The 288,358-nt window shown below is 39.6% G+C and overlaps 6 protein-coding genes and 1 non-coding gene across 7 annotated transcripts; 3 read left to right on the top strand and 4 right to left on the bottom strand.

Moving 5' to 3' along the window:
* Positions 1–22,729: 22,729 nt before the first annotated feature.
* On the bottom strand, positions 22,730–22,833 carry LOC132317370 (U6atac minor spliceosomal RNA). Its single transcript, XR_009484068.1, has one exon. It is a non-coding gene; the product is annotated as a U6atac minor spliceosomal RNA (small nuclear RNA).
* Positions 22,834–42,911: 20,078 nt separating this feature from the next.
* On the top strand, positions 42,912–46,695 carry SRP14 (signal recognition particle 14). The gene is made up of 5 exons (XM_059819172.1): positions 42,912–42,940; positions 43,500–43,572; positions 44,192–44,304; positions 45,449–45,481; positions 45,825–46,695. The coding sequence occupies exons 1-5, from the start codon at positions 42,917–42,919 to the stop codon at positions 45,912–45,914; spliced, it is 333 nt and encodes a 110-aa protein (XP_059675155.1). The 5' UTR covers positions 42,912–42,916; the 3' UTR covers positions 45,915–46,695.
* A 778-nt stretch (positions 46,696–47,473) lies between these two features.
* On the bottom strand, positions 47,474–86,998 carry EIF2AK4 (eukaryotic translation initiation factor 2 alpha kinase 4). The gene is made up of 39 exons (XM_059819171.1): positions 86,846–86,998; positions 84,838–84,953; positions 83,608–83,710; positions 80,867–81,040; positions 79,924–80,004; positions 79,274–79,422; positions 78,197–78,312; positions 77,029–77,186; positions 76,071–76,606; positions 75,580–75,689; positions 74,871–75,028; positions 74,112–74,524; positions 73,328–73,394; positions 72,136–72,219; positions 70,792–70,914; positions 70,224–70,328; positions 69,928–69,985; positions 69,136–69,215; positions 68,237–68,338; positions 67,570–67,620; positions 66,333–66,569; positions 65,637–65,712; positions 63,853–63,974; positions 62,659–62,708; positions 62,397–62,565; positions 61,789–61,905; positions 61,021–61,086; positions 60,321–60,491; positions 59,580–59,714; positions 59,343–59,450; positions 58,459–58,587; positions 56,753–56,839; positions 55,311–55,423; positions 53,729–53,787; positions 52,472–52,569; positions 51,103–51,171; positions 50,437–50,481; positions 49,193–49,317; positions 47,474–48,003 (listed from the first exon to the last, which is right to left on the bottom strand). The coding sequence occupies exons 1-39, from the start codon at positions 86,996–86,998 to the stop codon at positions 47,949–47,951; spliced, it is 4,968 nt and encodes a 1,655-aa protein (XP_059675154.1). The 3' UTR covers positions 47,474–47,948.
* A 5,238-nt stretch (positions 86,999–92,236) lies between these two features.
* GPR176 (G protein-coupled receptor 176) lies at positions 92,237–134,355 on the top strand. Its single transcript, XM_009814725.2, has 3 exons — positions 92,237–92,465; positions 131,323–131,575; positions 133,248–134,355. The coding sequence occupies exons 1-3, from the start codon at positions 92,237–92,239 to the stop codon at positions 134,353–134,355; spliced, it is 1,590 nt and encodes a 529-aa protein (XP_009813027.2).
* Positions 134,356–144,650: 10,295 nt separating this feature from the next.
* On the top strand, positions 144,651–221,948 carry FSIP1 (fibrous sheath interacting protein 1). Its single transcript, XM_059819906.1, has 11 exons — positions 144,651–144,701; positions 146,060–146,249; positions 147,155–147,238; positions 148,620–148,792; positions 149,731–149,815; positions 153,829–153,927; positions 156,943–157,043; positions 157,782–157,889; positions 160,885–161,049; positions 168,408–168,545; positions 221,388–221,948. The coding sequence occupies exons 1-11, from the start codon at positions 144,666–144,668 to the stop codon at positions 221,946–221,948; spliced, it is 1,740 nt and encodes a 579-aa protein (XP_059675889.1). The 5' UTR covers positions 144,651–144,665.
* Positions 221,949–232,901: 10,953 nt separating this feature from the next.
* THBS1 (thrombospondin 1) lies at positions 232,902–246,399 on the bottom strand. The gene is made up of 21 exons (XM_009814235.2): positions 246,333–246,399; positions 245,028–245,605; positions 244,413–244,488; positions 243,969–244,165; positions 243,663–243,788; positions 242,037–242,130; positions 241,543–241,716; positions 240,980–241,156; positions 240,502–240,675; positions 240,192–240,319; positions 239,923–240,075; positions 239,155–239,373; positions 238,467–238,574; positions 237,921–238,080; positions 237,348–237,466; positions 235,435–235,669; positions 234,840–235,067; positions 234,415–234,686; positions 233,882–233,979; positions 233,632–233,771; positions 232,902–232,943 (listed from the first exon to the last, which is right to left on the bottom strand). Exons 1-21 carry the CDS (start codon positions 246,397–246,399, stop codon positions 232,936–232,938), a joined length of 3,531 nt encoding a protein of 1,176 aa, XP_009812537.2. The 3' UTR covers positions 232,902–232,935.
* Positions 246,400–246,831: 432 nt separating this feature from the next.
* Positions 246,832–247,485, bottom strand: LOC132317312 (protein FAM246C-like). Its single transcript, XM_059819555.1, has one exon. The coding sequence runs from the start codon at positions 247,483–247,485 to the stop codon at positions 246,832–246,834; it is 654 nt and encodes a 217-aa protein (XP_059675538.1).
* Positions 247,486–288,358: the final 40,873 nt, after the last annotated feature.

Below are 288,358 nucleotides of genomic sequence, written 5' to 3'. Positions count from 1 at the left end.
GCAAACAACATGCGGGCCATAAATGCAGCACCCATGGAAGGATCAGATGCATCATGTTGGAGGCAGAGACGTCAAATTACCCAGAAGGCGAAGGATGGAGAGGGCAGCCTGTCTGTGGTTGCCTTTCACAAAACTTCGCCCAAGGTTCTTACGGAGCATACTCAGGAAAAAAACTAGTAACGGGAGGAGCTTGGTGGCATGTAGATTGGGACTTACGGATTTCTTTGTACTTGTTGTCATGGCACACCAGCTTCCAATCATCGATCTACAAGCAAAAGGCTGAGTACACATTTCTGTTTCAGGAAGATGGTGGAGTACAGCTTGTTTAAGCAGGGTCTGCCAGAACCAGCAGTCTGCCCATAGACTGTGGGACTCAGCCTAGGATGGAAAACTGGCCCGAGAAAACTAAATATTTGAGCAGCTAATCTGTGCTACATTGTCAGTAGCCCAGCTAAGTAATTAAAGCTAGCTCTTGCTCAGCTACAAAATCTTTGGTCATGCCTTTAGGTTGCAGTGTTGGCATACCTCGGGTGTCTGCAAACATCTGCTTCTGCACTCATGCCTCCCTTTGTAATTATTTAACGTGCTAAATGCATTGTGTGGTGGGGTTCAGCGGTATTTAGTTGGACATAAATATCCCTGAGGAAATGGTGGAGAGCGCTCCTTGATGCAAATCACGGCTATTCATGCTTTGGGATAGTATGCTCTGAGATGCTGCACTGTGCTGGAACAGGCAGACCATTGCTTCCCAGAAGGAAGCAACCACGAATGCACTGTACACACAGTTTGTCCCTTTCTTTTGCCCTTCAGCCTGCTAAGTGCTTTGGTAACCTCACAACTGCAAATATCACGTGAGCAAATCTTTGGATGTTTGCTGCTATCAGTCCTGTTAGGTAAACATTTGGGAGAGCCAGCTATACCAATGCATCTCACTACAATGCAGGAGGGATCCCAAAGTGTTTTATAATTCGTATGTAACTCATGGTTGATCCCATCTAATTTAAGGTGGAATGCTTCAATTGAAGCTTTGGCACTTGAGTTTAGTTCTTGTCATCTGGGAGTTGTCTAGCTCCTAGGGATCCCTTACCCCCTACTGGGGTGCTGCTTTCCCAACCTGAAACACCGTCTCTACCCTGTGCGAAGATGCTGGGGACCTGGAGGTGTCCATCTTTGTTCCACTGGGAATTCCCTTGCTTACAGCGGGGTGGGCAGAGGGGGGAGAGTTGTCTCATGGAGTGCCCGGGATATGGGGAAACCCCTCTGCTGGCCTTGACTGCATCACGTCCCTGTCAAGTGTGGTCTGATGCACAATAATGCATGTTCCCTGAAATTGCTGTTCTTACAGCTGAAACACCCCGGGACGTCGGTTTGCTCAGCTGAGAGGTGCCGCTGTGGGAAGGGACGGGGATGAGCCTGGGCCAGGTAAACCCACTGGCCCACGCAGGAAGGTCACGAAAATGAGTCAGGAAGAGAGGAACATGCTTCAGAGCATGTGTAGCTGTGGGACCAGTGTACAGAAAGGCTCTGTGATTCATAGAACAAGCTGTGAACTGCTGGAAAAGGGACCTGGACCCCCTCCTCCTTCCTAAGCTCAGGTTGGAGCTTGTCCTGCAGCGCAGAGGAGCTGAGGTGGGCTCATGCTGGTGATACTCATCACTCTCACCAAGGTCTACATATTGTGCTATCAAAGGGAAGGATTACTTCTTTTAGGATCCTGGGCAAAGTCTTAATGTTATGTGCTGTACCCAGTGCGTGCCCCGTGAAGATTTAAACTGTTCCCTGACGCAAGCCTGGAGCTTTGGGACAGGGTGTGCTGGAGCTGCCGTGGGTCGCTGAAGAGTTGGACTTGTCCTTGGGGCTTAGCGCAGCTGGATGTGTCAGCCTTTCTGCCCGTGAGAGGGGAAGGGATGGACAACTGAGGGAAGACACAGTGCTGTAGCCCACTTAACATGACGGGATTCATAACTTTAGTGTATTAAGGACCAGTGCAACCACCAGGCCCCTTCTGGTCTCAGCAGAGCAAGTTTTACTGCACAACTGCAGTGGCAGCATACTCCAAGCACGCCTTGCTCAAGAGGAGAAGCAAGTCCTCTGTGCTCTTTTACAAGGAGCTGGATGGATGCCTTGAAAATGCCAGTGCTGGTGGGGACACGAGAGATGCCCTGTGCTTTCTGACCCAACTGGTCTAGTGAAATGTCTAGAGTTTGGCATTGTGTTTGCAGATCTGCGGTGAGCGTACATGGCTCAGGAGGGACTGTGGTGACTTCTCTCCCTTCATTGCTGCCAGTGGCAGTCCATTTTCACCACTCTGCTACTGGTGCAGTGATATGCTGGGCCATCTAAGTACTGCCTCTATTTTTCAGATGCAGTATGTAATTAATCTGTGGGACTCACTGCCACATTACTGCATCTAAGAGTGAGTAAACAAAGCTAGATGGTTCTGTGCAAGAACATTGACTTTCAACATTAAATTAGAGATGTGATATGAAGAACATAAATCAAACTCTTGCTATTGGCAACAGAGAAGCAGTTTTTCCCAGGACAGATTATTGCAGAAGATTTCTTGCATCTTCTGGAAAAAGAAATGTGGGCTGCTGCCAGAGAGACGATACCAGAATAAACACACTGCATGTAGGTGTGACATTTCAGGTCCATGAGTGAATGGGCCACAGTGGCAAGGAATTGCTAAGCATGTTTCCTCAAGTGAGAACAAAATACCCTTGCCTATGTCACCAAACTCAGCGGTCAAAAAGATCAGCTGGCTATGTGAAAAGCCACCCTTGCTTCTTCCCTCCCCTGTCTGCAGCAAACAGCCTGGGCTACTTGCATGGAAGGGCGGCGTGCCCCCTGCTCCCCTCTGCGGCCGGCCGGCTCCCCTTGCTCCCCCAGGTCGCCTTCCACTGCGGGGCTGCCTTCACCACTCCAGCGGGGAGGGTTAAGCTCAGCTGCGTATAATCTTTAATGTGATATGCGTACAGGCTCTTCTTGTTACACTCGGGCTCAGTTAGCAGGTACAAGCAGCGGAGGTGAATATTAAGAGCTGCTTAGAGGATTGATTTTTCATTAAGATGAATCTCTTGTAATTAAGCCTAACAGAGATGTACGTGCTAATGCTGTGTTATTTATTGCCTGAATGCAATCCTTCTTTTTTTTTTTAAAAAGCATGTGAAGTTTCTTTACCTTCCTTTCTTTTTCTTTCAGTCTTGTACTATTTCTGCCTCTCCCTCTAGAATATATGTTGGTGTGCCTTTTTTTCTTTCAGTGTCTGTTTTCTCTCAAGACCAATTTTTTTCTGTTGTGTTTAATTGTTTTTCTCCTGATTTATTGTTCCAAGCCCATGCTAGGCAGTCTGTTTATTTATAATTTGGATTATTTTAAAATGGATCCAGAGCTCTCGGTCAGTGTTTAAAAATTAACTAATAAAATACACAAATGAGGCCCAATGGTCAACATAGGATTACACATCCTCTAGGATTCGCATGCTACTCCAAATAAACCACTGGGGAATACCAGTCCCAGGCGTGGAAAATTCACTATTCTGGACTGAAATGGGCTGGTATAGAAAATATATATGGAGACCCTTCACTGACAGCACTGGGCTACTCTTCTTCTGATAGAGCCAGCAGGTGTTAGTATGAGCCCTCAGGAGGAGTGACGGCGATGGTGGGATACGGCAGGGAAATGCTGGCCTCTGCCCAGCCCAAGGTGTCCACCTCCCAAGAACTGATCCTCTCACTGCTAGGAGGACGCAGCTCAAAGGATAATAATTATAACTTGCTCCACACAACACAGGTCAGGAGACCAGAGCATCCCGAACTTCTGCTGCACGTTCCCCCTTCCACCATAGAGGCTGCTGGTTCCCACTGAAAAGAAAAACCCGTGGGAGGCAGCACGTGCTGTTCTGCACAGAGACACAAACCCACCCATCAGCTCCCCGCCAGTGTTTTGGCACTACCCCACGCATGGTACCCCGACAGTTATATCCCTCTCTTCACACTCCATTGCAAAACTTCTCCAGTAAACAAACAAATGGTATCAGCCACTGTGCATATTTGGAGAGACAGCTCTGGCTTGTGGAGGAGGACGGGCAGGAGCAGCAGACCTCGGGAGGGAGCGTGGTGTATAAACAGCCCCGCTGGCAGCAGGCTGAAGGGGTGGCCGTGCCGCAGCCCAGCTCAGCTGCTTGTGGTATGGCAGGGCAATCGGACCAAGCCAGTGCATCCAGCACCCGAAGCGAAGCCATCACGGTGGTCAGCTGGCAGCCACAGATACCACCCCCATGCACCTCCCAGCACACGCGGTGTCCCATGGCTGGTGCCGTCAATGCTATGAGGTCAACTGCCCCTGCGTAAAGCATGCGCACAGGCTCGGGGTGGCTTGAGGCAGCAGGGAGGAGGCGGCAGTACCCTTGATCGTGCTCAGAGATGCCTCGCCGGCCAGGCCAAAGAGAAAAGCACACAGACCACAGGCTTTGGTGCGCTGGCTTGACAACTGGGCACATTTAGTTGGTTTGCATGAATGCGTGAAGCAGTGGCATGGGGTGGCCAGTGCGGTGTGTCCTGCTTGCCTCCCTGCAGAGGTGGGGGCACGTCCAGCAAAGGTAAGAAAATATCTGGAGCTGCAGGAACTAAATCCACCTCCTCCGTCAGTCACAGCCCGGGCTTGCGGCTGCCCTGAAGACATATGTGTCTTTCATATTGGTGCACAGTGGGAGTAAAATTTGCCCCCCGGGGGTTGGCTGTACGGTGTCCCCAGACAGAGGTATGGCCGGTGTGCGGAGATGCTGATGCTGGACGCGGGAACCAGCACCACTCCCACTGTGAGCAGAAGGGTGTTTTAGCAGTTGCCCCAATGAAAACAAGATTAGGCTTTTTAGTGCTGTGTTAACAGCTATGTTAAGATCCTCACACTTTCCAACAAAAGAAAGGCCCTCAGAGAAACCCAAACAAACACTCACACAAGCAACACTGGAAGTTGGCTTGAGTTACAAACACAGGAAATTAAATACAAAACCATGTTACAATAGCATTGAGGATCTGACTTAAAACAAGCCAGACAAGAGCATGCACTGTTCAGATTGCTGTATTTTTCCCTACCCCCTCTCCCAGGGGGACTGTCTCTATAAATACACACATGCATGTAAGTAGTGTATGTTTGCATACACATGTACAAGCATGCAAAATTTCTACCACATTAAATAAACCAGTACAATTAAAATAATACAGTAGCCTTTCTCTGGGCTGAGCTTACTCAAGTATACATGTACATGAAGGTGCTTTAGCCTTAGGACTGCAAATTTCATATGTTATAGGGAAAAAGTTTGATGCTGTTTGAAAAAGTTTTCTTCTTTCGTAAACTGAGATCCTTGCAAAGGTTCAGTCTACAGCACAATTTCACAACAAACGAAGGTGCAACTGAGAACAGTGCAAAGGTGAGCGCAAGGACAAGAAGGCAGGAGTTCCTGAAATAGGTTTTATTGCTGAAGAAAACATAATATTTAATCTTCAGCTTCAATTGCATTAGCAGAAGGCACCTTCACTCCAACAGAAATGCACACCGAGGGTTATGCCAGTACAGCAGCGCTGCCTGGAAAAAAATACTCTCCTGACGGGCAAAGCTTGACTGGGCTTTACAACTGGTCTCCTTGTGTGCCCTTTCATAGCACAGCCAGCATGCTGCCATCGAGTGATAGTATGTGCCCTCTGCAGAAGCTTCTTCCCACCTCCAATCCCAGCCGCACACTGCCGGAGGTCAGCGGAAAGGGGAGGGTGGCCTCAGGTGAACATGTCTTGACTTGTCCCTCTCTTTAAACAAAGTCCTTTCCCTTCGCTGCAAATCCCTGTCTCGTGGCCTCAGTTCTAGGGTAAACGCTTGTTTTTCTCCTTTTATCTTCAAAACACTCACAAATGTATTTCAAATGAGAACTCTATTATGTTTTCCTTTCCTTTATTACACTTTGCTACAGTTTGTCAATACTGGCTACCGGTGTTATTTGAGGCCACACTTTAAAAAAAAAAAGGTCCTTCCCGAGCTCTGAACATTTATCTGAAGTTCTGCATAAGGTCACATGTCTCCTCCAGCAGAAGGTCTTGCAAAGTTAAACAAAGTCCCCTCGCTTGCTCTGTCTGAGTAAATACAGACCATATTGGAGTAAATAAACAGCCAGGCAGTGTCCCAGACAATGGGCCTTGGCGATGAATTAATAAACTCTGCCTCTCGCATTAGCAGAGTGTGACTGGAACTGGCAGGAGGCCCTGGCGGGACTCCAGAAACGATTATTACTAGACAGAGCCAAAGGAGACTTGGCACGGCGCGGAGCCCACAGCTGGAGATTAGGTAACAGAGTCAAAGCGCTCGCGGAGCTGCCAGGGCGTTGGTTACCCTGCCTGAGGAGAGGGTCAGGACTCTGTTTTTGTAGCTCGTATTCACGTAGGGTGCCTATCTCCGAAACCCACGCTGCTCTGGTTTGTAATCCCTAGATTTATTCTGCAGGATCAAATTGCCTTCCCAAACCGAGGTAGCTGACCAAAACGCCTGTCTGGGTGAAACAACGTAGGACGAGCATGCACCATCCCTGTCCTCTCCACCACCCAGAGACCCTGGTGTCCTTGGGTGGACAGGAGGTGGTGGTGCTGCAAAGGGGACCGCCAGGCCACCCAGATGGGCAGTGCTGTTTTGGGTGAGGAAGCAAAATTTGCGCCTGTAAAGAAAAGCTTCATCTGGGCTTGTCTTCAGAGCTGGGTGTTGAATCCAGAGGCAGGAGGTCTGCCGAGGAAGGAAAGTCCTCCTAATGGCTTGCACTGGCGGGGGGGGGGAGCTGACACCTGTGGGGAGCCACTGCTAAGCCAGCCTCTTCCTGGGCTGCATGAAAGTTGTCACTCAGATGCATTAATGAAGGAGGTGTAAACAGGAAGGGATGTGGACAGCTGGTAACAGTCATCCCCCCAGCTCCCCCACTGAAAGAAATGGTGGCTGCGTGGCTGGGTGGACTGCGGTGCAGCAGCCCCTGAGCTCTCTCCCAAACCAGAAGAACCATCACCTTGGAGCTTGGAAGCCCAGCAGCCACGCTGGACAAGCGCAGCAGCAACTTCAGGTAGCAGGTTTATCAGCTGGGCTACCTCCAGCGTGGATACCCTGCTGACACAGCTGTCCTGCTTCCAAGAGCTGAGGCTACTTTCTTCACCCTGTGTGGTACTGGTTTATTTAGACCTGCTTCTTGCACCTCTGACATGGGTCTGCTCATTGCCATGCACAGACATGCCTGTGTTTGCAACTCACATCCCCACAATAAGCTATAAACCTGTTCGCAACATCAGGTGGGCCTGGCACTTGTGTGCTAGAGTATAGGTGGAAGGGGAAATGATACCTACTCCCGCTGTGAAGCATTTTGAGAAGTATGAATGAAAAACTCAAGCTTTTTCAGTGTCTTCTGAAGAAGGGAGGCTGTATGCTAAACCACTCTCTTCTCATTCATACACTGTGAGAAGACTGTGGTCTGAACTCTGTCCCTGAGGGCCCCCACACCATTTTGATGGCCCGAGCTGCAGGAACATCTCTGTTTGGAGCCCATGTCTTTTACGTCTCAGTGACTGCAACCCTGGAAATGAAAAGGAGGAAGAAATCAGGCTTTCTTAGTGCCATTACCACAAATAGAAATACCTGGATTGCTTTGAAAACACACTACCAAATATACGGTGGTCAGTAAAGTTACCAAAATGAAGGGAATGAAGTCTTTAATTTCACATATATGCTATAGTAAATGGCAATACAAGCATTTCTTATCCTCATTTACTGCTGAATCCCCAACCTGTCCAGGACTGAATGCCCCCAAAGAAAAACAATAATAGTTTCCAGCTCTCAATACTGCCTTTTGTCATGAGGTTTGAAAGCCCTTCACAAAGAAGAGGAATCTCATTTTCTGTGGTTTCCACAGGGAGAAAGGGGGTCAGGCAGGCATAGCCCGAGTCCCACCCTGCTCGGTGCTAGCCTGCTGCCACGCCACCTCCTCAGGACACCACGGTGCCCTCGCCAGCCAGCCCTGCTCCGCAGAGGCCGAAATGCCGAATGCAACTTGTGTGGACTTGTCCTATAAACATTCGTTATCTATGCATGAGACTGCAGACGCTCCTGGTGTGAGTAGCTGATGGTTGGGTCAAATGGAGGAGTCTTCCAGTTGACCAGGTTTAAGATAAAACTGACTCCACAGCCCTTTGCTCACTCCCCAAGCTCGTTCTTCCTCAGCAAGCAAGTGGGTTTTTTCTTTCATAACAAAATTTGAAGCAAAGAATTGCTTTCTATTAGCCAAGGCTCAGATTTTGTTCTTCTCCTTAAATCACCTTCAGCTTGATGAGCGTGGGCACTCCTTGCTGGTGCCTCTAAACACTGCCTGGAGAGAAAACCTCTGTGGAAAGTGAAATTCAGAAGAGCTAATAAAACATTTTCTGAAGGGTTTGAATCTCTCATTCCAAAGAAAACAAAGAGGTCGGCTGACCTTTCAACCTGACCCTTTTCTTTTTTTTCTGAGGCATTAAGAAAAACATTCTGCAAACAATGAGTGCTCGTGGTAATTGTCCCTCCCCTGTGCCCCAGTTCTTGCCAAAAGCAACATTTCAATGGCTATGGGGGGTGGAGGTTGAAAGCAAATGAGTGAGCAAGCAAATGCTGGCTTTCACACATCAGTGGCTGGCTACGCCCTGACCACATCCAAGGAGGTTCAAGGTGAGGGAGTCAAGCTCTCAGGCTGCTCCTCACCGCGTTTTACAGTTGCAGGTACCTAAAATATTGCAGTCCAAGTACGGAAATCTGTGTCAGAAGCATTCAGAAAGCCCAGTCAAAGGGTAAGAAAAAGGGTCACACAGTGGTAAAGTGAAATATAATTTAGATCAACACCTCTTCGATCGACTGCTGAATTCCACCTTCATGTCACGTGCCACATCTATTCGTCCCTCAGCCTGTCACGGTCCTTCTCCTCGTGTCAGGGAGAGGCCTGGTGTGAAAACAACGTTTTCATGTTAGAAAAAAAAAAAAGCGCTGTTTTTATATGAGAAAGACCTTCTTGTACCGTTTATCTCCATTGTTTTCCAGCACTAGGACCTGCAGTGGATCCTGCTGTGACATGTTTCCAGCTGCAAAAGGAATCAAAAGATTTAGCGTTGAGTTCCCTCCTGATTCTGGAACATGTTCCACTGTGCAATCTTTTGTAATATCTCTCTGCAATAAAAGCACTAATGCTCTCCAAGAGGCCTCCCCCTTTCACTTTCCTCATAAGAGGTGATGACAAGCTCCCAGCCCAATTGTCTACACACATCCTTAACTGCAGGGAGGCAGAGATTTAGCTACCTTTCCTGGTTCTGCCACTAACCTGTACGCTGGTCCTGGGCAAATCGCTTAAGCTTTACCCCACCCGGACAAAATGCTCATAGAAATCCCTTCTTGCTAATACCGGAGCAGCAGCGTTAGTGCTTGCGAGGAGATGGTTGTGTACAGGGGGGCTTTCAGCTGTCTTCGGGAATCTGCTGCCAGAAAAGGAGACCTGCCTATGCCAGGGCTCACCTTGCTAACTCTGGGGCAGCTGAATCAGTTTTGTAAAAGCCCACTGGTACTGTCAAGGACCTGCCTTTGAATGTGTTTCTCCAGCTGTAAAATGTGGATAGAAACACCGAGCCAGCTCTGTAAAGGTCTGCTGAGACTTAAGCTATGTTGGCATCCTCCTCCTCGGTGTCAGTAGAGCTGGCAAACACGAGGGGAGCACAGGACGGTTTCTACTTTTCTTTGAAGCATACTGTAAAACCCTGCAACCCTGAGAACAGACCTCGTAATTCCCAACAAGCACACAAGTGGGTTTAGGTGCTTGTGTGGGAGGGAAAGAAGAGGTTTGGGGGGGTTAAGTAAACAGTGCATCCAGAATCTTTTTGTTACCCTCCAGATTTACTTCTCCTCTTCAGTAGGAGTTTGTACAGCAAAGTACAATTTTGTGGCTCTTCTTCAAGACCATTAACTCAATATAAAAATATCAGCACTGTTTTTATTATCTGAAAAAAAGAGCTCAGAGCTGAGTTTTTGCGAGCAATGCTCGGTTCATTAAACAATGACTCAGACTAGGTTTTGTGGTGGAGGATTCAGCTTTTCCTTAGTGGTAGGATCAAGATGTTCTGTTTTCATGATAATCTACCTTTCATCTCTCTCACATTGCAAAATTCGTTTTTACCTTGATCCCACACAAACCTCTTAGTCTCTTGCTTTTGTTATTGTAAATTATTTACTTTAGAAATGCTGAATCATGACACTGAGGTTTGAGAAAATTGCACTTGTATTTAAAGTAAGAATTGTTCCCACATCTTCTGAAGATTCCTGGACTATTATTTTTGTGTGTCCTTACGTTTTATGGTTTAAAAAAGTTCCAGTGGCACTTGGTTTGGCCCTCCTCAGAAAGGTCCAAACCTGGACCTTTTACCCTGGAGATGTTTAATTCTAGCGAAGGATGCCTGCTAACGCTACGTGGGAGGAACTGTGCCTAGACATCGGAGAGCTGCGTGGGCAGTCACAGTGCTGGCTTCCCTCAACCGCCCCAGCGCGTGTCCGCCTGCACCACTGCTGGCTGGCCTCCTCAAAGCCTGGGCGGCGGAGCACCGGTGCGTCCTGGGCTGCAGCTGGATGGGCTGACGTTGTCCAGGAACAGCGTGGCATGCACCTGAACAGAAGCAGGCTGCATTTCCGAGAAGCGCTCCAGAGTTTGTGTGAACACCTGAAGCTTATGTTAACACCCTGGGCTTGCAAAAATTGGGCTAGAAGTCTCCTCAAAAAAGCTATTTGTAGTTCCCAGTTCTTGTGTGACCAGAAACATGAGGATAAGGAGCCAGAGCTCCAGCCCCAGGCGTGCACCACAGCCCACCAAGCAGCCTGGAAGTACAAGTACATCATGGTCTGGGGCCACGGCTTGGTTATCACCCAGCTACAACCCTAGCCCACCAGTGCAAGGGCTGCCTCTCGCCCACACTCCTCACCATAAGCTATGTCCCGCCGGCTGAATCACCTCTGCTGTAAGCGAAGACATGCACTGGTTACCCATTGTCTAGTGACAGGCAGCTACCAAGGCCCCCTCCATACGCAGTCACGAATTAAACCGGTAACTCGTTTGTGTGTCAGACAGCTAAAGTGCATGAGAAAGCTGAGATAGGGTGACCTGCAAGGTGGTGTGTGCAGTACAGCAGTGAGTGGCTACCAGCAGATAAAAACCAGTCTGAGCCCAGTATCCCTTTTTTCCATTTTTTATATGTTTTTATGAATGCAAAGATGAGATGCAGCAGAACAGATAGACGACAGTGTGCGTGTGAAAAAGCCGTAATTTACACTTTGCTGTGTTATATCTGCTTACAGGTGTGTTTTACCACCCTGCACACCACCTATGGGATTACTGCAACACCAGCACTGCCTTGGGAGTAAACTGTATCGGGATACAACCGGTGGGTTGGTGCCAGCAGATGAATTGCTGCTCTGAGCAGCGGCTGGCCTTGGGCCATCATCACACATGGCTCCTGCCCTCTCTTCTCTGAGCCAGTCGGTAGCCCACTGTGCCTAACAGAGGTGGCCACTCGCCTGCTGCATCTCTGCTCCACTGAGCACTGCCCGACTTGCAGAGAGGCAGATAGGGGCCACCTCGTTAGTCATTTAATGAGTAAACAAACCATTTCTCCAGCGCTACCCAGGATCACTCAGCCTGAGCCAGGATGCCAGCCTAGCAGAAAAGGGGCTCTTGTTCTGGCCCCCCTCTGCAGCAGCTGGCGAGGGGCTTGTCCCTCAAAGCAGAACAGGGCTGCCACGCAAGCAAACCCACTGTGTACAGAGCACACGGGACAACCCGTGCCAATGACTTTTTCCAGAGGCCAGCTCAATCTGCATCAGTTAATCTGTGTTTTCTGTGCATTAGACACGAAGCTTTTTTATGTTACCACTGATAGTTGAATTTTCCATTTTAGTGGCTCTCATTTTCTGGAGATGTCAGCAGTGCTCTGTAATTGTGGATTATTTAATCCTCAGCACATCTTTAAGGCAGGTTTTATACCCCCCATTTACAGAAGGGCTGGGTGAGGCCAGGCAGCCGTCGGCGGGTACGTGCCAAGCTGCATCACGGCCAGGGATAAAGCCCCATTTTCCTCTCCTTCTTTCTGCAGTGGGATGTTGTCTGTTTAATCCAGGCAACTGTGTCAAGGGATAGGGTTTCCCAGCAGGACGGCGAGATGGTTTGTGTGCACGTGAGAGCCCAAGCAGAAGCCCAGATGAGCACTGAAGTGCTGCTGGCTTCTCCAGTGGCAAAGTAACTATTTTAGCTGTGAGTTGCCCTGTATTTTACAGTCCTTCCCATCCTGCTATGACCTCACTCCTTCATGGATGGGCTCTCAGGTAGTGTTAGCCTGCTTACAGGCACAGCTACAGGGCAGGCACTAACTCAACTCAGGCTGTAAGGAGAGATGTCGGAGTGCCCAGCTGTGAGGAGCTATAGGACAGCGGTAACGCCGCCAGTCGCCTTTTCTCCCAGGCTTTATCAGGACGCCATGCATGCATTTGATGCTTGCTCCTGCTCCATACGAGAGGCTTTGCCACCCTGTCAAGGAGTTGCACGCGCGCTCTGGGAGGCAGCGCTGCAGGCAGGCAGAGCTCCCTCACCCCGCTGCCTGCAATCCGGAGCAGCGGCAAGGGGAGAAGCGTGTGCTGGAGGACTTTGAAGCAATGCAGGACTGGGGGGGACAGCACAGGACCCGTGAAACAGGAACCTTTGGGTCGCGTGTTAGTGCTAGAAACCTGCCAGGAACGGGACAAATGCAGGAGTGCAATTAGCAAACCGTATTCCCGGCTGTTTTCAGGGAGCGTTCGTTCCCCCTTCCCAGCTGTGCTGGGGTGGAGGTGAATTTCCAGTGCAGCGGGAGCACTAACAAGTTAATGTTTAACATTATTATTACCTCATCTTCCAGAGGCTCCTTCTAAACATAACAATTGACGACAGGCTCCTGATAGTTTGGAGGAGACCGACCTCAGCCCTAAGACTATGATGAATATGATTTCCCTTCCCCCTCTGTTTTGATTTTCTGCTCTGTTACTCCAGAGCATTGGCTGGCCATGACCCCTGGCTGCTTTTTCTGTAATTACCAGCTCCTGCCAGATTTACTGTGGAAGTTAATGTCTGTTCCAGCCAAGTCAGCCCCACTGTTATATTGTAGGAGACAGTAACCCCTTCAGTACAGGCAGAGCTTTAGCGAAACAAAACAAAGAGTCAGGAAAGGGCCTTGTCAAGGCCCTGGGGAAAGCCTCACGTGCTTGACAAGGGTGCCACGTTAACACTAGCACTTTCATTATGCAGAGGCAGGCTACAAAATCTTCCTCGGGGTCTTTCAAATCCTGCAGAGCGCACGGGGTGCTCGGCGAGGGAAGAGCAGGAAAGCCGCTCTTACCAGAGCTCTGACAGACTCTCAGGCTTTCCTCTCAGTCCGCTATGCTCCTCTGGGTCTTTTCTTCAGAGCCTGTGCGTGGTCTGGTGGGACTTTCTTTAAGGGACGGTTACCCTTAAAATTGGAACTATTTTTTTCAGATGTTTTTGCAAGCAATTTTTTACATGCTCAAATGAAGTTTGCGAAAAAGGGCAAGATTCAGACTTAGGTGGCTATCCAGTAGAGACACATGTCTTAGCTTCAATCCAGCCATCAGAAACACCTCGTCTTGCAGCCACACATTCTGCCTGGCTGATCAGAGCAGCTCCTGGGCTGCACTCATTACAACAGTGCACAAATACAAGAGCATTTTAAAGGTCTGTAGAAGGTGAAGCATACTTGAAACATAGTCAAGGGCTAAATGCAGTTAAAATAAAGGCCAGATTCTGAAAAAAATTATATTCAGCTGTGTCTGGAATAATTCCATCTAAGCCATTGGAGCTGTGGGGTGCAAGTCCTCTGCCATGGGGTCATGGGGAAATTAGATGAGTAGCCTTAGTATGGTGTGCACCACATGAGCAGAAGGGGCCAGAACAGCAGTGAGCAATGTCAGAAACTTCTGCTCGACACACAGCTGGGAGATAATTGTGAGGAATCGAAGAGATCCTGCAAGTATCAACCTGTTAATGTGACCCATTACTACGGATGGGAAGACACTAAGAATAGACCAAGCAGGCTTGAGTAACACATTTGCAGCACATTCTCCTGTAGGGCTCCCATATTTCTGTTCAAGATTTTGCAGACAGATGCACAGTAAGTGCACGGTTGAAGTAAGTCTGGTGCTTCTAGGGTATCAGGTGTGTGCATGTGCCCTGTACAGTTATTCTTTGCATTGTAGATAGATTGATGTTTAGCTATATCGGGCAGTACACACGCAGTAGGTCTGTGCATCGGACTTACCTCATGTGGCTCCTCCAGCACAGTGCACGTGCAGAACAGCCTGGGCTGGGGTGGTGCCTGTCCCAGATACCCCGGGGTGGTCCCTGGGCACCTGTTCGAGACTCTGAGATGTGCTGCAGTGTAGCAAGGGGCTTTTGACCTTATGGGCCAACCCGATACTCGGAAAACCATGAGAAATCTATAAAGCTTAAACAAACAAAAAAAAAATCCAAAAAGATCCAACTGGAGATATTTATGTGTGGAAAAAGAGGACATATCTGAAAATGTAGATGTATGGGCAGCCCTTGCCTTCACCACAATTTGAATCCGTGGCTCATGGCAGATAGCCCACTCCTGAGGAAAAAACAGCACTCTCTTCTTCACCAAGACCATCAGAGCCAACTTTAGGGTTTGTGGGGCTGTGAGCAGGACTGGGCGCCAGAGCCGCTTGGAAGGAGAGGCTCTGTGCTTATTCCCACCGTGGAAGTCGGGACTGGAGACACGCCAGGACAGTGGGGCTGGAAGTAGCAGTTTGACATGTGGGGACTCACACACAACCCGGCTTTTGGGTAAAAGACTTTTGGACCAGTCAGCGATTACTGCCACACCTCAGGCATGAAAGAACTGCTGGCTTTTTGCGTGCAAATTTGACAAGAGCTCACCTGTACGGACATCCCAGCGGGTGGGTCAGTGGGGCTCCCAGGCTCGCCCGGGCTGCATGCCCTTCCTTACTGACAGGGAACGGGAAGGGAACGTCTCTGCCCAGGTAACCTTGATAGCGGATTGCAAAACACAAAGAGTAAAAACAGGGTATCCCTGTCAGAAAGAAGGGGAGGTGAAGAGCGTCGGAAAGCATCTGCAGTACTCTGGGCACCAACTCTGGACCAAAACCGGGAGGAAGCTCTCCTGCCAGCCCCTCTAAACGCCAGGCTGGGTGAGGACAGGGAAGGGGACCCTGCACAGGCCTCTTGGTGATGAGGCAGACCTCTCAAATCTTTTCTAGCGTGTGAGACAACCCAGTGGCCTGTCACGCGACGGGGGGATGTGTCTGGCAGGCTGGCCCTGAGAGATGCAGGGGCTGTGGCAGGAGGCCACGTCGGCCTGGCCACCCGCCAGCCCGCGAGGTTCGCCTCCTCCAGCAACCTGCCAATCTGCCACCCCTGGACGTGCCGTCAGGGAGCGGGAGAGCAGCCTGGCTGTGCGCTGCGCTCCGGCGTGAGGTATTTATTATCCCGGCAGCGGGGAGGTGTGAGGGGGAGTTGGCTCTGCAAGGAACGCAGGGGCTGGCTCTGCCCTCGGGGCCGGGGATGCCTGAGCTGGGGGCAGGAGGGTGCCACGGGAGCTGTGGCACTGTGGATGGAGATCTCCATCTTCTCGAGGTGTACCAGCGTGCCACAGGTGCCTGTTGCTGAAAGTCAGCTAAAATAATCCCTGCCAGTATGGAGTGGGAGCATTGCCCTCTCCCCGTGCTGTTTAGAATGACATCTCAGCCCAGTTCCCAGGAGGTCTCCCCATGGCTCCTCCTCTCTTCCCCCAGGCTGGCGAGGTCCGAAGCGCTGCCTGCAATATGCCACACGGAGCATGCCAGACACACTCAGGCACGCTCGCCTGCCCTCCGGGTGCCACCACAGGCTTTTGGGAGCACCCCAGGCTGCCACTGTGGGAGGCTGTGGCAGGTGTGAAGAGATGCCGATGAGTGTCTCAGGGTGAATTGTGGATAGGGTCGTGCTCCCCCTCGCCTTCCCACGCATGCAGGAGCCCTGCTTAAATGCTATGGCATAGGTTGAGGTGTTTTAAGGCACAGGTGTGAAGCACCCCACAGGGCATCAGGGACTGCCATGGCAGGGCAGACTGCTGGTCTGGTCCGGTCAGCCGGGTACCTGCCTCTGGCCGTGGCTCCTACCCACACTGCGGAAAGGAAGGAAGGATGGTCTTGATCCCACATCCGGGCGGTGACGCAGCACTGGACTTCACGGGTAGGGAGCACCCCAGGGTGCTGTCCACCTCGTAAGGGCGCAGGGCTATTGTATCCATCCTTCACCCCTTCTCCCTTCGGTAGGAGGTACATTGCTGGACATGTGGGAAGCCGCCAGGTATTTTCATGTTAGGAATTACACAGGATAGATAAACGTGTGTTACAGGCCATTTGCAAGATCTTCACTTTACTGAAGCAGAGTTTAAAAGAGTTTCCAACAGCTGCAGCCTGGCATCATCTTGGGTAGTCAAATAATTTCAAACCTTCAGATTCACAATACTGAAAGAGTTGGACTGGTGAAAAACGAGAACTAGACTTTCTTGATTTTTATATCACTGTCTGGTTTTTAAAAGGTATTTTCAACCAGTATTGAAAGGTGTAATGTATTGTCAGCATCTTCTTAAGTGTCTTCAGGTGCAAGTAGACATGATGGGAAGCTCTTGAAGGAGGGCAGGAGTGGGAGGTGGCTCTGTCGGCCCCATTTATGGTGCAGACTGGGATTTGCTGCTGAATTTGTTGAGTTTGACCGCAGTTTTCCTTTGGTTTTGGGGTGAGTACGTGTTGTGTTTGAGCAACTATTCTAATAGTTACAGCCTGGGAGAAGAGCTTTTCGTGTCTGTAAATCCAATGGTAAGGATGTGTAATTAGTCGGTTTGAAAAACTGAAGGATTGCACCTATACTGGTGTGTTGATCAACAATTACCTGTATGCAGACTGTTTATTACTGGTGTATTGGAAAGCCTGTGTAGTGAAACCCTCCCTATGGTAAACATGCTCAGCTATCTGGTCATCAAGCTGTGGGTTTTTTCTTGCGGGGCTGGAGGCTGACACCAAATCCAGCAAGAGAACAAAAGCCTGGTCAGAGGGAAGGGGGTTTGCAGCATATGAAGTGAGTTTTGATTCATTCCCGAGCTCAGATGTTGCTTTGGGAAATGTATTCTCTTCGGGTCTCTCGCTGTGACTCTATAAACAGAGGCAGCAACTTGCATTTGGAGGCACTAAAAGTGATTTAAATGATTCAGCCTGGGATTTTTGCCAAGCAGCACCTCCTTCTGTTTGCTGCGGGGGCTTTTCTGCCCTCCCCCTTGCCGGTGGGTTGGTTGTTGGTTTTTTTTTCCTCCTTCCATGCAAAATTTTTTGAGACTATCCTTTGAGACAGTCTCTTTCTGCTAAAAGAAGAAGGGGGGAAAAAAAGTTTGCTTCTCCAGATGGACAGCTGCTCCCTGCTCCTTTTGATGTTGCTTTTATCTGCCAGGCCAGTGCTCTCTCACCCTCTCCCCTCCCCCGGAGGCAGTTTCCATGGGGGTCTCAGGGGAGCTTTGTCTCTCACATGTGTTTAAAGAGAAATGTGGAGCTGACACAAAGGCTCCACGGCTCGACCTTTCGCCCTCCGGAGTTATGAGGGCCATAAAGCTCGAGTCCCTAGTAACAGCGCCGATGACCAGGGCAGTGCTGGACACAGACAGAGTTTTTCTGGCAGAAAATTGTTCAACTAAAAATAGTTCTAGGGAGGAAAAGAAAAGGTTGTGCAAACTAAGCAATGTCTTTTGTTGCCTTATTTGGTGTTACTGGTAGTAGTATGAATTTCTTCAGTACAGCCAAACGCAGACGGCTTCACTGCATTTAATGTCAAATTTGAAATCCATCGGGCACAGATAAAAAGTGGCATCGCTGAGGTGCAGGGGAGCAGGCCTGTGAGCGCCGGCCTGCAGATGCAAAGGATGAAGGCTGCTCTGCTGCAGCACCTGACCTCCAGGCAGAGCTCAGCGGAGGCCAGGGATGAGGCACAGCCTTCAGGCATTGAGGGTGTCCCTACCAGGCACTGGGAGAGCTGCTTCTCCTTGCTAGAGGGGAGGAACCTCAGACTCCAGCAGAGGCCTGAGGAGCCAGCAAGCCAGCCAACAAGCAACCTTTAGCTTCAAGTCTCACAAAAGTATTCAAGTGCCTTAGCTCCAGAGCAGAGGAAGGGATTGCTGTTCCCTTACCACTCACGTCAGGCTATCCTTGAGCCAGGTGTCCAAGCTGGGTGTCTCCCACTACCATTTGAGTCATTAGTGGGGCCATCTTTCTCTTTCTTTAATACCTGTTCAGCCTGGCTAGTAACAGTTGTTGGATCCAGGTGCTCCACAGTTGAGGCAAAAGGTTCACGAGCATTTGCTTTCCTGCTGAAGCTCTTGCCTTCAGCCTAAAATGGGCCAGACATAGAATGAAAGGGGAGAAAAAATCCCTGATTCTCTTGCCTCCTGCAGAGGGTATTTATTTGCAGGAGAGCTGCAAGACTGTTGAGTCCCTATGCATAAGTTATCACAAGTGGAAAAGCTTCCACAGACAAGTGACTTGCCCCGGACATCTATTAGCCTAATGACGAAGCTGCTCTCCTCAGAGGTGCCAGATACCAGAACAGAAATTCAGAGGTGGATCCTTCATTCCCTTAAGGGAAGTTCTAATGTTTGAATGCTGGGTGTGATAAACGGCAGGTGACCATGAAGCCTTGTCCCCCAGTTTTCTTTCCTTCAAGTTAAACTTGCTGCAACGTGGCCTGGCCATTCAGACAGCATAGGCGGGGGGGCGGGGGGGGCACCTGCTGCTGAGCAGAGGTTTGACTATGTGCACAAGGACTCTGAGCAGGAGTTTCAAAATCTTTATAGCATCTAAATATTGTGAGAAAATGCCTCATTCTCTTTGGGAGCAGGTTGTTTGGGAGCAGGGGCCACCTGTTACATATGTATGTGTGGGTATATCAGCTCGATGGGGTTCTTATCAAGGCTTAAGGCTATGCCTGTAATAAGACATTTCCCAGGAATCTTTCCTTAAACTTTTGTTCTTCTAAACCAGATAAGGCGAGGGTCACTTGCTGTGCAACAGAGGGATAGGTTTTTCCTACTCACAAAAAAATTCAGGAGACTTTTATTTTAGGTTAAGCAAAACAAAGCCAAGAAGCAGAGGGGGAGGGGGGAATCAAGCCTCTGAAAGAAAGAAAAACCTCAGTGATTTATGCTGAGACATTCTGTGTTTTTAACCTAAATACAGCTACTGTTAGAGTAGACAAGGAGAATTTTTACACCAAAAGGTACACACAGAAAACACAGCCAGCATCTATTTCCACTTACATGATCTCTCACCCCGGTAGTCTTTTTCCTTGAAACAAGCAGCTTTGTGTGTGAACATGAAGTAAAACTCCATGTGCAACCATGCACCAACAACCGCATTCTTCGTGCAGCTACGTTTGTCTGCCTGTCTTGCATGATAAGGTGTGCATATGCACTCTCATTTTCTTCCTATAAATCTCCTTTTCTTTTCAGAAAGTTGTAAACCTAAAGATAACAGCACACACTCTCTTAAAAGTGGGGTTGACACTGAAATCCTTGGCTTAAAAATGTTGCCTGGAGGAGAAAAATCTCCATCAGCCCAAAAGCAGCAGATTTGGCTCATGTGCCAATTGTCATTCTCCCACCACACCGTGGGGAACATGCTGGGGGAAGGAGCGGTGCAAAAAAGGAGTGCGAAGGGCAAGCAATCCTTTGGCTCTGGTGATCCTTCAGTGGTATATGAGCCCTAAGGGGATCACATGACGGGAATAGAGTAAAACAACCATCTAGCTCCTCTAAATCACATCACCTTGTAGAATCAGCGAACACAATCTCTTCCCTCCCATATATCACCCTCGCACCAGACAGATCTCGAATGCAGAGGAGAATTGAGCATTTCTGCTCCAGAGCATGCGTCGGCAGTTAATAACAGATGATCCTAATCACCGCTTCTGGAGCCCACGGCTAGCTGATAACTCTCTCTTCTGACTCTTGACCCCCATAATCTTCTCATTCCTGAGAAGGAGCAGATATTGTGAACGATGGGTTTTAGCAATTGGGACAAAAATAGTCCTCCTTTTGCTCAAGGAATTCAGATCGCAAACTAAGGGAGCGGCAGAGTGGCTGAGCAGCCAAACTACAGGGCTGGGAAAGATCTGCATCGTGCATCTGGCTCTGCCACGGGCTTGCTCCCGGTGACCTTAGGAAAATTAGTTAAGGTCTCAGAGCCTCTTTCTCTTCCTCTGGAAAAATCAAGATAGTACTAGACAGCAACTCCAGAATGGCATTGTGAGGATACATCATTAACTGGTATTTATAATACGCGTTGAATTTTCCAGAGTAAGATGGGATATAATATTTACAGCTGAGCAACACGCTTTGCTGAAACTGCTTCTTTACTCAGAGGGTGGTTTCACTGCTTCTGCAGCAGCCCTTGAGGCTGCATTACCACTGAAGGGTAGCCTCACCAACTCTCCATTTACACTTTAAAACCTCTACACAGGCAGCAGCAGTCACAGATGCAGCTGCAAGAAGAAACCACACACCACAGTTGTGCAGGTGCATGTGGGCCCCAGTGGGAAAGAATATTAACTATTTCCTGGTAATAGGGACACAGAGGTCCTTCACGCGGATAAAATAATCTCAGCACAGTTCCAGTACGCAGCCTGTGTGGGAAGCTACTATCCAAATGAATACACAACTGTGCTTAACAGATCCTAGCGTAAATGACTACAGACTAAATATTCTGGGTTCTCTTTCAAATTCAGCTAAGTTTGTGCATTGTGTGCCCCATATTATCGATGTGGCAGGGAAAGCTTTCATCCTATGACTTCTATGAGTGTTAGTTTAAAGCTTTGGGCCCAGAAGGCATAGCTGATATTTACCCCATTATTTCAAGATCGGATCAATTTTTTTAACAAGCTAATCATATTATTTGCATCTCTCATTGATAAAAAGTTGCAGCATGATCATTCTTTGTGCCCATAAGGTACCTGGGAATTAGAAGAATAATTCATAATTTATACTTTTTTAGAAGAGTTTTATCTTTTTGGAAGAAAATAATCTGTTTTGATTCTTCTAATATATTCTTTAATTACAATTGTTGTCTGAAATGGAAACTGCATAATTATTTGCAAAAGTAACAAGGCATGTTTCCCTTCTCTGAAAAGACTGAAGTGAGAATCAGGCCTCCAGTATGAATGTATTCAGAAACTACATTTTAAAATCATTTTCTATGAAATCGCTTCCAGTTATCTGGTTTACTAGAATATTAAGATGCAAATCTAGGCAAAGTAGATTTTTTTTTATACACTTAATAGCTGTGAACCTAGTAGGATTGGCTGAGCTGAAGCTGCTGCAGGAGATAATGATGTTCCGCTAAAACACAGCAACGCTTCAATAAACCCTGATGATGATAATGCATTGAAATAACAACATGTGGCATTGCAATCCACCCACACATCATCACGCATCACACCAAAAATGTCACAATGTGCTGATGGTTAAGTTTCTCTTCTGAAATCACAAAGCTGGCAGCTCTAGCTGCAACGTTCACAACAAACTGTGCTTTTTCATTTCATGTCTTTGGCTGGTTTCAGTTGTACCCAGGATCTTTCTTACTTGAGACGGTGATGGTGGATGCTCCTTAAACATTTAAAAATGGGATTCAGAAAAATACGTAGCCATCCCAGGTTCCGCTCTTACAGAGCCCCACCTGAACAGTAGGAGGCTGTAAAACCAGGCAGAAAATCTGGTAAGAAAGAAGTCTGGCACCAGATTTCCATGCTCCATCTTGCCTTCAAGCAGAGCAGAAAGTAGCTGCTGTCTTTCAATTCTACTTGAAATATAACTTCTGCAGTTTTCCAAATGCCTTTGCACTTACAAATGTTTGAAAGCTTAGATTTGGCACATGTTTCAGCAAAGGTTTAGGGTGGTAGTTAGTTGGAATGATGGCAGAAGTGGAATTTTATCTTCCCTCTATGTCATGATAACAAAATAGTTACAAAGACTTTTTTTTATGTTTGCCTTCTTGTCTGTTTGATAAATAAGACAACGCATTCACAATCACTTACTTTCAAGAGCTTCCACTTTTCCTACCACTGGTGGAGCTAAAGTAAAGATGAAAAATTTTAGGAAAAATTGCTTGAATGGATCAGGCTAAATCCAAAGAAGGCCTACCTATATTTAGGCTGGGGCCTGGATGGAGTTTTGGTGCCTATACCCTAAATTTTATCTTTGATAACCTCAGATACTGCTTAACTCTGCAAATACCTACTTTCAATAGGTGCTTCAACTTTTAAGATCAAAAAATCCTATTTAAGCACTCTTAAAGTTCTATATTTACACATGCTTACTAGCACTTCAGTATGCATAGGTCAGAGAAGTGGGACTTCTACCCCACATCGAAGGTCAATGGAGGTCCAGACACAAAACATTTCTTCTCTCCACCCTTCCCGCCTTTTCCCTGTTGGGCTGGATGATGATGCCTGCTGCTTTTTTTTTTTTTTCCTCCCTCAGAGCAACAGTGTCGATGATGATGATCCTGTGTTTTCACACAAGAGCTTGGCAGTTGCAGCAGTCTTCCCAGAATATACATTAGATGCCACAAAGTAAGCAACAGTCTTAAACATGGTTAAAAGTCCATTAGGACTTCTTCCACCCTAACCAAGGGGAGTGCTGTCCTGCTCTCTGGGGAGCCCTTCTGAAGGGCTTGAAATTCACATCTCCCGCCTCCCTAGAAAGTGTTATCATGAACAGAGGAGAGACTGGGGTGGGACATTTCTCCTCTTGTAGGTCTTCCAGCAGGGAAGGGAAAGAAAATTGGATCCACTAGGTCAGAGAGAAGAAGAGTGGTCATGGCTATGATGCCTACTGGCTAGGGCACTTGCCTAGCCACAGCCTGGGCCTCCTCGCCCTGCCTTGGGATTGCTTCTGCATTTTGCACTAAGCAGCTACTGCATGAAGTACCAACAGCCCTGAGATCAGCATGGGGAGCCCAGGATGTCCCTTACCATGTGAGTGCAAACTAAACAGAGTTAAATACTTTCCTTCCGGTCCGATTAATTTCTAATTCTTTCCTAAAGTTGTCTTTCCAGCAAGAGAGCTTGTTGGACACTAGACAAATCTCTTGTCTAGTGGCCACAGTACTTTAAGCAGCTGTGGCTTTATGGGGGGTGGAGGGGTAGGAAAGGGCAATAGCAGGGCTTCACTGCATTTCACACTTTTGGCCAATTGCACCTGCTAAGATATCACACACTCATGAATTACGTGATGTGACAGTGGCCGTGCAACTGCGCTACGTATTTCCCTTTGCACTTAGACCAGAGCTGTGTCTGTCCCTCCCTCCTAGGAGGTCTGAACCTCCCCAGGGTCCTGGCTTCTGCTCCATGGGGCTGAAAATTCGGTATCACAAAGCCTGGCCCTGCAGTGACAAAGTTCCTCTTTTGGACCCAGCAAGTGTATTGTGGGAGTGAAGCCTAAGTATAGTTTGGTACCATTCAGTCCTCGGTCTTTTAGGTGATACTGCCAGTAATAACTGGCAGTGACGGACATTTGGCAGGGATGTTTTGTTATGGGAACTCCCACCTACGGCCCACTGAACTGAGACTGCAAGTGTCACATTGCAAAGGCAAGTAAGCAGTTCCTCAGGAGTAAGAGCTTTGGATGGCTCTTGTGCCCAGATAGGTTTAAAAACAGGGAAAGGTCTTACAGACCCCGTTACTGGTCTGGTCAACAGAGCCACCCATTCCTGCAGCATGGCCAGCACATAAATATAAAAGTAAATGTGACGCAGTGCACAGTCTTCTTAGGGAAAGGACTTCAGGAACTTCCCGTACAGATGTGGGCTGCATCTCCTCCTTGTACATACCGCAGGGGAAATGGAAGACAAGAAACACCAAGGGTGGGAATTAAGACTGTGTTTTCATTTCCTCTTTCTTGTTTGTTACTTGGTCCTTCTCTAGTAAAAGAAAAAAAAAAAAACACTACAACAGAAAACCCAGCTGCACCTGGGTTTTTACATAAATGTTCTCTTGCACTTAAACTCGTTCACCTCCTGGCCACACTGAACTTCAGAAAATACAGCACTCTCTCTTTAAGAAAGACTGCTCCCTGCCCAGCTGTTGACTTGCCTGAAGGTGAGACCTCTGCTTAAATTCATGGCTCCAGCTGTCAAAAGCAAAGAAAAGCAGCTTTTCCTTGGCGGCTCTCTGCTTTGGGTAGAATTTGACATCTTCCTCAGTCAGCAGAATTTAATCAGCATCAAGTGCCCACAGCCGCTCAGCTCCACCACCGCTGGGCTGGGGCTGGGGCTGGGGTGGAGGAGAAGAGGGGGGAGAGTCCACAATGCAGCAGGCACAAACAGACACAGGCACAATCACCCATTTCTATAGGAAATCCAAAGCTTGTCATCATGTAGGGAGAGCCTCATTGTACCCTTTGACTTAAGAATTGCTGTTATCATGCAGTAACCTTACCCGGCTTAGGCTCTGCTGTGTCCTCCTGAGCAGCTGAGAGCAGTAAATGGAGTGAGTTATTGACAGCTGACAATGATACTGATTTCCAAAAGAAAGCCAGTGAAATGGGCTCAGGGATATGGTTTCCCAGACTTGAGCGAACAAGTGAAGCCAAGGGAGTGACTCCTGAGATCGCCATGCCCTGCTCGCCTTCCTCCTAGGGAAAAGAGTGCCTTCAGTTATTGTCACATAGATGACAACAAACTAAATGATGCAGCTCATGTAGCAGAATTGTTAAGCCAAGCGCCTAACCTATACAGCCCAGCATCTGATGCATTCACAAAACTCAAATGGTCAGATCGGACCGGCGCGTGCAGATGTAGGTACATGCAGACTTGCGTATGGCCCCGCCACAGCGGAAGGACATTTGCTTTTCCCCAGCACTGCCACCTCCTTCCTGCAACCAAGGCTGAAAATCCCACAGAGAGAAATGCACGGGGGAGAGATGGGGATAAGGTCGCAGCCAGGGAAGTGGTGGTGTGGCAGTTCCCCTTCCAGGTTTCAGCCCTGCGAAGCTGTGTGCTGGGGGCCGTGCTGGCCGCTTCCCTCCGGCTGTGCTGTGCCACTGCTGGGAGCCAGCCTGGCTCCCCCAGACCCTCGCGTCGGGGGCTTGGTCAGTGCAGACAGCCGCTGTTACAGCAGGAGTCTGCATGGGGTGTTTTCTCAAGGAGACTTTGTATTAGTGCTTACCCATTTAAAAAAAACTCTTCACCGTAAATATTATCAGCCTATGTGTTTTCAACACACAAACTCCAGACGTTCCTATACATGTAGTTCATTTCTAGCACCTGCAGCTGTTACCCATTTCCTGACAATATCATCGTGCCCATTGAGGAGAGGAAGGACATGTTGAGCTGTTGCTTTTTTTTAATGTTTACCTCTTCCACCTGTTTGATATTAGCCTGCATAATGGCCCAGAGTTAAAGCAAAGGAGGCGGCTGCTGGAAGCAAGCAGGAAATGAAGGAATGCCCGAGGTAAGAGAGGTGGTGGGGCTGTGAAGGAACAGCTGGGGGGTGCTGGTATTGACTGGTGAATAGCCACTTGCCTCTAAGCGGAGGGGTGATTTAGTTCTTCCCCGATCGGAGCTAGGTCTCAGGGAGACACTAAAGCACCGAATGCTCCCAGCTAGAAAAGAAGCGGGGTGAGAAAGAAGGAGCTGTGTAAGGGGGAGCTGCTGTGGATGGAGGTGGGAGTGCAGGTAAAGGCTTGCTGCTCGGGGAGTGGGGGAGAGCTCGCAGGTGCATTGCAGCCCAGAAGCTTGACAGTGATCAATGTAGAGCTCAGGCTGTGAACTGTGTGCTCTCGCAGCCTGTAGTCATGAATGTGGTGGGTTTTTTCCCCCCCGTCCCTTTGTATTTGGGGAATGAACTTCATAAAACCTGCATTCATCGTTTCTGCTCAGCCACATGACAAACTCCTACTGAACTGTGTCCTGGAGGGGTGATGCAGCCACAATAACAAGATCCCTCCTGCTCCAGTCATTAAAAACACTGCATTTCTCATTTCACAGCACTGGGGGAGGGGACCGAGGGCAGCAGAGGAATCAAATCCCGCTGAGGATACTGTTACAATATGAAAGAGACCATTAACCCAGAACTTATCAACAAATGTCCTACCAAAAGACATACTTTTAATCTTATCCTAGTATTGCTCATCTTTCTCAACATTTACCTTCAGAAAAGCTGTTACTGAGAAGCAAAATTACAATCTTGCTTCGCTTCTTAAACCTCTCTATTTAAAACTTTGCAGTGCTACAAGGTACGATGCTGATCTTGTATAGTGCCTGGAGTCTCCTCTTCTCAAATGATATCCCCCCTATATGAACAGCTAACTGAAGACATCTGTTGGATGCAATTATCTGAATACTGCACATTTGTTTTATACATATTATTTTCTGTCTTACTTAGGGATAATGTATCTAATTATGTTTTTCTGACAGTGATATTATCTGTGAAGGTGGTTTTCTACTGTCAACCAAGTTCAGCGAGTGGTCAAACATTGTATGTCAAATTTCTAGTAAAATTTTGTTATTGATTAATGATGTAGATGTGCATGTTTACTTTAATAATTCTTCCCAGCCTCCTGTAACTAGAAGAGGTGAAACGCACACTCACGTACAGATCCTTAGCTTTTATTCACTGTAACAGATTTCCATGGCAGGAGGTGAACTCCGTTACAAGCTCTATGTCTGTAGGATTACCTGCTGTACAGCACTCTGCTTGTGGGAAATGGGCCAACTAATAATGTTGGATTAAAGAATGGATGGAAATGACTGAAACACATTTTCTTTTGGAGTCAAAAATATTTTGCTAAAAGTTCTAATATTTTCATTAAATTGTGTGACAGCAACTCACACTGACTGGTTTATAAAGTACTAGGGAAAACACTTTCGGCAAATGTCTGCAGAAAGCTTTTCTCTAACCAACTCCATTTTATCTGTTTTCTAAAAAAAGGCCCTATAGACTCTGACACAGCCAAGTTGCTGTGGCTTGCTAAAATACCAGTGTTAGCTGAACCCTGGTAATTGTACGAACACGTGCTTTCAGCTGGGGCAAACACAAGATAAATGACATTAACTTTTTTCTCTCGGGTATAAACTGACATGTTTCACCTCCCAGGGGGAGACATGATTGCAGGTCAGGCAGTGCAGCTCGGCTGATGGGCAGGAACTCGCTAAGCTGAGGTTAGCCTGAAGATGCGTCCCAGCTTGGTGTGAAGCCCCAGTCCTTCCCAGCAAGGACAACAAGGGTCTTTTCCTCGTGCCTGACCTGGTGAGCACAGAGGGAAAGCGTATTATTAGTGTTATTTAATTTGCATTACTGTGATACTTAAGAGCTCCGGTTTGGATTAGGACTCTGTTGTGCTAGGCACTGTATAAACACACATGAAAGCATGACACTGTCCTCAAGAGCTGCCTGACTTACGCAAACACACACGGGAGTCGGGTATGGTTTCACACTGAGCTTGGGCTTTGTCTTCCATAGTGCCTTGTGCTGTGCCAAGCATGTTGTCAGCTTTTGCAAATCCTCCGTATTTAACAGCCCACACCTCAGCCTGCTCTTTGCTGAACTGGTAATTTGGCGAGTTCCCGTGTTTGTGTAGCATGCAGTAGGTTACCCAGAAGGATACTTGAGGCCAAGCTGGGACAGACCATGTGAGCCTACTTTAAAGGCAGCTACAAAAGTGCCCATGTATTGAAGTTCTGAGTGGAGAGAGCTTGAACTGGCTGAGCGTGGAAAACAAGCACCTAGCACTAGGCAACTTGGGGGTCAGGAGGAGAAAGAGCTGAGCTGGCATGGGCAACCCTATGAGGCTTGTTGGGTCTGCTACATGCTTGATGCATGCAGGACAACTGAGCAGCCTGAAGGGCTGCAGGGCTCGCTGTCCCATGGGAAGCATCTCCCCATCAACTCTGAGACAGGCTGTTAATAAACAATAATAAAATTGTCTTTGTATACCTGGGAGGCGGTGACTAAAGCAGGACCAGCGAGCAGCAGTTAGTTTACTCTGTGAGAAATGTTTATTCATTTTTCCTGTAGGCTGTTAATAGGACTTCTGGCCTTAGCAGAAGAAATCCCACCTTGTTCCCTAAACTTGCTCAATAAATGAGTCATAAGCAATGTCTGTGTTTTGAAGCAGTGATCCTTCCTTCACCATATGTAGGAATGGTGGGGTCAGTCCTGAAAATGAACTGGATAAAAACCTTTTTGGATAATACCCTGTGTTCAGTGGCCTGTAGCGATAGTCTCTTAGTGCTGTGCATCCAAACAGTGTTTGGGATTTCTCATTTTCTGAAAGTAAGTAAAGAGCTCTCTGTGCAGTAATCTTCTGATTTCCCCCCTTCCTCTCAACATTAAAGGTCTGACTACATTACTACTTCAAAATTCATTTAGAAAAGTTATACCACTTTTTATAGATGGACGGTGAGTTCAGTTGTGTTCAAGACCTTCTCTGCAGAGTGCCCTTCCAGACAGAGTTCACCAGTATGACTACAGCATCATTTACACATGTTGTATGGATACGTGGTGTACTGCTTGCAACTGCAGCGTCTTGTGGGTTAAACAAGTGATGTGGGCAGATTGATTCGGGGAAAGCGTTTACATATCAACAGATGTAAGAATTCTCAAAACCTAAACCTAATAAACAAGTCTCATCAGGTGTTGTTCAAGGCGGTTTGGTTTTGTTCGGAAGTAAGAATGCAATGCAGTCAAGGTGTTGCGGTCAGAGTGATAAACCAGTTCTGGTCAGGATGGGGCACAAAGCCTACACCATTTAGCTAACCTCACAGCAGAAGTGAAGTGTCTTGCCTTTGTTTTAATGTATTGCACTCTAGCTCACTCATGTGATCAGTCACTCCCTATTAAAAATACAGATTTTTACTCTTGTAGACAAAATGCATAAACATTTGACCCCTGGAAATATGATATATAGCTAAAGACAGCCTTTGAAAAACCTGGAGTATGTACGTGCATTATAAATTCCCCCTATCTCACAGGACCAGCATAGTATAAAAAAAGGTAATTGGTTGTGTCTCTTGATCTCCCTCTCCACCCTGCTGCCTCATCTCCCCTGTGCTCCCCCTCCCTTTTGCTGTGGGATGTGCCAGCACTTGTCTTGGCAAAAGCCAGTCTTGGATCTTAAAACTGAAGGAAACTCTGGTGTGTTCGTGACTAGCTCAGCCTTTACCAGGTCTCCTCTCCTCCCGCCCCAGCCCGCACCACGAGATGAGTATGTGGTGCTGGTGGGCTCTGGGGAGATGCAAAAGAGGGGCATCTGCATCCAGCGTAGTGTGGCTGCCTGGCAAGCACATAGTTTGTGCTCTCATAAATCAGGGCCCTGCTATTTGAAGTGCGTTTAATGTATGTGCCCCACAGGCAGAACACAGCAGACACCAGTCGTGGGACAACAGGGCACTGCCGTTCAGGCTGGTCTTGGTCTGTGTTTTCAGTGGGGAAGTCAAATGAACAAGTGCTTTGCTGGCAGTCGTAGGGACCTGGGTCCTTCGCTGTACTCAGGGCAGGTAACATCAGTTGACAGCGGTGTGATTTCTACCCACCACCCTCCACTTTGCCACACTCAGCTACTGGCTTGTTCATCCTCCCTGTCCAGGCAATCTTTGGCCTTTGTATAAAAGATTGCCAGCACAACTTACCACCATCACCTGTTTTGGTGGTGGTGATTTCATGACACAGAAACACGCCCATAAGGAGTGCACAGCAGCTCGTTTTCCGAAGAAGCTACCAACCAACAGTCAGGTGATAAAGCACTAATGGTCCTTCAGCCACACACAGCCTGGTCTGGATTTCAACCAGGAACTGAGATATGACAGGTTTTAGCTCTCATCCCCAGTACCTCACAGTGTCTTGTCCCGATCATTAAAAAGTAAATCAGCCTGTGAGTAAACACCCATTCTGTTCTTAATGCATATGCATCTGTAAAGTCCACACCAGAGGACTTCAGATAGAAAGGGACCGACTAGGCCTTCCACATCATAAAACATCGTTAATAATTTGTGAAGCTCCATCCTAAGCTTTTTCTCTATTTTCCCCTTGTTAAATTTAATGGAAAATTTTTATACAAGCTTGTTTCCCCATGTCATTATTTTATACCATCTTGTTCTTGTGTTAAAGTCATGCTTCAGCTTAAATAATTACTTTTCTCTCCCTGTTCTTTTTTCTTCTGACATATTTAAAGGCTCCTGTCCCTGCTCATGCATTCTTGTTGTTTTGTTGTTATATAAATCAGTTTCTTTTACAGTCTTCTAAGACAGACTCTTCATTTCCCTGATGATCGGTTGTTCTGGTCTTGTTTGTAAATATGGGTTACGAGTACTGTATATGTTGTTCTGGTTGATGTTTTGATATTGCCTTACACAACGGCGGTAATGCTTTTCTGATTAGCTGAAGTACCTTCTAATACATCCTGTGACTGCGTTTACCTCTTCCATGGCTGTGTCATGCTGGTGGCTCAGTTAGCCTGTAATGGTTGACAATACCTTGGTCTTTCTTCACCACTGTTTCTTCCAAATGCCGTGTCCCTGTCTTTATAGCAGGAATTCCTGCTGCCTAGGTGTATGACCTTTTGTGCTGTGGATTTCTGAAGTATCAAATCTTTTCCTGATATTCTGCTTGTCCTCTCTGTTGATGAGACAGCTCATCTTCTGTAAATTTCATTAGCACATGATTATTATTTTTATGCCTCCATCAGCCCTGCTTAAGACAAATGATAATAAAAGCGCTTTAACTTTCATCTTATGCTGTTCCTGGTGGGAACCTCATTCCTTAAGTTATAACATGGAACTTCTGTTGCAACTCCTTTTCATCAATGACAGAAGACTATGCATCCACCTTTGCCCATCTATTTCTGCTGGACTTTTTTCTCCAGTGCAAGAAAGGCAAGAGGAAAGCCGACTTCTTAACCATGCAGCAGAGAACAGAAGCACGCCGTAATGTGACCACCCTTGAGGACAGCCGAGGGCGGGATCCCTAGATGTACTTGGCAAAGCAGCTGACATACCTATGGAGGGGGACAGAAAAGGATTTCTGCTACTTGTACACTCTTCCCAAATGTGCTTTATTCCACAGCAATCTGGGAGCTGTTATGGAGGCACGTTTTACTGGGGTTCACCAATATCTAGCTGTGCCCTTTACTCCAAGCACAGAAGCAGCTAGAAAAAACCCCGTCTCAAGTTTGTGCGGCAGTTCATCGTCTTCAGTCTGGTCAGCTCCATGGGGGAAGTCTCAGGGCTTTGAGTACAGCGTTCCCAAACATTGAGAACAAACCCTAAGCATTTGTTAAAACCGCAGAGCGTACAGTTAATACACCCAGATGTGCTGTCAGCCCCACAGCACTGCATCGGAGTGGATGGAGTGTGTAAATCTTGGAAAGGTTAAAGCTGAGAGACCAGCGATATGCATAAAGACTCATGTTCCTTCCAGGAGAAGGAGGGGGGTGAGGTGTTATCATTCTCCATTAATCACTTACATCTCCAACCTGCCTAAATCCTCTGAAAAGAACCAGCAAAGAAAACACCAGCTGCTGTAGCTCCTACTTTTTCCTCTGTACCCTCCAGCCTCCCTCCCTCCTCCCTGCCTTCCCCAGACTGTGTTTATTTTTACTGCTCGTGAATCAGCCAGGAACTTGCTCCCTGCAACAGGATCAGCTGAGAACAAGCTGCAGATTGAACGTTCCCTGAAATCCTGGGTTTGTTTTGTAGCTTACGACCAGCAGCAAAACAGTGGAGAAGAGGAGAGAAAGTGATACGTCTTCTTTCTCACCCGGGGAGATGGGACTTTCATTCTGCAGAGAGTGGGACTTCCCCAACTCGCTCTGTGAATGCATGGCAGCTTTCACTAGAGATTTTGAGCATGTTTAGCTTACGAAAGTCAAATTGTGAGTGCTTTGGGAAGGCAACCATTTTTTTATATAGGAGCGCCTAGCTGCTACAGTAACCCAGACCCACTGCACCAAAACACCACACTGCACCATAAGCAGCACAGCAGCTCTCCCCTCGGCCATGGCTGTTTTTTCTCACATCGCTACGATCTAAGAACTCTCCTGTCTTGAATAGCAAAAGGACAAAAGGATTCACCTTCCAAACTCGATCGCGCCGTGGCTACCCCAGCTCTGGCGTTAGTGCGACGGCTTGCACGGGGGGCAGGGGCGGGCGAGCCCCTGTGTTAGCGAAGTCACTGCAGGGGTAGCGAAGAATGGCAACTGGTGACAGAGAAGTGACTGATGGGGAGGAGAGAGACGAGAGAGAGCGGAACAAGAGGGGAAAAATGGAAGGAAAAAAGGAATTGCAACACAACCCAAAAAAAGTCTATGTGGGAAAAGAGAAAAAGAAAAGGCAAAATCATTCTTGGGAGAACACACATCTTCCTCAGCTGGGGCAGGGCTGTCTCTCTGGTGCCTCTTTGAACCTGCACTGTCCAACCAGAGCACCCACGAGCGCAAGACCTGTCCCAGGATGCATTTTCCTGCCATGCTGCAGTCCTGGTCCCTAGGAAGATCACGCTACTGATCCCCAAGCAGGGAGAATTTGGGGAACCAGGTTTGGAGTCCTATCCTCCACAGAGCAGGGAAATCCTTATTTACAGAGCCACCGAAATACTAGCTTTCTCCAGACTCTTGTGTTCACACAGTCCAAAGGCCACCCCGACATGTGCCATCCGACAAATCATGTCATCCTATTTAAATCCAGCATTTCAACTGGTACGCCTTTGAAAGGCATGAAGTGCTACCCTTGTCACCAAGCCGAATGGAAAAGCACTCGCCTTGTGGAGAGGAGTGCGTCCCCCGTGCAGCGCTCCGCCACGGCACGCACCGGGAGGCTGACTTGTCACTTCGGCACTGGCCTGGTGCAGAACTGCTAATCTCTTTCAGATTGAAGAGGCTGTTTGCTGCCAAGACTTCTCTGCCAAAAGATAACTTTATAATACTGATAATCAGGCACCCTATGATGATAAAATGCCTGTTGCTTGCCTCTGTATGAAGAGTTTCTTGCTGACAAGCTGCTTATTATGGCGAACCATTTGCGTTATGGAAAAAGCAGAGCCTTTTACTGAAAAGTAGCAAAAAATCTTATCTTAGCCTAGAAGTGGAGAAAGTGCAATTAATTAATTTGTTTCTGAGTCTGACCTCTAGACATAATAGATTTTATAGCACAGCTATATATTGTAATTACAGGATAGAGCAAGCCTATACTGTAGCTTGTAGTTGAGTGTGTAATGAGGAGTGGAAGATTGATGTTCAGTGTGGTCAGATGACTAATACACTGGTAACAACTGAACTGGTCGAGCAAGAGTAACAGGTACCTGAGATAGCATTTGATGTCGTGCTGAATAATGATGTTATTTCCTATGTTGATTATCTTCCTCTAACCTGGTAATTAACTTGTCCTAACAGCACTGAGTGCAGCACAACATTCAAGACACTGCTGCTCCATGTGTAGCTGGTGTCATGCCACTGCTCGTCCCTGTGCTCTTTATCCTCCCTCAAGAGCACTGTGGGGTTTTCCCAGACTGCACACAGTAGGCATGGATATATAAACACATATGAAAGATGAGAGATGCCTTCTGAGAAACTTGCATTAATGATACTCTTCAATCTTGTCTGGGAAAATAAAGAAAGAAAAGATGAAGGCGAGAGAACAACATACCTTGATTGCAAAATAATGTTAGGTAAACCTTCAGTGTAGATGAAGCCAGTTTCATCGTAGGATTTGTGGGAGGTTTTTTTTAGTCTTGAACATATCCTTTTTGTGATGTTCTTCATAAAGACCTAGAGCACTCTTCCTCCAATGGAGTTCAACGGAGTTATATCTCTCCTGCTGCGTTCAGGTGATGATAAAACACCACTGGGTCATTATAAGGTTTAAGCGTGATAGATGCCCTACATTACATTATTATGTCTCACTGACAGAGCTCTATGCAAAACTTCACTGTGTCCTTGGCAGTTTAAGTTCGGGAAATTTTCCTGCTTTTTATTGGCACTATAACCCAATCACAACTGGTCTGAAAAAAAACCCAAACCAAAACCAACAGGTGGGATTCTTAGGTGAATTTTCCCTTTAAAAAACCAAACAAACCCTTAACAAAAGAAATCCTTTGACGTGGAGGGTTCTGGCACACTATTCTGTAAACCTAGTGCAATACTTGCATGCCGTATCTTCAAGCAATGCCACTCCTGAACTTTAAAAGCTGCAGGACTCAATTGTCACTGGTTTTTAAGGCTACAGGCAATAACAAAGGAATTGCACTTATAATACCTGCATTGCTTCTGAGAATTTCCTTGGCAGGGTTGCATTTAAGGCTCCGTAAGCTTGATTGGCAATGGCTGGGTTACCTGCTACTGCAAGCAGGGGTGACTCACCTGGGATTTCTATAGCCTGAGCACTAACAAAGAGCCTGTGACTTCCAATCTGCCTGGGGCTCCTGTCTGCTGCTCTGTGTTCGATTGAAGACAACAGGTATTCAGAAACAGAGAGGGGGAGGCAGAAGTAAAGGGACAGGGATAGCAACAATCTCAGATTACAGTGTGGGTACTTGCGTTTCCTTTTTCTGAGTGACTCCAGTCGCAGTTACAATGCTTAGTTTCATCTGCTTTACAGACTTACCCCCTGCAACCCTTAATCTCAGAAGACGCATCTGAAAAAGAAGACCAGTAAGTGAGGTAGGATTTGGATATGGATGGGGATCACGAGAGCCAAACTCCGGCGTGGTGGCAAGGGATGTTGCCTGAGTGTGTAGGCAGTAGGAGGAGAGGGCACTCTGTGAGCTGATATGAGTGGATTAAGGATTTGGCACTAAGCAAACCATTAGAGGACAACGACGTTGTTCATAAAGGCAGGGTGAGGAATCTCTGCCAATGCTGTTCCCACCCTAATGAACTGACCATGGCTGGAAACGGTTACCTTAGGACAGTGCTGAAAACCATCTACTAGGATGGACGAGATGTTTTAGGTGTTTTAAGAAGGCATGAGTGACTCTTGCTGACACTGATGCTCCAGAAGCGCTGCATGTGGGTCTCATTTTCTCTCTCACGGGAGGCAGGAGGAAAGATACAAACTAGTAATATTCAGCAGCCGTTTCAGACCCGCTGCCAAGGGGTCCCGGCCATTTATACGGCAGAGATGCCTTTGAGCCCTCGTTACCTCAGCCTTGAGTGCCTCTGCCTCCTCTCCTCTCCACCGGCCAGCATGGGCCTGTGAGGTGGGGGGTGGCCGGGGCAGAGCGGGAAGGCAGGCGGGCAGCTCATGTAGAAAACAGTTTTGCTGTGCTTAGATCCTGCAGTTTTTTCTTTCCCCCTATTGTTAAGTGGCATTGAGCACCAGCAAAACAGGAAGCGGCTTCCTCCAGCCGCTGACCCAGCGAACCCAGGGCAGCTGCTGGCTGCGCAGAGCGGCTTCCCCACGCCACCCTGTTCCTAGAAAGTGTCTGGACATTTGGAGGAGCCTTAGGGAAGAGCAAGAAATGCCAGTAAAGCTTGAATAAGCAGGTACGCTTGGCAGCTCTTACAAGAAGGTAGTCATACTGGAAATATCTAGTGGTAATGGTCAAAACTGTCTCCGTTTTTCCAAAATTGGGGTTTATGGAAGTGAGAGCAATAATGTCTAAGCCAACCCCTGTCACCTCAGTCATCTGGTAACTAACTTGTCTCTTTGTTGTGCCGTGCAGCTCTTGTATCAGACATCCTCACTCAGGCTGTGAAGAATCTATTGTTTTACAGGCACTGCAGCTTGTGTTGTGATCCTTAAATCTCAGAAGTCCAGCCAGGTCTCGCTTCTCTGGGCGGCCTCAGCAGAGGCAGGAAACGGTGCTGGTGAGGTGGTAGGTGACCCTTTTCTTCCTGAGAAAGCAACAGTCCTTGGTATCAAGAGAATATATGCTGCTTGGGTTTCTGTCCTTCTGAGGAGACTGCAAATGGAGGATAGCAAAGACCTTGTGGCTCCTTTTCTAATTACACATCCCCTGGTGGTCTCTGATATCAAGGACAATGTCGTCCTCCCTGGTGACATTCTGCTGACCTAGAATTTCCATTCACTTGTTTTATTGTTTTTTTTTTTTTAACATGGTGTGATATTCTTCATTCTGTCTCTTAAATACTTACACAGAAGAAAATAATCCTGCAACCTCACTGGGAATGTCTGGCAGAAATTTTTCACAACTGCATTTCTGTGTTTCTGAAAGTAGGACACATCGACGTAAAAGAAATGATGCTCAACCCAATCTCTGTCACCTCATTACTCTTGAGCTCCAACTTAATTACCTCCCTGATGCCTTCCACAGCTCTTAACCAGTCATTCTGTGTCTGCTTAGAAACCTGCCATATGAAATGAAGTGATGACTATATACCCTCTTCCTGCTGGAGAGTTGAGCTGTGAGGTGTGGTAAGTATCACTTCTACAGCACCCAGAAAGTGCATTGTATAGTACAGGCCTGATCCTGCACCACTGGAGTTCACAGATGACTTACAAAGACCCACTGAAACCATGCTGAAAGCTCATATCTCAAAATTGGTTTAAAGACAATAGAAAAGTTTTAAGCCCAATGAATTTGTGGTTTATAGTTTACAGCTCCAAAGACAGAGTTACATTAACAGCTCCCAAATCCTGACCTCCTATATACCGCTATGGCTGTAATGATGCCAGTGGGATTGCAAGGAAGAAGAATTTGATGGTTTATTTTCAGAAAGGCTTTGAGTCCCTTTTGTGAAAGTTCATACCCCAAAGTGGAGGGGACAGGTCTGAACGCCTTGTAAAACTTACTCCTGGTTCAAACACAGACCAAAGAAGTCTGCCATTTGAGTAGCCTTGTAACCCTCAAAAATGCAAGTAAGTGAGGTGTACACTGAAAATTAATTTCACATCCCTAAAAATTTAAAATACATTAGTTTTAAGAGTAACAAATAATATGAGGTATAACTACCAAAGTATTATAATTTTGGCCATGGAGAAGATAAACTGGGAGTTCAACCCCAGTATACATCTCAGCGTTGTAAGGATATGAGCACACTCTGATACATTTTTGTTTGTTTCTATATGAGCGTCCCAGTTATCCGGACTCAAAACCGATGCCATTGTTAAGTCACTTCTAAAGACTCATTCTGCCATGTGGTACAGCACTCTCGGCCACACAGTCTCCAGTTCACGTGTGTGTGTACAGTGCGGTGTTTCTTCCCAGGGGCAGCAGCAGGCAGCCGCCGACTGAGAACCGGAGAGGCTGCCGGAGGAGGGTGGCAGCGGGGACGGGACGGCTCAGCTGTGTCACCTCGCAGGTGCGCTCCTTCAGAACAGGCTGTTCTTACACTTCCCTCCGCTCTGCTCACAACTGAAAGTTATCGGGACAAATGTACCCTCAAAACACAGTGTGGATGCCCGTACTGCATGATCTCTTTTTTTTTTTTTTATCTGCCCGTTTTACTGCAGTGTTTTGCATTGGTTTTGGAGCTCTGTGAGACTGTTTTGTTTGCCTTGTCCTTCAAAAGTAAACACATCTGGCAACATGTTGCTTCTTCTCCCTAGGCCCCTCCTCATACCGAGGGAGTTAACTGAATTGCCTCTTTAATTTCACCGTTCCCAGAGGTGTGTTGTGCACTACAACATTTTTCATGGATTCATAACATACATGTCATTGCAGGGATGCACTCTCTCTTGCTGCATGGTCCCCAGGGTGAGCTGTGCTGCAGGGTTTCCCTAGAGAGCACAGATGACACCATCAGCTGTACACATGACCGATTCTGCATCTGGACTGCCTTTCTTTTGGCCTTTTTTTCCCCATTTTTTTGTGAGACAGGGGCTTGTCACAAAACCATTTTGAGCATGCATGAGGCACTTAATACGGTAAATACACATCCCTTATCTTCCCTGACAGAGAAGCTTTCTAAAATCTGGACAGTACTTCAAAACCATGAAGCCCTTTTCCAACAAACAATCTTTTTGTGTCTCACTCCAGACAGGCTTTGGTTTTCACTACAACTGTAACGTGGTGCATTAGAGTTTTAAGAAACGTATCTCCTTCTATTTCCTGGTGTCCCTCACAAAATATAAATCACTGTTAACATTGCTGTTAGACAACCAAAGTCAGTGCCTGTTGAACTCAAGGTTACACTTAACCTATCTTTGAAACTCATTTTGTGTAAATAGAACATAATATTAAATGAAATAGGAGGAAATCACTAAGATGAACAGAAATATTTAGGTAAGAGCTCAGGGTACATGAATGGGTTCCTAAGACATGAGAGAACACCTCCTGTTTCTTGTGGAGAGCTTCTCTTTGGAAGTTGGCCTTCTCACCAAGGGCTCAGCAACTTTCTGGTGGCATATCCTGGTCTCAGAAAGATCTTTCTAAAATGCCTTGTTTAGTTCTCTGCCTGAATCTATAAGATATTCAGAATCTCTCCCTTTTCCACAGTTGCCGGCTGATCAGGCAAATAACACCACTTTGTGCCTCTGTATCTGTCTTGTTCAATAGCTCTCTGATCATCGTCCCCTTGCATGTCCTTTCTTCCTTTTCACAAGGGCCACTGACAAAGACAGTTAAGACCCGTTCACCTGTACCCGTGTAACCTGCCAATTGCTTTGTTGGAAATCCACCTAGCACTAGAAAAAAGAATAACTCTTCTCTGCTCTTGTTAAAGCGTCTCTTCTTTACTTGCCTGGCACAGAGCTCGGGGATGTTTTGGTAGCTATTCCAGGGTTAATAGTCTTTCTGCCCAACCAGCCGCTGTTAAATGTTGGCTCTTGAAGGCTTTTCCTTTGCCCATTAATCTCAGATCTGGTGAAGCCAGTAAGGCAGTGAGGTGTGCATCTCTATTTTTACAGTGCTAATGACAGACTTGTAAAGGGGGAGGGGGGGACGGGACTGTTACTGGGGTTTTGCTGTAACACTGACTCTTTTTCCTGTGCATAGCTATACTTTGACGTGGTATGCTTGAACTTACAGATCAAAGAGAATTACCAGAATGATCCACTTGTGAATTGTGGGCCATTATCTGTTATTAACTCATCTTGAGCACTGTGGTGAGCAAACTGTAATTTACAGTATGTTATTACATTTCTGCTCACTGTGGTGTGCAGCAGCTGAACGTGTGTGTGTGGTAGTCCATAACGAGAAATAATCTTTTCTAGCTAATTCAAAGAGATCTTTGCCAACCTCTAAGGTTGAGCAAGAATTTAATTTACTTCTAATAATTTTGTTTTCCTGCTTCCTGCCCCTCCTACCACATTTAGGAGAGGAGAAGGTTTCACCTTCTTCGTTTCTCTCCAGTACATGCTTGCTTCCAGGAAAACTTGGAAGCCCAACAACAACCTCCTCCAGTTCTCTGCCAGATTTCCTTCAGGATTTAATGATTCAGGTGGCTTCATTTGCTAAATTTTTGCCAAAAAAAAAGTAGTTCTCTACTGACACCATATAATAAAGTTGAGCAAACAGGAGGGCTGGTAGGAGACTTATTTTTATTGCCTGGCTCTCGTCACGTGACAGATCCGGTTACAAAATAGGCCTACCCCTGCCAACTCTCAGGATCCACCAGCTCCTCTTGCTACTGTTTTAATCCAACCTGTCTTTTTTTTTTCTTTCCCCTTTTTTTCCTGAGGGCAGGGGGTGAGGGGGAAGGCATTAGACTGGGGCAGGAGACAGAGTGAAAAGCAAGTATATCATAATTGGGAGTATCCCTTCAGCTCCTGCAGTGTTTGTTCAGCACTTTTTTGCCAGCTGAATAGCTTATTCCTTCTGAGTGTTGGCAGCCTTTGGCAAAAGTAAAGCAATGTCAGCATTCCCCTGTTCCATCTATTTTTTGGAAAAGAATCGTTAAAAATATTCCATTTTCACCTTGTTTGCAAGTTGTGATGAAGGCTTCTCCCCTAATTAAATTGTGACATTCTGGCTTGAAAAACAACTTCAAGATCAGGAAGATAAGCTAACACACACACACGCACGCGCACACACACACACAAATCCTCCTTCTTTCTTATGGAAAGAAATTCAGCAATTCAGTGGAGCCACTTCTTTTATTAGTAGTGAGACAAATGCATTTTCAGAAAAATTGCTGATAAAATGACAGATTTGAAAAATGTAAACTTTACGCAACTCTCTGGAGTTCTTCACAGTAGTTTCCCCTTTGTCCCTTCTTCTCCCATACAGCAGAACCAGAAGCTTTGGCGTTACAGATTGCAGCAGGCAATCTACCCAGGCAGGCAGATGCTCAGTATCTTTGTGCAGTCTCTGATGCCGTAGCTACACTGCTACTGATACCTCAGCTCCATCAAGGTGGGCACAGCTATGTCCACAGCATACTAAAGGCACACCTCAGCAACAGAAGTAGCTCCTAAGAGTGGGTTGAGATTTTTGTGCAAAATGGGAAGAAAGCTCCATGTTGCTCATCCCACAGGCATTGATGCTTTTTGTTGCATATGTAGAATAACTACACATCTTTCTCCACCTTTATGAAAGAAGAGCTGTGGTACAGGGAATTTAGGAGACCAGTTCAAGGCAACACAAGACTTCTCTGGTGAATTCAAGAGTCAGAATGCGGGTGAGAGTTGTAGTCCCTGTGTTTCAGCTACAAGACCACCCATCTTCTCTTTGGCAAGCATGAGTGGAAATGCACTTCTTCTGCCTTCCAGTGTCTGTGGCCATGGTCGTTTCCAAGGGGGAGTATGTTGCAATTGTTTTAGTTTTTCCATTTCTGCTCTTCTTTCACAAATTGCCTATAAAAATCTGCTATTGCAACCTCCTCGTCCAGAGCTTTCTTGAAAACACAACCCTACTCTGATTTCTGACAAAACAACCTCTTGTAATTAGGAGTTTGTTATGACTGCTCCTGCAACTGAGCAGGATTAGAGGAAGTACGTGTCAGCAATGACTCCTTGCATCCACCTGTCTTCACATGTTGTGGACACTGACTGTAAGCTTATAGGGGCAGGGACCATCACTTTCTACAGTTGTACAAGGCGTTGGCCTGTCAGTGCTTCTGACCACAGCACTGATGATATCCCCTTAGAATGCCCGTTTTCAGGAGACTTAAATAACATATGTTACTCACTTCAGTTTTTATGAGATTTTTAATGCTATGAGAAACAATGAAATTTATTTTTCTGAACTCTTTCCTCCTCAACTGCAAATAATACAAGTGTAGAAACATCAGGAGGATAATATCATCCACAGTTAGGGAAAGGCAGTGTTGGATCTCTACACTTCTTTGACTCCAACATAATGGAGTTAATTTAATAAACTGATAGATTTTGATAAACCATGGCCGTGGTGTGATGACCTGCTTCTTGGGTATTAGTTTCCTTGCTCTTTAAGCAGTTTCATTCCTGTGTGTGCAATCACAGCACCCTCTACTGCCTCTTGCTTAACCTGCAAAAGGACAGCAAACGATTGTAAGCTCTAAGAAGGACTTTTGAAGTGACTAGACCCTCCGATTATGAAGTGTGGCTTTATATACGAAACAACACCCCCACCATGAGAATGACAACGCAAGAAGGTATTTCAGTTCTGTCTAGAATGCAGTCCTGAGCTCCTAAATGAACAGTATGAATTCCTCGGGGGCTCAAGCGCCTATCAGCCTGAGAGCAGTTTTATCTGTAAGGCATTATCTTCCACTTTTGTTCGGTCCATGGAGGAAGAAGAAATCAAATTTCCTAGTGAGAAACAAGAAAAAGACACTAGATCAAATGCTACGTCTGTACGTTCCCGGATCAACTAACCTCGGCCTGACAGAAAACTCCCCATTTTCCAGAATCTGCCCCTCAGGAGCTTAAAGTACTGTGGGTGTGAATGCCCTCTCGCCCCGCCCAGGTGCTGGCTTCCTCTGAGCTGTTTCTTGTACAAACCTAGGGGGTTTGTGCATTCGGTCTCGAATCACACCCTTCAGCCTCCAAGCCTTCAGCCGGGCACACGCGACTTCCAACACCCACTCCGATGAACGGGAAGCAGGGAGTCGGAGCCGGCGTACGGCCTCCCGCCCCTGCGCTCTGCGCGGCGCCCAGGCAGCCGTCCCGCCTCTCGGCAGGCCGAGCGCAGCCGCCCGCGGGCGCACCGAGGCCCACCCGCGGCCCACGGTTCGGGCGCCGAGTGCCGGCCGGCGCGCTACGCGAGGCCGCGGGGAGACGGCCGCCCGGGTGAGGCAGCCACCAGCCTGCCGCGCTGGCGCAGCCATTGAGGAGGAGCCGAGGTCTCGGTGCCGCTCTTCCAGGCTGCCTGCACGCCAGTTGTCTGCCTGGGGGAACCCCGCAGTGCGGCCGTTAACGGACAGCCGCGGGGGGGTATAGCGGGGGAGGGGGAGTGTGTAACGGCGGCGGCTGCAGCGCCGGCCGGAGCGGAGCCCCACAGGGCTGGCCCTTCCCGCCGGCCTGATCCGCCTCTGCAATCAAGCACCGGCTGCTCCTGCCCTGAGGAGCGAGGAGGGGCGGCGCGGGGCTCCGCGGGGCTCCAGCCGGGCCCCAACCGGACCCCGAAGCCGCGTTCGCCGCCCACCTTCGGCCACGGGGCGGGGCCAGGGCGGGGCCGGGGCGGGCCGCAGCAGCGCGGGGCTGACGTGGCGCTCCCCTCCGCGAGGCGGGGCCTCGGCGGGGCTCCGCCGCCGCCCCCCGCCCCCTCAGCGCGAGGCGCTCTCCGCCGCCTCCGTTTCTCGGGCGGCGCGAGCGGCTTGGGGGCGTGGCCGCGTGCGCGGGCCCGCCTCGTGCCGTGGTGCGCGTGCGCCCGTGAGTGCGTGCTTGCGTGCGCGCGGCGTTTCCGGCACGTCGGCGCAGGATGGTGCTGCTGGAGAGCGAGCAGGTGGGGCTGCCCGACGGGCCCCCGGGCGCCGCCGTGGCCGTGGTCGGCCCCCGGGGAGTCGGCTGGTCACCGGCCGCGTGGGGTGTGCCCTGTGCCGGCTGCGGTGGGAGGGAGGCCCCCGCAAAGCCCCGGGGTGCGGCAGGCCCGCGCAGGGCCGTCCCCTCGCCTGCCCCGGCGGCGTGGAAGCGGCGGCGAGGGAGGGGAGGGAGCATCCTTGTACCCGGTGACTTGGGCGAGGGAGGGAGGGCGAGCAGGAGCGCTGGGGCCGCCGCAGGTCTGGGGGGGTTTAGACCTCGTTTTCCGGAGGCAGAACCTCGGGCTGGGCCGTCCCTGGCTGGGACCTCGTGTCCCACAGCTTCAGCCTGGGGAAACCCGGGAGTGCTCCTTTCCTTCGTGCTTATTCCCGCGGAACTGGGAGAGCCCGGCCTGTGGTACCAGCGCCGCCGGAGCGGGGCAGGGGCAGCTCCGCGGGCAGCGAGCCGCAGGGCTGCACGGGGGGGAGAAATACACGCCTGTGCGGTGGCCTCCGACCAAGGATGGGGTCTCTTTTCTCTTGCAGTTCCTGACAGAGCTTACCAGACTCTTTCAAAAGTGCAGAACTTCGGGGAGTGTTTTCATAACGCTGAAGAAATGTAAGTTTTAAGTCTGTTACTGGATTAAAGAGGTGTTTGTCTGCATCAAACTTAGTGTTGTTAGCACATATTTTAAAAGTTGTAATTCATAGTATCTGAAAACGAGTAGCTGTATGGACAAATCAATCATCTGACCTGCAGTACTCGTAACCTTGAAGTAAGACTGTATTTCAAACTGCAGGAAATATTGGGACTTCGTAATTATTAAACAATAATTGGAAATCCTTAGATTTCTATAAAAGGAGAATTATAGTGTTGCTTTTGTGTGCTTATGTTTCTCTGGTTTCTGGCTAGCCGGCACTACTTGAAAAGTCAAGTATCCTAGGCTGCAGTTTGACATGCATTTAAAACATACTGCTGCTGAGGCAGGGAGTTCATACAGCATGTCAGGGCAAGGATTTACATTTTTTTCCTGGCAGATGTAGTTTATGGAACAGATCCTTCTGGGGTTACAGAGGAAGGGGTCTGGGAACGATTATTTGGCAGCAATGTCAGTTCAGATGGCCTTAAATTCCAAGCTGTTTTACAGATCTCGTAAGCAATGTTTAACATCTCATGTCAGGAGGCATCCGGTGATTTTAGTGAAATATGAATAAACATTCTCTGTCTTTCAATACAGATGATGGCCGAACAAAACCAGTCCCACGCAAAGGCCATGTAGAAAGTTTTGAACCCGCAGACAATAAGTGTCTTCTAAGAGCAACTGATGGGAAGAAGAAAATTAGCACAGTGGTAAGTAGCAACTTTGGGTTAGAAAGATCAGTGGCCCTACTTGTCTTTTATTTAATGCCCCGTATTTTAAGTGAAATTTGTCTTTACGTGAGTTTCATGAGAACTACCTTCTTAATTCCAGAGAAACCATATGGTAGCTAAACGCACAGCTGAAGTTGGGATGCTGAAGTGTTACGCTTACCTGAAGTCTTAATGCTTACACTCAGCATTACAGATGGGACAGCAGCTTATAGTTTTGCTCTGTATGCTGGATTTTGCTTCAGAATGGTATTGCAGGACAGCAGAAAAGGACCTTGGCTGTTTGCAGCAACCTTAGCTGCTGTGTTTTGAGTCGGGTGAAATCGTTTGGAGAGAAGGGAGAAACTGATACTAGAGACATGGGCAGAGGACACAGGGCAGATGTGGAACCTGCAGTTGAGGACAAATGGCATGGCTCCAAGGAGAAGAAAGGTCCTGCACACCTACACTCAAGCCTCAGGTGACAAAGAGGTAGTTTCCTGTAGACCTCGATGGAATTAACTGAAGGTTCTTAAAACCCAGGAAAGAACTGAATGTTCCCAGACAGTGAAACAGTAGGAAAGGGATCCTTGTTTCCTGGCAAAAACTTGTGGGCATGGATAGACTCTTCTAAGCCTTAATCTTCCTTAGCAAACCTATTTTTCTTCTCAGTTACAAAGCTATTTGTATTTCAGGAAATGTTAACTAGAAGTTGAAACCCTGAAGTGTGTGTTTACTTTGAATGAGAGACTGGGAAAGGCTTTAGCTGACTTTAGCTCTCCTCTCTGATGTAACCCAAAGAAAAATGTTACTTTGAGAAATAGTTGAGAGAATCTAGGCTGTGACATATTTTTATGGCCCTACAATAAAACCTTCCTTAGAATGTTTCTTCCCATTTGAAAACACACAGATTTGGGACGAATGGTCTCCAGAGGATTTTGTTAGTCAAGTAAGCAGTGTTTTTAGTTTTCTAAATCAGTGAAGTCCTATGACATGTCAGTACAGCCTACCTTGCACTGAATGTGATAAGCTGATCCAGCTGCTGCTAAAAAGACTAGATGGTCACTGGTGGGTAGACACATACTGATACTTGGTTTGTAGTAGAAGCCAGAGTTTTCTCGGTTAACATCCAGTATTACTTTTGTAGGTGAGCTCAAAGGAAGTAAATAAATTCCAGATGGTAAGTTTTGTATGCCTTTTATCTTCCTTTTCTGTAGGTATTGGGGAGTTGTCAGTAGGAAGCACTGGACAGCTGTGAACAGGTTGATTCAGTGCTGAAGTGCCATACTGATTAACCTTGGAGTACCCATCTATCTGCATTTGTTTAACAAAAAAATAATCCTGTTGTATTTTATCTAACTTTGTGCATTGGTTTAAAAATAATAGTTTCCCAGTGTAGTGTGTAAGAGCATGATTCTCTGAGAAAATGCAGATACCTATCCATTAGCAATATGTAAAATGTTACCTCTAGCATATTGTCACTTAAGTATTTGTTCTTTTAATGGTTCCAATTGTTGTTTCAGGCATATTCAAATTTGCTGAGAGCTAACATGGATGGCTTGAAGAAAAAAGACAAGAAAAGCAAAAACAAGAAGAGTAAAGCAACACAGTGACAGAACAGTGTCCTACCGTCACTATAACAGACTTGACCCTTGCCTAAAGCAAAGTCCATTTCTTTTTGAGTTACCACTTGTCTTTGGCTTTCCTTCCAGCAGGATACTGGGATGTGATCAGTACTTTTGTTTAAACTGAGAGTAAAAGGTGCTTTCTGTGGATTGTTGTATGGCAGGAGTATTTACAGGGTTATACTGAAATAGTTTTACACTCAGCTGCCAACTAGTTTTGTACTTATACTGCTGTTTGTATTACACAAGTGGGCAGTGTAAAACCTGTTTGGGGGGTAACACAGGATGAAGAGAAATGCACCATACCAGGAGCAAAGTAAGGCTGGAGCAGGAGTCTCAGTGACAGATGCCTGGCTTTACAGACAGGCCTCAGTAGTGCTAGGGAAAGTGGGTGCCAATGTATCAGGCAGGAACAGCAGCATTCCTGTTTCTGTCTTATTTTGAGGGACATGTCTACATGATGCAGTGCAGATACCCCTAAGGCAGCCAGCACAGTGCTTGAGCTCTTGCAGAGCCAGGCAGCTGTGCCTTTGCTCTGTGCTGACCCTGGCTCAGGGTGGGGGGAGGGCAGGACTCTGCATCATGTTCCCTTCAGACATGGCTTAAAAATGCTCATGTCACCTAAACTTTTTTTTTTAAAGCATCATCCTTCAGTATATTTGGGGATCTGAATTTCCCTATACTACACATCTTAAAAGTAGCTCCTTCATATGAGCAGATGTAAAAGGTGAATACTTAATTGTTCCTATTAAACACACTGAGAAATGGATTTGGTTGTAATGACTGATGTGACTTGTCCTGGGGAATTGCTAGGAATGGTATGGTTATCTGTGCCTTTAGGACTGACGGCCCTGATGCTACTTTGTGTGTTGCTGTTACAACTTTCACAGTTCTCAGAAGTTCTTGGGGTTTATCTTTAAACTTACTTCTTTACATATTTTAACTTTGCCCTCCTCTTTACTACAAGAAAAGGGCAAAAAAAGTAAGTAGGTAGGTATTTCTTAATGCAATGAGCCTGCAGTGCTAAAGGTAATAATTTGAGTTAGAGAAAAAAATAGGAGCAAACTGTTGAAAGAGAAGGTACCAGGTGGGGAGGGAGGGTAAATACCAGTATATTTCCAGAAATCCCTAACTTTTCTGCACTCCCGTATTACATGTAGTTTGATGTGAAATATAACACACAGTTAACTATGGCTGCTGTAACTCATCTTCAGATTTGCTGAGCTTCACTTTTCATGAAAAGTTTAGCTTCAAGAAGGTAATTGTAGGAGTCCCATCATTACTATGACTTCAATTTCAAACTTAATCTGACAACTGTTACTGTTCCTCTTCGAGTCTTAGGTTTAGGTCCTTCAGGTCTGAAGGAAGTTTTTCCTGTATCAGGTCTTATTCCATCTCCCAGGAAGCTGCTGCTTGATTTGAATGCAAAAGTACAGGCAGTACAAGCACAGGCAGCCAAGCTTGCAACAACTCTCTCAGCTTGAAATCTACCATCTCTTTATATAGAAATTATAACAGTAGATTTTAAAAAAAAAAAGCCACAAAGCTTGCAGTACATATTTCAAGAAGGCTCAGTAGCCAAACCTTTTATTACATTAAAAACCCTTCTTCAAAAAAGATTAAAACAGTTCATTAGAGTTGAAGGTATTCATCCTCTCTAATCCTTGAACTGAGTTTCTCATTTCAGTACTACTGTTGCATGTTGACATAAAAGGCATTCTGAAACCATATTTAAAAAAAGTTTTACACCTGCACAGCTGATAATCTCTTGTATGGCATAAGGGGCAAGAATTACATGATAATACGTATCTGTGGCTGTAGTCAGACTTGCTCCTTAATTGCTTATAAAACATTTATTTCCACTTTGACAAATCTATAGTTTTACATGACATGTGAAATTCAATCTGGACACATAAAAAGGCATTAATTGCCTGTCTTGCATTATTACAGCTTTTTGAAATTCCTTTTGACAAAACACTGTTGTCTGTTAATAAAAGCATCCCATAAAAGATGCTTTAAGCACTAAAACAAAACCTTGTATTCATCTCGGTAACTGTACAGGATAAGTGCAGGAACCCTGCAGAAGGAAGGAAAAGAGACAATTTTTAAATTTTGAAACTACAAGTTCAAAAGCTACAATACCTGTGGCAAATCTTAGTAATAAGCTAACAGCAAAGATTCAGTAGAAAAGCAGTAAGTTTTAGTTCCTTTGGCTCTGACTGTAGTTTTCCCCTTCATTCTCTTTCCATTTAGCTAGACTGTTCAGTTTTCATTCAGTGATCTGAAGGCTTACGGCTAAGCAGTGTTCTGTGTGCAGGCACCATAAGGGAAAGGAAGACTTCATCAGGGACTGCATTACATTCACACCCAATGTTGTATGGAATATTATTCATGTGTAGTAATTGGGTTCTGTTGCTCACAGCCTTGCAAGCCACAGGAAGAAAAAAAAAGTTTCACTTGATACTTAGTTGCCTTAGTAAACATTAGCAGACCTGAAGCAATTTTGGTGCATCTCTAAGAAAAAGGCACCAAAGTCAATTTTTAGTCTCATTTAAAGGTTAAGTTTATTATAAATGAAACCCACAATGGGACATAAATACCCAGGTCTCACTTAACTGTACCAGTACTTGCAACACTTGAAAATTGGAGGCTTAAAACTGGATGTGCCCAGGCTGTTTCAGCCTTGCCAGAATCCAACAAGGACTATGAGTTGAACATAAAGGTTTTTATGCTTAGAAAACAGAAATGGGCTTTACTGTACATGTTGGGAGAGCATGTATCGTGTTTGCTTAAAGCTGGGCAGTCTGTCAGCTGTGCCAGATTCCCATCATATTCCTTCAAAGCAGGAGGAATTACATGTGCTCATGAGTTTTAAAAGGCAAGCTGAGTCCCTCCCATGAGAAAAGAGGGTTACTATGTTGTAGAACAACAGTGTACCTGAATGTATATTGTTGTTCACTATTCAGTTTTATGAACAAAGCGGCAAATGAGAAAACAGTGGGAAGACATTTTAGAATTCCTTGAAAAGGTTTATAAAAATGAAAAATCTGCATGGCCAAGAATTTACATTTTGCCACAAGTGAGGATTAGATGACTAGTAAACTCTTCCCCTAGTACTTGAGGAATTATACACATTTCCTGAATATTTATTTTTCCCTCAGGGAGAGGGAAAAGGGAGGACAAATTAAGAGCAGCTTATTTAGTAAAGATTGAGTGCAGAAATAATTGAGATGTTTTATGTATCTGTAAGAGCTTAACAAATTTACCTCTTTTCCATTTTGATGCTGTAAATTTCATCACAAATTGCTTGTAAGTATGAACATCTCTGTTTTGGCCATCGTGACATCAGTTGTCTCACAGTAGCATCAAAGGCTTGTCTGTCTCCATCAAACTAAGAAAAAAAAATTGACAAGGAACCATGATACAGTCTTGCATTCTCTCGTGAAGGAAATACTTCTCTTGATAGGATTCAATCTCCTGAACATTGTGTAATGTCAATGCTCATTAATTAAACAGGTTTCAAACAATATAAACAACGTGCAACTTGATTTTTAAAAATTTTTTTAAGCAAATGTATTAAGAATTTAGTGATCAGTTTCTTAACACAGCTTAGTGATAAAAAAGGTATAAGCAATGAAAAGGGCTCTATCAGGTACGCAATGCTGTATAGAATATGAGAACTGTGGTGTAAGGGTAGTCAAAAGTGAATGATGCAAGCTGACTGTGTGCATATTTTTTCAATTTTTTTTTTTTTTTTTTAAAGTAAAAGGTGATAAATTATCTCCATGATTTGGATAGATTGGATGAACCAAGTATTTTGAAAATATTTTCAAATGGTTCACTGGGGTCTGATTACCAAACAAGCATGGCTTCAGAGCAGCAGATGAGAGGTATGAAAGTACTAAATCCATTTCCAGGCAGGGTGCCATTCTTGAATTAGTTTTTTTGCGGGATGGGGAGGCATTAATCTCTCTAATAAGAACTTCTAACTTTAAAGCTACTGCTGTCATTAGAGGAAAGAAAAGAGCTTGTCTTTGGTGGTTTTTTTTACCCCTCATCGAGCAGTTTCTGAGTTGTTAAAGGTGTCAATGTAATACTTATACATCCCCTTTTCACTAAGAGATGTTTCAGCTACTGTACTCGAACCAATTGCCTCTGTAGTTTGGGTCCTCCTTCATTAACAGCTTCAAGAAACACCTTTGTTGAAACTGCTATTAATGCTTATTGGTTTCTGAAAATTAGCAGTAAGACTTAATTTCGGTTAACTATTCTAGCGGAAAAAACCCCAGAGCCCTAATGGTGTCTTGCGTAACTTGGGCACTTGACAAAAATATTTTTCTAGCCTCAGTCAAGCTCCTTGGGTAAAAAAATACTTTTAGTTTTAAAACCTAATTCAAACTCCCTGAAGGAAAAACCTACAATGGGTGAATTTTACATTCCACTTAATTAGGAACAGAATTTATCATCTATTGTTCAATTAGAGTTTTAACACCAATACTTAATTGCTTACCTCTAATGATAGGAAGTGTATCACAGTTGCTTTTGGCAGATCTACCTGTAAAAATATCATCAAGAAATCAATACTTAACAGTTCTTCTGTTACCAGTTTGCCAACTAGAGATTAGCTATACTGAAGGGAGTCAGACTTCTTGATTTCCCAAGAAGCAGTTGTGCTGATAGAACTGGCAATTTACCAAGGTTTTAAGCATTTTAAACAAAATGTTCATGACTAATTCCATTATGGAAAGTTCCAAATAGGTACAGGCAAACAGGCAGCATGTTTCCTGAAAAGCATATACTGTTTTAAAGTCCATTGTGACATGGTCAGCAAAGTCTAAAAGCTACATATAAACAAAAGCTATGTTGGTTTAAATATAAGAGCAAACCTAGCAGGAACAAGTTATTAAATGTACCACAGTAGTTAGCATAAGTACAGCTTAAGAATTTACAACTAAATACTTGTTAAATTTTGTTCTATGCAGCTGTCCAATACACACAATCTGAGATACTTTTCAAGTATTAAAGAAACATGCCATGGGTCTTACTTATCCAGAAGTTTGGTTCATTTGGTATCTCTAAAGTGAGGCTATTGGTGGTAGTTTGTTCCAGGTAGTAACTGCATCATCCAATTCAACTAAAAATTTGAAATTAATTCAGGCTTCTGCCAAATACTTACTGCTAAAATCTCAATCTCACTTGTTTTCTGTTGCAGGCTAGAAATGAATGTCTGAAGTCTTGTTTGCACCTGGCAACAAAAGATGGGCAAAAGTAAAATACACTGCTTCTGTGCCACAGGTTGGGAACACTTATTTTCTATTTCATAGATGATGAGAACAGAAGAGGCTGCTTCTAATAGAAGACGTAGAACTACATCGTATTTAAACTAGAATTCACATTTAATATAATTTTCAGTAACAATTCCACAATAATCCTTGATGAGTAGACAGGAAGGAGACTGGGGCTGAGGCCCTCTTGCAGCAATGGTAAAGACTTGATAATACTGGTACTGTACTAAAGCAGATAGAACTGCACGTTACAATGTGAATTCTCGCACGTGTAGTAAAAACTGCCTTTCTGTTTCTGGGTGTTAGATAACTTCCCAGAGGAAAGCGAGAACCTGTGACTGGATATAGTGAATCATCTCTAGCTGAAGAAGGACAACTTATTTGAAAGCCGAACCAAAGTACTGGTCATGCCTTGTAACACTTTTTTCCAGAGCAAGCTAGTAATCCTGCAAATGTAGTTGCAGCCTTGCACTACACATTGTCTTTTGTACCTTGGAAAGACGCTTTTATATATTAAAAGCCTGAAAACAGCAAGTCTGTTTAGCTCAAAGCTCAGAGAATAACATTCACTTCTTCATTTGGGTTCCGAAAACTATTTATAGGGGGGATTTTTTTGTTGCACACCCAAATTTGGACTGAAAAAGGGCCTAAGATTACAGTTCTGTTTTACCATGTACTCTAAGTATCTTGAAGGTAATAATCCTAAATGAGCAAACTTTGACATTTCTTTTTAGCATCATTTAATCTTTTCTATGTTGTTATAATATCACATTTTAGGCAGGTGTTTGTTTTTTTGTTGTTTGGGTTGGTTTTTTTTTTTTTTTTTTTTTTTTTTTTTTTACACCTGTGACTTTTTTCTTAGACCGTTAGTTTGAGACAACATAATGAAATATATATGAGTATCTGTTACAAACATATTACAAATTAAAAGTATGCTGAACTTGCACCTTTAACACAATTCAGCATTTATTAAAAAAAAAAAAAAGGAAAAATTCCAGAACCGTGATTCCTACTAAAATGAGATTTCTAATATGTATGTAAAATGATGGCTGAGCAACAGTGTCACAGATAATCCCCAAGATCCAAAATGTTAAAAAAGGTGGTCTTTGCCTTCAGCCTTTTGTGTTTTTCATAGTCTATTTTATGAATAAAGAACAAACAGGATGTATTTGTGTAAGTTAGGCGATAGTGAAAATATGAATTCTACCATTCCTTAACTTTTAAGGATCACTTCTTAATACTTATTTGATGTGTGTGTACCTGAATTTCTTGACGACGCCTGGCACTGGCAGATAATTTTTCAGGAGCTATAACACTAACATTAGGCACTACAAGAGTTCCATGTGATTCAAATACACCTAAAATGCAAACATACAGTTTTAGATTATATTGTTTCTTTACACAAGAAGTAGCAAGAAACAGAAAATTCACAAATATTAGTAAGCTAAGATCTGTATAGTATAGGGTTTGAAAAACTGCTAAAAACCCCCAAAGTTAGTCAAACAGATAGGATAGTGAAACATGTGCAAGTAAATTCTCAAATGCTCACTTATGACTTTGAAGGACTAGTTGGTAAGGCTAAGAAATATCGTATTTTTACATCAGTGTTCCCTGAAACTAATAAAAGGTTCCAAATGGCTTGCAGAATTTTACAGAGGAATGTAGCATACCTAATATCAAAAAAAAAGAAAAGCTATTACAAGAATGAGGCAACTATTTAATGCTCAGTCCCACAGCAGGGTCAATGACAAAACAAACAATAAACCCCAGCCCCCAGCTCCCCCAAATAACACTGATTAAAATTCGAAACGGCTTACTTTGAAATCCAAATTGCCACTTCTGGCAATCACACACAAAACAAAAAAAAAAAACCCAAAAACCAAGTTAAGCAGGGCCACCTCTCTCCCTGTTATGCAAGGGGGAGGGGAAAAAGTGTTTCTTTAAAAACACACTATATCAGTACTTAATAAAATAATTATCAAAAATGCTAAATGTTATCCACACAAGTACTTGGTATTATACTTCATATACAAACTTCTATTATCAGACTAAGGACTGCAAATCTGTAGCTAGAAATGTAAAGGCATTTTCATTTGAAGAAAAAAAAAAAAATCTTAGTAGAGCAGTAGGTCAATGTACATGGGTCTCAACACAATAACAATTACGGGTCATGTCATTTTTCATCAAGATGACATTTAATTTCTCCTCAGCTAGGAAATGTTCATGATTTTTGGCTTTTCTCCCCTCCTTCACTGCATCAATGAATGCTTGTATGGGGAATATTCTGTCTGTTGGTCTGAGCACTTATTTTGTTAGTTTGGAGAAAATTTCAGTTTTACATCTCTTGGGACAACATTTGAGATAAGGAGAAAGTGTCTCTAACCAGAGGCACTGCTAGAAAACATTTTCTTGCTCTGACTTTGGTAATACTTTTAAAATCTATGTCCCAGCAATATTTTCTTACAAAACAGTTTTTAAGCAGAAAGAAAAACAGTTTGAGAAACAGAGATTAAATACCTGAAATATTAGTAAATGATCCCTTTTGATTTGGTACTGAAAGATTATCTGAGGTTTCTCTAAAAATGAACAAAGACAGTTAGGGAAACAATTTTACCATACTGAAGAAATACTGTTAACAAGACACGGTTTCAGATTATCATACAAACATATGCAAATTAAATTCTATTCTGGAACAGACAGGAAATCATACAAAATTACATTACAAAATCAGATCAAGAAGCAATCTTTATGCTTCCTATGGATACATAAAAACATACTCCCCATTATACAAGAGTGATCTAGATCCTAATACTAGAACGTATTATGAGAATATTCTAATTATTAGTCTACAACTTCTTACAGGTTTCTGTGAGATAATACTAAAGTATCAAAGTAATATTTATACTTTAAGATCACACATATTCAAAGCAGCTAATTTCAATAATTAGTTTGGATCCCTTTACTTTCCACATTCAGGATACATTAACAAAGAAATCTGCCAGTGTCATTACAATCATAGTTATTGCATTTCTCTGTTCAGTATTACCAAATAAGGGTTTTTCTATATTCTGTTCTCCCGATCTAGGAATAAGGTAACTTTTAGAAAGAATGATTTTCTCTCACAGCTTCTAATAGAACCTGTGGATCTGTCACAAAACACATGAGAATCAGGTTAGTTACGAAATTAAACGCCATGACTGGCTGAGGCCAGAAAAAGGAGAATGAAGAGGTGGGTAGCAGGAGACATCAACCACCTGTACAAACTACTGCTTGAGTACAGCATTTCCCAGCTTAACAGTTTCCTTTATTGTTAAGTCTCTTCAGAAATACTATGCATGTCAAATCTGTTAGCTTCTGAATTCTAGTTTGTCTGACTAAACCATGTCTGTTCCTGCTGCCAGTACATACATACATATTTATGTACACACACACATATATATAGATGTGTGTATAATTATATATTTACAGAGGGATATGTGTAAGTAACAGCTACACTGCTTATGCACAGGCATGACTGTAGCCTCTCCTGTGATTTCTGTATTAACTTCTATTGGTGCCAATAAATAGTAATTTCAACAAAGACAGGGTGACAGGGTGTTGCTGTGTACCCTGAATCTTTGCCTGCTGTTACTTTCACTTGTGCCAGCCAAAGTGTACAGGTGTGCTACAATTCCACCTTCATTTTTACCATATCAACACCACCTCCGAATGAAAGGAATCTGCTGCTTTAATTCTTTGATTACACAGTACATGAATGTAATGACTTCCAGTCAGTAACAAGGACTCGCAGGCAGTCCTGCCATACAAAAAAATACTGGTGTTCTAGTAGCATTTGAGCTGGATAACCACATGGCCTTTTAATTTATGAAGCACTATGGATGTCTGAATTTAACAGCAGCTAGGGAAATCAGTCTCTTAATCTCAATAAAATTCTATAACCAAGTCTTGAGCTTTTTTTTCCTCTCAAAAGGAATTCAGCAAAGCTCTTTATCAAATAAAATCAAGGTTTAACTGAGCATATCTTAAAATTATTTCATTAAAACAAACATACATTCACCTCTGATTTTGACTATTCATGTTGACAAGTTATGCTACTTACCTACTACATCTTTCGTCACAGATTTTAGTTTTCAGTTTCTGGATCAGATGGTCTACTAAGTCAGATTCTAAAATCCTTTTCTCCGTCTGTCTGTCTTTCTCAAAGGATTTCACCTATGATGTAGTACAGTGGTTCTTAAGATTGTTGATTCTTAAAATGGCATATGATAAACTTATCAAATTTAAATCAAAACCAAACTGGATTATTCACCCACTAAAGGTGAAGCAGTCAAAGGTAGGTAGGAAGCTATCATCATTACCAGTCACTCACTGCCAATTAAATCTTTGATTAATTTTTTTTTTTTCAACCAACTGATTTCTTCTGCATTTCCAAAGCTTAAACTAGCTTGGCTACTTGTATTTAGTATATGATAATTATTTTTTTAACAGAATGGTTTATAGGTGCAAATACCATATTAATAACAGCATATTTGGTTTTGGGCTTTTTTTTTAGTTAAGGAATTATGTTAGAATAAGGCTTGCCTTTCAGTTAGCAAGAGTTGGACTCAAACGTTCAAAGCTTAGAATATCTGCTTTGTCTTTACTGGAAAGAGATTAATCAGTAACACCACCATTCACCTCATTAGCATGCTCTTTGTTGGCTTTGCTTCAATAAAGCCATATTTAAAAGAACGCTCTGTAATAGTGTTGTGGAAAACATTGATATATTGCATTCTCACTGTCAAAATCTACTTGTTCATACAGTTGTTTGCTACCTCTGTTATGATGACAAGGTGAGTGGATAACAAGTGAAAAATATTATACTGGCTAGGTAACAGGGCCATGCCAGATGCTGTCAAATGGTTGCTTTTTTTCAGTCAAAGAATGAATCTTTATTCAAAGAATAATGAAGTTTTTCCTAATGGTACAGAATCAAGAATATTTTAAAACTTTTAACTTCTAAAAAGGTACCAGAACCACAGGCTGCAGAGCACAGAAGGTGGTAATTCATGTTGTGACACAGTTCAGTCTTTCCATCTTAACCTTAGCTTAGAGAGATGAGGAGCGTGGTTCAGACTCTGCCTGTTTGAACTACATGAATTTTTTTAGATTTACGTTTTAGTTATATTTGTTTTGTAACATGGAAAGCTGCCAACTGGAAAAATCACTAAGTCAACTAATTCATTTTGTAAAGTCAAAGAAATCAGAGACAACAGAAACCTTTTTCCACGTAAAGGCACCAATTACTCAAAGTCAAACAATGTTTGCACCGATTTTTGGACTTGTCCTAGAGGAAAGGAGGTCTGTGATTAACAGTGTTATGGAAGCATAAAAAGCAGGCTTCTTCAGAGGAACTTTCTACTACTTAACAACTGAAACTGTATTTACCTGAATTCCCATCTACTGAAATACTTTATTGACAATAACCATCATCTTAAAAAAAGTACAACAAAAGATTATAAATCTGAAACACCATCAAGCATCCTCTGGTCCCACACTTACCTTCACATGACTTCCTTCTTTATCTGACACAAGAGCCACATACGTAATCCCAGAGCATCTGCAATATTCCTGTAGTTCTTCCTGGGACTAAAATGGGAACAGGGGAAGGGGAACGGGACAGAAATTGGACAGATTATAAAATGATCACTTAAGTAATCAAACTGTCCTGTCCTTAATTAAAATAACTTGATATGCAACAGTTACACTGATTATATAAGCTTCTGAGAGAGGAAAGCTTTTTTAACAAATCCAGGAAGTGAAACTTCATTATGCGTATATTTATCCACCTAATGCTCCCTAAAAACTGAAATCTGTTTAAGTCTACACTGCACAGAGAGAATGCCTGGGCCCTGCAGTCCTAGTTCCCACATGGAAGGGCTAGCTGGATCTAGAAGTGCAGGGTCTAAATAACTGTAAAAATGTACAATGTAACGTCAATCAAACAGTTACCACCCCACTGTCTGCAGCTTTGAGTAACAGCTCAGTCCTTCATGACTGGTACTCTGTCGTGAAAGCTGACTCCAGCTGGGTTTCATGTAAACCTGAGGCTGACTTACATCATTCTCAGTGCTGACCTTACTGAAGGGCTTGCTATGCTGACTTAGCAGTGGGTTGCAGGACAGCATTAGACAGAGGCAAGAACTACCCAAATCTTCATTCCTTAAGAATTGCAAAAAGAAGAGAACCCAGGGTGATCATAGGAAAAGCATAGTGATCTGGATTTTTTTCAGTTCTGAGGGATTGAAACTGCTGGAAATGTTATGGCAAAAGATTTCAAAGAAGTCAGGCAATTAAGTGATTGAGCTCAAAACTGTCTGCTCTGCAGCACATGACTCAGAATGGGCAACTGCACAGTGTGTCTTTTGTTAGTCATCCGCTGGCATACTTAAAGGTGAATCAGACTCATAATCCTCAGATAACCGCCACCACTATTAAAAATAGACTTCAGCATCGCCATGTAGTTCGTAAGTCTGGTGAGGTAGCAGTGGCTAAAGGTCTGCTTGGTTTCAACTGGAGGAAAAAGGGCACAACTCAGTTTGCCACTTTCTCTCCCTCCTACCACACATCTCTCCGGGGACTACATGGGGACCCCACAGCATATGTAGTAGCTCAGTTTACTAAACTTTTTCTAACAGTAGAACCATGTCAGTATTCCTTCTGTACCTGATAGTCTTCAGCCATCTGGATATATTTAAAAGTTGATGCTACTGTTCTGCTCCAGACATGCCCTTTATTAAGGATTAACTCATTAATTCAGAGATCCTACTTGCAGCCCTCACTGAAAGGAAGAAGTATTGCCTTCACTGGTATAAAATATGCTTCTGCTTTGAAGCATCCTCATGTCGCTTAATTGGAACTAACTGGCCTCATTTTAAATTCATTATGCGACTTTCCCCCTTGATTTCAATAGGCCTTGGACTCCACACTTGCTGTATAATTGGGGAAGGTCACTTAATTCCTCTGTGCTCTGAGAAGCGCATAAAGATCCTCCATCACACTTTTAAATACTCTGGGAGGTAGAGAGGAAGAATGCTGCAAGGCCAGTGAGACTCTTAACATTATTGTATCTGAATAGCACCCTGCATGCTCAGTTTTATGAGTCTGTAACTCAATAAAAACTAGAAAAAATATTGGAAAAGGACGGTGAAACTGCACTAATCTTAGAAAACAACAATATAGTTAACAGATGGAGATAGAAATTCTACCTGGGACCAGTCATACATTATTTCGGCTGGAATTCCTGCAGTCCAGAGTTTCTGAACAATATTGATAGCTCTACCCATTGACATCTGACCAACACTTACAACCAGCAGGTCACACGAGCTGACAGAAACCTGAAGGGAAAGTAAAAACAAGGGGGACAGTATTAGCCACAAGAATACTTTTCCCCTTCATAAGGCAGTTAAAGTAACAGAGAAAGATAAATATATTAATGTTCTTAAAAATGCATCAAGCTGAAAAAAACCAAAAGGTTAGATCCACCTCCACCAATCTACCTAAGCATGTTTGAAAGTTACTGAAGCTTAATCTTTGATGAAAAGCATCTGCACAGCCTCAGCTTGCAAAGTATCCTAGCCTATTCTGTCCTTTCCTTCCCACTTTGCTTAGCAATGTTAATTTATTCTTATAAAGTTAATAAAATACACATTCCCCAACCGAGTGAAATTGTGCGACACTGTACAAAGTAATCAATTTTCTTAAGCTTCCTTCTATCTACACCTTCTACACTTTTATAAAGGGAGAAGTGGTTGGTGCAAAGTAACACTTACTAGCTAAATATCTACAGTTGTACTCTTTTCATCTGAAACAATCCACAGGCTGAGAAAAAGGTCCCATTTAAATTAAAAATGAAAGGGTATAAGCCTGAAGAACCTCTCTTCTCCTGATTCTTATTTTACTAAATAATTCTGTGTAGAGAAACACAGAAGAAAACAGGTGATCTTGATGTTTGCTGTCTATTTCAGTATGGTAATACTTTGGAACACATCTGAACATCTTATTTTTTGCCCATCTGTGGCTACAATTAGGTTACTGAACTGTCAGTAGAAAACAAACAAAAACCTCCACCTCCCAAAAAACAGAGACTTACAGAATCCTCCACACTGGAAACAGCAGCAGTTATTTTATCTATAGCTATGCTGACTCCAACAGCTGAAGGAACTGGTCCTACCATTTGCGGCCCTCTGAACTGTGGAATCTCAAAACAAGACAAAAAAAAAATGGAAGACCTAATTAATGATCTTTGAAAAATGTCAAAAAGATTTTTAATGTTTTCTTTTTTTTTTTTTTAAATAATCTAAATTCATTAAAGGAGATGAGCACATACCAGATGATCATATCTGCCCCCTGCAGCAAGAATTTCAGGCACAGTTCTTTGTCTTCTTTTGATGTATGCTATAAACTGAAAGATAATACCATTGTGCTGCTGTATTTTGTAAACTAGTCCCAGATTTATAGAAACCTGTAAAATAAAAATGGGTATGTGTACAAGACCTTTACCAATATTACCAGTTAATATAATTAATTTCCTATTAGCAGTATGGATTGAAAAACACTGTTCTCACATAAGGAAGACATACGGAAACACTCTGTATCTCCAAAAGGTTAAAATACACTTAAAAATAAGGAAATGATGCTTTAATCTTAAAGCATCCCAAGAGATCTATAGCACAAAACCCAAACAGCAAGCCTCAAGGAAGGTGGAGGAGGGGAGGCCTTTAGTAGTCATCAGCTTTCTGTATTTTTAAAATATTTATAGTTTGTGTCAAAATTTAAAAAAAATCCTTTAGCTCTAGGTAATGCCTTCCATCTTGGGGGGGGAGGGGGGGGGGGTGTCAAGTCTGTGTGTCATCAGATAGAATTTAAGCCACAGACTTCTGATTGGAAGAGGTCTTATTCTTAAAATGCGTCCTTAGGGAAAAAAAAAAAGCCAGTATTATTACTTGCCATCAAAAGACATTTTGATGTGTTTTTTCTATTCTAAAATATCATTGCTTTGTTTCCTGGCAAATTACAAGGCCCAGCAGCCTGTAAATCCATTAATTTATTAGCAGAGTATTTTACGAACCTGAAGTTTTATTCCAAGTTGCTTTAACAGACCAATGATTTCCTCTAAATCCTTCATGCCATGCTTCAACAGCTGAGTGACACCTGGCTTTTGCTTTATCATTGTGTTTAAAAATGGGAATACGTTACTTGCGTCTCCCTTCTGCTCAATGAATCTGTAGAGTCGAGAAAGCTAAAAACAAAAATCAAATAAAAAAAACATAGGTAGCACCACTGACAGCGCTCATAAAAAATATTTGACTTGGTGTAAGTAAAATATCTGCCTTTTTTGCTTGCTTTGCCCAGCAGCCTGTTTTTACCTAATGAGTTGAAGAAAGGAATGGACAGGCACAAGTTTCATCAGGGTGTCCAGAAGTTACCCTCAACTCTTTATGCACATTCATTAACATTTGCAGACAAGTTTTTTTTAAAGTTTCTCTCAGTTTGTTTTACTAAACACCACTGTACAGTATTCCATTTACCCTTTAATTTTTTCCACAGTCTGAAAGATATGTTTAAAAGAAGAAAGAAACTTGGACAGTTGCAATACTGACTTCCAGAGAGAACAGAATCATACCACTTCCAAAGAGACTGATCTATTTTGAACAGCAGATGTAACAGTTTGTTTTTCTTACTCTGGTTGATTAAATTGCAAAGTAAATAAAATCTTACTGACTTATGGCAAGTTACAGGGAAATTAGCACTGAATTAAAGTTACTTACACTATTTGATGTGAGAGAAAGATTACAGAATTTGGCTTCTACTTCTCTTTTAGTTAGCTTTTCAGTCTACAAGAGAAACAAATTCAAATGTATTCAACAACCGAGTTACCAAAAAAACCCCAAACAACTATTGTTGAGAAGAATTAAAACACAATTTTCCAATACCTTCAATTAAAGGTTGCATTACAAACTGCAATAATACTGTAAAAGAACAAAACCAATAAATAGCACATTTCCCACCCATCTTGTAGTGAGGCCATATTTGGCTTGGTTTCAAAAAGCAGCAAAAAGTATAAAAATACCAACTTTGTTGAAAAGCACTTCTGCATAAGTACTGAAATGCTTATGTAAATTAATAAACAAAAAAAAAAGAACAAAATGAAATAAAACAGGTATTTTGTTGGGATTTAAACACTACCTTAATTATTCAAATGAATTTCATCTATTTTCTCTGCTTATAAGGTAGAAAAGACCAACATGATATTACGATACATTTTGAAGTTTTTATTGAATAGCCTACCAGTTCTTAATTATACAGGTGAATAATTTTCTCATACATACACATTTAAAACTCATCTTAAAACACCCCAATCCAGAAGTAACAGAAAAGTTATTAATCTAAGTTTACAGCCCAAAGATAGCCAGCCTTTTTATATATCAACAGGATATTCCTTGTTATGCTGGCAATGGGCTATTACTCTTTATTAGAGATAGCTCCACAAAATATACTCTACAGTGATGACTACAGAGATTAGACTAATATCTTACCACAGCATCATACAGAATGATGTAGACTTGATTGAGTTTATCCTCTGGTATCCCACAGTGCAGAAGTATAGCTTTCAGTAAGGCAGTGTGGTTCAAGTAAATACTGTAATTTCTTTCCTAACGAAGGGTAAAGGAAGAAAGAAAGGAAGAAAGGGAAAAAACCAAGTTTTACTTGCATTCCATTTTGCTTTAAAAAAAAAAAAAAAAAAAGAGGTTTCCTAAACATTTAATAATAGTTCAAAACTAACTTCTGACCTCTACTTCCACCACCTTACCTTCCATCTGTAACTAAAGAATGGCAAGGCTTGTCCCATTCTACAATAATCACTTGCCTGACAGAAGAAAAATGTTATTTCAATGGCACTGTAAGGATTCAATTAATACTTCCTTTGCACACAAACTTATGCTTCATTTTAAGTTTACCTACGAAACATATTTTTGATGTAAATGACAATGTTATATAACTGACTATCGATAAAATGCGAAAACAGTTCTGTACTTGTTAAGGTTAAAGGAACTATCTTTTTTAAACACATTAGACTAAATATTTACTTAGATTAAAATTTTAGGATGGAAAAGAGAGCAAAGGGGATGATTAGAGAATCTACCTGTAGCACTGAAAACTCTTGAATGATTTCTGAAATGGCATAAATTGTTTCTGCTATAGGCAAAAAGCTATTTCCAGTAGATGTAATGATGTCAAATGCACATTCTAGGAGTTCTTTGGGATGACAGCGGTCTAACTTCCGAGGTCTGAAAACTCGCTCTATACAGTATCTAAAGGAAACATTGAAGAACGAATCAGCATCTTCAGTGGTTACTGTCATAAAGCATGGCACCTGTGCAAAATGTCATCTCTATGTCCCTTACCTTTTCAAGTTTGATATGTTATTTCTAGCTACAAATCTTGCAAAAGGAATCTGAAAAACAAAATACATGAAAATTGTTGAAACAAAACATTGTCTGACTAGGCTCTGAAACCGGAGATGAATTAATACCGTGCAGTAACACTTGTACTCTCACATGTGTAATAATGCCTTAAATATTTGCCATAGCCAAGTAACATTAATCTAATCATCCTTGCTGCAAATTTTAAATAAAACCATCCCCCCCTGCGAAGTTCCTAGAAAAGCTTGGAAAGTGACACAAGGACATTTCTTAATTACCCTAATGCATGCAAAATGCATCATAAATCGACTACGAGTCTATTAAAATGTACAAGCAGGTATTTTGCTGTCTATATAAAGATATAAAGGAGTATTTTTAAAACAGATCTTTGGTCAACACATTTTCCAAAACAAGTAATTCCAACAGAAATACCAATTTTGCAGATCCTGCACAAATCCTTAACTGAATCGTATTTTATAGCTTGATGCTATAAATACAAAGGAAGGGTGAGTCAAACTGACCTTAAAAATTAATGAAACGGAATATAAAAAGTCAGGTTCTTTAACAATCAACAATAAACAAAAAAATATAAACTTAAAGCATTTATGTGTTAAATTAAGTGCAAGGTAATAATTAGGCCAACATCACATATAATTGGGTATTACTGATAGAGGAATCCCAGACAGTAAAATTTAAACTGAGCAAACAGCAATTCCTCTCAAGAGTAGAAAGATGCTTGACAACATCTGTTTGAGGCACACAAAACTGGACAGACTGTTACCCACACTCTCTATAAAGACATATAAATAAGAAAGGGATGGGAATATTACAGTTTTCACTGGTCATTGGAAAAGTCTTGTCTCTTACATGTGCAAGGAAAAAAAACAAAAACCAGCAGTGACAACTACCACATAATATGGCCTTATTTTCACCTATGTTAAAAAGGAAAAGGAAAAAAGAAAAGTCTATTTCTTCCCCATGTGGTCAGGGCTCCAGCTGTCAAGACCAGGAGTACGGCACTAAGGAATACAGGAACAGACACTGAAAGACACACTACTTCAGCAGTCAGAAGAAGTATAAGACTAAACCAAATTTGTGACTAGCGAATCAAAGGTATCTACAAACACCACAGCACTCTTCAAACCCAGCTTTGCCTGCAGAGATGATACTACTTACTCGAAGGTCATAAGGAAGCATTACCAGCATCCCACTGTGATCCATGAAATATGAAGCTTCATTATGTTCGTAGAGTTTTTTATTTCTGGGCATTAGCAGTGGAGTATGCAGCTTTATGGCTCCTGCACAAAACCAGTAAAATACTGTTTATCTCCCATTTCAGAAGTAACATCTGCTTTTTACAAACTCATGAAAAGCCTTGCAGGGCCTAATAATCTCAACCTTTTAAAAATTACATTATTTTAAGTTTCCTTAATAGACTTCCCTTTTCCACTGTTTAAAGAAAGCTGTCAAACAAACTTTGATGTTCTGTCTTGCACGCTTCTTGGGCTCAGCAGGCAGCCCACAGAGAAACAGAGGAGAACTGCCAATTCCACAGCCCCAGCAGAATCCTCACCTTGCCCTCCCTCTTTAAACATCACCTTTCACAGAAGCATGCACATGAAACAGATGAGAAACGCTACAGATACCAGTAGTACTGTTTTGGTCTAGAGGCACTTCCACAGAGAACAAATATTATTCACACATCTTGCATCCTGTGTCTCACAAATGAACTAGAAGTGTTTACGGTTCACTTTAAAACCTCATAAATACTTTTTCTGGCTGTATTTTGCAACCATCTATCTGTATGAATCCAATCTTCATTGAAACCTTACTATTAACAAGAGTATCACTAATCACTGAAAAATACTTTTGTGTTTTAAAATTCTCTACTGATTCTCAAACAGCTATTTTATTATAGAAGCTTTACTTCAGTCTTCAATTAGATGTCAATAAAAACATTTAAATCCGGGGGAAAAAAAAAAGCCCCAAATACAAGCCCCAAAGCTCCTAACCATTACAGATGGTAGATACAATCCAATGTAAAAAATACATAACCAAAACACCCAAAATATTTTTCCAAAAGAATGAAAACATTTCAATCTCTAAAATCCTGACAAACACTTTCCAAAATCTGTAAAGCTTTAAGGGGAAAGCAACTTCTCCTTACTTGACTTTGCATTTCTCAGTTTCTCATTCTTTTGTATTGACAAACACTGATCATGCTTAATCAGATCATGATACATTAGGAAATGTGCCAGCTTCTATTTTAAAATTCTCTATTTTTATATAAAATATTATCATGAACACCTATAAAACAATACAATTTATAACATTTCAAATGTGACAATGTGTGCATAAATTTTCTTCCTCTCAAAAACTAACTTTAAGCACATAGAATTACTAAGGACTGGATAGAGTCCTGGAAACAAAAACCACCAGAGACTACAAAACACCATGACACCAGCTCTGACTCAGGAAGTTCCTAAACAGCAAATCATTGCTAAGAGCAGTTACCACTGAAAGTACCACTATACACTTGCTCTGTTTCCCCTCCCTTTCTTAGGCCATTCCCATTCTGGCTATGTTCAGAGAGAGGTTACTGTGCTACATGGATGCTTGGTCCTTCACTACAGAGCTATTCTTGCATTCAGATCTAGATTTTACGTAACACTCCCTACCTCTGAAAGCTCATACAGACTTATCAGAACAACCAAATACATTCGAAGATTTAGTTAAGATTTTCACTGTTCTTTCTGTAGAAAATTGATATCATTCAGATTTGAAGTTAACAGCTATTACTGGGATACCGAAATAAAAGCAGAAACCAGTGTAAAACTACAAGTGATAAGCAACTACTGAACACATTTTCTGACTCATATGATAGCAGTAAAACCATTCCATTCTCTTAAATCCATTCAATCACGAAAAAGGAGATGAATGACTTTTGTAAACACACCCACCGTGTCTTTTAAATATCCGGCTGACAATTTCACATACATGCTGCTGTATCTTGGCTGCCCAAATAGAAAAACTACCCTGAAACCATCACAAATAAAAAGTACATATATAATTCATATGCCATGAGCACTCCATGTAATACAGGCAATCATTCCATGTAATACAAGCAATAAGCATTCTGCTATCTCATCCCACTGTAATAAACTGTAATGCTTACATAATAAAAAATAACTACAGCTATACAAAGCATTATTGTACTGGATTACCTTGTATTTCTTTAGATTTAGAAAGATTTAAGAATTGAGAATCCAAGAAAGATTACTTTGATTGCCATGATTAGAAAAGGAAGAAAACAGTCAGAGGCAACACATTCTGTTGGCAATCAGATGCAAGTACCATTAGTTTGACAGAAATTCAGAGTAAAGAAAGTAATCATCTGGACATAAGCTTAAAGCTTTAGCTGCTGCAATCAAACACTGCGTATTTCTTCACTGAAGAATGAATGTAAGGTTTAAATAGGAAGTGGTTATTCAAGCCCACATAGTACAGATTGTAGCTTTAAATGGGAACTAATGTGAAGGTTAATCTTAAGAGATCATGTAATTCTCTCAAACATGTTAGAGTTTACCCATATAAATATTTTTTTAAAATCCAACACAGGAAAAGAAACTCCACGCATCCCCTAAACACCTACAAACCTTCAGGATATCACTGTCATAGGTATAGTCTATAGCTGGAGATATACGCTGTGAAAATATCTGACTCATCATAGTCCGGTAGGCCTTTCCATCCATGTTTGCTAAGGTATGGTGGAGTACTTCATGGAGTTCAGACTCTTCCATTTGTGGTGGTGGAAGATGTTCACTTTTTAACAGTTCCACAGCTGTTGGTCGTGCTGCAGGATCATGGTTCAGGAGCCATGTAATAACCAATCTCTACAAATTAAATCAAAATTTTATAGTTTAGAGTATCTACAACAAACTTCTTAGTCACAGCACATTAATAAAAAAAACCTATGAGACTGTACTGGGGACAAAAAAAGCAGAATCTGAATCTTGGGGTAGATATTTTTTGCTTATTAAATTCTAAATATTTTTTATTGTGTTATTATATGAATAGAATTTACTAACACAAAAAATATTAGAAATTATTAAAAAATATTAGAAAATTAGAAATTATTTCTAATTTTATCATGCCTCCTGGGATGATAAAATACGTAGTATCCTTTATTGTTCTATGTTATGCTAGCTCTGGCATCTCTTTATCAACAAAGTTAAGAGAAAGCAGAATCATATGCGTAACAACAAAGATTTGAGAGTTACAGGTATTAAAGAATGGGGAATCTTCCTGGCGAATTTCAGTAAACTGTACAAGATGGAAACATTTTTACAGTACTATGAACAGGCAGACTGCTGTTTCACAGGCATAACAGACAAAAAGCTAATGCTAATGGTCAACAAAAGAGTCCACTAGCACAAGGAAAAGTTATCTACATAGTCCAGGAAAGATTACATTGCTCCTTATCACTTCATTTCTCTGCCACGGAGGCATCCAGAACAGCTCTTGGCAGCTCTTTTCAAACTCAGAGGTGTGCAAGCTAGATTGACTGCTCTTTCTGTTCTGTGACACAGATTTCTTTCAAAAGTTTAAGACTTAGCAAGAGCCTAAAAAGTCAAAATTGTCTCTCAGAGCTTAAAAGGAATGCCAGTGAACTCTGCATTTCTTTATTATTGTGCTCAGGGAATTTTGTGGGTAAGTATATTTCCATGTCAACTTAGTGTATTCTTTTGAGATCTTTTTTTTTTTCCTTACTTTGTTCTAATATCATGTAATAAGAACTTGGCAGAGATTACTAATTTAAAATTAAGTGGGAAAAATGATAATTAATGTTTCTTGACAGGGAATACCTAATAGTTAAAAAGTCTTCAAAATTACCTGCTTTGCATGCTTGACTTCATCAAAGTCTTTAGGAAATACAATAGTGGGCTATTAAAAAAACAAAAACAAAAACCGCATTTGAATTACAACAGGTAGTTCAGCTTGCTCAGGCTAGTCTTGTTTTTAAGTTCTACATATTTAAATAAAGAAACTAAGCATTTTTATTGCCCATGGGAGGAAAAAAAAACCAAACAGAAAAAAAACCCCCCATATGGCAAATATAGTTTGAAGAGATAAAAGGAAAAAGAATGTCACTGAGATGCTTTTACGATGTTTTGTACAATGAAGATACAACCCATAATCACAAGCATTTACCAACTACAAATACCAACTGGTACCTGACAGAGACCCACCAGGTCTAAACCTAGGTGTACTAAAGCCATGATATCTTTATCTGATATTTACACCTCTAATGTTTTGCTCTATAAAAATTAATTTCACAGATAGAACACTCACTGATCGTAATACCATTAGGGAATCCACAGTGCATTAAGGGAATGTCAGTACCAGCTCCAATTTTATTCTTCACTTTTCATTATATATGTTATAAACTTTTTTTTTTAAGCACTCTCTGTGAAAACATTTTTGCTATGTTTTGCATCCTTTTACTTCTCTTAAACTATTTGATGAACAGAATTAGTATCTTTTATATCTGTGTACTTACCAGTCTTAGCTGACCAAGAACAAAGATCCTTTCTGATGCAGTACTCATGGGATGGTAAGACATTTCAAAGAATATTATACCCAAACTGAACAGGTCCACTTTCTAAGGAAGAAAAAAATGGAAACTTAAATGTAGTATCTGTGAATTTTCTGCAGAAGATGATAGCAGAGAAAAAAAATAATGTTTTGGTTAAATTTCACAGTATATTACAGCTGGAGAAAGGGGTGGGTTTTCTGTGGTTTTGGTTGTGGGTTTTTTTGGGCGTGGGGTGTTGGGGGTTTTTTTGTGGGGTTTTTTTTTTTTTGTTTGTTAAAGACACAATCCATTAAGATTTGGTAAACTTCAATGCCTTCTATCACCACCACAGCACTGCCATGATGTAAAGGACTCCCACTGTGAAAACATTCTTGCTTTGAAATTCAGCTCATTTCTGCATATAAACAGGATGAAAAAATGCACCCCCATCTCCCCCCCAATATATTTAAAAAAAGAAAAATAATAATAATAAAAAAAAAAAAATAATTAAAAAAAAAAAAATTAACACTCTAGGAATCCAGGAGAGCAATATATACTTCTTCTGATGACATTTTACCTTAACTAAAGACTATAAGATGTCTATCCTATTCATTTATAAAGGTCCTCCATGATTACCTGCTTTCAAGTTGAAGTTGCTTGCATCTAGGCATGGTCACAGCACAGACAGAAAAACAGACTTGCTCACATCCTTCTACCCTTGGTCTCTTCTCAATGGAGTATTTTTCATTCCCTTGCTTATCACAGCAGTCCCACCACACTCTGCTTCACCTTGAATTGACCTTTGTTGAGCAGCAATGACCCAAATTGTACCTGGTACCTGAGATTCCACACTACCTTTTTTATTAAGTCTACTCTAATCATACCTGATTGTACGTAGACTTAGTGCTTCCTTGGACCTCTGGGCTGACATACAGCGCAGTGCCAACCATCCCTGTCAAATTACCTACGTGGCAAAAGATCAGAGTACTAGTTTCAAGAAAGTGGGAGAGAAATGCAGCATCAAAGTCAAGGAAAAAAAAAAAACCAACCCAAAATCACTCATCTTCTCATTTCTTCTAGGTTGGAATGCAGTCCTTTTTGAGAGTCGAGAAGTTTGCAAAACAGACACTTCTTACCTTCATATGTCAAGTATCTGTGACTATCTATAGCAGCTAAACCTATCTATTGCTTTACAGAATTGTAGTAGGTCAGCACATAAATAATACAACTAAATTTCACTTTCATTACACTCATCTGAAGACACACAATGTACCAAAGTTTTCTCAAAATACAAAATTCAGCCTGTTACGGAAAGTGTCAAAAACACCCCAACCAAACAAAAATCCCTGAAGTCTTGAAATTGTCCTCTACAGGCAACAGAACAGAAATGCAGATGGAACAGATATACAGGACCTCTATATACCTCACCATGAGACAAGCACTGATATATGGCAGAAGGCTAGCAGTGGAAGCAAATTCATTTTTAGGTAACAGTCAAAACCGCCAGATTGTATGTAACATATCTACCCAAAAGTTGGTGGTTGTTTCCCCCCTGCCCCCCAGTAAAATAGGTTTTATTATCAAAGAATGAATGGAAGTTCTAACAGAGTATACAAGAGTGCAGAATATAAATGTTTGCTTAAAATAATTTAGAACAAGCTACTATGTAAACTAACCTGATGGGTCAGACATAGCAGAACTATCCGAGTGATTTTCTTCTTGTTTAGAGACCATCTGAAATCAGGAAAACAGACATATTGTAAATAGCACTTGAAATGCTTTTGTTGGCTTTTTTTGCCACTTTAATTCTAGAATCTTAGAAACAAACAAACAAAAAAAGTTTATGGCATTCATAATATAAAGTCCAATGAGCACTATGTTTTTATGTTTTATTTTCGTCTTTCATTTTATTACACCACCAAATTCAAGGGGGTTTTTTGGTTTTTTTCCATTCACTTTTGGCTGTACTTACTGCATTTGCTGGATGATCTGTAGCTAAACCAAAATCACCAATTTTGACATGATCATCTGAATCTAAAAAAATGTTCACAGGTTTCAAGTCTCTGTGGATCATTCCCTGTTACAGCAGAAGAACAAAAAAAAAAAAAAAAGAAAAAGACCCACAGAATATTAAACAATTCAAAATATTAAACAATTCAAAACTCTCTTTATAATAGACTGGAAAATCGTATTACATACTTTTATTACAGTGGGAGATCACCGACGATTAATTTTGAAATAAGACTATAGTCTGTAGCCCAGAAGCTAGAAACAATTTTCAGTGCTACCAGATACCTAACAAAACATTTGTAAAGGTGGTCAAATTTTTGTGACAAAGGGAAAAAATCTGAAGTAGTTCATTATAAAACTAAAGTTTATGATAAAATATTTTAAATCCGTAGAACAGCTTAATAATGGAAAGGCCAAGGAACAAACCTTGCTAATAAACACCCAAAAATGATCAGTATATGAAGAAACCCAAACAGAAAGAGGCATAACATAGATATTATGGACAGGTCATAACTGTCGTATTTACTAACCTTCTCATGGATATAAGCTAACCCATCTAAAATTTCTCGGAAAAGCCTCCAAAGCCGACTGGTGTCTTCATATAATCCTTGGTCAATAGTATCCCTTAATGTGCTCTTTTCACAATACTCCATCTTCAGTTGTGCATATGTAGGTGACAGAGGGAAGAAAGAACAGTTTTGTCAAGAAAAGAGACCATCGGAAACTTGTATCTGTATGCATATTAATGCCTGGTTCTGTAACACACAGTTTAGCAGCAAATAGTATCACCAAAACATTCAGCTGTTTGGAATTTTCCTGAGAGCTGTCTTTTAGTTATAAAACATGCATTCACTTATGGGTCTTATCCCGTTTTCTCGGACAATGGTACAAGCTTGTAAAATAGTATATTCTCTAACATAAATGTTAAAAACAAAGTGGAACCAGCCAAACCATAACGTATGTTTAAGCCAAACTTCAAAGAATCTCTGCCTTTATTTTAGTTGGTGTCTTAACTGCTTATATTATGAATATATGTAACACATGCAAACAAGCTTATTAAAATCTAATTCCATCTAATTGCATCTTCCTTCCAGACACACTCTAGCATTAAGTGCCTTATAAAAAATTGCACATCAACACAGAACAGTTAGCTATGATAGTTGACTTCTCCCAGAAACAGTCTAACTCTTAACACAAAGGAGATGTCAGTAGTAAAGCCTGAAGCTGCAAACCTGCAGGAATTTTATTTTGTGTGTACTGTTTGGGCCACAAAATGGCTTTGCAGATTACTGTTAAAAGAAAGTGCCTATACAATATAGAGCCTTTGAAGAGAATGAGGAAGTTTTCACATCTGTGAAATACAACTTCCCCTCTGGAAGTTAACACAGTACACCTCAACTCCACATTGGGAATTAATACCATAAGCAAACTCAAGAACACCAGCTACAATGTTAGGGGGTTGTGATGGATATTCTAAACAATTAACAAGCACAAGGCAAAACAATGCTTTGGAAGCCACGGACTCAGAAAGGTTGGTTGGTTGGGTTGTTCTCTAAGGTTAGGTGAGGAGCTGCCAACTTTTACTGGTACACAAGCAACAACAGTGATCCCATTACACACTATGGCACTACACAACTTTGTTCTCTCCAGGCACAACTATAGAGCCTTGGAAGGCATAACAAGCCACGTGCACTGCACAGTGCTTTCCACCAGCCAAGCCTTTCACAAAACCAGTCTATTGCAAAAACAACATTGAACTTAGTCTCATTTGCATTTTTTAAAGGTCATTACTTTTCTCATGAGAACTAGCAATTAATATCTGCAGGTTGGAATAAACAGTATCCTTTTATCTGAAAACACAAGCATGTTCGTACCTGAATGTACAGGTAATGCACTGTCTGAATGACTGGTGTCCTGTCTTCACCTTCATGGCTATTCTTTTCATTGCCTTCTTCATCCTTTATCATAATAAAAGTAACAGAACAGTTAGCTACAAGAAGCTGTCCAGAGTTTTTTTTATGCATACTACTATTTTTTAATGGATAGAACACATTGATGAGAACTCACCTTCTATGGCTAGGTTTGAACAATAACAGCAAAATAATATATTGACATTTCTGTAATGCCACTGCTTCTAAATAAACTAGCAAAACAGGTGTGACCCAACTCTCCTTTTCAAAGTGAGAATGAGTAACATTTTGCCATCATTAGACACTGAAGGAAAACCATTCCAGAAGATCTGGATGAAACGGTGTGTCACGTTTTTAAAAAAAAAAAAAGTTTGAAACTAAAATATCCAAAGCTTACTTAGTAGAATTAATAATGCAACCCCCACCCCCAACCAACCATTTTGATATAGTGTATATACAGATACAGTTACAAAAAATGCACTGCCATATTATTAAATTATATAGTGAAAGCTTTTTCATGCCAACATACATTACAACAGAAAGAGGAAGGAGATGAATAATAAGAGCATTTTACAGATCATCAGGACTGGCAATGACAGATTCTAGATGCTGTAGAAAACTGTGCATTAGCTTTCTAGGGATACAGTGCACTGACTGTTCACAGCAAGGGCTGTGATACAAAATCTTAAAATCAACTAAAAGCTTACATGTTATTCTGACTTTCCGTCTCTTTTTGAGTGCTAGCAGTATGTATTGCCACTTTTAAAAAGTGGCTAGTATGAGCAAATATATCTGTTTATATCATCTAAAAGCAGAACAGAGTTTCAACTTTCAGATGATCTAAGGCAATACATACGGTTAACTGATAAATCATGTACATACTGAAGTGTTAAACTTGCAATAACCAGGCTCATGACTATAAAGTGCAACTCACTTTTAGCTCAGTGAACACTATGGGAAACAGAATGCAGATCAGCTACATCAAGCTGTCTTCTAGGGGATGCAGCTCATGATGGCACAACATTTACTCTGATGGAACATAACCTTATATGGTTCTGTACTTACACCAGTAGTGAAACAAACTGACCTGTTTGCTTGTCAAAGACTACTTATTTTATGATCTTTTAATTTTCACTAGCTTTATCTTTATACTTACAGGATGATCTTTACTGTTTTCATCCTCGTTATCAAAAATTATTTCGCTTTCAGAATCTGTGGTTGGCCTGTTTAAAAAAAGAGAAAGAAAAAAACCCAAAAGTTTTGGGTACCAGGAAATACTTATTAAGAAATCTGGAAACTATTTGCAGGAAAAAAAAAGAAAATCTAAGCTTCTGTTGAAGACTTTCCACATACCTTAAACAAAAAAGCAAAACAAAACCGAAAAAAGAGTACCCTGCTTGCAAAGCAACACTTCTTTGACAGCCCAGTCTCTTAAAAGGGAAGGTATACATTTGCATCAGTAAAATTTAATTTCTATATTCAATAAGCAAAAATGAGATGTTTACTTACTTGCCTAAACAAAAAAAACACACCGAGGCAAGTGTGGAATACGTTAATAAAAATCAAAACAAAAAAGAAAAGACAAATAAAGTATTTTTCAGGATTTGTAATGTTTCTCTGTTATTATTAAAAACTTTACTTTCAAGGTTGGAAAAGACAGTCCAACATAAAGTAAACAGTCATGCATTCTGACACAAATGATAAGAAACTTCTAGAAGTCTAAACCAAAATTCTCCTCATACACTGACAGTCTTTAGCTACAAATTTTCCTCTCCCTGGCTATCTGACTGCTGACAAATACACTGTTTTTTAACAAGGGGACAGAATGAAAATGCAGTGAACTACCTCTGACAAAAGAAGTGAGAATGATAAAAGACACAATCTTGGAAAAAACAACTCTGCTCATGTTCCCTGTATTGCCAATACTCAAGCCTACTTACAAAATTGAATGCGAGAACACCCCATCACCGTCATCGTCATCATCACTGGACTCCTGATCAGCTCCACTGAATTTGTTGCTGGAGGATCTTTCACACGAAGTACTCCACTCAACTGAACTTGTCAAAACCAGAGGAGGAGCATTAGCTTCCACATCATTTGTCTCCTCAGTGGTAAGGATGAAGAGACCAGCTTTGGTGGGCATTCTTTTCTCTCCGGTTGTTTCAGATGATGACACAGTGGGAACAGGGCTTTCGTGTTTTTCTATCCAAGCATTGTAATACCTCACAATATTCTCATGGTTCAAGCGGGAAAGTAATGTTACTTCCCCCTTAATCCTCCGAAATTGCTTGCTGGCAGGGTTTATGCGGATACGTTTCACAGCATAATAGCAACCATCAAGCTTATTTCTCACCTGCAAAATTCAAATAAATCTGAAGTCAAGTGCTTATAAATGCCTTACCAAGTAGAGCCAGAATTAGAATAATTTCATGGAAGAGGAAGTTTTCCTTCCACCTGGGAAATTAGTACAATTCAGATGCAAGCTTCCCCATACTGGCAAGCTTCTCCCCAGACTCCCAGCAACCTCACAAAAAACTTATCAGCCTATTCAATTCCAGATAAAAACCACAACACAGGCACAGCACACTAGAAGATAATAAATAAACCCATGCAAACATTGAGTATATTGTTTTGCTTCAGAGAAAACAAGCACATCCCCAAAAAGGATTCCATAGAGGCAAATAATTTTTATACCATACCTTGATGACTGCTCCAAAAGCCCCTTTGCCAAGTAATTTTAGCTCTTCAAACTCATTGTAGTAGCGCGAAAATTGTCTCTGTGTTTCTGTGAAGAATAAAGCGCTGGACATCTGACTGCTGGGTACAACTGTCTCGATGCAATCTATACCTGCCGAATCTGTAATGAGGATATCAAAGTTACCACTGCTGGCTGTATGGGGGTATGGGCACAAGGGACTGTCAAACAAGCATGAGGAAGAAGATAAAATCTAAATAACTTCAAGTGCAACTAAAACCTAAAATACAGAAGTGCTCTGCTGGGTAGAGTTAAGCTCTGGTGCAAGCATAAACCTTAATACAGTTTTTAACTACTAACATTAATTATGCTGGACAAAGGAACTGATTCTAACAAGAACATAAGAGGGAAGAAGTCTCATTGGAACAGCATCTTCCAAGGACAAAGTTAAGTCTGACATTGACACCATGCAGGAGGTGGATGAATTTACAGGTTTAATTAAAGCATCAGCTTCTTCTACTGAAGCAACAACAGCAGTCAGTCCACCCCAGCTAGTCAGGGATATGGAAGTTAAAGACCATACTAGCTTTTAAGTTAGTTAATGTAAAACACTTGTGCAGTCTTGTGAAGCTCTAGCACAGCTCCATTCTCCTGTTACTGCAGGCATGTAGTCCACTTACTTAGCAGAATACAGAAAGACCGAAGTTTCTTACCATCTAGATTTTCTTCAGCTACAGGTATTTTCATTCGCGGAATGTTTATAAAACTGTGTTGTAACAACTGCTGAGGAGTCCATCTTTCCTTATCTTCCAAGCAAACGCATCTGTTAGCAAACCAAGAAGAGAACTGTCCAAAGACCTATTCCGTATCAGGCCTAAATGTTCAAAGACGTCTTATATTTAAGAAATTATCACCTTTATCATTCAGATGGGAACCAGAAGCAAAGACAGATTAAATGACTTATCCACAGTGACACACAAAGTTGGTGGCAGGGCAGAGAAGAGAGCACCAGACCTGTTCTCCTGAATCCCAGATTAGCAGCCTGAGCCATGAGGGAGCAATCACCTCTTCTCTAAAAAACGTAACTAGTGACACAGGGGGATTTAGCTGTTCTTTCAAAAAACTGTGCAAGTCTTTAAAAAAAAAAAAAAAAACCAACAAAAAAAATCAAAGACAAAAAGATACAGGAACGCAACAAACATACTTTTCCAGAAAGTCTTGGAAGTCAGCAGGTAAACTGGTAGGAACAGCCACTGGATATTCCTTGGTTACTTGGCCCTGGCTGAGTGAAAGCAGAAGCAAGCCCAGACGCCATACATCTCCTTTCTTTCCAGGTTTGCTGGGAAGACCATCCTCGCTAAAATGAACTTTGGTTTGCTCAAAAACATCTGCTTTGCAGACATCAGCTAAGCGCTTGGAAATGCTGTAGTCTGTCACCTTGATGTTTCCTTCAGCATCTACCAGGATACTGGAAGCACAAAGAACTTTGTGCACTACTGAATTATTGTGCAAGTAGTCAAGAGCTGACAAGATCTGGATCACATAATGGCGCAACTGCTCAATTGGAACTGGAGTCTCTTTGTGTAAGTATGTAGAAAGGCTGCAACCACTTATGTGCTCCACTAAAATGTCCACCACAATTGAATCGTCCCGTTCTTTAAGGTTCATACATTTATAATGTACTATGTTTGGGTGACTTAGCTTCGTCAGTGAGTTGAACTCTGTTTCTGCACCCTGAAGCTGTTAGAGAAACACAACATAACATGCATTGTGTCATATCTCATGTACACACCACTACTAAAATATATAACACATACAAAATGCATATAAAATACATGACATTCTCATCCTTTTCTGAAAAGGAAGTATTGTACGCAAGGGGCAAGAACAATTTTGGTTTCTGCCAGGTAAGCTTGATTCTCTCTTTCTTCAGAATTTTATTATTTTATTTATGCATACTTGCAAATACAGTTTCTTGCATTTGTATTATTGTAAATGAGCTCTTGAATACCCCAATACACCCATCTTCTTCTGTGGTACAGATACTCTAAACACTAGCATTTTCACCACCCTCTCAAGTTTAATATAAAACTATCAGCCTCAAGAAAAGCACTGAGCTCCACCTAACCTTTATTAAGCCAAATGCAAAATACGGGTATTACCTGTTTCTTACACTTCTCAATCTTCTCTATTTCATGAGTTGTAAGAAACCTTCCCACCTTTTTTTGCCAGTGCAGAACCCACTCATATATTAAAACAAAGTCTCCACTGCGAATTTCCAAGGCATTGTAGACTGATTTACCAAGCTGTTCGTCCTTGCCTATACATAAAGAGAGAGAAGAGGAACAGGGCTTCTTTTGTTTCTAAGGACTTGACAAAAGCTCCTACAAATGCTAAACAAACACCAGTGAGCCTGCTTTCTACAATTTCAGAAACACAAACCTACTTACAACTAAACAAGATCCATACCTACCATGTAGGTATGGAAAACATCAGGTCTGATGAGACTGAATGCTATGCAGCAGTAGTCAAATGAAAGCAATTTGGCAAAAAATTGCTGACCATTTTAAAGAACTCCAGGTTTTAATAAACAAACAGTCTTCCTGCTGAGCAAATGCTGAGCTCTACACACAGTAACATAATTGTTCATCCTCAAACTGCAAAATAACAAGATACTCTTTGCTCCAGAGACTTTCAGGCTGTTCATCCTGCCACTGAGGAAGTGCTATGTTGAAAACGAACAGTGAAAACATTTGATGGTCCATTCCTATGGGCACTTCATGAAGGCCTTTCAGCTCTGACAGTCTCCTGTCGTTGCCTGTATTTATGTTTTGGCTAAAACCCCTGTTTTTATGCCACTGCTATCAGCAGCAATGGAAAGAGAATAAGTATGCATTTCTAACCCTGTGCTTATCACTGGTTTCACATGTTACTGAAAGCTAAATGACTTCTTGCTTGGTAGCCATGTGTATCTGACAAGCTAGCTATTTAAATTTAAAAGCAAATAGTTTTCAGTATTATTTTAGTTATGTAGAGAATATAAAATGTTGAGAAGGTGGGGGGGGCGGGGTTGGTATGGCTATTCAGTAATTGTATCTGGAGAAGCAAATTTTTACTTAAAATAATCCTAAGAAAATATGAAATATTCACCACAAAGTAACTTTTCCTATTATTCTCTCCCAGTCTTGACTGTGACATTTCACAATCCACAACAATAGTCTCTCCACCCCTGCTGCTTGTGCCTGTTAACATGGTTTAAGTTCTCCCTCTCAAAAAAACCCAGCCAGCCCAAACTCCAGTATTTCAAGCTGCAATTGTAATTTTGCTTACCTAGACATTTTCCTTTATGGACAATAAGTTGTCCAGCACTACTTGTGCTGAAGTTCAAAACTTCGTAATTTCCAGGGCACTCTTCGTTATTACTAACAGAAAGCTGGCGTTCTCGTCTGCAATATGAACAGAATGTTTTTCTCCAACTCAAAAAGATAGTCCCTAAGGATATCAATTCTGCAAGAAGATTAGTTTCAGAGACTTTTGCATCCAATGATAATATCCATTAATTTCAAAGACAATGAGTCAGTGCAAAGATATACGTCTGATGAGAAATCCAGCATTTTAGCAGCAACATCATGCTGCACTGTGAAAACAATTTTGAAGTCTATAGACAAGAAAAAAACAGGAACATACTATTTCCATTAAAACAACAGTCCAAATAACAAGTCATTGGCACAATCTGAATCAAAACTAGCAAAATTAATACCGGAATATCTCCACTGTCCTTTACAGTTATATCAGCTACGAACACAGGAAAGGGGAAAAAAAAGATGATAAACCTCCCCCCAAAATCCCAACCTACCTATATCATCACCAACCCTCACCTAGATGAGTTATGTACCAGCAAAAGACCCCTCCAGTAACTCTAATCTTCCCTCCAATAAGTTGCTCTGCAAACGCAATCACCATTATCCGATTCTCCAACAGGGAACTTTACACCGATGTTATCTTTACAGCAAATGTTTTGAGATGAATGTAATCTTTAATTTATTGTGCTATTCCAAAACATTCTTTAACTGATTTAAAATATTTTTTCTGCAATTGCCAACGTATTGCATATTTTTAAGAAACCAAGTAAGCCCTGAACATACCTTCCAATGATTGCCAAATACTTTCTAAGTTTCTAAGTACTTTCTAAGGGCCAAGCTGACTCTTTGGAGAGTTCCCAAGTTATCTGTAGCACATGAATTAGTTAAACCATGTCAAATGAAGGGGGCGGGAGGGAAGACCAAAATGAACAGCTCAGCAACATGGCACGTTAACTCTCTTACCTTCAAATCTCACTCTGAAAGCTAATGTTTGGGGGGGGGGAGGGGAAAAAAGAAAAATCCACATGCGAACGGACATACTTACTTTGAACGTCCAGCTGAATTTGGTCGGTGTTTATTATTCACTCCGTGTTCCAAACAGCTCCCATTTAAACTGGAAGCAACTCTATATCGTGCAGTATCTCTCCTGTGACAATTTTCTGGACTTGTCAGAGCAGCTATTTCCAAACGTTCCTATAAGTCAGGAAAACCACCAAATAAGTACAGAAACTGCTCCTATTCTCAAAATATGCAAGTACTTGACTACTATTCTATGAAGTCACCCGGATCACAGAAGAAATAGGTTTTCAAAATAACTGTACATATGAGGCTGAGGAAGAAGTGCCGAGATTCAGAAAGTACACTTCAGGACTGTCCACGGGCAACAATGTAAATATTCTTTACAATAAAACTCGAAACATTAACATAGTAGCTTTTTTCTGTGTCTGAAAATACCCGTCTCAGTATGCTTAAGATGCTAATATATTAAACTATTTTCCCTCAGAGTTAATTTTATTCCAGAAATAAACCCCATATAATCAAGAACCTATTTTAATTTAGATCTATTAGAAGCACTGAGAAAATATGTCCAAGACAATTCAGTCTTGTAAATCTCTCAAATTTTTATAAGCATATGCTACAGTACTTCAAAGAAGTTATTGCAATGTTTTTTGCATGCCTGCTTAGAAAGAATACCTGTTTGGCAATCTCCTTCTTTTTTCTTTCTTCTCTTTTCTCTTCCTCCCTTCTCTGAATCTCATTAAGGATTTCACGTTGCTGAAATGAATTTCGGTGTTGTTAGAAATGCAACAGTACATGCAATGCAACTGCTAACTTTACCCTGGTTTAAAAAAAAAACCAACAAAACACTATGATGCTGATTTTTCAAAAGCGTTGAAGAGGACCTGGGGATCTCACGAGAAAAAAAAAACAGAAGTCAAATTAGCTCTCCTGAGGAAATTAACAGCATCAACTGTATGATATAGGAAAACAGAGTTGTACACAAAAGAAAGTTACTTCTACTGACAGACCCAACAATAAAGTTTCATACACAGAAAAAGACAGAGGAATAAACTAAATCATTATTTTTAAAAAAAGAGCTATTCTATCCATATTCCCAATGTGTGAAGACTCCACACTACTAGTCTCTGTGAAGACTTAGATGAATCCCCTTGTTTCTAGTGAAGAACATATGTGGGTCCAAGGTCTCTTTAGATTAAATCTATTGCACTCTAGAGAAGTCTATCATAGTGAACATTCCAGTCACCCTATGGGTGAAGGAAGGTTTGATTACCTGTCTGGCTAATACTTCCCCGTTTAAGATGGAATGCACTTAATGTATACATTTGCTTCACTTTTGTATAAGGTCCTCTTTATAAGTGATTTTCATAGGATCAGGAATCAACATTTAGGTTTGTTTCAGCCATGAACATTTCTCAGGGTTAAAAACCGTATCATTAAAATATTACAATTGCAGCAAAAGGTAGTTCATGTAGTACATATTGATTAACTTGTCAGACCTGTCAGTATGACTTGATAATTCACTAAAACCCACCGCTATGCAGGATGATTTACAAAATCATTATTTTGTATGTTATTTTAATAATACATCGTTATTCATACTTTAAATTTCTCTTACCTCCTCCTCCTCTCTTCTCTTAACTTCTTGTGCCCTACGCAATTCCTCCTGAGCGAGTCTTTCTTTTTCTTTTTGATGATTTTTTAGCATTTCTTCATGAAAAGACTTGGAAGGTGGTTTATTATACTCACTGAGAAATGACTGTACGTGATCGGCAAGTTCAAATATCATCACCTGAAAGAAAATATGAATGACATGCAGAGTTCAGAAAACAAGTAGATCACATAGCAAAATGATACCCAACTTGAGAAAGCAATGCAGCAGCAGTATGACTGCTGATTTTGTTACTTATCAGGGAGAATTTACCATATTTCAGTATTTTTTGTCAGAGCTATTTATTAATAAACTGTAACATGAAAAACCCCTGACCACAGTAGCAAAGATGGCAAAAATTACCGAAAGACAGCCAACTTCAAACATCATCTTTTTCTTAAAAAAAAAATTTCCTTCTCTCATCTTCTTTTAGGCATATTTTTCTATTCACAAAGGTATGTCTATGACATACGAGCTACAACAGAATAAATTCTTTGCAATTGCCTATTACTGTATCTACTGCTATAAAATAGTTACTTATTTCACTGCTAACATGAAATCCAATCCTTCCTCTGCAAAGTAGTCCCCCCAGTTAGAACCATAAAGCCACTTAAGGTATTCCACATCCATATAACCACAATTACTAAAATAAGAACTGCACTGAAAACTCAGCTGAATTCTGCTCCATGGTTTACAAGGTTGGAATAAATTTTCAATTACTGTTTACTTGAACTGGGTATGTACTGATGATCTATTGACCTGTCATGGCTTAAGCTTTCATCAGTCTAGTTCAAGTAATCCATAGTGTTAATAGACCATTGTATCGCCAAAATTAAAGAACAGGGCACCCCAGCAGCCAGCAGCAGCACTGAGCAGGATTTGCATGTATAGGTGGCAAAACAGCCAAACTAAATTGTACCATCTGCCTGTAACAGGCTGACATTTAGAAGATTCTCAAACACTGAATCCCCTGCTTGAAAGTAAGAATGAAGCCAGGAGACAATGCAGAACAGAAAGAATAGCACAATATGCATGTATCTGACGTGCAAACTAAAATATCTTTTCCAGGTTACTATTCAGAAGGCAAGACAATAATGCATACACACACATGTATAAAAAGGAGGAAACTCAATAATTAAAAACACACAAGCAATCTGCTGTTCAGTTTGACAGGTAACTGAGGTATTTTCAAATTTTCCGTACTGCTGAATACACTTTAATAAAGAATACCTGTCAAGGCAGAGAGAACAGTTATCTCCCTTTCCCTGCAGAGAAAGTAAATCAGGACTGCACTGTGTACGTCATTCATCAAAAAAGTGTATCATACATGTAACTCGCAACTGTATCTACACATTGCTGGAGCAAGCACGATTCTTGCTTTGAAAAATTAACATTAGAAAAACCTATGACACATTTGTAGCTCCTTTCAATGAGATCAGAAATCAAACTGGGATTTAAAGCCCTACAGGCCAATAGCTCTCCTGGGGTCAGCTGTGAGTAGACTGCGTATATATCGCAGAGTTTACTAGTTACTTAGAGAATTTGAACCTTGTATTTCCTATCAATTGTCTATAGCACAGTCATTATGAAAAAGAAAAAAAGAAATCCAGAATACACTGTTAAACTGGTAATTTCCAAAGATACTGAAAAAATGGAGGAAATTCTTGGTTATTGAACAGAATGAACAAAATGGTATCTGGCTAAAATAGTTATTTTGAAAGTATCTGCAGAAAAACTGGCAATCAAAATAGAAGTACAGTATGCAAATGGAAAAAGGCTTGTGTGGCAAGACTGAACGACAGGCAACCCCTGCCAAACCTGTAAAGTTGACAGGCTTAGGAAACTGGAAGCAGAATACTATCCCATTTCAGCACATAAGAAATTCCACAGCTGTGTATTTCTCACTTTTAAAAAGGCAAATTGAGTGAATCAAATATGTTCACCTGTAACACTTCCAAGTAGTGATCAGAAACATACCGTAAACCCTGCTTTCACCAAGAATTCAATGTTTGCTAGTAATTCTTTGAATCATTTCAGTCCTCATCAACAATGGAAATGTATTGTTAATACCAAACATACCCAGGGACTTATAAAATCCCTTAAAATAGATAGAAGTTCCAAGATTCACATGTTTCTCCATCTTTCTCTTTTTATCCTATTCAGGGGGAAGTCACGTATCACTATTCCTAAACACAGCAGAAAAAAAGAAAAAGGCACAACGGCATAGAGTGACTGCGCTACAGCCACAGAAGTCAACTGTTGAGCTGGTGTTATAACTAATGTCTCTTGCACTTCAGTTCAGCATTAGATGAACAAGATCACACTAAAAACTCCCCATGTAATTGCTGTTTGCTTGAACAGGTATAGCCACTTACAATATTCAAATTAATCTGAAAAGTGCAGAAAGCTCTCAATTTTAGAGTTTGTATGGCTCTTCGTACTGTGAAATAACTCCAAGAAGAACATGAACCTTTAAATCTGCCTTTAAACAGGGACAAAGCTTGCACTATTTACACATGCGCTGTATTTTAAGAGCGTGCATATTCTTAACTTCCATGAATTAGAAACATTCTTAAGAAAGTTTCTCTTTCCTTAGGAGCAATGCAACTTATACTTCCAATGTGGATGTATTCCATGATATTATACCACACGTTTTTAGAACTATTTAGGTCCATAGTATATTTCTCAAGGAAATGAAAAGCTCTTACCTCTCCACAGCGCTGTTTTGCCAGTTCAGCTAGTCTGGATTTTAATTCATTTATTTTCTCATTTGACAAGCCTTTTGAATTTTTTAATTGTATTTCAGGGACACTGGGAGACAGCAACAAAACATAAAAAAGTCCTCATTAGAAAAACTGTGTGTAAAAAGTAGCAGAATGTTGATAAAAATGGTGGGTGAGGGAAAAGGAATGGAGTTCATAGTCACTTGGCAATTAGTCAATGCTCAAATAAGCAGTACATAAATATTACATATACAATATAGAATAAAGTCAGAAATACTGTTTTTTATTTCCTACCATCACATTTTCTGGCTGCAGATTACAGGTTATCTACTTAACATAAGAATTACCAGGGAAACCCTGCAGACTGTTATAAGTCAGCTCTCAATCAGTAATTTACATAACACTCCTTTAAAAATATTACTAGCATAACATTTAGGTGTTTAAAATTTATTTATCATCACTATACGGATTATATAAACCTAAGGAAACACATGCAAGAAATAACAGACAAATTTTAAAAATGCTTAAAATAAACAATTAAAATGTCTGTAGCTATGCTATCTTAAATTAAAAAAAATTAGAGTGGCTGTTATGTCCGGTCTTACAGGGTATAACTGAGCTATCACTTGGTAAGGAATAGCACTTCCCTTACACACTGGATGGGCTAAAGGGAGTTATGCTTTGGACACAACCAGTGGCATAAGGATTGAACAAAACGGGGCACAGACCAACACTTAACCCAGACATTACTTGCCAACCCAAAATGCTGGGGGAGCTGATCACCTGCAATTCTTTTTACATTCTCTATGGAGAACTCTTCCAAAAGGCTAATCCAGCAGAAAACAGGAACAGCAGATACAACTAAGAAAGCAGATTGCTTTAAAAATGAAGATTCAGTCCCTCTCTCAGCAGGTCATGAGCTGAAAAAGGGCACTAAGATGCTGGCAGGTACACCTGTGTTTACATCTCTCCAAGCTACAAATTGGGGCTGCAGTCTTGCACTGACAAACACATCCCTGTTATTCTCCATTGCACAAAGACCACATCCAATTCAGGTGCCAAATTTTACAGTTGCCTATTATAAAATACCACAGGCTTAACAAATACTGACATGCAGAAAACAAAAATAAGAGTGATGAATTCAACTTACACTTTACTATGGAAAACGGAGAAAAATGTTCAAAGAAAAAAGGTTATATTTTAATGTTCACTCACGTATCAGGGTAAGTATGTGGACACTTGACCCACAGATCAACTTTGGCATATATTTCATTATCACCAGTCAATCCCTGAGGATGCAGAACTAAATTAATTTCAGGAGGCTGTCGTACCTAAAACAGAAAACAAAACTTTTGATTTAAAAGGGTTTTTTGGTTTTGTTTTAATGAAAACACACAACTCTCACAACCTATATTACGACAGAATTCAGGTTAGACCATCCGAAACGTGAAAAAAAGGTATTAATGTATTGACATTGCTCAATGAGAGTGAACTGGTTCACCAACTATCACAGTTTATCCAGTATATTTTTAGAACTTCTTCAGATATGTGTAGTTACAGTTATTAGAAAGATGATTTAGGCTGAGCAAAAAGGAGGTTTTATTACAAAACCCTCGTATTCTGCTTACTGTAGGCTAGTAGTAGGAAAAAGTTAAATAAATGTAACACAGGTTATTTGTGGAATATCACAAATTAAAGCATTCATTATAAGAATGATATTGTTTCTTTTGTGTTTGTTTTAGATCACTAACAAACAGTGGTCAATATTTTATTTTCTAACATGGCAACAGGCTGTAACACCACATCTATATACACCTTGTGTGGCCAAACAAATGGATAGTAATTTTTTTGTATTTATATTTTTGATTTTGTCATAAAACAGAATTTTAACAAATATTGCCCTTCACCCCCATCCTGTTCAAGCTGCCTACTCAAAATCAGAATGAAGTAAAACATGCCCATGTAAACATTCTGAACTTTTTTCAATTAGAAAATTAATTTTTTTTTGGAAAAAAATAACCCAGACCTTAGTAACATAACAAACACATAGGGAAATAAGACCACATAGAATAATAAATACAGAAACAGGTTAAAAGGTGGTCACTGTGCCCTCTATTTTCCCTTTGCATTTCCAGCAGGGAAAAGAACATGCTAAGAGGATGTCAGGTACAAATTTAACAAGGAGCGAGGTTGGCAATGCTTCTGAAAACCCAGCAAATTACTAACTGCGTTCGCATCAAACTCCACGGTGGGGGGGCGGGAGGGCGAAATTATAGGTTGCTGCCAGAATTTTAAGTTCAGGTTTATGGCAGAAAAAAAAGACAGCAGGGGCTATGATATATTTTCTAGAAACTAAAGATGACTGAATGTAAGGAGAAACGACAGCAGCAGTGAACTTGGGGAACTGAGAAGAGTGACCAGTACCTCCAGGTAGAAGAAGACAGTGCCACAGATGTAGATGGAAAGAAATAGTCAGTTAGATATTGTGGACACGAAAGAGCAGTGGGGAAGAGTAGTGCGTAGTAGACCTGAGCATTAATTAGTTGTAATTAAAAAAACCAGCTATAAAAATGAAAGTTAAATCATTATCATGGAAACAGCCACAGTTTGAGTAAACCACAGCATATAATAAATATACAAAGATCAGCAACATGTATACCAATGAGATTAATTAATTAATTAGTCGGTTAAGGGATGAATTAAGAGGCATTTTAAATCTGACAATTAATTGAAATGCACAGCATTAATTACAGGGCGAACGCATCGATCTAGAGGATTAATTGCAAAGGCAGCCAGTCACACGGCTGCCTACCGAAGTGGGAGAGGACAACGGGCAAACAGCAAGAGGCAAGACGCGCCAGGCAAGAAACAGAAGGGCTGGCACCAGCGGGGAAGCACCGGCACCAGCGAGGAACTGCCGCCGCCCGCCCGCAGCCGAGGCGAGCGCCGCCAAAGACAAGGAGCCGCTCTGCCTCCTCCTGCTTCCCGTTCACCTGGCAGGAAGGAGAACGAGCAGCTCTGCTTCTCTAGCGATTAACGGGCGCAGGGAGCGCTAACAGAGAGCTGCGACGATGCCGCCGCGCTCGGAGGGGCCGGGCGAGGGGCAGCCCCCCGCCTGCGGACAGCGCGGCCGGAGGCAGGGCACCCCGGGGCAGGGCACCCCGGGGCAGGGCACCCCGGGGCAGGCGGGCCCCGCGCCGGCAGCGGAAGCCGCGCTCGCTACCTTCCAGGCCTGGCTCTGCCGCAGATCCTGGAAGTCCTGCCCGTAAATGGACTCCAGCACCTGGAGCTCGTTCTCCTGCCGCAGCTGGTAGCTCTCCGGCGCCTCCGCGGCTACCTCCGCCGGCAGCTGCTGCGCGCCGCTCGCCCGGGCCATGTCAGCTCCGCCGGCGGGGGCGGGCGGCAGCCATCGCCGGCGGTCCCGCGGCACTGCCACCGTGGAAGTGGCGCCGGCCCAGCGGCGGCCGCGCTCCGCCGCGTCCCGGCACCGCCTTCGCGGCGGCGGGAGGAGGAGCCGGGGGGCCGGGGCGCGCCGGTCCCGCTTGGGGCCTGGTGGTGCGTCCGGTAATGGCGGCTGCGGGAGAGGCTGGGGCTGGTCCCGCAGCCCTCGCAGGAGCTGTGTGCCGCGGCGTGGTGGGCTGCGGCCGCCTGGGCGCCGCGTTAGCCCCGGGCTGTGTAGGGACGTGGACCCGGTGGCCCTCGGCCGTCTTTCTGGGGCTCTGCCACCCCATGAGGGACCGCGGCATATTGCCCACCGCTGCCGTCATGCCCTGCTCGACCCCTGCGGACACTCGTGGTCCTGCCTGCTCCATGCCAAACTCCCCATCCTCACAGCTGTGTAGGCCCAGAGTAGCTGTGCCTCATAGAATCACAGAATATCTCCTGTGGGAAAGGACCACCGCTTCCCTGGGCAGTTTCACACTGGAATAAGCTGCCCAGGGGAGTGGTGGAGTCACCCTCCCTGGAGGCATTCAAGGAACGTGTGGATGTGGCATTGTGGGACGTGGCTTAATGGGCATGGTGGTGGTTTTTTTTGGTTAATGGTTGGACTTGATGATCTTACAGGTCTTTTTCAACCTTAGTGATTCTGTGACCCATCAGGATCATTGAGTCCAACCCCCGCCTGTCACAGGACCACCCAAAACTAAACCACGTGACCTAAGAGCACCATCCAGACACTCGTTGAACTCTGACAGGCTTGGTGCTGTCACCACTTCCCTGGGGAGCCTGTTCCCGGGTCTGACACCCTCACAGCGAAGAACATTTTCCTAATGTCCAGTCTCAACTTCCCTAAGATATGCCTCCAGGTGTATCGGCAAACACAGAGATACGCACCAAATAGTAGTTCCTGTGCGGGTTTTTTTTATAGACCTTGAGAAGGGTTTGCAAAGGGGAAAAAGAGCCACAAGATTCAGAATGGATTTCATGTAGAGCTGGGGCAGGATACAAGTTCATGGGGAAACTAAAAAATGTTTCCAACGATGATTGCTTTGACAACTACTAGGAGGTGGAGCGTGAGCAGCCTTAGTCTTTGGATGGTTGAACTGCAAACATAAAGTAAGGCCAGACCCTGTGAGCACCCCCTCAGCGCCTGGGTCTCTTTGGTGGGACCTGCCAGAGAGAGGCAGGGAGCAGTGGTAAGCAGAAAAGAAAATGTGCTTTTCTTCAGCCATTTCATGTGGTAACTGCTGAACAGAAGGATTGCCGCAAGATGCTGTAGCCTTTAAAGTTTTGGGATCTTAAAGAAAAACCCCCAAGTAAATTCATACATACAAGCTTACCTATTAGGTGTGTAATCCCCAGGCAAAGAAAAATGCTACAGTAGTCTGTAGCTTGCTACCATGCACCCATATACTATACTTAGGTGATTTAATTTGTTAGGAAATGTAGGAAACGAGTGTGGTCCACTGAAACGGAATGAACTGAATCTTGGAGTTTTCCTTCTGCCTTAGATGTAGTCACGTTCATACCAAGATCCCCATTAGCTATATTATCTTTCCCCTAAAGATCAAATTCCGTCATCTTAATCGAAAACAAGTAAGTTTCAGAGCCATACTTGCATTATTTTAAATCTCTACTGTTGCAGTATAATGGACTCAATTTTTCTTTACTTTTGTAATTGCATGAAAAATCTTCTGAAGCTTCTCTTTATTTTACTTACAAGGTTCACATCAATGGAGTTTTGGTGATCTTCGCTTTACTCCCTGACCTTCAAGTACAGACTTTTTGTTATAAAAAGACCACTTAAGGAGGGACTTACTCTAATCAATAGTTTCTATAGCCCTCAATTTGTCCTTCTGAAATTGAAAGCTTGTTACATGCACACTTTTGTTCATCTTTCCGTTTCACTTAAACTAAATTCTGATGTTCCCAGCTGGGATAATAACTTATTTATAACTGGTAGTTTCATAATGTCATTAGTTTCTAACCAAAACCAAATCCTAAACTGTATCACTGTTCTGGTGCTGTTCTCTGTTCCGTACCATGTCTGGGAATGCCTGGCATGTGCCTTTAGTGGTAGCGTTTTTCTGTTTCATCTGTTTTTTTTTTGGGGGGGGGAAATGCATGACCAAAGCTGTGTAGTATTTATCTAACAGCAACAGAGATCTCCTTTTGCACAGTCAAATGTGACCTGGGGCACTGTAATTGTCCACTAGAGTTTCCTGCACCTTCTTAGAAGTAACTGCTATAGTTGACCCACTGGTGCAGTTGGGTATCCTCATCTATCAATTTGTATAAATAGTCTTTCTGTGTTAAAGACTAGAAATAAAAGTTTCTAGGACACAGATTCATCTTCTCTCCCATGCAAAGACACAGTAAGAACAGCTACTTTGAAGATATGATGCCGTAAGTGATTAAGAAACTTCAGTAAAATTTACTTAACAGAAATTATGGGTTTACACTTTCCCAGCACTTTGTATGGGGCACACAGCCCAGCACATGGGAAACTTCCCCCTTGTTACATTGCATAACAATGGGTGGGTCAGGTAACATTATGCATTGTTAAAGCTGCCTGACTGTTCTGTTCTTCGTGACTTGGCAAAATTTTAACTAGTTGGGATGAAATGTTCTAGACCAGATGTCTACCTCAGGCTATTTTATTTTTTTCTCTTAATTTCTTCTACAATGATTCATTGTTTCCAAGAAGAAAGCCAGAGAAAAGTAACATAATAATAAAAACATTCTGAGAATTTATTTTAAAAAGTCTTGTACCCCAGCAGAAGTGTTAAAATTTGATGGGTGAGGGGGAAGAAACCACCTTTTTCAGTACTGTGGCTTTGCTAGCTAGTCTTGTGAAAACCTGCATAAAGTAAACCAAATTTTATTATTGGTGGTGGTGGGGGAGTATTCACATGCTCCGCACAGATTTACTGGAGTACGATGAACACCGCTGAAGAGTCCACCTGCCCCAAACATGTGCCAGAGTGCATCTGCGCAGAACCTTCCCTTCCAAAATTTAAGACAAAATTAAAAACTTTCTTATCCCACAACATTAAAATGTAATCCTAGCCATTAAAATTTAATGATGTGAGATGCGAGAGCTTTCACTTCCCCCTGTGCATGGTGCAGGGAGGTGACTCTCCCCAGATGAAGTGCAGGAGAGAGGGGAAGGGTCCTGGAAGGAGAGAGCTGAAGGAAGGGGCAGCTCTGTGAAGAAAAGCACCTTGCAGGCGGCTGGGAGATGAAGAGGAGGAGGTCAGAGTCTGGTCACAGAGATTGGCCAAAACGGCCACAGGAATGTTGGGGGACCAAGAGGAGGAAGAAGCCAATTTGGGAGTCCCAGGAAACAAAGATGAGGGGAAAGCACGGTGGAAGCTGCTGACTGTTGCCTGGGGAAGGTGGGAAAAAACTGGGACGGGCTGGACAAGGTGAATGGGTTGGGAATAGGGGTGAGAGGAAAGGGTAGGTGGGTGAGCAAGCCTCATTGTGGTCAGCGAATGTCTTTGAATCCACGGCAGAGCACTCGGTTCTTTCCGTATCGTGACAGTTCACGGCAGACAGAATGTAGATCACAAAAATATGTTTTGTTGGTTTGGGGTCCCTGAAACAGCCTTGCTGTGCAGGGCTTATACTCGTGGGTAACTGTTCTTCCAGGGGGCACTTACAGATTCGCTGGCCAGTGGCTGAAAAACCTTTTTTGGCTTGATTTTTAACTAGCCATTCTCCTAAAACCTTCAAATTAAAGGCAAATGTACACCCACTATATGGATGCACGCTTTTTGCACGATTAAATCCCAAACTTATTATGGCTATAGAGGAGTTTTCCTGGGAAATTATGTATTAAAAACCAATCTATTTTAACATGTATATCTAGAAATTAGGGCTGTCTTTTGAAACTCTGTCCTCAGAATTACAGACCTGTTTTAAAACGGCGTTTTAGAAATTCTGGCTTCCGGACGGCGCCTGCCTGCCGACGACGAGCTGCGGCCGCAGTGTCGCCTCGCCCCGCCCGGCTCTGGCTGCGCGGCTGCCGCGACTGGCGCCTCCCGCCTGCCCCAGCCATGCCCGTCCCGCCGCTCCAGAGCAAAATGGCGGCCCTGCAGGCCCCGCTCACTGCCGCGGCCACGTGATGGCGGCGCCCCGCGGGAGCGCGGCGGAGGCGGGAGCTCGGCGGCCCGCCCCGCTCCGCCCCGCCGGGCCACCGCCTGCCGCGGGCGGCGGGGCTTGGCGGCCGTCTGCAGTGTGGAGTGGCGGGGCCGCGGGCGGCGGCAGCGCGGCGCAGCTGGGCGGCCGGGCCGGGATGGTGGCGCACGTAGGAGCCGGGGTGTCGCCGCCAGCCGCGCTTGGTGCGGGGCGCGCGCGGAGGGGGTCACGCAGGATCATACGGAGGCTTTTTGGTTCATTGGAGGCTCGAGTGCCCCCCGCCTTGGGATTCAAAACCAAATTAATTTTCCCTGAGAAATATGTGGAGTGCAGTGGAAGCCACTGAGCAGTCGTTTGCTTCTCTGGACGCTGTCTGAGGGTCTTCGTGGTGTCCGGTGTCGCGCAGAGCAAGGAGGGACGCGGGACGGAGCCATGTCTCGCCCCAGGAGGAGTGGGCAGAAGGGGAGAAGAGAGCGCTCGGAGATGTGCCACGGGGAAAGAGGTGTCTTTCCTCTCTCAGGGTTGTGAGGAAAAGCTAACGCCAAGGCTGAGAGTGGAGTGGGGGGACAGAGCCTGGGGCCCATCAACTTTTCCAAACCGGTTTTAACGTATAGTAAGCCCGTGTGCGTGCGAGCGTGTACGTGGCGGGTGCGAGGTGACCTGGCGGGGTTGGGAAGATGAGCCACGGTGTGGGCTGTGATTTCCTCATTCACGTTTATCGCAGTAGAACATGCTGAAAAAGGACTGTGGTATTGTGAAGCAAAAAATATGGGACAGCAAATCGCAAGGAATAGCCTGCTCTGCTTTCTGCTTTTCTTCATTGGCTATTACGATTTACAAGGTAGAAGTGCGAAAAGCCAAGCCTGCTTTCCGGGACACAGAAATGTGGTGAAGATGCCTCCAAGTGTCAGAGACGGGGCTTTGTCCTCAGAAGCGCTTTTTTTGCCTGCGGGCTCCGATCAGTCATTAAAGGCAGGGGCTCAATAACCTGTGCTTATTAGGTGGCGGTAAGGAAGGCAGGAACTTCGCCATGGGGTATGACAGAAGCTGGATCTCGAGGAACGAAAGCGATCATGCCCCGTACCAGGCTGTCACCGGAGCTCTGGAGATGAGGAACGCCTCGGCTGGGCAGATGGTGTGGCAGGGTGGGAACAGCAGCGAGGCTGGCGCTGCGGAGAGCGAGGAGCACAGCGAAGAGCAGACATACAGGCATTTCACTACCACTGTTCAAGTTGTCATCTTCGTAGGCTCTTTGCTGGGTAAGTGGGTGTTGGTGGAGTTTTTTGTTTATCCTCGTGGTCAGGGACTGCAGCCCACACAGTAACTAGCATCATTTGCTGCCTTACTGGCTCTTATTTTTGCATTTTAGGTGCTCAGGTGTATAATTTCAAGTTCCTTGTGGGTTTTTGATGTGCAAAAGCTACTACTATAAAATGCTATTCGTCACAGATGAGAACTGGTACGTTGTATCTATGTATTACTTAGTAAACTTTTCTATCAGAATTTAACTGCGCAAAAATTAAATGGGTCGATTACACCCTTATTTTCAACTGTAATGGGATCTATTCTCTTTACCATAGAAAAGGGTGTGGAGTGTTTTAAAGCAGTTTTACTGAATTTCTGTTTCACACTGCAGTAATTGTGTATTTGTGTCCAGATTTTAAATTAATCCCTTGGAAGTACTTCGTGCTGTAAATATGAATAATCATGTGCAATCTTGCCTACTGTTTATCCTTAAAGTAGGAATCATACACTTCAGATATGTAGTAGTAAACTAGTAGTCTGTTGCCATATAACTTTACAAATGTGTGTATATTTGCTTTCTAGGTGCGTGTAGTATGTTATTTTGTTAGGAATACATGTGCTTTTCTTACCAAAAAACAAAATAAGCCTTATGGTGAGTCAGGTTAGCACTGTTTGGGAGATCAGTAAGCTGGATTTCAGTAAAAAGCCACTACTATCTAAATAATTCAAAGCTGGTTACTGGAAATGATGAGGCTTTCCACACAAGGCTTGCCTGAGAAGGTCTCCAGCACTTAGGAGAGTTCAGTAGGACTTTGCTGATGGTCATTGGCTCTTATTATCAAGGGGTTGGTTTTGTTTTTCCTGATCTTGAGTAATGCTAAAATCCGTTTCTGTGGTCATGGTAATTAATTCTAATACCAGTTTCTGCTTGGTAATATTTAATATCACTTAAATACTAAAAGGATGGTAAGCATAGTCTTGGAACAGTGTTGAGCTCTGGGCTCAGTTATTACTGTAAATCACTGAGTCTTTTGGCCTCAATTATCCCTCTGTCCAGTGGGGGTAATCTTCATGGTTCTTGCTTTTTTTCTATTTAGCGCATAGGTAGCATGGGGAAAGGACTCTTTTTTTCCGTATGTTGGATAGTGCCTGGCACAACATGATAGCCAGCGAATAGTGTCCTAAAAATAACAAGATTGTATGAGAAAAGTCAGAATTTTATTTCTTGATCTGTTGGGTTTTGAGCCTTAAAAGCATACATTTGGGTCATATGTCCAGACTTACTTTCATGAGCATGGATCCTCAAATTTTATTTGAAGAAGAAAACAGACACTCTCATGTAATCATGCCTTCAGTAGCTAGCAGTTTTTAAAAACCAACCAACCAACTAAAAATTACCATAGCTATAAATTTTGCAAGACTACTGTAAGTCATGGTTTGGCACTCCTGCAGTTTGGTTTCGAGAGGTGGACTCTGTGAGAGGATTTGGACCTGTTATAAGGGGTTTACATGCAGATTGGATGGCTGGGAGGCTGATGAAACTTCCGGATCAGTAACTTCTCCAGGCCTATCAAAGAGCAAAACAGGAGAGGAAATCATGTTTTTTTAAAATATGAAAATGCAGTAGTCCAATGACAAATGTTTAGCAGCAGGCCTTGTGAATTTACAGTGAGGGAAACCGATTTTAACTTTTTATTTGAAACTGCCGCCTTTTCCAGTCTACCTGCTGCCCTGAAACACTGTTTTAGGAACATTTGTGACACACACTATTGTAACAGCTGAAAACTTGAGAGTCTTTAAAAACATCTTCCCATATCATCTCTATGAAGGTGCTGCTATTCCCTCTTTAATCAATGAGGACAAAGCCACAAAGAAGCTGAAGCTCCCATCTCCAGAAGGTCTCAGGGTTTCGGTGCCTGCGTGCTCAACCCTCATACATGCCAGAAATTTTGCTTGTGCATGTGCTGCGCGCTATCTCTGCATCAGCAGGGGAGAACAACTTGACATTTACCTCACATTTATGCTTGCACAAATACCATTAATTAAGTTTTCCTCTTCATTTGTTCTCTGCCATGGTCCTTAGAGCGTGGGTGGCGTCCAGCTTTCTTCCCCATCAGGTGAGCCCCTCAGTTGAGCTACAGACAGTTCTTTGGTCCAGTCAGTCTCTGGCTCCTCTTGACAGAGGCGAAACCCTTCAAGGGGAGCTAGGACTATCCTTCCCCCCTAAAGCATGAGATGGGGGACACTCTCCTCAGAGGTAGGATGTGTGGGTTTGAATCCTTTCGGGTCTGGGGGGATGTGCAACTTGTACACCGCACAACGTCAGTGTGTGCCCAAGCCACTTTGCTATTGGATAAAATAGCACTACCCTTTTAAAAGGAAGAAATGATCTCTGCTTCCAGCTTGAAAGGGAACAAACATATATGCCTCAGTCTTGATAATGAACACTGGGGTCTGACATAAGCAGCAGTGCACAGCACTGAGAGGTCCAGGTCCTACAAGAGGGAAGCATCACAGTCAGGGTTATGAATTTAATTTGGGTTCCTGTTGTGCAGAAGAATGTGATAGTCAGTTGTGAGAGGGATGTACACTATGTTTTTCTCTCCCGTTTAAGGCCCTTATTTGAGACCTGTGGGGAGACTTGTAACAGCAGGAGAAATTCTTGTGTTAGTTTTCCCTCTGTTGTGAAAGGACAGTGCTGTGGTGAGTGTTTAATGATACCTGCTAAGGACAAGGAAGAGTCAAACTGTTCTTCTTTATGGTTTCTTTACAATACATGGAAAGCACATCCTCTATTTATTTATTTATTTTAGGTAGCAATAACAATGATACTAGAGTCTAGGATTTTTGTTTGTCTTTAAAAGGGATTATGTAGCTGTCACAAGCTTGCCAAAGCTTGAACCTGGATGTGACCTTAACATGTACGTGACAGGATCTAACTAGTAGAACCAAGCAGAAGTGTCAAAAAGAGGCTTGCTAATTGGCAGACTTTTTTCCTATTGTTTTTTGTCCTAATTTGTAGGAAGCTTCCATTGTTTAAAAATTCTGATTTTGTAAAGGATAAGATTATTCTGTGTTTGGAATGGACAAAACATAATTATTAGTCTAAAAATCACTTATAATTTAGGGCAGTTAGAGATGAGAGTTCTTCAGGTAACTTGGTCATGAGTTACTGAAGCTATAATGTGCTTAAATGCTACAGTTTTAAGTAGCTGTTCATGTGACTCTGGGTCTGTTTGCACAAATTTCCTATTGTTGCTCTTCCACTGCTTGTGTGGAAGTTCTTGCTTAGCAGACTACCTATGATTTTAATTTTCAAGGGCTGAGGAATAAAATGGGATAGATCTGCATCTGTATACTTTGAACCCAAATGGTACTACCTGTTAGGCACTCCTTTGGCTGTAGCCTACCACGAGGTTTCAGCACAAGACAGGAGGCATTGGAGGGAGGAATTTGGTCAGTTTAGTTATCCTGATCAGCAGCTTGGTTTGCCTCTATGAAGGAAAGATTTGCAGTGTATTCAAGACTTGCAAGCTATTTCTGTCTGTGATGCTTAGCTGAGCGCAGGAAGTGGGGAGCTTTAAATGCTTTGCACATGTTGATGAATTTACTTACCAAATGCACAAGGAGAGGTACCACGTAAGTATGAGACTAGAAGGTCTTGTTAATGCTGTCTTCCTGTGCAGCTCCGTGGCTAGTAATGGCAGTTCCTATAGTAATGGCATTTCCTAGCCTGTAAGCTACCAACTCAGGGCAAGGCTAGAATAAACCAGTGAAAACGCTTGCCACCGGTGTTTCTCGTTCCACTGTTTGAACTGTACTTGGATCAGGGAATGTGGAACATGTTACAGAAAAAAATACAAGCGTGCTGAGCATCAGCAGAAGAACTAGGAAAAGACCCGTGCCTTTTGTTACCACTTTCCTTTTCTGATCCACACGTGTACTTGGTACTCCCTGAAATCAAGAGAGTGGGTGTCTCAGGAACTCTGGAATGACAAGTGCACGTGTAGAGATGTGTTTCTGGTGTGGGGTCAGGTGAGTTGCACTCAGTAGTCTGCTTAGGCCATAGCTGTGCAGGTGCAGTATGATTAAATCTGTTGCTTCTAAGAAAAGTTACTGCAGGAGAATAGAAGCCAAAATAATTATGCTGCTTCCGTCAACTCTCTCATATGAATGACTGTTTTCTGGACCCCTTAATTGCCCCTAATTGGCTTAGCAAAAGAAAAGCTAATGTGTTAAATTTCTGTGTGTAATGCAGCAACTTTCATTACCTTGAATATGATGGAAAGTGAAAGGCACCAATGGGAAGAACTACCTGATTTTACTGGCCACTGGAATGATGCAGACAGCAGCAGTGTGACATGAGAAGCAACACATGCTGTCAGTACTGATTCCCTTTGGTTCACTTAATCCTGTGTGGTAAAAGGTGTGAAGAGAGCTGAGCTTTGCGTGTCCTAGCTTGCCTTGAAAGGATGTAAAAGTCATCAATGGAAGAACAAGAATGGTAGAGATTTGCTTTGAGATTGATTGCTTCACTTCCACTGATCCTGCACAGATCTATCTGCTCTTTGGTTCCCGGTGTATTCTGCCTAACTCAGGTTAGATAATTTTTTACTGCCTTGTAAGAATGATGATTTGCACTCACAGTAATACTGGCTAGGGTCCTTAGCTGGCAAATTCAGATGGCTGCTATCAAAGTGGTGGTGTTGTTCATATGAAGTTGATAAAAGGAAGGATAAAATAAAATTCAGGTTTAGAACTACTGCCTTGTCAAATTACTGAAGTTTTGAAGATGGAAACCACATTCTCCATCCTCATTTTTTTTGGCATGTTACCCTGTTTGTCTGTCTGTGGGTTCTTGTTTCAGAGTCTTTCTTCTGAGTCTTGTCCACTTCACAATGTTGTTCTGCCACCTATTGCCGTAGTAGCAGAGTGCCATCAGTGATACAGATTCATAACAAAAGCACAGTTTTTCATGCAGTTTCTAAAGTTGCTCCTCTTTGAGCAGCAGTAAAGTTCTGCTTGGGATTTTTTTTTTCTTCTTTAAATCAAAAAAAGAGATTTGATGAGTTTTGCTGATTGTGTAGGGATTTATTTAGTAGAGGATTGACAAATACCATTTGAATGGTAGAGAAGGAAAATTTGTAGTGTTCCCATGTCCATGGGAAGTTGGTTCCTCTTGCTGGAGAACAGTTAGGCTTCAGTTTTTGTATGATTTGTTGTGATCATAATGGTCAGCATGTCGCAGACCAATGCAGGGCACTGGCGGTTGTGCCCATGACTCTCTCATTGTGCTAGCTCACAGGGCACGTTAGGGAAGTTAGGGAGCCTTTCAAGGGGAGACCTGTTTTTGTTGCCTGCTACTGCGGTGAAGATTACTACTGTGATTTGACTGACTGAGATCAGTGGGCCAGGAAAGTGAGACTGCTTCTCCCATAGTGACTAATAGACTGGGAGCTACATCTGGCTGTGCAGATGTATCTACATTGGCTTTACAGGTAAGAGGACCCTAAGGTAAAGAAATTCCTGCCATTTGAGAAGCATGCTGTGCAGCAGTTCTGTTATATTACCCTAGGGAAGTGTTTCTTGGTTTTTGTTTTCCATTCTCCCCCTTCTGAGACATGTGTAAGCTGGGCGCATTATAGATTTTCCCATTTGTTCTCTCATCGTGAAGACCATAGTGTGAGATGGAGCTCATGCAGTGATCTCACTCTTCCATTTTTTGGGGCATAACTCAGGCTGTTTGGGCTTCTAATATACAGAGCATGCTGTGAGGATTAACTGCAGCATGGTAGGACTGCAACTAGCACTGCAATATGTTTCAGTAATGCACAGCAGAGCAGGCAGGCTGCAAAGGGGGATCACCAGTGCTGTTGGTGTTACTCATTGCACACTCGCAGTCAGAAGAAATAGAGGCTTCAGACCTTTCAGTCTGAGGTCAAAGGGGTAGAGCAAAGTTTATAGGTTGTTCTTCACTGGATTTTAGAATTTAAATTTGTAACTTGAAATTTATAGTATTTTTTAATTCAGATAATTTCTTCCCTCCACCCCCTCCTCCAGCATGAAAAGAAAACAGCAAAAAGCTCTAGTATGTTCTTGGCTGCCATTCAAAAATGAATAAACAGTTTATGAAAATAGAGTATTTGAACATGGTAGTTGTGAAAAAATATTAGCTATTTGATTCAGAAGAATATGGAGTTACTGCTTTTACTCTTGTGGCTGTCACTAGTTTGAAAAAGGATACATGTGGACAATAACTTTTAAATAGGTGACCACTTAACTGATGAATGGCAAATCAAAGATGCTTTTTTTTTTTTTTTTAAGGCTTGGATGACATAGGGCTCCTTTTCAAAGTGAGTAAATTTTTAATAGTATCCTTTTTATCAAAGAAGATTCTTGAGATCAGATTTGCAGTGAATATAGGTGTAGAGCAATATTGCTCTACAAAGGATATTTTTCTTTTGCCATTAGACATAATCAATCTGCAGAGACTAATTATTACTTTAGCACAGCAACCAAACTTTTGACAGAAGGAAGAGGCAGTATTACTTCTGAGTTTTGGCAGGGAGACGTTGCTGGAGGTGGCTGCAGCTGCTTTGAGTTGAGCGCAAGCAGTGGGAGGGGATCTTGGAAATGAAGAAGAGGATCTCCAAACAGCACTTGTAGCCTGCATGCACAGTGAGCTTAGCTTGAAAGGGAGATAAAATTGATGGGCGAAATGCAATGAACAATAGCACCTTCCATTATTTTCAGGAGAAAGGAAAGAAAGACCAGGAATAACTGTTTTGAGGGAGATCAGGATATGGGCTCTGTCACTCTTAACATGGATTTTTCCACAGTTCACAGAAAGTACCCCAAATAATCCAAAATCCAGGAAACTTTCCCAGACCTTGTAGATCAGTGCCTTAATTGGGGTTTGGGGAATGAGGCTTTTTGTTACTTGCTCTTTTGTCTTCCCAAATCTGTCTTGTACAGAAAGAAATTTCACTGGAAAGGCTGAGGATGCTCTGATACAGTTTGAACTCTAATCTAGTGGTTATACCACTTTTTTGGAAGCTGTGGGTTAGATTGGTTACCTCCTGGTTTCTAACTGCACTGTGATGATATCAAAAGGAGGTGTCCTTTGAAAGAAAACAGTGCACTTTGAAATGGATACCAGATTTCCAAGTGAAAAGTGAACCCCAACTGCCTTCCCAGTGTCCTGCAGGACAAGCAGAACCAAGGCTTCAGGCTCATCCATTTACCTGAGGATTGCCCGTGAGCTCTTTGGCTTCATCCTTTCCCTGCCCTTGAAACTGATTTTCATCTCCCTGTCTTGACATCTGTGCACAGAGATGTAAAAGGGAATTGTTACAGCACCTAATTTATAAAGGGATATATCCCTTCTGGGATACAATCCTAAGGTAACTGGCAGTCTAGGTACCGTGTTTGTAAAGGCAAATGTATACTAGCATAAGGAATAAATATTTGTATCTTGGAGTAGCTACCAGTTAAGTTTGCCACAGGCATCTTCCATAAAGAATGAAGCAGGGAATCTTGCAGTAAAAAATACTGCAGGTACATGATTAAAGGCTAGATGGAGAGAATTTTTAAAGAATGAGGGGCACGTCTGCAATAGCTCCAGCAAAAGTTTGTAGCCCTGCCCCTAGAAAGGGTAGAACCATCTAAGGGGGGGGGGGGGGGGCGGAGATCTGGGGATGGGAAGGATGATGTTTTGTTTCTACTGGTGTCACTCTTAGAAAAATTGGAATTGTTTTAGCTGAAATCTTCTAAACCAGGCACTTTGCATAGATCAACTTTGTTGCTGATTAGCTGGAATAGTTAAAGTTTGGCATAGCAAAAAGTGACTGAAAATCAAGTCTAATAAGCGTCAGGCAAATGTAGTGATATGAGTGGTAATATTTGCATGGAACAATAACTGCATAGTAATAACGTATTACAGTATCATATCATTAAGGTAATAATTTTCCCCTGCATTTTTGTATGGGTGGTTCTGAGCCCCAGGAATAATGGACCCTGCAGCAGTAAGCCCAGTTCAGGTTGCACCCTTGATAAAGTCTGTCTGGAATAGATATTAAGCTTTTGCTTTTTGTGTGTTTTGAGGTGAACTACTAAGCAGTTCTCTTTGGAAGAAAAATTGAGTTTGGGGAGTGGGTGAAAAAGAGGGGTTGTGAGAGCCTCTGCGGTCCCCGTTGCTATGGTGACCTCTCTTCTTCCTGTGCTTTAGCAGAGGTGCCTGGTCCGGCTCTGGCTGGGGGCTGCTCAAATAGCACCACCGCGTTTTGAAAGAGAGGCATGGGGAAAATAACGATTTACCCTGTCTGGAAACGTGCGAGATGCAGTGATTTTTACCTGTAACGCAAGTGCCTGATGCTCTGGGGATACTGTACGCTAGAGTGTTCCTCAGGCACCTGCTGGGGGGTTAGCTGATGTCTTCAAACATCCTGTGTGTCAAGGATGTTAAGCTGATCCCTATTTAGGGTGAAACTGATTGATACCAGTCATTTTACTGTCTGTAGTCCCCATGCGAACACTTTAATGACAGCTATGAACCAGAGCTGTTTAACTAAGTGACTTGATGTCATGGTTTGCTTTTGATTGTGAGTTACATTTGCTCAAATGCCAGCTGGTGTATATATGGCTGTCTGTTTTGAACTTCGGTGAAAGTTTAGATACATCAAGATTTTGTTTTGGATATTATGGGCAGTAAGTTAGTATTTCAGGCATGAATGAACCCAAACACTTAGGAAGAATTTTAAATTGTGTTAGTTCTGTTACTGATCTCATTTATTGGCTTGCTATAGAGCAGGTGCCATGAGCACTTAAATGAGTTTTTTTTCCTGTTCTGTTCATCTTTAATAATTAATTTGTTGTTTGTGTGGTGTTGGAATAAGTAAGTTTGCCATTTGTTGGGAATATTTTTCAAGATCTAGGAAATTGTATATTTTTCTCCCACTCAGAAAAGATGCTGGTAGGTGTTCAGGCGCTGCTGAATCCCGTAGGCTGATAAAGGTGAGCCTGCTGCAGCTCCTTGTCCTCAGGTCCAGCCACAGCAAGGCTGAGCACACATTCCCAAAAGGCACACATGCACACGATACATGCATGAGCAGCCACACAGACTGACACAGAAAGTAGATTGTACATGTACTCGTGGGCATATCAATGTGAGGTGTTCTGCAGAGAAAAGCAAAAGTGGATTTTGTATACATCCTGTATATATTTAAGGAAAACGTCCCAAGTGATCAAGATAATGTTTTGTTTTCCTGCTGTACTTCTTTTGACAGCTCCCCCCTTCCCCGGGCCCATCACAGTCTTTGTAAATGACTCTGCATTCTTGGGTGTCCAGTATAGGTGGTGACTGGGGCAACAGCTGAACTGGAAGTCCAAAGACTTGGGACTTCTCTGTGTTATGTTTTCTGTACTTGCTGTCTCAATATCTAACAAGGAAGGAGTTCTCAAAATATTCTGAGAGTGGGCTAGGTACTGCTGGAAAGTTTGCAAATGGCAGAAATACCAGTGAAACAATTATGGTATTGTACCTCTCTTCATTTCACTGCTGATTAAATGCTATCCCTCTAGGAAGTACAGCCTCATGCTTTCCAAATGGTAGTGTTACATGTAAGCCTTTTTTATTTTTAGCATCTTTAAATTAGATTTAGTAGCTGGAAGCAGGGACAAGAACTGGTGCCTTGTAGTCAGCCAGCTTTCATAGAAACATTGCAATAAGGAGAATATCCTGGATTGGAAGGCTGGCTGGATAAGACATCATGTAACCCCTCATGGTAAGGCATTAGATCAGCCAGACAATGCAAATGGCAATTATGGTAGTAACAAAAGCAGTGGTGAAGCTGAAAAGGTAGTGGCAGGGAGGGCTCTAATTGTCTTATTCTCTGCTCACGGTATTTTGCTGTCGTTGGGGATTGCTGGGAGATTGCTGTGGACTGCTGCTTTTTTAAATGCTTTATTAGTTATGATATTCAACACTGTAATTTACATTCTTCTCCATCATGAATAGTCTGGCTTACTTCCTGACAAATGTGGCCCTTCCTTCTGTTCTGCCAATTCTCTTAGGGGGAAAAAAAGCCTATAATTTTGGGGGAGACAGAGACTCTGTTTTTAGTCTGCTTTTTTCTACAACCTTTGACTTACTCCCTTGTCTGTCAAAGCAATTCCATGCAGGAACTCAACAGTTTGTTCCAGAAGACTGATAAAATATGAAGTGATCTTGCTTCTCCTGTAACCTCTTGTATCTTTCTCTACATACCTTGTGTTGCTTGGCTTGTGTTCAGACTCCAGCAGGCCTTACTTTTGTTGTGTATCTGTATTTCTTATGGCATAACTGGGTCATTTCTTTGATACTGTAGAATAAACAACAAAGTCAGTCATACAAGGGGCTAAAATGCATTTTCTACTGCTATTGCCTGAATTAACTGGAAAAAGTGGAAAATACTGAGGTAGGGTGGTTTTTGTTGTTTCAGCTTAGTATCTGTAGTTTTAAGGAACATCTAGAACAGAGAGAGTAGTCTGATTTGCCTTTTCTATTTGTTGTATTAGGTTGTTTATTTCCCTTAGCCTTTTCAGAGGAGCATTAGCTACAACCCCTTTGGGACTGTGTCAGTCTGAATCAGGTGCTCCTTTGTGCCTTTTGGCTTTCCCCTGCTTTTAGTTTAAATGTTTACCTGCATTTTTCAGCCTGACTGGTTTGGTTAAGGTACAGCCAGCCTGTCCTTCTTTTACAGGTCTGTCTTGTCCTGAAACCTAAATCTAAACCTATCTAAAAACCCCTTCTCAGCATCACCATTGTATTCATGCATTGAGACTACAGATCTCTGCCTGCCCTTAGCATATAAAGCTTTTAATAAGTCTCTTAATGACAGTGGTTATGAAGGTCCTGGGCTTCAGTATCCTGGTCGATCACCTGAATTGAGGCTCCAGAAGTCCCTCCAACACTTCCCTGTGTTGCCGGTACTGATACAGACTGACCATTGACCCGTTTTTTTCCTTGTGAGCTGTTGGGAGATCCCAGGAGGTGTATTCCCTTTGTACCTGGCAGGCAAGTTACTGTGCAGTCCTTCCTCTCCCATGTCTCAAAGCCTGCTAGCTCTGTGCCTAGTAAAGCAACCTCCTGCCACTGCTGCTTCCTGTCCTTGGAGTCCTTTCTACTGCAGGTGCATACAGTATGCAAGAGGACACTATGGCCCAGATGCATGCTATCCTTCCCTGAGACTCATGTCCCCAGCACAAGAGCTGCTGCAGTGGAGGTGAGACTATGCACCAGTGTTCCTGTAGGCCTCACCTGGGATCTTTTTATTTCTCCTAGCTGTTCCAGTTTAGCCATTCCCACCTGAAGAGGATAAGGGCCAGGATCTCCATGTACTGTACACATACACCCACACGTACAAAACCTGCCCCTGAATAGGTATTCACGCGTGCTGCACTCCGGGCGGTAGCACTATCTGTTCCTGGACTTTGGTGGGCACCTTGAGCTTAACATCCGTGAGTTTTTTAAAAGTTTTATTAGTTCAGCTTGTCTTTTGCTTCAGTGATTAAGATAGCTCTCCTCCTACTATACTGTATCCTTTTTAAGATGCTTAGCAGTGAAGTAAGATCTAGCCTAGATGAGATAAACCGAGGAGTGAATGCGTGCATGTGTGTGGAGAAGCAAGCTGACGCAGGCTCCCAGTGCACTGTTCACTACGCTCCTCTGGTTATTTAGCTTCTGCTTTTTGTCGTGTTGTGCCCTCCACCACAGATACGCTCAGCCCCCTTGTCAGGATCAAGGGCCCACCTTGCAGACCTCTTCAGGTCACCCTCTCTCATCCTCCACAGCAGTCGCTTGGCAAACACTCAGTGCAGCCTCAGCAAACTCCCACTTACCCAGAGCATGTGGCCACCAAAGGAAATCGGGCTGGCCCCAAACTCACCAATCTTACTTGCCTTCCCACGCTTCCTGTCTTTCCTGGGCAAAAGAGCTGTGCCACCTGCCCTGTTTGATTGCCCTTTGTTTGCTACATGTACTCCCACAGCAGAGAGATAAGCTTTCATACTTTTTTTGTTTGGCATGCACAAATACCCTGTGATGGCTGGATATAGCGTCCATATGTTTTTTGCAGGTACATCATGTCTTGGTCTTGTGTAGGCTAAGTCTGGGACGCTACACCTATATGTACAGTAAAAATAGTGTATATGACTACTAATCATCCGGAAATGATAGTGGGGTGTTGCCACATATGCTTCTCTTTAACATGTCCATATTTTTTTGGAGCATGTGTTTTAAAATACACAGTTCTTATTTTGCCCGCTTCACCCAAACATTGATGCATTAATAGAAAAAGGGAACATTGCAAGGAACATCATGTACAGGTCAGCAGAATTACTATAATACTTACAGAAAAAGCTGCAGAACTCAATAGTGTATTACAGAATGTTCTTTTACTTCACTTATAAAAATTTTTATCTATTACCTTATTTTCATCCAGTACAGTTCTCTAGTGTTCATGCTAGATTCTATGTCTGCAGTTTAATTTGAAAAAAGAAATAAATTGCCACCACACTAAAATTTTTCTGACTGTAACAAGCCTCTGTAATGGGACAGCAAAGACATCCTTTTGTTTTATTCAGTTTTAAAAACACGGTCAGCAGAAGAAAAGAATCTGGCTAAAGGGGATACTAAAACAGCCATACAGTTGGCAAAGGCTGATACTGCATGATGTGGTACCAGCCTCTGGAGACTTGTTTTGACTATTTTAAGCATTTAAGAGCTGAAGAAACCTGAACTACTCTTTGTATTCTGTTTCTCCAGGAATTTCTTAGAGTGTAATGGGGACAGATCCGAATAAGGAGCTGTCTCGGAATACCTTGTATTTGCTGAGGCTTATGCAATGGTCAGAGGTGGTTGCTTTGTGACCAAAAATGCAGGTTACAAGGTCAAAGACATTTCTATGTGATAGGGTCTAAACCAAAGAAATTATATGTGGAAATATCTAGGAAGGGCAAATAGAATCCTAGAGCCTCTGGTGTCTATATATGCTGCTAGTAAGTGGTCTTTTCTTCATTTAATATCATGTAGAGAGCTAATAAAGATGGTAGCTATTTGCATAGAGGTCTGTTAATAATCTTACGATTATATATGTGTCTTAGCATCATTGATGAAGTGTTGTAACAGTCTCTGTCCATACATTCTGTTTTCAGAGAGCAGGTAACTTCGCAGTCCCGAGCATCTGAAAGAGAATTTTTTGATTTTTGTTTGGAGGGGTAGAGGGAGATCTGGTTCAGGTCTGTCCCTAGGTGAATTAGGGTGAGTTAGGCTGCTTGCAGGCTGTCTGCAAGGCTTCCCTGTGAACTGGGAGACAGGCAGGCTGTGAGTCTGCTTCAGTATTCTGTCAAGGCCATCTTCATATATTGTGTAGTCATATCTATCCAATAATACTAATCTGGAAGACTGAGATGACTCCTTTTTTAAATTGTTGAAAACTGACTCTGTAGGCTTTCTGTGCTGTGTATCCAGCTCTAGTGCGAAGGTAGATTCTGGTGTGGCAGCTTGGGGTGAGATGGCTGCCTTACGTTGCTGCAGGGTAGAAAGAATGTGTAAACCCAAGCAATAAGAATAGCCTGAACGTGAACTGATGCTACACATACCATACTGCAAGTAAATGGCTCTATGCAGTCTGTGTTGGAGCCTCAGATGGTGAAAATGCTATTGCATTTCCATATATTCTCAGTTGCTAACATGAAGTACAGCATGATCAATATAAGGTAGCAGCAGCTCTATAAATAAGGTATTTTTTGCCTAATTGTTTGCTTTTAAGGAGTTGAATTTCTCAAATATCTTTGTTTTATTTTAGACGTGGACTTGATGTGTTTGGCTTTACCACTGACTTACCCAAGTATGCTAAAGAAGAACCTACTTTTGCTGTGCAACAAATGAAATCTAGTCATCTTTTAAAGATGGATTTATGGGAGAGACAGCAAATTATCCCAAAAAGCCAGCCTTCCTGTTTTTAAAAAAAAAAAGGCAATATCCATCTTTGTACACATTTTTGCTTTGCTAAGTAATAGTTGAGATTATTTACCCAATACATTCTCTCTCATATCTAAGAGCAAAGCTTTTATCTGGTGTCTCTTCTTACTCAGGCAATACACTAGCTAATTTATAAGTTATCATTTGTAAGCCGTGTTTACGCACAAACTTGCTTTCTTTTACATAAACCTGCTTTAAATGACCACTTCTATTCAGCGTCAGCACCTCTATTCAGATTAAAATGAAATAAATGTACAGTCTTTTGCACCCGGTAATGGAGTACCAGCCATGGTGTGCTGAGGTGCCACTTGAACTACCACACCCCGGGGACAAACATAATTGGCATAGGGTGCTGAGGTTTTTTTGGTGCCTAGCCTTATTAAGTTACAGATGCTTTAACCGCTTAGTTTAATCTGATAGCAGAATAATTTCTCTTGAGCTTTGATACTTTTATCATTAAACTTGTTCAACATTAATTTCATACACACAAGTGATTGCCACCAATCTCCCATTCTTCTCCCTGCCTTCTCCAACCTCTTGTTTTGTAACTTTTAGTTTAACACTGGGGGAAGAACAAGACTTAGTGAATATCAAAGCAGGTAATAGCTATTTAAATATCTGATAAGCATCTCCCAATCATATATGTACACAAAGCTTAGCAGTGAGTGATGTGCAAGCTCTTAGACCTGATAAGGTGTGCTCCAGGCAGTGCTGAGTGTCCTAAGTGTGTGTGGGAAACGGGGCATTTGAGTGGGTCCTGATGAAAAGTACTATTCTTACGAGGGAAGAGCATAGTGAAAGTCTTCATCAGCCTCACCATCTTCACCATCACCACTTGCTGCACTGGCAAGGACACCAAGTGGAGGACATTTGTCTTGAGACCCCATTGCTTCCCCTCCCTGTCACCACGGGGCAGAGTTTTTCCTATTCTCCTTCTCTCTTCCTCTCCTTTGTTTTTTTATCTCTAAATTAACTTTGAAGTCCATGCATGCCATCTGCTATGGACCTCATGAATAAATTTTTGTGCATTTAAGCCAGTGTCAGCATCCTTTGGGCAATGAATGGAAAGTGTTCAGACACCACAAAGTTTCTGAACCTATTTCTGGTCTCTCATTCTAGACAGTGGCCAGGCTCAGACTAGTCAAGACTAGGTAACTTTGCTATTTGCCATAACAATTTACTTTATGGCTAAATGCTTCTAATTTCTAAAGTTGTTTCCTTAGCTATGTCTTGAACTAATTTACTGTTCTTTTCTTCTTCCCTGACTTAATAATTTTAGTTAAGTTTTAAACTCGAGATGAGCTTGTATTGTGCATTATGGATCAATATTTGGAATTGTGCTTCCCCAGAATTTGGAAGCCTTCAACATGTCAGTGTAAGTCACTCTTCATTTTGCCTGAAGTTGTCTGAAGAGCTTATAATTTAGATTTCAAAAGTCCAAAGAGCAAAGGACACAGTAAAAGAAGCTAGAGTACGTGAAGGTAACAGCAGAAGGAGCAATGGTTGTGATGTGCATATATGTCCATGCAGCTGAAATTGTCAGAAATTATGAGTGAGTTTTGGCTCTCTGTCCTGAGAAGCCATCTCCTGTTCACCATCTCCTGAATATCAGGATTAGGGTGTCACCCAGCAGAATCATTATCTGCTCTTGCAAAATTGGGCCATACGTGACTTCCAAAGGTCTCGTGGCTACTTAGGGTACCGTATGATCTTATCTCAGTACTCCTATTTCTGGTCTCTCATTCTAGACAATGACCAGGCTGTACCTTTGGAAGCTCTAGAAATCAAATTTTCATATACTTTTGATTTAAAAAAAAACAAAGCACACACAAAAAACCCCCCACTTCTATTTTGCTTCAGCTAAGTTATTTTTAAAATAAATTGTGATTTGCAAAATGATTCACTACATTGGAAGAGTCTTAATTAGAAAATCCCTGCTGGCTGTTGAGTGCTTTCAGTTATTCTGATTAATCGGATGCTACCACTGTGTGGAATAATTCTGCCACGACTTGGGGAGTCTTTTGAACAATTTGCTGCTGCTCAGGGGTTCCCAAAAGATTGATTATAAACTGAGACCATCACGGGAGCATGCAATAAAAAAAATACCATTCTGTGCTTTTTTAACTCTGACAGTTGCAAAACCTGTAAGAACTGGAATAAAGACTGAAATCTGACTGTAGGTATGGAGGTGAGTTACAGAAAATTACTTTTGTCTGTGGAGAAGACAGCAGTCAGACTGAAGAGTTTCCTCATACCGCCTCTTTCCTTTAACCTTTTGAGTCTGTTTTGTTGCTGAACCTCCTGATTGCAATCAGAGATATTTTCTTCGAGAATTGTCTTTTTGGCATGGTAACGACTGCAACAGCACCATGTAATAGCACTCACAGATACTGGTAGTGTGTTAGTAGTCAGCTGGGAGTATTAAATTATAGACCTATACTGCAGCAATACTTACACAAGAAACACACACTAGAAAGTCCCACTGCTTCGCTGAAGTATATGGCAAACCTTGGTTTGATCTTAAGTATAAATGAGAGCATTTGATTTGTTGTATTTAACTTTCTTTCATGTTAGGAAACCAGCCACAGAGATACTATCCCAGCTGGAATAGAGATGGAGCTTCTCTGGTCAAAATAAAAAAAGAAGGCTACGTACAGGTTAAGAGTAGATCCCGTGTGAGATATTTGCCATCTTTTTAACGGTGTCTCTCTTAAGGAGGAGGAAAGTGAACACACAATGCTTAATCTCTTTAACTGGAAAATAAAGTGACATAGGTCTGAGATCCAGCCAAGAGACAGGGCAAGAGACGGGAGGCAGGCACATCTGTAGCGTAGCTGATGCCGGGACTGGGTGCCCAGAGCTGGAATGCAGCTGCTGGAGCCATGGGCGGGGGCTGGGGGTCCCACGTAAGGTGGGTTGGGGCCCCTAAGGCCCTCGTAGTCAATTCTGTGTGGAATTTGCTTTTGCACATAATTGTAAAATGCATGCATGCAAGAGTAATGTTAACACATAACCTTATGTCCATGTGAAGGTATGTCTGTAACTCTGCTTTATTAGTGGCAGTGGTTAGTGCTTCTCTGAACACCTTTCTGGCAGATAGAGGATGGCTTGCTTTCTGCCTTTCTTGCCCGATCTACATCCTCACTTAAAAAGCTAAGAAAAGTGATAGGTACAGTAGCTTGCTGAAAACCCATCGGGCAGCGCAACCAGATCTGTAATACGCTTCCCTCTCCCTGCTCTGGTCACTCAGGCACAATAAGGGAAAAAAGTATACTCTGCAGCATCTCGTACCCTCTGGTAGCTGATAAGAGAAAGTGACTGAAATCTCGGTGCGGCTGTTAGCCCAAGCTGCACCACCAAGCCCGGGGCCGGCACGGCTGGTGAGGTGATGTGGGCGCTGAATCCCCTGTGCACGGGCGAGGAAACCAGCGCCTGCCGCCTGGCTTGCTTTCTCGCTGTTTATCACCGTGAGGGCTGAGAGAGGTTTCAGTGCTCTGTTACCTAAGAAGCAAAGTCTTACACCGGGTAACAGGTGACACGGAAAGGCAGTGTTACAGTGAGGTGCTGAGAGGAAGGGTGTTGGAGTGGAAGCGTCTCCTGCATAGAAGAAGTCTGTGTAAGAGAAAATCAGGTGGCGTTGTTATGCAGAGCCCTGATGTATTGGTGATGTTTCAGCAGGAAAGAGAGAGATTCCTGTATTTTGTTCTGTCTGGAAAAGGAATGTTCTGCCAATTTACTACCAGCTATTACCATGAATCACTGTCGTAGGTAAATAAAGCTGCCGGTCTATCTATTTTATGGGATATTATGCCAGGTTGTATGCTCTTGCATGTGTTGATCTAGTTGATGCTAAAGGCCTGAGTTACTTTTCATAAAGGTTTTCGTAGGAAGATTTATAGGGAAGTCAGTCACCACAGCAAAATGTTCTCAAAATGAATAGAAAAGGTTCTCAAAAGTTATAGATGTGACTTTATAACTGGCTAACGTTTTATTTGTTTACTGCCGCTAACAAGGACAGCAGCCTGTATTTGTTGTAACAACTGAGTTCAGAACTGTTGGCAGATCTGAGTTTTCCTTTATGGGTCCAACTTGGACCTCAGAACTGTAACAAATAAAGCACTGGAGTTTGCTTTGGTTTTCCTTGCACAAATGAGTAGGTGGCAGGAAACTCAGTGTCATGCCTGGAGCAGTGGGACTGCTCTGTCCCATCTGTGTGGACTCAAGGTAGAGTGGAAGTATGTATGCTGAAGTGTTTATCATCCTTTGCATCCAAAGGTATGAAGTCACGGATGTGATTTGTGCTTAAGAAACAAGCATCCAGACTCCTCATGGCTGTTTCTTGCCTGCAGGAGTAGGGAGGTGATCGTCCCCCTGTACTCGGTGCTGGTGAGGCCGTACCTCGAATACTGCGTTCAGTTTTGGGCCCCTCACTACAAGAAGGACATTGAGGTGCTGGAGCGTGTCCAGAGAAGGGCGACGAAGCTGGTGAGGGGTCTGGAGAACAAGTCTTGTGAGGAGCGGCTGAGGGAACTGCAGAAGAGGAGGCTGAGGGGAGACCTTATCGCTCTCTACAATTACCTGAAAGGGGGTTGCGGTGAGGCGGGTGTTGGTCTCTTCTCCCCTATCCCTAGCTAGCGATAGGACAAGAGGAAATGGCCTCAAGTTGCACCAGGGGAGGTTCAGGCTGGATATTAGGAAATATTTCTTTCCTGAGAGAGTGGTGAAGCACTGGAACAGGCTGCCCAGGGAAGTGGTGGAGTCACCATCACTGGAGGTGTTCAAAAAACACGTAGACTTGGCACTTCGGGACATGGTTTAGTGGGCATGGTGGTGTTGGGTTGATGGTTGGACTTGATAATCTTAAAGGTCTTTTCCAACCTTAATGATTCTGAGATTCTGTGAAAATCTTTGTGGGATGTTGCAGTACTGAGAGGGCTCATTTTGTAAGGTTCCTTTGTTCCAGCAGATTAATGATGTTCAGGGTGGCCTAAAGATTCTAAAAAAAGAAATGTTGGCCTGCCTTTCTAGTGTTGTTAAAACATTTTTCTGCATTTATATAGGTTTTCCACGGTAAGGGACATTTTGTTCTTTAGAAAACATTGTTAAAGCTGTAAATTTGCAACTTCTCTAGGGTACAAAAGAGGTTGTCTTTAATCAAGCTAGTTTATTTTCAGTGTCTTAATTCAGTTGAGTTAGCATGATTAGAATTAAGCCTCTCTTGGCCCAGTAAATATGGCAAAATTTTATTTTGAAAGGTGCAGAGTGAAGAATATGAGAGATTTCTCTAATACATTTCATCGTTATGTGCTCCCCTGTGTTTTTTAAATGTTTTTTTTTTGCTAAAGATCACAAAAGTGTAAATCAGTTTTGTCTACAGAAAGCAAAATAGAGGACTCCGGATGATCCTGCCACTGGTACCAAACAAAAAAAATGCAATTACGCTGGAGTTTTACCTCCACCTGCTCTGGTTGCAGGCTGTGTGATACTGTGTGGAGCAAGTGCAATAATAATCCAAACAGATAAAATTAAGTTTAAAGGCACATAAGTAAAGGTTTTTAGGTAAATACACTGTGAAGTGCCTATGAAAATAGCTAAGTGCTATTATTCCATCCAAACGAGCAGGCGAGCTGTGTACAAACCACAGTGTTAATGCAGTATTTGTCTCGGTGACAGCATCATTAGAGTCACAAAACTTAGCTTTGAAGATTACTTAGTATTCACATTTGTCATAAACTCTGCTTTATTTTGCACTTTGTTTACTTGGATTTCAGTAAATGTAAGAAATACCCTACCAAGTTTGTGCTAAACCAGATAAAAAAAAGCTCTTGTAAATAATAATACAAATCAAGGAGTACTGAGCAACTCTCTCGTCCAAGAGAGGTCTGTCTTTAGCTGGAAAGCTTCTCTTTCTCTTTCCCCCAAACTTTTGCAGTTTGTTTAATAAAAGATATTGCCTCCCATACTATCTTTGCCTCTCATTACTTTGCAGAGCTGTGGTTCTTGTGGGTGTTTGTGGTGCTGAAATGGTAACTTGGGATTAGATTTTTTTTCTGCTTCATCCTCTGAAAAGATGCAGACCCCACCTGTGAAGCAGTTCCATGAAGTGTGCATGACTACTCCAATATAGCTTTAGTAATAGGTATTGAAAATGTGTTTAAAAAACCCACACAACCATGAACAGTTCAGAAAGTAAATTGAATTAATAATGTTCCCAAACATAACACTTGGCAGAAAGAGGACACAGCAGAGAAGAATAATTGCCTACTAATATCTATTGTAGGAAACACAGGAGGAAAACAGTCTTTGTAAATCTTCATTTTTTTAAATGTGGTAAAGAATTCTTAGAAACAAAAAATTACCCTAAGAGTATATATGTGGACAAAGAGGAGGAGGGGTGCATTTCAACATTTGTTCTGTTTCCCAGCAACATGAAATTGGTAAAACGATTAATAAGTTAACAAAACAAAATTTAGAACAGAAGAAAGGGAATAATTTTAGTGCCAGTTGCATTGAATTACAGTTTTTATGTATTTTCAGAGCAGTGTGAATCTGGTAATTGTATTACCAGTGTTCATCTAAATGTGATGTTTGAAGGAAATAGGAATTTAACCAAATAATGCCTTCTGGTTCCTCTGGTAGGTTGCGGAGAGGAACACTGGGGCATGTTAACACTGATCACGCCGAGGTGACATTAGGTGATGTGAGGAATGAACTGTTGACACAAGAAGGGTCTGCTGGCAGCTTGGGCTAGGTCCTTTGTTGCAGAGAGAATTAAAAAATGATCAGCAGATCAATACAGATCAGTCTCTGAGTTTGTGCCTCTGGGAAGCTAAAGCTATACTTTTACGCTCCCAGTAGAATTTGTACTTGGCACGTGTGATATGCGTACAGGGGCTAGTCTCTTCCTCTCTTCCTTTTTTTCCCTTTGTATTTCAGAGAAAAAAACCTGCCTCCCTCTTTCATGGGTGGTATTACTCTTACTTATTAACCTGATTAAAGGGTTGAAAGAGTAGAGGAAAACTCTCCATCTTCTCCTCTTCATTCAGCTGTCCATAGCGGGGAGAATGAGAGATGACCTGCAAGTCCTGCTTTCCTGTCACTGCTTGTGTAACAATGTTAGCAGGGTTGAGAAGGCTGTAAGGTAGCTTTATGATCATGTTCATCTCATTAAGTATTGGGACAGCCAAAGTCGTTGACAGTGGCCTGCTTGAAGGATGAAAAGTGGCTTCAGGTCTCAGTTTTGCATTTTGTTTCGGTTTTAGCTTTTCTAAGTAGGTTTATTAATAATGTAAGTCTCCTTGCATGTCCTACAGAGACTCCATCATCTCAGCAAAGGAAAGTTAGTTATGAAATATTTTACAACTAACTCCTAAATCAGGCAGCCTGGGATCAGTGGAATGACTAAAAAAGGGTTATATAAAAATGCTTCCCAATTAAGGCTGCTCATTTCCAAGGAATGAAAATATTCCTGTGGGTCATTCCACAATTCTCTTAGTGTATGGCATTATAAATTTATTTTTAATTTCCATTTCTTTGCAGAGTGTCATTATCAAGTCACATTAAAAACATACAGCCTTGAGAGAGTAGTGCCTTCCACTGATGTTTGTAAGGGAGCTCCCTGTGCACTAGCAGGCACATCTGTGGTATGTGGTTTCAAAACACTGCAGAAGATAAAGCTACATGGCTGCCATTAATATGGTAATGAGCCATGTGGCAGAAATCACTGGCCAAGTATTTGGCCTGGAAGAGAGTTGCTTTTCTTTTTTTAAAAAAAAAAAATCAAACCCAGACATTTTGCAAATTAGATAGAAAATAATTGATGCATTGTTTAGTTTAACCATTTAAACTCAAAAAAGGCTATTGACATAGTGGCATTATCTGCTGCTCTCTACTGCCAGATTAAGACTTATAAGTAGGCTATTAAACAGCAATTCAATAACAGTAATTATAATGTATATACAACTCAAATATTAATAATGCATTAATTTTTTTGCATTTATGTATACACTAGATGCTTTATGGAATATTTATCTAACCCTCATAACTGTCAGTTACGTCTCTCTATTTGCATATTTTACCAATAAAGCTTGAAATAGTAAATTAACTTTTCCATCCTTGAAATACCAGGAGGTTTTTTATTTATTTGCTGTTGAAACACTGAGGCATGAACAAAAAATTAATAATCTCCACTAAAAATAATTTTGTAGGAGGCAGGGAAGTGCTATGTCATGTAAATTCTGCTTTAGGATACAGGTGGGACAGCCTTGCTCTCCTCAGTGTGCAGGTTCTGCTGTGGTCTGTGGAGCTACTCACACAAGCGATGGTAGAATGAGTCAGGGTTGAACAACATGTCTTTGAGTTCCTGTGTCATGATTTTTTTTGCATCATTATAGTGCTGATTTTTGAAGTTAAATTTTTATTGAGTAGGCTCCAGATGCAATTGTAGCCTCAGTAAAATGCTGTGGGCTTTTTGTTTTTTCTTTCTTTACTTTCAATCTAGAACATCTACTGTTTTAATTCCAAGTTTGTTACTTTACTGATGGAGTCTTCCTTTACTATGCTTTTAGACAAGAGACTTCTTCTGAAGGCACTTGTCATAAATTAAAGCTTTTAAAGCAGCATCATAGTTTGTGGCACTCTTACAGTGTTAGCGCAAAGATCCAAATGCATCATGGATATGGAGCATCTACAGGTTTTTCCGTACACAGGAGTGGGTTGGCAGGACAGGGCAGAGGGTTGTCATATAGCTCCCTGTGCTGAATTTTATTTTTTTCTAGCAGACCACTGGAGTGTTGCAGTCTGTCAGTAATAATTATCTTTTTTTTTTTAAAAAAAAAAAAAAAAAAGAGAATGGGATCACCTTGACAGAATCTGAAACAAGTCCATATGCTAGTTTGCTAAAATGAAGACATCTTTATTAAGACATTTTGGAACACAGGTGGCTATTTTTCCTGCTGTATTTATATTATTTTCAAACTATGAAAGAGTGGTTGTTACAATTATGCAGTCTAAAATGACCATTACTGTGAAGCCCTCTCTTTGCTTATATTAAACTTGTCTTGAAAGCTTACAGAGTGATTCTAATGAGGTTTTCCTCGGTACACGTCTGGTAGCAAACTGTTTAAAACGGTTACTGCTGATGAGTTGTCTCCCACTGGAAAATCAGAGTGAGTCTTGGTAACCTCTGACAATAGATTGTGCTGTTATTTGAGTGCCTCCTCATTAAGCATTACTTACGCTTGCATTGGCACTTTAACACCTGAACAGCTTATTACAATGTCTTTTAGAAGAAAAGAATTTCTGAGAATTCTGCCTTTTTCTTAATTTTATTTTAATAAAATGCCCTACTCAGGTTGAATTGACATGAGAAAAACAAGTCATATACATATTCATTAGTTTGTATTTGAGATTCTTCTATAGTTTATTCTTAGTGTAAGCACACTCATGGTTTCTTCTGGAACTTAAATGACAGTTTGGTAACGTACTTGTGAGTAGTTTTTCTGTTATATGACATTGTGCACCATGTACAATACTGTTGTTTGGGGATTTTTTAAACAATCCTGGTTGTTTTTTTCTTCTGATATTCATTTATCCTATATTTTTGATGAGATTTGCTTGTTTCCAACACTAGTTTTATGTCTAGTTACTTATTTTAATAAACCAACCCAAATATGTTTCAAATGCAAACAATACAACTGTGGGGTTTTTAGCTGTGGAATGATTTTGTGTTTGTATTTGTGAATGTATTTATTAAGTTGTTTTTATGGTCATTGCTGATACAAATGAGTATAATCAGTGAAATAAAAGCTATCTAAAAATAATCTTCCTCATAAATGAATCAAAAAGATATGTTTTGAAGCAATTAAAATTTTGTCCATATCAAAAATAATAATGTGTGGTTAAAAAAAGCTCTATCTTCTGATAGCTGCTTAAAGGTTTCTTCTGAAAGTTAGCAAAAACTTTTCAGTAAGGAAGAATTTGGTTTTTCATGTGCAACAGCTCAAATTGACTAAGACCAGGAAAAGATGCAGAACGGGTATACCTTACGGGTATATCGGGTATACCGATATATTGGGTATATCCTTACCCCACAGGGGTAAGGATATAAGGAAGGTAAGGTTTCTGAGGAGGAATAATATATTTTATCCTACTGAGTGGTGTAGCTGGAAAAGAGCAGCTACATAAGGTGAGAAGCAGACAAAATAACTGTAAAATTGGGTATTGTGAGATTAAAAAACCCTGGTAACATAATAGTGTGGTGCCCTTGGAGCAAAGACCAGTTTTTCTTTTAGGATGCTTTACTTGTAGCCTGGATTCTGCTCTCTGGTTAATTCCTGCTGGCTGTGCTGGGTTCTGGGCATGTGTAGCTGCACACAGTTGCTGAGACTGTGTAACTGAGACCTTGTGAGTAGAAGTTCAATATCATTTAAGCCTTTTTTCTTCATTCAAACCTCCGTCAGTGGGAATTACGTCCAAATTGCAAGGCATTGACATATTTTAGGATTGGTGTTGGATAATACCAGTATTACTTAGAAGGAGGTTCCTGTTTAACAAAATAAATAAGCAAAACTAAATTTAAACTGGTATCTTAAATTCTACAAGAATTTAGTGTAACAAAAATCGATGTGAAACCTTATGAAAAGGAAATGCGATTTTATTTTTTAAACAACACTGATTTCAGCCCTTATTCTCTTGCACATGCTCACAAGCACCAACACCTGTGTGTTCAAGCGGTCCGTATTACTTGTGTGCGATGGGGAGGATGACAATGAAATGGTTTTTGAACAGGTCTTTTAAACGTGTTAGGAGTCAGTGGTTACTATGGGAGGATCTTCAGAAGCCTGCTCACTGTGATTCTTAATTACCCTCTGTAATTCCTTGGCAAGGTTGCTGCCCCTTGTCTTTGTTCCGTCGTTTTGGGAATCATTACAGCTGCAGTCTGTCTTCCTGCTGGGACAGGGAGGAGAGCAGTGACTGTGCTGCTGTACTACGGCCTCCTTGCCCTCCTCCGGTATTACAGCCTGAGTCCTCTGCCGATGGCTCATCTCTGCTGTGGCCGTTTCAGAGCACGGGCCTCCTGGTCTTGACGCAAACAGCACATCCCTCCCTGTTTACCAGTTTTATTGCTGTCAGTGGTGTTTTATCAATACATGAGATTCTTTTCGCCCTTGCTCTGTCGTTTCTTCTCATCTTTTCACACACATTCACTACCATCCATGTTTCATTCAGACTGATCTTCATATTTCTGTTGCAGATCTCTACAGGCAAATCTCTAGGTGCCTCAGGAAAGGATCCACACATTTTTCATGTATTTAGGTCACTAGTTGAAGTATGCCAAACACCTGTAGATAAATTGACAAGAGCCTTTTCTTTGGCTCTGCTATCTTGGAAGACCTTTTGGATTTGCAATAGCAGTTTTCCAGGGACTAGTAAAATATGCAAACTTAATGTTGCTCTTTATATTCACCCTGAAGAGTGCAAAATGTGTCTATGTTTCTTCTTAAGTTAACAAGACTAATTATATAGCTGTTACTTAAAAATTAAAATTTTGCATCCAGGCAATGGAGTTGCAAAGCTGAAGGGGTTTCACCTGTACATGGACGCCTTTTAGTTCTTTCAGAGAAGAGCTGATAGATTTTTGGCATACCTTTTTATTGCTACTTTGTTTGCTGAAGTCAAGAGAAATTGCTGGATTGTTTTTATTTTCCGTTTGTTTGTTTCCATGTGGTGTAGAGAGATCTGAAACATTCTCACCTGCTGACAGTGGATGATTCAGTACAAGAAAGGAGCAATTACGCAAATGTATCATGCAAGCATTCCCAACCATTGTGACATGGTAATTTTTGTAGGAAAGCAAAAGGGAAGAAGTAGGCGAGAAATGCAGAAATACAACTGCTGAAATAGAAATAATACATGCCTTGGTTTGTAGTGATAGGTGGGCTGAATGTTTAATAAGCAGAGGTCAATGATACAGCAACCAACATCTTGGTTATTTGTGGATTTACTGCTGCATCACAACAAGAAATGTTGTTTTACAGATGACTGCAGAGAACAGAGGTAGAACCCTGGCAAGCTTTGCTAATGAGCGTGTATTTGTGTATATTTGTGTATGTGTATAGGAAAACACGGCAAGCTGTAAGTGGTTTGATATGCCCACTTGCTGATTTGCTCCAATCAAACAAGTCACTGCCTGTGTGCAGTCCTCTTTGATGGAAGAAGTAGGATATGCATATATGGTTCTTCTCTCTGCTTTCTGAAGGTGGCTGCTGTCTTTTATAGGGTTAGTTGTATGCTACATGTGTCTTAGCTTAAGTTCATTTAATTTTTACATGCATATGGCTAATACATTGTAGACCTTATTAGGCTATATATATATGTAGCAAGACAATGAAATATTTTTTTCATTTCAGAAAATTAAACTAGAAACTAATTTTAGGTTACATTGTTCCAGCTTTGTATCAAATTTTTTCGTATGGAAAAATCATATTGAAATAAGTTTGATTTTAATATGCTAATAGACCTAAAAATTCCATATATCAGCAAAAAGATTCTCTTCAGCTGCATCTGTCAGCAAAACACAACTTTAAAATTTTATACTGCATATGGATGATTGATGAGGGAGTTTGTGTCATCAGCCTGTGCTAGGTCATAAGCCCACACTAGTGTAAGGAAACATATGGCAAAGTTTTGGCAGTATTATGGCAGGTTTCAGCGTAGAGTATCTTCTGCTGTGCCCAGCAACTTATGAAATCCGAATATGGATGGCTAATTGTATTTCTAACACTAGGGAATAAAAGGAGACTTACAGTAAAAATGACTATGTTATCTTCCTTTTCCAGTAGGCCAGTCATCTGGATTCTTGGGAGGTTAAAAGAAAACTTAAAAATTCTTTCCACACATCAGGGGTGTGTTTGGGGGTGAATGCTATGCAGTTTTACAGCTTGTCTTACCCTCAGAACTATTTTGTTGCTAGAGGGTGTCCAGACCTAGAATTTTTAAAACTTTTGTTAAGGTAAAGAAAAATTTCAGTATTTTTTCAGTTTGTGTAACTGAATCTGGTTCCCTTTACTTCAGTCAATCCTGGGCACTTGCATGTCTCTCTGGATTTTGAGTCATCAATCCTGATTAGATGATCTACTACCAATTGGCCTTGCTGAGGAGATATAAAATGTGGATCAAGCTGAATTTCTGGCTTTTTTTAATAAAAGGGAAGCGGTAAGCAATAATACTACTTTTTCATAGTGTTTTTGGTGAAGGCATTTGAAAGACAAATGGTTGTGGCCCATTTCACTAAGCCCAATGCTGTTCTGGGTTTAACAGTGCTGTCTTGCAGAGAATGCACCTGGGAGCAGCAGTGTCTCTTGCTAGGAGGATTTTGAGCAAAAAAAAGGGAATTCGATTATGAAAAGACTAAAAGAAAGCAGACTGGAGAGTGGACACTACAAAAGTCCTATAGTGGAGTTCTGTTCTAGATGGCGGACTGTAGAAGAATGAGAGAGAGGAAATCTGGGGAAAGTCTCAATCAAGAATAGTTTTTTTAAGTGAAATGCTTGATCAACAAAATGTCAAATTTTACTTCAGGGCTTTATATGTTTTAAGGGAAAAAAAAAAAAACAACAAACGAAAACCCCACCTCTTGCATTCAGTCAGGCCAGAAATGTCACTGTGATCTTGACAGTGAAGCACCTTGCTTGCCCCAAGGTATCCCATGGGAACACATCTCTTCCCTTTGGCAAGTTGGAATAAATAAAATGTAAATCCATATTTCTTCAGTGAAATGCCTCATTCTGGTAACTAGACAGAATATTTTTCCATGTGATTTTTTTGTTGTTGTTGTTGTTGTTAGTATTTGATTTAGGGTCATACTGATTTTTTCAGTTTATAACTCATGGTGTTTCAGACGTGTGTTGGAGTCCCCAGCTCTGCTTTCTTCTTCCTAGTGCGTATTGTTTGAGTCCATTCACAGGGCTGGGAGGAGTGGAAAGAACCATTCATTACAGAGTGGAGGGAGGGAAAAAAGCTTGTTTCTAAATATAACATAAATTAATCCCACTATGCAGGATGTATTAAGCATATGTAATTTCTGTCTGAAGACATCTGTGTGTAAAGAATCTAGAGCAACTATGCCCAGCTGGTGACCTGGTGAATGGCTGCATGGCAAAACTATATAAAGAATAAAATTTTGTTTCTGATAACCTGGCACTTTGGAGAAAGGGAAGCACAGTCAAACTGATGAAGAAATGACATCAGATCTTTCTTAGTTGTATAAAGCAAAAAAAAGAGGGGGTGGGGTAGGTGAGAAAATATTTTCTGCTCTATGAAATAGCTGTTACTGTGGTGTCTTTCAGCTACAAGCTCTATAATTTCAGCTGCAATGGAGGATGAAAACTGATTTAATGGGTAGGAATTATTTTTTTTAATCAAGAATGCAAGACAGCCTCAGTTACCAAGGAAAATATAAAGTCTTCCAACTACTAGTAATTACCACAGGCTTTTTAAATTGTGCTCCTCTGTTAAGTATCATTCATTTAAAATTGTGTGTATTTCTGGTTTTTTCCTCAATAAATAAGCCAGGGAAAATCAGCTAACAAGTAATTTAGTCAAATTGTCTAATTGGTTGTATACTATTAGACAGTATAGATCTCACATATGCACTATTCTACAATATGGCACAGCAACTGATTTCTTTTATAAATTTTATCTTAATATCTTGAATGAACAACTGGAAAAGTATTAGATACAGAAAAAATAATTTTGCATAAGCACTATGTTGTCGGACCGTGCCCACGTTGCATTCTGGTCTGGTAGCATTTTGTATGGATATGACGGTGAAGGCAGGAGGGAATAAGAACAGCACAGGAGGTCATCAGGTCCAGAGAGGAAGGTGGAAAGTTGTTCCCATCTGGTGTGGATGCTGGAGTAGCTTATAGCCCAGGTCAGGTGCTGGAGTTGCTCTAAAAGACGTAAGTTTTTCCACAGCCTCACAAGTGCAAAACTGTCAGTCTCTTCCTGGATCTGACCTTGGCATGTCGCGCAGGGAGGAGGGGGGTCCTGCAGGTTTCTCCTGGAAGAACCTAGTAGGGACTGGGGCTGGCCCTGTGAATGAAGCAAAGTTTAGCCGCATCTGCGATGTGGAAAGTTGCATCTTAGTGACCACATCTCCTTAACATATGGATTGCAGGTGCATGTGGGTGAAGCCAGATAAAAAAGGAGCACCTGAAGAGACGTGTCTGGTCGTACATAGCGAGGCTACCAACAGAAGTGGCTACAGGCTCTCTACAAAGAAAGGGGTACTGGCAGATAGCATTGTTACTTAAAAACAAATCTTAAACATACTTGCTCCCTGTGTTAAGACTGCTATTTACAATTAGATTCAGCACAGCGGTCAGGGGAGCTCAAGTAAATTGCTGTGTTGCTTGACGTCACCTTGTGTAAGAAGCGCTACTATTGCATGCCCTCAGTTGTTTCATGACATACAGGTTCAAAATGTCCCTTTTCTGAGTTCTTTATAAAACAGAGGGACAAAAGCTATTCCTCTTGTACCAAGGATGATGAAGAACAGACAGATTGGCTGTTCAGAAAAATTACCTGCTTCACTTGCATCCCAGGCCTTGCAGTGTTTTAGTAACAGCATCAGATTTGCTCTCTGAGGGTGACTGGCCCAAAGCCTGGTGTAAGAAAGGCCAGATGGTTCACTAGATGTGATACTTGGTTGGCAGAGGAAATGTAGGATCCAGTACTTCTGCTAATGATTTAATGTATGTTGATGATGTGGACATCCAATATTTTTACCTCTGCTATATTTATTTCCTTTATTTCTATTTCCTTCCTCTATAGAAGAGGTAAAAACATTGGTCCCATGTTGTGGGGGACTCTTATGGGGGTCATGTAAAGTCCTTGGGTTTAAAATGTTTTGGTTATGTTTTTGCAATAAGTAAAACAAGCTGGTCCCTTAGGCACTGTGATTCAAAAAGTTAGTAACTTTGAAAAGATTTATATTCCTGTTATGGTTAGAACAGTAAATCTGGACATTCTTTTTTTGGGTTTTCAATTTCCTAGCTTAGGTTTCAAAGGTAATGCTATACATTTGTCATATTTTCTGACATGGGAACAATCCAAGGTCCTGAAGTTGCAGATGCAATATTCTTTAAACTTTTTTTCCTTCCAAGGAGCTTGAAGAGTTTCAGGTTCTTTGAGGACATTCATTTTAAAATAGAGGCAAGGAATTCAGACCAGTCAAGTGTATTCAGCAAAGTAAGTGGGTTTGGTTATTTCCTTGATTGGCTGAAATGATTGTGGCAGCTATTGAAGGACTGTAGTTTATTGAAAAGGAGAAAATGATTGTTCCTGCCCAGAAATTCTGTCCGTTTAACAGGACAGCAAGTACAAAAAGTGAGGTGGGAAAAAGTGGAAGTGAGTATGAAGAACTGGAGAATTATCAGTGTGGCACTTTCTTATCTCCCTTCAGATAGGTATATCTGAAAGAAATACAAATGGGTATCCAAGACCTTTAGCATGATGCAGTTACTTTAGAATCTGCCTACAGACAATAAATTTCTAAAATAGTAGGGATAACAGTAAAAAAGTCACAAATGGAATTACATTAATGATCATTTCCCGTAGTGATTTTGACATTGCAAATACCATCATACCACACAAGCTATGCTTGCTGTAAGAACAATTTAAAATTTCTTCATATATGTTTTCTAACTTTACTCCATCTTCACAACAAGTCGCAGTAGCTGCTGCCAGTGGATTGTGTAGGCAGGTGTTGCCCTAGACTAGCCCTAGGCAATACCACAGCAAAAGTCAATGACTTACCTGTTCCTGCAAGGAAATCTTACATTCACTTTCTGGGATTAAGCTGCTATGAACTAGCTCCTTCCCTAACATCTTTTTTTCTACCTTGTAAATATACACTGTCTTGGGAACAGAAACCATGTAGACAAGTATCACACTCTAAATGAAAGGGCTTCCAATATAATTTACATTGATGCTGAAACACTCTGCAGGTAAGTATTCTGTACTGGGCAAATTCATGCTTGGTGTAGTTCAATTGAGCTGAGTTGGGTGACCAGAGGTCCAAGCTGATAAATCTCATACATAATTATACTTCTAAATCAATACTTCTTATGAAAGTAGGAACATGTGAATGAGAATTCTAACAATAAGAGTGAGAAACATTATCTTAAAATTAAGGAGCTCATCTATTTTATGAATGAAGAAGAAGGTTTGGTATACAGCAAATCTTGTTCCAAGGTAGTTCTCTTGCAGCAGACATTTCATCTTGGATATAAAACATTTGGTTGCACATGTGCACAAACTGAAAATGAAAGAAATACGTTAAAACAACAAATTAAGTTATTGCCCACTCTTTTTAACTGGAGTGCAATTGTTATTTTACCACTGAATTTTGAAGTTAATAGCTAGAATGTTAAAAAAGGTTGGATTTGGTTTGAGGAAGTTTACTCTTTGTTTTATGGCTTTTTTTCAACTATAAGGCAATTCTGTCAGTCTGACGACTATACTTTTTTAAACTAAAATATACAGGAATTATAAAGAATTACAAGAATTTGGCCCTGCTTGAGCAGAGGTTTGGTCCAGATGATCTTCCAGCCTCAACAATTCTGTGATAAAGTTACACATTTCTTCAAACTATGTAAGCTTATATGTATCCTGATACATCCCTGTTCCCTCTGGAGGTGAATAAGTAACATCGTTTTAATGTAAGTAGGGTATTTGATAGCTGCCTATTATAGGTTGCCAAAAATGTTTCCAGTGAACCACTTTTTCAGTGAGGTTTGTCTTTTAACAGAGCAAGCTCTACAGAAAACACCTTCCTTGAAATACCTCAGAAAATAATAAAAATAAGAGCGTTTGAGCGTTGGGAATGCAATCATCCTGGTGTTTCAACAAGAGAAGTTTTCCCCGTTCATCATGTTGACAGAACCTGTGACTTTTTCAGTTAATAATTTTTAATGGAAGGTTTTAATGGCTAAAGCCCAGTTTCTAACCTTTTTTGTTGCTTCCTGCTTTGTTTTTTTATAAAGAGGGCTGCCAGCTCCTTCTCTGCAACACTGCACAGAGCACGGGTGGGGTATGCAGCGGCTCTCCACTGGGAAGGCTGGCTGGATCCCAAGAACCCCACTCTGGCTGGCAGGGAAATCAGCAGAGGACGGCAAGCTGTGAGGAGGAGGATTTTGCTAGAGTGTGACTTCATTTTGATTCAATTACACGCTGATTAACAGTAACAAAAATGTAAGATGAATGTCATACCCAGCTAATGGATTGGGTTCCATGAGTTAATTGACAAAGAGCAGTATTTCTTCTTTTTTTTTTTTTGGATGACTGCATGGCAAATGCATTTGTTTTCGATAACAGTCTCTGGTTTCCATGGGGATCGTCCTTCTGCTTGCTAAAGGTATTATTAAGAATCTTTGACATTATTTGAATTATTGCTAAGAGGTAGTATTTCAAAACTATCTCAGCTGTTGATGCCTGCATCAACACTTTGTATCTGGCAGTGAAATCCAAGGAGGGCACAACTTGGAAGAGGAGCAAAAATATTTTTTGCTGCTTTGAAATGCACTAATGCACTCTGATAACATTTCATGCTCAGAGTGTTACTCATTGCAGATACAGTGAACTTGAAGCACTATAAAGGCTTGAAGGGTGTCTGGGCAGCATGCTGTGTTGAACTGTTATATTTGCTTTCTCAGTGTACTTCTGTGCAACTTCAAGTGCTGTGTGGCAACTTATCTGTGATATTTCTCAGTTAAAAAAAAAAAGCAGGGGATGACTGGAAACAACCATCCTTTCAATCTGAATACAGTGGAATTGGTATATAGTACATGGAGTTTTTATTGAATGTTGATAGTTACGATAATGTAAGAGGATAAAACAAACTCTGTTTGACCTTGTTTGGCAGGCTCTATGCATGTGTTTGTTTCTAACGTGAAAAGAGCTGCTTCTCATGCAGTGGTTACCTTTAATACTTCCTATTCCTCTTTTTTACTTGGAGAAATTTTCAAAGGCACGGACAAGCTGGATACTTCCCTCTTGCTCATTCAGCCTGTATACTGACAAAGTTGTCAACTAACATCAGGTGTAGTAAGGGTTTTATGTAGATGTAGCTCATTCTCCGAGAAGACCAAAGATACACTTTTCCTTTTTAAATGAAGAAGACTTCATCTTTTTCTTTTGGTGGTGGAATTCTGTGCAACCAGTATGGGATATGCTTTGTCGCATGTGATCGTTTGTAAGTGACACTCCTATCCCAGGCAGTACAGACTTACAGGAAACAGCAAGATGCTACATTTTCCAGCTGCTTGTTCACTCCAACTTTCCCTGGATGCCTCCCAGCTAACCAGTACAGTTCCATTACGAAGTTTGAATCCAAGGTTATGTAGCCTTAGACCAGTTATCCAGCAGAAACACCTCAGAAACTAACCCATGGTAGAAAATGACAGCTTTGCCCACTGTGAGGATATGCAACAGCCTAGTACAGTTGTAAGCCAAGGAGAATACTGGTGTTAGACTAGTGTCTTTCACGGGTTCAGCAATAAATGACTAATACATACAGAATAGAAAAGTGCCCTTAGACATTGTGAAAAGATTCAGAGTGCAATTGCTGTAATGCTTGTTGAATTACCTTGTTGCCTGGAACATTGTTATCAACTTCCATGGAAAGGAGTTGCTGGGGAAAGGTAAGGAGCAATGAAATGGGAAATGCATGCAGTTTTGTTCTGAAGCTTCGTAATACTTAATGCTGTGCAAGGTTTCTGGTGTAAGTTTTTCTCTGGGTGGCTTTGAGATGGATGCATGAAGGGAAATACTTGCTTTGAAGGCATCAGCAGAAAGATCTACCAGTCTATACTGAAGCTGATCTGGTTCATCAGAGCAGCTTATTAATATACAAGTTACTCATAGTTTGAAGTGGAAGAATGTTTCCCTGAGGGATATTCACTGACTAATTTTCCAGTCTCCCAAGTGGACACTTTTGTCTGCTTATCCTTTTTTCCTCTTTCAGGCTCTGACTTTGTCTGTCTAAAGAGTTCTTCCTCATCTTAGAAGCGATTTATTTTTTTTTTTTACGCTTTATTCTTTCCACTTCCATTTAGGATCAATCAGCACCACAGCTAATTTCATTTCCTTGTGACTCTCTGATGTATAAATGACAATATGACATAATTTGTAGAAGTAATTCAGCAGCTGAGAACCTGGAGTCTTGAATGAAGCTCCTCTGTAGGACCCTGAAGAATAGCTCAGGAGTTCTCTAGCAGCTTCTGAAGTATTAATGAAAAACCCTCTGATTTCTTTTATTTTTCCATTCGTCATTTATAGTCATTCTAATGAAGGTGAAACTTGCTTTGGAAGTAAGGTTATAAAATTAATGCAATTCAAAGTAGATGAAAGATTTAAATTTAAAAAAAAAAACCAAACAGCAAAAAACCCCAGCTTCTCTACTACTCCAGGGTGTTGTAATAATACATTATTACTATGTGAGAAATACTTCTTTAATAACTGAAGAGTTAGAGATATTTTTGAAAGCAAGTGGTCTGATTGACTGAGTATCTCCTAGCAACTTAGGAAGCTTTAAATACAACTGATTGAATACTGCCTGTGGAATATACTGTCAAGCCCAAAGCACCTGCCAAAACCAGATGATGATTCCATTCTTTAAAACACATCAGATAGTAAATATGTAACTCAATATTTTGTCAGCTACCAAAAAGGAATTTGTGTAAGCCACATGACACAATATATAGAAAATGTAATTCCGAATGACATTCAAATACTGCAGACCTAAATAGTATGTCTGTGAGGTAGATTTTAAAGTTAATACTGCATGCTTCTATTGAAACGATGCACTGTTTTATCAAGAAGCTAAACTTGATTTTCTGGTAGTTCTTGGTTCTTTCCGCTTGGTATACACATTGGCCAGTGAACAAGAATATGATCTTGCTGGTATTTTATGTGGGCAACCATTGAAAAACTCTACTTAGCAAATAAAAGCTTGGGGGTTTTTTGTTGGTTAGGGGAAAAATCAAGTCAAAGAATGGTAGTGCCAATAGAGTGAAGGATGGGGGACTGCAGCTGCTTTTTCATATCTCAATCAGCAGCTTACAATACTGTTTTCTCTCATTGTGTATATTTGTAGGTACACTACAAAACACTAACAAATATGACTGCCTCATAAATCAATTACACTTCAGCTCGAAAGAGCTTCTGGTAAGTGTCAGCAATATATAGTATCAGCAACATGCAGTTGTTGATATAGTCTGTAGTAAGAACTTGTCTTAGAGGTAGGAAGCTAAACTCTACTTTGCATGCTGTCTAGCTGCAGCAGAGTAAATGGAGTTGTCTTGTCAGGCAGTATTTTTATGCTGGTAGCTATGCTTTGGTTGATCTGGTGGTACTGCACAGTATGTCTCCAGAAGAAATAAAATAAAGGAGAATCACATTTTATTAAGAAGATACTGGCCTTTACCATGTAGTTACTGCTAGTGCAAAACAACTAGCTCACACACAAGCTATGCACTGAACACAGCTGCATAATTTGGCCAATGCTGGGAATTTTACTAATTCACTAATACCTGTCATTCAGGACAATTTTTGCCTGGTGCACAGTGAACTGGGTAACAAAGAATGATTGCAGTATTTCTTCAGTATGAAAATTTGAACATAGTTTAATCACTGTCATGCACTGAGCCATTACATTTTATTTTTGTCTTGGATTTGCTGTCTGGTAAGATGATTTAATGACTGTTGAAACAACAAAGTTGGTACCAAGCCTGCAATTGGGACGGTTTTCCGAGATGAATAACTCAATAAAAACTAATTCGTTGTTAAGCAGGCATTCTTTAATACAGCGCTGGTCAGCACTGGGGATTGGTCCACCATGAGTGCTCCAATGGGTTAGCAAAGTACACCAGTTCATATACAGAAAAATCATAGATATTCATCAGATTTCCTGGAAAGGGCAGTCTTACGTGGATAAGTTCCTGGAATTCATTTGCATAGTCCAAGCATGCACAGTAAAATTAGGGTTAGGGTCTTTTCACCCTCCAGTGGTCGTCCGTAGTCTTCCTCACACTGTCCGCTAGTTGAACAATGGCCTCCCTTTGTCCATACGTGGTTATGGAATTGGCTCATCCATCCTTTGGCCTCAGAATGTTACAAAAGGGTCAGTTTAAACTAGTTCTTTGGCACCTATCTTGACATGAATGTCCCGAGTCCCTGTTATCAGTGATACACTCAGGAGGCATAACGAGCTATCTCAAGGCCTGTTTGATCTTGCCAGGCAAGAAGTTACATGTCTTGAAATATTCTATTATCAACTCTGCTCACAAATAACTAAAACTATGCAAGTAAAGCTTTTATGTACCACAGTAGGGTCCCAGCCAGGGACTGTCGGTGATTTAACCCTTCATTCACTGTCTATTGCTTAGTGCCTTATGGAAAGAGAGGTATTTAATAAACTACATTGGAATTGATTAGCTGGGGGATAGTACCATCAAGAGATATGTGCTCCACTAGAGATTCTTCTCCATTAAAATCACTGTGAAGTATTACAAGGGGGAGTTGTATAAAGTATGTTTGCTTTCATTTCTTTGTTAGATCATTTCATAAAAGGGTGAATGCTTTCTGAAAATGATACCTTGTAAGTTTACAAGGAATGCTTGTGAGACCCCAAGAAAACTTTGCATGTTTTTGTGCTGTTTTTTTGATGTTTATGTGACAAACACTTAGCTGAAACATTAGTCACCTTTCAGTTTCAGCTGGACAACTTGCTTAGAAATATATGATCTCCATGTATCTTTAAAAATGTGTGCTTCTAACTTGTTCCGGTTGCCTTCCACATTCATCTGCTGCCTTCCAGTTTTAACACACTTTGAAAGTTTGTATTTCCTATTGCTGTCAGTGAGTCTTCAAATGCTCTGTTTGAAGATGGCACAAAACTGTTCAAGCGTTAGGTGCTGGAGCCTGAGCCAAAACAGTGTCTGTGCAGGCATGGGTGGAAAGCCAGCTCCGGGTTACATGATGTAGAATGTGTGTGCCCCGATCAGCAGAGATCCTCCTGCCTCCTTAGCTCTGCACTAGTACATCTCCATCTGCTTGGGTACCACAGAAAGTGTCTGCCACAGTGTTTGATCAGCATTAAGAGTTTGCTGCCTCTTGTATGCCAGCTGCCCTGGGAGGGTGAAGCCAGAGCCAAGAAGACAAGGAGCAGGGAAGCCTGAACAGGCTGTCTGCTTCTCAGCGCTCTCCCCCTCCTTAGGATCACTCCCCTCTGCCCTTATAGACACGGGAAAGGGACTTCTCAGTCTGAGTAGACCAAGGCAGAACAAGAAAGAGCTATCGCTGAGCCAACGTGTGGTGTAGTTCCATGTATGTCAGGTCTGTGGAGCTGAGTGTACTCCAGGCAGTTTGCAGCAAGTGATTAAGTACAGATGTGTAATTTTTACTGCAAGCCATCGTGGGCTGACCTGTCTTTGGGAGTCCTTCTGTGTGCATAAAATGTACTTTGGGTAAGTAAGCATTTCTGTGGTCATATAGTGGGTGTCTGCATTTCCTTCACCTATAGTATTGTCTTCAACTTGTATTAACTGGAAATGGCAAAAGGTTTGAGAATTGTTGGTGTTTTATGACATTCAAGATAAGACTTTAATATTAAATTAATCTTCATTTTTGCACAGTTCTATTAAGCCTTTTTTCCCTGGTAGCACTCTTTTTGTTTTTTATTTTAAAAAAAGCAAACATCTTGCTAAAGACAGGTTTTTAAAGGAGAGATATAATCCTATATTCTGAGTGTGAGTTTTCTGGCATCTGGGTATGCATTAGAAGGGGCCCAGAGCTGCGTGCAGTAAGAACAGATAGCTTTGTTTACTCTTACGCTGTTGCTGTGTGAGTTAGAATCATGGGGAAATTTGCAATGGAAAATTTGTTTCTATGCTAAGATATTTCTTCCTGAGATCTGGATAGAATAAGATACAATAATAAGGGAGAAATACTGTCTTAGCTAATGCTGGTTTCTCTCTGTACTTCTCCTTCACTGCCATCCATTCACCCTATTTGAAACAAATGTGTAGGGCTTGAATGTCCAAAACAGTGGGTTGCATTCTGTGTGTACTTTTGTGAAGTTATGTGCATCAAGTCTTTTTTTAGTTTTTGCCTGTCCCATTTGTTTAATTACATGTTATTCTGTAGATACAGAATTTCTTGAGAAAAAAAAAGAAACAAAATTCTTCTGGATGTGGCTTCACACAGGCCTGTCTGTGCCATTGAAGTGGCCAGTGGAAAGAAAAGGAAACTGTTGTGATCCACTTACACACACAGACAAACAGATTAAACCAATATATTTATGTTCTAATTATAGTTATATTTATTTACAGTGTATGTTTATCTTTAAAAAAGAATTATGCACTAGTTATTAATATATGAGCACTTTAGCAAATTTTTATATTTGAATACTCAGGGTGGCTCATTTAATGCAGGAGTCAACATAAGTGTCTAAAAACATGGGTTGGATATCCTGCTTAGGCATTCGCCTCTGAAATTCCCTAATTCATTCATTACTAGAAGCTGGGAGGAGATAGCTGGGGAGTAACTGTTTTCAGTCATCTGATTTATAAAGCCACTAGCCATTATAGTCTTTTTAGTTTGACCAGTGTGATGGTTCAAATCAGTGACTCCTGGCAAACTCCAAACACGTATTTTTATTTGCAGTACTAGGGAACATTCAAATCTGTTAAAATTATTGTTGTTGGGTTTTGGGGTGGTTGTTTGTTTGTTTGGGGTTTTTTGGTTTTTTTTTTTGCTTTGTTTATCCTTCCTGTCTCTACTCACAGGTAACATCATGGTGCTGTGGTCAACTTGCAGAACATCGGTACTTAAATCGGTAACAAACCGATTCATTAAGAATTTGGCCTGCTCGGGGATCTGTGCCAGCCTAGTCTGTGTGCCTTTTGACATTGCTCTTAGTGCCAGTCCACACTGCTGCTGGTGGATCTATACGATGCTCTTCTGCAGAATTGCCAAGTTTCTGCACAAAGTCTTCTGCTCAGTGACCATCCTTAGTTTTCCAGCCATTGCTCTTGACAGGTAAGAGAGCAAATTTGCCAGGATCCTTGATTTTTCTGTCTTCTTTCTCCCTTTGAAACCCTTTTCTCCCTTGCTCTGGCCTTGCTCTGGTTCCAGTGCTTCGCTCACAGCATGCAGCTTCTTTCTAGAATGTATTGGGATAAATATTCTTCTCTGTGACTCCGAAAACCTTTATTTGTCAGTTTACTCTGATATCTCTGGACATTTATAAAGGACTTTGAGTCTATAAATTTGTCTTCAGAGAAGTTTTTATCCTTTCTTCCTTCCTGTTAATAATTCTTGTTCAGAAATGGAACGTGAAAGCAGACAACTTCAGACTATAGACAAGGTGCACATTTTTAACTGTGGAAGTTGAAAGCCGTTGCCTGTGAGAAGAATTTACCAATGCCTGAGGTAGATTGTCTATCAATTTCAAATTTCAAATGTAGATTTGTTTTAAAAAAAACCCAAACTATATTAATACAACCAGAATTAATTCAGAGAGGTTTTGTGTGTAGAAGATCAGTCTACAACAAAAGTGGCCCTTTGGACTGTCTAAGTTTTTGGATTCTATTCATTTTGCTTATTATTATTAGCAGTCACTGATCCCACCTAAATTCACAGCTCTATCATCTTGACAGTGATAGATATTAAGTTAGATATTTTTAAGGAAGGGTAGATAGTGGTTTAATACAGTTTACATTGCTAAAACAGTGGATTTTTACATGTTAGATACAATTATTGTTAGTCTGTTACCGTGTCTTACCACAGAATATGTTAGCTCTACAAAAACAAACTGTATACCTAATAAAGTGGTATGTCTCTTACTTTAATGTTAATGTCTTGATAAATGCAGTATGACTATCTGTAATGCACACCAGTGTTGCCACTGGAACAGCATATCATTTGCCCTTCACCAGTAAAACTTGTGATCTTCCTCACAAAAAGCACGAACTGCTACCGCTTATAATGATAAGTGTAAAAGGATAACTCTCTCATGAAAATACTGTGAGCTTAAAACTCCACAGTAGTAAGCAAACAATGAATCAGTGCCTGAAATTTGAAGTGCATGTCAGAGATGTTCTTTTTTTTTTTTTAATGCACACAGAATGTTCAGTGTTTGACTACTGTTTTGCTCAGGGCCTTGCTAACCAGAGCTTGTGCAAAACAAAACCCCATTGTACTTCCAGTAGATGGGTACGTGTAATTTGTGACCAACAGCTTTTTCCAAATATCCAGAGAAAAACTCTATCACAACGCAGCTTTTCAAATTAACTATGAGTCTGGCCTTTCAATGTGACAGATCTATGCCTCCATCATGTTTTCTGAAATTTTGTGCTGTGTGCAATATACTGTCCAGTTTACAAGTAAGTAAATGGTGAAATCTTCAAAATAACGTTCATGCACATCAGCCAAAGTGATATAGTCCCAATTATTGAAAGAATTGTTCATCACCAATAATGTGATCCTGAAGTTTGAATATTCAGTGTTTTTCTGCAGACAGACCTGCAAAGGCAGGCCCTTATTTTGTTTTTTTTTCTCTCGTAAGCATGTCGTCAGTTGGGAACCCAGTTAGGGATTTGGGGTCTTATGCTCAGACAGCTCCTGAGAGGCTTCTCATAAGCACTATGCTCATTATAGACTTCACCCTTTGCATTGTATCAGTTGTAATTTTTTAATTTTTTTTTGACAGGTACTACTCTGTTTTATACCCTCTGGAAAGAAAAATATCTGATGCAAAATCCCGAGACCTGGTTATTTATATCTGGGCCCATGCAATAGTGGCCAGCATTCCAGTATTTGCTGTGACCAATGTGTCTGATATTTATGCCATGTCCACCTGTTCTGAATCTTGGAATTACTCCCTTGGCCACCTGATATACGTCATCATCTATAACATCACCACTGTGATTGTGCCAGTGGCTGTGGTATTTCTCTTTATGATTCTTATACGCAGGGCACTGAGTGCCAGCCAGAAGAAAAAAGTCATCATAGCTGCCTTAAGGACACCTCAGAATACAATTTCTATTCCTTATGCCTCCCAGCGAGAAGCTGAGCTTCATGCCATGCTGCTTTCCATGGTTATGATATTTATTTTCTGCAGTGTCCCCTATGTGACTTTGGTGATTTACCGCACCATACTCAATATTTCAGATATTTCAGTCTTCTTGCTCCTCACTGCCATTTGGTTGCCAAAGGTCTCTTTGCTGGCCAATCCTTTGTTATTTTTAACTGTTAACAAATCAGTACGGAAGTGCATAGTGGGGACAATAGTACAGCTGCACCGAAGGTATAGCAGGAGAAACATTGTCAGCTCAGGTGGTGTTGCAGATGCTAATCTGGAGCCCAGTGTCCGTTCGGGGAGCCAGCTTCTAGAGATGTTTCATATCGGGCAACAACAAATCTTCAAGCCAACGGAAGATGAGGAATATGAGACCAAATCCATTGGCTGTGGTGACTTTCAACAGAAAGAAATGCCTACCACCAGTTTACAGGTAGGAGAGACTTTGGTTCACAAATTCATACCACAGATGATTGCAGACTCTGCAGCTCAAGTGGCGCCAGCTGTGCCCACAGAAGCTGATGTGATAAATGACAAGTATTCCATGCAGTTTGGTTTTGGACCCTTTGAGCTGCCTCCACAGTGGCTCTCAGAAAACCAAAACAGTAAGAAGCGACTCCTGCCTCCTTTGGGGAATACCCCTGAAGAGCTAATCCAGACGAAACAGCCTAAGTGTAAAACAGAAAGAAAAATCAGCAGAAACAATAAAGTCAGTATCTTTCCCAAGGTGGATTCTTAGTAAGAGCAGGAGCTTTAAGTGACAGAGGAAGGTCACTTTCTATTATATGCGTGATCCCATGGATCTTTGTTATGCTGAAATTTGTTACAGGCTGATTTTTTTGTGCCAAATATAATTTAAACAAACAAGCAAAAGGGAAATGTACATACAAGTGTTCCTTATTAATATGTTTTAATGAAAATAATATATCAAAAGATGATGATTCTTAGTTTTATCTGTGAAATCCCTGTAATGATACGTGCCTGATTAACTTTCAAAAAGTACTTATGGCTTTGGGAACACTTTGTACGGCTGAAGTATGGAAATACGGCAGTCAGTTTGCTGGGAAACCTCATGTTGTATTAAAATGGACTGGGTATCAAAGTAACTTAATAGGAAAGGCTGTAGGGAGCAGAAGACATGCAAAATGGGTAAGTCCTAACCTCCTGTAGACGGACACAGCACGGTTCTGCACATTTCATTAATGAAGTAAGATGGACTGTTAAGTACATCTGACTTCTGTTAAGCTCATTTCTTAAATCAGTGTTAAAAATAAAACTTGCTGGACTTTTTGCACAAATTAGTTACCAAGTATCTGCCAAACATCTAAACTGTTTTTAAACCTAAACCACTACTTTTTGGCTTAAAACTTCAGCAAACCCAAGGATACCCAAATCGCCATGTGTATCAAACCTGAGAAAGACCTTTTTAAAAAAAACCCATATATTCTTGTAGTTTTAAGTAAAAACTGGATTGGAGACCATGCAGGACAAATCCTGACTCCAGTAAACAAGTATATGTATGTGCCAAGGGCATAAATAGAACACTTTGATCCTGTGATAAAGGGCATATACAAATGTCCCAACAGTGTAATGTATGTATTGTGTAAGTAACCAAGGGGTCAACCTTAAAATAGACTCATCTGCTGGTGCACTCTGCTGTTTTCTTATGGGAAAGCTAGCAAATGAAAGAAATGGGTCAGAAATGGTAGAAGCCTTGTACCAAACTGCAGAGTGAGGAAGCTGATAAGAGACCACAAAAGGCAAGGTTTGTTAATGCCATTGCTCTACTATTGTCAGAGGTAGGGAGGTTTTCCTTCTACCTTCACAGATACAGATACCAACCATCCTACTCAACTCATCTCACAGACTAGACCAACCAGTGTATGAACATGAGACTTTCAATTCTGGTGCCTGAGTGAATCAGAGTCGTGCCATCCCTGGTATCAGCACACCAGCCTTTCTGTGAGAGTTTAGGAATTGTACTGCAGCTTGACCCCCTGCATCATCACAGGCATATTGTCTCGTTTATACAGAGTGTGAATTTTAAACTATATCAGTCTGTTAGATGACCTGAAACTATTGTAACCCTGGCATTTTAATCCTTGTTCAGTTGCAAATAGTCTTTCCTTCTTCCTGATCTGCATTTAGTGTTGTCTCTGTGGGTAGTTTCTTAAAAGCACAGTCTAGTAACATCTGTGTACACCTTGTGGTTCTCCTGTACGTTAGCCTTTTGGTGCATGCTGAACCTTTACCTGTAGTTACTGCCTGTTTATGAAAGTAGTTTTCTTTAAAACATACTTTTAAAAGAACAAGGTGAAGAATCTTGCCAAGTTCACAGTAACTTACTAAATCCAACTGGTTCATGTTGAAAATGAGAAAAAATTCTGCTGAAGCAGAATTTGGAGGTGTGCCTGTTCTTCCTTTGACATGTTAAGAAAGTCAGCAGCTTCTGATGGCTCCAAGGTGGTAGATTTCTACAAGGCATTAAAAGCGAATGTTTTAATAAAAAATGTATTTAAAAAAAGTTTATAAATTACTGTGTAAATTATGTTTTTCTCCATTCCCTCTTTGGTTTCAGTGCTCTTCAGTTCTTGCTAGTTCAAGAATTTCTCAGCTTGGGAGTGAGGAGCAGACTTCAATGGGTCCAGATGGGTGGTGGAAACCCTAGCTGCCCTGCTTCTTAGATACAGAGATGAGAAGGCAGACATAGCTTGCCTGAAGTCAGACAGAAGAAATATTCCAGGAAAAAGTGTTCCTTCTTTAGCAGAGGTAGAGAAGTACCATAGCAGACATTTTTTTTAAAGTGTTGATAAAAAGTAATTTAATGGAGCGTTTGAAGAACATATGCCGTTAAAAAAATCCCCAAAACCTCAAAAGCAACGTACGAGTTATAGTTTCCTTATGAATGTTGGTTAAATTTAATATTTATGGCTCTCTTACATATAGATACTGGTCAACATATCTGTGATTAATGAGTGTGGATAAATGGTTACTCAGGTCAGAACTCCCTTTGAGGAAAGCAAACTTAAGACTAAGTTTTGCCCCTTTCAACTCTCATGTTGAATGAAATGCCAATGATAAATTCAAAGAGCCAAACTGCATAGAATTTAGTTTTATCATATCTGGAAAGCAAGGGGTTTGTGGTAGGTTTTGACTGTTGAGGCAAAAATGTCTTTTTCTTTCAAAGAGGACACATGTAAAAACTTGCTTGCATTTTTTTTTTAGCAGATTGTATCTGAAGACATTGAAACCTTTCACCAAGAAATTAACTAAGGTGGTTTTCCGTACCTGAAGAATTATTTGGGAATGTTTTGTTTTAGTCCCTCTTTCAACAGTTTATCCATGTGAATGTTTAAGGGAGGTGGAAAAAATACACAAAAGCACATCTTTTCATAGAAAAAATAATCTGTAAAATTCATGATACAGCCTCTCTGCTAGAATTGTCATCAGAAAACAGTAATTCAGGAGACTCTTTATGCAAGATTGAATATTTGACTCGTAAGAGTTTGATTTTTAACTTCATCTAAGACAGTGGTAACTTTGAGTCATTACTACTGTCTGTTGCCTTGTTGTTTAAATTATTTCTACTGGACAAAATGTTCTCCAGCATCCAATATGAAAAAAAAAATATATAATCAAGACTTGTTTACTTCTTTATCATCACATAACAACCCCCCCACACACTTTTGGTTACCTTTTATGATGGTTGTTTTTAACCACCACAGGTGTTGGTAAGATAATTTTTTCTCTCCAGATTATTGATGAAAGAAAGTAAAGTACAAGGCAAACTGTGGGAATTGAAGAAGTGAAAGCCTGGGGTAATTTGGCCTCTGCAAACAGATTTAGAGGATAAATCTTACTACTGGAGAATAAACTTGGAGAAAGGAAAGTTAAGACTCATTATTCTGGCACTCAGGGGAGAAAAACAGGAAGAAATCCTTTAAAAAGGAGGAAAAGACTACGGGGACAATGTCAATTTACTATTCCTAGATATCCTCAAGAAATGTCAAATTCAAACAAACATCATGTAAAAATTAGAAAAAAGAAGAAACCCCACACAGTCCTTCAGCACCAAATAATGCTATATTGGTTGGCTACTTGGCAACGATGTATTTTGCACAACGGGATAAACTTCCAGACAAAAGCAGTTGTTTTCTAGAGGCTCCCTAAGTATTCTGCTCTATAACAGTTCTAATTGTTATTAAGCTGCAGTAATTTAATGAATGCATTTGTTCTGGTTTTAAAACTACTTTAAAATACACATATAGATAATGTTTTGCAGAAAAGGCTGGCTGGATTTCTGTAGTGAGTTTTCTTCTATTTTGCTCCCTGTTTCCTGGGAAAATATTCCTGTATCAGTGGGCTACATCTTGAAGAATGGAGAGTAAAGTCAGGCGGTGGTTCCAGATCAATGGAACTGGGACTTAGCAGCTGGTTCCAGCTAAACAGGAGCAGTCCCATAAGCTGCTGTGTAGGTAACCAGCTCTGGAGGTGATACATGTCCCACAGAACTCAGGTAGTTCCTCTCATTCATGTCACCTGACCTGGCACTGCATAATTTGATAAGGAATGTTAATATAAAAAAAAGCAAAATCCCTGCCTTCTAATCTTGTTTGATATGTTACTGTGTAATTGTGCTTTAAACTACGTAGGAGTCAGTATGAGATAATCAGTGGTTTTAGGTTTTGTTTTTTTTTTTTAATGGCCATAAAGGACTTGCCCCTCCCAAAAGATATGGTTGAAGTCATTGCTTTCAAACTTAAAACATTCTTACCTCTTCAAAAGACTGCTTCTTATTTTAGTTGAAGTTACTTTCTTTGTGCCAAAGTAGGGATATTAACAGGATTTCTAAACAAGTTTATAATGATGTCTTTAACTATCAAACATGGACCACAAGGTTAGTCACTGCAATCTGCAGTAATTTGTAATTCAAGGACAGTTTAGGAAAACAAAACAAACCAAAGCACATCTTGTAGAAAATTGCAGAACTCCAGATGCTTGCACTCATGAGCTAGTTGATTCTTCCCCTCCCCTGGAGGACACAGAGCGGGAACAGCAGGAACCAGCCCAAAGTGATCTTTGTTCCAGGTCTGTTTTTAAGCTGCTAAACCAGCCAAAGGTGGTGAAGAGTACGCAGAGGCTGATTGCTTTCTTCAGGGACAACAATGCAAGAGTGGGATGCAGAAGCGTTCTTCATCTCAGCAAAAGCCCCTCTGCATGTGCATAGGAGCAGTTCTCTTGTTTCTTCTCTGTGAGGAGAAAGTGGACTATTTTTTAAAGCAAGCATAAGAAATATCAAATCAGATCCAATTCCTAAATGCACCTTTGGTAATGCAAACCAGGGTTTCTCTACACAGCTGTTCTTTTGTATCCGAGGTTCCCTATGGCTAAACATAATGCACTGAGATCGTGATTTACTCCAAAACCTCCTTTGTCCACAGTACTTACGTAAGCAGTATTCTGCCGCCTTAGCCTCTGTTTTCTGTAAAACTAAACCCTCTACTTTTTGCCTGGATCATATCTTAAGCCACGGAAGAAGGTCCTTAGACACTTGTAGAATCTCATTCCTCTGGTCCCCTTGCGCCTGTCTGGTAGCAAACTCCAACACACTGCACCCCATGGCAGCACAACACAATCTGCTCTGAGCTCCTGCTTCCTGAGCTCTGTTGTTTGCCAGCAGAAGAAGGTGTGGCAGCATGGAAGACAGTCTTGTCACGGCAGGACCTTTCCCAGTGCAAGTCAAAGAATGAAAACCTGGCTTTATTAAACACAGTGGAAGTTTTACCATTGACTCTGGATTAGCATTTTAATTTAGCCTTTCTTCCTTAGCTGACAGGTTACTATGCTGTATCACTATTGCTGATGGAGCACACTGCAGAACTCCGCTTATCCTTGCCGAGGGTTCTGGAGAAGTTGGAATATGGCCCAGAATTCCTGGCTTTTTGCCCTTGACATGGCACATGCCAATCAAAAGATATTAATACATAATCTGTTTGTGCTTTGCAAGAAAAGGGTCTGTTTATTCCCCTAACATTTAGGGGAAATAATATCAGGAAAATTAGCTGTGTTTGTCCTGATCAGTGTACTGGGACTGTTAACAGTCTACCTTAAAAATACTGCCTGTGCTAAAGAAAAGCTACTTCAGGTGAGTACACAAAGGAATATTAAAAATATCAAAGACTAATAACTAATAAGCATTAAACAAAGTCTAGATAATTTGCCCTCCAACCTATATGAGACAATAAAAGTGTTTTGGCTACCTATTTATGTATCAAAACACTGTTCAGCAGAGAAGTATGAATATAAGCAGTAGCAATGGGAACAAGTTCCCTATATTTTCCCCCCTCACTTGTGTTTCTTCTTGATTGGATTAGGGAGAAAAGGATAAATGAATTCTGTTACTACGGTGACTGTGTTCTCAATATCAAGACAGCTTGTCTACATGTGTCTTGATCATGTTGTAACCTATTTTTAGGATGGAAAACACATCTTGGAGTGCTTTTCTTGCTGTGCCCTTTCTAGACACAAGAGTTTTTTCCAACACTTTTTATTTTTCTTTATCCTCATCATACTTCAGATAAGTAGTTTATCATGGAACAAAACTGACCTATTCCCAGAAAGGCAAAAAAGGAAATCACACCCTTTGTTCTGCGTTTCTAGTTCAAACTAGAACTAGAAAAATAGAAATAAAATATAATATAAAATATAAATAACACCTGCCACTTGGAAAAATACTTGACATTCTGTAATATTTTATGATGTTTACAAAGTTCAGTCCTCTTATTGGAGATGAAGATTCTTATGGCCCGATTTGCAGGATTTGAGATGAACTCCGTGAACCTCTTCTTTTCCTCTCTGGGTCTTCTAGGACACATAACACTCATCGATCATAAGATCAACTGTGGTTTGAGATATGATCAACTGTGGTTTGAGATATCCCTACTAAGCCACTATTATTAACTCTATGACAGCCTCATAGAAAACCTTCACTGATTCTATGTGGACAAGCAGCAGTAAGGAGCCTATTCCTGCACCACTTTCAGAGATTTATGTCAGTTTGTTACCAAACACAGAGCTGGACACTCTCATCTGCTCTTCTGAGGTTGTAGGCAGTCTGTAATATGGGAAGCTGATAGCAAGTCAGTGAGCTATTAAGCATATACAGTCTACTGTAGAAAGAAGTAAATATTGGGGTAGTTACACCTAGCTGATTTCCATGCCTCATTATTCATAGTTAATAAAATTCCTAACACAGCAAAAGGCAGATTTTAGTTTAGCTAGCTCTGAACTATATTGTCCATTCTACTACTTTCTCATTGTCATTACTGGCCTTAAATACTCAACTTGTGGATGTAAACATTCAATCTTCTGGTTTTGCTTCAAACCATCATCTGTACCACCTGGAAAGCACTACACATTCCAAACACTGCTATGGCATTGCATTAGCAATTGCAGGATTAATGTTAGAATTTTAATATATCCTCGTATGAGGACAGGCTGAGAGAGTTGGGATTGTTTAGCCTGGAGAAGATCCGGGGAGACCTTACAGCAGCCTTCCAGTACTTAAAGGGGGCCTACAGGAAAGATGGGGAGGGACTCTTTATCAGGGAATGTAGCGATAGGGTGAGAGGTAATGGTTTTAAACTGAAAAAGTAGATTTACATTAGGTATTAGGAAGAAATTCTTTGCTGTGAGGGTGGTGAGGCACTGGAACAAGTTGCCCAGAGAAGTTGTGGATGCCCCCTCCCTGGGTGTGTTCAAGGTTGGACAGGGGTTTGAGCAACCTGGTCTAGTGGAAGGTGTCCCTGCCCATGGCAGGGGGGTTGGAACAAGGTGATCTTTGAAGTCCCTTCCAACCCAAACCATTCCACAGTTCTGTAAAATACAGCTGGTTCACTAGTGTATTTTCTGTACTTGTCTTCAGCTCTTGACTGTAAACCACATTGCATCGTTACTGCACTAAATACCAGGAAAACTTGTTCTCTTACTGGCACTTCCAGGAATATGACAGTAAAATGCTATACACTATAAGCATCAATAAAAACTCTACTGTTGGGGGCATGTATTTGCTGTCTGCAAAGTAAGATTTTGGCAGAAAAATTTGTCAGTCAAAACCTTACTTTGAACAAGATGCAGTTTGTTTCTTCAAACTGTTTCTTGCAAATTTTTGACACCAATGTAAACCCGATTTTAACATATATAGGTATCAAAGGAAGTTGTAGGGGCCAGTAACTGTCTCTAGTTTTTTCAAGTGAATCAAAACACAGGAATCAATCGTCACATCCTGTTTAAATGTAGAAAAATAAAAAAGAGATGGGATTAGGAAGGTAATTATACTCCCTTTATTAATTAAAATTCATTCGTAAGTGTGAATATTCAGGTAAAAAATGGTGACCACAGGATTAGTTTTAACGAGTTTCTTTAGAAGTCATTCAACTATCCTTGTTTACAGGTAAACACAATGCAATTTATGCAGGAAACTAGACAAACACACTACCAAAAGAAACAATGATAATTCACAGCATAGATATATTGTTTAAAGGCTCAATACAGTAACAATTTTCTGTTGGATTAAACACTTCAAAAATTGTTCTTTTACTGAAGCAGGAAAGACAGCAGCTACGAGAATTACGCTGTCATGAAAATGGTTGCAGCTCACGTCTACAACACCCTGGTTAACAACGTTTTAACGCTGACTCTAAAGGCCAAAACCCCTCACCGAGCCCCGCACGGGCCCCCTGACTCGGGGCCACCCGGGAAGAGGCGCAGGGCGAAGCGCCCGCGGGGCCGGGGCGCGGGCCTCGGCGGGGAGGGCGACGACACCGCCCGCCGGGGACACCAGCACCCACCACTCCTCGCCGCGATTTTGGAAAATCCAAGTTTTAAGCCCTGTATCTGCGCGCCACTTACTCCACTGCCAGCACAGGCTAAAAGCGACCCATCTTTCACGACGCCGTTCCGGCTACGCGTGCTCAGCGGCGCCCGCCCCCGGGCGCAGGCAGCTGAGGGCCTCGGAGCCCGCAGGCAGCGGCGCCAGGGGAGGACGAGCCTCCCCAGGACACCGAAACCCGGCGGGAGGACGCCCACCGCCGCCGCCCTGTATCCCGCTGGCAGTCGCAGCCGGGTTCGGAGACCGGCTCTCCCTTTGCCATGGTCCGGCCTCCCACTTCTCGGCACTGCCCGGCCCGACCGCACCACACAGGCAGAGACACCCCTGCAGCGGCGCCACGATCCCGGCGCCCCGCCCCGGCAACGGGCCCGGCACAGCCCAACTATCCGCGGGAGGCAGGGAGGAGAAGGACGCTCGCCATACAGCATTTCTCTCTATGAGGAGGGAGAAGACAGGCTTCAGTGGGGTTATATTGTAGCTTAGGCTTCGTGAGCAAGTGAGAGCTCGATTACATTTGCATCCCTGGGAACTGGCTAAGAACCACTCCTCCACCATCGCCCCCGTCCCGATGATGGTACCGACCCAACGTAAGGCAGAATCGTGCCGTTATCGCGAGAGGTCGGTGAGTTGGTCGTCATGGGAACGGCGGCTGCGGTGCTGCTCGCCTTCGCTGCCCCCGCGCTGCCGCCCTCCCGCGGTAAGGACGGGGCGGCACCGGGGGTGCCGGGCCCTGCCGGGGGTGCCGGTCACAGGCGCTGGCCACAGGCGCTCCCGGGCGGGGAGAGCTCCGGCCGCCCTCTCTCCGGCGGGGCTGTCGGAGCTGCGGCTCTGCCGGGCAGCAGTCCTGTCAGGGCAGCGCCCGAGGCTCCTCTTGCGAGCGCGGGAAAGGGCTTCCTGTCTGTTTGCTGAAACCTCTTGTGAGATTATTTTTTGTTTGCTTGTTTGTATGTTTGGGTTTTTGTTCTGGAATCCTTTGGGTCTCAGCTGTTGCTGTTTGGCTTCTTCGTTTATGTTATATTGGGTCTTTTGCACTTGCTTTTCCACCCGCCCCGGGAAAACGAAAGAAGCTCTTAAAAAGCCCTCGGGCGTTGTGGAACACCCGCCGTTGGCAGAGGCCTAGAGATGGCCAGAACCCCTCGAAGGGTCGCTGGCTGTCCAGGCTGGCCGCGGCGGGCAGTTCTCTGAGGGGCGCGGGGCGGCGGCGGTTCGGAGCCCGTTGCAGCGCAGCTCCCGGGGCCGCCGCCTCCGCGGGCGTCCGTGGGCGCCTCCCGCTGCCGTAACTGCGTCGGTCCTGGTCGCAGGCGGTAAACGGCGTGAAGGGGCCTCTTCAATGAATGAGCCTGAGATTCGTGAGCTGAAATGAATGAATGAGCGTAAATTTATCTGTTTCTTCTCTGCCCACTTCTTTATACTGCGTCATGATGTTACGGACCTGCGTACATGACTCAGTTTGTCCTGTTTCTCGTACTGAAATAAAAAGTTGTACTCACTTGGGCCTTCTGAAAATTACCAGTGCATGTCACATACTCAGGTGTATAATTCCTGTGTATTCATGCAGTTTTTGCAGAGAACCATGCATTTCTATTGTTTAAACTCAAAACTGAATTGGGATGTTTGGATTTGGGAACTCCCTCCGCTTGTAACTACTGAATATAAAAAGCTTTTGGCTGCTTTATTTGATATGTTCAAGATGACTATAAAATAACCTCATTCTTTTGTTGATGCTAACTTTGCCAGTCCCATGGGTTTTTTTTAAAAAAAAAAGATCCATGACATTTCCTTTGTTGTGAGATTACTTTTAAGATTTAATCCATTTGAAGTTTCTTTGACAGTAAGTACATTTTAATACTTTGGTTAGCTTGATGATATGTATTTGTACGTATATTAAAAAGTGTATACTTGAGTGGCAAACTAGTCTATACTGGAAAGACTGCTCAACATTGAATTGCTAGAAAGGATTTCAAACTTGTTTAATCTACATCTGAAATATTGCTGGGATTGTGTTGCTTTATTGAGAAACTGATAGTTTGGAAGGTTGTTTTTTGAGTTTTTCCCTATTTTAGGTCACAGTGGATATTATAAGGGGGAGCTTGGACAAAATTTCAAGGCCTGCATCTAGCTCAAGGGCTTATTCTAATTGTAGATCTTTAAGTACATCTATGGAGTTATTAACACCAGAGCCACGTTTGCCACAGGTAATTCTTTTCACCTTCAACGGGTTAGAAACTCTATGCCTAATTCTTAGTAGAATGCCAAAGAAATAAGATTCTGCTTTTTTAGCTTCGTACAGAGTTCTGGGCTCTGCAGGTGTGCTAAGGGGTTATGTGCAAGCTCATGAATGTGGACTGCTCCTTATGTATGCATGGAATGATGTTTAATTTCATTTTTCTGAAAATACTTTTATATTTGCCACAAAAAGGGCTATTCAGCACTACAGCCTGGAAAAGCTGGTTATCTTGCTCTTTATATTTAATCGTTATTTATTATTAAATAAATTCAATTTTAAGGAAAAACATTTGAAGTCCTGGCAATAACATGTAGATACACAGCTATAGGCTGTTGATGCATGAGCCAGTATGTGCATAATTTCACTTCCATCCCATTTGTGCTTTTCAATTTAAGTTGGAATAAAAATTATTCTGCTTATTAAAAGAAAGCATTTGAGCAATCCTTAGTTGAATTTTTGACTACAAGAATATCTCAGGATATGCTTGAATCAAGTTTTAAAAAAAAATTCGTAGTATTCCAAGAAATATGTCAGCTCCAGGGATTCAACAAAGTCCGTCAGAAGTAGGTGTTCATCCATCTTCTGAGAAAATTAATATAGGGGATTAACTTTATTTTTGGAACAGGATATGTGATATGGTTGTTGGCATGTAGGAACTGGGACTTGGGAATTGGAGATTTATATTGATTTACTTACATTAGTCCAATTGTATTGTACCCCTGTTCACCTGTCCATAGAATGGGATAATACCTAGATGCTTCACAAAAGTATTAAAATATTTTTTATAGGTTCACAGTCAGGTGTTAAGGTTATCATCAGATAACTCTGAATCCAAGTTCTGACCTAAACATCATAGGCTATTGCATGAAAATTGCAGTCTCTTGAGATTGATGAAGTAAGCATAAGCTTTTCAGCCCTTCAAAGACTATAAAAAACTCTATAGTATGAGCAAGAGATTGGGATGCTACCTGGTGCAGAGCACCCACAGTGTCAGGAAATGGATGAGGCTGTTGTATGCACAGACTCTTAACTGGTTGGCTGTGCCCTCTGCTGCAGCAGAAATGGCATAAACCTTTGAAATAATTTCCTAGCCTGCCAATCCCAAATCTGGCAGTCTGTGGAATGAAGAGCTTGATAATCAGTGTGATATCTAAGAAACAGAACACTGTATCAGATCTGAAAATGGTTCTTTTATTGAAGAAGTACTCTGCAGTCTTGTATGGAAGCGTTGTTAGCCTTTGTGATAGTATATGATTATCGTGATTATCTTTTTCTTCCCCCCAAAGATTTCTATTTTTATGGTAGTAATTAATTTGCATTTCATAGGTTGATTCACATGTCAGTGTGGCTGGTAATCATCGAAGAGGCAGTCTAGAAGACTGCTGTCCAGAAGAAAGCAAAGGTGATGATGGAGAGAAATCTGATGTCAAGGAAGTAAGAACAGATCGGCAAACCATAGTGCAGAGTACGACCTTCTTTCTTCAGAAGTGTATACTGAATTCCAACGAGTTGTCAGGTGTGGGAATGACTAACACTTTCCTGTGTTGTGGCTAGACCAAATATCATGTTTGTATTTGTTGGGTAAAATTCTATTGATGGAGGGAAAAGAGGATGCAAATAGGTAAAATTCTAGAAGAGAAGGAGATGTCAAAATTCATACCTTCATTTCTCTTCACTATTTTGAACCCATCTTTGAGGGAAATATAGTGGTAATGGCAGTGATAACACAGGGTATTTCTCCTGGCATCTAAGCTGTGACCTGCACATTGGTGATGGCCTAAAAGATCAGGAGGAACCATCTGCATGTGTTCCGTGGAACCATGTTAGAAAGTGTTTTCAATAAGGTGTTTTTATTAAACTTTTCAGAGAGATCATGACCATTTGCTAGAAAATTTGTATCCTAATAATGGTCCACCAGTCCAAAAAGTTGGAAATTATGGTTGTAAGTTATAGTATTTAACAACTGAACAATGCTAATGCTAATAACATACTTTAAATATAAATATGCAATATCTCAGTTTAATGAAAGCACTTGTAGAAGTGCTTCAGATGGCATTGTTTTGGCATTCTATAAATGGTAATAAATTAACTTTCTAGAGCTCCTGATTATTTAAAAATAGAGAATTGAAGGCCAGTATGTGAAGCAGGAAGTTTGGACACCTTCTTCAAGTTTAGATAGATTTCGTGACAGAATTGAGGTAAAAAGAAATCCCTTGATTCCTGCTCCCGTGTTTAACATGAGTCCCGGTGTACTAGCAGTACATACCATTTTTTAAACAGTAATCCACTGCAGAGGCTCTGTGGGGATCCCTAACTGACAAAAATGTATTTTGGTGTCTCAATTGTTAACATTTCAAACAATAGCTTTAAAAGTTTATTTCAGATCTATTTTATTGTGGAAGACTTTCCTGTGTTTTTCAGGTTGTATCTCTAATTCAGATTCTGGAGATGATAGCACTGAAACACAGACTTCGAAATTCTGTGAACCTTTCCAAGGAAAACTAAGTAATGCAAAAGCAGGTACTACTTTTCAGGTGTATAAAGTGAACAGTGCAATAAAACTTCTTTTTTTTTTTTTTTCCTTGTTAATGCTTCTAGGAGAGTTTGGGATCATAGTGTATTTCTGTGTATATTATACAGTTTTAAAGAAATAATACAAATTGGAAATCTATATGCATTGTGATATTCAAGAGGTGTTGGATGAATTCTTTATTTAAAGATTATTTTATTACAGGATATTCACTTTCTTTAATGTTATGATAGTATTTGAGTTCCACATAGATTTGGTCAACCTAATAGTGGTGATTCTACCTAGTGCAGCAGTGCTGGTCATCTAACATAATATTCAGAAATTGGCTAGAACTCAACTTCAAAGCTTCACTCAGTCATTTTAGGTCCAAATCCATCTGATGGGTTCAGGCCAGTTGAAATAAGTCCTCTTTTTTTGTCTTCTGTCCTTGGGGCTTCCCTGGAGCTCAGTTAGATTTTTATAGCTCTCTGCTTGCTGAATCACTCATGCCTTCTTATGGCACAAAGTAGACTATATGCATCACAGTAAATGCTTGGGATCGGTGGATGTGTAAAGCTTTTGACCTCAAAAGATCAGAAAATGAAGAAGTATTGCAGGACTCCAAAACTTGGAATTCTGTGGGACAGGGACAGTGCTGCAAGTGTTTCCTCTACTCTTGCTGTGGAAACTAAGTTTGGCCAGAAAAGGCGGCAGAGTGTGAGGATGTTATAGGAAGGGGAAAAGCTAAAAGTGATCAGAAATTGTAATCTGCATGTTTACGAAAAAAAGAGACAATACAGAAATCTATTTTAGTTAAATAATGGTAGTTACCATGTTTCACCATTTCTATTTTTCAAAATAACTTTTTTCTAGAACCAGTATCAGAATCTGGTTTGGCTAAGATGTAAGTCAAGACTGAAACTTCTATAACATTTAAAAATAAAGATATTACAGAGTGTCTTTTAACCCCAGAATTATTCATTTTAATGGATGACATTTCAACATGTATGCTTCTAGTCAGCCTGAAGAAATTATTTTTGATTTTTAAGCTTATTTGTCTGTGATTTTTGCTGATACTGTGGTGGTGTTGTCACTCTTCCATTATAAATTTGAATCAAATCACTTGCCCAAAATGGGGGGCTCTTCCTCCCCCATGTCCAACTGCTACAGCTAAGAGTTTGATTCAGTGTTCTGTTACAAAGACTTCTGTATTTTTCACTGCTATAAACAGGTTTAGAAATGAACATGATATATAAGCTTGAGAATAATTGTATGCTTGTCTATGGTTATTATGAAATTACTTGTACTGCTTTTTAGTTGGTTTTTTTTTAAGTTGAAATGCTTCAAGCTAACATTAATTTTAAATCTATTCTACAGCAAACTCTTCCAACTTGGAAGATTCTGAAGAAACAGATGTAGATCCTCAGATTCAAGCAGCTGTAAAGAAAATGAATAAACTTGACACAATACTGGCAAAAAAACATTTTAAGGAAAGAACAATTAAAAAACAAGGCAAAGAAATGAGGGCAAAGCTCTGGGAAGAACTTCAGGTTAGAAATATTCTGCTTATTTTGTAAACAGTATATCTTAGAGTACTGTCTTACAGAATTATCATATTTCAGACGCATTGTTTTATTAAATAACTCTCAGTTGGCTGATTTAAAGTGAAGAAATTGATCTTAAAAAGTAAATTTGAATAGGTTTTAATATACATTGGCTAGGCAGGCTTTGAAAGAAGGCCATGGTCCTTAAAAATTGGTATGACCAATAGCCAAATAGACAGCTGTTTAGGTGTGGTTTACTAGCACAGTTTTACGCTTGAGCTCGCTACTTGCAGGTATGATAAGGCGTGACAAGAGGTAGTGTCTGTGAACCCAGACCCAAAAGCATTTATTCTGCTGTAGTGTGACCATTCTTAGGCCCATCTATTTCAGTACTGTCTATTACTGAAGAAATTAGAGATGCCCCCTGAAGAAGGCATGCAAACGCTACAGCACAAATTCCTTTACGTTGTTCTTGTCCTGGTCTCTAGCAGTTAAATGTCACTTTAAGCCTTGAAACATGAAATTTAGTATTTCCTCTGAGGTTAAGTATTGTGTAATTTACACGAATACAAATCCAAGTTGCTAAAAAGACATGATTGCTGTTGATTTGACTGCATCTCATGATTTCAACGGATTTGGGTTGAAAGCCGTATATACAATACAAAACTTCTTTGTCTTGTGAAATGTGTCTCCATGTAAGAGACAATATATAACAGAGGCTTTAAAGTTCCACCATGTCTTTATCATAACTTTAGGAGATGTTCAGATAGCCTCAAGAAGAAAACAAAGTGGTAAGTAAATGTTGCCACTGAACAAGGAATTTTTAATAGGGTCTGAAGTTCATTAGACCTGATAAGCAGACAACGTATTTTGCTTTAAAGTATTTACTTTAAAGTAAATATATGCATCTATCTGTATATTTATGCTTTATTTCTTTTGAATAGTCTATCAGTACCACTGGAAGCCATGAGGAGATAGAAAACACAAAACTTTTTTTAGCTTTGATCTCATCATGGCAGGATACAGCTGGTAAGTAAGAAAGAGAAGTAAATACCCTGATATAATTATCCTGTATTTTGATGAATTTTTGTTGGATACTATAAAAATAAAGCTTTCAAACCTTTACAACAAAATCATTTTTACATGTACACGTACATAAAGGAAATATTTGAAAAATTAACTGAAATAATTTTTACATTATCGCAAATGTAGAAGCTGTCCTTTAACATTAATTTTGTTTATAGAAACTGTATTTTTTTCAAATAACTGGCTACTCTAGAAGGGTAGAAATTGAGGATAAGTAAAGCTTGCATTTTTCAAGTTGATGGCAAACACAGGTGATTTCAGAAAGGATGCACGACTGATAACACTGGTAAATTAAAGTAATGATAGCAGGTATAGGGAAAATGAAGAGTGAAAACCTGCTGAAAAGCTTGGATGTCTTTACCATTTTGGAACATCTGGGCAATAAGCAAGGAATTCAAAACTGCTTTGGTAAACAAACAAAATGATGACGTTACTGATGTGTGGTTACTGGTGGTTTTAGTGAGAGAGTTTGCCAGGCTGGAGTGCTTGGTGTAGGAAGGACAGGCAGTTAAAAAGTATTAGGCCTAAAAACGTTGCTTAGAAGCTCTAGGGATGTGGGCCCTGTCACAGGTGTATCCTGGAGAAAATTTTCATGTGGGAGAGAGAGTGAGAAGGAGGCAATGGCAATGCCATGGTAAGGATCTCATAATAGACAGGTCCAGAGGGAGGGAAATTCCTGAGCCTTTTTAGGAATTGTTAACAGAAGAACCAAAAGAATGGGACCAAGTTGTGATACTAACTACTGAGTTATACGTTGGAAAAAAAAATACAGGAAGATGCATGCACAGCTCAGGTCTTGGAACATGGTCCAAAAGGGAGTATGGGTAATTTACATTGAATTTGATACTGATTATGTTACATTTAACTAATTTCTAAAAGAATTTAAGATTCTGAACATGAGAGAGAATTTGAGTAAAAGGAATTATGAAATAATATAGAGTGTGATTCTAAGGAAAAGGTATGAATATGAAACATGAACTTAGTTTTTTTAATCGGCTTTTTTTCTGAGAATTCTAGGGAAGAAAATTTAGGATAGATGGCAGTTTTAAAAAGTGAAACTATGTTAAAGACATGCTAGCAGACTATTCTCAGGATGAAAAGACCAGGAAGTCTGATAAGATAATTTCTAAGTTTCATCATGATATGACAATGAAGACAAAAAATATTCAAAGTGGAAATGAACACACTGATAAGAGTAAATGTTTGCATTTTAGTCTTTCAGTAAAAATCACTTCCATCTTCAGTAACATTTAAAACACTAAATTCTATAGCTGCATTAAAAGTAGACAAATGATTAAGGAATGATTGAGTTCTTTACCAGGAAAGGTAAACAAATAGTTAATGATACAGAGAAATGTGGAATGTGATATATAACAAAAAAACCTAACTATGATCAAAATTACAGTGAATACCAATAATGTAAAACTGTAGGTAGAATAGGGAAAGAAAAGCTAAAAAACTATTTAGAAATGTTTTCTGAGTCAGAAGGACACAATTCTGTTGGAGTTCTAAAGCAAGTGGTTGAAGCACGTTCTGAAGTATTGGTAGTTTTCTTCAAGAATGCACAGAGGATGTGCATGCTTGTAGGGACCTGGAAAAAGGAAATACTGTGTATTTTAAAATCATAGAATCATAGAATCGTTTAGGTTGGAAAAGACCTTTAAGATCATCAAGTCGAACTGTAAACCTAACGTTGCTAAGTCCACCACTAAACCATGTCCCTAAGCGCCTCATCCACACGTCTTTTAAATACCTCCAGGATGGTGATTCAACCACCTCCCTGGGCAGCATATTCCAATGCCTGACAACCCTTTCAGTGAAGAATTTTTTTCTAATATCCCATCTAAACCCCGCCTTGGTGCAACTTGAGGCTGTTTTCTCTTGTCCTATCGCTTGTCACTTGGGAGAAGAGACCAGCACCCACCTCTCTACAACCTCTTTTCAGGTAGTTGTAGAGAGCGATAAGGTCTCCCCTCAGCCTCCTCTTCTCCAGGCTAAACAACCCCAGTTCCCTCAGCCGCTCCTCATAAGGCTTGTGCTCCAGACCCCTCACCAGCTTTGTCGCCCTTCTCTGGACATGCTCCAGCACCTCCATGTCCTTTTTATAGTGAGAGTCCCAAAACTGAACACAGTATTTGAGGTGCTCATCTTATTGGAGGAAAGGAGGAAAATGTCCTCCTTTTTCTTTCTGTGGCTAGACTCTTACTGGGGGAGACACTAGAACAAACTGTAAGCATTCTGCTCACAATGCCTTTATTGGGAAGGGCAGGGGGAACAAAATCAGACTGAATTAATCAAGAATATACTGTGTCAAAACTGCTCGAGAGTGGTTTTAAAAAATTTGCTGTTTGAATACTCTGTCTCAGTGCTGGAGTTCTCAGAGATGTGTCAATCATACGTACATTTTGCATCCTGTCCTTCATCTGTATACCTTGGTTGAAAGTGTTTCTTGGTTGAAAGGAAAGAGACTTGTGGTGCATCCTGTTTTTTTTCTTGTTGGGGAGAGAACAAGGATTTGAAGTCTGAATGGTTATTGCTGAGCAAAAATCTGAGCTTGAATGTTGGAAGTACGTGCATGATAATGGTGGCAATGTGTGGTTAAAACATTTCAACAAAACTTGTTACAAGGTAACCTGCTTTTATTTCTATGCTGAAGTTTGGGTTATTAAGGGAAGAACACAGAATTTGATATGGGTGATAATTAAAAAATCTCCAGCAGATGTAAGGATATAGTAAAAACCAGTAGGTAAGTAAGACTATATGGTTGTTAATGAACTCCATGCTTTAATTCTTTTATTTCAAAGGTAACTCCTTGCTGTAGAGGTCATGTGCATCATATGGGTTCTGGTGTACCATACTGGCAACACTGTATAGTTTAGATTTATATTTTTCCCTCCAGCTTGATCTTTATCTTGAATTTTGTGTGACATGCTGGTGCCTTACTTTTCAGGTCTTATTTACTTATTTATTTAAATGACTGCCTCGTTAGCTGCCCTGGCTGATACTGAAATGGAATACAATTCATATATTTTGCTTTTCAGAGCTTGAATTTGATAAAGATCTTTATTAAATAAATCATATAGGGGAGCTATTTAATTATGGCTTTTAATGTGGCTGTGAAATCAAACACAAGTTCTGGGTACAAAATAATTAATAACTTATGTGCCCCAGCCCCTCAGGGCACAAAAAACCTCTGACACGCTCATGGCAGAAATGTAAATCAGGATTTAATTAAACAGCCTTAAATGCATTCCCTTGTGCTCTGTGTAACAAAATCATACTTACAGTTGAGTCCACTGAACTTCATTATTACAGAATGTTGGTTGTTTATTTCATTGTGAAAAACACATTTTTCATATGTGATATATATGGTTCTTTGCAATACGAGTCCTTTTCTGTAAATGCCAAGAGTATAGACTGCAAGTTAATGTTCTAACTTATACTTCCAGTTGACATATGTCAGTACCATGACTGAATTTTTTTGATTAACTGAAACAATTCTTACATGCTAGGGTGTTTAAACACTTTTTTCTAGACTATACCCTTGACCTAAGCCACTTGGAAGTCTAATAATTCATGCACAGGCAGACACCAGCTGTGAAAATCTGGATACTTTTATTCTCATTTAAACTTCTAGATGACTTGCCACATGGTGTCTGCAGAGGCTTTTGAACTTTAGGGCCTTGGGCTGTGTCTTCTAGAGTGTAATTATTTGTCTTTTATGGGCAGTAGTTGTTAAAAACAAAAATACAGTCATATGAAACAGCATAATTATTGATGAGACACACCTTACACTTTTCCCCCTTCTTTATTTCTTGAGAAATATGGTGGTGATGTGATTTATCCAAGTAAATTTCTTTAACTTTCATGTGTGAGATCTTATAGTATGATACACATGAAACTAGATCTTCTTTAAATACATTTCAGTTAGATTTTACTGAAAAAATTCTTTGCAGATCCCTCCCATGCTAAAGAAGATGAAATATGTACTTCAGTATTTCACACACAAATTAATCCAGAAGACTATGATTGCCATAAAACCCAACATAATCAGGGTAAGCTTTATTAATTGTATAGTTTGTATTTCTAAATAAGGCAAAACAATATGTACAATGGGTGGGTAATGAAGACTTGGCCTTTATGGTTAGGACAATGAAATCAGAAAAAACAAGGTTGCTTAGTGGAATGGCAACAGTTCTTATTTTTAAAAAGAGTAATATTGTTTGTGACTTATCTAAAACATTTTACTCAACATGCTAAGAAAATTTTTACTTTCAGGTTTATAAAACTTTTTTTCTTTCATTGCAAAATGATGAGGTGTGTAACTGAGTCATTGTAAAATGTATCACTGGTTCTTCATGGAAATTCTTTAAAAACTTGTCTTTGCTGTTGTTCTAAGGTGCTGTAACTTTCATTAATAGGCTTACATTCAAGAAACCATCGAAAAATGAAGAGAGGTGCTGTATAGAGTTTCAACTGTTCTTTAATTTTTTTGTTTTCAGGAGAAATTGTATGGCTGTTGTGACAAACCTAAATCTTCAGACAACTAATTTTATATTTTGTTATGCTGATTATTGTAAAGGCTGCATTGCTTTTATGGATTAAGTACTTTCTGGCAAAAATCAAACATCTGTGCTGATTCTTTTAGACATCACTTGTTTATGTGCACTGAATAGATGTATCAAATGCTGGTAGTAGTGTAGTGTGTCCAACACTTCAAAATAAATGGAATTGTGCTTTTGTGCGTCTATTCCTTCCCTATTTGAAATTTAAATTTTCATGGTTTAGTAACTTCTCACATGTGTTGTGACATAAGAAGAATTGCTTCGGCTGCCTTTGCTATCAGCTGCAATTGTTTATTTCTGTGTCATCTACTACTCTGTGTAAACAGGTGGAATCTATCTTCCTGATGACTGCCTAAGATGACAAGAATATAATAAACAGGTGTTCCTTAAGATTTGACCATTGATGGCAGCAGAATATCTGCACTTTTTTGAATGTGACTGCATGTTTTAACTTTTCAAACCTAGACCTCAGGTCCCTTGTCATTTTATCACTTGTCTTAGTCCACCAGGATGTGACCTTAACTTTGTGTTACTAAATGTTTCTTCACACTGTTTTGGAACAGTGCTGTGCTTTTGATTTCTCTGTCTTCCTACTGTGTGTCTTCATTCCTCCCTTAAAATGAAGCTTTACCCTCATGCTTCCACCTTCACGCTTTCTTAGTTGTGCTGGAGTGTCCTTGAATAGCAATGGCAGGTTTCATTACCAGCATTCAGGACAGCGATGACTTCTAAAGCTCCCAGTACAGGCATGGTTGCGAGTTGCTGTTGGTTGTTGCTATTTTGAGATGTTCTGCATTCTTTTAGTTTGGGAACGCATGAAATAGCGATCACTTACAACTTATGAGCAATAAATTACTTAAATGACTTTTACTATTTCTGCTGGAGGCTTTTGATACGGTTTCTGAATAGCTAAGTCTTACTATTTTGGTTGTTTTTGGATGTCTGTAAAACAATTTTCATAAAGGCAGACCCTGAGCAAGGGGAGCTTAACTTGTGAAGAAGAATGTATGTATTAGTTTTATAATACTACTTTAGCAGTCTTATCAAGATTTGTACCAAATCTTTGAAATTTGTACCAAATCTACCAAAACTTATATGCAAAGTATGTTGAGCTGCAGTCTCTCTTTTACTTGCCCATGGCAATCTTCAGTGTATTCCTTGTCCCAGTGATCCATGTATCTCCCTTCTTTACTTGAATGTTCTGAGATGTTCTATATGATGGCTCCCTCTCAAAAACGCTTATTCTGCAGTTAGAGAAAGATGTAGCCTAAAAGTAATGTTTCGTATATGTTGCATGCTATGTTGGTGTTTGGTGTGTTTTGCTCATTTCAGGATACAACTAGTCATGTTTATATTGATTGGTAAATTCTTATATGATGTAGTTCCTTGATAGATTAGAGATGTTACCTGGTAATGTTAAAGGTAGTTTGGGATGGTTTCAGTAAATAGTTGTGCATTTGAACTGTGATAGGGTTTTCTTGGTCAGATCCAACACCTCAGTCCTTTAAGGTTTACTTGCAATTTTAGAGTAAGTCTGGTGAGAATGTTGCACAGTTTTTTGTCCATAGCGTGTAAAAGGATGCATGGAATTTGTTTCATATCTTTGGGGGTTTGTTTTCAGTCTACTCACTCTGAAAGAGTTACTTCCATGTAAACTTCCATAGCCAATTTATATTATCTAACATGTTAAATTGAGGGGTTTTTGTAGGCAAATAGCCCACCCATTTTTCAAATCTCTACTTCCCAGAAAAGCCAAAAGTACTGTGCCTACTTTTGAAGTAGTTTTTGAGACTTAAAAGTTGGTTGTATTTGCTTAGATGTGTTATTTAATGTGATAAATATTTGCTGTTTGTAAAGGAATTGCTGTTTTAAAACTGGTAAAAGTTTCTGAAAAACAAAATATGTGCCCATTTTTGTATGATGGATAGAAACTTTGAGAAAAAAAGCACATGTGATGTTGTCAGAGTATCATGTGGCTGTTTGTTTAATAGCTTTAGAGCTCTACGACGAGTTTTATTTTTAAACAAAATTTGTTTTATAAGCCGTGTTATAATAATATTGACTATATAATCTCTTCTTCATCTGTTTTATTTTAAAAAATTTACTTGATGTGTCTCCAAATAGTTCTGTGGTTTTAAAAAAAAAAAAAATTTTCTGGTTTTGTACTGATGATAAAACTGAAACAATAATGATAGGGTTTGAAGGAATGCTGTGGCTTTTAAAGCCGCCATGTTTAACATTTTTGAGGTCGGAAATCCAAAAGTATTTTAGGCTTCCTAACATTGAATTATCTCATCTAATAAAAGCTTAAAAATTATATTAGATTTTGACAATAGTTATGTTTTAAATATAGCAATATATTTTACATAAATAATGAAAACAAAAGTTTGTCTATCCACTTTATATGTTTGTTAAAGATTTAAATGGGATTGCTGTTATTACAGTTCTCACTGAATCAGAAAAGGAATGAACATAACTTAGCAGCTTTTCTTCCTCAAACTTCAGGTTATCCAAGTGAAATAGAAACAAATGAATTTCTTAATCAAGCAGAAAGAACGCATAGCAAAAGTAAAAAAAACCAGGATTTCATTAAAAAGAACATTGAGGTAAGCATTAAAGCACAAAATCGTTAACATTTTGTTAAATGTTAACTAAAAAATAGTATATAAGTACTTCTTGGGATAGTTGGGTTTCTTTATCAGGGATATTAAAAGCTAATTAGGCATAAATGAAAAAAATCTTGCTGTTAAAAATTGTTGTTTATGGCAGAGTACTGTATAAGATAGTTCTCATCTTGGATGCTCATATTGGTGGGAATTATACTGCTTCTGTTTATTTGCTAGAGTGCTGGAAACTGAATTGTTCTGTTTGTGCCTGGACATAGCTTGTTTTGAGGACAAATATTTCCTAAGACTTTCTTCAAATGTATTTACTATTAAGTTAAAGGAAGATGTTCTTTTGCATAGATAAGGAATGGTTATGCAGGTTGTTCATGTATAGCCTGCATGGAACCATTATTTACAGAAGACTTCTTTCTGTCAGAAAATACACACCTTGATTTCCATGCTTTTTTTTCTGTGAAGACCTAGGAGCTATGATTTTTTTTTCATCCAATGAAAAATATCTGTCCTGCCCCGCCCCCCACCCCCATCAAAGACTGTTATAAGATTATCAACTTATTATATGTAGGCTGCTAAATTTTTCTGTCAGAGCGATAACTTGTACTATGGCAATAAGCAAGATTTAGATGTTAATTTCACAGGGCTTAAAAACTTTTTTTTGGAGCTGTTTGAGCTAATAAAGTTCTAAAGTTTGTTTATTTTTTCTTTTTGTAAATATTTCAGCTAGCAAAGGATTCAGGAAACCAGGTTGTTATGCTTGAGGGAGAAAGGAAAAGGCTAATTGAACTATTGAAAGATACAGAAGATGGAATTGAATTGCAAGGTCTTGAGGTATGGCAACTTTAATTTGCACTGTCCTGTTGTATTTGGCTTATTTGTACAGTAAATCTAAATTTTATTTGGTTTTAGTCTTACCATGAAGTAACCTACTGAGATATGAGAGAAAAGCTGGACAAATCCAATTGGCTTTGTCTCCAGGAATGAATTTTCATTTGCTGCTTTGTTCATTTTACTAACACTTGGACATACCTGGCCTCAGAAAAACAGCAGAACTTAAAAGAAAAGTTAGACAGAAGTGGAAGGTAGTTATTGGGTTTTCTTTTTCTTTAAGCTAGTGTCCCTCACAAAATTTAGAGGCATGTATGCAGAACAGCTAATGCAAATTCTGACTAGCAATGTGTACCTTTTTTGCACCAATTCTCAAGGCATCCAGGCAATGGAAAAATGTAACATTTTCCCAAATTTGTATTTGGCACATGTCACTATCGTGTGGTCATGTCTCTATAAAGATTTTACTATTTATATCAGATATTAAATAGATCACTACACAGGACATGTGTGTTGCTGTAGCTTCTTGGTACAATGGACAAGAATGGGAAAAGGCATTTGTGGGTTAGTCTAGTCTGTACTAGATCATCACTTTTAAAGAAAACAGCTCCTAAATCTACTGCCAAAGTAGAATAAAAGAAAGGATAATACTTAGTTACTTAAACCTGTCTAGTCTGGAGATGGATTCTTCCTCTCCCACATTTTAATTATATTATGGGTGAAGTGTTTCCTGTGGCTGCTTTATAACAAAGATCATGATAAAATAATCAGCTACTGAGTAGTCTAGACTGCATCAGGCTGGCCCAGGTAACTGTCTAGCTGATGGTCACTTTCATCTTATTTCATTCTGATTTCTAAAAAACTGGTGTAACCTCATTGGCTAAAGTAATGTTTTGGAGGTTATCAATCAAGGCAGAGCTGGCTATGCTGTATGAATTCCTCTGTATAGTGTAATGTGGATTAGATAACTTGGTCAGGACAGAGACATAATCTGCTAGTGAGTGGTGGTTGCGCAGACTTGCTTCCCTGAATGTTAGACAGGAGTGCCAGGTTGCTGTGGAGAACCTGCATCTGTTTGTGAATATGAGCTCGTTTGTTTGGGTTAAGTGGGCCAAGCTCACTCATAATATGCATAATCCTGTCTATATTAGAAGCACATATTCATATTGGTTAGTCAGGTGTTACTGCTATCAAGAGGAAAAAGACACATAAATCACAATCAGGAAAAGAACTCTGTGCTCTCTGTCTCTCCCACTGTTTCTGTGATAACATACCAGGGCTCCAGAAGGGTGGCAGCTACTCATCTCAGAGCAGTTCCTTTGCTTTCCTATGGATGCCTTGTTTTCTTCTTTGGTGATGTATTGCAAGTGTCACATTACATCTCATACCCTCATTCTGAGATTTGGCTCCAGGTGGTTTCTGCCATAGCATCAACCTCTGCAGTTTCATTACAAGCCTGGTCAGGCTTTCTCTCTTTTTGACTCCTTATTGGATGGAAAGTGATTGTCCTTTTGAACATAGCTGATGATTGTATTTCCTTCTTTGACTTGCACAGGAGTCTGTTGCTTCCACTTCCTCCAGAGGACATCAGAGAGTAGTGTATTATGTTCCACTTTATCTGGACTTCTAATGTGCTGCTGTGCAGGTGTGATTGACTGTGTAGCAGAATAGATGTGTCTCTGCATTTGCTGCCAGACTTTGAGATGCAAGTTTATTGGGGGAGTTTGACAAGATGTGTTCAGTGTAGTTGAGAACATCTCATTTTTATGGCTGTTGACTTGCATTTGTCTTTTTTAAAAGCAAAAAATATCTTGCTGTCTCAAGTTTGCTATATGGTCAATTCTCTGTACGGTTCTTTGGACTTCAGCTGTAATATGGTGCCTCCAGAATAAGTGTGCAAACAAGGAGTGCTGAGATGCAAGGCATAACAGAAGTGATTTAGGATCATGTTGAGGACCATTCTGGTGCAGTTCCCGAGGGCTGTGCTTTTCCACTGCAATATTAGTATTGAAAATGTGAGCTTATAGCATTTTCTTTGTGTTTTGTCTTAGGACTGGTGGATGTACGTCTGCCAGATGCTTTCCTGTTCATCTCTATCTTGCAAAGGAGTACAACACTCCTAAAATTGATTTTCATGTCAGTGGCATCATAAAGTGATGCTTACTGTGCAGCACTGGACAGAAGGATCTGTATGCAAGTTAGGACATGACAAGCAATTATTCTTTCAAAAGGGAGCTGGGACTGGTATATTGAACAAGTACAGAAATGGCAACAAGGGAAGAGTTTGCATCTGTGGAAGGGAGCTGCGATAGGCATGGCATGGCACAGCACGGCATGAGACTGTTTTAAAGGTTTGACTAACTTGGCTAAGAGGGTATACAGTCAGATGCATCATTAAGGAAAAGGGGTTAGCTATCCAAAGCGATTCTCTTAGATGTAAAGAGAACTTGATCCAAGGGAATTGTATAACCTTCAGAAGAATGGATGGGGAACTTGGGAGCAGTCTGATTGCATTTTGGCCAGTTGGCATGGAGGTGAGGCATTTGGCTTTAAGCAATTTTATTTCAGGGCTTCTGAGAGGCTAGTCAGTGAGGACACAGGCTTTGGACTTCTACAGAAATAAGTAAAATAATAGCAGAAGTCTGTTTAGGTTAACACAACACCTTTTTTGCTATTATATTTTAACAATGCATGTAGATGCATGTGCTTTCTAAAAATAAAATGAAATATATATTTATTTAAGTCCATTTAAGTTGCTGCTTGGTTATTTTTAAAAATGAAAAATGTACGTCTCTAATTGTTCTGTCCATATCTGCTTTTGAGTGTGCTTGGTACATGAATATTGGCACATTTCAGCTATACACTGAGATGGATGAAAACTTACCTTTTCTTCTTAAGTACGGTTTATTTGAAAAGTAAATACACTTGATGTGTAACTGCCTTTAAAGTCTGTTTCCTTTGGGAATGAGGATTAAATATTTTCTCTATCTTTCAATAGGAGGACGTATCTGGCTGGCTAGCACCAGGAGAAGGGTACACACCTGAACCGATGGAATTTCATCACCTAAATGAGATAGACATTAAGCTTCAAGTACTACTATCTCATGGGGATTTTTCGGCGATTTCCAGCTCTTCCTCAAAACCTCCAAGCCAGATTTATCAGGTATATTGCAGAACAGAGCTTATGTTGCAGATTTCTTGTTTGAAGTGTGTGTGTGTGTTGAGATCTGATCTAAATGAAAAATACAGCATGAGTCTGTATTTGTATTTTTTTCATTTTTCTTTAGTTATCCTCTATTTGTTATCAAAGTATATGTGTTAAAGAATGGGGAGAAATCTTTGGCTATAGAAATCATATGGAAAAATAGCATGTTGCTATTTTGAGTGGTATATAAGAACATTTGGGGACTCAGCCTTGAGAAATGGTTGTTAGAATTTTGTACATAGAAGACTCCAATTTATCCCATGCCCCAGTAATGTTGCCCCTGCTATAATGGGGAAAATACAACATAAAAGACCAGAATTCCTAAATTGCACAAAACTTGTTTACTTATGTAAAATTTGCAGTTTATAGCCAGAACAGGTATATCAGAGGCTCTGAAAGAGCATACATTGGCAAAACTATGTTTTTAGCTATCAGTGTATGAGAAACATCTCTTTGAATGGCTAAAATAACTGTGGGATTTTTTTTTCTCTTTCTAAAGAGCGCTTTAATGTCACTTTTTGTATCAACGTCTTTCTGAACTTCAGGTTTTGTTTGACCTACAGTGGTATTTTCTGTTGCTCTGACAGTTCCAGAGGAGTGGCATTTTGATGTTGATCATTTACCAACTGGGATTTAATGTGTGAAACAGCGACTCCCTCTAGTGGGTAATCACTTGCGCAAATGCAGTTGTTACCAGTAACTTCAGGTTCACAGACCTGAGCTTGCCAATGATTGCTGGATCTTGTGTTCACTGTTATGAGACATCAGCTTGAAGGTAGTGCTATTGCCTATGGTAATGAACACTTTGTTTGGGAACGTTTGTCCAAGTGGTGGTTGTTTGCTTCCTTTTCAGGTAAAAGCTCGCAAGTATTTGAATAGAACCTTGCATTTATGTGTATGCTTATTGAAGAGTAATGCATTATCTTTTTGATTAATAAACTTAACAACCAGAAAGAGATAGTTTATTCCATAAATTACCCTTCGTTAGTGAAAAGCAGCCGCCCTTCAACTTTGTTTTGCAGAATATAAAAGGTTTTTAGATATTGTAGTTCTGGGAAACAGTTACAGGATTCCATTTGTAATTTTTTGTTTTGTTCAGATAAACTTAAACATGTGAGTCATTTCAATGAAAGCTATCAAAGCATGGAACTGTTTAAAGGTGGTTTTATAAATTTAGAGAAAGAGCTAAACAGAATAAATGTAAGTTGAAGTGAGTAGGAGGCTTTTGTTATTTAAAACTGGACTTAGAAGGACACTAATTGCATAAATCCAAAGCTAATTAAAAAAAAAAAACCACCAACAAAAGCAAACCATCCCACTCTGCAGCTAGCTAATTCCAGAAGTGTCTTCATTTCCAGGTGCCTTCCCAGTTCACTCCAAAATCCCCTAGCTGCCTTCATTCCCATTTCTCTGCGTGTCCAGAGCTGCTGCTCTCAGCAGAGGACAGGGTGTCTAATGGCTGCCTTAGTTGCATTGTGATCCAGACTTTAGGCAAGTCAATGTTAAGTTCTTCATGAAGCCTCATTTGGTAGGTGCAGTCTGATTGTATCTGGCACTGTGACATGACCGGGCTAGTTTATATTTACATAGATTTTCAGCTGCTAAATTTTTTTTTTTTATTATTAAATGGAGGAGAAAATAGTTGTCTCAACTTTCAGGAACTTGACTGCTTAGTGTGGAAGCTTTGTACCAGGTCTAGCATTTAGTCATATGTTCTTGGTTATGGTTATTTTTGTTTTGGAAGGTAAATAATCATTCTTCAATTAATACATAGAGCAATAAAAACAGGTCAAGTTCTGAATTTGGTTTTGCAAGTTCATTCTCAACACCTTTTGTTTTCAAATTCCTTTAAGAATTGGTTTTTCAAAAAAACAGGAAGTAACATGCAGCACTAGCTGAGAAACTAGTGACTATTTTGAGTTTAGAGAGCTTCCTGTCAAAAGGCATGAAAAATGCCTTTTTTTTTTTTTACAAGTAGTTGTTCTAAGTTCATTGCTGCTCATGGTGTTTTTAAAACAGCCTTGTTTATCATGATCAATATCTCCTAATATTGTTATAAACTGGAAGCCTTAATGAATTTGCTTTTTAAAAAAGCATGTTATTACTCTCGAAGCATCAGTTCTGATATCAGAAAATAGGTGGGTCACGGAGCAGTATCAGAATTCTTTTGTACTGAATGTCTTTTGGAACCTGATCAAAGGCAACTGATATACCTACCCAGAAAGGGTCTGACGAAATTAATTGAATGATGCTTTTGCTAATAGAAGATCTTGTTTTGTGATATGTTAGCATGAGTGCCACATGCAAGACGAAGGCAGTAAGAGTTCTGGTTGTTTGCCCCTTGTTGGGTTTAATTTCAAGTGTTTAATGACAAGATTTTCAGTTGCTGCTTCAGTTGACCACAGCAACTAAATGAGGAGGTAAACGCTATCAGCCCTGGAAGACTGTTATCCTCTAACCAGTTAGAAGTGGGATACTTCTAGAGTGAATTAAATATGCAGGAGTTACCTTATTTATTAACCCTCACACATATTCTCTAAACATTGTGAGTGATAAAATATTTGTTGGTGAGACTGGGGATCTGTAGTATTCAAAATCAATAGTGATAATCTAGTATTGTTGAAGTCTCAGGTCAGTTTCTATTGATTTCTTTTATTCAGAGTTTCAGTTTAGATTGTATCCCTATTTCTCCCGTAACTGAGGTCAATTCTGTAAACTTAATTGCTAGATAAAGATGTTGATACAGATGCTATGGAATGCAAATTTGAATACAATGCAATATTTGTTTCTTAGGAGTTTGTTTTTTTTAAAGTTTGGGGTTTTTTAAATTAAGGTGCCAGGAGAGGGCTAAAAAAAAATCCTGATCATAGAGAATTTATTTTGAATGAGTCTACTTGTTACGGGACACAAATCTGATTTGGAACATGGATGTCCTTTCCATTAGAGAAGAAGCTGATTTCAGTGACGTTAATATTTCTTCCAAAAATCAGTGCAGAAATTCTTTCTGATTTCCTTGAGATGTGGATTTCATATGTTGTGGTTGAGTACGGTATAACGCATTAGTGATAGGGAACACTGGGAAAAATTGTTAGTGTGTAAATCATCTGCTTGGATTTTCATTTAGAATTTTAGAAGTAATGAAAACAAAATTAGCTTAGACTTGCATATCATAAAGCTGCGCATTCTTTTCTTCCAAGAATTGCATTAGATACAACTTTCAAAATGCAAACACTTAATCACCACTGGCTCAGTGGGAGAGCTGCTTTCTGCCACTGGTAGGTACTCTGGCAGGATATAGGATCTGTGCTCTGACTCTGAAATCTTCAACAGCTGGCTTTAATTATCCTACAGTACCATAGCTGAGCTGTTACAGAGGAGCATACAGATTCATCTTTTTGTGCAATGAGTCCAGTTGGATTCAGAATGCTTTTCCATGACTAATGTTCTCTTTTACGTGGAAATGTTTCCCATAAGAACTGTATTTCTTTCTGAAATGTTTCTTTGTTCTGGTGCCAACTTAATTAAATATTTAAAAATGCTTTTGTCTTACTTAATATTTTTGGGGAAGAACAAATAAGTTGAATATAATCCTGGAAGAGACAGGAAAATGGTAGGATGAAGAATATGAAGTGTAAGACTCTGTGATGAGTACAGTTACTATCTTGAAAAAACTGGAAAACTACCTGAAAATAAAAGGAAATCGAGATGGTGTTTAAAAAAACAATAATATCTGTCTGCTTGTTTGTCTTATAATTACTTTAATGTTGTGTATTACCTTGATGAGTTCTTTCATACCTGATTGGGTTTCTTTTATCAGAAAAATACTCAATTTTTCAATTATAGCAGTAGACTATAGTTAATAGTTTAAAACTAAATAAATACTCAAAATGACAAAAAATTCTGAAGATACACTAATGTTTTAATTAATGAACTCTTTGATAGCCTGTACTCTATGCCTGCACTTCACCAAAACATTATTTTGACAGGTATCTCTATTTCAGGGCATGGTTAGAAGCAGGTTAATAAGCTGATCAGCTAGTTTTGTGGCTCAGCAAGATTGTATGACACTAATATCTCTCATTAGGTGGGGTTTTGTTTTTATTTATTTATAGAATTTTGGAGAAAAGGGAGTGCAACGAATCATTTTAGCCATTTCAAATACTGGATATTTCTGTTTTGCATTATGATTATTACAGCTTTGGCTGTTGCTCAGTACTTGTATCTTGCCTTGTGTAACATATCTAACAGTTTTATTTCCTACCTTATCTTTAAGATTTTTAGATCTTCATTAATCTCAAATGGACTTCCACTACCTACACATGCTATATAATTGAAACATAAAATGTTTTGAAGCATTTGAAACATTGAAAATGAAATGTTTTCCATGATGCAATACTTCCTACGTTTATTTCATGATATCTTGAGAAAAATATTAAAAAATAAGTTAGAGGGGAAAAGTCACAACCTTGCTTATATTGTGTGAGTTCTGATCAGTCACTATTCAGGGATGAGAGAAATGAGACTGTAAGAACTACTTCTGTGAAAGCGGCAGCATAATGCTTCATAGTGGTCAGATACCAAATAGATTATTAGGAACAATTATGAAAGGAAGACAGAATGAAACAGAAAATATCACTGTGCTGCCGTACACATCTGTAGTGTACCATATAGCTTGACTGTTGTGCACTTGTGGTCCCCAGATCTCATAACCACTGCAGAAAAAAAGGAAAACTGGTTACCAGAATGCTCAGAAGTATAGAATGGCTTCTATGCCAGGAGTCACTTACACAGAGATGTTCTTCCGTTTGGAAGAAAGAAGTAAGAGGGAATGTGATGGAAGTGTGCAAAATCACGCTGATCAGAGAGGGAGTAAATAGTAACAATTTTTGTTACCATCTCATCTAAATAGAATTTTATCAGTTTTGGATGTTGAAGTTGGAGAAATGTTGAAACACATACTTTTTACTTCTGTTTTCTGGTAGATGTTCATAGTTCAAATTTTATCCAGCACACTGATAAGAATTGGTTAGGTATCATGGCAGAGATCAATATTCAAGAAAAGTTTATGGAGAATAATGTCATCATGTTTATCCTAGTTAAGAATTTCTTTTGATAGAACAATATTTTCTTACTAGAGAAGCAACCAGGCTTAAAACCATACTGAGTGTGATAAAAGGAGAAATAACTTATGATACATAGTTTTCCTAAAGTTTTAAGAGGTTGCTCGTAAGTGCTTGCAGCAGCTGAGCTGTCTGTAAAATGAAACATGTATGCCTGAAACTTTGAAAGACAAGGACAGAGATCTGCATAAAGCTTTGCTTCAGAAATGTGTGTGGAAAAGAATGTAAAAAATTTGAAGGTAGTAACTTTTTTGATTTTTCTGACTCCTCTCACTGTCACCTTTTTAAATCTAGCTGGTATTGCAGCAATAATATTTTCAGAGATGCTGTTTGCAGTTTGAGCTTTGTTCTTCATTGAAGCCTGAGTTCATATAAAAGTATCAACCAGTAGTCCATGCATACAACCCCCAAAATAAAATACTGTGAAGTATAATATAGCATTTAGTGACTTCTCAGTACCACTAGTTGCATATTCTTATTGGTGTATTCATAACAATGCTTTTTAAAACAAATCATACTGCAGCTCTGATCCATGCTGAGCACTAACTGCTCACATGGCAATGTCTCTATGCACAGATCAAAAGATTGGATTTAGAAATGTAATTGCAGAAATAGCTATAACTTTTTAAAAAAAAAAAAAAAAAAAGAAATATGATGCCATCATCTTCCTCCCCGTCCTTCCATGAACAATTTCACTTGTATTAAAATCGTTGGAAGAACAAAGCCATGTAAAAGCAATTCCTTGTATTAGAGGGAGCTTCAGTTTTTGTACTTAGAGCTGCTTTGCCAACTCTGTATTTATATTGCAGACATAAAGGTCATATCCTTGTTTAATGTATTAATAAACACAACTTTAAATAAGTCCTTTGGGTTTTTTATGTTCTGTATAGATGTCAGTCATGCAGATTTCTTGCCATTGGGCATCATATTCAATTAAAAAAACTCAGTCTGTATTTAGAAGCCTAGCTTTAGACACTCAATATTAAGAATTTGGTTTTAGGTGGCCCACATTAAACTTCAGTCCAGTTTGGAGAGATTCTAGTCATTAACAGATGGTGCTGTTTCTATCTTTGTCTGTTGTAGGAAAATTTACTAGCATTGTGGTACTGCCAACTATTGCTGATTGTAAATATATATTCAAAAATTTGTACTGTGTTAAAATAAGTGTATTTTCAGGCAACTAATAGTTTGGTTTAAGTGTCAGAATGAACAGATTTGTTTGATGTTGAGAAAAAGTTGTTTACAGATCCGCACAATTTTTTATAAATTGTAGTTGAGAAATTTCCATTGAATGTTAAATTGCAAAGGTTGTTTTTCTTTCCAATCAGACACGCTACTTGAAGTTCTTGTCCTTGTGTGTGTTTATTAAGATCGCTTGAGCTGCTTCTGCAAATACGAATGAATAGAGTATGTTTTTATTAAATGGCTGCTCATGATCCTTTGGGTTGAATTGATGAACAGGGAGTTTTTTTGGTTGGGTTTTTTCCCTCTACCATTATTTGGATTCCTTGGGTTCTTCTATAGGATCTTTTGGTTTGCAAGAGAAAGCCCTGTTTTTTTCCATTTACAACATAACTTAGCTGTTTTGCCAATACTTGTTCTTAATGATCTAAATTACATGTAATATTGAACCTTGAATGTATTCAGGACTGATAAAAACTTCATAATCTGATCCAGAGGTACTGAAGGATGTGAGAATGTGTAACCCAAATCTTTAATAATGGTTGTGCATCTAACTCTAACTTACAGAGGGAGGGTTATTTCTCATTTACCATGATACCTAGTAAACAAAACCTACAGTCATTTCAGTTCAGTTCTTCCTTTCGCTTCTGGCCTAATTCTGATCCTGGTATAGTTAATAGAAGCAAGCTTTGAACCCCTCATTCAGTTTCCCTGATTCTCAGTGCATTTTTATCGTTGTGGTAGAATTTAAGAATCAAAGTGTTAGCTCTGGAGACTAAGAAATTCCTTCTAAAATGTGAAGGCGAAGAATTCTTTTATTGAAATAAGTCCAGCCTGATGTTTAGCTATTGTATTTGAAAATGTGCATAATGAAATTTATGCATTTGCCAAATTTGAAATTGACACATTATTCTAAACATGTCAATGTTTTCCTGAGAGAAATCAAAAGAACACTCATCTGTCTTTGAATATAAAGTAATATGTTTAATTTCTGCATATTCTTCCTTTTGTCAGGAGTCTCTGGTTTATGCAAACAGAAACCTAGAAGCAGTTCCAGGTGAAAAGGTTCTGCGAGACAATAAGGAACAACGTGATCAACAAAATCGTCTGAAAGAAATAGATCATCAGCTGAAATCCCTAGAGAGAAATCTTGTAAGTCTCCTATTTTTGTTGTATTTTTCCCCTCAGTTTGAAAACTTTGGAGTTTATCATTCCATGAGTCTTAAAATAAAATCAAATTCTGCAACCATGTGTAAATTTCTGAAGGAATCCCCAAAGAATCATACAAGCAAAAGTCTAAAATAATTTTTCTTAATCTGGGAAACATATTTTTCAGTCGTAATGCATGTTTCCCATCAGTATAGTGTCTTTCAAAGTGAAAGAAATTATTCTCCTCTCTTCTCCCCAGAGGGGGATAGCATAAAGAATCATATATAAATACATCCTAAAAGGATTTTTTTTATGGCTTATATAATTCAGTGTTCTTTGAAGGACCAGGTCTAGTGGGAATGTTGTGTACACTAAGCTACTGTGTGATTTACCTTTGCTGAATTCATTTAGAGTATTTTTGTAACTTAATTTTCATTTCATGCATGATTTTCATAGGTGCAAGGGCCTTTAAAACAGGAGCATGTAAGTAAAACAGTAGTAAAAAATCATTACTGTTTTAGAATAAGTACATCACATCTCATTCTTATTACTACTTTGAGTAAAAGCAGGTAGGGAAAATGCAATTTAAAATCCAAGAGGATCCTATTGTTAACCTAGTAAGGAGAAATTATGTTTATTTCTGTCATTAAGCCAGGACTGACAAACCAAAACTTATGTGCCTCTCTCAAGTAATATATTACTATTATTTTCTCTTTCAGTGAGTATAATTTATTACATTACTCCCAAGTTACAATGAGGAATTTTAACTAAAAATTAGTGATGAGGGAACCTCAGGGACTTCAGGAATCTTTTTACTTGTTTTTAAATCTACATTGTAAATGTGCCATTTGATCTGTGCTGAAAGAGCTGCAAAGCAGCCTATACAGAAGAGAATTAGGGAGAAAATATATAAAACATTAAACAACAGATGAATTCAAAACTAGAGTCCTAAGATGATACAGTTGTCATTTGTTTGGCCTGAAAGCCAATGTTGGTATTTGGTTTTATGTTGGATCTCTCATAGGTCTTCTTAAGATCACAGGAAGAAAATATCTTTCCCTTTTTTTTTTTTTCTTCTTATAACTTTGTACAAAACTTTGAAGGTTTGCCTTGTTCAGGTGAAGTCAGGAATGAAACTGCTGAAGACTCAAAAGAACATTACTGCATTACTGAGCTGGCAGTAGCGGTTAAAACCTGGATATATATGCATATTTTTAAGATTTTAACATCTTTGCTTAGTGTTATTTTTCTCCTTTGAGATGAGAAAGCTTTTGTTTCTTCATAGAATGTGCTATGTGGAGAAGACAAACTAGTACTACTAGTATGTGAGACTGAGGTGAAATGACAGCTGGCATGGGTAATCTGATGAAGCTGGATTTTTACTAGAAACACCAAATATTTTGGTACATTAGCAAGAGGCATCAGTAAAGGTAATTGACATAAGAGTTGTGCAAATGAAGGTGGTAGTGATTGGGAATAGTGAGCGTGGATTTAGTGAGGGTAGGTCATGCTTGACCAACCGGATTGCTGCCTTTGAAATGACTAGATCTGCTCTGTAAGCTGAAGGACAGGGCTGCCACTCACTGGGAGTTAGGCTGTAGGAGTGGGCTGATAGGAACCATATGAAATTCATCAAAGACAAATGCAGAGCTCTGCATTAGAGAGGAATAACTCCCTCTAACAGGGCAAGGTGGAGCCTGGCTGGCCAGGGAGTGGCCCTGCTGAAAAGGAACTAGCATCATTGTGGACAATAGACTACACATGAGCCAGCAGTGATGATGCCCTGCAGTGATGAAGGTTAACAGCGTACTTGGCTGTATCAACATAAGCATAGTCAATAGATTAAGGGAAGTAATTACTCCCCTTTAGCTGTTTCTCATTAAATTGTGGCTAGAGTACTGCATCCAGTTTTGGACTCCCCAGTAAAGAAAGGTGTTGACATACCTGAGCGAGTTCAGCAGGGGGCCACCAAGATGGTTTGGGGCTAAAGCACTTGACCTGTGAGACTGAGGAGACTAGGTTAGCTTAACCTGGAGAAGAGACAGCTCAGGTGGACCTAACAGTAGCTTTCCAATAGCAAAGAGTACATTACAGAGAAGACAGAGCTGTAGTATCTTTACTGAATTACATGGTGGGAGAACAAGAGACAATATTCATAAATTGAAATGGGGAGGTTCCAACTGGATTTAAAAAAGAAATACCTCTGAGGGTAATTAAGAATGGGAAGCAGGTTGCATGGGGAGACTGGAATCTTCATCCTTGAAAATTTTGCAGACCTGGCTGGACGAAGCCATAAGGCATTTGATCTGATCTCATAGCTGACCCTGCTTTGAGCAAGAGGTTGGACTAGAGACCTCCTGACACCTTCCTCCACAGTCTGATGATTTTTTGATTCTACAAGGAAAAGGATCAAGAATTTTTATGCATTTCTTAGGTGGTAATCTTTCTTTATCATCACTACATTGAAGGAAAAATAGTAATTATTGATGGCTGTGCATTGTCAAAGTTTGTTTCTTGTGTGTAGCTGATTTTAGTGTTTTTCATGTAGTCATAAAAACATTAATATATGAGTTTGTTGTTGTCAGACCAAAAATCCATGTAGCCTACCTTTGCCTTGTGGAGGTCTTTATTCAGCAGTAGGCTTACCTTATGCAGTAATCAGAGTTAGGACAAAGACTATTCCAGTTATCTTTTACCACCCTCAAAAAGGTATCTCCAGTGCGAATCAAAAGCTCTGTGATTCAGATAGCAGCATAACCACAGTGGTATAATCTCTATTATCGATAGCACTGTCACTACAGTTGCAAAAACTTCAGCCACTATCTACATACGCAGCGTTTATGCTGGCATTGCTGGAACTGCACAGCCAATATGATCAGATTTCTAGCAGGCTTAAAGCTAATTTGGATACAACTGCCTGCAGTCCAGTCTTTGGTTGGGGAAAAAAAAAAAGGCTAATTGTCACATTCTTCCTGACGTCAGTTAATTTTACATACTTAACGGAGTATGGGAACAAAGACTTCAGAAAAGGAGACAGTGATTTCTTTAGAGGCTGTTCACTTGTGCGTGTGTGTGTCACTACAGTAAGGCAGCATATTTAGCTTTTATCTGTTCACAGTACCAAAACAATAGTAGAACTTCATTTTAATACACTGTTCTATTATGTTACACAGTTAAAAGATGGAAGGCAAATAACTGGAGGAATTCTGTGGAACTTCAGTATATTGAATAGGTTAATGGGTAAACAGATAAAATAAGTCTGAGTATTGTCATCTTTTCCTAGTCATTGACCTTTTATATCACTTTTTGTCACTACTGACCTTGTTCATGAGGCAAATACAATGTGAGGAAGTGCGTCTGGGAACTGTACGATAGTCTACAGCAGGCCTGGGAAATGCAGTGGGCTGCTGACTCATTCAAATATTTTGTATATAAATCGGTCAGTTCCAAGTCTTGGTTGGGTTATAGCAGTATTGTTTGGTATCACATTACAGGCAGACTTGCAACATACCACACATTTTTCCTTGGCTAGATTGTGTATTTAGAACTCTAAATGGTAGACTGTAAAGTTAATTTACAGTGTTTAAAAACATAGAATATGTCCTCTGTGCCAATGTGTAACTCATGGCCAGGCTAGCATTGCTGCATGCTATGCAGCACCTGGTTAGGCTTCTTCAAGGGAACATACTGTGTCTTCTTATCCGTTGCTGCTCTGTAGCATGACTCTGTGATCATAGCATATGCATATGAAATATTTGTGTATTAGGTCCTCTGTGAGATACTTTGGTTGCCAGTGTAAATAAAGAAGTATTCAACTCTGAATGAAAGTAGGTTTTTCCTTCGAACAGTAAAATGTACACTTTTTGTGTGAACAAAGAACAGCCTTCAGAAAATACTGCTTTTTTTTTTTTTTAGTTTCGTGTCCTTGATACCTTCTAATCTTATTTCTGGAAAATATAGTTATTGCTAGAGAAGATTGGACAAAACAGCATGGTATCTCCTTCTGATGCAACATACGTAACTGAATAAAATTTTTCTTATTTGGTGTGGGAATGTCTAAAAATCAGGTAACTTATGCAGTGTAGATTGGGTGCCTTGTTTCTGTTATTATTACTGAAGTAATATTTTGGCCATCAATTCTTTAACAATGTTAGCAGCAAAACTGCTCTCTGCCAGGAAACTGTGTGATGAAAAGCTAAATGGTATGCTTGGGTTAGGGGGGCAGTACATAGATGGCATGTTTCCAGAATAATTTAAGTATTTCTGGAAATACTGTTTGTTATTCAATAGGTGGCACTCTTCACTGTATGTAGGAGGAAGAATGCCTAGGCATGGTTCTAGGGGATATTATTACTGGTGAAAACGTTGTCATTTCTGTGGTATAAAATACAGGTTGTGAGAGATTGCCTCTTACTTTTGGCAAGATTTCAAGTGTGCAGCTTTTAACGTTCAGTTATTTTTCTAGCTTAGCTAATTAAATTGTCTATTTAAAATTCACATTGCATTTAAATTTCTCCTTTACTCTTTCCCAAACCACTGTAATTCGGTGTGTAAAATTGGAAACAAATTTCTTGCTCTGAGTAGAGGAGGTGATTTGTCAGCAGTTAGGAATGTTATTTCTCAATGCATGGTTATACTGGGCTTTATAATTTTAGAATACGGTATTTTACAAATCTGATGTCTGAGAGATTGGTTTTTTTAAAATGTATCCCTCACATAAAATCCTCTCTTGTTGTTGTTGTTTCTTTTGTTTGTTTGTTTGTTTTTGTTTCCTGTGTGGAAATTATGGATAGTTTAAATAAACAGAATTTAGCTCTGTGTGTTAGGGAGTAACTTACAGTAGGTATAAAGGTAACTTTATTAATTTTTTCTTTTTTTTGTGTAGGGAGAATGCTGTATTTTTTCCACTACAGCAAAATGAATTATTCAAATGGATTCGTATAATGGTAGCTTTACTCTGATCTTCTCTTCAAGGGGGAGGAATACATTCATCATATTTCTGGAGCAGGCTATTTAGTAGGTGCTGGCTTCTGAAATTTTAACATTTATGGATTCCCCACTACACCTTACCTCATGTGTGCTGTGACGTTTCACGGTTTCAGTGAAGTCTGGGACTGAGCACACAAAATAAGGCTGGAAGATAAGACTTAAATGTACTTTACAATTGATATAAAACCCAGAAAATCTGCTAAGTATTACGCTTGAAGTAATGAAACTAAGGGCTTCAGAATCAGAGTTCCTCCTTTATTTGGAAAAAATTGTCCCCAGTGAATTAATGTACCAAAGAATGTATTGTATGCATTGTTGAAATGCATTGTGAAATTTCAATCCAACTGAAGTGTATCCATAACGTGGTTTCTGGGCCCTTGCTGAATTTCTTTTAGGTTTTAGTTTGACCTTAGTTCACTTGTTCTTCATTTGAAACCATGGCTGACTCTCTCCACATTCTTTCATCTTTCAGTTTCCTGGAAACCATTGAGCTTATCTTTGTTTTGTGAATTGCATTGTTAACTGCTGCTTCAAAAAAAATGTTCAGCTGCCAAATGCATGTTGCTGAGCATTAATGAAAAGAATTTTATATAGAAAGAATAATAAACGTAGTTATTTTTCAACTGTGGCTTCTACTAGTTGGCCATTTGTGATAATCCAGTAGCATGTTTGATGTGTTGAATTTCTTCATGGCAGATAGTAGGTTTAAATGCACATCTAAGCAAGCTGTCAAGTAAGACAGCTTCACCTTTGCTGTCTATATGTGTGTTTATTTCAAATGTCTTACACTGGAAGCTGATTCTTTTCTGTCAAAATCTAGACACAGCTGCCTGGTTTTAGGGTTTTGGTTAAATCTATACATTAAAAAATATTTCAAATACATATTGAATATATATGCATATAATTGTGGTTATACACACGTATAAATAGTGTTACCTCTTAGCATGACTGAGATACTGATATCTAATTTAAAAAAAAAAGTCTGCTTATGTGCAGTAAGTACTCTTAAAACACAAGCTAAATCTACTTTGCCTAGTGTTAAATTTAAATTTATCATCAGATGTCCGTACATCTCTAGGAATTATTTTTTTCACAAGTTTATGCAATTTAGTGGCCAAACACAATATGTGATTGTTAATTATTGAGGTCTTTTTTGTATCAAATAATATGAAATTACACATACTCTGTTATCTGAATAGCTGAACTTTGCAGAAAGGTGAGCAATTGGTGTAGATGGTGAAGAAAAAACAATACAAAAATAGTAAACATATCAATGCTGTCAAGAGCTTTGATTACCTGCAGGAGCTTACTCCAAAAGGCGTGATTCTTATCATCTTCATGCAGAATAATGTATATCTGTGGGGAAGGAAAGCTCAGGATTAATTGTTGTTTAGCGCTGGAGAAAGTCTCGCAAACCATTTCATGGTTTACCCTGCATCAGGATGATGAGGGCGTTTGTTGTTACACATAATTTTATTCCAGCTTCTTCCCTGAAACTGATTGAATTCAGTGCACCTGATCCTGAGTCTGTATTAGACAACTTCCAGAAAAGTGTATTTTGTTCCTTACTTCTACCATAATTCCTTTCTTCCCCTTTAAAGGGAAGAAGAGAGCAAGATAAAGTCCTACCATACATAGGGAGAGTAATTTGTCAACTAGACAATCCTGTAATATGGTTTTCAATCACAGTGTCTGTAGAAATTAATTGCTGATATTTTTGACCACAGGAACATCATAGCCATATTTTTTGACTACTTTACTTTGTGCATTGGTAGTCCTTCTAAGTTCTTCTGCTATGCTGTGCAGTAATGTATAAATAGCAAACGTCTTTATTTCAATTCACTTAATATCATGCAGTGGCTGGTTTCTGAATAAGCATATGTTTGTCCATAAAAGTAGAACTTGTTTAATAAAATATTTTCATAACACATATTTCATCGCACCAATTAAAGGGAAAAATTCATCTAAATAAGGTTGAGATGTACATTATTACTTCAGAAAGTATGTACCAGGTCCTAAAGGTGCTTGCCAAGTTGATGCCAAGCTTCAAACAGATCTTGTTTATTCAAGTTTTACAACAATTTGTTCTCATTATGTGATTGTACAAAATTGTTTCAGAATGAAATGTGGTAGCATTTCCACCTGGGAGAAAATATTAGTGTGAAAATCTTATTTTCTTCATTTAACAACTACTACACACATGAAGACAGCGATAAGATTAATAGCAGGTGATTGGAAAAAAATTTATCTTTCACTCATATGATTGAAATGAATTTCCTATTTATTGTTTTTCACAGTACTGTGCACAAGAATGAAGCAGCTGCTAAAAGTATTTATAATAAATACTTTGAAAACTATAAATTGCATTAAAACTTACTATTATTCAATAATTTTTTGTAGAAATGTTAATATTAAATCATATTAAATTGTTAATCAGTTGAAATCCTAATGATGCTTTTAGTTTATATAGAAAATTATTAAGATAATATTTATGCAGATGCTGGAGTCAGTTAAATTGAACTACATCCATATGTTGGTAAGTAACACTGCCAACTTGCATCGTAAGTATTAGTTATGCATTGATATTTTGTATGAGAAATCATTGCTGGAATTTGATAGCTGCAATGACACCTGTTTTAAACATAATGGGTTTCTAGATAACAATGATCAAATTCTCTGTCAATTTAATGTACTGATCCTCCTTTTCCCAAAATGTAGTTTCCAGTTAAGATGACGACTCTGCTAATTGTTTGCTCCAGAATGCGTAGGAGAAAACTGAGAAGCATCTGCCTTCTTGTACTTCTCTCAGCTAGACTTGAACAAAGGAAGCCTTTTGTCTTTTTTTTTCCTCTAACCACTATATTTGCTCCCATTCTCTTTGCTAATGTTTTGCATATGATTTCATTTTCTTCTGTAAAGTTGAGCTTTCTCATCTTTTTTTCTCCGATATATTATGGTGTCTGCCGTCTTAAAATAACAAACAAACCATCTTTGACTACCCACCCATCTTTAAATTCATGTAGGGCTATTTATAGTCATTGTTTGATCTCCTTCAGTTTTGTGTGTCTAACATGATTTAAATTTAGCTGTAACTGCACTACTTTCTTAATTGTCTTTACTTATAAATGGCATTTGACACCATCATACAGATTCTTATTTGGAAACGTTTTGTCTTTGACAAAATTAGTGAAAAGTGATTTGCCTTCTATGCTATTATTCTTTCAGTTTATCCTTTGTCACACCCTCTGATCTCAAAAAATACAATATAACAGTGTTCTTGTATTTGCTTATTACTTTTTTTACTATACCATCCTTTTATGTGGCCCCTGACCTCTCCTACCATCATGTCTAAACCAGGTTGCATGTATCTACCTGCAAGGCCCTTTTTCATGCCTTCTTAACTCCCCTTTCTCTCAACCTGTCATCTTTAGTTCATGGTTGAGATAAATACATGGCTTCAAAGCAGGACAGTGCCCTTCATCGTCCAGTTGTTATATTTTCAAACAATTACATATTGCTCTGCTTCCCTCATGCCTAAAGCCTTTTCAAAATACTTTTCAGTGAATTAATGAGGATCGTATTTCTGGTTTAAGGCAGTTAAGCATACTGATCAGTGGAGTTTCAGTGTTTTCTGGTACTTGACTACTTGTGTATATGTAGCTTTTGTATGGATATACTTACAGAATTGTTTGGGATTTTCTTCTCTCCTTTCTCTTCCTGTGTTTGTACAACATCTAGCACCACAGTTCAGTGCAATAACTGTGGTTTCTAGCTGTGGTGGTAATAAAATAATGATTAATAATTTCTCTGATTAGTACAGGTGTCCACAGCATAAAATTTTTGTCACTGAAGTGTGCATGTCCTTTTGAGGCAAGGAGAACGTGTTTGCTTGTTGTCACACATCTTCTCTGTTGGTACACTTAGGAGTTCCTCATTCCTTGCTGCTGGTTAGCACTGTTCTTTAATCTCTGTAGGAAGGAAGCCTTGTTTTTGTTGGCCTGCTTGCACCCTGTGCACTAAAGAGAAATAGTCAGGGAAAAGCCTCTCTTTCTCTGCAAGTGTTGTAGGGGAAGGCTATGTTTCTACTTTGCCCTAAGATGTCACATTCAAAATGTGAGAAGAGAAATAACAGGGCTGCTGTGGAGGAAACTTTCTGCAACATGTACTTAGGTGTAGTTTATCCTCTATGGGTGAGTATTAACATCTTGATCTTTTGGAAAGAGGCACTTATATGCTACTTATCATCTTAGGGTCGAGGAATATGTGATTTAGAGTCTGCGATAAATGTCAACACGGAAATTTTTTGCCTGTAAATTTGTCTTATACATGTGTGTCTGTATGTCTGCATGTACAAACTGTGTAGTAGAGCTTTAATCTTTTCTTGAGACGCTTTAACTTGTTAGGCCAGGATGGATGTGTAATCAAACAGCATTTCTAAAAGTGGAGGATCTAAAGCACATAGCAGATGCACAGGGTGCTGATACTCTTGTAAACAACATCAAACTATTTGACAGCCACATGGGGCTCCTAAGCCAAAAACATCTTGAATGTCCTAGCAGGATCTGACTTTTATAATAAAATATTTGTAATATTGGTGTTGACATCTCATGTGTTTCAGTTTAATCTGTATAATCATTTATGTAATTTTCACCTATGAAAGGCAATAATATTAAAGAAAAAAGTTATTTTTGGTATGATTCCTAAGAGTATACAAATTCCATTAAAACTATAGATAAGATGGATATTACAATTAATATAATAACACAAACTAATGGCATACTGTGATAAATCTGATAATCAGATGTGTATGACAAAGCTTAGTTGAAAGCTAGGAGTATTTCTGATGGATTTTTGGCTTCTAGAATCAGTTTCCTGAAGTGACAACAGCAGTATTTCTAGCATGAATGCAATAATTTTATCTTCACAAACTGTAATCCTGTTTAGAGTCAAACAAAATTGGTTTCAGAAAAGTTTTGTCTCAATGATCTAAATAGTCTAATTACACAGCATATATTTGTTATGCTGCACAGTGCAGGCCGGTATCAAAAAATACTTAGGAAGTTGGGAAGTTGAGTTCCCTCTCATTAGAATCTTAAGAGCTAAGGACATACAAACTTTTGATGGAAAAATTACATAGATACCTAACATTCTGCTACTGAGTATTCATACTGGTTACCAGTTTGGCAGAGTTGGGCATCTTGTGGCCTATCTCATGCCTAAGTCTGGTTTTTAATTCTCAGACTGAGCATTCCTTTGTCTAAGGGCTCTGTTTGCTAGACATGCTCAGAGCATGCCAATACACCCAAGCAGGCATAAGTACCAAGCATGTTACCAGTCATGATCAAGATTATGCCCATTTTCTTCCAGAAACACAACCTAGGAAGTTAGTCTTGGAGCACTCCTCCACTTTCTTCAGCCTCAACAATTTCATCTCGGTAGGTTTGTCTCCATTTTCCTTCACACAAGAGAGTGACCCAACCCCTACATCATTTATTTGTAAGTTTGAGAGGAGGAAGGTCATCATCTCTCCAGTGGTGAAATTAAGATATTCATCCAGGAACACAAAACTCAGGGCCAAACCATCATAAATTAGAAGGACAATATTTCTCTAGCCAGTGATGGGCAGGATACTCCTCTGGAAGAACAGAAGATAACATTCTGAGCACTGCTTGTACAGACTTTGATTTTTCTCATGCAAAATGCATAAACAAATTATTGTGTCGGGACTAGGAACTTCTTTTTTGCAGATGACAGTCTCATCATTGATCTAGATTAATGGTTTCTAACATTATGAATTTTGTTTTTCCTGGTGTTTTGTTTCAGGGCTGTGGTAAAGAGAGTTTTTATTCAGACTCGCCTATATCCTTGTCATCGAGGTCTCCCCTCATAAAAAGGGGAAGTAGGTTGAGACTTAGAGATCACTTTCTGGGCATGTACTTTTGTAACTATGAACGGCAAGTGTAATTGTCATCACACAAACTGATTTGGTATACCTAAGAGGCATGGCCAAATACTTTGTGATAAATCCTAATCTTTACCACAGTTCTCTGATTCTGAAAGAAGCAGGGTTTTAGGTTCTTCTCTTTGGCTCTTTTCTGTTGTCTGATTTAGTTGTGGTTTTGATTTCCCCTTCACCCCATTATCTCTTCATTTTGGCACTGTTCTGCTTACAAATATTGAGAAATGTACATTGGTACATACTACTGCATGATAGTGATCATTCTTTACAAGTTTTCACTTCTAGAGTACTTATTTATGGAGATATGCTTACTCAATGGTGTGTCACCTTTAGTTTCACCTATTTAGGTAGTACCTAAAGAAGTAGCCCATTATAATAAGTTGACACTGGAAGACTGAAGATACTGACTGGACTTTGTAAGAAATGTTTTCCTTTACTTAATATGACCCACTTTTATTTTTCTACTCTGCTAATTATATTTAGGAGAGAATAGGTTTATTTGAATTCCTTCTATAGAAGAAGCCCCACACTGTTAAATTATTCCTTCAAGAGTACTTGCACTATATCTTCACAGGCTCTTTTTTTTTATTAATTTAAAGAATAAACCAAATAATGTGGTCAGTTCTTTTTCCCAAATGCAAAAAGCAGTCAAAATTAAACACACCTCCACACTAAGAATATCCCTTTGTATGCCCTCTGTGACTGCCCTTTTTTAGAGCACCTCCACATTCTTCATGTGGTTTTCTTAATTTTCTGACATGCAGGGGGCTCCCCTTCCTTTCTGGTGGGATCTAGTCGTTGTTCATATCTTGGTCATACAATCTTTTCTACCTGGACTATTGATAGTCTTTGATTAGAGGGTATATATTTTTCTTCTGAGTGAATTTATCTTTGCTAATGCCTTATTGCAAAGTAGTGTAATTATACTGTGTATATATATGTATGTATTGAACACCAAAGAATATTTGTTTCTAAGAGTATTTAACTCAAAGTTTTGAATGTTTCACCTTCTGTGATGTTCAGGGAAAGAAAGATTAAAACTGGATAACTGCTTATACAAACACGAACATGTGGTTGTAGCAGACCTTTTTTCTTCCTAGCTGTTTTTCTTTCTGTAAATCAAAGCTATCCTTCAAAGAAATCTCAAGGAAAAGTGGTGTCTCTCAGCAGGGAGTCTTCATTCTACAGGAAACAAACATTTTGTGCCTGTCCTCTGCTATTCGCTCAAGTGAAATAGAAGCTTATTAATAGAGTGCTGGAAGCTCCTGCTTTGTGAGGAGCGGTCTACAGGACTTTGCCTTTTTTGTTGAAGCCATGTGTATTGCTTTCTCAAGTTCATAGAATCTTCTTATTGAAGAAGCTTTTGCCAATGCAGGCTTTTGCAGTTAGTGCTCTTTCTATTAAAAAAATCCTAATTTTCACATATTAGGATAAGAAGGTTTGAATGCAAGTATAGCACATTTAAAAGTTTTTGGATTTACCATATATTTAACAGGTATACCTGTGTAATTGGGAAAGTAATTATAGTTGTTTATTGCTAGAATTGTCGTTCATATGCAGTATCTTGCACTAATTTTTCATTTAAGATAGTTGATTGGGGAAATAAGATCCAACGTAAATACTGACAAGTATTTTTACTACTGGTATTTTTAGGGACAAAGCTAGAAAGCAGTAATGAGGAAAGTGACTTCAAAGTGATAGCAACAAGCAGCTAAGAATTTTTAGTGTCTAAAGCAGCAAAAGAACAGTGACCTTTCTGGTGTTGTATACAAAGAAAGGCATTGTGGCTTATGTTTGTAAGAGTAATTTCAAGTACAGTGCGACAGTGGATTCAGGGTACTTTCTCAGAAAGGCATGTCTTTAACTTGAACTTGTATAATAATAATAAACTTGAACTATGTGAATTCAAGAAATGGTGAAAGTAAGTCTTGTATAGAATGTAGAGAGTATGGACTGATTTGTGGAGAAATATTAGCAATAATAATTATGCATATATTAATCAAACTCTTTATGAATTATACACAGAGTGTAACCTGTGAATAGATCAGGAGTATAGAAGTGTGGAGAGAAATAAGTGGTGCATAATGATTGTTTGTATGAATTCATTATGCAGACTAACATCTTTCCAATTGTAAATAGTAAGAAAACTGAATTCTCAGTGTTTGAAATTATTGTATGAATAACATTGATAGCTGGTTTATTATCTGTCTCATTACCAAGTGACTTTCAGTGATTGTTTAGTTTCTGAAAGTGAAAGTGTTGCTTGTTTTTGAATGGATACACCTATCAAATAATTTTTGATTGGAGGAGGAGGAAGGAGGAGTTGTGCCATGTGAATTAATCTTTTAGTATAAGTTCCAATACGGAAATGGCCTTTTAACTTTGTATTCTTTATTTTTCAATTACCTGTACTTCCTTCTCTGACAATTTGTTTTTTAAACCTTTATAATAGAATGTTTCTAGTTTGTTTATGAAGTTTTGGTACTGAAGCTAGGAGTTTCAGGTGCAATATATTAAAGCTAAAAAAATAAAGCATAGTATTGGAAACTGAATTGATAATAACAGCTGGAAAATGAGCTGCAAATTTAGATTCCTTGCATTAATGACATGTTTTTATTTCCATAAAAATTAACAAAAGATAAATTAGATTGAATTTGTTCTATTATTACATGCTATAGGAGTTGCTTTTTTTTTTTTTCCTAATGCAAGTGTTGCTTAATAAGAGGATGTTCTTAGCAGGAAAAGTAATATTTGTATCTTGCTTGTTTTAATGCCAGGGGTTCACAACAGCATTTAGCTACAGAGAAAAGTGAGTGAGCAAATCTTTTAATTAACCTCCATGATTATGCATCATGCCCTCTTCTTTAAATAGATCTAACAGGGAGAAAAGCCAGTTGTTTCTAATAATTTTCTAGTGCTTTTGTGGTTTGTATACTTCAGTGTTCTGAAGGTCGGATAGAACTACCAGACCATAAAATCCAGCCAGCGAGAGATCTGGAGCTAAGAGAGCTCAAGGATTTATTAAGTGATGTGAAACTCTATTGTTTTGTGCATGTGTTACATAATTGCTGTCAATGCAAGGCTGTTAAAATTCCCTGCTAGTAATAACACGAATACCATTTTATAGCTTCAAGAGGAGATAAAAGAAGTTTCTTAGTCAGCACTTCAACAATATCACAGCACATGTCAGTTTTATTATTCTGGGGCCTTCAGTTTTGGCAGATGCTCTCCATTCTGGCTGTGGTGTGGTAATTACCATATAAATTAAGCAGTGAAATAAGCTGAGTGCAGCCTTATCCCTGCTGCCTGTAACCAGGTTGCAAGTACCACAGTGTGAAACAGGCATAATTCAGGCTGATTATATTTAGAAGGCCACATTTTGAAATGCTGGGCCTTTATCTCTATTCATGTCAATTTTAAAAGTAAATTGAAGCTGTTTAGTTGCTGTGCAAACAGAAGGATCATTCTTTCTCCACAAGGTATTCTCCCTAATAGCATTCCAGGAATTAGTTTAATCCATGCAGGTTTGATTCATAGCCACTAATTATATTTCAGAATACATTATAATGCTTCAAATTATATGTGTCCTTACTTTAATGAGTTGTAACTAGTCCTTAAATTGGGAGCTTTGCACTTTTCTTTTATATCTAACAGGCTTTACTTTGGATTTTATGGTATTAAACTACTATGGAAAGTCTAGGAAAGTGAGCTGAAATGAGTGGATTTGATTTCTGTTGCTTTGTGGGTTTTTTCCCTAATTCACTTAATTCTGCTCATTTGGGAAGCCTTGGAAATTCTAAAATCAAGAGTCCAAATGCAGATTCCTTAGATGATAGTGATAAACCAAACATTTTTCTCCATGTGATAAGTAACTGTATGTGTCAAGAGTGGGCAAAGAAAACAAAGATGATGTGGGCGACTGATGCTTCTTAAAATCAGAAAAATTGTGTTGGAAAATAAAAACCTCAAAGCAAAAATAGTGTGTTACATAGTATTTTTTTCCTGGTATTGCGTTACAGAAGTCAAAGCATTTTAGAGAACTGGATATGTTTTGAATGGTGTAGTGGACACAAAGAAACATGGTTGGGATCTTGGTGAGCTGGTGACAAAGCTGATGGTGTAACTGCAATCTTTGATTTAAATTCTTCTTTTAAATTCAGTGTCATGGAAAGAACTAGACCAAAACATACAATCAGTATTAGGCTACAAATTAATTATCTTTTGCTTTACTAGACTATTTGCTCTATAGATGAAATGTGAATCTGCAAAACTGCTTGCTGCTTCAGAGATAACTTCTGATCTTGAAATAAGATGGAAGGCAAAATTAGGGATCTTGATTGATTGTTGTGCTTACTTTTCACCTCTGAGGGATAAGTTACAAGATACTATTTTAAGTTATTATATTTATAAAAAGTATTTTTATTATATTCAAAACAGAATAAAATTAGAGTTCCTATCTTCTCAATTTTCAAGGTACTTTTGGAATAAAGCCTGTTTTCCCCATTTTTGTGATTTTTCTTCAAGGATAGGATTTGGATTTCCTTTAACATTCTTGGCGTGGAACTGGTAGTGTAAACAGTGAAACAGAACTGAAATAATAGGGTTGTTTATCTTTAAATATCAGAGTTTTATTTAACTATAGTAGAAATAAACACCAATAACAGAACCAATTCCAGCTCAGCTAATTTTATTATTCCTATTTAAACTCCTCTTTGGTGTCAGGTATTTCTTTTTCTGCCAATTGTATGTTGTTTGGTTGGGTTTTTTTTCTTTACTTTCTAATGATATGCGTTGCTCAACAGTTGACTGACTTATTTTTCTAACTGACAATTTAGGTAGTTTCATGCAGCACTTCAATGTACTTTAAAAACAAAGGTGCTACATAAAAATAAGCTGTTATTTGAATAGCTTGATTTTGAACTGTTAATATTTGAATTGTTAAATATTAGGATAATCTTTATGTGAGCATATTGAATATGTTTTAATATAGTTAAACAAGGAGAAGAGGCACCTCCAATCTACCAGACAGATGGTACATGATATTAAATGACTTTTTCTGTTTTGAGAATCCTATCTTTTTCTTACTTTTGTAAGCCCTTTCTGAGGAGAAAATTATTTAAATTGTTTATCTAATTGTTTTCTGTATGTGTATTTGCTCTATACATTTTTATTAATTCTTACTGTATAATTACCTTCATTAGGGTTCTTCTGTATTTGCATTTTCTTAGAGATTAAATCACTTAAGACATGCTGTAGTCCCACAGAATCTTTAGGGAATTCACAGAGTAGTATGAGTGGTCCTAGAGATCTGCCTGGGCAGAGTGATTTTAAAATTTAATGCCGAAGTTACTACTTGGTTTTGATACTCAGACCTTTCAGTAAATGATTAGTTTAGCAGCCATGCTTGGAATGTCTGGTTTGGTAAGACCTTCATGAATGTATTTTCTGTGGTTGACAGAAATGATCTGAGAACACAGCTAACAGTAGATAAAACCAATTTATTGATGCTGAGAATATGGGAAGAGAAGAGCTTGGTTAACCATTAGAGATGTGTCACAGTTAAAGTTTGATACACTGTTAAGCTTGCTTCACAAGCAAATACATACAATAAAACAACTCCAAGCTACTAATTATATTATACTACTTGACTTATTATTTGGATTTTTGCCAGGTAGAAAATGATAAGGCTAAATCTTACTTGTACTTTCACAGTTGACCTCCCTGTAATCCCATGGTGGGAAAAAAACCCACCAAACCATGGGAAATAATACTACTTGGGGAAAAATATGTTTGAGTATTGGCAAACTTAATATTGCTTGTGAAAAAACTGCATTCTACCACCATCCTTCACTCTTAAATGTTATTAATTCAGAACTTTACCTGTCATTCCTTTACCAAAAATACTTGTAAATACAAGTAAAGTACTTGTTACATCTGACACTGTGGCACTGAGTATTTGATGCAGGTAACCAAGACATTGGTAGAATCTATTACAGTAACTCCAGAGACTGGGTTATTTGAAAAGTGTTCTTGACAGCTTTAGCTGTTGCTTTTCCTTCTCCACCGTCTCTCAGGCTTTATGTTTGTATTCTCTCTATTATTATTTGTAGTAATTCTCTTTGCATCTCATAGTGTGCGAGTGGACTAACCATACTAAGCAGGGCAATAGTAGATCTCAGCACCTACTTGTAGAGTTAGGACACTACCACCTATGGTTCTGTGCTGTTCCTCTTATGTTTGGTAAGTTTTGAATATGGGGTAATATTGTTTACTTTTATAAATTCCATTGAGCGTGCAAATAACTGAAAAGAAACTTCACTGTGAGGACAACAGATTTTAATTTTAATGTGCAATTTTAATCTTGATTTATAATTTTCCCTCATTGTTTCTAGAACACAGCATGCAGCAAACACTTTCTAATTCAATTTGTTCTTAATCTTCTCTATTTTAAACCATTTCTGTGGTTTACCTAGTAATAACTTATTTGAAACTATGAGCTGCCAGGTGATGTGCAAATTCACTAACTATATAAACTTTAAGGTTAGGTTAAATTAAGTAGTGTTGATATGCACTTTTGGTACAGGATACCAGAATCTCATGCAGAAATACAGTGAACTTGTTTATGTTTTGATGAAAGCTAGAGAGAACAGTCAAGTTATGTGTTAATTTGTCTCCATACATCTTTAGGCCTTACTAGGTCATTTTTCACTAAAAAAGAAAAATTGCTGCCTTAAAAATGCCTACACTTCTCTTCTAAATGTGACTAAACGTGATGTAGACAAAAGGTAACAAACTGAGTGAAGTAAAGATGGGAATGACTTTGAGCTCTTTAATACCATGGAACTGCTAATGTCTTTAATAAAAGTTTTAAAAGAGGGTAGAAGCAAGTAAAACAATATAGTATAAGAACAATACAATATGCAAGATTGAAAAATTATGCCCGTTCTTGTGGGTTTTATGGTATAGCAAGCTAAATTTTGAATTTAGTGACTTTAACAATTGGTCCAGCTGAACTAGCTAAACATTGTCTATAGGACAGCATTTCAAGTGCAGTCTAATTAATCATTAACACAACTTTTTGAAATGAATGCCCCCTGCAATGAGATTTTCATCTACACAACAGCCTGTTGTTAGCCACAGCTGAAAATCGTAGGTAGTTTCTGCTTTGAAGCAAAACATTCGATTCTTAGTGACTAGTTATTGCAAGAAAAAAGAGAAAACACTTCTTAAAATCAAAGATTAATTTGGACTGAAATTGCAGGAATGTTCTTTCAATCATTCTTGCATAGCCGTCTAGTGTAAAATGCTTTAATGTAGTTAACATGCATATTTCAACTTGGTGAACTAGTATTACATTGCCACAAAAAATGCAGTCTGCAAATAATTAAACAGTAATTAAAACATGAATAGACTAGATTTCTTTCGGTACTGAGATCGTACGTTTGAAAGCTGATGTTCTCTCAGCTTTTTGAGTTTCTTTTTGTCAAAGGGGAAGTCTGCCCAAAGTTCTCAGTACTTCCAGATCCTTCACAGAATCCCTACGTACAGAAAGCAAAGTGGCTTATGCATATTGCTCTGCTCTGAAGGTTTTAACTATAGATGCAGAGAGTTAGGCATGTGTCAGATAAGTTCAGAGAGGGAGATTCCTTGCATAAGGTCATTTATAAGTCCATATATTAATTTTTTCCATAGGTAATTAAGATTTTTTCCTGAATAATCTGGTAATGCATATTCTATTAAAATATTACATCTGTTTCAGACAAGATACATAAAAGTGCTTAAATCATTACAAGAACGATCACTATAGAAAATATTGATGTTATATAAACAAGTGCACAATGCAAGAAAATGGAATTAATTTAGTTTAACATAGCCATAGTCCTGCATGTGCATTCATGTGCTGTCTGTGAGTGCTGCTTGTGCTTGGGCATCAGGTTGCCTAAAAGGTATAAAAAACCTCTCATGCAGTTTCATAGTTCATACTTGAAATGTTTAAGGGACCTGCTGAAGTCTAAGTCAGTTTAAGGTCCTAAGCTAAAGCTAGTTATAATCTATGCTCATGACTGCCGTTAGTAACATTAAAAAGTCTGTTACACTGTTTTTTACCAATTTACCTTCTGAAGAACTAGAAAGTGGAGAGCTGTCCTTTCGTTTTGTGCAGAATACTGTTATTTTATATTCTGAGTACAGGATTAGTATTATTACTTGGATAAAATAACGACTTTTTCATTCTCAGGCCCATCTAGTTTCAAGGAATGTCTTCTATGTGGTAATTGCCTTCAGCATTTATTGCCTGTCTAAATCTTGAGTGAATCAAATGGAATATATTACCTGTGGCATAGATGTTAAAATAAGATCATCCTGAATATCTCTTTGGGGGCGGGGAGAATAGCCTGATTCTGTGCTGCTTCTTATGCTTTCTTAAAACTTTGTAAATTAGTCATTTAGAATTACTGCTTCTTTTGAAAACCAATAATTTTATTTAGATATAAACATATATGCATAATAATCTTTACAGGTAAACTAGCTGATTGTTTAATGAGTTAAACTCTGTTCCAAAACCCATAAAGACTATATCATAAACGTTCAAGCTGGGGAATCCAGAGCCTTATTCTTTGTTATGTTTTTGGTATTGTTGTGACAGAGAAAGAGCGGAATAGCTATTTGAAAAAGAAGATTCTAAACCAAATTAATTTCCTTGAAAACATTTATCTTCCTCTTTGTAGATATTTTGTGTTTGAGCGCAGTAGTCTTCTCCACGAATTCTGGAATAGAAAACTAGCGATAGTAGGAACAGCGGCCTTGTATCCTGGACTTCTCTAGCGAGCTGCTAATGTGCAAGTTGTTCAAAACATTATTTAAACATCACAAATATTTAAGTTCAACATAGAAAGTATCAGATACATAGTTTTGAAATAAATGGACATAAATTTAAAAAAAAAAAAAGGTGATTCTTCCATGTAGTATGGTTTTGACTAAGAAGGTTTCCATAGAATCATTGAGGTTGGAAAAGACCCTTAAGATCATCAAGTCCAATAAACCTAGCACTGCCAAGTCCGCCACTAAACCATGTCCCTAAGTGCCACATCTACACATCTTTTAAATACCTCCAGTGATGGTGACTCAACCACTTCCCTGGGCAGCCTGTTCCAGTGCTTGACAACCCTTTCAGTGAAGAAATTTTTCCTAATATCCAGCCTAAACCTCCCCTGGCGCAACTTGAGGCCATTTCCTCTTGTCCTATCGCTTGTCACTTGGGAGAAGGGACCGACACCTACCTGTCTGCAACCTCCTTTCAGGTAGTCGTAGAGAGCGGTAAGGTCTCCCCTCAGCCCCCTCTTCTCCAGGCTAAACAACCCCAGTTCCCTCAGCCGCTCCTCATGAGACTTGTGCTCCAGACCCCTCACCAGCTTCGTTGCTCTTCTTTGAGTCTGAATGACTTCTCTCAAATAGTAAAATTATCAGTAAAATAAAATACTGTGATAAGTCAAAAGGCGTATGTACTGTTTGAACATTAACAATACCTCAATCGTGCAAAGCAGTAAGGAAAAAGAGCTAGCCATTCAAAATATAATACTTAGGCTGAAACAGTGGTACAATACAGAACACAATGAATGACATAGATTAGCTCAGTATAGTATCTATTTTGTATCTTTTTCATTTTTTCAGAGTTAATATTAGGTTACTGTTTTTGTTGGGAAAAGGGAATACTGGTCACAAAACTATTACAGCTATTATTATATAGATGTTAGAAATAGTTTTCCTCTCAAGTTACCATAATTCTCTTTTCATTCTGACAGATTTATCAGGACCGTTCATATAAAAAATAAAGTAGTAGGAAATGACCTAGGCTTATTTTCTGTGGAAGAGATAACAATGTATACAAGTCACAAATGTGTTACTCTTATGTTATTATTTATAAAAGCAGGATGATAGTTTGGCTCAGGGTGTCTGAAATGTCAAAAGTTCATCTCCAGCTTTTGGTATCTGTTAATTATGAATATGGTTTATTGACATATATCTGCACAACACAGTCTTTAATGAAATGGGAAACCTTGCTATAAGTGGGGTTTTGTTAGTGTGACTAGTAGACTAAACAGTGAAGGTGATTAAGTGTTAAGAATTCATATTAGATTTCAAAGTGTTTCACTTCAGAGAAATGTTACTGAGTTCTCTTTCATATCATATATGAAAGACATATAATGATATATAACAGTATTTGTAGACCTAACTTTTTTCTGACTTCACTTTTCAATTGTTTTCCTTCTCCAGAACAAATATATTAGCTCTGTTTAAAATATGTGGTCAGTATTTGTGTATTTGGATCTTCTGTGGTGTAGTTTACGTTTCATAGGTGTTTCTATGATGTACTTGCATTTACTGTGAAGTGGTAAAATGAGTGGCTTTGCCATAATTATGTACAAATGCTTAAGATTGTTCAAGTACACAAAGAAAACTTTACTTATTTCATATTTTAAGGGTTTGTCATTCTGTCTTCACTACTTAAATCAATATTGTAAAGCCTGATCCTGCAGGTCCATGCTTGTAATATGAATTCAGAGAAATATTTATGATTGAGTTTTGTCCTGTGTGTATTTAGGATTAGGCCTGTAATTTGCATTACTGGAAATTATGAAAGTGACAGAAAAATAACATAATTCATTATTGTGGCCTATCCCTAGGAGAAAATTTTTAAAAGTAATTCAGCAAAAGGTTTAGAACATTTCAGAGATTTCTTAATGTAGCAAAAATGCATATTTCTAGGAGAAAAGTGCAATTTTCTGGTTGCATATAGTAAGTGGAATACTTTGATTTTTACATTTTCTTTATGACATTGAGCTTGCTCCTGTTACACTAAAAAATGGACAGAAATACTATGTCAGTCCTATGTGTGAAGTTTGAGTTTTGTGTGATTTTTAAATTATCATTAGCTGAGCTTTGTATGCATACGTGTGTATTTAGATGTGTATGCTTGCTTAGAATGCTGTCTTGCTTAGGCAACAGAAAGCAGGGCTAAATTTTCAAAACACTATCATATCACTAAACTGTGCATAGCACACATGCTGCGTGCAGAGTCATTTTCTCATGCAAATTAATGTTTGCATATGTAGTTACTGCTTTTAACGTAGCAACGTGGAGATTTGCTTTCACAATAGGAAAGTGCCCATTCTGTGTACATAACAAATTAGATGCATAACTCTAATCATGTGAAAAGAGTTTTTGCATGACCAGATGAGACATTGCAAGGTAGCTATAGCCCCCTGAGATGGCTGGTTGTGAAAACAACCAGTGAAAACAGTGAAAAAGACAGTGAAAACAGGATAGATATTCCTTTGTTTCCATTTTGGTAGTTGTCTGTTATATTCAGTCATTTTATAAATCTGACTTTAAAAAGTTTGTTTTATCTCTTTACTGGTCAAGAAATATCAGTCTTCTGATACATAAATCATATCATTGCTTAATCAATGGTTCATATGCCTGAATTTTGTATACAGGAATAAGAAACTCTTTTGCTGTGGGTGTATTGTTTGGCTGGATGTGGTTTCTTCCTACACTATTTAGATGTACTATTACTGATCTACTTTAAGACCAACTATTTTCTACTTTTATGGGAAACAGATGGAATGTCTGGAATTCCACTTACAAAAAGGAATCTGTATCCTGCTGAGTAATAGCAAGACGTTTGTCTTTTTTTTTTCCTAACTGCAGATGTAAAATTCAATACCAAAGGCACGTAAAATATTGAAGGTGATTTACTGCTAAGATTTGATATTGTTTCTTAAGTTACATAGCTATAAGGAGTATATCTGCCTGCAGGACTCATTTCAAGAGATGTAGCATAATCTTTTGGTGGAGAAATATATTTCTAAAAGAAGAAATAACAGTTATAAATTTAAATCTTTCCTCATATTATTAGCTTTTTTGATTTTGTGTATTTATTGCTGTTTATAAGCATTAATTACATGCATGTGTACTTCCTATGACTTCAGCAAGTTTAAGTACATAGTGCAAATAAAATTGCAACATATTGCTCAATGCATTTTGCTTATGTTGATGACAGCGGAAACTGGAGATGCTAAGAAACTTGTTGAAAGATGTAGGTTTATCATATTCCTAAGAAATTTAAATACATTATTTTAAAGACTTAAATATCAGGCATTTATGAAAACAGCAGTGAGCCAAAAATGTAGGTCCACTTGCATCACTAACAGTAATATAAATAAACAGTGCATATAACCGCTTCTTATGAATTAGACATGTATCATTATTTTAAGGAGATGATCGTTTATATTCACTCAGGAAAATCCCTGACATCTTTTTTATTGACAACATTTTGTTGGTGTTATTTCCTAGTCTTCAGCCTTCTCTCGGAGGAAAAATATGATAGTAAGATGAAGATATTGGAAATAATACATTAAAAGTACTTCAAGCCATTATTCAGTGTAAAGCAGGTATGCTGCGGTGAAAGAGCAATTACCCCGTCATTAATACTTGCTTATGTTTTCAAAGTGATGTGGATTTTGAATAACATTGATATGAACTCTGTGACTGCATCGCCTGAATTTGAAAATTTTAGTAAATCATCGCCCTTTTTATAATGAATTTAACACTTAATTTTCTTCTTTAATGAAATACTTGGGTTGGCAAGTGAAGTCATATGACTAGTTTTTATGTTACTAACATTAAAAATATTTAATTGAACACCATTTTTGTGTTATCAGATACCCGATTTTAAATATGAAGTCATACATAAAAACTTTTGACCACTTGTTTGTTTTTTTAATAATAATGACAAATAGAGACAAAAAATAAGACAGACGAGTTGTTGACTACTGTTCAGAAGTACACCATACATATACAGAGTCCATAAAGATTTTTTTTTTAATTTAGAAGGAAATCTTCAGAAGTAGTTTAGATGGATAAGCATGGGAATAGTCAGTCTCATTTTTTCTACAATTGTCTGGTTGTAGAAATCACAGAGATAATCTGTTAAGGACATCTAGCAGTTGGAAAAATGCCAGGTCTCTAGGAAACAGAGTTAGCAAATGCATTCTTTTTCATGTTGGGAGAACTTTCAAATTTACATTATTAATTGTAAACTCTGGGTATAAAGTACTAGTACAGGATCATGATACACTGTAATGCATATTGCGTCAAATTTCTAATAAGATTTGAGTACATAAACCCTTTGTCTTCTATTATTGTTTATATTCTTAGGAATCCTTTTAATAATATCTGGAATTTTTACAAACATCAGGAGTAAAAGTGTGGGGGAACAATACTTGCACCAATTATATGTCTAAAGTCAAACACTTCATGACTGAAGAAGTAGCAATGAGATGTATGTGCTGTTTCAAAGGAGAAAATATGATTTCTGGGGCTGGAGATTTTTTAGAGTAACTAAAACACACAGATCATGCTGAAGTAATTGGAATTTGGTTGCCTAATTAGTTTTTATAAGATTTATATTGTATATAAATACATTTATATTGTATAGGGTTAAAATACTTGGTTTCTAGACCTGTTTCTTTGTGTAGTTGATAATGATATTCTATTAGGACTGACTGACTGAGTCATCTAGACCCCTATACTCAGGTCAGAACATGGGTACTTAACTAGTTATCAGTTTGCCCCCTTTTTGTAGTTTGATTTATCCTCGTTTGATTGCTTCCATAGATTTTGGGTTTTGCTTTTTTAGACTATTTCAGGGAAATAAGTTCATTTCATGACTTCATTTCTGTCTTTAAAGCATGAGTATATTACCATGTTAGTAAATCATGCTCAATGAGTTCATGTGGTTAAGACCAGAGGGAGGAGTACTGTGCAGGTGCCCTTAAATAAAGAATGAGACTTTTGGAGAGAATGCTGTCATATTGAGGGGGAAAAAAAAACCCCGAACAACCCACCACATTTTCTCTTGTCTAGTTCTCTGTGGCTGAGGGTACACTGTTACCGAACATTTTAGAAGTCATTCTAGGTATGAAATGTCTGAGAAGTTTGTGATTGGAAGTCATCCAAGAAACACTGTGTCATAAAGGAAGCCATAGTAAATATAGTTATATCACTGACTCTGATTATTAAATGTAACATTATCATGTTAAAAGCATTGTAATACTAGACAGAGTGAAAGGGGATACAAATACATCTCTATCCATTTATCATATTATTTCTTATCCTAGGTAGAGTGCACCAGTAACAAGAGGCTCAAAGCATTCATTTGCTGTAGATGAAACTGTTATAGGGAACATTCAGCATTCATACTGTTTTCTGAAAGTTTGGTTTTTGCTGCTTGTTTTTAGTATGACTTGCCTTTTTTTTTTAGTGCAGGGTTGCCTCTTGTGCTTTATCATTTTTTCCCACAGGTGATATCAGGTGGTAAAGTAGCAGGGCAATCGATAAGGTCAGTAGAGCTGTGGCTTCTGATTCATGGCTTTTGATGGAATTTTTAGACAAATCAACTGTTTTGATTAAGTGGAAAATAGTTTTTGGTTTCCCCCCCTCCTTGTTTCTCAAATTTGAGTTGTGTTATAGTTCTATTTCCCACATCAACTTCTGTTTTCCTAGTCTGTCATATTCTTTTCCTCTTCCCCTCTTCCTTTGCATTCCCCACAGTAGTGAATGGTTTCTTTTGAGTTGTTATCAAACCATTTTGACGGTTGCAACCCACTCATCCCTTCATTTCTTAGAATATCTTTCCGTCACTAGCACTGTCTCATGCCTTGTGTGGTCTCCTTTAGTTTATGTAGCTTCCTTCCTTCATCCCTGCGTGCTCCTTCTCTTCCATGTCTCCTGCAAGAAATCTCTGATTTCTAGTCACTGTAGAAACTGACCTTTGTAGAGAAGGTAGAGAGGGGAGTGTAAGAATAGATGAGCAAATTATAGAATCTCCTTTGAGCTCTTTTTCTCCCCTTGTTGCAGAGAAGGAGGTAGAATCAGGATGCGAAATTCTTTCCCTACTCTGACTACCTTCTTAGAAGCACTTTTTTCCCTAGTAGGGAAACAGCTTGACAATCTGTAGCCAGACCAAATGAGCAGGCCTGATTATCTTTTCCAAGCCATTAAAAAAATGTTAGAATTCTGTTTCAAAGATTTGGATCTTCAAACCAGCATCCAGATTACTTATAAATCAGGAATAAAAGATCATAATCTATTTTATGAAAAGATTTGCTCTGTGCAATGATTTTTATAAATATTGCTCTCAGAATTTCTTACTGCCATTCAACTGGATGATTTCTTTAATTGTTGTTGACATTGGAGATCTTTATATTTATTTGAAATGGTAAATGACAACATATTTGTGGGCATGGTAAAAAGGGGAAGAGAGTTAACTGAAGGCTTGGAAGAAAACTGTTTAAAAATAGAAGTTATGATTACTGAATCCTTCAACAAGGTATAAAAGCATTTGCATCTAATAAATCAGAGCCATTATCTATTACAGCCATATTTTATATGATTGCTTTGCTACTAGATTTCTGAGAATAATATAATACTCTTTCTGCAATTCTTGAAATTTAAAATCCTCACTTCAGGTCAATCCAAGCATGCCACTTTCCATGCTTCTTTAAAACACAGCATAAATCCCTGTTTGGTTAAAGCTCCACTGAGGCTGCATACATTTATTCCACTTGTAAAGCTTTTAAATTCAAGAAGCTTTTAGTTGCCATTAGTGAGACTGGATTCAAAACCAGGTGGCAGAGATGAATAGACAATGTCTGTGAACAATGCTTTGTTGAATTCCACATCACAATACCTACCCTGATGAGATTTTTTTTTTTCATACTGAAAGAAGAATTAAATAGCGCACAGTGGATCACTGAATAATGCTATAAGAAATATTAAAAAAAATAAGTGAAGTTACTCTTTTGGTATCTTTTCTGTTTCTTTGTTGTCTAATTTCAAACTGTTTTTAATCCTTCAACCCCTGTTGTTTCTTGCATTATTGCTTTCAATGCACCACACATTGTTATTTCTGCCCAAGTTCCCTTCAATGAGAAAGGCTTGGTCCATTATCGCTTCTAAATTCATATTGTGGGGAAGTATTGTGAGTATGAACTACAGAGTTTTTTTTTTTGAGTACTACTGTGATTATTAATATAGCTGTATTTTTTTCTTGCTTCTCTTCAGTCTTTATCAGCATGAACCTGCAGTTGGGTACTGAATTTGGTATTTGAATGCTCGCCTCTCTAGAATATGTGACTCCAGGGGAGGAAAATTCCTCTACTGTGACATCAATTAATGGTATTGTGTTGTATAGTAAGCATGAATGGCAGAAATCCAGCCAGTCAGAGGAGGCATGTAACTTCAGGTTCTTTTGTTGTAATAATCAAAGTTGGTTTAAGCTGGATATAAATCTTTGGTTAGTGCATAAAATCCCATCACTTTAGAAATGTGATTTAGCTACCAATTGATAATGGGAGGGGATATGGACACTTTCTTTAGAGTCTAGATTTTACTTAGTTATGGCCTTTTTAGCTTGGATAATGTATTTCCACAGAATGGGATGAAACTGGGAAGCATTATTTACGTAGGTGACCTACTTTTGTTCATAGTGGTTATAAAGTACTGTATAAAAGGTATTCTTGTCAAGTTTGAAGATGATGCCAAATGGGATTTTGGATTTGCCTTCAGTTCTGCATGTGTTCACATTACCTTAATATGAATAAATGGGTAGTCTTAAAATCCACTGAATAACTAAACATTTTGTATTCTTCAACTTATTTCTGAAATGAAAGTTCATTTCTTTATCTACTTATTTAGAGGTTTAATTTGATATGAAAGTATTTTTAACATCAGGTTTGTTTATAATAATTGTTACATTCTCTGCATATGACTACTTAATATTTTCTTCTTTAAAATTATTTATCTTAGTTTTCTATCTTGGTTTTGTATTTATAAACATTGAGAGCATTGTCTACTACCATTTATGTTACTGTCCACTTTACAGATTTTTGCTTCTCCAACTTCAGGCAAATTTCCTTCTTTTTTGAGGGCAAACTTGAATATGTATGAAATATATTGCTGTATTTCAGCATGTTCATTGGAAGTTGGAAATACTTCAGTTGTTGCCTTTCTCCCAGAAATAATTCCTATTATTCTAAATTCCTAAATCTTAAATTAAGGGGAGATGTATTTACAAGTTGTCAATCCACATGGTACTTCATTTTGTGTTTTGCAAAGAAAAAGCTTTGTGTTTGAATGCTTGCCCATTTATGTCTCAATAAGTAGTTGCTGAGGAATGCTGCAAGGCTCTGCAGGTGTATTTTAAAAAAGTAAAAGATTGTGCAGGTATTTGAAAACTGTATTGGGTATTCTCCAATTATAATCAACTCTTACCTTATTTAAACTCAACTCAAACTTGCTAGTTGCCCTGCTAGTGACTGTCAGCCTAAGGCATTATGAAGGTGCAAACATTTCTAGCAAATGAGAGCCAAGTCGGATAGGAACGGTTTTCCTTACATTACTGCATTCATATGTTTATCAATGTTTTTTATATAGAAAGATTTACTCCCTTCCTCCAATTTATAATACTTCTAAGCCCTACTGACGTCGATTTTGCTTAGGCTTAATGCCTGGCACTTTTAAATCACTTTTACTGTCTCTTACCACATTTAACAAAAGAACAAATCGACCAGTAAACGTAACCCTTCACATATGTTAGCAGGGTTATAGCACAGTCGTTTTAATAGAGCACAGCAACAGCTTTGTTGCAGGAAATGAGGGCAAATATCTCTTCCAGTGGAAACTATGGGAAGAATTTCAATAGAAATAATATTACCCAAATGGGAATTTGGTTTTTTAGGTGGTAAACCTAAAACCTGTATGCTTAAAATGCCAAGGGATCTGTCTAGCACAGTTGTTAAACCCCCAAATTTTAGGTCTCATTCCAAATAAGGCTGGTTATATTATAGAGCCTCCATATGTCTCTGTAGGACAAAGATCCATTATTCAAAAAGTCAGCTGAGTCATGAACGAGGAGTTAATCAGATCTCTTTTATACAAATTCTGAGTTGAAGCTGATTTTGCTTATAGCATGCAAGATCACACAGATGGTATGTTTCTTTTCTGCTGTATTTATGTCAAGTGATATTAAATCTTTGAATTTAAATATTCCCTCTGATGGTACCTTCAGGTTTGTGATACCCATCTTTAACTTACTTTAGGAAAAAAATTCCGGTATAATTAACTATCACTTCAACCATTTAGTCTTTCTAACCATTTTCGCATCTTTCTCGTCAGTAATGGGCGATGTGAATGTTAGCACAGAAAAAGCCAAGGTATGGCTGATGTTTTAAAAAGAAATTTAAAATAAACTACCAAATTTTAAGGCATCTTGAACATGACAAAGTGGTACATTTGTTAAAATATTAATTATGATTTATTCTTCTGTATTTCTACTAATTAGTGAGAGAGTTACAAGGGGAATTAGTCAGGTTACAATATATTGTAATGAGTACATCCACTGCTACAGTATATTCAAAGAACAAAGATTCCAACTTGTTAGAAAAGTTTGTAATATCAGCACTAATAGGATAAACTAGTCACTGCAATTTCTGATCTCATCAGAAGGCAGATTGTATTCCACCTCTAATTAACCACCTGTTGAGACTGAGAATAGGTATGCTGTCTAGGCAGGAAGTGAAGATGAAAACCCAGCATTTGAGAAAGAGGAGTTACACCTCACCAAACACTGTGAGGATCTTGTATATGCATTGCAGAGACACCAAAAGGTAGTGGTGGTTGGTGGGTATGCCCTGAGAGCATTTAGGAGACTCACCAGCCTAAAGTACTTGTCTGGCAGGTGAACTGCTGCTTTTTGGGATTTTTGATGTGAGATATTGCTGACAGGCTGTTAAGAGTCATCAGATGACCCATGCTCTGTGCTTATCCATATAGGTTGCTGTTGCCAAGAGTGCTTTTAATTTTTGACCATAGGATGATTTTTCACAAGCTATTCATAAAGTAACAAGGGGCAGAATGAGCAATGGAAGTCCACAAGTAAACAGAAATGGCAACTTGGGAATTGATCTAGAAACTAGTGTGGGTATGTTTCTTGAGAACTGTTGGTGTGGGGGGTGCAGGAGAGCAACACATAAGTAGGTAGATGTTAGGTAAGTGTACGTTTGTAAGAATTATGCTGAATAAATCATATAATTGGAAGTCTTAAAATATGATTAATGTATGTGACACAATTGACATGATTTAGTGACAACTCATATGAGTGGAATATTACTATAATGGGTTATAGCCTTTTCAAAAACAGCCTAAAGAATCAGGAGAAAAAAGCATATGTATCAGAAATTTAGAGGAACCTGGAGTTATTGAACGATCTGGTAATGTCTGAAGGGAAAATAAGATAAAGTCAAAATGAGCAGACCACCACAGAAGATGAATAAATGGATGCAGCATTTTGTGAGCAGTTAGCAAAACAATCTAGAATTTGGTGGTATGAAGAAATTTTAAATTACCCAGGTATCCTTTGAGAAAGGTATAATAGATTAAGTTTAACAAACACTCACTGGTGACTTTTTTTTCTTTTAGTAATGTCATAGTGCTTTTATTTATTTATTTATAAGGAAAAAGAAAGCAACTTGCTGGAAAGTTTCTATAGATGTAATTTTAAATAGTGAGAAACCAGCTAGGAATGGGTAAGTGAAGGGCAACTTGATTGATGTGACAGTGAAATGATGGTACTCACAATGTTTAGCAAAGAAAACAAAATAAAAACAGTGGATGTCAAGAAGCAGACTCTGAGAACTAATAGAACTAAAGATCTCAGGGGAAGAAGGATTGAAAGGAAAGCTTTTTTAAAAAAACAACGACCCTCCCACCCCCCCTAACTTTCAAACCCATTTGAAAATGGAAAGGTCACAAGTGAAGGTAATCCAATTGCAAAGGAAGGATTGAGACTCACTTGTTGACTTCAAACACACTAAGATTGCATATAAAAAGGGCTAATAATGTTGCATTAATAAGGTAATAAGGGTGAATATAAAAGAAAAACATCGATTTAAAGAGGTAATTTCAAAAAGGCTGAGGCTCATATGAACTAAAATGAGCAAGATATGGTAAGGAAAGCAACATATATGTTAGAAATTTCTTGTAACTAAAAGGAGGACCAAAACCCACCATTGAGTAAAGATCTCTTAAGTCATGCTAAAGACAAAGTTTGTAATACTTCTTTTTTTTTACATCAGTCTTTGCTAAAAAAATTGTCTACAAGTGCTAACCTTACTATTTCTATTATCAGTGGACTAGCATCTCTATCCATAACTGAAAAAAAACCGAGGTAGATTCTGTACATAGACTGGGTGTTTTCAAATAATCTGTTTGATGGACCTCATCAAACTTAAATGACTACATAAAAAAATCTCAGAAATATTAATAGTCAAAATTAAAGATGGCCACAAGAGTGGTTACTGGGACACTGGAAATGGCAAAAGTAGTGCTTATTTTTTAAAAATAAGGAAAAAATAACAAGGATGCAACAGCAAACAGATTTGTCAAGTAAAACAATATCAAGACAAAGGACTTCTTCCTATGGCAGGGTAGCAGACAGAGGCCATTTAGATAGAAACAATAGATTGAAGTTGAGTTCAAATCTCTTTACACAAGCAGGCTAGATATATTAATGGTTCACTGTCAAAATGTCAGTGAAATGTGGCTCTGAAGGGATTTGTCCTTGGCTTAGTGTGTCAATATCTTAAAAAATGAGGATTGTATAGAAATGGTCTAAAAAAAATTAGGATGCAATTCAGCATGGTGCCGTGACTAGAAATAACAGCACAAATACAAAGGAGTATAACTGTTCAGGTGGAAGGTTTCTCAGGTTTATAGCAGATCATGAACTGCGTGAGTCATATCATGTTGCAAAAGATGTGAAACGTCATATTGTGGTGTATAAGAATGAAGATATATTTCTACTCTATGCAGGTTTGTTAGGTCTCAGAATCCCACATTCTGTTATGTGAACCTTGGTAAAAGAGCTGTGGACTGTTTGGTAAGAGTGCAGAGGAGAGCATCAAACAATGTGTAGATGCCCAGATCCCAGACCTAGAAAATACCTAAATTAATATGGAAACAGCCTTCAAGTATGCACTTCTGCAAAGTGGAAGCAAAGAAATTGTTTCCATAGTGAAAAGATAAAAGAGCAATTGTGCTTGATTTGAAGAATTAAAAATCCAGATTACATATTAGGAAAACAGTAAATAGCTAGGGATATTATGTAACCTCCATCCACTAGAGGCCTGAAAAGAGATTAGTCCAAATTTGTGTTGGAAATGGCATGAGGATAGTTAAATATTTCTGGAGTGCTTGGAGTAGGTGATCTCTTACAGTGATTTTTCATGTTTGTTTTCAAAATGTCTATTTTCTATATGGGCAAAAGGAGATGTCACAGAATTTCTTACAAGTTAGAGCTAGATGCACTCGTGACATGGCAGACAGTAGTAATAGGGAAACTGCAGTCCTCAAAGGAATTCATTATTACAAGACCTGGAGTGGATATGTCACATAAGATTTATTATGGGGAGGCTACAGTTTCCTTAGATTGTCAGTACATCTGTACCTGTAAAACTCTGAATACAAACTATTGTACATCTAAAGGCAATACAATAACAGTCATCTGTGAAGTGTGTGTAAAGCATCCTCAGGTAATAAAGAAAAAAATTAAGATAAGCATTCTTTCGTTAAAAGAAGATAGATCAACAGGTACTGTGTAATGTCATTTATTTTTCATGGTGTGTTAACAGTCTATATAACATTGCCAAGTAAATGTTTTCTTTGATGTATTTTATCTTTTATTCCATTTCAATTTCTGTTGCATTTGAAAGCATTAAGTATGGATTTGATTCTTTGAGTAGTCATGAAGCCTCAATAAAAGTTAAATGCTTTGCATCTCAGGATATGCAGTCTTAACTTAACCTGAGACCTGGAATTGGTTTCATAATGTGAATACCTTATTGTTATATAATGCATTACTTAGGAAAAAAGGTAACCCTAGTACAGAACAGTATTTCCTGATTCATTAACTAGAATTATTGGGCTATTAAGGCATATCTAGTAAATTTCTTACTGTCAGAGAAAAATCATAGAATTAGTAATCAGTGAGACAAACTTCTTGTTTTTGTACTAGTATTTAAAAAAGGAGATAGGGAGAAAAGCAATAGGGACAATGACTTTGAAGAAGTCGATTGAGTGGTAGTATTAATTTATAGTTTAGTCAATAAAGTAAGAGAGTTCACCCAAGGCTGAGAGGCTTAAAATAATCTTTGAGCTATATGATTCACTTTGATTTCATGATGGGATATAGCAAGCATCAATTTAGTTTTATTGCACAGATGTCATATGTCTAGACTCTTTTACTAGAAATCTCTGGAGCTTTTCCTAACTTGCAATCTAGGGCTTGTTCTCTGTGGTTGAAAAAATAAGCACTGTGAACTGGAGGAGGTTGCGGCTCTTAACTCACTTGCCTGTACACTGTGGGAACGGACATGATATGTAGTACAAATCCATTAAGTGCTTGGTAAATCAACTGTCCTTAAAACCATCTGGAGAAAAACAAAAAGTATATTTGAGAGTAGCAATCAGCAAGGCTAGCAGAGAGGACTCATTGTCCTGAGAAGGTTGGGAGATAAGGCAGAAGTATGCCGTTTCTTTCTGGATTAATGCAACATTAAGAATATGAGTACTCTATCACTCTGTGCCATCTCTCAGTCTAGAGAGACCAGAAGTATGACTGTAGCAGTGGTACTGGTACTGATAATGGAGCTGTCATTAGAATGGATTCACTGTGGATGGCAAATGCCATCCAGGTGATCCTGAATAGATTCTGCAATAGCTGGCCTGAGTTAAGTTCTTTGTTGCCATGGTTCCTACTAACAGCTGTTTTCAAGGTAGTTTGTATATGGCGTGACAAACAGCAGCCATCCCATTGGATGACAGTCCAGACACAACTTTAGACTTGCATATGCATTTGATATATTTAACACAGAGCAGTTTCGTACTAAAAAGTTCTTGGTAAATGTTTAACTTGACAACAAATTGCAGCGTAAAACTCAGATGAATTTCATCCATTCTTTCGTGTACTTAGAATTTAATATGTTTGTCGGGTTTTTTTAAGCTTTGTGTTGCTAACCATCTTATGTAACCCAACAATTGGCTGATGATTTTGGTTTCTAAGTGTAGTTAAGCAAATAGTAAATTTAGCAAGCCCAGAAGAGGATGTAAATGTTTGTGAACAATGTGTTGTTAAAATGTTATGATGATTTACTGAGACTGTTAAAGGAAAATTAAATAACTTGGTGTTAGAAGATGAAATGTGAGATAGAGAGTCTTCCTTGTGCTTATTGGTGGTGGCACATATTGTTTTAGTTTTTTAAGAAAGAGCTTTAAAATCTTGTGTTGGTTAAGAGTATTAAATTCCTGACATTGTGTGAATTTTTTTCAGACACTCCTTTGTAAGTATTTCAAGTTTATTGTAGTTTAACTAGAATCAGAATGCATTTGTGGAAACTAGCTCACAAATCATGCTTCACAAGCATTATTTTCCTATCTTTTCCCGCAGGAAAAAAAAAAGAGATGGGTACAAATTAAAATACAAGGTGTTCCTTTTAAACGTAAGCGGGGAAAAAACCACCCCTGTATCAGTGATTGAATACTGGAACAAGTGGCTAAGAGATTGTGGAGTCTCCATCCTGAAAGAGAGTCAGAGCCTGACTGGACACAGCCCTGAGGAACCTACTCTAGTTGACTCCACTTTGAGCAGGGTGTTTGGACTAGGCAATCTCCAGAGGTTCCTTCCAACCTCAACTATGCTATGATTCTGTGATTCTATACCTGATAAAATGTGTTCATATCTTTGAAGGAATCTGACTAAATATTTGATATCTACTTATATTAGCTTCTTTGAAACAAATTATTTTTGTATTTCTCTATTTCTTTTATACTTTTGTATTTTATTGGACATACTGTATTGGTTGATTGTTTCATGCTAAAGACAGACAAGCTCAGTATTCTTAATGTTTATCAAGAAAGGAGGAAATGCTTTAAAAGCATGAATATGAGGCTTTTGGTTAACATGCATATGAACAGCATACTTCACATCCTATTTCTACAAATTACATCATGGTAGTGTCTAATGATAGAAATCCTTGACTTTTGGCAAGGTTGGGATAAGGTGCATGTCTGAAAATTCTAAGAGTGGAATTTTGTCTAGATATGTGTATCTTTTGTGGGGAAAATACCCTAGGTAAAAGTACTAGAGGATATATAGAAACCCTAAAGGTCTTGTGTTTTACAGGAAAAAAATCCTCTCAAGCAGGGAAATACAAGTAGGTATGCTTTGCAAGGATTTCTCTTATATGTAGATGTCAAGGGAGGTAATGAGCAGGAGGGTCAAACTACAGTGGGCCACTCTGTAATGGTTCTGAAGGACCTTGACCCCAAGCAACCCCTTGAACAAGCTAAAATTAGAAAGGAAAAGAAGTTTTTTAAAACCTTTTGCCCTTTACTTTCCGTAGGCTGTGAGTTCCTTGTTGCTATTAAAAGGTCCATCATACAGTCTCACATCTGGAGATTGTCTGTGGCTCTACTCAAGCTCCTTGTAGTTATATGACAAGAATACTGAAGTATGCAGGTGTGAAAAACATATCAATATGCCATGGCATTACCTCATGGAATTTTTTTATCATTTGAATTGTTCATATGTTCAAAATGTAACGTTATCTTCAGATAGTACTGTAAAATGTGCAAGCTAATTGCATTCAGAAAGCTACCTTTGGCACTCATTTTTAGGAATGTTTGTAGTGTGCTTAGTAATGCTGTAATTTTAATTACAGTTCTGTACTTCTATGGTGTCAGACATACAGGGGCTGTGTAGATAGTTGGCAATCGTAGGATATATAGCAGGCAGGATTAAATAGCAATAAAGGATTCACTGAACTGCACTAACAAATCAGACGTGATTGCAGTCTGTGTCAATGCATATGCAGAGATTAGAAGATGTGTGCTGATGAATAGGCTGTAGTCCATTTGTTTATGTTATTTTTCTTTGTGTGAGGTAAGTGAAGAGAAAATGATAGTATAAATATATGGTCCTAAATTATATGAAATATTTTATAAAAGCAGTAATAATTGAGGTTGAATTAAACATTCCTTCATTTTTACGATGTATGTCGCCTCTCATTTTTAGGTCTGTTCATCAATGTGTTTTCCTCTTTCTGTTATTCTTTAGTATTCTTACCATTATATGATTCTCAATAAAATATTTTGCTTTAATGTTCAAAAGATGTAACATTTAATCACTGGCAGTGTCCTACTGTTTCTAACTTCTGTTTTCAGCAGAAATACAGAATGCAGTTTTCTCTTCACTGTTTGAATTTTTTTGTGCTTACCTTTCTCAAACTGAATTTTTTTGCTATAATCTCCATTTTGCAATCACTTGTATGAATAAAAACACAGCATTTTGCGAAGTGATTTGTAGGTCTGAGTTCTCATTCTGAGCATATACAATATTGCATAACTTGCCCAGATTAGTATTCTTTCTTGCCATCATATAATGTTTTGTATTCAAGGAACTCGGAGCTCTCCAGTCAAGCTTTTTGAGTGAACCATTTTGTCCCTTAAATAGTAGATTTTTTTTTTTTTTTCAGATAGATAAACTGAGATACAGTAAATGGCTGAACAGAAAAACTTCAATAGGAAAGCCAGGAATAGAAATTGGATGGTAAACATAATTTACCCTTTTATGAGTACAGTATCTTTGGTCTTTATTTCATGCATGATAGAAACTGTGTATAGAACTTTTAGTAGCAATTGAAGTTTAGCAGGTTAAACTCCTCTTGTTTAATTTGCAGCAGCTTCAGAATAGCCACAGATACGTTTTAAGTTTAGGATCAGGTTCACTTTTGTGTTAGGACAAGAGTTTGAATAAGATGGATTGTTAGTTCACTGACTCTCAAACTGTTCTTGTCCCAAGAACTGTTGGAACCCTTTATGCAGTGCTCTAACTTCAGGTAGGCATGGTTTTATACTGTAGCTATAACCAGATGTAAATGCTCGGAGCAAGGCAAGGCTTTCACTCCCTTCTTTGTTACAGTATGCCCCTTTTTGCTTAGGCAGTAGAGTACTTGGCCCTCAGGGCTCTTCAAAAGCCAGAAGATTCCCTCCTGGTAGAACTCTCAACGAAGTACTGCTCATTGGAAATAAAGAGGCTTCTTTTGGAGAAGGGAAGCTGTCCTTTTAGTTCTTATCTCATTATATTTGTTGTATTAACAAATATCCACCTTTTTTTTTTTTTCCGCTGGAGTAACCTTTTAAAGTTTTCAGCATGAACTTTTTTCCTGTGTCATGAGAAAAATAAATCTTAAGTTCCTCATTATAGAAATTATTAGAATTCTTTGATGAGACTTGTTATTATTTCTGGATATTTTCAAAAGATGGATTTTTTCCATGTGGTTCATTTCATGAACATATGGGTCTGTTTTGTGGTTTTGGGAGATACAGTGCTCCAGATTTTCTCTGCATGTCCTAGAGTCAAATATTGGGGTTTTTTTAGTTATATAATTGACTACCAAATACTGCAGAATAGGAATTTGCATTATATGCATCCACTTCACTTACTAACTTATTCTTAATACTTTATTATTTTGTACTGTTTTCATTTGCAGCCTCTTCCTGTGCCCATCCTGATATTTCTTTTTTTGTGAATAAGCCAGTAAATGATTCAATTAATTCATTAGTGTATGTGGTGGATATATGCTTACATACTTGCAAACCCTCACCCCCACTCCACATATACAGATATAAATCAAACGAGTGAGAGGGATTTAAATCACTGATTCTTTTTCATTAGTGAGACTTTTTTGTTTGTTTGGTTTTTAAACAAGATGTGAATTTCTACAAGTAGGCCTTACGCATATCATAAGAGAAAGGTGGGTGCAGTGGCTCAGCTAACTGTCTGCTCTCCCACCTTGGGCAAGTCAGTTAAAGCTGTATTGAGTGAATGTATGTTAATTCCTGGGCTTTCTCTGCAGTTCGGGATGAGGATTATGTGGTTTAGAATAATATTCAGAGCAGCCAGTTTACTGAGCTGGGAACAGCCTAAGGCTAGTTTGTAAGAGCAAAAAAAACCCCAAAACTGGGGGTTCAGACTGTCTGTACTCTCATACTTTCTGGAGCTTAGGTATTTTATGTGGGCTCCAGTCAGGTGCCTTTGTCTTCCTAAGATCTAAAACCTAGAGGAACTTTGTAAAGCTAGGCACACTTAAGACATTTTTGTTTCAAACAAGGAAGAGCTCTTCTAATTAATCCATATATCTGATGGTTCAAACATTTGCCTAGCAATGGTAGAATTAAATTTAGTTCTTTGTAAGCCAGCTGTTTGAAACTACATCTGGTGATTGTCTAAGAGAAAACCACCCATCCTCAATAAGCTATAGAAGAGATTCAGTGCAGTATTATTCATGACTGTCGTTGAAACTGTGCTCTGTTATATGAGTAAAGCCAAGCCAAAGAGAGCATGCCTAAAAAGGTGCAAGTTGTTACGACCTAGTGCTTAGCACATCCAGCTCTGAGTAGGGAGACTGAAGTGCCTTAATCCCCTTTCCCAAGAGTGACTTGAGGATAAAATACAAAAATACCCATGTCATGTCCCTCCCCTTGTTATTCTCTCCGTACTCCATTTTATGACCTTTTAGTATGGGGACTTACAGCCTGTTGCTCCCACTAGCCGATATTAAACTGGCTTACATAAAACTACAAATGAATGACCCAAGTAAGGAATATACTTCCAATAATGCATAAAGTAAAACATAGACAGCATCAAATACATCAGGTGCATTAAAAGAATTCCCATATCAAGTGGTGCTTAGTACTGTAAGGGGATACATGCATGAACAGATTCCACAAGGCAAGAACACGTTGGTTGTGTCTCCTGCCAGACAGACCAGTGAGATCGACAACAATTCATTCTTAAAATTCCAGAAGGAATGGATTTCTGATGTCTCTGAAAAGGATAGAATATCATTGTGTGGCTAACAACTATGATGCGTCTTTCTTAATTAAAACTCATTCATTTTAGCAATTAAGTATAACTCTCAAATTGTGCCAGCCGGGCTGGTATACACACAAGTAATCACATTGTAGAAGCTATACTGCTACACAGCATCATCCTTCCAGATTGCAGCTGTATCCAGTCTTGGTATTTATATAGATTTTTATGTCTCTAACAACAACAGGTTAGACATTTATGTACGTTTTTATTATTGCCATTAACATAAAAAAACCCAGATACTTAGAACTTCTATCTCTTCTAGTATGATATTATTGCATCTTATGCAGTATAATAATGCTAGAAACTGCTGCTGGACTATGTGTTTTCAGAGGTGTATATCTTTCTATAAACATCTGTTATACTTGTCTTAGCTTGATACATGAACTGTGTGTCAATCAGATGTTTGGTACATTTAAAGAATAATTTGCCTATCTATGCTAAAACTCCTTTAAAAGTTTGAAATATTAAAAAGCTTAATGGAAAAGCATGTTAACCTAAGCAGTGAGTGTCCTTGGTTAAGGAAGTTACGACTTTTAAATATTCATCATCCACCCTAAGCTTCTGCTTTTTTGTTTCAAAAAATATGTGTTCTTTTCTCAATGTATTTCAACGGGAACTCCTCTCTGAATTAGCCTAATGAATAAGTAGCTTTCTGCTAACTGCCTGGAAGATGCACGGAAAACACTTGACTGTGTCATTGCCTACTGATTCAGTAGCTGTGATTCCACATAACTGAGAGTAGTGTAGTGTCCTCTAAAATCAATAATGTCATCATTAATTCATCAGAAACACAGCTGTGAACTTTGGTTGTTTTTTTAACCAAAGCAATCAGGCAAAAACATTCCAATGTGCAGTAAAGAAAGTTCCAAGCAACTGGGGTGCACAGGGCTTTGTGTTTAAGCCATTGACCTTGTAATGTGATCACACAGACTTTTTGTAAATTAATCTTTCAGATCTTATGAGTGACATGTGAACTTTGACTTCATGGGCAAAAGACAGACTCCAGCTCCAGTAGAGTCACCTGTATCCCAAATGCATGATAAATTTACATAACTTTCTTTTGAAAAACATGAGTCTTGGTGCTTTCATGTCTTTTACTAGGGGAAACATTGGACATTTTTTTTGTTTTTGTGCAGTGGTGTACATTATTGAGTATAAATGGAATTGTCCTAAGCTTCATTTAAATATATATTTTAGCTATTCCTAGAGGAATTATATGTTTCAAACTGCAGAACAGTAACTTTTCTGTGAGCTACGTACAGCTGTACCATTTTACATTTTGGTCATTTGTTTGTTGTTTCTAGAATTGTATTAGTTTTTCTAAAAGTAAAAGTTCTTAGAATCAGTGTTTACACATCTGTTTTGAAATACGTTTTTCACAAGAGCATGTTGGGCAGAAAACGGGTGAAAAATTCAAACACTAAAATATTCCTGTATCATCAAGACACTATTTTTTAAACTGTGAGTCTTTTTACTATAAAGCCTTTAGATTTCTACATAAGCATAATTAATTTTTGTCCCTGGTGCGGGAAAGCTGGTATGCTTATGCTTAGTAGATGCTGTTTGGGATATCTGGTTTCCTCTACATCTGTCACTTGGCTTGTGGCATTCTCTTTGGTGATGAGGAGTTAAGTACAGCAGCCTGCCCAGTGTGGTTGTGTGACCTGTCGAATGCCATCATTGCTTCTAGTTACAAACACGTAGCCGTCTCTTATTTACCAGGCATGGGTTTACCAGGAAATGAGTAAGTGGAGGGAAGGGAACATGCGTATTACAACGTTGCCTTAGGTACCTATTGGCCCATGGCTTCCATAGTCAAATCAACCTACTGTCTCTGTAAAGTGAGTAAAGTCTTTCTTGCTTTTATCCATATGCGGATACGTAGACCTGTGCTTCTGATTACACAAACCAGGATAATAACAGTAAGGAACTGCAACGTTTCGAATGCCTGTCCTTTTCTAGCTGTCTTTGTTCTGGGACATGAGAAAGGATCTGTGACTGAGAAAAGGAACAGCAGAAGATGCTGAAAGGGGTTTTTATTTCTGAGGCCTAGAGAATTAAAAACTGTCATAAATTCAGTGGCAGAAAGTGAGGTTTTTCCTCATCTGCCCAGAAGAAAAAGGAGGTTGGCTCTCCTGCCCAGTCTTATAACGCTTATACTGTTTCTAGTTTGACAAGGACATAAAATACATGGATTTTAGTTATAATATTAGAGGAAATTTATCATGCCAGCAGGAATTTGATGGTCATTGGTACTGTTGCACATTTACTATATGTGTTAGACAAGCCTGAGGAAAAACTGTAAGGATTTTAATAAGCAATCAAAACTAAGGTTTACTTTAACAACTAGATCTCCTGAAGAGTGACCTTTGTAGTTATACAAAAAATGAATAATATTATCATTTTACATTTCTAATTTTTTTAAAAAAGCTGTCAAACATCAAGTAATAATAATTGTTTTAATAATAACTTGTTTTATCTCAGTGTTAGCTTTTCTTATCGTTATGTGGTAAATGTAAATTTTCTGGTAATGTATCTTTGAATATTTCATGAATTAACTCCTGTTCTTGTATTTACTGAAAAGATCCACTCCCCCTTCATCAAAATCAAGAACGGGTGCAGGCAGGCCTGAAACTCCAAATAAAATGTTTTCCCTGGAGCAATATTGTTCATCACATTCTTCCTGAAGGCTTTTGGTTTTTCATTTTGAATGGAAATAGAAGAGCCAGATGCAGGTATCTCATTTCAAAATACCCTTCCATTCTTTAGAAAAGAAAAAGTTTCTTCATTATTCTCTTTCTTTTTTAAAAATGTTTTTTCAGCACTCCATAAAATATATGCCCACATTGACAAGCACAGCTGCAATCTGACGTTCCCTATAGAAACTTTGCACTTGCCCTGTGGCAACAAGCCCCACCAAACACAAAAAGAAAATCAAATTCTACATCAGTTCTTTCTGTGACTTCTCATAAGCAGAGACCAAGATGTGGCAAAACTACCCCTACCCTTACTCATTTATCTGTACTCATGTACAGTGATTTTTCTCTAAAAAGCAATGACAATTGCTAGATTTTAGACAGGGTGTTCTTTAGTGAGTGTAATTATTCGTGCCATGAATTGAAAGGGTCAGAAACGTTTCATGAGCAGTAAATGGGAACTTGATTTTTTTTTTCTTTTTTTTTTAAAGACATTTAATAGTCCTGCCATTGTGAGGTAGGATTCCTTATTTGGAATTCACATAACTACAAATATTGCCAACTTCTCTTTCTTTTTCCCACAAGTTGTGTAATTTTTGGTAGTGTTAAAGCTCTAGATTTTTGCAGTACCATAATTGCACTAGAATCTTTGCTCCTATTAAAAAAGAGACAAAACCAAGCCTTTCTTTAAAAATGTAACAATTAAAAGATCAAAACAAGAAAAAATTACAGTTTCAGATGTACTAGACTGGGTATTTTTGGAGAGGTCCTGGCTCTCAATGTTTCAGTGCTTGCATTTGCCAATACATGGCAGTACTGTACATACTTTTATTGAGCTTGTGGGATGAACTACAACAAGACGACAATGAAAGCTAAGCCAGTGTGATACATTATGGGTCTTGTTATTTAAAACTAGGTTTCTTTACGATTCTGTACTTTGACATATTTCTTGGAAACGAGTTTCTGAAAAGTAGTGTCTTACCTTTTTCTAATCTTCTGATTTACCAAATTTCTGTTAAAATATTAATCTCTACTTCTTCCCATTTATTCTCTTTTTGCTTAGGATCCTTTGAATTGTGTAGTCAGAAAGGTTTCAGTTTTCAAACAACAATTTGTAAGCAAAACTGTAAGTGTTCTTTTCTTTAGATTTTAGCTGGGTTGAATTACAATCTGAAGTGCCGGTGTCTCTCTGCTGCCTTTGTGGACCTTGGGGAACGACAGTTAACATTAGTACTTGGCTGGGGCTCTTGTTTCACATTCATGCCACATAATCAAAGAGAGGAATAATATTATCTGTATTTAATGCAGAGTCAAAAACTCTGTAAGAAAACCACATTTATAAAAGAAAATGTGTGGTTTTTCCCTTAATTTGGATAATTGAGATTGTATGCTGCCTGTATTACTTCACTCGAGAACACTGTGGGTTTCTGTATTTTGTTATTCTGCATACAGCAGAACTTCCTTCATAACATACTTCCACTGTTGGGAGGGAATATTTCCATCTCCAAAATATATCACAGGTCAGGTTTAGCGTATACATATATGTGTTATATAGAAGAAGTCAGTATTCAGAGGTGCATGTTGCTATTGATACACAGGGCCAATTAATAAGTATCACTTTAAAAGATACCCCTAAAGAATATCAGGAAATATGGTCTGAACTCCTAGAATACATAAAGTATTATTTTGTTCTTTTTTAAGCTTCTGCCTATAGTTGCTTTTGGTGAGTCTTTGTGGCTTACTGCTCCTTGGGCCAGTCCTTCTTATTTTTAGTGAGACTAAACTACACCTAACTACATAGGTCACCTAGGTCATGTGTTTGTGGCTTCCATGTTTCTCCTCTTATTGGATGGAGGCATTTTGTTAGTTTTATTGGTGTTTTAGAACTTGCAGTGAAGTTTCTTATGTTATGAAGAAACGAATCTCTGTATCCTTAGTTTTATTACTACTTATATTTTCTGTTCCACCAATCAATTATGGACCTGTAAGTATTCTTAAAATCTTAAAAGATACTCTGTTGCAGAGTTTTAAAATGTCTATAATAGGATACTGTGGTACTATTATGCTTGGAGTTGGGGGGGGAGCCAACATGACCAAAAGAAGAAGAGTAAATGGGTTTTTGTAACAGAAAACAGCTGCAACCACATCAAGGCATTTTTGTCTACTCTACTGGCTTTGCTGAAAATTAAAACCACAACTTAATAATATTCAAGGAAGATATTTTTATGGAATGAAATCTGTTAAATGCTTAATAACAAACAGTTAAGAACACAAAATGGGATGTTTAGGAAACTGTTTTTGAATGTTAAATAGCCAGATTGCAGAAGTTCTGCTTCTTCAGTAGAGGACAGAAAATGAAAGTCTTATTCAAAATGATGGATTGTAAATACCAGTTCAGGAATTTGTGTCTTGTGTTTTCGCACGTATGTTCAGAGTGTTGAAATAAAACCAGCTTGCTTTCTAACCTGAGAATACTTGAAAGGGTATGAAATCAAGTGCTCTAAAACCAGGGAGCTATCAATTTGTTGTGGAAGATTTTAGAAATGAAATAAAAATTTATACAGTGTCGCATATACAGTACAATCCTTAGTTTTTTCTATCTATAAATGCAGTAGATTAGATGAGCTAAACGTTGAACTAGTCTAAAGTTAGAAGAGCTGAATTCTTGCAAAACATCTGTTGACAACCTTGGAGTAGATGGATTTTAAATTCAAAGTGATTTAAATCAGAGACTTTTATCATAGTTTAGTATTTAAATCAAGGCGGGGTTTACATCATAGTTTATGCAGCTTTTAAAATTCTTAAACTTTTGAATTATTTTTTTAAAGAACGGTTGACTCATTGTTCAGTGACTACTAAGACATGTTGATTTTCAATTAAATATGCCCATTACATTAATTCAGTACATCTTTGCCCTAGCCAGGAAAATACGTTATGTGCACATGGAATTACCCAGTTTAATATATGTTTGCTTAGAATTGTAGTTCTTGCCTTTTGTTCTATTAAAGATACTGAATAAAATTTCTTCCTTTGTTGCTTCCTGCTTACTAGCAATTTGTGCCCTACTGCTTATGATGGAAGATGCAATATAATTCAGTAGAAAGACAACAGTGTTTAAAAACTATTGAAACTTAACTAATGAAATTTGTTATTATACAATATATGTTTTTAAAAAAATACCCCTGTTAAAGCTACTTGCTTTCTTGTTAAAAGGAAGTATTACATGCACTTAGTGGATTGATCCTATTGCTTGAAAAGTCACATGATTTTAGAATACTAGATCTCTTTTTGTATTTGTTTTTATTCATCATCAGAAGATCAAAACTAGTTGCTTGCTCTTCCAGCTCCTGTTTGGTTTCTCAAATTCAGATGAAACAGGATTGAACTAAAGAAAACAGGGTAAATTCAAACACATAAAGTATCTCTTAGTACCTCTGAAAGAGGCTATAATTATAAAAATTTGGCTTATCAATTCATTTAACTCAGCAGACTCATCTGCTGAGGTAGTAACAATTCCCAGCCACTAATAAAATACTCTTTATAACTTGTTTTTGTCTGAGTATAATTTTTTATTTAATGTATAATAGTTTATGTTTTAGGAAGGTTAGACTTTACCAGATTTAGCCATAGTTTCACACTCACCAGTATTTTAGGAAAGGTTTGTTAAATAGGAAAAATAGCTCTAATGTAATTTAAAATAATTTCTATTACCCTTTATTTGCTCTTGTATTTAGGTATTATATACAATATATTCAGAATTTCCTTCGATATTCCTTTGTCAACTATTTGTTTGGTTGTGTAAAACCTACTATTCATAACTTAATTGGGTAATAAAGTATAGGAGTTTTTGTAACAGTTTTACTGTTTTGTAACAGTAAATCAAAACTCACTTAGCTTTCCTTTTTAACACGATGCGTAAGTCTTATGTTATATTAGCTCCTGAAATGATAGAAAAAGCCAGCATGCTAATGGAAATACAGATTTTAAAGAGTTATATTTAATATTTTAACTGTTTAGGTTTGAATCCAGTACTGTTTAGGTTCGAATCCAGTACTGTTTAGGTTCTAAAGGTTACAAATACTACCTTTGGTTTAGTTAATGAAAATGGATCTTCGAAGTCATAATCTTCCTCTAATGCATATATGGGCAATTGAGAAAAATAATTATGTAGAGAAACCTTCAATTACTTTAAAAATATTAATTTTTTATTAATAAATACATGCCTGATATGAATGTTAGAAACTTTAGACCTGCGTGACATTTTCAAATTTTGTTTCTTAAAGTTACCTTCTTAAAACTTTGGTGAGGACATGCAAATTTAGATTTTGGTGTCCATGGGTGAAAACTTTATTGCTAATATGCAAGCAGCTAGAAAATGTTATACAAACTGTAGCTCAAAAGCTGCTATGAATTGAAGCTGAAATTGAAAGTAAGCTTCAGAAAATGAAAGGTAAAAAGTACAACTTGTAGCAATTCAGAAATAAAGCTTTTTGGATCTTTAAAAGTTATAAAATTATTTTCGTATTCTTCCAAGAAGAAATTCACACTTAGAGCCACCGAAACCTCTTCATTATATCCTAGTGTAGTACCATGCAAACTCTGCAGCTACAAGTAATGTAGCTTAGTGTTTATGGTACCAATTGAGAAGAAAGTCATTGTAAAAGATATTTTAGCTTCTTTTTTTTTTCTACTTCTGTCACCTCTGGCAACCAATTGCTTTCTCTTTCTAAAGTCTACATGGTGTGGCATAGCTGATGAAGCACAGTTTTTCATTATTTGCACATTCAAACCACAAGCAATTGACTGGATATTTTTGAGAAAGATAAAATAAAAACAAGTATTATGCCTCTTTGTAATGACTAAAATATGCATGTTTAAATTAGTTTTGCCTGCAAGAACTTGTCGTAAGTATTTTTACTTGTATAACCTGTAGGCTATCTTAAAAATCACAAAGAAACGAACTGCTGCAATTACCATGTCTCTTCTTCACAATTTTCACCTACTTTTCTTTGTGTCTCTTGCTACTCTAAATAAGAGTAAAATTGTATAAACTCATGTCCCCTTTTGGTGTCTGTTTAAAATTTCTCTTTGTCAGAGAAAGGGAAAAAATAATTTAGGGTTTTTTTATTTCCAGTTTATTAATGAAGTTCATTTTATCTTCTGAATTTTTATACTATTTTAAAGTTTATTTTTAAATGGAGATTTTATATGATTCCATGACACTGATAATGGCTTTGATGTTGTGGTTCTGATGGCTCATCATGTTACAAGTTGAATTTTCTTTTCAGACAGTGATGTTACCAGATGCCCACTAATCTCCTCCTCTTTTTTTCTCACGATCCTGTTTTCTTGCCTAGATATTTCTGTCCTTTCTGCTTTCTGTCTCTTAGAAGCAGCAGCTACAGAAAATTGACTACCAGACCTTTTCATTCTGCCCTTACACAAGCAGAAACGGTGGAAAAAAATAAGAGAAGGGGAAATGTAACTAACAGAAAATAGCAGAAGGAGGAAAAGAGCAAAAGCAGAAGATTTTCTCCTATGGCTCAGAATCCTGTTCATTCTTAAAGATTTATGTCTATCCTGAAACAGGACAGAATTCCCCAAACCCACCCAAACTAGACATAGGCACAGGACCACCAGACGGTGAATCATGATTGTAACACAAGGAGCTCTTAATTTCTGAATCCATTATTTAGCTTCCAGTCTTAATTTTTAACACCATCAAATCAATACGCGTCACTGTCCTCCCCAGAAACATGCTCACTGAGTTGTAAGCATGTTTTTGATCTACTGTAGCTACATTTTCTCTTACTACATTCTGAAATAATTCTTCTGAAATAGACTTACAGAGGAAAGATTTTTTCTTTTACAATCTTTAAGCTCTTTCCTGTAATCTAGTTTTTTTAAAACAAACAAACAAGCACTAAAAACTGTAACATGACATGCTGGACACATAACAATTTCTTTGTAAAAGTGGATATATGGGTTTCTGTACTGGGTCTGGCTGGGATGGAGTTAATTTTCTTTATAGCAGCTGTTATGGTGCTGTGTTTTGGATTTGTGACCAAAACAATGCTGATAACACACCTATGTTTTATCTGTCGCTGAGCAGTGTCAGGGCCTTCTCTGTTTCTTACTCTGCCCCCCCCCCCCCCCGCCCCCCGCAATGAATAGATTGGGGATGCACAAGAAAGAGGCTGAGAGGGGACACAACGAGGCAGATGACCCGAACTAACCAAAGAGATATTCCGTGCCATATAACATCATGCACAGCAATAAAGAGGGAAAAGAGGAGGTTCTAGAAAGTTACCTATCTTTTTGCTCAGGAACTGGCTGGGCATTGGTCTACCCATGGGAGATGGTGAGTGATTGCCTTTGCATCACTTTTGTTTTGTTTTCTTTCTCTCTTCTTTCCCTTCTCCATTGCTTATTAAATAATTTTTATCTTGATCCACAAGTTTTATTGCTTTTACTCTTCCTTTCCTCTTCCCCTGTCCCACTGGGGCAGGGGGCAGGGAGTGAGCAAGCAGCTGTGTGGTGCTTAGCTGCCTACTGGGGTTAACCCACAACAGTCTCATAAGGACATACGTACTCTCATAATTTAGATTAGTTTACAAGTTATGGACGCCAATCCTGACTTCTGTCGTGCAAAAGAACTGTGGGCTTTTAGCATTTCTGGAAATTGTAAGAAGCTCTTCCACAATGATGTAATGGTTTGTTTTTATACGCAGCATATTAATAATATTCCACAGTAGCACTGACCAGTATTGTTCATAGACAAGTGCGTGGTGCTTCGGTGTGATGCATAAAGGTGAGACCTTCGAGTTGATGGTGCGCATTGAGTTGAGTAGTGTGGAGATACAAGGCAAGGATCCCTTTTCAAAACAGGATAGAGCTGTTTGAGAAACTATTAGTAAGTCAGTCATGAAATAACTAAAACATACAAAACCTTCCTGTGCTGATACGTCAAAAATCTGAATGTTTTCCCAAGAGATCAGTGTACTCTTAAAATGGAGTCTTTTTGTCAGGAACAGAGCAGTTACTTTAGAATTGACTGTTGCAGGCCTACACATCAGTAAAAATATAAGTAAATTAAAGCATCAAAGTACATTGTTTCAATCAAATAAAGTAACATGAGAACTGTTGATTGTAATACTTTCAGATTAAGCCACAAAATATACATGTTTATAGACATGCCAGCTACATTAGTCCTTAAACAGTCCTGGCTTTCTAGTGCTATTCATATACTCTGTGTCATTTTATGATTATTTAGCATAGTTAGAAATAATCCTGACATATTAGCTTTCTCTCCATGCTAAAATCTGATAAAGCCTTTCAGTGTTAGTCTGTTTCTGTTACTGTGTAGATGTGGAAAACAAGCCTAAAGCTTTGAACTTGCAAGCCCGTAATCACAGCAGGTCTGTCCACAACGATCTCCAAGTTTGCATTCCTACCACATGCAGTAAGGTTTTCTCTATAGACCCATGTCACTGAGGAATTCAGTAAGGAACAAGAAATCTTCAGTCAGAGAAGGGCCACAAGTGTGTGAAAAACTAGCCACACATAAACAGTAAAGGTCATTAGCAGGCTCCTAAACTCCTGGCTAGGAATTAGTTTTTTGGATCATTAACGGTAAAAAGCCTAGGAAATGAATAGGACTCAGTGTCCTATTAAAAATTAGCCAAAACAATTAAAAGGTTTTCCAATTTCTAATGGGAACCAGACCTAACAGCTCATTTTCCCTTGTCTAGTGGGCTGTTTCTGCATTTTGAATTACATTAATGTTATGTCCATGTATTTTTAAAGAAGTATCTTGAAATATTTTTTCTATATAGGAGTTGTAAATTATTTACAGTGAGGGCAGTGAAAGCTTGGGAGAAGTAGAATCTAGTGTCTCCCTAAGACTGTGTTACTGATTCCAAGTCTTGTGACTCTAAACTAGTACAGTTAGCTGTGACAGGATTTATTCTGGTGTGTGTGCAGTTGTATACTTTGCAAACTCCTAACACAGTTGCTGTATTATGCGATCCCATGAGTTAAAATGCTCGTTTGGTTGCACATGCACAGCCTGTTTTGGTGTGAGGTGTCTCTCCTTAGGGTATTACTTGTTTCCCTAAACTCAATTTTCTGATTTCAGCAGCAGCCTTTCTACTTTCATTTCAATGTAAATGTCTTGCTGCTGTGTGGATCACTGATGTCTACTTAAGAGCTATCTTCTCTACTGGATATTTTTCCTTAAACCTAAAATGACTTTGGCACAAGAAGATTGCGAACAGTGAGCCTTTAGTATTTTGAAATGTAATTTTTGGAGAGGTATGTTAAATACTTTCTCCTTCCTTATCTTTGCATCCTTGCAAACATGTCTTACAAAACAATCCAAAGGGAGGAAGAGATAAAGAAAGAGCAAAAATAAGTAATGTTTTACACTGGCTGCTTTGCCTGCAGGCCTGCCTCTCTGGAGGAAAACGAGCCCACAAGTTACCATACTTTTTCACTCTATAGCTGTTATACTCATTTCCCTCCCCATTTGCCTTAGGCTCTAAATCTCCCCACCTAGCCCTCTGATATTAATTATCAATACAAGCCATGTGATTTTCCTTAAAGGAAAAAAAGAAAAAAATAGGTTTGGACAAGGAAAGTAGATTGCAGATAAATGGAGTGGGAATGGGGGGAATAAAAGGACAAAAGAAAGGCAGGACAAGATCATCTTCCTCACTATGTTCATTTTGTACTCAGTCATTCATTTACACCAGATGTAGAATTCCTTTCTGTAGGGAGTGAATTGCCCTGTCATTAACATAAAATTAGCTCCAAATGATCTTGCCAAGAGCTTTGAAATATGTTGGTATAGAACCACACACTCAAAAACATGTGGGAATCCATGTGGGTTTCCAGATGTGAGAATCTTGTGATACAAATATAGTTATGTTTACGTAGCATAATATTCTGCCCTGTGGATATACTCTAGATGCAGCTGTGCTTCCAGTAGTGGTATAACTATGTTACTGTGGTGCTCTGCCTGAGTGAATGCATCTTGTTTCTTATAGTGAGTCCATTCTAATGATGACTACTTGTAAACACGCATTGTCCTGCAAGTTAGAATACTCCTTCAAAAAATGTAAGAAATTCAGTGTGGGCTAGTAGATTAGGTTGAGAGTGAAAATTTTAAAAAGTCCGTGTTTCATTTTTGGTTTGTCATGTGCTTTGCTACTAGTTGTTTTTCTCTGTCTGACTTACTTCTCCTCAGTGAGTACTTTCCGCACTAGGATTAAAATTTAAAAGCCTGAGAAAAGTTTGAAGAGGTCATAATTTTTTTCTTTATTATCTAAGTAAGTGCTTAAGGTTGTGTTTTGATTTCAGTTATGTTATCAAAAGTACATTGTTTGATACTAAGATTAGCTGAATCTCAATATAATTACCTGATTTTATGTTCATCTAAATAAAGCTCTCTATACATAATGATAGTCTATTGATGCTCTTTTTTTTGTTTTGTTTAAAAGTCCTTAACATCTGAATTTCTTTAATGCAGTTGTCTTCTTTTGTATGTGTAGGAAGTGAACTCAAAGGGTCTTTGGGAAGGAAATTGGTCTGTGCGGGAAAAGACAAGTAGGTTGAATAAATCTATAAAACTGAAAACTGTCCCCATTCATGAACATGAATAATCAGTTTTCAGGCATAATCCATACGCCGTGTGCTACTTAGGCTGCGATCTCGTCATGTTACATACACCAAATGGGGTCGCTCCTGTAGTTGGATAAGAGACCTTCAGGGGAAAAAAAAAAATCAGCTAGACATCTGATATTGATCTTTCCTCTGAAATAACAGTAGCTCTATGCTGTAGCACAATGTGAAGTAAATTCTGTGTAGTAGTTATGATACAGTGAATAAAATCATTTTTTGACATAAATCAGTGCAGCCTTAGGGAGTTCATCACATTGTCAACTGATCCTTTGTCTCTTGGAGGTTGGGTAAAACCGAGGGTTTGATTGTAGAAAGCATCTTTTTCCATGAAATGTTGCATAGTATCTATAACATTTATGTATTATTATATCTTCTACATCTCATATTTCATGGGTGGATGTATTATGCATATCTAAAATATGTCTTGTACTTTTTATTATAATCTTTAAATTGTCAGGGAGTATCGTGCTTCTCTATTACCAAGGAGCATTAAGGATTGTAAAGGCTAGAAGTAACTCCCCATTGAAAACTTCTCTAAGCAAAATATCCTTTGCTATTCTTCACCATTACCAGCTAATATTACAGAATCACAGAATCACTAAGGTTGGAAAAGACCTGTAAGATCATCAAGTCCAACCATCAACCAACAAACACCACCATGCCCATTAAACCATGTCCCACATCTTTAATATCAAGTTTTAAGAAATGTCCAGTAAAGGAAACCTGCAAGATAAAAATGATGGGAGTGTGCCGCTGTCTGAATAAGAAATTGACTGACAAGATACGTCTGTGAGCTATCCAAGCAGTGGCAGCTTGTAGAAAGAAGTAAAACTGTTGTACAGAAGATGGGGCTTTCTTCTGCCACGTGCCATGGGACATACCTGACGTGGTAGGTTCTGTAGATGAGTAACTGATGTGCTTTTTTGTCACATGGTTGAGAGAGGCTATGTTGCATTTCTACAGCAAGCGGCTGGGAATACTTATGTGACAATCTTTGTAGGTTGGTGCTGTCCAAAACCATTTTTGACCCCAGTTGAATAGCCCCAATAGCTGAAAGTCTTTTAGCAATGTGCTGCTTTGCTTTCAGTAACTAAATTCTTAAAGTGTGTGTGTGTCTGTACGTATACACAACAAACCAAGATATATGAAAAAGTATGTACTTTGGTAATTAAAAAGCAGTGATATCTAGTGGAAGACTAAGCAAAATCAAAGGCCTTTCAGTGCCTTGTGGACGTCAGACTTCTTTCCTAACTTTAAGCATCTGATCTATCTAGAACCTAGTGAAGATGTTACATAAATGATATAATTATGTAAATGTATGTTTAAATTCAGTTTGAATTGAGAAACATTAATATCAGTTTAAGAGTTCTGCCAGTGCTTTTGTATCTCTCAAACTGTTTTATGGCGCTGCTTTTCATTAATTATATTTTGACAGAAGAAATTCTTGCCCTTTTTTTTTTTTTTTTCAGACTGAAGAACAAATGGGCCTCTCTGAAGAGCAGCTTAAGACCCTTCTGGAAGAATGTATGCAGCCTCAGAGAACAATAGGCAACGTTACCATGCCAAAGTCTCAGGAATCTCTTTCTTGTGGATTAAGTCCCCCTTGTTACACAAGTCAAGACTCCACTCTTCACTCCACATCTACTCTTTCCAAAATGTTAGTTGAAGACCATATTGTAGGGATGTTAATGGCTCAGGAAAAGGCTGGACTCGAAGACAAAAGCTTATGTGTTAATGCAGAGATTGAAATCCCTGGCTACTATATCAGCAAAACATTGGTTGATAGTCACTTATCAAAGGATTCACTGGCCCAAACAGAGGAACCTGATGACCTAGAAGGTTTACAGAAGATGGGAGATAAGAGTATTATTGAAGGTTACTTTATGTCAAGAGCACTCAACACAAAAAGGTTGAAGAAACCTTCTTTCTTGGGTGAACCATTATATTGCATCAGCATGAACAATGAGCTGTCCACAGAGGCTGACATTCTCAGCATACCACTGCAAACCAAAGGAGGTGAGACTCTTTAACAATCCTTTAGAATAGGCTTTTGATTATGATGAAAAAAGCCAAGCAGGTTCTCACCAAAGGTATGCACCAATACACACTGATTATTAGGGTGGGCAAGGATGTACTTTTATAAAACATAAAACTGTGCCAAAAATAATGCACACAAAATAATAGAATGTTTATTAAAATTCTTGCCTGGACATAATTGACTATAAGACTAGGACTCTTACGAAACATAATATTGATGTTGATTAATTCTGTCAACTGGAAAACAGTGTTGACAACACATATGGATTATCTTTTTGGTAGTAGAAAGTCATGTTCGCTGTTCTGTGGAGAGCAAATATTCTCCCAGTAGTTGGTATAACAATTCACACAAAAATCCAAGTGTTTCTTGAATGTTTTAATAAGGTAAACTCAGTAGTATAGAAACAAACATGACCTAGCTATATTAAAAATAATAAATTGTTTTCAGGGAGTTCAAATTTATACACAGAAAATAACAAAATGAATAAATACTGCATAATTTCTATAAATTACTTTTAGTTCAGTTTGCTTACTAAATTTTTTTGGGGGAGGAAAAAAGAAGTGTTCTGAATTTTCAGAGTCTCTAAATCTTTTCATTTTTACTAAAAACAAAACTAAGGATATCATTTCAGATATCATTACTTTATCAGGCTTTGAGTCTTTGTGCCAGCATCTGATTTTTAAAAGTGGTGTGAACAGGTAATCTTTAGGCACAATAAAAGTAAGTGCAAAATAAAACCCAGTTCAGAGGTTTGTAATTGTTTTTACATTAGTGCCAAACATTTTGCAGTCATCCATAAGTTTAAATTAATTATATTCAGATTTATTGTATTCCATTAATATTACTCTAATGCTAAAACATACGTCCAAAATTAGCATGTAAGTAGACAGCAATCCATTCTTATTATTTTTGTCCATGTACTGCTTATGAGAAAGTGTACAGCATAAACCATAAAACCCTGATACCTTTCCATGGAATTAATTTGTTTCCCACAAAGGTGACTCAGTTCTAACTTGAGCAATTATTCCTGGCCATAAGCAAAAGCTTGTGGTTTTTATCAAATTCGTAAAGTTGCCTAATGTATTCTATAGGTAAGCTTGTTGTTAGTTCAGACATGATTAGATGTGCGTGCTAATTGTATGGAGGAATGGAGATCCCAGTGGAGTCCAGTTTAAGGCAAATACATCTGCAGCTGAAGGTGTCAGGTCTATTTTTATTTTTAAGAGACATTTACATAGTTGAGCTTTGTTATGGTCTTAATTCTAAAGGACATTTAAGCATATATGCATTATCTTCTGTAAACAATTGGATTTTCTGGCCTGCTACACATGCTTTAAACTCTCTAGTGCTGTGTAAGCAAACAAAACTGTGTGTGAAACTGGTTTAGCAGAATTTCAGTTTCGCAGTCATTATGGTACTGTAGTCTGTGATATACATTTACTGTAATACATTATTTAAGGAAAGCATAATTATTAACACCATTCTCATATATATCTGAAGGAAACTCTCATGTGCCTTCAGAAATAAGTAATTCCTGTTTCTTGAAAGAAGCAGTAATTTGCATCAGGGTCATATGCATGTAAATATAGGTGACGTTTACTGAGATAAACAGAAGCCAGATTTACCCACATACAGTTATTAAAAGGTTGTTATTTCTCAGTTGTATGAGCCAATTGGGAATTATTTCCAAATTATTTCCAACTCTTTTTTTTTTTGGCTATATTAAGTTTTAAGTAGAAGTTGTATTACAAACCACTCTTGCTTTTTCTTCTTGCAGATAATATTGTGCTTGCAGTATGAGTCTTTTCTTTTTTACAGATGATATGAAGATTGAAAGTTGAGGAGTGGTTATATCCTTATTTACACAATGGTTTTTCTAAAATTGTGGTTTTCAGACACTCTGAAGGCAATGAATTATCATCATTGAAAACTGTTCCATGAGGTGATTTATTCTTAAGAGATAGCTATTATTATCAGTATCATATATTGTTGCAGTTTGATTTCAAAATAAACTCTTGCACTTCATTAAATTTCCTGGGAGTGTTCTAATTAATAAATAAATGTACATATGTATTTGTTTAGGTATGTGTCTGATAGACGTGCATGTCTTTGTTCATGAAAAATGTAAAATACAACTTGCAAAGTTCCATTTCTACTGGTGAGACTATTAGAACAGATGTGAAATGTATATAATAATTTAATCTTTCCTCCTTTACACACAATCTGTTTTGTTTTTGAGATAATAATAAAAATTCATTACAAGTTTTTGCTTGTCTACTCTTTAACTACAATTTCTCCTGAATCTACTACTTGTTTACTGAGCTGATGGTTAGTTTTTCATTTCATGCACTACAGTGTCAGAATAAGAAGAAATTATTAAAACCCATGGTTCTTTCTCAAAGGTTTGGGTTTTTTTTTTGGGGGGGGGGGAGGGTAGGGAGAGAGATTCTAGCAAAGAAAACAATAGATTTTCCCACTGCCAAGTTCTCATTTGACACAAGCTAAAAGGACAAATTCTTTCTCAGATACTATACTAGCCATTTAACATTCAACTAGAAAAGATGTATGGATACGATGTTAACTATACAAGGGCTGCCTTATGGCATAGGGCTTACTTGAACTAATCTGAATGTTTAAATTAACGCACATATTGGACCAGATTTTAATCTCAGTTACAGAGTTGCCAGTCTGAGTGGATGTACACTCCCACGGAAGTGGTAATCGTGTGGATATAACAGAGATCAGAATCTAACCTACTTTATTTTAATTAAAAATGTAGATGGGACGCTATATTTGTGACAAGCAAGTGCTATTTATTGTTTTATTTTCTGATATTTTTAGTTGTTTTGCAACAGCAATAACAATTCCATGGATACTGGGCATTCTGCGTAGTCCCATTGCTCTACATAGGATCGCTGTAAGCATGTTTCATGGAGCTTTGCAGATCTCAACTAGATGTATTTCTTATCTTCCTTAAAGATTTGAAGTCTGTGTCATAATTTCTTTACCATAAATATAATTAAAGCAATACTAACAAAATTTTTTCAAGACTATTTTCTGTGTCTGTATCATATTTGTGCAGGACTGTCCACTGGCTGTAATCTTTCCACAGTCCAGTTATTTTCCCATGGAATGCATGTTTTATAGAGTCATCCTCAAAAACAGTGTTAAAGTGCTCAGATAGTTTTTGAAGAAAACCAAGTTCTTTTTCAAGTTTATATGTAGATGATCTACAACGTATATTAAAAGAAATAATAATTAATTCTTACTTTTCTGGTGTATTTTGTTATCTTAAATCTCTCACTGTTGTGAAAAAGCTTTTCCTAGCACCCTCAAGGAAGAGCCTGTTGCTGACTAAGCCTTACAATATTCCTGAAGCCATGAATACAACTTTTTATTCACATCTGGCATTTCAGGGATAAGCAGGCAAGTTTGACTGACTGTTGAGTTGAAGAGTATATTCCGACAGGAACTCTATTACTTCACTTCAGGTCTTGGGAAGTGCCGAGCACCCTGCACCAGCTGTAGTTACTGCGAATGGCAGGGACCTAGTGCTCATGAAATGCTGTTCCAAAGGTGCTTAGGGTCAGTACCCGAACTCAGAGACTGTGTCAAAAATTAGTGACCTAATATTTATCTGTGCTTGGTTTCTACTGCATTATATTAAATAACAGGTTATTTGGGAAGATTTTATTTCTTGCTTGATGTTACAGGTGAAATATCAATTCAAGCCCTCCTTTCTTTATTTATTTTTGGTTTTAAGTAAAACTGTAGGAAATAAAATTATTTGGTAAAATGTGTTTACTGGTATGAGGTACAGAATAACGGAGATATTATATAAAATACGATGATAAGGTCATTTGCTGAAACGTCACCAATATCAGGGTAAAAGGAAAGTTGAGCCCAGGAGGATTCATGGGTTTTTCTTTTTTTTTCCAGAGTGTCTCGGTTGTGACCTGCAATAACCCCTCAGTCAGGCTCACCACTGGAATTCTAGCTGCACTGGAATGCGGCAGCTTCTCCTCAGGGAGTGATGCAGCAGTGATGATTAAGATGTTTAAATTAATTTTCATTTGCAGCCTAACTCAGGATTTGGAAACAGGTTGTCTGAAATACATACCTTCATTCAGCGTAAGTTGTATTTGGTAAAAATTTCTGACAACTAGCTTCTTTACAGTCTTTCCTAGCTCCGTTCATCCCAAAACACAGCAGAGCATAGGAGACTGATTTTTAAAGTTATCCTCTGACTTCTGGGCTTTGAGATCTGTTTTGTATTGAGGAATAAGGAATTTTGTGTGTGCATGCAAGTTTGTGCTGTTTTGTGCTCCTTCTTTTATTTCCCACTATGATTTTACAGCACAAGATGGATAATTTTGTTCCAAAAATTTAATATTGGTGAAAGCAACATACCCATGAAGAGAAGATTTTGCTGTGCTGCATCTGTTTGCTGAGCCATATATGACGAAACCGTTCTGCCATAGTCATTCAGACTCCTCAGTAATATACGTACAGTGCTGGTGTTCATGGTGGCTAGTGCTCAGATGCTGATATTGATTTACTCTAGTGGGTATGTTTTGATGCTGCGTGGTTTGCCTTTTTAAATTACAAACTCCTTAGTCTTTTCCTCTGAGAGAGGAAAATAACGGTGATTCAATAATTTTCCTGAACCATACATGTATATATATAAAAGTATATATAAATTATATGTATTAATTTAATATATATAATATATACTATAAATATATATATTTGAGTAGGATGATTTAAAGAACTATAGTGTTGATTTCAGTATACTGTAATGTTATGAGAATTTCAGTCCAGATTTACAGTTATTATGCAGATGTAGAGCGGTTGAGGGTCTTTTCCATTTCAAAGAGAAGTGACAGACTAAATATCCTGATTTTAAAAAAAAAAAAAAAATCAGAAAAAGTTTGTTGACTATAGACAACAATGATAAAAGGAGTGAAGTTATTCTTATATGATGTCCAGGATTCAAGTTTAAATTAAAGTAATTCTATCAAGGGGTGAAAAAACATCCAGCTTCTTCATTTTTAAAAAAAAAAAAAAAAAAAGAGGAAAACGCCCCACAAAAATTCTCAGCCAGATGCTTTTTTCCAAGCCAGACGATGGCTGGTATCTACTTTGTGGATCTGTAGTGCATGTTTTCCCTCTCACTTCCCAAGCAGAACTCCTGCAGAGTCAGTGGACGTGCTGAGCACAGAGTGAAAACAGGCTGTGCAAAAATTATCTGCTGTGTAGATCAGAGAGGAAAGGGCTGCTTAAACATGTCATCAGAGTAGCAAGGACTAGTCTAGAAGTGCGAAAAAGTATGCTAGTAATTCATGGCCTAGAAAGGGCGCAATTTTACCTCCCAATCAGGGAGGGATATGTGAGAGGCTGTTGTTTGCAGCTCAGTTTCTGTAATTTCAATAATGATGAGAATTTTTATATTTTATTAACCCCCCCTATTTTCTAGATAAAATTTCAGCAAATAATGTGAGAATTCACCTCTCTCTTTGTTTTGCTTCTTAGAAAGGCTTTCTAACCTCAGCTTTAAATGAGACCTCTCTCTTTTGCTTTTTAGGTGCAAAATCTGCTACACTGTTTACACTTCCAAGGGTGCTTCCTCCCCCAGTCACAAAAAAAGAGCCCCACCTCTGGGAATCTCACAGTTTGAAGGGTAGACACAGAAGACAAGGTGGTTTGGCAGATGCTTGGGAAGTTGTTAAATTAGGAAGGTTTTTGAAATCTAGGAAAAATAATAACTGATATTTTTTCTTTTTTAAAATTTTTTTGTCAAATTTATTTATTGAGAATAATTGCTCTTTTATTTACAGCTAGCTTTAAAGGTCAGGAAAACTGTTTCCTTTTTAAATAGAATAGAGGTGCTTGAATACTACTAATGCTATAACCTACAGTTATCCAATTATATGTTTCATTGGGAGATTGGCTGGAATCCAGGTGCAGTACTTAGAATAAAAGGCTCCCTGTATTTAAGTCTATGTGAAATAGTTTGCTGCTTGCAACTGAATCTGCAGTACCTTATGTATTACGCCTTAAAAAAAAAAAGCAAACTGGAATGCTCACCAGTGTCTATTAATTTCTAGAGTGCTCAAGTGCATGAATAATATTGATTTACAGGCAGGTATTCTGTATTTAGAACTCTTTTTTTCCCACTTAAAAAATGGCTGTCTTCTTGTGGAAGTACTGTTCTATGCCATTATTTTCCTACTGTTTGCTTTGTGTATCTAGTATGCATAGTTTTGGCGGGAAGAGTATTGCCAAAGGCATTCTACCCTAATTTTACAATAACACTAAAATGGTCTCTCCATACACATTTTGTGAGTGGAGTCATCAAGGGAGACTGACACAGTACCTAAGCAGCACTCAGTTTAGCTCTTGTATGTGTTGCCTAGGCTGGCAGTTCTTGAATTTGAAAGCAGTTGAAAAATTAAAGACAAATGACAGCTGGGCTTCCTGGGATTTCTCTAAATTTGAAAATCCAAGTTTCTCTGTGGTACTTGCCTAATTTTATGGATTTTTCTATGGAAGATTTTATCTTTAGGACTTTTGCTTGCCAAACACTTTTCTAATGAGTTCTCTTCCTCTCCTTATAACTCTGCTTAAATATTCATACAGCTTTGTGCACCTGTTCTTTCTCTCTTGGAAAAGATGAGAACTAAAAGAGCTAGAAATCCCCTTGTGGTTATATTAAGATGCTATCTTCTATGATCTCAGCAATCCTTTCCAAAATGAATTTATGTTGAAAATCGACCAATCACCATACTGCAGACTTTACTACAAAATCGTGGCAATATCAGTAAAAAGTGCACTGTTGTCATTAAGATGCAGATCTTGCTATGGTTATCTCAGTCTTTATCTCCATAGGTTATCAATATCTACAAGTTAAACTACTCCACCTCTTTAACATGTTTGATGCAGATGACCGCTTGAAAACTTAAGCTACTGTATTTGCATGGGCTCTGAGAAGAGAGTGCTAGGGTAAGAACACATTGCACTCTCTGCAGTAGCATGGAACTCAGACATTATTTATGCAAAAAAGTTGGCCAAGTATCCAGTAACAGTAGAAGTGGCAAGCAGTAGTTGGTACACTTACATGTCCCACTGATGCATCTCCAGGGAGCTGGGAACAGCATATTTCCCACAGGCTTCACCTATGGAATTTTTGCCCTGTGGAGTGTGGCCACTTTCCATGCTCTTCCTATTTAGTTTTTCTTTGGCAGGTGTTTCTTTGGGCAAGTACAGGCCTAACTTAACCTCATCTATAGCTCTTTCTTGTCTCCTATTGTATTCACACTCCGCAAGCAACAAGTGGGTAGACTTAACCTATGGGTTAACATATGGCATGTGGCTTGCCTTTGTTATTCTAAGGCATGTATCATCCCCAATCCAGATACTACACTGATATAAGCTGCATAAATGCATGCAATATATTAGTATGAAAGTTGGCTTGGGCTCAGACAAGGTCATTGGAATGGGCTGCCAAGGCTATCATCTTCCCTGGCATCAGCAGGAGGTCTCTTTTTTTTTAAACTTACATCTACATATATCCATACTTCCTGCAAGTACAGTAAAGAGATTTCTCCAGATAGGAACATTGTTTTTTGCAGTTTTGGCTCTTGGGGCCCCTGGGAGGCAAGAAGAGTGTTTGAGACCAGAACTGCAGGACATTGGGTACAGCAGGTCCAGATAAGATCAGACAGGTTACACTGACAGTGCACTCCCCCAAGAGACTACCACTCCAGAGAAGAGAAGCAGACAATCCCGTAACTGGCTAGGGCAGAAATTCAGCAGCCACTCATATTTTGGAAGCAACAGGTCAGGAGTTCTTTGTCTTTTTTTCTCATTCTCAGTGGGATAAAGTAAAATATACAGGACTGTCCTCAAAATTTTAGTGACAGAAAAATAGGAAAAAACTTCATAGAACAGGACTCTTCATCCTCAGGAAAAGGAGATGTAAAGATTAATTTTGTATACCTGTAGGACCCCCTAAATACACTCTCATGTGGCTATCTAGCACTCCTAATGCAGCACCTGGATTTGCTCAAGGGCTCATGAGACAAACTGCTGTTGTAAGTAAAGACTGAGCAACTAGTCTTAACTGCTCTTATTTTTAGTAGCATGTTCCAGCAGTTGATATAGTGCCACATCATCAGCTTTTTGATCACACTAGCAGTCTCAGTCTAGAAGAGATATTAACAGATGTTCATCTGCCCTGCAGCTAGCCATCATGCTGCTTCTTTTCATGTGAAAGAAAGAAACAGAGGATAGGCCTGGCTGGAGATGACTGACATCCCTCAAAGAGTGTTTTGCCTTGTGGCTGCATCAGGCAGAGCATGGCTGTGTCCACACTGTAGAAGTCTTCAGTGAAGCCTTCAGAATCAAATTTGCCAGCTGTCCATGCTACCTAACTGCAAAAGTGCCTTCAGGTGGACAAGCTGTTACACCTGGGGTGAAAGATCAGGTGCATCCCCTCATCACAGTTTTAATGTAAAGACTGTAGCAATGTCTTGCTTTGAATGTTTTTCATGTCAAATTGGGCCTCAGTGATGGAGAGAAGTATTATAAAACATGAATAAAACTAGAGCACAAAGGTGTAAATATAAATGTCCTTGTTGGTTTATTGTTCTTTGTATGTAAGAAGCTTTATTGTACAACTTACACAACTTTAAAAAGGAAAATGGTTAAAAATGTTTACAAAAAAGCATGTTCTTAGAAAATTATGCTAGCAAAAACATCAGGAGGAGGGAAGCAAAAAATCTTCAGTGTGCAAACATTTTATAAAAATAGAAATACTAACTCTACAGGTAGCATTTCATGATAAATTATTTAAATAGCGTATCTACACAATTATGTGATTAACTGTTACAATGGCAATGAGAAAAATAATTTATAAAAATACAAGCAATGGTATACAAGATGACAGGAAAAAATATAACACAACATTAGAAATTGTATGACTTTTTTTTTCCAATGCCATTTCCTTACTGGGAATACATTTTCTGCAAAGAAATTTTGACTATGTACAGCATTAACTCTTTAGTACTACAGTAGCTTTAAAGTTTGTTAGACATTTGAACTCTGCTTAATCCAAAAGGTTTTTCTCAGTCACACAACAATGAGGTAATATTTGTACGTAAAACTTTCACTGTGTTCATTTCTTTTCCTTTTTTGAAAAGACAAGGAAATATTATAGGTATAAGGATGCTGCCCCATCTGTTGGGGAAAACAGTCTTCTTTTAATGTACATCAAGCCCTCTCCCTCTTTTGCAAGGAGCTCCTGAAATTCTGTCTAGTCCGTGAAGAATTCCTTCTTTTGTAGCTGCACATCACTAGTTACGGTAATTGGCATGCAGCCGCACAAATAGCCAGTTTGGATGGTTACTGATTGCGGTCGTTGTGCCCTCCCTCTGCAATCTCCTCAGGGCAGGTATTCTGGTTTTGTGTCAGACCCACTAACCAGCGGTAAAGCACTGCAGACATTTCCCAGCACTAAATAACCGCCAAGATGGTAAATGGCATTCCCTCATCTCTAGCACTATGGATGAGACAGGAACTGCTACCATCTAAAGGGACTTGAGTTTTAGCACCACAGAACAGTTGCCTGCCAGGCTACCAACTGCCTTGCACAAAGAAAGGAAAAGCCAATATTGAGCTCAGACCGAGAAAGACAAACACCCCATTCCCCACCCTGCCACTTTTCCCTGCGCCTCAAAGCCTTTATGGGAAAATTGCTCTTTGTAACAGATACATCACCACTATCTGCTCCAGACAAGATTGTTTTCTTAACTAAACCCCCTCTAGTTTCAATATAGAACAGAGTTAATAAATAATCTGTATTTACAGTCATGAAGACTTGTAACAATGATTAGGTGGATAGTCTTGACGCATTTCTTGTTTTAATCGCTAATCCCTCAGTCATTATAACATCAAGGATAGGTAAAAATAAATATTTTACAGTTTCAGTATTTTATCTACAGGCCCCTTCCCCTCCCCTCCAAAGCAGCGAGGGGTTTAAAGCATCTATGGCATGTAGAAAAGGAATGTTTTCATTACTATTATTTTTGTGCCTTTTTAACCATAAAAAGTGAAGCACATGCCGTTTTCCTGAAGGACAGCACAGTGCTAGTTGAGATGGCGGTGCTTTCTGGCACCATATCCGAAAGAAAACATTTAAAAGTAATAAAGATCTGCATCTAATCAGGAAAAACACAGAATCTAATTGTAAATCCCAGTTCTCCCAAAGCCGGTGTGATCCAGTGTGCCAGTTTTTATTCTCTTTCCCTCTCCCACCATGGAAATCAGTTTTAGGATATCTGTTTTGTCCTGTGTAATAGAGCAGCTGATCTAGCTCACTACAATAGAGTAAAAGGCTGTGTTTTCATCTGAAAGATATGACACATAAAACAATAATAATTTCTCCAAGTTAAATGGATGTAAACCAAGGTAGCGCAGCCCTCATTTAAAAAAAAAAAAAAAAATCTTCTCCCCCATAAAGAAAAGAGACTTAGAGTTCACTCTCCCACCCAAAACCCCTTTTCCCCACACAATGAAAGGTCTTCAGTTTAAGTAGTCCACAGCACATCCAAAGATGTTCTTTTTGCAAAATGCTACTCCATGGGACCTCCAGTTAGAGAGGCAGTGACACGGCACTGTGATAAACAGCAAACAAATGTCTTTCCTACTGAAAGAAGTGTGCTTGTTCAGTGAAGACAATTCTTATTTGCAAGACACATTTGTTTCCTTCCACTTCAGCAGAGGTCAGATACCAAGTATGTTCTCACTTTCATTTTCTCAAAAGCATTCTCTTGAGGCAGGTCATGTGTTTCGAGTCCACACTTACACAGAAAGAAGAAAGGAAGGAATAATATAATGGTCCCAGGACTTGTAAGGCTAAACATTTCAGAAGGTGCAATACCAGCATTTTTAAATAGTCTCTGGATCCAATAACCTTGTGATTATGGATCTGTGAAAAAGAAAAAATTAAGATATTTAAATATTTCTGTGTATTATGCATGATTACATCTAAGACATTAATCCCCAGACATATTTGTAAAAAACATATCGGTAAAGAAAACTGAAAGTGCTTAGGTACTTTCTTGAGTTAGACTTCAGAATCTAGTCTATGTAACCATTACATAATGAAGTCACAATTTAAGAAGACTAGGGCACCTGGAACTAGTCGTATGCACTCATCTCCACTGAACTGCAAGAATGCAATACATGGACGACCTTCTACTTTGCTTGCTTTTAAGCAAATCGGTTTTTTGCATGTCAGACACTACTCTCTTGCTTGCTAAAGTCAATATTTTGCATTTTCACCTTGGACTTTGTTAGCTGTATCAATTCATTGTAGTCAGCATTTTAAAGGAGGTTCAAGATATATTTCATATCTGGAACTTGACATGGACTTTGAAATAACAGGATATAAATATACTTAGATTTTATATATTTAAACTTTTAACTGTGAAGAGTTTAATCAAGGAGGTGTCCTGTTTCTGCCTGCAGAACTTGCTTGAGATCAAACCATGAAAGATCATGGGTTAACTTTCCCTCTAAGCTCTTATTTCTTGATCCATTCTATTTTTCTTGAGAGCAGCTTTCTTGAACCAATTCATTTGTACAGGATCTCTTAAATACAATGTCTTCCTTACCTCTGCATTCATATTTAAGATCTGAGAAGAACACCATTTCTTGAGAGAAGACAAATAATCCTAGCCGACCACCAGCATAGGTTTTATCATAGATTGGTCCTGAGTCTGCCATGATTTTCTTCCCTTCATACATTACAACCCTACAAAGGGACAATAGGTCAGCCATCTTTGACAAACTTCTGTTAGGTTCATCTTTACAGACATCCACTTTCCTTGTGATAATTACTTAAGATAAAAGTATGATGCTTACCTGATGTAACCAGTCTTTGGTCTATGGCTAAGACGCCATCTGTATGCAGTGAAGTCTTTCCAGCCTATGTGACGAGGGTCATGCCACAAAGTTCTCACCTACAAAAAAATATTTTTTTATTAACCAAAGGCCTGAGATAACATATTTTGACATGAAGGTGCCTTGACAGTCATCATTATGACTAGTAAAGGCTTGAAGTCAGTCATTAGGCTCTGTAATGGGGTCTTTTAAAACCAACTGTATTTAAATTTACTTTTAAATACGTAAATAGGAAACTACTCCACAATTCCAGAAACAATTGATTGACTGCTGCTGGAAAGCCTGTCTGCAGCATGCAGTCCTGTTAATTTTATACAATATTTTGCACGACTGGGGATAATTACAAAGTTATTGGTCTTTACCATTCTGATCAGCGTGTACCTGATGTAAGCATCATACATGATGCTTACAGACCACCTGTAAGCATCTAACTTGTTGGAAGAACAGCCTGCCTTACAGTGTGGCAGAGTAGCTTATCAAAGTGCCACTCTTACCTGGCCAGGAGTGTTTCCTGTGTGCCACAGAGCATTACGAAGGTGTTCTCCTGGACCAGTGGTGGAATTCACAACTTTGATGGAGAGACCTGAGTAGCCTTGAGCTTTGGTTGGTGTTGAGTCCCAGTAAGACTGGGTGATCTGCTTCCACATGACAACATAGAAACGACTGCTAGATTGGTAGCCAAATACAAAGCCAGCATAATCATCATCCCTTTCTGTATTGATGAAGAAGGTGCCACTGAAGTCCACAGCATTGAATTCGTCAAAACCTATGGAGGTATTAAAGGAGAATTTTTTAGGCGCTGCTCTTTTGCAATTCTTAAGCAACTCCTTAATAGTTTCTCAGGTTCTCATCCTCCCTCTCCCCGCCACCCCCCCAAACAACAGTGCAATGCCTGTTAGAGTCAAAACTTTCCCCTTACCAACTGCAAGGCCAGGGTCACAGTTGACTGTCTGAACCAGTTCTTTACCCTGGTGACGAACAACCCAGTTTGGATCATTTTGGGATGTCCCTTTGGGATCCAGGGGAATCATCTGAAATCTTCGGAAATCAGTCTCACTAATGTCCACATTTTCAGGACAGATATCATCAATGTCTGGCACACTGTCTTGGTCAAAGTCATCTTTGCAAGCATCTCCACGTCCATCACCTGCAAGACACAAGTAATTTCACCATTATATCACCATTGTTGTTTGTTTCGAGTCTTACAACTTGGAGTTGAAATCCTAACTGCAGATCTGACTGCTCAGGTACTGTTGACAGACCCAGTACAGAAGTGACAACAGCTACTGTATAAATGCCCTTTCACACCAGCCTGATAGTGACTTAGGAATAAGTTGGATACGTGGTCATTTTTACACTGGTCCTTACTCCTGAGGAGCACTATAACAACAGTACGGACATTGTATCTTTTTGTTACTTGGAAGTTTTGTCCAGCCCTAAATAGAATGAAAAAAAATAGCATCAAATTATTGGAAGATACTCTCAAAATGTTACTATGATACTGGCCATCTTACCATCAGAATCAGCTTGATCGGGGTTGGCAACCAATCTGCAGTTATCTTTGTCATCAGGGATGCCATCATTGTCATCATCATGGTCACAGGCATCACCTTTTCCATCCTTGTCATGGTCAGCTTGATTGGCATTGGGCACATAGGGGCAGTTATCAAGATTATTTTGATGGCCATCTTCATCTATGTCCTGGTTGTTGTCGCACTGATCACCTATGCGGTCAGAATCAGTGTCTTCCTAAGAAAGGGAAAAAAAGAACATTTTAAGAAGCCACTTAAAAAAGGCTGAAATATGAGTCTTAATAGCTGAAATTAATTGGGATTTCTGCTTGCTTTAGCAATAGCTAAGATGGATGTAGTGAGGTATTAGGATTAATACATGCTTACTTGAAGCTGCTTGTGCTAACTGCTTTTGGGCTGCTTTAGTGTTGCCCTGGTTTTAGTTTGAATCCACAGTAGCAGAAAGCAGTGTGGCCATCAGCTTTTCTTCCCTCTTCTGCCATGACTCTTCTGTCACTAGTCTACCATACTGGACACAGAGTACTTTACCTCACACCTTCTCTTGCAGCTCCCTGGTTCCAAGGGCCAGATAAGGGTAGGACTACTCTGTACCTAGCTAGTAGAGACTGTAACATTAAAACACAGTCTGCCAAGTCTTGGTTTTACAGCTTACACACCATATCATAACTTTCTTTATCATAAAAGCCTATAATGCTCTTCACGTCCCCCAACTCATCAGTCAAGACAATTATTCCCTTAGTGGTAAAAGACTGCATGAACTGCTGTACTTGCTGATCACATATTTTAGCCAGTCATTTGCTTAGTCAGCTTCTGAAATAAGAAAAACAATCCAGTTATCCCTGAGGCTGCCTCAAGGTTTAGTCTAGTAGTCTTGTCAACACTGGTGGATGACCCTGGTGTTGGTCATGCCTTCTGTAGACAGAAGGCATACCACACAGTTTGAATAGCCACTAATTCTGCCATTTGAAATATAGTATCTCTGCTTCTAGAACTTGATTAGGAAAGTGTTTGAAAAACCATTAGAGTCTTATATTAAGGTTTCAAAGTGTTAAGAGAAACATTGCCTGAAAGGATCTTCAAGCACTTTCCACCCTCACGTGGGGAAGTAGTAAAGCAAGTGACAAAGACTAAGAAGTTTTATATTATCTGTTTAAATCCTTCAAGTGACACTGCTTTTAGGCTACATGACCATACTACACTAGATTCCACTGATTTGCAACAGCTTTTCTAACCCTTCAAACATTCCAGTTATGTCCCTGAAGCTATTAAACTTACAACCTTGTACTTGACAGGATGGCACAGGCTTTATCTACTTGTGCCTTCAAATGTTTTTGAACCAGTAAGTTGTGCAAGACGTTGGATCCCCCTAGATTTTTATGAAGTGGAATTTTAAAAGTGTCAGAATACCCCTTTTTCTTAGAGAAAGGCAACCTGCGCTGCCTTCGACTTACTGGTAGAAGTTATCTTTTGAAATGCAGCTGTTTCAAACTTAAGAACAAAGATTAAAGAGCGACTTCATGTCTAAGTGAACACAGCACTACAAGCTATGAAAAGGGTAGTTCCTACCTACCTAGATTTCATACAATGCTCCCAGGAATTTCATATCCTCACTGTGAGGATCACTGCAACTGACAAATCTAAGAAATGTTTAGGAGATAAGCGCATGCAGTAGTCTCACAGATCTTCACTAGAGTTACTTTTCAGAAAATACCTAGCAGCTGTTTGAACTGCGAGGGCATGTTATTTGATAAAGGCACTGTTTGGCAAATTAATAAGAATGATTTGTTACAAGTCAAATTTAAGCTGCAATTTGTTCAATTATTTTCTACAATACACAGCATACTACTTTTTTCTTATAATGCTAGTCTTCTATTTATATAATGCAAATCCCATACCTGGTCAGGGTTGTGTTCCAGTGGACAGTTATCACACTGATCTCCAACACCATCCAAGTCTGTATCCCTCTGGTCTACATTGTAGACATATTGGCAGTTGTCTCTTTCATTAAGGACCCCTGCAAAATTAAGGAGAGTTCATGAATGAAAGTCAGACTTCTAAATGCTGCAAAGGCTGTGTAAAGCCACCACACACTTCTTGATACATTTTTTTAAAACATTTTGAACAGCATTTGAAATCTTTGAAACTTGACTCATCACTAGCTCTGCCACACACATCTGTTCCCACTGCCTGTGAGAGTAGAGCTAAAATTTAACTGTGCCACACACTTCTGTTCCCACTGCCTGTGAGAGTAGAGCTAAAATTTAACTGTGCCAAAATGTGTATATTTCAAAGTGAATTTTCATTAGCTATAACTGTTACTTCAGTAGTCTTTATGTCCTGAAACCACCAGAGCAGAACTTTTGTGTGTTCAGGGATGAAATTCTGGAAGGAAATCAGTGCTATGTTGGGTACATTTGATCAATCTGTGATTAGAAAACCATCTAAAGGAGTGATTAGAGGCCACCTACCATCTCCATCAATATCCACTGCACATGCATCTCCTTCTCCATTGTTGTCAGTGTCAGTTTGATCAGGGTTGTGATTGTAGGGGCAGTTATCACAGCGGTCGCCAACATCATCCCTATCATAGTCATACTGCTGTGGGTTGTAGATGAACGGACAGTTGTCCTGCAATAGCAAGAAAGTCAAGCTTTAAAAAGTGTCAAATTAAAGCTTTAACCAGATTCTGCTTATACTTGTATTGCTATATGAAAGGAGAAATGAAAGGCAGGGAAACAGTTAAAACTGGAATACTTCTATCTCAAAACACCCCCTTGCTTGCATGAGTGTAGGAATGGCTGAATAAAAATGAAGATTCACTTCCAAAGCTCAACCAGCTGCAGAAATTTTGTCTGCATAGTTATGCATATCTAAGTGTTTCTAGGATAGCTGTCAGTGCCAGCAATTTCCTATGGTCTTCTCTTAAGATTAAGGTCAGAAGCTAGACCCCAGCCTTAGGAAGGGGAATGGGAGGGCTACAGTCTCAAAGGCTGTTCTTTTGTGTGTTGTCTTACCCGGTCATCAGGAATACCGTCATCATCATCATCATTATCACAGGCATCACCAATCCCATCCTTATCATAGTCTTCCTGCCCAGAGTTGGGCAGATTAGGGCAGTTATCCTAGAAAAGACAAAGTACACAGATGTGTTTACTCCTGGCATGATTACAATAGGGATTTTAGCAGGTAAGATCTAATCATTAGGCAAAATCATAATACCTCAGTCAGGTAGGTGTTATCTTACTGTAATTCTTTCAATTTTAGCTCATCATTACTATATGGATAAGTCTTAGAAAGCCATAGTTCAAATAATGTTTAAAACAAAGATTTGGCTGCTTTTGAGAATCTTACCGTCTTTTTCTTCCCCTGGAGATAGGTATCTGTCAGAGCAAAGCTGATATAGGTATAGCCTAAACTAGAGTCTTCCTAGAACATTTATAACAAATGCTGATAATTGTGTCAGGCTTCATTTTTTCCCATATTGCAGGACTGTCTAAAGCAACAGCAAGAGCCTCCTAGCAATACCTTGACAATATGTCCCTACATGTAGGGGTATTTTAGCAGTTTTATTTGCAGAGAGGATAGTTTAATAGCTCTAACTAGATACAGACTTGCTTTATACCTCAAACCTAACATATTTTGTGTATTTCTCAGATAGGCAGGCTGTTATAACAGTAGATGGGGAAAACAGGATAAACTTACTTTTTTACAGTGGTAAGTGGCATTGGCAACACAAACAAGGTTCTCATTTGGCCATCCGTCCAAGTCAGTATCTTCCCCACAGATTATGCCATTGCCAGCGTAGCCTGGTTTACATTCACAGCGATACATGGGGTCACTGAAGTGGCCAAGGTAGTTGCATTTGGCATTCTTGTTGCAGTCATGTGTTCCATCTGTGCATGGATTACGTGGCTTGCAGACCTAGAAGACCACACAGAAATTGGATGTCTCCAGTGGATTTTTTTATCCCTCATTTCTCCCCGGAGACTCAAATAAAACATGGAGAATGCATGCTTGTTTTGATCAGAGATCCTTCAATCACAGTGGAAAAAAAAAAGAACACACAAAAAACCTGCCCTCATACATTACTTTCTTCCACTCCCCAACTCCAGTAGCAGTCTTAGCACTAATTATTATTTTTCTTGTTCAAACCTTGTTTATTTTCAAATGGAACAAAACACTAAAATATCTGTAAGGCACATATTGTTGGATCATAAGTGAATACTGATTAAATGACTCTCCTAAAATTATGTATAACATCTGAACCTTTCATGGCAGAGGAGGACAGTGATTTAAAACTCATTTTGAACTCCAGTAGAAACTGCTTAATGCTCCTCCTGTTCTGAATCACAGAAGATGGGGTTTACTAAATGTACCAAGTCCTTCTTCCCTGAAATGCATAGGTGCTTTCTGTTATTTAGAAACTTTGTGAGATTTCATACCCCAGAAGAGTTCTCAAGTTGACAATACCTGTTTGTTAGCCATGGCATCCTCAATACTGCGACCAAATGGCTGTGTCCCAGTGAAACGTGGTGGACAAGGCAGACAGTTGTACCCCGGTTCAGTATTCTCACACCTGTGCACTCCATTGAAGACAAAGCAGGCATCAGGAACCTCTTTGCACTGAAATACGAGTTTGAGATAGAGGAGAACAGTTAGCGTTTTAGAACACCAGGATTTTATTCTCCCTTCCCATTTACTTTCGCTCCCTTTCAAGGGGCAAACTCTAGTCTTCTTACCTCATCAATATCTTGGCAGTGGACACCATCACCATGGTAGCCAGCAGGGCAGGCACCACACTTCCAGGAACCATCAGCTGAGCTGGTACATGTAGTTCCCGCAAAGCAGGGATTAGACAGACACCCATCTGAGAAACCAAGGATAAAGTATTAAGATGAGGGATGCTTACCATGGTGCTACAGTACTTTGGCAGATATGCTGGATTAAAAGTCTAGCACTTGTGTTTTACAGACTTACGTCAAAATTTTTAACCAGTATTTTCAAGATTGTCTACAATCTTCAGATGTTTATGGGAAAATGGATACTCACCAACTGGACAGTCCTGTTTGTTGCAGACCTGAGTCCCTCTAGCTTCACCTATGCAAGTCTTCCCACCATACTGAGGCTCAGGATTATTGCAGAGACGGCTACGTTTTTGAAGTCCTCCTCCACATGTCACTGTGCAAGCATCCCATGGAGACCATGGTCCCCAGTTGCCATTAACTAAAGGGAGATAGAAGACATGTATAGCTTTAAATTCAGTGCTACAACTAGTTTCTATCTGACTAAGGACTATTACTTTTGTACTGAGAGCACTTCAGTCATTGTTCAGACATAAATGACAGAATTAATGGACTCCATGGAAGAGCCACAGAAAACAGTTCAGTTTCATCTGAAACTAACCTGTGAGGTTTTACCTAGCCCACCTCTGAAGAGAGAAGATTACTAGAACTAGATTATATAGCAACTACTCAGGAAGTTCACTGTTTAAGCTACCGAACAGTAGTTACCACCTGGACACACTTACTTGGGCAAGGATCTTTCTGGCAGGATTTGTTTTCTCTTGCCTCACCCTCACAAGGTTTGCCATTCAGCTGTGGTACTGGAGAGTTGCAGAGACGAATTCTAGTGATGATGCCCGCGCCACAAGTGACAGAACATGATGACCATGGTGACCAGTGACTCCAGCCACCATCCTGTTTAACTACAAGAGAGATGTCTGTTATTAATAGAGTTTCTGAAGAACAGACTTGAGCTGCACAGCGCTTAGGACATAGCCAGTACCAGAACCGTGCTAAAGATTCTATGTATATTGGATAGCCTCAGCACCATCACAGATCAAGTCGTTTTGTCACTAGAGAAATTGCATACCTAAACCAGCCTCAAATTTTGCCCTGGGAGCAGTGCCCAAACATGCCTATTTACTGCATTAACTATCTGCTCCCCTTTACCCGATTAATATAAGTCCTTAAAGCTAGAAGCCAGTGCTCTATGGCAGTGACAGAGCTACATGGTAATCTTTGCTGTTAACATCAAGCCAATAAAAGCAACTTGTGTTTTATTACCACTGTGAGTAGATTAAGTACTTACATCTCTTATCGCATTCCTGAAGGTGGCAAGTCCGAGTCTGTACAGAAGACCCTTCACAGCGGTTATTGAGACTGTCACAGGATCGCCCTCTCTGCTGAATCCCATTCCCACAGGTCACAGAGCATGAAGTCCATTCAGACCAAGGAGACCATCCATCATCTGCATAGTCGCTAGCTGCAGCAGGATACAGCTCCGAGTAAGACTCCAGGTATGTGTTTTTCCATAGTCTTTTCTCCCAACCCTCTCTCCACAAAAAAGGACACAACTATCCTCAAAACCCACATGCGTCTTTCTTTCTTGTACAAGATAAAGGCCGTGAACTCAAGTGTTTCAGTTCTTACATGCATCACTTAAGCAGTTAACCTCAAGAGGCATCAGGCTAACCTTACTCCAGTGATGCAAGGTTATATCCAGCTGTGGTACACTTTAGAGCAGCATGTGTCTAGCTAGGCGAAACCAGCTGCTATGGAAGTGTGAAGGTATTAAGTACTTACGCCAGCATCGGGGGCAGCACTCCCCATCAGGAACAGTGGCATTGGAACAAGGCATAAGAGGACAGGACACCTTCCGGCATATAGTTGCAGAGTTCTATAAAGAATTGTGAGAATCGCAATAAGTGGAATATAAACAGTGTCTGGAGTCTGGTTAAATGATCAAGAAATCTTTTCAGCAGCATTTAAAGACTCAATAGCACATCTAAGCAGACACCCTTGTATTTAGAGCTTATACAACTCAAGGGTTATCCCAGGTACTTTTAGTCAAACTTCCGCTCTTGCCTGAAAAATAATGGGCGAGAATGGGAATGAGATGAAGTATTTTGGTTTTGCAGAAGTTGGTCAAGAGTAGCTACCAGATGTTGGCTAGAGTAAAAGACCATCACGTGATACCCAAAGTATAAGGTCAGACTTCAAGGGAATGAAACAAGAATGAGAAACCAACTTTCTTTTCAGTTAATACGGACTTAAGCTGATTATATGGTAAAGATAAAATGAGTTCAGCAGACTCTGCTCAAGAGCCATGAAATCTATAACTTATACTTAAAAGTCTTTGATCTGTAAGCCAAACAGGCAGGGTAAGAACATCCACCTCCAATCTCCATGAGAGCTAAAGGGCAGCCTGTAGTTTTGCTTCTTGAAGGTAGCAGCTTGGTCAGAAGAACGCTCTCATGATTACTATTTTAATCTCCCCAGGCAAAATGACTACATTAAGGCAATTACAGCTAACATTGAGTAAGAGGGTTGGTAGAAAAGAGGCAAATGCAGAAGTCACAGTATCATTTGCTGACTACAAGACAAAAGATGTAGAGACCTAAAGAAGCAGATTCAGAACTTGGTGAGATGCCTTGGACTGCACATGTACAAATACTCAGCCTTTAGTTTCTGAACAGCAGCAGGCTAATTAACCCACTCTTTAGTAGACTGGTACTCCAAGACGCTTTTGCTAATGTATACTTAAAGGGAGCAAGCAGAGAGTTTAAAGAAACTCTGAAACTGTACGTTTTGTTGTACTTTTACAACATTCCGCAGAAGCAGAACACAAAGCATAAACATCTTGCCAGGTGATCCTGGGATTTAAACAGCTGAACTGAAATCTGGACGGGATTGCTGTTCCATATAATCTGTAACAGCTAATAAGATGCAGCTAGAAGCATTTGTTAGATAAAGAAAACCCCCATAAGTTTGTTAAGAGCCTTTACTGAGTACTAGAATGTCTTTTCCTACTAAGCCAGCAGAAGGTTCAGTGAGGAGAGAAGGTGGATCTAAACCATTTCAGGGAACAAAGCTGACAGTACTATAAATTTGTTACAGCGATGCTGACTTCTAGTTTACTCATGAACTTATATAAAGAATACAAGCATTCCCCAAATTAAGGAACTAAAAGTGTGTTAACAGCTGTATCAGAGTGAGATATTTTCTAAAATACTGCTGTTGTAACACTGTATGAAAGCTGCCTTTACACCAGAGATCTAGTAGGATGAAATAAACTGAATAATTCTCTGGCTACTGTAGTATGCCCAGATCTGCATAGGATTCACTCTTTCCAACAAAGAATGTCATTTACCTGTTAATTTCAACTCATGAATTTATATACAGATGATTTATGAATGTGAGGAATCTTACCTGGCAGGTACATTCAGTGCAGCTGTCAATAGTCCACTCTTCTTTATTTTTGTGCAAGATTCCATTATGAATGCATACTCCAGGAGTGATCTGGACGACTTTGGCAATGAGTTCATTTTCTTCAGTCTTGGAGGGGAGTGGGCAGGGGAGAGAAGCAGAAGATATTTAGAAGTTAATACAGAAAACACCTTTCTCTACAGAAGTCATAAAGTTATTACTGGTTATCCAAGCTCTCAAAGGGCAGGTTATAAGTAATTCACTAAGTGCCAATTAATGGAAGGTACCACGATTTTAACCAACACTCACCACTTTGCGAACTCTGTCTTGAAGTGTTGTAACCATGGATCGGAGCCCTTGCAGTTCCACAAACATATTTGTTAGTTCATCACAGGAAAATCCACAGACTGCTTGGATGTCCTTTGTTTTATGGCCAATGTAATTAGTGCGGATAGCTGGGCTGGAACCATTGATCGGGTTGTCCAAAGTAATGATCGCACTAGTGGCTAAGAGACAAAACCACACATAAAGTAAATGTATTTTTTACCATGTGCATTTATCATTCCAGGGTAACACCTGCTAAACAGCTGCCACCAGATTCATTAGGGTGCCTGCAGAAATATAATCTTATTTCTTATGCAATGTGGATTTGCATGTCAGCATACTTCTGAGTTCTGTTTCAACTTGTCTTTCTAATGTAATGAGGAATCTTATTTTTAATAGGTCATTGGATTTAGAAGATTGCAAACTTACAGCTGGAGCAGCCTTTGTTCCTCAGGATAGTTTCCAGAGTTGTTCCAAACACAAACCGCACATTCTGCAGCAGTCCCTGTGGACAGAGAAAGAATTACATCTACTTGCAGCGACTGCTAGGGAAAGAAGTACAACTTGCATGGAGAGAGCTTGTGGGCACTTAAGGCCAAGTAAGATTATTAAGAGTAATTTCATGACAGACAGATGGCAAAGTGAAACACGTTGCTTTATTCTCCTTAATGATAACAAGCCCTGCTTCCTAACATTCTCGTCCTTGACTACAAGGACTTGGCAACTCTCCAGGCAGGAAGGAAAAACCCCATGAATTTCTGAATCTCATAAGAAGCTGAGCAATGAAGCTACAACTACCTGTTTGGAACCTTCAGTGCCTTCTTACTGCTGCAGAAAGTTCTATCCCTGCAAATCTAATGCTTCACCCTTCCAACTCCATTATTAAAGTCTAGTAGATTTAGAGGTGGTCCATATCAGATCCACACAAACTAGTCAGTTGTGCAACCCTTTCTCCCTCTCACCCATGTCTTTACAGCTATTCAGGCTGTGAGTAGCTAATGCACCTTCAAGGCAGATGACTGAAAACACTAGGCAAAAACTTACCTGGAAGTTGTCATTGACTCCCCCTTTGGCAATACGGAGCCTGGCACTGCTGGCCAGGTCCCTAGTGAAGATGTTCTGGATGGGGATGTCTAGTTCTGCATTCTCCATTTTCTCACACCCCACATAGAGCTGAGCCCGGTCCTCCTGCACAAACAGGGTGATATTCTTCCAGTGTCCTGTAGCTAGCAAAGCATCCTCTACTGACACCAATTGCTGCTTGCCATCGCCAGAAAGGCTCAGGTCCAGGGTGCCTGCCTTGCCATTTGATACTAGGCTGAAGACATGACCAGAGCCATCTTTCTGTTCCACAGACAGCAGCGTGCCTCTGCTCTTCTTGGCTTGCCGGAGAGTGGCCAGGAGGATGAAGCCCTTCTCAGCATGGATGGCATCTAGTAAGTCTTGGAACTTGGAGTCAGGGACAGCAGGGATGCGACTGGCATCTTCAATGCGGTAAGCAGGGCTGGAGGATTCTGGCCCCTTCACCAGGTGCACCCCGGGTGCCCGGCGCCCAGCTCCCTTCCTAATGAAGCCAATGAGTTCAAAGAGATCGAAGACGCTGTTATCATCACTCCTGGACTCTGCAGAGAGATCAGAACAAGCATCATGAGTAAGGGACAAGAAGAGGCTGGGTAGGTGCATAACTCCCAGGATTGCTTAACCTATTGGCTCGTGGTGCATACCGTGCAAGGTACAGTGCCTCGCAGTAGAGCGCAGACAGCAGCTCTGATGGTACAGCAGTCCCACCAGGAGCTGTTGCGTGGCAGTTACATGTGCGTTCTTGTACAAGAGCCAGTCGGCACAGGAGTGCCAGGTACCTGCTGACTGACACACAAAGGTAGCAGCCATTCTGGCACCTCATTAGACTCTAGCAGAGGAGAAATAGACAGCAGACAGAAATATCCCTATGCTAGGATACAGCAAAGTGAACTTGCTTAGTCCAGCTGAGTGACAGCAAGCACAGTAGCAGCTCCTCTGTAGCACCATGACGGCAGCTTACTGCCCCATTCCTTCTTCAGCCAGCTCCTACATCATGATCCCCCTTTCCTCTGCCCAACACAGAGGTGGACAAGCTATGCACCCAAGTCCTGGAGACTCTGTGTTTCTATTTCTGAAGGTTACACAAATTCCACACCTGAGAAAGTTTCCTGTTCTCAGCTACCTGATGCTGAGGTTAAAAAGTTTTTGTTCATTGAAAACTTTGGAGCTCTTCACCACCACAATTTCAGCTGCTGCTACACAGACACCGACAAGTGTTTCCTCCCCGCCCCCCGACTGCTCCGAGTGCCAGCACAGAGCCGGTCTTACCTGCAGTGCGCTTGGCCTCCGAGACGCCGAGCATGAGGAGGAGGAAGAGAACAGTCGCTGGCCCCATGGCAAAGGTCTCTCTCCGAGCCAACCTGGGGACTGGCACAAGGAAGAAGGTCACGGCGCTGCCGTCGCACCCAGCACCTACCGCCCAGCGCACCGGCACCAGCGGCTCCCGAGGCTCCCCGGAGGCAGGAAGGCTGCGCAGCGGGGACAGGGCAGGTGCCCGCCGCCGCCCTCGGAGGGGACAGCGAGCGCGGCGGCAGCCGCTTCAGCACTTACCTCCGGGGAGAGCGATCCGGGCGGGCAGCGGCGGCCTCCCGCACCTCCAGGCACCGGCGAGTAATATCCTCGGGCAGCCCTCGACCGTCCCGGCGAGGGAGGGCGAACAGCGGCGCCTCGTCGGGGCGGGCGGAGCGGCGGGTCCCGGGCGAGGCGGCGGCGTGCGGCGGGAGCGGCGCTGCCGGGACACTGCGGGCACCGGGCGCCGCGCGCGCCTTTAAAGGGTGGCTCGCATTCCTCGGCGCGCAGCGGGCCAATCAGCGGCGGCGGGGCAGGAAGCGGGAGGCGGGAGCCGGGTGGCTCCGCGGCCAGCGACAACTTTCCGCAGGGGCCGGGGGGCGGGGACGGGCCCGGGCGCGCTGCCGCCGCCGCGCCCCGCCGGCCGGGGGAGCGGGTGGCCGCCGCGCCACTCCTGAGGGTGGTGCCGTGCCCAGCCGCGCCACTTGGGGGCGCCCCGCGAGCTCCTACGGCACTTGTCCTTCAGCGCCCGTCCGCCGGGCGCGACGCCGCCGACTCCCTGTCGCCTTCCCCGCCAGCAGCGGGGAGCCGCGGCGAGGCCGTCGGGGGCCCTCGTCCCCCGAACCTGCTGTGAACCGCGTCTGGCACCCGTTCCCTGCCGCTCCGCGCCTGTCCCGCCGCCCGCCCGGAGTCCCAGCCCTGCCCTCCGGCCCCTTGGCTCCCGGCCGCTCGCACTGGCCTTAGCCCCGCGCTGAGGGCTAAGGGTGTCCCGGCTTTGCTGTGCCCGCCAGTCAAGCGCACCCCCTGCGGCCGGCGGGCATCCCGGGAGGAGCGCGTCAGGGGGCGCAGCCCGCCGCAGGTGTCTGCCGGCGGCCCGGCTGGGACGTAAAGGAGAGGTCTGCCTGAACGCCATTACCCCCGGCTGTCTCGAGTCGCTTAATGAAAGCAATCTTCACTTAATTAACTCAATTCACTTAATGAAAAGCTGCTCTTCCTGCCCGCTGGTCGCAACGCACAGCACGCGGGACATTGGGCCCACAAAAGGGGGAATAATGTACATTCTCGTTAGCTCTTCCTGCCCGCCCTTGGAAAGGACGTGCGCAGGGTGGTGTGAGGGAAGAGAGAGGAGCGATGGCAGGGGAGGAGGGCAGGCTGGAGGAGCGGGGGACCCTGGCGCCTTCTCCTTCCACTCCACTTCTCCTTGTCTGGAGAAGAGTGCATGGGGATGACCCTCGGTAGGACGACTTCACCTAAGGAATGAAATGACCAACGCTGTGCTGCAGCTGAGAGTCCCCCGTAGTGGCTTTGTTTAATGAACAAAATCACTAATGCTACTTCAGCCAAGAATTTCTCACGTAATCTGGATTTCAGGTAAGAAGAAAGCTTTTAAAGGTTAAAAAGGCAGGTTGTCTACGTCATGTCATACTCTGTATGACCAAAAGTGACTTGAGTGTGTGAAACAGCTTTGAAGTAAACAAATTCCAAAAATGGTTAATTCCTCCGCATTCCCCGGCCTTTGTATGCTTGGCATGTGCTCCTGTGGAAAGCTGAGTGTCAGTGAATGAGAAGGATCTCGTCAGGCGATTGCGTGTGTGGTGAGGGAAAATTGGAGTGAGCTTGGCAATCTTCAGCAGTGACTGAGTTGGACTCTAAACTGAACTGTGTAAAATGCATCAGGCAGTCAGATTGGCTAATGTGTGAGGAGGCATTACTGCTCTACAGATTATCCCAGGAAATGCCTTGGGAAATTCTTGACCCAAAGAATGAGATGGCTTTACCCTAATATGCACAGTTCCGCAGCTAAAATGTTTGTCTGTCCTTTTAACTTAAGAGATAGAGTACACCATCTGAAGTAGGCCTCTTTACTCTATAATGATTCATAGAAGAAAAACCTCAAGTGTCTCAGGATAAAGAACAGAGAAGAGAGATGATGGTGATGATGAGAGCCCCGCCAGGAAAAATAAAATCAGCAAGAGAGAGAGCAAGAAAGAGACACTGACTGCTCCTACCTGGGCAGGTTTAATTGACAGGTAGTTGTAATTCTTAATGGTCAGCCCACTCAGCCCTTTATATGCCAGTGGTTTTTTCTGACGGATTGTCTCATGGAAGCCGAAGGGGCTGCTGCTCATGTGGGCTTGTGTCGTGGAGCCTGGGGTGTTACGATCAAGCTTTTCTTCACATGGCAGTAAGTCAAGCCGAGGTTAGATTTGAAAGGCAGTGAGAGAACATCAAAAGTGTTTTTACATTAAGTGAGGAGACTGGGGCTGGCAACCAGGAACTGTCCACTTCAAAATGAAAAATAATGTCCATAATTTATCTCTTGTTTCATTCAAAGGTGTGTGGATGAATCTGTAATCTTTTGTCAGACTACTCCTGCTCGATGGGTATTGTGAGGTTTTGTAATTTGGACCCATCTTTAAATTTTAAAGAATGCCTTTAAAACATGAATTCAACTTTGAACTATCTGATTACACCAGAAATATACCACAATGACTGAGGTCAAAATTTGACCCATAATTTCAGCACGTCCTACACTTCTAGGTTCAAATTCTTACCTTTGTCCACTTCTGTGGAGCTAATACCGATTTACACCCTTACAGCTGATGCTGGAATTTGACACTTAGCTCTGCTCTAGTAGGCAAGAGATGACTGACTTGTTGAAACACTTTTAGTGGAATTTACATGTTGTCATTTGGATGTGTTCAAGAATGTGAGCTCTGTTAAAACTGGTAGCCAGGTCTTGGGAGTGCATGGATGTTTTATGTGATTAATCCATCATTCACTCTCTTGCCATGAATCCTGGAGTCACATCCTTTTCCTTACTTTCTCTTGAGTTCAAGGTCCTTTTATATTTTCATTGAATATTCATTGCAGAATATATTTACAAGTCCAAAGCTTCTTACTATTGCTTCATTTGAGACTGTAAAACAAAGTAGTTGGAAAAAAGTAATGGATATACAGTAAGTATTTGGGAAAACATTGATAATGGTTTCACTTCTGTGAGTGTAAATGTGGTCTCACTCCATTGTAGTCATTGGCTCAGCCTTAGTTAATATGTTCATGATACCCTCAGAATTTGAATAACTAATTTCTATTGCAGTACCATTCATTTAATTGGTGATACATGCAGAATTAATTTGGACTCTTGCAGTTATTGTACACGGAATAATTTTGCTTACTGCATAAAGCCTTCAGTGAAAAACATCAGAGCTTTTTATAAACTCTTTATTGACTTGAATAAACAGATTAATTTTCAGTGGGAGGGGTGGGACCGAAGTATTATTAAGAGTATGGTTTCTGAAGTACCGATGTTGGAAACAAAACCTGAGGAAATGTAGAACTGGATCTTCAACTTGTCTGAGCTCTGTCATAGCTCACATTTTATACTAGTTGAGATTATTTTGCTCCCTTCTTGCAGTCAGTATCCTCCTTCTCAGCAGAAACCTGAAAAGCAAAGTGAATGCGCTGTCATACCATATATCATATCACAGAGTGTTTCACCTCCATAAGCATAACAGTAAAGTACAAGAAAGAATAGCAAATCTGCTATGATAACAATATGCAAATTTTAAAAAAAGAATCAATCAGTGTAGTTTCAAGTATGATTTGATTCTAGGGCAAACCGCAAAGAAATACAAAGTTGCTATAATAGAGGAAGTGAACTTTTCTCTAGATAAGACCTTCTGTCTAGAATCTCTTTATCATGTTATCCCCTAGCACACAGAAAGATAATTTTTTTTTCATTTAAAGTTACATAAACAGAAAAAGGAATCTTAATAACCTATGCTGAAACAGTGATTTAGGGGTATTAGGACAGACAATGTACATTGGAATGATGCTACTGAAATGCGTGGTATTAAAACAATTCAGACCAGTGTATCTGATATGTTTTAGTCACATAGAAGGAAAGCTTTAAAAATATACAAGACACCTTTTTATAAAGGTATAAAGCATATGAGTATAAGCATATAAATATATAAAATATCAACTTCATGGCACAGCATTGAAGATACAGACAGCTGGATTGTTTATTATTATTATCATTTTCCAATTTAGCAAAGATCTAAAAAGTTTTTGTAATGCACAAAATTATTTTGGCTTGTTTTTGGTAGAATTCATTTTGCCTACCATCTGAAAGATGGACTTTTAGTCCAGGTTTGCTGCTTAGGTCCTTCCTCTGTTAAATAGAGTCTTCAGAAGATCTCATTTATTTTAGGATTATATGAATCCCCTCCTAGAGGTGCTCTGTGTTTCCTAAAGAAACAGCTAACTAGTTTAGTTTTAGTGGCTAAATTCAGATGAGAAGGATCTCACCATTTACGACTTTCTGTGGCATAGCCTCTGTTGGCATTTGTTGTGCTATCAGCATGGAAGCTAATGGTTAGTACCCAGAGGAGATGGATGCCTGTTGGAGGAGTGCAGATTTCAATGCAGGGCATAACCCTTCCCCTCTGGGGTGGAATCCAGGACATAGTTGTTCAGAAAATCTATGTGATGTCTGTGAAAGAGTCACTCTACATAATTTCCGGTTTGAAAATATGTTCGTGCATATGTGCTTGACAAGGATACCCTGCTTATCAGCTTTCTTTCTTTGCAGGCATATTCCCTATGCAAACCACGGCTGTAAACTGCCTGCGTACACAAATCAGATGGGATATTTTTTGTCTTTGAAGTTCTTGCATCAAATGCAGACCTGTTCCCATATAAAAAAATGTGCGGGAAATTGCAATGCCTGATTAATGGATAGCTAGCTTATTGAGCTGAGCCTTAACCCATTACTAAGTAGAGGTATTTGTAGATGAATTTCTTCTGAATTATAATGAGTGCGCAGCACATTTATTTGCTGTTAGTCAGATCTAGGGGTTGGCAAAAAGTACTCCAGTTTGATGAGAAGAATACGCTTTAAAGGCATTAACTGTAGTGATAGGATTTTCTTACAGGAGTTGCATACAGTTTTGTACTACTGTAATACCAGAGAAAAAGTGAAGCTGTTCAATAATTTTTTTCCCTAGAAGGAAAAAGCATTTCTTTTTAAGAAATAGTTAGAATTTGCAGTATTAAGCAAAAAATACCACCCCCCCCCCCAATTCCTGAAACTAAAAACATTTACTGTACTTCAAAGTTCAAGTGGGTTTCCTTTGTCTATGAAGGAATAAAGAGGAAAAAAACCTAGTATTCCCTATCAAAAGGCTTTTTCATATACCTCCTTTGTCAGCAGTGGATCAAAGGTAACCTTAGATGTAGGCACCTACTCTTTGCCTCAGTAAAGTATTTCTGGTCAGTGAATCATTAGCGCATGTATTCAAATTCAAGCACATGGTAGAGTTTCCTCGGTTTTCATTAGAATTTAGAACATACTTGTAGACATGCGTTTTCAAATGTTTTACTCAGCAGAGGTGAGCATAAGTACATATGTTTGTACATTTATATACTGGGACCTTTGATCTCATGAAGTGAATGAAAGCTGCTCATTTGCATCTGTTAGCAGTCTGTGTCCCAGTGTGTTTTTGTGTGTTGTAAACAAGCAGCTGCAGAGCTTATATTCCTCTCAAGATAATCACAGATGAGGTAAAAAGAAGACTTAAGTTTATGTTCACCTATCAAACAGAGCATCTCTTGTCTTCAGCATTAACTTCGTATTACATAATCAGGCAAAACTTGATTATACACAAGACAGAACATACACATTTTACCACAACATGAAACCACATTTGAACAAAATGCCATATCACATACAAACCTTTACTCTGTTCTTTTCTTCTTTTAATTAGGCAGAAGCAATCAATTATTCACAGGTCCAATAGAGCATTCTTAATAATGCCATTACTTAATATTGCATAATATCTTTTAAGCATCAGGGAAAAAGGCATTGAAAAATGTGTGCAATACATAGCTGGGTGTTGCTGGCAGTCATGCGGTAGAGAAAGTGAATAACATAACATGTATATTAAAAAAGGACTGTGCTGTCATTACACAACTTGAAAGATATGCATTTAAAATAACTAAGAGAAGTGATGAATAAACAGTAATGTGCTCCTGAGAAGGAAGATTAACTTTGTGCTAGGAAGTGATGTGCCTGGGAGTTTATTAAGGGCCAATTGCTTAAAATGTAGTGTCTAGAAGGGACTGAAATATAACATAACAAGCCTGTTCTGTAATTTCCAAAGTCCTCTCCATGTTATCACAACATATGTAGCTGTCTGATTTTTTCTACTTTCATGAAAAATGATAGAACATCCTATATTATGCTTTAGATGTGTTATGAACTTGGTCTAGATTAACAAGATAAGGCAAATGCTAAACTTCACTGTTGAGCTGTAAAATAAAAAGTACTGGCATTTAGTAATTTCCTTATTCTGCAAAAGTATCTGCAGCAGTTTGACACAGCAGCTGTTGCACAATGTGCACGTACAGAGTAACAGTAGACACTTTAGGAAGAACACAGCCTGGAAGAGATTCTGTTTCACGTTGAGGAAGGAGACTGAGTAACAAAATTGCCTGGTATAGTTATTTGCAGGCTTTTATTACAAACAATGCCTTGGGGGCAGGGAAGTAAGATGTCTTGCCAAGAGATTATTTTGAGCAAATAAAATGATCTATGAAGTTTATGACTAAGAATCCTTGACACGCCCCAGTTGAAACTCCCATGCAGTCTGCTACTGAATGGAACTGCAAGCTGCATAATGTACATACATGAGATGAAAAGTGCATAGAAAATATGGGCACATTTCTTGCAATTTCAGGTTGTGTCTAGCCTTTTCTTTATCCCAGAGGTCATAACAGCAGTGTTGAATCCTGCAAAGACTTTCTCATTCCTGTAATTTTTAGATACGTTGTTAGCTCCGTTGACTTGCTTACATGAATAAAGACTACTGGCATGACTAAAATTCTTCACGATCAGGTTCTTGCACTGCTTTATTAGAATAGCAGCCTGCTGTGACTCGGCTTCTAAATTCAAATCACATACAGCATAATACCTATAGCAACTACAGTCATCTCCCAGATTGTGTCACATTAATTACTATTGGGAATGGGAGGAATTTTTGAGAAAGTTGTCTTTGCAGTTTGTTTGATACCATAGTGTTGCCTAGTTGCACAGCATGTGGACTAGAGTAAGCTGTTCTGGAGAGAGTCATCCAGGAGATAAACAAGTGTGATGTGTAGCACATACATACCTCCCTCTCTCCCCTGAAAAAATAAAACTAATCTTTCTCACTATCCAGCCACCTCTACATTCACTGAAACAAAACTTCTTAGACTACCTGAAATAGGACAATCTGGCAACTCCCAGTAACATTAAAGAAACCAAATCATTTGATCTTTAGTGAGGAAAACTTCTTATGGCTCTTTTGAGGCTAAAGGCTTGGTCTACAAAAAAGAACTAAAGCACAAGCACTGCTCTACAACAGTTCTGCCTAGGGATGCTTTCACTCAATATTAGGGAAGTCCTCTAGGAAATGACTGTGGGACATTTGGGCCTTAAATTCACAGCCTAGCATATTCTTTTATAGCCTCCCTTTGTTAGCAAGCACCTCAGTCTAACAAACATGGCAGTGGAAATAGTTGCTAGGACCTGAGAACGCAGACATCCAAATTACTTTATCTTTGATTTGAATGAAGTGGTGTTTGTAGAGGTAGAATTTTTTTTGCCTAATTTTGTAAGGAAATGAGGCATATGTGATCCCACTTTATGTCTGTTTGGCTATATCTGTGTAACAGACCGCTCTCTCCCTCCCCACCTAATAACTTTAAATCTGTTTTCAAACAGTCAAACACAAATTTGACAGAGGAGCAGAACTCTTAAGGAGGTTCTAACAAGTCACATGAAAATTAGCAGCTGGGTAAAGAAAGACCACCCAAATTACACAGGTAAAGGTATCAGTCAGCTGCTTCTATGAACCAGTCAGCTGCTGGATGGCCAGTCAGCTGCTCCATCCATGCTTTTTATTTGCAAGCACTCTTAACCAGACCCAATGTTTGCCACTTAATTCCCGGGCAATATGCAGATGAAGTAAGCAGGGAACTGAGGACATAGAGTAGATAGATAAGGTTGTCAATATGAGAAAGAACTGGGGCTGTCAAATGGCATCTCAGAGCACAGAGAGCTAGGTGAGATGAGAACATATGTAATATGCCATACAAGTACAAAAGAACACAAACTACTATTTGGTTTTGTAAAAATTCTGTGTTGTAGACAGTATTCTAGAATGATAGCAGCAATGTGAGGGAAAGAATAGAAAAATGGGATTGAGATCTCAGATGATTGTCTGTCTAATCCAGTCTTCTACGAAAAACCAGGCTCAAGTATAGCAGACCATCCAAAGGGATAACTGCTCAACCTGTTTTTGTAAATCTTTTGTTCAATAAAATTCCACAGCTTCCTCATGCAGTTTGCTTACACCTCCCTATTTGTAGAGGTGCTTTCATAATGTGGTTTTCTTTATTGAAATTGCTCTGATTTCTTCTTGTCCTTCCTTCAGTGGCCATAAAGAGAGATTGGTTACTGTCTGCTTACAAGCAATCTTTCATGCATGAAAGCCTGCTATCATGTCTCCCCTCAGTCTTCTAGACTAAACAAACCCAATTTCTTCAATCTCTCTTCATAGGTCATATTTTCTGAACCTCTTCTTCTCCACTTTGGACTTTATCCAGCTTTTCTTTAGCTTTTTGAAAAGCATGGTAACAAAAACACTTACGCAATACAATGTTCCAGCTGAAGCCTTAATAAGACTTAGTGAAGAAAAGTAATTACTGTCCTTTATATAGAATATTCCTAGTGGCATATGCTGGCATGACGGTGGTCTACTTCTTTCCTTTAATTTTAGATTTGCAACAGTGTTATATCATTAATCTGTATTCTGCCTGTGATGTAATACAGGCCTCAAGTCCTGTCAATGTTTTTTGTTGTCTTGCCAATTATTTTTACATTGTATTTGATTTCTTGTTCCTAAGTATAGGACTTGGTGTTCACTGTGATGGATTTCACCTTAGCTATTTTGCATACAAGACTGTTTATAGGGTAGAGCTCTTTGTATCTGAGCATGTTTTAGCCAGCTTTGCCAAGGTAAGTGAAGACCAAGAATCTGATATACCTGTACAGACCAAGCCAGGAAAGCTTACCTTCTGTTTATCTCTATTACAGTATTTATTACAGAATTATTCAAGAATATTCTTTAAATATTTGTAGAGAGTTATATTATTCAGTTGCAGGGGTGGGAATTAGAGGCATGAAGGTTTTGACAGTAACACTTTCAAAAACAGCCAGTGCAAGTTTTGTGTTCCCTCAAAACAGCCTTAGATGTATCAGCCAAATGTAAGCAATCTGCTTCCTAGGAATAAGCCTGATTTCCTGCAATGGTGAAGGCATCCAAACCTGAAGGCTGTTTGGAAAATTTTGACCAAAGGAACCTATCTGAAAACGTCAAGCCAAAGCAGAAATTGGAATGTAATTTGAGTGTCTGTATTGAGTACACAATGTCTTATGTCTTGGCAAAGGGTCTGAAGTAAAACATACAGCCTTGCAGCTATGCTTATTAACTCAGGCATGGCATAACCAGCAGTGTCTCTATACCACAGCTGATGCAAGTCTAGGTGGCTCAGTCTATGAGTGGAGTTAACACAAGACTATCTCCATTGTCCATTTAGGCAAACACTGAATCTTTGTTTTCACTCTTAACCTCAATGGGTAGATGAAGCACTGTACTGCCTAACACTGGCAGCCTAACATATTTCACAAGCAAAAATGTCGAGATTTGAAGATACCAACTGCAATTTTCTCTTAGGAGCTTTTACCTACCTGAAGTTTCCCTATGCAGAGTGGTGCTAAATGTACTTGTTAAAAAGAGCTGATTCATCAATGCAGAGATACTCCCATAGATTGCTAACTTGCATGCATGCGTGCACATCCAGTAGCCTTGCTCACATTCTCAGGCATGTACAGATTTAAAAGAGAGCACTCTTGATCCAAAGTGCCTATCCTTTTTGGACATTTTTAATTCTAGCTTTCTGCTTTTCTCTCTCATCACAGAATTTACTTATTGAGAAACAACTGTAGGCACTCTGTGAATCCCAGTGTACATAATTTCTCTTATGGCCTTTCCTACAAACATATGGTTTGTGGCTGTGAACAACTTTTTTGCCATGCTAAAGAAAGAATATTATTTAACATACAGATGCAAGAAAACCAGAACTGCGAGAAAATATTTCAGAACATGAACAATAGTCACAAGCCAGGGATAAAGTACAGCCTCCAATTCACTTGCAGAAACACAAGCAGATGAAGTATGTATATATTGCATTTAATAAAGTATATATCCTCAGGGAGAGATAAACAGCATATTTCTGCTTTTAGATAAAAATAGACAAAAAAGATTAAAATCAGGAAGACATTTAGTGTCTGGGGTTAATAAATCTGTGTGTAGCTTTTCAGTTCAGTGCTAGAAACTGCCCCTGTATTGCTGAATAAATCAGTCTGTATTGCTTTGTGTTTGACAAGATGTTTATTTCTGAGACAGTGATACTCCATACACAATAACCACTCTACAAACAAGTAGGAAGTCATGTTTAATCAGAACTTTCAGGAGACAGAAACTAAAAAGGCACTGGAATGTGTGATTGGCATGAAGAAGTAGGCGTTTTCCTTCGTGCCTTCCTTTTTTCTGTCAAAGATGTTATTTGAGGTCAGGTAGCCCATGTAGGCTGAAGGAAAAAAAACCCGTAAATCCAAACCCTGTTGCCTATGATACTTTAAGGAAAGGCATGTTTGTGGAGAAATTCTCTGAGCAGCTCGGGTCTCTGGATTTTGGAAGCAAGCAACTAAATATATGAACTTAAACTGGAAACAGGGAATTCTGCACAACTTTTTGCACCCCAACATGCATGACCATGAGGTTGTGAAAGAGGATTAGCTTTAACAAATTAGAATGTGATAGTAGTCAGATATTACTGTACCAGTTATGACCATGATTTTGGGACCTGACCCTGAATGATCTAGCTGCTATTGACTATATCATGATCCATGTGTTTTTCATGCATAGCAGGCTGTCAGTCAAAACACTCCTTTTCTTCTTTAATGACATCCTTATTAAGGGGAACAGATTGCTAGCCATATCTTATTCTGATGGAAAGGAAACATGAGAAGTTTTCTTCATTCAAAAAAGATATTCTGTGTCTCGAACTTCTTCACATATACACAAGATACTGAGTATATTAATAGGTTAAAGAGGACTGTATAACTGAATACATACAACTGAAATGCAGAAAGTATGTATATAAAGGTTGTGGGGTTTTTAACTGGCATACCACTTGTAACCACAAAAGGGAAATTTTGACAGTATTTATAATGCATGCATTGATACATTTATGGGGGGAATGCTAACTCGCGTATGGTAATTCATCTGCTTTTAGAGCCTGTTGGCTTATTACTTTCTCCCTGTAAATGATGTTTTAAGAACACTAGCTTGTAGTTATTTCATCATGCAAGGATGTTAGCGACACCAAGAGTATTTTCATTTATTTATTTTCTTTTCATAGTTAAAGCATTTTTATAATTGCAAAACTCCTCCTTAATTACCATTGTTATTTCTACAGTGGGAAGCTCACCCTGTTTTGGAATGTCAGTTTTGTACTTAATTCTTTGCCTTCCCAGCTTGTGTAATTCTGCATAGGCAATTATTAAAATGTACACTTGTCTAGCAGCAAAACGACCACAGAGGTTTCCACGTAAAAATGAGTAACTGTAGAGTCAGGTCAGAAGTGAAAAATTTGAACTTGAGTGGGGAAAAAGGAAGAGAAGAGAACATTTGTGTGAACATCTGATGGGAGTACAAAGGATGAACAGCCTACATGGCTGGGCCTTGCCATTCACTTGCTTTGCCTGCTATGTGGCAAGCCAAATCAGTTTTCCATACCTCAGATTGCCCATCTCTTCAATGAGGACCATAGCACAGGCAGCAGGATAGTAATGAAATACATATAGCATATCAAAGATATGATGCTGTTATGAATTCAAAGAGTTTGAAAAAATGTTATCTCTGTCAAATAATACATCGCTTTTACAGATTCCACCAGACTTCTGTTTACCCATTTCAGTCAAAAGCCAGCAGGAAAAAGAGGGTAGTGAGTTTTACTAGTTCTTTACAAAGCTGGTTTAAAAAACAATTTAAAAAACAATGCTGTTGGCATTGGAAGGGGTGAGGAGGCTTCAGCTGAACTGCATTAGCAGGTGTCTGGAGTGAGGTAACGAGACATGGCCAAGAACTGAAGACTCAGGGAGGTTTCTGGAGGATGAGATAGTTGAAGATGACTCTCAGAGAGCAGGATGAGGTAGAAGAGGGCTGGGCCTTTTTTTTTCTTTTTTTTTTTTTTAATTTATTTTATTTTATTTGTATGTAAGCTCTTTTGTGCTTTGAAGTGCTTTTGTATCTCTTGCACAAAAACCTTGCAAAGGGAAATGCTTTTGATTAAGGATTTGACAATAATGATGGGCCTGCTGGCAGAAATTAATTGCTATCCTCGGTCCAGAATTTAACTGGGGCTTTTGCAGGCTTCTGATTCTGAATTCTCTGCTCAGCATCTTGCCGGGTTCCATTTAAACAGTATAACCCAGCTCTAAATGCTGGGCTACTAACTGTGCCCCTCCTGGGGTATATCTTTAGGCATATAGAGAGTTACTAATGAGGACAGGAATAGCAAGCTGTTACCAACAGCCTGGACTCTGTTCCTGAATGACAGTCTGAATCATGCTTACAGGGGCTCTTTGTTATTGTCCTCTCCTTTCTGAGTGTTCATGTAGGATGCGATACTAAGAAATTCACAGGGAACGATACTGGAGTGTTAATCTAGTAAGACCAGGAAGCTGATATGTGTGGGTATAGTGAACTTTTTTGGCCTGATGATCAAGTGACAGATTTCACTTTTTTCCTGTCATTTGTATTTTGCTTTGGGTTATGTTCTCTTTCCAAGTTTTCAGTGAGAAAAGCATTTGTTCCTTAGAGCTTAGTTTTTGGCTGGAGATGGAACTCGTTATTGAAATTCTAGAAAGAGTATGGCTAGATGTATGATGTGAAACTGTAGTCATTGGTGTGACCAATTTATCCGAAAAACCTACCACAGAACAGTGAGTGATGTACAGTGGGGTCTGGAGTGAGACACTGTGCACCCTAAACTCATAAAATGCTGTAATATTCTCAAGAACATACTGATCATTAGGTAAAAAAGAGTATCTGCAGCCATATGGTATGGGATTATATAAGTTTATTACGTAAAGAAATGCACAAGGAAAATGTGGTAATTTTTTTCCGAAGGATAAGTTTTGCAGCTACTGTTAGAGCTATATTGTGGCTCTCTTCTGGTCCATTCATGCCTACAGTCATAGACTCTATTTACTTTATTGAAGCTATGAACAAATAAACATGTTTCCTCAGGATTTGCAACCAAACTGAATGCATTCCCAAGAGGTTTCACATCTAAAATGTTCAGATAAATCTCCAGTCATAAGAATGCTTAACCAAAATACTGTAAAGGCCATTTTACTAAGGAAAAAAACAAAGTTAACTCATATTGTGTACCGGAGATTCCTCGCAGTGATGAGATTTGGCACATGCAATGATGTTAGGAAAGGAAAACAAGCATGCACAATATAAAGTATTTAGAATGACTAGGCTTTTCATTTTGTTTATCATACCAAAGATTAGCTAATCTCCATACAGAGAGAAAAAAACCAAAAAAGCCATGGTTTTGTTATAAAATTATTTTGGGAAAATGACTACTTTAAAGTTTCTTCCTTTCTGTGCATGAGTACAAATAAATGCCTGGCTGTATAGGTAGTCTGGGAATGGCACAAGTACAGCATGTGCTTATAGGGTGTGCATGGTAGAAATGCACTTTAAGAACTATCTGGAGACACAGTATTAATTTAATGAATACTGTCAGCTAGAGTGTTAAGTGCAGTCTGCTTACTGAAACATTTGGAATCTGCACTGCCGAGAATGTGACCTAAAAAGTTGCCTTTAGACTTTTATATAACCTCATCTTGACCTGGCTGCATTTCAGCTGAAGTTTTCAACAGTCAGTAACTTACACTCTTTCATGTGAGCAGCAGGGAAGACTTCAGACTGAGGGACAGCAAGTAGAGAAATTAATTGTCTAAAAAAGGGAGGAGGAAAAGGATGGAATGAGGAAAACATGAGAACAGAATTGCTGTGAAACTTTGTGACGATGACAGTAAGATTTTTCTTATTGTTTGGTTTTACCCTGGGCCCCATAAAACTTTAATCCAGTCATGTGGGGAAAGGAAAGTAGATTACTGTAGAAATTATTCATACAAAAGAACGTACACTAGAACATGCTTTCCTAGCAAAAGAGTTTGGGATCAGGACTCAGGATGTGCAGAATGGGAACAAATACTTGTTTTTGAAAAGACCTCAGAAATACAAAATAATCCTCTTGAGATGGGAGGAGTATCACTGACAGTATGAGTGTGTTATATCATATGAAGAGTTAGAGTGCTTGTGTGTTGCAATGGTCAGAATAACGAACAGTTGCTATGTTGCTAGAGGACAATACTGGTTATTTTTTCTCTGGTGGTGGTCTTTTTATTTTTTTCCTTTTTTTCTTTCTGTCAGGTTTAGAATCTGACACTATCTCTGATAATTTGTTTCAGGGGTAAATGTAGCTGCAAAGAGCAAGACTCTTTGCAGTTTTATGAAATCCTTAAGAGGTTTTTCTACAAAAAAACCTCAACCAACCCAGCTTTTCATTTTGGCACAGATTCAATCAATAATTGGGTTTTGTTGCTATTAGTAAATTGAGCAAGATAGTATTATGCTTTTTGAGGCAAGGTTATTGTTCCAAATAAAAGTCTGTTTTGAAGTTCCATTTGGGTCAGAAGTTGATATCCATTAAAAGGAGATAGGAACACATAAAATGAGGAAAGATAGTAAATGCAAAATTCTTTAAAATGCTTGCAGTGTCTTAGGCTCACAAAGGGTTTGTGTAAGTGAAACCTCCTCTAATTTTTTCACCTGTACCTTTTGATATAAGAAAACTTCAAACATTGCTTGACCTTGTTTTTTGGTGGCATTTTGCTGTAGCATTGATGGTCTAATGTGACTTACAGCTTTAATCCAACGACTTGAAAAGTGTGTAGAAACTGAAGGTCAAAATATTTTTTGGAGATAGAAATTTTGGCTCTGAAGTCATTCTAGTTAGTTTTGGCAAGTGTTTCCTGTTGTCTAGAGTGCCACACTTACTTATGTGTTATTTGTCCTGGATATAAATGATCAGACTTGTATACTGTCCCCGAGGGAAGCCTTTGACGTGTCTTTTACAACGTCATTGACCTTGCTTAGCTAGAAATAAACTGACAAATACACATTGATGCTGTTAATTATTTCAAATGATATGACTTATCACTCAATGTGGCAAGAGAAATAGTCTTTTAATTTTTTCTCCAGCCATCTACTTTTTGATAACCTTGTGATGGGATAGTCAATGGTCAAAATGCTGTCCTTCAATTCAGTCATCATATTGCCACTGGAAAATCTCCTTGCAGTAAAGGACTCTTCCTAACTTCTGCTGACTCAGAAATTTCTTAACACCAGGAAGTGCTCCTTGTAAGTATCTTCTGTATGTGAATTGACAAGATGTCTTAATCTCTTTCCTAGACTGGATTTTAGAGAAGGGGCCCATATGAAATGCTGAACCACCTGAACATTTAGGCTTTAAGTGTCTGAAAATTACATGCAGCTTTTGTCACTGACCAGCAAAGAAACTTAGCTTTTATCCCTGTTAAAGGAAGTGATATATTCTGATGATAGGCTCAAAAGAAACATGACCTCAGCTAGGTATTTGCTATTTACATAAACAGGGAAGACTGATGCAGGATCTTACACTGGTCAAAATTAGGTTTGAAGAATTAGGATCACAAAATGCCATGCTTGAAGTAAAGGTTTTCTTGGTGAGGTGCCAAAGATGTCATGGCTGAGATTTCCAGAAAAAGGTCAATTTCAGTCCTGTGGCATTTTGTTCTATTTTCAATGTATACAGATTTTATGGTGAAAGTTCTGGGGCCATAACGTTTCTGTATTCCAGAATTCTTCAGGATGTGTGTGTTTTCTCTCTCACACACACACGCACACATGCATACCCACACCCTCCAGGAGAATCAACACTGCATGTCACATCAGTCTGGCAGGTTTACATTCATTAGATGTTAATTTTTGCACCTGACCTCTACCCACTCCATCTCCTTTATTTTCATTATGAAGAAAGAGATCTAATAGCAGGGTTATTCCTGGATTAGTTGAGCTCTTTAGCATATTCTCTATGGCCTTGTTTACCTTGCCAGAATCATTGAGCCCGAGCTGAGTCCCATAGCAATGTCACAGAGCACAATGGCCTGGCATGAGCAGTAGGCACAAAAACTCGGGACTATTAGGTTGGCATAGGGAATGGCAATGGTGAAATGCTGCTGGCAGGTTATTTGAGCTGGCAAGAGATTGAGAGCTGCTGCCAAAAAACCAGCAGAGACCAGTTTCTGCAAAAGATTAGAATGGCCTGCCTGAGGAAACTACTGTGTCCATCCATCCTGTGATAGGTACTGGGAGTGATCTCAAAGTCCAGTCCAATTGGTTTTGAAGAGCAGAAGAAAATAGCTCTTCAAGTTGCACTGTCCAATTGTGGACCTGGATAATGGGAGAAATGGTCTTCAGCACAACAGAGGTCAATGTAAAGCTCTTAGGTGAATCCCCTCCTGTTTTGCCAGTTCTCAGCTCCTGGACCTGAAATTCTGAAAATTTAGATCACGGACAGTTTTCACTGTGGAGACCTCGGTATGGAGTGACATTTATGTTTTAAGCTCCGGTAGCAACTGCAGAAATATGGAAGTGTATTTGGCACATTTATCCCATTTCTGTTCTGGGCTGCAGTATAAATTTATCCTTGGGCTAAATCATTGCCTGTACACACAGTGTGGTTCTTGATCCTTTTTTTTTGTTTGTTTCATTTTTTCTTCACCAGGAACTGTGCAAAAGGCCTACAATTCAGAATCAGGATCTTGCCTCTTCCCTCCCTAATATCCTTGAATGCTTACCCTGAGAGTTGTGATTTGTGAGCTAATTTAAAGTTATATTTTAATGTTTAAATTCACAACCAACCTCCCCCTCAGAATAGCCACTTGCAGTCATGAGTGAGAGCCTCATATCATCAGCCTATTGTTTTTTATCTTGGGAAATGAAAATACCGATTCCTAGCATGGCAGATGGCAATTATTAGTTATGCACTGAATTTTCTTTCACTCTTCTCCCTCCAAATGTCATAGAAACCAAACTTATTTCATTTTGTCCCAATGCAGATTTTTTTCTGAGAGGCTATTTGGATTTGACTGTGACCACAGTACTCTTGGCAGGCTTATAATAGACCTATAAACTCCCCAGTTGTGAGCGGCTGTTGGATGAAAGCGTTAGTTTAAAGAATAGTTTCAGGGTATTCGTAGAAAATTCTGAAAGTCGTCTTACCCAGCAGATTTTCATACAGTGGGTTTTGCATCACTGTCACAGTTTCCCCCATGATTTCCCCATATAATCCATTTGAGCATGAATCTTATTAACATATCTTTGTTTATAATTGTCTTCAAGGCAAAAATGTGGAAGGATTGCAATTCCAGAATGTTTTAAATCCAAATAACATGACCAAAGAATAGTCTGGAAAACAGGGGGGGAAATCAACACTGAGGAAAAAAGGAAGGCTGCTAGCAATGTGCCGAAGGGGACTGGACTCTCCCAGAGGTTTTGCTGAGCCCTGCCAGTCCCAGCCTACTCCTCTGGGCTTCTCCAACATGTCTCCTTGCTGATATGCAAGTCTAGAGGGAGAGTGAGGAGTATTTGAAACATGGAGAGGAATTTGTCTGGATTCAAAGCCACTCATAGCCACTGGAAATCTCTCACTGGCTTCAATGAGCTTTTAATCGGGACCCTGCCCTGCTGCAGGCACCTCAGTGAACTTCCACTTCCAAACAGAATAGAGGGCTTTGGTTTAGGCCAGCACGTCGTAGTGAATCACTCATCCATTTGTTGCAGCACGCACAGCAGAAACGTTTGTTCCAGAAATGAGCCTAAACCCTAAATGCCAGATCCAGATTCAGCCTTTCCTAAAGTTCAGGGGTGATCCTCTCGGGCGGCTGCACCAAATTCCTTCCCTTTTGCCATAACCAGTATCTGTCCCACTCTGCCTCTGGAGGAGCGATGCTATTGACTAGCACCGCCATTGTGCATATCGCAGGGAAAGCTAACAAACTCAGAAGTAAAATTTTTAAAAATATTCATTTTGCCCAAGAAAATGAAACTGAAAACCACACTTCACCCCTTCCTCCCCTGGCCAAGAAATCTAATTACGAACTGCTGCCTCAAAATTGATTTCAATCCTGTGTGAGTGACTTTAGAGGGCAGGACTTTGGGGCGTTTTCAGTTTGCAGGCTAGTTGTTTACTAAATCTTACAGTGTTTGCCTTTTCTTTGAGAACAAGCTAAAGCTGGGAGTGTGAGTGTGCTGGGAGATTTAGTGCATCTGGCAGCTGCAAAATAATGATTCTCAGCCATATGTTTATGAAAGAACAAGGCAAAGAAAAAGTTACAAAGTATATAGTAATAAACAGCGTGGTTCCAGTGTTGCCCTTTTCCGAGCAACTGTTACAGTATATGGCATCTGTGAACAAACCTTAGATCAGTACTAAACTTTCACAAAAGGTCTGACAGAGCTCTGTCTCTTCTTGCACTCTTCTGGCATTACAGGTAGCTGGCTTGATTCATGTCTTGCTCATTTGCAGTTTCTGTGAGATCAACATTTTTTATCATCAGCAACTAGCTCATGTATTTTATTTCAGTGAAATCTGCTAATTTTGCTTCTTGGCAAACTAACAGAAAACTGGCCTCAGAATTTGTGAAGAGCTGGAAGAGATAAAATTTTTGTGTGACAGGATCAGGGCACATTGTCCCTTTGAGCTAAGTCATTCAGTGGCAGAAATATAGCCTGGTCCATCTGCACCAACCTGTCTCCTGTGCCAATTTTGTATGCAGGTACCAAAGTAAAAGTAAAAGCTTGACTTCCAAATAAAACTTTCTACAGACAGCATCTTGTAAACCTCCAGTGAGCCATCAGCATCTTCCAGGCATTTCAGTCGTACTCCAAAGGGAGTCGGGTCCTTCTGGCTTCAGGCATTTCTCTCCTCCCCACAGCTTCCTTTTCCTTGCTCATCAGTTGGACAGACTTCCCTGAGTTTTCACAAAGTCAAACTTGCACATCCCTAGGAAGAGAGGCTGGGAGAAAACATTTGCATATGATGGTCCATTGGTGATTTGGTCACAGGTGGTATAGGGACAAGAAGTGATGCTATTGACAATAGCATGTGATAGAGTTTATTTTTTCATTTGCTTTTCATTTATGCAATGTAGCCAGATGTAGCTAGTACAGATCCCTTGCAAATCATCAGTAAGCTAGTGTCTACACCAAACACTGGCTGAAGGTTTAAATAATCTAGCACACTGCTCTGAAATGTGGCTTATCATGTTTTTCTTTCACAGCTTTTGTGGTACCCTTCACATTAGATTACTCACTCAGGATATTTTTTCTGTTTCCCAATCTATGGTATGTGTCCGCTTACTTTTAAATAAATGCTAAAGCTGTTAATGATCAGTCAGATGCCAGTGCAAAAGTTCAAGTCCTGAAATGTCCATTCCTTTCTCTCTGTCTATTATCACTTTAAGTGGACTGAGGAAGTCTATAGTTTGTTACTGCTGTTTCTCAGTGAGACTTTAAAAGCCTAAACGCATTCAGATGTGTTGAGTGAGGCTCAGAAGAAATGTTGTCCTGACAGTATTTTAGATGGAAGCTATTTTAAAGTTAATTTCCTTTCAGTATCAGGCTCTTTGGCTTGTTAAGATTGAATGTGTATACGTTGACATATATGAAATGGGATTGTTGTATTCCTGCCGTCTCATCCAGAACTGAAATGACCATATGCTTCAGCTGTAGCATTATGTCCAAGTATTAGCTAGGTACTTTGGCACAGAGAGGTTCATTGGGAAATGAGGAACTCAATGCAAAATCTCCACCAGTATAAGAAGTAAAAGAAATCTATGAAAGATTAATTAATATTATTCCATTCTGCTATATATAATTTAACTAACATTTTATCTCCTGGAGACAAAAATCTTTTTCTTTTTGTGTCATATAAAAGGCCTTCCAGAATGGATTAATGCAAGTGTTCAGTACATATTAATGAATCCTTGCTCCCCAAAGAGTTAATAAACTTATTTCTGGATTACATTCTCTCTGTATGACAGCAACATTTGAACTACATCACATTGAAAATGCAAGACTCATAGAAATGACAAATGGAAATGACTTACTAGATCTCCGTGTTCTTCCATTAGCATGGCACAAGATCATCCTTCAACATGTCACCATAATGCTGAGATCATTCATTTTCTCCCCTTTAGGATACTACATTACATATAAAAAAATCAGACAATGAATTCCCTAAAGCTCAATAGGTGTCTCTGAAGTTTGGTAGTCCCTTGAGTACGGACAAGCCTTTGGAAAACCAATTGAACACAACAAAACTAAGCTTCCCTAAAACAGGAGGTTTTCAACAAGTCTGATGACTAAAAGAACCTTCCCTAAACCTGCAAAGATCCTTTTGCCTGCCAAAAATCCTTCCACCTCAGCTTTCCACAAACTTAAAGTAGCAAATAATTTTAAAATTGTTTTCCATAAGAAACTTTTCTGATTTACTTAAATGTTGCAGAACCAAATACTCTTCCAATTGAAGTATCTTTTGAAGGGACATGTGAAAATGTTTTCTGTTAAAGATCCGCGCTAAATGGATTGTTATGCCTACTTCCCAGCATGATGCAGTCTTACGTGCTTCTGTTGTTACTTTTGAACTTCCCAATTCTATAAAATGTGAAAATTCAAGACTGTTTTTTATTATATGCCTGGGACTGAAAATGCATGGGCATTACTTCAACTTTGAATACAGTATATTTTAAAGCAAATGTTCTGAGAATAATTCAACTTTGCCCTCTGAAAATTGTTAATGACTTTCAATTCCAGATGAGTGATTCAGTTAGCAAAGTTGGAGACCGCAGGTATGAAACAAAAATGGCATAGGAATCCAGCGGGTGCTGCCCTGTCCATTGACACTGCCTTATAACAGTGCCTCTTGTAGGGCTAACACATGTTTTTCCCTTGGTCCTAGAACACTTTTTCTTCTGATTTTAAACAAAAGCATGATCTCAATTATTTGGCAAGTCCTTAAAGATGTTATTCTGCACTTAATAAGGAGAGGGTAATAATTCTGGTGGTTTTTTCCCACAGTTTACCATGACTAACTTCTGAGCATAATCCCTGCATGAAATGTTAAGGCTCAGTAGAATGCATTATTTTTCAGTACCTCCGTGTAATGGAAAATGCTCTTACTGTGCATTGTTAGGCAGTGCTACCATCTTCCATAACGTCTGCCTCTCACAGCTTAATGAATCGATTCCTGAATGATTTAAAGATACTTTATAGAAGAGCCTGTGCCATCTTAGAAGAAATGTAAATTGATAGTATCAACACAATTATTTTGTCATAATTGGTCAATATGCTCAAAATTACTTTTAGGTTTTTTCAATTTTCTATCTGTAGATCTTCCTCGCTACTCAGCTCAGATATAATTTTAGAAACACTTTCTAAAAGTGATCCAGAATAATTTTGAACAAGTGAAGAATCACTGAAATCTGCCCGATAAATGCTATTGGAAAACTAATAGATCCCCACACCGTCCGTGTCGTCGTCGTCCCGTCCCCCCCCCCCCCCCCCCCCCGAAAGGACAGAAAGACATAATGCAAGAAAATGAGGCTGTTTGCCTGCTTAGCATTCCATCGTCTGTAGAGCGCGGCAGTAATCTGATATACGGCTGACATAGTCCCATGCTACTGTATAGGGCTTGGTAGAACTGCAGTTCAAGGCTCTGCTCTTTGCTCCCAGGCTGGCTTTGTGCTTGGTCTCTTGGTGCTCTGCATTACATCCTTAGCCAATTCAGCAGCAGTATTACACATGCTCACGAGGGAATCTCTGTGGAGCCTTTCTTGCTAGGAAGGATAGGCTGCCTCATGTGAGACCTTGCATGTGGGAGGAGTACACAAAAGAATAGGATGATTCAGAGTCCTTAGAGAAGCAAAATGTAGCAGCAGACTGATTGTTGGAGCTCTGTCTGGGCAGACTGTCTTTGATTCCTGATATGGCAGTGCAAAACCATAGCCAGCTTGTTGATGATCTTCCCATCAGACCTGCATTTGACTTTCAGCCTTTACAGTGCTAAGATGCTGTAGGGCTGTCTTTGTTGGAGGTCAGAAGATGAAAACAAACAACCCAATTCCAAGTTTTGGTTCAATCCAATTTCCATAGTAGCTGCTTGTTTTTATGTTAAAAGGTTTGGCTTGGTAGTATCTTTTTTTCTTTCTTTGCCTTTTTTTTTTTTTTTTTTAAAATAAGTATTAATAGGGCATGTAAATATTTCCATGTGCTGCTTTGGCATTTGCAGTTCAACCTCAGCCCTTGTGTCACCTTACACTTCCAAGACATGATTATCTGCACTATCATAAAACAGGACGTGAGGTTACAGGTTTCCTTGCGGACATTTAACTTCAAGAGGCTCATGAAAAGTTCCCACAGGAATTTCAAGAAATCCCAACTCTTTTCTGGCTCAGTAAATTCCTACTTGTGCTTGAGTCAACCCAATCTTTTGTAAGGCCTCATATTTCTGGAAAAGCTATTAATGAAAAACACCTGCTGGCACCAGTGCCCATTTTCTGTAAAGAACTTCAGGTTGTTGTTTTATGGCTTCCCCATATATATCCCATGTCTAAAGCAGAAGGATGACTGGAGATATCCCAGTGTCTGTCACGCAGTATGTTAACACCAGAAAGCTACATGGTTTCAACAGAAAAGATATTAGTACTTTGGATCAACTTCTATGACTGGAGTAATCATTTTAGATGTTATAATTGTTTTCATAGGTGTATAGAAAAATTAAGGGCAGATATATTTTTTCCTACATTTGTCACCATTTAGTCCATTAAATCAGGCCATTAAATATTTCAGTCAATATTTTCATCATTATTTTAATCAGAAGATGTTCATATAAATAAATAAGCCAAGATACTCTTTCCCTTGCAGTGGATCTAGGTTCCTGCAATTTCCACTGAGATTCCAGTTGAGTCAGCTGATAGTAAAGCATACACCACCAATACTACAATTTTGCATATGGATTTAATTTTGAGGCTTGATGTGGAGGGTAAATGATGTGACTATTCAGTCTTTTCTGAGTTGGTAACTTATTTAAGGCAGGAGACACTTTCTGTGTGCACTGAAGTAATAATTGTGGGACCAAACAGTGCACTGTGATTCTCCAATTTTTAAAAGATTAAGGTAATTTAAAATTTGATATTAGATAATGCTGGAGCCTCTTAGTTTTATCATCATTTTCTATGAATATTCCTCATAGTGTTGCTAGATGTTTAAGGGGGTCCAATCAGATCCAGTGGTCTGGATCTACATTAATGAAATACTCCCACCCACAAACTAAAAACTATTAAGAAGTTATACAAAGAATTTAAAAAATAAGAGAGTGACAACCTAGACAGTAGTAGAACCAACATTGCTTTTAGCATGTAAGCAAATATTTGCTGAAGAAAAATCCCCCTGCATTTGTTCTCGTTGATTTTTGCCTGTTTTGAGCCAAAGACTTAGAGTCCGGTAGCTTTGATGTTTGCTGTATCACAGACCTTGGAGTTACTAATTCCTTGATGCCACGGGAAAGTGGTGACGCCTGTCAGAGGTGGAATTTTACCTCCTGGTGTGAGAGTCTCTAGGGTACATTGTGGGCTCCCTCAGGTATCCTGACCCAGCTCTTTTCCTTGTCCTAAGGCAAGCAGTTGATGCCAGAAGAGAAAGCATCAGGAGAAACACAAAACTTTTAACTCGGGTGTCTTCTAGAATATTGGCTTTCATCCAGGACAGTCTTTGGGGATCTCACATATAGAACCTCTGAATAAGCACAAGCGAATTTTAATAAAGGAAGACATTTAATGGCCATTATGGTATGAATAATGTTTTTTTTCCTTGGGGTAGATCTGTTATCACCAAATGGTAGAAATGAGACTAGTCATCAATCTCTCTAAAGATGGCTGCACAAGCCCTCATTTGAATGGACAGCGTGCTGGAAGGTGATGTAATTCCGAACTGCCTGGAGTTGTTGCAAATGTGCTAAATAGGAGGTTGAGCAGGCCAATACAAATGTTTTTTCCCCCTGAAGTTCAAAGTCTAAGAGGAGCAAAATACAACTGTAGCCTGGCTGGAGAAGGAGCCCTCAGAGGCTGTAACATCAGCACCATCACACCAGCAGCAGCCAGAACTCCAGTTTGAGAACCAGCTGTAGCACAAGGTCAAGGCGGCAGAGTTTAGGGCAGAAGCAGTGCGTAGGGTGGTGTCAATGAGTTGATTTGTCAACTCAATGGATAGTTAAGGAGTTCTACAGGGAGATCTGCCTGTTCCTGCCTTCTACCCCAGAGATTTACTTGAAAGGACTACAGTCAGCTTTGCATGTTCTTAGTCACATTATGGACTTAGAGAGACATGAAGACAATGAATTTGAACTCAGTGGCGTTGTTGTGTTTTTCTGGTAAGTCTTTTCTTAATCAGTATAAATGATTTCCATCTACAGCAGAATTGAATACAGACCAGAACAGAGGATCTCAGTCTGCTTATTCTGTGGGAGGGCTCAGATTGGGATGTGGCTCCAGCCTTTTTGGCTTAAATCCATTTCTTGTCTCTGTTGTGGTTTTATGAGTTGATATAGCAAATATGTGACATTTGCTCTCCTTTTTCTTCTCTTGGAGTTTTTAGAGAGATGAGAGTTCCTGCTGTAGTATAAGGCAGAAAAAAACAGAAGAAGAAGAAGTCTGAATAATAACAGGCATTCTGTGCAGAAATCTCCATGCCTGGAGAACAACAATTATTTGCAGCTTCCTAAAGGTTAAGGATGTGATGGATGTTAATGCATAGACATTTGTGGTTGTTCATGAAACAGTCCCTTTTGGGGAAGAGCAGAGACACAAACATCATTTTCGCCAGTGGATGTTAGCAAGCTAAGAAGTCTCTTTCTATATCTCAGGAGTTCCTAAAGGGACAGCTTTACTAGCACAAAGAAGCAGTCTTACTAAAGAATCTCAGTACAGTGATATGAAAGATCAGATTGAGTTCAGACAAGTTCTTTCTGGTAGTTATTTGGAAACATGAAAACGTCATCTAAAAAGAAGTTTAAAGATCCTTGGTTAGACACATAATCCTGGTGTTTTTATTCTGATGGGGATCTGCCTTTGATATTATGAATTTAGTGCATAGAGACAACTGATACCATCCCTTCATCTGCAAAAGCATGATCTCTTTTAAAAATACACTTGATAGGCAATGTATCCATCTGCTCACGACTTCAGAGAGGAAATAGTCTGGATTCTGGAGAAAAGTTTCAAATATAAAAAAATAGCAGGTAGTCTACTGGTGTGTTAGGAAATTGTCAGTATTGCATTGTTAAGTGGGATTCATCACATCTAGTTTTACGCAACTGAAAGTTAGGCATCTAATCTAATCTAGTTGCCTGGGCATCTCTTCTATACAGTAGAGAGAGATGGACGCTTCCAGCAAGTGAGTCATCTCTTTGAAAGAATAGCGCCTAAGATAGCTGGAAGGATTCACTTTCTGGGTGGTCCTGTCTCTTTCCAGTGGTTATAGAGGTAACATGGAAAACTAATACGGGATAGACACCTAGATTTTAGATGAACTGAATCCCTCCCTATATTTCTTCCCATTGTGGTGTGGAGAGGCAGTGCCTCAGTTGATACAGATGGTGTGGAAGGTATTAAGTTGAACCAAGCTAATCAGGAGTGGTGGTCTAAATGTTCGTGCGTCAAAGTCTGCGACACTGTATATTTAACTTAAAAAGTCAGAACAGGTAAACAGTGCCATACTGAAGTATGAAACACACTCCTGTCTGAGCAACAGGAACATTATCTGAGCGCTTAAAATTCCTCAGAGCTGTGCAGCTGTTACAAGTGTAATTGTTAAAAGCAGCCGCATGTCATTTAAGACTAACAGTTTTAGATATCTTGATTTCTAAAACTATCTACAATACTTCTGTGTTATGCTTTTGATGGGCTTTTTGTTTGTTGAGCTTGTAATATTGTCACCCATGTCCCCTTGGTGGACACCAGTTGTCATAAGTCACCAAGTTCAGGGCCTATCCACAATGTCATCTCAATAAACAGGGCATTTATGCAGAGCTCAGGCTTTTGTGCTGGGCCTTTGTGCAGCTTAGGAGTGTAAGGAACAGGAAAAGATGGATACTGAAGAGACTGATTTTCTTGACTTTTTTGTATTTCTTCGTAATAAGCAACAGGTGAGAATCCATCCCTCCCTTTCTCCCCAGAGTATTTGAAATATAAACAGAATCGACTTTTTTTGCGGAATGCTTTTCTCTGTTGTTTTATTTCCTTCATGAGATGTCAGAAGCAATTAAAAAGAAGGGAAGTTGGAACAGTTCCCTTTTGACCAGAGCCAACTTCACTCATGCTACAGTGACCTGGCTCTAACTGATACTTTCTTTGCTGCCAAATATTCCAGATAGCCATCTAAATTCAGCAAAGAAGTACTACAGTGTCTGTATAGGCCTCTTATATGCTTTTGGTGCATCTGCTCTGTTATACCTGCCTAAAAATGACAGCAGCATTGAACTGCTGCAGTTGAAAGGCTTGTCAACACTGTAGCACTCAGAACTCGTCTTACGAAGATATTATGCAAAATGCAAAGAAATAATGCCTATCTGCATATTTCAACCTTCAAACCTCTACCAGTCTTCATACACTTGCACATATCTCCTTGATCCACAGTCATGTTCTGAGAATGGGTTTGAGTTGTATTGCATATTTTACGTTTTATTTAAGCTAAGGAAACCATTTTTCCATCATTTTGACCGCTTATATTCTTGGAACAGGGTTTGAAAGGCAGTAGATAAATACGCACTGATACTTTTGCACTTAGATTTCTGTGTGTACAGAATCCTGTCCACACATCCTGCTGCTATTGGCATATATGAATTAAATACTGCTGTGCTTAGACAAGTAAAGTTTCCTGCTGGCAAAGGCAGGAATTTGAGATAGAAAGTAAAATTTCTCAGGTAAAACTAAGGGTAATTTTGGTGAATGCTTTGAAGTCCCTTTGCATCACTGCAGGAGGTATCACACAAACATACAGAGTTTGTTACATCCATATGGCCAGTATTAAAACTAGCATTAAAACTGAGAGATAAATATACCCCAATTTAAAAGGAATAGATGTTTCTAAATGCAATTAGATAGCTCACCAGTGTCAAGGGAAAGCTTCCAAATACAAAGTATCCAGCTGGGAAAGGTAGGAAATTACAGTGATGTGTTGTTATGTTACCAATTTTTTCCCTAGAACATACTTTGCATTTCCTCCTATAAAGTTGATTATATAGCTTGGCCTTCACCAAGGAGATTGCTTTTAGACACCAGCTTTGTCTGTATGGAGAAAATACTCATGTGACAGGCCCATCAGACTGAATCTAACCAAATTTTCCTCTACGAATATCAGCATGCTTTAGTTGACCTCAGCAGAACGGTATGGATTCATACCAACAGCAGACATGGCCTATTCTTGAGACTATCCTTTAGTTCAACTTTTGTTTTTATCCAGAAGCCTAAATGCTGGATCAGTTTGCTGGAAGCCATCTACATCTTCAGGTACCATACAGAGCTCTCTGTTTATCACTCAGCACTTTTACTATAAACTAGACAAAAGAAAGACAAGCTTGTACTAGTTTTGTGCACTTCCCCCTCAACTCATTTCTTAATGTTTTTTTTTTTTTTTTTCTGCAAAGACCAGGACTTGGTAAATACTAGCATGTGGCATGCTCTGTAGCTGGATCTGAACTCCCACCTCTGTGGTACATCTCCATGATGCATGCCTCAACTGTTATATCTTAGCTATGTGGTAGCTAGGCAGCATTTCAAGGCAGAAAGAGTTACATGCAGATGCCTGAGGAAAGATGGTAATGCACTCCTCACTGTCACTGGAGAGTTCTCAGTTTTACATGTTTCAGAGGTAGGTACTTCCCTTTAGAGAATTTCCAGTAGGGAAGAGACAACAAGCCTACAATTATTTCTGTTTTGATTTATTACTTAAACAAGTGTTTCTGATGCAGATGTGATTTCTCAGTTTGAGATTTATTATTTCACCTGTCTTTAAATAAGAATGCCAATACATTGCCACTGGGAGCAGTGAGGTGTCTTGTTTCATTTTAACTTGTACAGCATGCTAGCTTTGGTAGCCTCCACTGAAAGTCTTTTGGCTTACCACAGTAATATTTTGCCATAACTACCAGGCACACCTATGTCTCCTACAGGAGCTGGAATTTAGGAATAGCAGTACTTTTCCCCTTCTCTAGTGTCACAGATGGTACAGGCAGGTATTTTTCCCTGTACTGAATTTATACATTTGGTGCTGAAACTGAGCACTTCTTCATGCCCACTTGCCCCTTAAAATAAGGCTTGTGATAAAGGTTTACATGATGGATAAGTGAAGGCATTCTGAAAGTGGTTTATTTTCATGCCTGGAAGAACACGACACATCCACAGGTTAGCTACCAGTCTTCTGATTTGTATGCGTAACTCCCTCTTGCCCGTATGTCAACACTGTTAGAGTTATGAAGTTGAATACCTGTTAGGAAACACCAGAGCTTAGGTTGGCTCTTTAGTCTTTATTTGTGCTTTTTTTTTTTTTGCATATGCATTTCCAAAGTTTTTCATAATTGCTAATTATCCTTTAATATTACTGCTAACAAAAGAATAAATAAAAAGTACCTGAATAACATTTCAGGAAAGAAAATATACAATGCTATTTCTGAAGCAAAAGTGAATAGATATTATCTTAGCTCAGGGTATACTTTTCCAGTAGCTGATAAAGAAAGGAATTTTCTTCCTTTCCATAATGGAAAACATCATTGTTAGTTCTAAATTTGGTCAGAGCTGTTTTTTATTTTCTTATTAAAATGCTCATTAAATATAATTTTATAAAACAATAAATTCTGATTTTGATTAAATGGGAGCCATTCTTTTTTCAATTTAGTTTGTACTTTTTAGCTTTCACAACAGAAAATATTTCCTTAGTTTCTCACATAATTTTGAGGAAAATTATCTTTTCCAGACAGATGTTTTGAGGGCTCCAAAGAGATAAAAAAAATGACCAGAATGTCCATTAAAGTGTTTGGATTCCCGAATGGTGCTACGCAATTACTATGCTATTACCACTTTACAAAAAGTATTTGCTGAAAATTGCTCCTATGTAGCATTTTAAAGCCACTAGATTTGAGGCTTTATTAGAAAATAAAGGATGTACCTACACATGTTACTTAATCTGCAGGAGGGCATTAACACAGTAACATAAGTATACGAAAAAGTAAGAGTAGCATATGAAGTAACTTAGAAAAAGAGATCAAGAGTCTCTTGCCCAACTTTAAAGTGTAATAGCCAAAGGATAGGAACACAGTAAAATAATATTTATATGTCAAAAGTACTTTTGGCATCTGTTCTTTATTGATGAGAATAATATTTATTGCCATCTGGATTTCCTAATTCATTTTTCTGATATTGCTTATCTGGGGTTGCCATAGGGCACAAACAGCTGGATTAAATTCCATCATGTTGTGTCACTGTGACTCATTTATTTTTTCTTATCTATGAAAATTTCTTGTTGTAAATAACGTCTCACCCTTTTCCTTTCTGAAGTACTTTGCTCTCTTGCAGAAGTAGTGTGGTCTGTCTGTCTTTCTGTCTCCTTTCTCCGTTCCTTTTTTTTGTTATTTTCCTCTCTTATCTCGCTCAGATTTCCTCTCCTTTTTCCTCTTTTTCTCTCCTGTTTCTTAGCTCATCAAATGCTAAGTAGCTTTTTAGATATGTTTTAGCCTCTTCTATGGGATCTAAAGATATGTTTAATATTGCCCAAATGATGATGATGATAATGATAATAATAATAATGCATTTTATAATGTGAGAGGTTAGTTAAACTTCATTTAAGCTTCCCAACTGAGATTTCAGTCCACTCAATTCAGAAACTTTGACCTGATGACATTGGGACAGGGCTTTATGGCTGATTCCCTGGAACTGTATAGCCACGTGAACATAGAAGGCATAGAACTTTTTATGGTTATTAGGTTGCCTAATGTATTGGCTGTCTTCACACTTTTGCAGAGTGTCTGAAGCCCAACAGTCCTGTATAAGATTGTAGTACCTACATGCAAAAGAAATAATTGCAGAAATATGATTTATTAGTCAAATATGAAAAGTCATAATGAGTGCTATCTTGACTATATTTCTTCTCTACTAGGCCAACATCACTGACTGCTGTTTTAAAAAATTGTTTTATTCTAGAACTAAATCATACACATAGCACTTCCTTTGAAACTGTGGTAGGTTTTTTTTTCACAAAATAGATATTTTAGCAGTATCAATTCAGATGTAGCTGGAAGTCTTTCAAAAATGTAGATTCAAATCTCCCTCAGATTTTGGGTCAGACCGCAGTGTGGCCATTTTCTGCATATTTATTTGAAAAATGCTATTTTTTCATTGCCAATTGCAAAAGCTAGAAGGAGAGTCCTTGTTTGTTTCATGAGAGGGGACTTCTGACAATGAAAATGGTTATTGTTCCACTGCAGAATCTTAGTGTTGCGCAGACGTTTTGCTTTCAAAGGTTTTAGGCAAATTTTGTATATTTTTCGTCTTTCAAAGCAGCATGCAACATATTGCTGCAAACATAATAGATACTATTTTAACCACTCAGGACTAATTTTTTAACATAAGATCGAGTAAAGAGACATTCCTTTAGGTCAGCTGCTATAAAACAGGGGGGAAGACTCTGAATTTGGAGGAGAAATCCTTGACTGCAGTTTGACTCTCATCCACACTTGAAGAGGTCCAGATCTTCTGTGGTCTCTAAAATCCATCTGAATCTCATTTAACCTTTCCTGTACCTGTCCTAAAGGTATGTCTCTGGAAATGACGCATATAGGCATAAGTGCACCTGTTGCAAAGGAACGGATCCAGTAACTCTGCAAAGTGCTCCTCTATGGGCTGTGATGGGAGCTGGGTGTTACCACAGCATCATGAGGGCATCGAGTTAAATATGTAAACAGGGAGGGGGAGCAGAATGCAGGATCAGCTCTGGTGCTGTTCATGGAGGTCAAAGCTGAGGCACACAGGATGTGGACATATTCTGGGCAAAGACAGCCTGACTCTGTCTAAGTGTCTAAGAAAGAGATGGAAGAGCTGACTGGGGAGAGAAACAGATCTAGGGAGATAAACCTTGTTGGTATGCCAACAAGAACAAATTGGAATTATCTAAGTCATTGTAAAGGGATCAACATCCACCGCATCCTAGGTGCAAGCCAGGAAGGATTTCTCTTGGGAACAAATAAATGTAAGCATGCATGCAGGAGCTGTTATTAGTGTAGTCTACCGCATGTATGGAAATTTGGTATTAAAGATGCAAACTAAATTCTGTCATCAACTGTGGAAAAGGAAAGGAAAACAAGAGCACTTGTGAAAATACATGCATGCCAGTGCTTCTTAAGCTGGCACTAGCATTACAGTGTTTTCAGAAGCAGCCGACAATTCTGAAAAATATCACTGGCCTAGGAAATATTTTCTGCATGGATTGTGACAACATTTAGTCCAGAGAACTTTCAAAGCCTGTTGAAAGTATGGGTCCAGCATCTGGCTGCCACAGATGGAAAAGGGGAAGGAGTGTTGCAAAGGCACATCAATGGTGGTTCTATGCAGCTTCATCCTCGTTCAGCATCCTGTTTATACTGGCCTGAACTTTACTCCACTCCTGGGTAATGATGCTAGAGAACATCTCATGAAGCAGGAGCTTGAATCACTCTGTCAGGTTTCTCAGCAGTGTAAACTTCCCCTTTGTCATGCTCTCTCTGGTTGCTTGCTATCCTGTTCAGTCATTAATCCCCTCATAATTCACGAGATGATGAAGTAGCTCCTTATAGAATGATGCTTTCATATTGGCCATTTTGTTCTGCTTGGCTTTCTGACAGATGATGTCGCATGTGGAGAATCTGGAACTGGAAAATCTAAATGAAATTCATAATAGCACTTCATTAGAAAAACATAACTGGATTGAGGTTAGGTTGTTAAATGGTATAAACTGAGATACTATCTACAGTATACAGTCTTCTGTGTACACAATCTACAGTATGCAAGACCTTTTTGTTTTGCTGCTCCACTCAGATGTTAATGATACTTATCCCATTGACCATAGACATGCACATATTTGAGAACCTGAGAACCATGCTGATTTGATGGTTTTTTGAATTTTTTGGGGTTTTTTTTTGTCTGTGTGTGTTGAGGTTTCGGGTTTTTTGGAGTGGTTTTGTGCTAATTGAAAAAGTAGATACTTCTTCCAAGTAAAATCTATTAACTTTTGAGACTAGAAGAAAACATTTACTGACAGTCAGTCAGACATGGGGCTGCCCAGGTTCCTTCAAAAAAAATTCTCTTTCCCCAAAAGATACATGCATATAAACAGTGAAAGGAGCAGTGACTGGCCATAACAGGTGCACATACAGATTTTATCTTTATGGTATATTCTAAGAGGTACTGACATACGTGTTTATCACTGTGGTTATAAAGAAGAGGGGAAGGTTGTTTATTGGTTAGGGTTACTTTTGGCTATTTCTGAGGGTCAGCAATGTAAAAAGAAAGGATGATTAATATGCTCCCATAACAAGTTCACTGTGTAAGGCCATAGCAAGGATTCACAGTCACTTCTTAAGACAGATGTGCATTGTAAGCCAAGCAATGGCTACTCGATATTTTATTCAATTAAATATATTATTTATATTTCTCTGACATCCCTCCCCACCAATTCATTTTAGTTTTTAACCCTGTCACTGATTGTTCTTACTTGTATTGAATTTTTTTTGACATCCAACTTTTTTTATGTGTTTGTACTCATCCTAATATTTTTGGTGCTCCTTAGTGAACTCCTCTATGACAAATGAAAAATATTCGAAAGAAAGAAAGGACGGACTTTTTTTCCTGGGGAATCATTACAGTAGCAGTCATAGTCAGAGGCCAGTCTCCCTGTAGCCTCTCTTGAAGCCTGGGACAAAGCTGCTGAGAGGATCCCACAATGGAGGCAGAGCTGGGATGCCGAGGGGAGGACTCTGCTGTCACCACAGTGTGCCATGCTTGACATTAGAACAAACATAGAATTTTACACAGGAGCTGCAGAGATATGTAGTTAACATGAGCATTTGTATGTACTGAGGAGTACCTATCTGCACAAGGGATAGAAACAGGCACCTCAGCATTTATTCAGTTTGGCAGCCAACAGAAGTAAACATAATGTCTTATTTCTTTGATATCAAAAAGAGAGAAATATATTCTGGAGGGTTCTAAGCCCTACATTCTGCTACATTTAAGCTCTGCATTCAATTTTAAATGCTACTTGTCTTTACAGCCTGAGTACAACCCTTAAACTATGCTTGAAGATGTCCTTCTCTTTGAGGTTCAGTTGCACTGGTCCCTACCTATGCAATGACTGGAAGAGCAGGCAGCACAGAGGGAAATGCCACTGAGCAGACTGGTATAAGGTTTCTTTTAAGCCGTATTTAATGAGGAAACTTGTCTCACAAATTAAGCTTTGAGAAAAAGCAAGAATTAAGCCCTTTTAGCTTTATGACATAACTTAGTAAAATAAGCAGAAAAGCAAGTGCTCAGTTGTCTTTAGAATTTCTTTTATTACTTGTAAAGGTATAATTTCCATCCTGTATCATGTCACAAAACAAAGCCAGGTTCAGATGAGGAGTTATTAAACACTGAATTTTCCTTTTATTAAAATCGGAGCAGAATGAATTACAAGGCAATTTCCATAATGACAGGCTAAGGACACGTTCTCAACTCATTGGGATCTTGGCAGAGACTTTCCAGGAGTACTTCTGTGAAATAATTCTATTCTTCCAAGGCAGTATGTAGGATCAGGAAAGGAAATGTACAGGAGTCAATTGTTGCAAAAATAGCAGTAGAGGCTGTTGCAAATAAGATTTCTTCCCTAGTGTTGGTGTATTATAACTACATTCAATGTGCCAGATTTTTTCCTGCTAGAACTTAATTGGAGTGTTCTGGCAGATCATTTTAGTGTCAAGTCACATAGGGATTTTAATATCAAATCCTAAATTACTTGAAGACTTTAGGAAGAAAGGTACTGTATCTTCTAAATACCAACTAGTTGTACTATTCTGAGTTTATTATTTCAGAAGTACTTATTAGAGCCTTAGTGATTAAAACCTCACCTTGATACCAGGTTCTACTTCCATGATAATACCAGGGCAACGACAGCAGCAGTACTTTCTGATGGATGAGCAGAATCAGATGAAATAGCATCCAACATAAGAACTGACACCCCTCCTACCTCTGGAAAAAAAACAGAAAAAACCCTTGCTGCTTTTTTCCTAGGCTTTCAAAAGCATGATCGACTTTGTTTGTTTGTTTGTTTTCTTTTCAAATGGAACTATCAGATGTGCTGAGCTAGCACAAAAACATTGCTTCTAACATTATTTCTAGCTTGGCTTTGCAAGGTTCCTGTCTCAAGAAAGGGCATTATTATCTCATTGGTTTTGTTAGGCTCTGCTTGGAACTCCCAGCCATGAACAAAACACAAACTTACACTGTAGTTCAGACACAAGCAAATAGAAGATGACAAAAATGACTCTAGCTTTGGGTAGCAAAAATCACTTTTGGAGTTCAAAGCTCCACTATGATTTTCTGTCTGCTTGTTGCAGTTCAGACATTCCCCTTCTACCAGTATATCTGCAATGTCTACTTGTGACCATACCGTTGCTCCCGCTTGCCCTGCGTATGCTTGTTTTGGCAGTTTTGACGGCAGAGAACGCCGGGCCTCTTTCATGTGGTTTTTGTCACATGTGCTGCTGTGCGAGACACGCGCAGCTCTTCGGGAGCGTTTGCCGCTTGCTGCTTCACATGCTCGCTTGTACACTTCCTCTGCAGATGGCTTTCCTGGCTCCCATGGACCATATGTTTTTTCAGTTTCTTTTAATGTGTGTACACCCACCCCATGCAGTTCCAATGAAGTATGTGTTGTTTATTTCCTCTGCTGTCCAGCTCTGAAGGTTTAGATCTAGGGAGGCAATCACTGATACTGAGAGCAAGAACAACCCTTAACACAACCAGCTCTTTTCCTGGGTTGCTTATTTTTCTCCCTCTTGGAATTGTGGAACTCTCCACTTGTTCTGCTTTTAACCCTGTAGTGACTAATTTTAGCTATCTTACCACCAGGCATCCATTGTCTGTGGAGGGAGGTGGAAGAGAGACCCTCCTAAGGCAGGCGTCTAAGATAGCTGGACAGATTTGCCTTTCTCAGATGGCTTTCGTTTCCCTCCCCATTGACACAGAGGAAGCCTAGATGACAAACCTGGGCTAACTGGCCCACTTTGAGATAGCGATATCTAGGTGAGATATATCCCTCTCCCGGGACCCAGCCTTCATGGTGGTATGCACAAATGCTGTATGCTTGCAAACCGTTGGCTGGGATTTTTTTCATCAGTTAATCCTCTTATCAGTACTTTCCATACTGCCTTACCCATGAGACCAGAGTGGAGTGCTGAGTGTCAGCAGAGGGGCATGTGAGTATAAAAGATAAGGACTAAGAGCTTCCTTACAAGTGGGTCAGCTCCAGACTCACACAAGATATTTCTTCACTATGTGAAAGAAAGTAACAGACTGGCCTAGGTAAGAAGGGTATGATATTGGTGAGAAATTAGGGCAAAAATCCCAAAACCTGATAAAGAGAAAAACCCTGGAATAGTAGGAGGACAAACCTCTGATGCAGAGTATTTCAAATGCAGATGGGAGATTTAGCAAATCCCTGTAGTCAGGACTAGAAGTGGAAGCTGAGAAAGGTCAGGCTTTTTATAATGTTAGTGGTCCCCTTGTCTTACTTCCTGAAAAAGCTGAATGTGTGCCATATGCTTTGTTTATACCAAGAGCTATTCATTCCCCATCAAGACTGATGTTTTCATTAACAACTCTGCTGTTTTCATTCAAGAGCAAAACTATCAGAACCTGGATGCCAATGGTAAGTTTAAAGCATTTCTGCTGATTCTTGAGATTTCTCCACAAATTGTTTTCAGAATTTGTACCACTTCTATATTTAAAGGTGTGCATTAGGTAAACTAACCAGCCACATCTGTGAGAAAGAAGGCTTCCTCACATCAGAAGCAAAAACTTGCTTTTGGTAGAGCTGTTAAAATATTCCAGATTTTTATATCCTGAAATAGTACTGAACAGATTAAATAAAACAGTAGCAGCAGTAAGATTTTTATTTTGGCTGTTTTCCAGCAGTAAGAAAAATCATACGGATACTTCTTGTTTTCTTTAGGATTAGCAAGCTGATCCTGCATATGAACTATGTGTGATACCAATGGGAGCTCTGCACATGGACCAACTGCACAATCCATTCCCACATGTAGGATGCAAGGGCTGTAGCGAAGGACATTTTAAAACAGCAAGGTTATTACCTGGAGAAAAACTGGCATTGCCCTAACTCTGTAAATCCGTACCTGTTGCAACATAAGGCAAAGAGCACAAGGCAATAAATGTGGATCTGTGAGATGTGGGAGAAAAAACAGGCTTGGAAAGGTGTTTTCTATTGGTCTGGTAAGAGAGCAACAATAGCAAGAGAGGTATGATATGTAAGGGCAGACTTATACTGCTTCATTTCCAGTTTGGTCTGTATCCATCTCTTAGGAATTTCCGGTTCCAAGTTGTTGAAAAAAAATCCTGCATAGTGTGAATTATCTGTAAGGATCCAGTCCTATGCTCATGCAGCATCCTGTTGTAGTCACTGGAAGTCAAGCCTGTAAAAGACGCAAGACTGGACATGTAATCTCCCTTTAAAAAAAGCTCTTTCTTTCTCTGAAAATTGATTAAAAATAAAATAAAAACTAGTGTTCTTTGCCACTGGCAGCAGCTCTACAGGGCATCAAAGCAACTGGCTGCTCGGAATCTCTAGACATTTCCTGACTGACTGCAAAGGTCATCTTAGAGTGAGCTGGGGAAACTGAAAAAAGAGTTATCTGAAGGCCAAATAAGGTGAAAGTTGCTCTGTCTAAAGTTCAAGTTTATTTACACAGAATAAAAAAGAGAAGTGAAAAGTTTGCTGACTTATTTACTTTTATTTTAGAAAGCTTTGGAGTGGTTTGTGTAAAACAGAATGAAAGGTGAAAAAAAAGGAAGTAGAATGTATAGTGATATAATAGAAATAGCAGTTAATGATTGTCACTGGCAATCTTTACTTTTTCATTATTTATCTCATTCTAACCCAGACAGTGATATCTGTGATGTTGCTGTTATTTTCTAGCTTAGGAAATCTTTGAGGTTGAAACATTCTCTTTTTTTCCTCTTAGAAAATTGCTTAGCACAGTCTTGCCACTATGGAAGGAATATAAAAGCTCTATACAAGCAGTAAAATTAAGGAAGTGCAGTTTCATGTAGGTTTATGTTCTAGTTTACATTTATAACCTAATCCTCAACACCAACATAATCTTTGATTCTCCTTACATTCCTTACAGCATCCCACAGACCAGTGACAGCATGTGTTCTGAACATTTTGGTCTCAAACCTTGTGCTGACTGACTCATTATCTGCTGCCAACCAGAATACAAAATAGCTGAATTCTGCTTCCCAGTCTCTCCCAGGGCACTAATTTGAGTCTCTCTCTTCTACCCACTGTAATGAATTTTGTAAAAATTCGTCTGTCTTTAAGATGTCCCCTCCATGTTCAAACTTGGCTGAAGATGACCAGAAGGATCAAAAGATCCTGGGGCGAGTGCAGACAGACAGTGAAATATCTTGATCACTTAGTTGTCCCTTCTGTAGAAAACCAGATCAAAGATAATGTCAGGTTATTGTTCACTCTGGAGATTATTGGTTAGCTGTGCTATTGATAGAAAACAATTCATGAGGATTCATCAACCTGTCATAAACACTAAGAAAGTTTAAACCAATTATGAATTTTATTCTTGATAAATAGCATTGAACCTTATGCTTGCTTCCACAGATGCCCAACAATTCCCTTGCTAATAGCTTGTTAATCACATCTTGGTTCATGTGTACTAGAAGCAACACGTCCTAGTGAGCAAGATGCTGGAGGGGATCCAAGAGCTCTGTCTCCTGTGATCACTCTTGGTTTGTTTTTCTTCTATTTACTGCTAAAATCACCGTGCTTGTGTCATACATAGGGGGCCCCCAGTCTCATCCTGAGCCTACTGGTATCACACTTACATTGCAAGTTTGCAGGTGATCTTGACCATGGGTTACAGGGAATTTCAGTAGATACTGCTAACGAGCTTGAATATTCTGGCAATCATACTTGGGTCACAAATCAATCTAGTCTTTCTGCACAGAGACTCCTGTTCTCTGCAATGATATAATTTGCTATATATGAAAAAAAAGGACAAAGCTTTAATTTTTAAAAGCTAATGTCCCAGGATAATACTAAAATGAATAAACACAAATATAACCAAAACATTCCAAAGTTCGTACACTTTCGCTGGAATATAGTGTTGTCATTCTGTTTTAACAGATGATAATAACAAAAGAAGCCTTGCATTGAAACATATATGATAATGCAAATGAGAATGATAAAATTTCTGTATTTTATTGACTATTTTTTAACATGGATCAGCTATAAAGGAGAACAGGACTCCACTGTTCCTGTATGTTTGTTTTGACTACTGTGATAACTAGCATTTAAACCGTCACCTTAGGAGAAAACCTGTTTTGAGTCTTCAGGGAAGCAAAGTTCAGCAGTTTGTTTTCACACAGGAAATTACTGTTTTAAGGGATAATATTAGCTATCAAGAACTGTAATTGCTGGATAATTCCTTAGTTCATTATGACTTACTTTGTAGGTTTTGGGATTCTGTCTGTCTGGAAATAATCTTCAAATTTGATGGGGATTTGGAGCCAGAACTGATAAAAAGGGACACCAAAGATAGTTCAGATAAGGTATGTTGGTGAAAACAGTTTCCTCTGTAGTGCAGCAGCACACAGTAATGACAGCAAAGCTTCTATTGGCATAATCATGAATATTAAAAAAAATCTGGTTTTATTGTAGGTTGGACACATTAATATCTTAGGACTGAACATATAGCACCAGATATTCAAAACTCTTGTTCAGCTTATTTATATTAATTGATTGATGCTGCACTCTTATAACAGTGTTCAAGAAAAAAAAAGGTCAGAGTTGCATGAAACTGATTGCAACAAAGAATATAGCACACTACTATGCTACAGGCTTCACAAAACTACTAAAATCTGGCACCACTTGTGTCCCTGCTTTATTAAATATTTTACAAACACCTAGAAATGAAATAGTCCATGTCTTAAGAGCCTTCTAATCTAAGCACTTAACATTGGCAGGATAACGTTCTTCCTGGAGTGCAACACAACTTGATTGCACAAGTGTGTAATGTAGCCCTTTTCTACACGTATGCTCATGCTCCATTGAGACACCTGTGTTGGCAGAAAAGAAAGTGGCAAGGACACAATAGAAAAATCTTCTTGCCAGACATTCTTAGTTTGTCTCCTACTGCTTCCAACCCTGTTTCCGTTAAGTGAGATAAAACAGTGGTAAATGAGGTTTTTGCACAAATGTAATAGGTGAGTGGATATTGCTAAGAACTTAAACTCTGCTAGTCAAAACCAACCAGGACCACAGAGGAATGTAGAAGGGATCTTGGTCTGCTACGATTTCATCCTGCAAACAGAGAGCCTTGCATAGGTTCTTCATGTAGTGATTTCAGTCCTGTTTGCTGCTTGCCAGCTTGCTATGAACAGGCTGATTTTTCTGAATTTGTGAGCTGTTTGCAGCTGTTGAATGAAGACTGCATGCAGTAGTAAAGAGAGACTTCAGCTGAGTATTCACCTAGTTATGTGACACTCATAGCTGGTGGGTTGTTTAGGAGCTGTTTACAACAGCTATTCATTCCCTATTTACCATGTGTTGCAGGTTTGGCTGGCAAAGCTGTAAGGTGTGGTAATGGAGCTTCAGCATTTACAGCATATCTCTTGCCCTTACCCTGTTGACCAAAGAAGTGAAAAGAAATATGAAGGTGGAGTGACAGAGCTTTCATTTAAGTTTATTCATGTCAGATCATGCTAGTCACAGCTGCCAGCGTGTTCTGAAAACATTAAGGGAGAGAGAGACTGAAAATGAGTTATCCATGGTGTTGCATCATTGCATGTCTAGGAATGGCAAGCTTTTGAATTCCAGAAAACCATTTTATGTTACACCAAAAGAGTGGTGTCTACAGAGTTGAACAAAAAGGTTGTTGGTTTTTTTTTTGTTTGTTTTTTTTTTTTGTTTGTTTTTGTTTTTTTTTTTGTTTTTTTTTTTAAAACTTTATGAAAAGAATGCAAAATATCTCAGCTAAGAGTTAAGGTGAATGAAGGGGTTAAGAATATGCTTCAGGAGGAAATACAAATGGAAGGAAATCTCTGATAATATTTCTGTTGATAGAAAGCAGGACCAAACCCTCTATCTGAATTGTATAAATGTGAAGAAAATGACGTGGTCGTAAGCACAAAGAGTGAATGAGTAGGTCTATTGAGATTGTTAAGATCTAGAGTTTCTTTAAAGTTAGACAATTTGTAGCAAGAACAGCAGTGGGGATTTTTCTTTCTGTGTGCTCCAATGAATTAGCAAGAGAAGGATCAAAGATGCCTCTGTCATCCAGGATTCGCATCTTGTGTCACTTTTCATTGGCAAGCAGCTGGTAGAAAAGGGAAGGCTATGAGAAAGCAGTGAACAAGGCAATGGGGAAAGAAGTAAGTAGGAAGGCTAAAAAAGGAAAGGAGGGGATTAAAAGATAGATGGAAAAGCGGAAAAAGATGGATCAAATGGAAAAAGACTAACAGATGGAGCCCCAGAAACACTGGTCTGCCAAAGCATCCGTGTTTTCTAAAGCTATTTTCATCAGCGTGCTGAGCTTGCATCTTATCTTGCGTGGTCCTAACAGCTTTTTAAATTGTTTCTTGGGGACTTGGAGGCTTTCTATAGAGCTCAGTGGAGCCACAGGGATGGACACTAGCTGAAGACCCCTCCCATGAATTCTCAAACATCTGATCACTAGGATTTAATTCTGAGAGGCCGTTACAACATGAAAGTGTGCTTCAGAGACTTCTGGTTCCTTACAGGAACCTTACTAAAATATCATGTGCATGGGCAGAACTTGTGACAGAAACAGGTCATATATGTAGGAGGTATTTATTTCTATATGCCCGTGCTTAAGCTTGTAGTATGCTGTTGCAAAATTGCACATAACCTGATGAGAAAAGCACATTTCACTGTAGTGCACATAGTAACAGCAGGCCAACAGTGTAAAAAAATCCAGGTGGCAAGGCCCTACCCTAGTTAGTCTTAAAGATACACAGTGCCCCAAGAGCAGGATTGCTGTACCAGATGTTAACGTCTATGATATATTAAGTAATTTGGGGGAAACAAAAGAGCATCTCTCTAACAGGTGCAGATGCAAACACATGCAAAAATCCCTCTTAGCTCTAACAAGCCCTCCCCTCA

The sequence above is a fragment of the Gavia stellata genome, chromosome 7 (genome assembly GCF_030936135.1).
Source record: "Gavia stellata isolate bGavSte3 chromosome 7, bGavSte3.hap2, whole genome shotgun sequence".
NCBI lineage: Eukaryota > Metazoa > Chordata > Aves > Gaviiformes > Gaviidae > Gavia > Gavia stellata.
This window is presented reverse-complemented; position numbering and strand designations above follow the sequence as displayed.

What these genes read in the sequence shown, in the direction of transcription:
- SRP14 (XM_059819172.1), top strand. Translation starts at nt 42,917, where the DNA reads ATGGTGCTGCTGGAGAGCGAGCAG. An exon ending in TGCTGCTGGAGAGCGAGCAG is followed by an intron (nt 42,941 to 43,499) that starts GTGGGGCTGCCC and finishes TTTCTCTTGCAG; the next exon opens with TTCCTGACAGAGCTTACCAG. An exon ending in TTTCATAACGCTGAAGAAAT is followed by an intron (nt 43,573 to 44,191) that starts GTAAGTTTTAAG and finishes CTTTCAATACAG; the next exon opens with ATGATGGCCGAACAAAACCA.
- EIF2AK4 (XM_059819171.1), bottom strand. Translation starts at nt 86,998, where the DNA reads ATGGCCCGGGCGAGCGGCGCGCAGCAGCTGCCGGCGGAGGTAGCCGCG. An exon ending in CTTTTGGAGCAGTCATCAAG is followed by an intron (nt 74,525 to 74,870) that starts GTATGGTATAAA and finishes TGAATTTTGCAG; the next exon opens with GTGAGAAATAAGCTTGATGG. An exon ending in AAGTCAAGCATGCAAAGCAG is followed by an intron (nt 66,570 to 67,569) that starts GTAATTTTGAAG and finishes TTTAATTTGTAG; the next exon opens with AGATTGGTTATTACATGGCT.
- GPR176 (XM_009814725.2), top strand. Translation starts at nt 92,237, where the DNA reads ATGGGGTATGACAGAAGCTGGATCTCGAGGAACGAAAGCGATCATGCC. An exon ending in CTTCGTAGGCTCTTTGCTGG is followed by an intron (nt 92,466 to 131,322) that starts GTAAGTGGGTGT and finishes CTCTACTCACAG; the next exon opens with GTAACATCATGGTGCTGTGG. An exon ending in CCAGCCATTGCTCTTGACAG is followed by an intron (nt 131,576 to 133,247) that starts GTAAGAGAGCAA and finishes TTTTTTTGACAG; the next exon opens with GTACTACTCTGTTTTATACC.
- FSIP1 (XM_059819906.1), top strand. Translation starts at nt 144,666, where the DNA reads ATGGAGTTATTAACACCAGAGCCACGTTTGCCACAG. An exon ending in CAGAGCCACGTTTGCCACAG is followed by an intron (nt 144,702 to 146,059) that starts GTAATTCTTTTC and finishes TGCATTTCATAG; the next exon opens with GTTGATTCACATGTCAGTGT. An exon ending in AGCTCTGGGAAGAACTTCAG is followed by an intron (nt 148,793 to 149,730) that starts GTTAGAAATATT and finishes TCTTTTGAATAG; the next exon opens with TCTATCAGTACCACTGGAAG.
- THBS1 (XM_009814235.2), bottom strand. Translation starts at nt 246,399, where the DNA reads ATGGGGCCAGCGACTGTTCTCTTCCTCCTCCTCATGCTCGGCGTCTCG. An exon ending in GTGCTGCCCCCGATGCTGGC is followed by an intron (nt 241,717 to 242,036) that starts GTAAGTACTTAA and finishes ATCCTGCTGCAG; the next exon opens with CTAGCGACTATGCAGATGAT. An exon ending in TCAGGAATGCGATAAGAGAT is followed by an intron (nt 241,157 to 241,542) that starts GTAAGTACTTAA and finishes TCTCTCTTGTAG; the next exon opens with TTAAACAGGATGGTGGCTGG.
- LOC132317312 (XM_059819555.1), bottom strand. Translation starts at nt 247,485, where the DNA reads ATGGCGTTCAGGCAGACCTCTCCTTTACGTCCCAGCCGGGCCGCCGGC.